At 51.8% G+C, this 243,793-nt stretch overlaps 2 protein-coding genes across 3 annotated transcripts; both read right to left on the bottom strand.

The window, feature by feature from the left end:
- Positions 1–17,465: 17,465 nt before the first annotated feature.
- Positions 17,466–127,695, bottom strand: IGDCC3 (immunoglobulin superfamily DCC subclass member 3). Its single transcript, XM_075431984.1, has 14 exons — positions 127,609–127,695; positions 116,550–116,855; positions 64,216–64,360; positions 60,885–61,015; positions 55,020–55,157; positions 48,002–48,160; positions 39,329–39,494; positions 25,648–25,895; positions 25,121–25,285; positions 20,102–20,290; positions 19,756–19,860; positions 18,508–18,646; positions 17,809–18,016; positions 17,466–17,699 (listed from the first exon to the last, which is right to left on the bottom strand). The coding sequence occupies exons 1-14, from the start codon at positions 127,676–127,678 to the stop codon at positions 17,535–17,537; spliced, it is 2,334 nt and encodes a 777-aa protein (XP_075288099.1). The 5' UTR covers positions 127,679–127,695; the 3' UTR covers positions 17,466–17,534.
- Positions 127,696–132,477: 4,782 nt separating this feature from the next.
- IGDCC4 (immunoglobulin superfamily DCC subclass member 4) lies at positions 132,478–232,809 on the bottom strand. Of its 2 annotated transcripts, none has more exons than XM_075431571.1 (20): positions 232,655–232,809; positions 198,518–198,847; positions 189,269–189,410; positions 183,356–183,489; positions 165,900–166,034; positions 163,050–163,205; positions 162,128–162,538; positions 161,219–161,383; positions 159,982–160,119; positions 158,341–158,511; positions 157,530–157,763; positions 152,416–152,523; positions 151,571–151,754; positions 150,765–150,892; positions 149,471–149,641; positions 148,811–148,948; positions 148,203–148,308; positions 146,942–147,176; positions 139,742–139,906; positions 132,478–137,563 (listed from the first exon to the last, which is right to left on the bottom strand). In XM_075431571.1, the coding sequence occupies exons 1-20, from the start codon at positions 232,758–232,760 to the stop codon at positions 137,021–137,023; spliced, it is 3,900 nt and encodes a 1,299-aa protein (XP_075287686.1). In that variant the 5' UTR covers positions 232,761–232,809; the 3' UTR covers positions 132,478–137,020. The 2 variants fall into 2 exon arrangements, with proteins under 2 accessions (XP_075287686.1, XP_075287685.1); XM_075431570.1 differs by having other exon boundaries at positions 158,341–158,514.
- Between the last annotated feature and the right edge of the window lie 10,984 nt (positions 232,810–243,793).

Here is a 243,793-nt window from a genome sequence, read left to right on the forward strand (position 1 = left end):
GCTGTATATTACTCACCCAAGATATATTGCACACATTAGCTTTGTTTGATCGGGTTATTCGGAGATTCGGTGCTCCGAGTGGTGTTTTAGGGTGGCCAAATCCAGGCTTTGTACTCTATTAAAATAAATATATTGCTCGTGTTTAATAAAGTTGCTGAGTTTAAATGTAACCAAAAGTCTGCGAGCAGTCTTTTCTGGAAGTCTGAGGTCTTAATGAATCCATGCTTGCGATGAGCTTTTGAAGGTGGAAGGTGTGATATTAATATTGTTTATGTAGCAAAATAATTTATGAATATTCATTTAATGATGTTACTGCCTTCCGGTGTGTTTCTCCTCTTGGGAGCTCTAATGGTTTTCCTTTCCTGGCAGAGCTGCCTTGTGCAAGGGCTGGAGGCTTTGCTGCAAACAAATTCTGCTGTAGAAATATGTCCAGGCTGGCGGAGCGAGGTTGGTCTGAAATTCAGCTATGAAAACCACACTGTTTTTGCAGCAGGATTAGGAAAATATGCTCTTCTCTATTAAAAAGCCACAAGCAATGCAGACAGCATTATTGACACCGGGCAAGTGAAAAATGCGTTGGGGTTTTTTTCGGTGCTTGAAGCTTTTGACTCTTAATGAAGAATTGTGTGTCCTCTCAAGGGCAGAAAAGGGGAGAAGGAGCCGCTGAGGCGGGCAGTCATTATATGCTAAAATTACCTTGCATTAGGTGATTTCTAAAAAATAATACGTTTTATCTGTATCCTATGCAGCATCTTTATCTGCATTTACCTTTGATATTCTTTGACCCACCCCTTGATGCATGGACAAGCCCTTCATCGCGTCCCCACGGCTCCTTCCTAACCTCTGGCGTAATTATCTCCCGATAAAGACGTGCTGCTGGCATGGCACTGTCCCCCTGTCCCTTCAGTGATGGAGAGCTGAGTCTGGGCCCGTGAGATGCCTGGATCCCAGTGATTCCCTACCCGAGACCTCCCAGTTCCCGGTCTCCAGTGAGGAGCATCTGCTGCAGCTAAGGATGCTGCTGCGTGTGCAAACGTAAAACCAAACCAACCTTCCTGGCTCCCCATTCCCCGGTCTGCCCCGGGGCGATGCTCGGTGCATCATCCGCAGCCGCCGGCCCCATCTGCGGGCAGTAAATCCCTCGGCAGCGTTCGGGACTGACCGCGGCTTCGCTCCCTCTTTGCCTCCGACAAAGCTTTATTGTTTCGGCGTGACCTGCTTTTAGGAGCCCCCTGAGTTCCAGCCATATATCTGTCCTTGCCGAATTCTGGAGGGCGGTCTGGACCCTGGCGGGGTCAGCGAAAGGGTACGTCACGGCCGGACGGCAATTATCCCCTGGGCCGGGAAAAGCCAGGGCCAAGGCTGCGCCGTGACCTGGAGTCATTTAAAAAACCTTTGAAGGGTCCCAGGCTAGCGAAGCGCTGGGTTGCTCTGCATCAGCGTGTCCTCCGCATCCTCCCCCGGGCGTCCTCTGTGAAAAAAATTTCCCTGCTTCTGCTTAATGGCTGCTTTATCTGGACATCACACAGCAAAGACGTCATGCTGTGCCCTGCCCTGGACACCCCTGGGCTGGGGGGGAGCGTCCCTCGGCTCTTCGATGGGCACTTTCGGATGAAATCCTGCGGGACTGAGGTGCCGTGCTTCAGATCTGTGGGTTCATCACTCTCCCATTCCCTAGCTCCAGGCACCTTCTGCTTGGCAGAGACACTAAATGGGGTTAAACCCCAAAGAAATGGGAAACTCTGAGCGAACAAACCACTGGGCTTGTGATAAACGGGAGATGAGAAGCAGAGCCTGGATGGTGACAGGTGACATAAACCAAGGTGATTTGTGTCCAGGACAGCTCGAGGGGGGACAGCCGGGGAGGTGTCAGTGTCCCCTGGCCGATGGGCCGGAGGGGAGGCAGCCGCGCCGGGGGAGGGGAGCCTCTGAGTGTCCCCTCCTGACGCTCAACAGCGCTTTATTATTTAATCTCCTCCAAGGAGAAGCAGCCCAATTCCCTCTCCCAGCCACGAGCAAACTCCCTCCTCAGGATCCAGCAGCAGCGCCCGGCCAGCCCCTTCCCGCGGCTCCGGCGGGAGTGGAGGCTGCTGGCTCCCATCCGTTCGCTAAAATACGAAAAACCTGGGCAGGAGGTGCTCGTTTTGGGGGGAAGAGCGCTGTCGCCCCGGGGAGATGCCAGTGTGTCCTGCGTGCATTAATGAAACACTTTCTTTCCGGTTAGGACTTGAAGGATGCTCATTGAAAATCAGGCTGCCATGGAAACCAAAGGTGTTTAGTCTTTTGGGAACGCTGTTGGACGGAGGCAGGGAGAGGTGCGGGAGGGGGAGGAACAGCCTCTGCAGATCAGGCCTTCTGGCAAAACCCTCGGTTCGCCGTCGGCTGGTCCCTGTCTGTTGCTTGCGGCTGTTCATTATGAGAGAGCAGGGTTCGTCTCTTTGCTGGATGCTTTTCCTCGCCCTCAGCGCGTCCCTGCGCGGAGGTGGCATGCGGACCCCCGCCGCAGCACCGGTGCGGGGGCCGGGGAGGATCAGTGGCTGCAGAGCCCCAAGCATCCTTCTCGCTCTGGGCACCAGGTCCCTGACGGGAGGCAGGAGGTTGGGGACCTTCGGCTGCTCAGACCCCCCCTGGCTCCCTGCACCCCCTGCCCCTCTCAGAATCCCAGAATCCCAGCATGGCAGGGGTTGGAAGGGACCTCTGTGGGTCATCCAGCCCAACCCTTCTGCCGAAGCAGGGTCACCCAGAGCAGGCTGCACAGCACCGCGGCCAGGCAGGTCTGGAATATCTCCAAAGAAGGAGACTCCACAGCCTCCCTGGGCAGCCTGGGCCAGGGCTCCGTCACCCTCAGAGGGAAGAAGTTCTTCCCCGTGTTCAGCTGGAACTTCCTCTGCTTCAGTTTGTGCCCGTTGCCCCTTGTCCTGTTGCTGGGCACCACTGAAAAGAGTCTGGCCCCATCCTCCTGACACCCACCCTGCAGATATTTGTAAACAGGGCGAAGATCGAGGAGGTGCAAGCACGGGCTAAAAGTGGAATTATTGCACCTCTCCTCTCTGCTCCGTCACGTGCCATTTGTTTTAATTAACGCAGCACATCTGTGCTGTGACGGCAGTGTTAACGAAGGTTGGGAGGGTGTTGCAAAACAAAACCAGTGTCATCTTCCTACACCTCCAGCGCTGTCCCCAAACTGAACTCCCTCTCCTTCCCCTGCTCCCCTTCTCCAGCCTCTCTCGGGCTCTCACTGGGAGCCCCTGGCCGTGGGCAGGAGCTGGGAGCTGAGCCCGCTCCTGTCAGCCCCACGCAGCCCCTCACCGTGAGAAGTACCTACCAACGCGTGTTTTAATTAGGATAATTAAAGGAGCTGTGCTAGGAAGAAGGGCTGGAGCAGGTCCCTGTTGCACACACGACGCAGCAATTCGTGGTGGCTCATACAACAGCCTGCAACCCTTGGCTGCGAGTATGGATGCTGCCGGAGGTCATCGTTAAGTTTAATTAATTGCCAAGACAGCCAGGGCTTTCCTTTGGGCACCTTTTTGTTAGGGGCTGCTGTGGTGGTCCAGTGCAGCGTGGGCCAAGGCGGGGAGCCGTGCAATGGCTCAGCCTGGGTTTGAAGGCAAAATACAAAGAAATCGATAAAAAGAGCAAAGCAGCCACCCTCCCTCCCATCAAACATTCCTGAAATCGGCACTTTCCCGCAGAAAACCTCGGCTTTTATCCGGGCGCGACGGAAAATCCTCAGCGACGGGGGACGGGGCTGTGCGAGGGCTTTCAGCATCGCCCGCTCAGCGATCAATGAGCCCGTGGTTTGGATTTCTCTCCCGCAGCAGTTAATGCGCTGCCAGCGTTTTACCACCGTAGCCGGCCCCGTAATCACAGTGACTGCACGAATCAATTAGCAGCCGCTTAACGCCATCAGCAGCCCGGGCCCTGCGGCCCGCAGCAGCCCCGTGCGTGGGGAAACAGCGTCGGGAGGGACCCGTCCGCCTGGTACCTGCAGCGGGCAGCCCCCTCATGGGCTTTAAATTTAAATTTTAATCTGGTTTTCCTCATTGTGCATCAGTAAAAATCTAGTGATGTTCTTAGCAGGGATGCTGGGGTTACAGGATCACAGGATCTCAGCATGGCAGGGGTTGGAAGGGACCTCTGTGGGTCACCCAGCCCAACCCCCTGCCCAAGCAGGGTCACCCAGAGCAGGCTGCACAGCACCGCGTCCAGGCGGGGCTGGAATATCTCCAGAGAAGGAGACTCCACAGCCCCTCTGGGCAGCCTGGGCCAGGGCTATGTCACCCTCAGAGGGAAGAAGTTCTTCCTCATGTTCAGCTGGAACTTCCTCTGCTCTAGTTGGTGCCCATTGCCCCTTGTCCTGTCGCTGGGCACCACTGGAAAGAGTCTGACCCCATCCTCCTGACCCCCACCCTGCAGATATTTAGAGGCATTTCTAAGGTCCCCTCTCAGCCTTCTCTTCTCCAGGCTGAACAAGCCCAGCTCCCTCAGCCTCTCCTCATAGGAGAGATGCTCCAGTCCCCTCTTCATCCTCGTAGCCCTCCGCTGGACTCTCTCCAGTAGCTCCTCATCTTTCTGGAACTGGGGAGCCCAGAACTGGACACAGCACTGCAGATGGGGCCTCACTAGGGCAGAGTAGAGGGGAAGGAGAACCTCCCTCGCCCTGCTGCCCACACTCCTCTTGATACACCCAGTCGAAGGCATTGGTGTGGATTCTCTGATGTCTGATAAAATCTGTCTCTGCCCCACTAAGATGCACGGCAGTGGACGGGACGGATTTGCGCTGGGATCACACAAACCTGCTTTTCCTTTCTTTCAATTTGCGCTTTGCCTGTCCGCAAATATGTAATTTCTCTAGGGTTTCGGCATCGCCTCTTGGGGTTAGCCAAAAGGTGACAATGCTGCTTCGTGATGGGCTGTCGCGTCAGAAATTTGTCCTTGCTCGAGGTCCCTAAGAGTCTGGGACTGCCTTGAAACATCCATTATCAGAGGGAAAAGCAAAAGCCGTTGCGGGGGTCTCACCCAGGGCGGCTGAGGGAACCGGGGTGGGAAGCGGAGGAGGGGTGTGAATGCATTTTCACACCTGAAGCCAGAAGGGAAGACAAATATTTTCTCCATGCCTCAGTTTCTCTGGTGGAAATGTAAATGTCGCCTCGACCTGCCCATGTAACACACAGTGCTCCGAGTCCCGTGGATTCGGAGCTCGGTGGTTCAGGTTAAACGGTTGATCAACGGCAGGACAGCCAGCCAGCTCCGGCGGGGTGGCTCGGGTTAAAGGATGGAGACAGAGCTCCAGGCTCTTCGTGATGTCGCCTTGATGTGTTGGTGAGCACAACTCCTCAAAGAAGCATCTCCATCCACTTTTTCTCTCATACTGAAAGAGGACAGCGAATAATACTCAAAATATTCCCCCAAGAGGTCATTTCTCCCAAGGTCTCCCCAAAACGTGCTGGTTAAAAATGTCCTGGGAGAAGCTCGAGGCTGTTAACCAAATCTGGTGACATTCAGCATCTCACATGCAGGGACTCCTTTCCTCTTTTCCTTCCCCTGATGAAAGCATTGACTGGGTTCCAAGGCGGCACCTGCGTGGCCCCGTCTCCAGGGTGTCCCCTCTGCATTTTAAAACGTAAATAGCTGGGAAGATGCTCTTTTCCTTTTTCTCATCATTTTATAATGATAACAAATGAAAAGAGCGATTAAACTGCTGTGAAAACCGCAACATTTTTGATGGGGCTGAGGGACCCCGTATGCTGGAGACCCTGCTGGGGCTGGGATGGTCCATGGGGCTGTCGGGGGGGTCTGTGGGGCAACGTGGGGGTCCCTGGGAGAAGCTGGGAGGGCTGGTTTCCCAAACCCCAAATCATAAGTCACGCATGTAAAACTCACTCGGGGCATTCTCTAAACCAGCATGTGGCAACAGTAGATATTTCTAATCGAAAGGGTGCTTTTCTCTTTGGGAGGTGGGTGGCGCGGGGTGCGGCTTCTCTCTGGACCGACGTACGCGGGGTTTTATAGGCACGCGTGCCCCTGGGTCCGCTCGTGGCTCGTCGATAATGCAGAAACACAGGGGCTGTCGTGTGCTTTTCCGTGGCTTCCTCTTGAACAGAAAAGAACGTGAGGGTCAAAAAATAGAAATATCTGGAGGACGGTATTGTTCGTGCTGGATAAAATCCTGTGAACAAAGCAATTGGCATCATTTCACTTGCAAATGGAGCAGCGAAGCAAAATACCGTTTATGAAACTGTAATTTATTCTGGGAAAAATCAAGCGCTTACAATGTCGGCTCGTCACAGGTTAAGTTCCAGAGAAGGGAAGCAATAGATTAATGATGAACGTGACAACATTTCAGGGCAAATGATCACAGCGAAAGCCTTTGCGAAGCTCGGCCGCTCCCTGCGCAATCTGGAATTGCTCTTTTTTCTCCCAAGAACGTGAAACCAGGGATTGCTTCGGGGCTTGGCGACGCCGGCTGCAGCCCAGCGAGCCGCAGCAAGGTCCGGGGAGGTGCCTGCACCCCTCTGCCCCCATCTGCTGTGTCCCGTGCTGGGGGCCCTCGCTGCCGTTAGAAGCCAAGAAGCAAAGTCTGGCTCGTTATTTGTTTCCCCTGCCTGCAATTAACTCCCATCCCTTAATGATCCTCTTGCTTGCAGCTGTGCGTGTTGTATTCTTATATTTTGGTTCTGCACAACTAAAACCAGGCAGCGTGGAGAAGCGAAGTCACCCCTGCCATGGGGACGTCGCCGGTGCCACCGCTGGGTCATCAAACCCCATCAGCTGCCGCTCCGGAGGGACCGCAGGAGATGCTCTGTGACCTGGCTGCTTGAAGAAGGTCTCCCAGGGTCTCCTTTCTGTCCTGGCTTTTACTCTACTTCCCTCTTAGCCCTTTTTCTTCTGGCCAGGAGCCCACTCCCCACTACACAGGCACCCCCTGAGAGCAGCCAGATGCAGTGGAGTCATTGCAACGGGGATGAAAATGAATGTAGTGCGCACAAGATGAGGACGGAGCTCATCAAAAGGAGTCAACAGGTGATTGCATGTGATTTAACCACATGAAGTTCAACAAGGCCAAGTGCAAGGTCCTGCACATGGGTTGGGGCAATCCCACACACAAGTACAGGCTGGGCAGAGAGTGGCTTGAGAGCAGCCCTGAGGAGAAGGACTTGGGGGTACTGGTGGATGAGAAGCTCAACATGAGCCGGCAATGTGTGCTTGCAGCACAGAAAGCCAACCGTGCCCTGGGCTGCATCAAGAGCAGCGTGGCCAGCAGGGTGAGGGAGGGGATTCTGCCCCTCTGCTCCGCTCTCGGCAGACCCCAGGTGGAGTCCTGCGTCCAGCTCTGGAGCCCCCAACATAAGAAGGACAGGGATGTGTTGGAGCGGGTGCAGAGGAGGCCACGAAGATGATCCGAGGGCTGGAGCACCTCTCCTACAAGGACAGGCTGAGGGAGTTGGGGCTGTTCAGCCTGGAGAAGAGAAGGCTCCGGGGTGACCTTAGAGCAGCTGCCAGTACCTGAAGGGGCCGACAGGAAGGATGGAGAGGGGCTTTTCACAAGGGGGTGTAGGGATAGGACAAGGGGGAACGGCTCTAAGCTAAAAGAGGGCAGATTTAGACGAGATATTGGGAAGAAGTTCTTCCCCATGAGGGTGGTGAGGCCTTGCCCCAGGCTGCCCAGAGAAGCTGTGGCTGCCCCCTCCCTGGCAGGGTTCAAGGCCAGGTTGGATGGAGCTCTGAGCACCCTGGGCTCGTGGAAGATGTCCCTGCCCATGGCAGGGGGTTGGAACCAGATGGTCTTTAAGGCCCCTTCCAACCCAAACCATCCTATGATTCTATGATTCTGTTGGGGGGGTCTGGCCTCGTCTCCTGGCATGGGGGAGTTTCTGGGCAACTTTGAGCCGTGAATCCCGGCTCGGAGTCACGCTCCAGACACACGTCTTATGTCTTTATTAAGGGAACTCTCAGAAAATAGTCGTAAATCCGGTGATGTCTGCACCAGCACCTTTTAGGGTCTCACCCCAAGCGCTGGATCCCGCCTCTGCCTTGGAAACAGGGTCTTGGCAGGGAGGGAGGAAATTCCTCATCTTCCAAACAGAGTTTCAGATAAATTAATTAAATGGCCTGACACGTATGGTTACCGGTGGTGACCGCGGCGTGACCGGTACCCGACACCCCGCAGAGGGATGGGGCTCTCTCAAGGGCGGTCTCGGGAGCATTCGGGGCTGGTGGGGCGATGCGGGGCTGGGGGAGCACCCGTGGTTCCTGGGGGGGACAGGGGTAGGCTTTAGGGGGCCGGTTGGTGAGGGCACCGGGGCCAAATCCCAGCACCCCCATTCCTTTCCTCCGGCGCTTCAGACACCCCGGGTAAGCCCCTGGACGAGGGGTTTGTGCGATGAAGATTTAACTCTGCCTTTTGCGCGCTGGGTCTGCGGATAACATCAGATGCGGCGGGGCGGCGGGAGCAGAGGAGCACCTTTTGCACCCCGTTAAATCGCAACCCCCACACGAGCTGTTTGGGGCAAGAGAGGGTGTTTCCATCATTCGGGCCGAGGCACCGCTCGTCCCCCCGCGGTGCTTGTCGAAGGCGATGGTAAAACAGAGTTCGCGACCCGAGGAGCTGTTGCCGGCTGTAATAGTGTGTCACATATTAAGGGAGCATGTTTGAAACCACGTTATATTATTAAAATTCATAGGAGTGATTTATAGGGGTTTTTAAAAACAGCAGCTTGCCAATATAAATTGGCTTAGGAAAGTCAACCGTAATCCACCCAGGTCCAAATAATGACATTTCCTCCAATACGTCCAAAAAGCTGAAAAGCAGAAAATAATATCCAGGCTCCAGAGAGAAGGCGAGCACCCAAGGGAAAGCGGACTCTGAAATATTCATGCAGCCGTAGATTGGATGGTGGAAACGGCCGTTCCCAGCGGCTGTGTTTAGGGACTGATGAATTCAGTTACTGTACCTTTATATTTATCGCTCAATAAACAAGACAAGTTCCTGTACGGCGCCGAGCAAGACTAATTTAGCTATTTTAGCGCTAAGGAAACGGCTTTCTGGGCAAGGCGAAGGTTTGATAGGGAGTGAGCTTCGTACTAAATTAAGAGGCTTTTAATTTAGCCGAGGCGGCGAGTGTTGGTGGGCTCTGATGAAGCTGGGACTAACGGGGCTGGAGACCCAGATTTGAGGATGAAACCCCCCTGGGCCAGGTGCGCAGCGGGTCGGGATGCCCAGCCCCGTTTTTTGGGGGGCCCCCGCACCCAGAGCAGGCGCAGCCTTTCGGGGCCGCCTGCACCCGCTGATGCAGATGTTCCAGCTCTTGATTTTTACCGATCATTTTTCGAGGCAGAGACCGTCGCTATAAAGTTTTTACGGCAGCCGTGCTGGAGTTCAGCGCGGCTTCGTAAAAGTGTCAGCAAATGAAACGGTGATGCCCGAGCGCTATTAGCGCCGAAATGACCTTTCAGATAGTTAGGGCTTTATGGAATATTATAAATCCTCCCTGCGCTGGCAGGGGTGTAACTAGGACATTAGCGGTAACGTCTTCCCCAGCAGCACCCGAGGCAGGAACCCAGTGTTTGGAGCCGAAAATAACTGAAGCAAGGCTTTTTTGAGTATTTCTGGAGCTGAAGAGCTGATACGAGGTTGTTTCCGGCAGAAATTTGAATGCGCATGGTCAAAAGGAGATTTATTACAGATGAGTTTTGAATGCTCAGGTAGGGCTCTATTTTTGTTTGTTTGAGACTGCTAATCTTTCCAACAGCCAAAAATCAAACGGATTTAAATGTATTGCTTGGGGTGTTTTTTATTTCCTTCGTTTCTAAGACTTCAGATTAATATCGTCAAGCCTTTTTTTTATTGCCGCGAAGGCGGGGAAACTCCTTTTTTAATGAAAGCCATGAGTTTTATACAATACCTTGGCTCCGCAGCTGTGATTTGAAGCACCATATTCCACTGAACTCACACAAAAATCCCCTGAGCGAGCTAGCTCCGCTCTTTTTTTCACCCCTTGCGTTGCCACTGGGAAATAAAACCAGTTTTTACGCTTGTGTTTATTACGAAGTCTACATTTAGACGAGCTGTGCAGCGCTTTAGCAGTTTCGAGAGCTTCGGGGAGTTGCTTGAAGCGACTCCTCGCTCACCTGCTGACTGAACGCCCCGTTGGAAAGTGCTGCTGGGCTGGGTCGCGCGGCTTGACGCCCCGCAGCCTTCGCCTTGGCTGGCCTTTGGCGCCGAGAGCGGCGGCAGGAGCAGAGGACGGGGCTCTCCCTCCAGCTCCTCGATAACCCGTGTTCTCCCAAAGGAACCCGTCCTGGGGCTGCTGGGGCTGGGCTCGGCTTTGCCACCGATGCCAGGGAGATGCCAGCTCCTCCGGAGGAGTCCCACATGCCCATCCTCACTCGCCAGGCCGTTAATTACTTTCTGCAGCCGCTAATTGCCTCTGCATCCCCCACCCGGCACCAAACCTCTCCGTGTGCTTAGGTGAGCTTTGAGAGTGGGGACTGAAACTACTTCTGCTGCCGTTAAGATGCTCAAAGCATCGACTGCGTCAGCTTCCAGCATCCCCTGGGACGCGCGTTTTGCTCGAGCGTTGGGTGTTCGGGTTTTATGGAGGGGTAAGGGCTGGCTCTCATCAGAAGCCCATCACCACGAGCACACCCAGCGCTCGCCTCGTGGCTTGGCAATGCTGATGGTGCAGGCAGAGAGACCTGGCAAACTCGCTGCACGTCTGCAGCTCGCGTGGCTTCCGAAGGGGCTGCTGGCAGGAGCCACCCTTGTCCTGGCAGGGACTGTCTGGCCACAGATGGTGCAAACAAAGCGAGAAAAAAACCTAAAAGGACCCAGAGAAGGCCAAAAACCGCTGCAATATTTCAGTTTTGGTGGAGAATTGATGCTCGTGGTCAGCTGGGCAGCCAAGTCCCGCAGCCCGGGCTGCGTGGAAGGGCACCGTCTCCAGCTCCCTTCCCTGCCTCTGCGGAGGTAGAGACTGAAATGGGGGCTGAAACAGCCCAGAACTGCAGGCTGTTGTAACCAGGTTGGATTTCTGGCTGGTATGAGTCGGGCGGGCTCCTGCGGTCCCTGCAGGGCTGTGTCTGTGTCCCCATCACGGTCAGCTGGGCCAAAGCCAGTCACTGGTACCTGCTGGCCCCGCACCAGCCGTCTCTTCAGGTGGAACAAAGCAAACGGACCCAGCGCTGGGTCAGCACCAGCACCCTCCCTCCTCCCGCAGCCCCACGGATGCCGCCGTGTCGCTGCGCTTTGGGCTTCGCCCCTGGCTCATCGGTACCCTGTGGAGGTGCCGATGCTGGGTGTCACCGCTCTGCCCCAGATGCCGAGGTTTGTGCCCGTGGCTCGGCGCTGCCCGCTCCCAGGGATGCTCCCCCGCCTCTCGCTCCACTTCAGCCATTGCAGACCAGTTTGAAGCTGGAAGAGGCCAGAGCATGGCTTTAATGCAGGGCTTCTGCCAACAGCCAAGGTAAAGCGACGCCCTGTTAGCGCCCAAGGGAGTGGGAAAAGCAGACAGCAACAACAACTGAGCAAGAGCCAGGATTAATTGGAAATTAATTTGCACCTCCAAGCACGAGGTGTCGTACCATGACCCGGAGCTCCTCGTCTCAGCCGCCTCCCCAGCTGCCAAAGAGCTCCTGCCCACCTCCGCCGTGGCCTGAGGTTTATCAGCAAAACAGCAGAAAGGGGGAACGCCTCAGCCCTTAAAAACTGCATTTTGGAAGTCGCTCTGCGAGAGGATCCGGCCCCGCCAGCCCTCTGCACCAAGCGGGGGTGCCGCCAGCCGCCCTGCGCGCTCCCCACGCCGCAGCCGTGTGCTGGCGCGGGACGAAGAAAGCACCACACAGGCTGAGCCGCTCCAGCTCCTTTATTCTAGCTTTATTTCGCTTGTACAAGTAGCCACAGGCTAAAATCTAAACAGAGCAAACTACAAAAAAACTGGGTTTTATTTTATTATTCTTTTTTTTTTTTTATACAGAGCTAACAATCATAGGATCAGTGGGATTTCAGACATCAAGACAAGCTCAAAGTAAGAAAGGTAGAAAATAAACAGTAGAAAAGTGCTTTGCAATTTGGGTTTTTAATATTACTCTTAGCGGCTGATTCCCGAAGAGGACTGGGACAAAGGTTTAGCATCACCTTTATTATTATTTTATTCCAAACATAAAGGTATTGCAAGTTTAAACGATGGAAATATGATCAAAGTAAAATCCCTCTTTGCTTCGTAAGCAAGACCCTGCTCCAAAGCCCCGTGAAATCAGGCTTTTCCCCGACTCGCTGGGCTTTGCCCCGGCCCCGGCCCTTCTCCTTACCCGATGTCACAGCTCAGACTCCTGCTCGCGGAGCAGACCCGGAGCTGTCCCACCGATTTCCAGCGTTACGGCGGGTTTCGGTGCCGCGGCCCCGCACCAGCAGCGCTTTCGGCATGGAACCATCTTCCCGCCCGCCGCTCCAGCCCAAGCACCCTCCCCTCCCCTTCCCTTTTTTCATTTGGCGGCGAGGGAAAGAAATGAGCAGGCATCAGGTTGCTAGATGGGATCTTTAACCTGCCTTCGCCGGCACGGCACGGGGAGGGATAGAGTTCCAAATACTGTTTGCACAGATGAAGTAAGTCAGTAGCTCCCGCCGCGCCGCTGCCGTTTATTTTCACAAGCTTTTAATTTCCTTTTTTTTTTTTTAAACCTATCTTCCCAGACTGAAGTGCTGTCAGTCAGCTCAGAGAGGGCTCAGACACCGCACCGATTCCCCCCAAAACGCCACGGGATGGTTGTCCAGCAGAACCCCCCCCACGGGCAGCAACAACCTTCCCTTGGCCATCCAGAAGCCACAATGCTTCGTAGCTTCTCTCCTCTTTTATTGCCAACTTCAAATGGACAGTCCCTTGGTATAATTCTGGGTGGAAGCTTTAAAATTCCCAAACTGGTCCAGCACTTAAATATTTCAGCGTTTTTACAAAAGAAGGAAGAAGCAAGATACGGTAGACAAATAAATACCTGAATCCAACAGTGTGAAAATACCCTGTCACAGCATAAAACTATTCCCTGTTCAACTAAAGACAATGTGGATACTGTCCCTGAGGTAGCAGCCATCTCTGGTAAATGTGAGAGCTCCGAGAGTAGGTTGTGCCCATTATGAGTTACCAACATAAAAACAATAATAATACTTAAAAAAAAAAAAAAAAATCAGCTTTTGGATACTTTATTCCTTGCTGTAATTTCATCTCACCACAGCCAGAAAAGCAAGAGGGGTTTTTTTGGAGCTGCCCAGAAAAGGCAGCGAGTTGAATTAGTGGAGTAAAAGAAGTAAGAAAACTGGCAAGCTGTTGCTTAAATGTTTGAGGTGTATAAAAGAGTTATCAGGGCGAAGGGAACGCCTGCCGTTAGCTGATCGCTGGCAGGCGGGCGAGGATGGGTGCAAGGCTCTGAGAATGACCCCTGGTACAGTCCGGCTGGTTCGGCCCTTCGCTCCCGGTACGCAAAATGATGCCTGGAGCCCTTCGCTACGGCACGGCCCTACGCCTGCACAGCCCGTCTCGTGTCTGGCCCCGGGTGGTGGTGGGTTTGGTGGCCGGTGGGTTGCACCATGGGATGCAGTGGAGCTGTGCCCCAGGGCTAAGGAGGGCTCATCCCTCCTAGGACGCTGCCACGGTGGCTGCCAGCAGTGTGGGGACACACTCCCAGAGCAGCAGTGCTCCTGCTCAACCAACAGCCGGGCCCACGCCTGACGGTCATTCCTTGAGGAAGCCTCTGATTCCGTGAAAACGGGTACGTGTTCACGAAAGACCCAGGAGGAGCATTTCGGACACCTATAAAACCACATCCGAACCACCAGCAGCACGCGGCAACCTGCAGTCCTACTTGTCTACCTGTCTACCCAAGTACAACATGTCTACCCAAGTACAACATGTCTACCCAAGTACAACATGTCTACCCAAGTACAACGTCTACCCAAGTACAACGTGTCTACCCAAGTACAACGTCTACCCAAGTACAATGTGTCTACCCAAGTGTCTACTCAAGTACACCACGTCTACCCAAGCACAACTGCGTCGCAAGCACAGAATACAAATCCAGTGGCTCCCTTCAAACACAGGGCAAGAGTTTGGGTGAACCAAGGACAGACTTGAAGATGTACCCCACACTGAAACCAAATGCAAGCTCTTTTTTTTTTTCATTTTTTCCTTCTTATTTTACAGATTACAGGCCAGACACACGCCAGGTGATGTTTTCCCAAGTTTTCGGTTGGCACAGCTTTGCCTGCAGCCCGGCTCAGGCATTGATGAACGGCGAGAAGGGCTGTAACGTGTCACTTCTCCAGCTAATGGGCAGCCAGATGTACTCCGCAGCACAAAGCCAGAACGTGCCATTTCGAGGTTGTGTTTTTTTTTTGCCAAGCTTTGTGGACTTCGGAGGCTTGGAGAATTCAGGGAAGGCCACATCCTGCTGGATCTCCAGACTTCAGCCTTGTCCCTTCGGGGGCTAACCTGCCGCAAGCATCTACGTTTTAGGTCCCAACGGCACAGATTGACAAGAGCAGAAAAGAAACCCCAAAAAAGAGGAAAAGCTAAACATCTAAAAAATAGTCTTTACAGATTCACATCCATCGTCAACCATCTCAAACCAACACATAATCTGCATTGGTTTAAGCCATTACATTTCTGCATAATTATATATAAAAAAAGAAAAAGATCTATTCTTGACATACTTTTGTATTTCAACTAGTCAAATGGCACAGCATTTCCCTTTAATAAAAGGAAGTAGTGACAAATACTTGTTACTATTACAATATCACAATAATATGATATTAAATTAATAGCATGTTCACAGCTCCAGGAAGTCTGAGCTGAAAGCTAGTCTAAATTCTGTGTTCACTTTGGCAACAGTACTTATTCAATGTGAACGTCGGCGTTACACACACACAAAAAAAAAACCCAATAAAAAGAAAAGCTGGGCTGGAGCGGGATGGCAGGAGGAGACTGGGATTTCTTTGATATGAGGTTATAACTCGAGCCATTTGGCATCTCCTCCTCCCTGCTGCTCTTTCCAAGCCCCGGCATCCTCCGGCTCCCACGCTGGGCTGGGCTGTGGTACCGGTCCCGCACGGTGCCACCAGCGCGGTTCCGCAGGGCCCTTCCCAGGCTGTCTCCAGGTCCAGCATCACGTGGGAGGGAGCATCCCCCCACGGGAGCTGTGAGCAGGATTCGGTCTGATGGCCCTTTTAGCCTCTTCAGTGGGGTGGGGAGAAGCTATCTGGGGCTTTAATACATAAGTTTAACCTTTCACATTTTTTCTATCCTGCAAGATGTCTACAGGAGGAAGAATTTTATTGGGAGAGGGCTATGAACACCAAGCCTCAAGAGCTTCTTGCTCTCAAGGTCAATGCTGTTACATCTATGATGTGATCTGGAAGGACAGAGTCCTGCTCACAGCTCACCCAGCCCAGCACCAGGACACAGCACGGGGGAAGAGATGTTGGCCTTATCGTCCTGTATTTCATATTATTTACACAATTATCAGTAGCATCCCATTGCCAAACGGAAAGGTGACGGGGGATGTTTCTGACACAAGGGACTCTCCCACTGGTACCATTTAAAAAAATACAATTTTTACTTTTAAACTTAAAACTCATTTCCTTTCCTGATTCCTTTCGCTTTTCTTTGCAAATACAGTGACATTTGCTTTGCCACCACCTATGCAAAGAGTTCAAACCTTCACATTCACCCAGTTGTAACCAACCCACACGTCAGGGAAAGGGCTGCTGCCCTCCAGCACCGGCTGGCCAACGTCCCTGTCCCCTGTGTGTGCCCCCATCTCGCCCCACGGACAACGCACCAACTCACGAAGCTGCACCATGCCAGGACAACCCAAAAACCATGGTGGCACGTTTGTGGTTGGTCCCTGGAGGGGAGGGGTTTTCACGCACAAACCCTCTCTTTGGTGTCAGGAGCTCCTCTGCCCGCCCTGGGCATGGGGAAGGGGCGGCTGCCAGCAGCCCTCAGCAGCCTCCAGCGTGGAGACCCACTCTGCATCGCTGCCCAGGAGCCCTCCTTGCCTCGGCCCTCCGAGGGACACGAGCCCTTTTCGACTCAGCTCATCCTTTGGATGATATCCTGCTAGCTGGAACTACGCCGGAGGAGCTGGGAGAAGCTCAGTAGCATCTCAAGGGGTTTGGGAAGCATTGTATCAGGGTTTCCTGGTAGGTGTCTTGATGGCTGGGTGGGCTTTGAAGGAATAAGACGGTGACGACCAGGTTCCCACCTCCCAGGGGTGCCTGATGCTGCTCATGTCGGCACACGCCATAAATCGTCATGTGGGGAATCAGCCATATCCTGAACACACCCAGGATGGACCACCACGGCAGCCACCACCATGCCGAATGTGGCCCTGCAAGAGCAACGGTGCCAGCGAGCCACGGGGCATCGAGCCGCATGCTGTGATGGCCCCAACAGTCTTTAAAGTAAAAAAAAAAACATGATACAAATCTCCGCCACACAAAAAAATCACACCACAGCCCCGCTACGTGCCTAAAAGTAAAGCTCATAACACTGGTGAAGCACCTTGCTTCACGCGGAGCTGGGTGGGAGAAGCAGGAATTGGGGGGGGAGAAGAGGACACACACACACGCGCGCGCGTTTCGATCACGCTTGAGGTAGAACATTGCTTTCAAGGTTTGGAAGTGCTTTACATGGGAACAGCGACAACGAAACCACCAAGGCGGCAGGTACAGAGCACGACTGCTGAGGTAGGACCAAGCTTGTACTGACCAAGTGCTACGCTACTTGTTTTTTGAACACGAAGGAAGACGCAGGTATTTCTGCTTCCCAGAAGACATTCATTCCGGTTGAGGTAGGTTCTGAGTTCACTCGGGTTGTCTGTCCGAGTCTTTCAGTAGCCCTCAGGCAGGCATCCTTTGACACACACACTCTTTTTTTTTTTTTTCTTTTTTTTCATATTATTTCGAGTCAATATCAGCAAAAAAAGTATCCTGAGAAATAGCATAAGTGTACAAAATCATCAAATCCAGGGAGAGACGACCTTCCCGGGCCTTGATTTTTGGAGTCAAGTTAGAAGGATTTCTCCGAATCCAGTCTTCTGGAAATAAAAAATAGATCCAAAAAGTAGTCCTAAAGCTGCTGATCAGGAAAAAGTCTGGGATGCCAAGAGAAGGAGGCTCCACCGTATCCCCAGTCTGTCAGAGACGGGAGAGTTTGCCAGACTCTGCCGAGGAGTCTTTTAGTTAGCAGCTGCGGGGGAAATCCATCGTGACCAGCCTCGACAAAGCCGTCGTCGGCAGAAATGCGCCGAGAAGCCCGAGAGAGGTCAGAAAGATAAACTTCACAGAGTTTCCAAAAGGCTGTATACATATATATATATTTATATATATATATATATAAAAATAAAGCAAAACAAAAAAATAACAATCAGACCGTAGAAATCTTCAATTGACCTGAGATTGACGACTCGTTGTAAAGACATCACCAGCCGCGGGTTTGGTTTCTGGTAACTCCTACAAGAGGCTTCGAGTCCTGGCAGTTTTATCCTTCATTGGCGGGACCGTGGTCGGGAGCTGGAGCAGGCGGGCTGCCGCCGTGGGGGCTTTTCGGGAGGGGGTCTGGCTGCTCCTCGATGATGCTGAACTCGTCCAGAGGGAGGGTGGACACCTGGGTGTCGTCGTGGGTGGCCGGCGGGCCGCGAGCCGACTGGAGAGAGAGAAGGGGACAACGCAATGACGGTGGCAGGTCACCGATGCTCTTAGACACGCAGCCGCATCTGCATTTCCCAGGCATGCTCCCGTCCCGCTGGACTCACCGTTATTCCCTTGTCCTGCTGCTCCTGGGACGGGGATGCTGGGAATAACCTCTCCAGCTCGTTCATATCCAGTTGCTTTCCGTTCAAGTCCCGGTCGTCCCTGTCCCTGCGAGCGGCCCCGTTCAGGACGTGGCCCGTGGTGCTCCGCTGGCTCCGGGGGATCTGCGGGGTCGACAGCTGCTCCTGCACGTTTTTGCACATCAGCAGCCTGAAAAACGACGAGACGGAGCCTGAGGGTGAGCAAAGCCGGTGCCGAGCCGCCTTCCCTCCCCTGAGCCCGAGCCTGCCTTATCCCTGGGCTACGTTCCTTCGTTCCTTCGTTCCTTAAACCCCTCCTATAAAGTCACGTCTCTTCCCTCGCCGTGAAAGGGCTTTTGGTTTACAGGGAGGGTCAGGGCTTGCCACAGGGACGCTCCTGGGAAATGCCAGGTCCCTCGACGGGGACCGCAGCTGATGGGGTGTATCTGGAGAAGCCCCTTGGGTCTGGGTGCCTGGGAGGGAGGCAGGAGCCGTGCTGCCAAGAGCACCCGGTGCTCCCGGGAGCCGGGCTGTGCAATCGCACACCACGGGATGAGAATCCTGAGAAGCGCATGGCAAAGAGCCCGTCATCGTGCCAGGGGTGCGAGACCCCACATGGGGATACCCACACGGCACTGGGGACCACCACCCCTCGTCAGCAGCAACGCCAGCAACCCCTACCTTCCTCTGTACCCAAACATGAGGAAGAGGATGCAGAAGATGATGCACGTGACGCCGATGTGGATCCCAATGATGATGCCGGTCGTGGAGGTTTTGTTGTTCTGCTCGTCCTTCATGCAGTCGCAAGGAGGATTCAGCACTGCCAGAAGAAGGGGGACAGGGGGTCAGTGGTGCTGTCTGACTGTTGGTCTTCCAGCTTCTGGGGAGCCCAGAGCAAAAGCTGGCGCCTGGGTGGTGCTGGGAGCCGTGTACGGGGCAGAGGAGAGGAGGTGGGGGGTCACTGCCTGCCAAAGCAGCTCCCCTGCTCCTGGCACCCCAGGAAGGCAGTCCCAGCAAGCGCAGGACTGGGAGGTCCCTAGAGAGCCAGCCCAATTACCCGGGCTGCTGTTATTAGCCACAACTAATGAATGAAAAAGACTCCGAAGTTCATTTTTGCAAAACCCCATGCCCGAGGTGGGAGGTGAGAGTTGGCCACCTTGCCAGAGCAGGCGGACGCCTGACGGAAAGCACCGAGCAGGCAGATGCCAGCGAGCTCGGTATTTACTCCAGCACAGACAGAGGAGTAATAACTGTCTCTTGAAGATGTTCCCACTGGAAGGCTTAAAAAGCTTCCAAGAGCAGCAGGATGTTTTTTACACATAGATGAATATGAAAGGTGTGATCAGTTGGAGATTCCCTCTAGAGATTTCCCCTTTTCTGCCACCTATTGCAGTGCTCATGCTCCGCAGCCCCTCTTGCCAGAGCCACGCGCCCTCCCTTGCTGCCACCAGTGAAGGTCAAAATATGCAGGGAAGCTCCAGGAGAGCGGAGATGCTCGGGGCACCACATCTCGCTCGAGGATGGCAGCTCTTAGCTTACGCATGGGGGTTTGGTTCACGCTCACGGCCTCACCTCCAGCTCAATCTCAGGGGACAAAACTGGCCATTACAGGAACGTTTGATTTGTCCTCTCCCCCCCCTTAGTGAAATAGTCACCAGGTTCATCTGTGCTGCAAAGAGGTGTCGGCTCGTTAATACTAACGAGGGCCAATGGGGATGGTGCAAGCCAGGTGGCAGGGAAGCCACCCCTACCAGCACCAGGTGGTCCCAGCCCCGCAGAGTTTCGTTTCGTCATTATTTGTGGTGTTGAAAACAAACGAGAGGCTGAAAATGAGTAAGGGGTGTAGAGCCCTGGGTGTCTGTCAGGCCTCCCCACCTCCCTGCAGAGTGGGTTTCACGAACCACTGCCGAGACTGACATCCCGTCTCACCTGTCCTCTCCACACTTTCCCTCAAGGACACGAAGCGAACGGTTGAATTTCCATCCCCGTGCTGGTTATAGGCGAGGAGCTTGACTTCGTAAACCACCGCCGCATCTGTTTCGATGGAGACACAAGAAGGGCGTTTCAGCCTTAGCCGTTAGCGTTATCTCCCCGCGTGATGCTCACTTAGGAAATGCCAAACACACACAAGATACCACGAACAAGTACCAGCTACTGGGAAAGCACCCCGAAAACCTGGAGGAGAGCTGCAGCATCTCCCATTTAATGGCTGCTCACCTCGACAGGCTCTCCCAGGGTCAGGAGGGGACGCGGCTCAAGCTGTCACCGTACTCACCCAGGTGGGTAATGTTGTACGCTGTCACGTTGCTGGGCAGCAGCACCGGACCTGTGTACTGGGAGAGGTGGACCTTGCGGTAAAACAGCTTGAAGCCTTCGTGCTGGCCCAGTTTGATGGAGGGCTCCCACGTAGCCTGGACGGCGGTGCTGTTAATGACTTTAATAAAGAGGGATGGCATGGCTGGGACTGAAACAGAGAGAAGAAAGACAGTGGGTTGCATGCGCTTTTTTAGTCTGCGTGATGAGAAACCCCCCAGCAGCCTTTCCCTGCGGTCACTGCACCCAAACACATGCTGGATGAGATGATTGAGAAAAATCAGATCAGACCAGCTCCTGGCTTAACAGCTTTGAACTTCTTCAGGGAGCTGTAGGAGTTTCCAAGGGTTGCCTATGCTCGGTTCAGCAAGCAAAGAGGCGACTTTTACACCCTGGTTGCAACCCGATGCTCAGTCCCCTCGGGTCAGGGCAGGAATGCAGAGACTTCGGCAGCGCATTCCCAAATTCCACTTTTGTGCCCTCGCCCTGAGGGTAGCGAGGACCTTTCAGAGTGATTAATCCCCCAGGGAGGAAGCAACCAGAAGGGATGGAGCTGGAGACATCCGTCTTAAAAGCGTGCTGGGTACCTGCACTGGCTTGCAGGGTGCGCGGGAGCTTGTTCTCCCTGTTGGCTTTAGGAGGGAGGTTTGTGACTCTGTGCTGGGGACTTAGGAGAGAACCAGGGCATCTTCGTTAACAGCCCGAGACCCCTGCGCAGCGGTGGCTGTCAGTAGGCAGGCACTTACCTGGCCTTAGGGGCACACGGGGGTTTAGCTGGGGAGATGTCCCTGCTGCTGCCCGGTGTCACCGAGGCCCAAGTCAAAGTCCACCAAGACGCCTTTGGCTCCAGGCAATGCCCCCGAGCCCTGCCCGTGTTCTCGGGGTGTGCTGCAGAGGAGGGTCGTGGCCGTTCCCTCCCCAGTTCCCCAAAAAGCTGCCCAGCTCCATCCTGCCCCATCAGCCCGGGCCGAGCGGCAACGATTTGCCCACCAAAGCCAATTTTCTTGTGAGGTAAATATCTGGATTTTCCAAAGCTGGTTCTGCACAAACCCTGCTCCGGAGCCCTGCGCAGCACTGGGGCACACAGGACCGCATTTCCCTCAAGCCTCCTCCTTCCCCTCTCCCTCCCTTTCTCATACCAAGGCAGAGATGTGTCTCAGCAGGACACATCACTGATGATTTTATTTTTTTTTCCACCTCATTTGCACAAAACACCCCCAGGCCAAATGCTCCCATCAGTTCCCCAGCCTCTGGCACCATTCGGAAGGTGCAAAGCACCCTGCGCTGCAGGCACTGGGAGGGAGAAGGGTTTTCGGGCACTGCTGCACTAAGCGGCGAGCTCGGCTAAACCCTGCAGCAAAAATTTCCAGCAGAACAACAGCCCTGCTTCTCCAGCAGCCTCCAGGCTTTGAGGCAGAGCTGTTTTTCCAATCCCACATAATTACAAGCTCAGAAATTCCTAAATATAAGGATTGTTGGGCTTGCATTGGACCGATGCTGCTTTTTTGCCGCCTTTTTCCCCAAAGGGTCTCTGAAGGCTGAGCAGTGCAGACCCGGCCGTGACGGTGTCCTTTGGCAGAGAGCTCAGCACAGCCCTTTCATGAGCGATGGCGAGAAGCAGATGAAATGTGGCCGTGTCAACCTAAGAGTGACGAGAGCTAAAAAGGGCCCTTCCTCCATTTAATGGGAAAGGCAAAATCGCACAGCACAACAGTTTGCCTTTTCCCAGGCACGGAGAGCTGAAGCTTTCCCACGAGGAGATGTCGGGGAAGGAAAGACCTCTCTCCTGGTGAGCAGGAGGCTCTGGGCAATCCTGTCTCTTCCCCAAGCGATGCTGTCCTTCAGGTTGCACCAGCTTTGCCCAATGCCCTCCGCACAAGCATGGGGAGAGGAACACGTCCCTGCTGACTTGTGAGCATCTCCATGCGGATTCAGGAGGAAAGATTCAGAGAGCAGCTGTCCTAGGTCAGGTTGCTGTGATCCCATCCTGCCTGAGTGCTGCCAGTGGGGGGAAAAAAGGGGCTGAACTACTTCTTCTTGCTAGGATTTATTCCGATATGCATTTCATGGATGGGAAGGTTGTGCTTAGCATTTTCTGGGTGCAAAACAGAGTAAATTCTGTTTATACCGGAATGTACCACTCTTCCCAAGGCTGCGTATTTTTGCAATCCAATTAAATACTCTTTCTTTCTAATTCTCCCAATTCCCTCTAGGCCAAAGCTAGGAATTGTATGGATCCCCCCTCTCAGAAGCTGGGCCCTTGCTGAAAGCATCATTTTCCAAATCACGGGTGAAAACACCACAAAAAAGGGGAATCGCACTATCCCATGGACAAAGAAACACTGATGTGGGCCAGCCTGATTTGTGAAGAGTTGGCTTTATTTTATGGTTGCAGAGCCTTACATTTAATAAAAACCACAAGAATATCTCTCCTTCAAAGTATGGAATATATAGTATTTATTCAAACTTTGAGTATATATATGTATAATACTGATTATATGTATGCACTCGCAGAATGCATGTGCTGTTTTATAAAGTTATTACACAAGGAAGTGTATACAAATGGAGTATATCTGCGTGTGTGCATAAATATACGTACACACACCAGTCTATAGGTGCTTCACAGAAGTATATATAAGACACAATATGGATCTACTATAAGTGAGGCATCTCCCTCATGCTAAGGGCTGGGATACTTGTTTTCCTCTTCCGTGCTGTTTGGAATTTTCCCCAGGTCATTTCAACTTTCTTCTTGAAGGCGTCTTTAGCCGAAGATGACTAAAGGAACAGTCTTCATCCTAGAGAAATGTCAAAAAGTCCTGGAGAAAACCCTAAAAAGCATTAAAAGACAAGAACAAGGAGTGTGCGCTGCTTAATGAAGTGGAGAGTTTGAGATTTAAAATACCACGGCATTTGTGAAACAGCGTAAAGGAGAACGACAGGGACGAGACGGGAGGACCTTCCTAGCGAGAGAGGTTTATGGAGGACAAGGTTCACTTGAGTAGTTTCTCTACGGCGTCTTCCCTTCTGCTTTCCATCCAGAATTATCCCTGGCACAGAGGAAGCAGCACGGCACTTCGAGAAGGTGTTGGAGGCTTCAGCCAAGCGCGCTCTCAGCACATTCCTAGCCCTGAAAAGCTGACCGCCCCGAGCCGAAAGCGGCCCTGCTCCTCAGTACCTTCAGCATATTCCTACTCCAGACAATACCAGTACAACACAGTCACTCAGACTGGTCTCCAGCTGGCAGCATCTCTGCGGGCTGGACCTGGCCGGACCTGGCTGCCGGATCCACACACGGCAGGACACGGCAGCGGGACGGCACAAGGGATGGCAAACGCTGTCCCTTTCTAGGCCGTTAGCACAGATCCGGGGCTCCCCGAGCCCAGGAGAGGCACAGGTCCCCCGTGCACCTCGGGAAGGCATGGCGTGAAACGGCTTGGCAAATCTGCAGTGAAACCTTGATTTGGTGACAAAAGCCACTGGCTCCTGGCTCTCTGACCCTCTCTCTCCTCTGCGAGCGGATGGCAACAAGCACTCGAGTGAAGCAAAGCAAACGAATCAAGCCAGAACTGGGGCTTTTAAATCTCTTTTTATCTTCCTACAAGGCAAACACAAGCTGGGGTTGAGCGATCTTAACCGAGCCAGCTTGTCCATCCTGAACGTGGAGCTAACTGCTGAAGCTTTGCTACACAGGACCAGCCTTTTTTAAAGGATAGCAGAGCAGGACAGTGACGCCTTGAAACTCCAGAAAGCCAGGAAATTTATGAACCCATTACCAGATACCTAACTATTCCTGTCGTGATTGAAGGCAATAATGACAAAAAGTTCTCTCTAGCTTGACCCAGACTTCTGCAGAAACCACCAAGCTCTGTGAAGCATGGCTGGCTTGTAGCTCCAGTAGCTGAACTCATCGTATCGGGTCAAGGAGTTTCAAGTTTTGCCTTAGGTCCCTCTTTCTGTCTCTAAATTGGAAGGGAAAACAAACTCCAAGGGTGACCGATTCCCTGCGGAGTACCAAGGGAAATAAACTTGCAGGGTAACAACCCAGCAGGGCGAGGATTTATTGGTGGCATTGCTTAAATGCTGTAGTAAACATCTGCAAGGGCTGAAAACGGAATGAGAACTGGATCCCCCACCTAGAAGTCAACGCACTCTTTCATTTGAGCCTAAAGAACATCCTCACACCGAAGCCCCTCTCTGCTGCAAATTCATAATTACCGAGTGTTCATGAGAACGATGCAATGCTCCTAAGAAATTAGTCCCAGCATGCGAGACGAGCCAGGATTCAGCGGTGCTGGAGAGGCACATGAGTCTCTACGAAAACGTTCCTAAAATGCCAGCCGACAGATCACGGTGGGGCTGCGGCTTCTGTCTGGTGTCTGTCTGCAAGGGTCCTGCATCGGAGCACCCACTTTCCTACTAACGAAGCTAACTGGTGGCCACGCCTGGGAGGCCAAGTCAGGCAAAAAGCCTTGGAGATCGCTCTAGTTTCCCACTGAAACAGAAGGCTGCTCCACGGGAGGGACTTGTAGGTCAGCTCAGCTCAGCTCTTGTGTGATTTCTCCAGGGCAGAGCAGAAAAAAGTCAAATTTTTAAAAGTGCAGCACCTATCAAGTAAGAGCCAGGAGTACCAGAGCTGCTGGAGGATGCCGAGACGCTGCTTGAGCAGGATTAGCAAGCAGTCTAGGAGAAGCCCAGAGCAGCTGCAATGCATGAGACCAGCCAGCCTCGCGCTCACCCCCCGCTGCAACACCAGCTGTGAGAGGCAATGCCGCGTTTCAGGCGCTCAGTCGACCCCCGTGTAACGATACAAGTGAATTTTACACAACATCCCAGAGTATGTGGAGGAGCAGGAACAAGGAACATCAACACCACAGGCTGCGTGCCAAAGCGCTCCGGAGTGGGTATCGGGGTGACCAGCGCTGCTGCTACGCACAGCCACTTTCAGCATCTGATGGTCCAAGCACAAAGCGTTCCTTACCTTCTCCCAGCGTGCTCACCACCGTGACTTCGGAGGCTTTGCTGGCACCCCGGGAGGTGTAAGCCTTTATATAAAAGCTATAGCTGGTCGAGGGCTCTAAATCAGTCACTAGCTGCTGGAAGGTGCTCTTGCTAACAGCCTCCTGATACTCCATCTCTACGGGATCTGAAGTGCAAAGAAAGAGAGAACAGAGTGCTGTTAGGCTTTGCGAGGTAAAGCGACTAAACAGATGTTGCAAGCAGTAATTTTGGTCCCTAACGTGGAGATGCATCTGCCCACATCATTTTCAGCTTACATTTCTGTGCGCTTTGCCAGAGACCTACGTGGGCAGCAAGACACAGCTTCACCCTCCCCACCCTTTTGGTATTTACAGCAGCGTCACTGCCTCATCTCCGTGTTTTTCAGGAACATGGAGATGATGGAGAACGGGGGGTCTGCCTACTGCGGAGCAGACCTGGTTTGCCTAGCTGCGCTGCTAAATCACGGGACGGCCGAGGATGCTCTGGGCAGTGGGTAGAGCACCGTACCTGCGGCTTTCCGAATGTGCAGCACGTAGCCGATGATCTCCTTGGTGTTCTGCAGAGGCTCTTTCCAAGACACCTGGATGGTGGTTGCCGAGACCGTCTCAGCCTTCACGCTCTGCGGAGGGCCGGGCAGCCCGTCTGCCCACAGGACCGTCAGGCGAGCGCTGGCTTGCGTGGAGCCGGCGCTGTTCTCGGCGATGCACTGGTAGATGGCTTCGTCCGCCTGGTTGATCCCGTAGATGGAGAGCGTGCTGTGCGGGGACACGAGAGGGACATCACCTCACCGAGCGCTCGGCAGCGGATCTCCCTCCCCTCCAGCCATGCTGTGGCCCCCACGATGGCTCTTACAGCAGGGCATCCCCCATGGCTCTGTTTCCACAGAAAGCTTCCGGGAAGCTGCGGGCTGGTGCTTTTGGGGGAGGAAAAGCCCGGAGGCAGACGCATCATTCCCTGGATCCTGTGACCAGGCAGATTCTCTCTGTCTCGATTTGCAGAGACCGTGGTTCAAGTACAGCCAGACGGGAACTGTAATGATGAGCCAGCAGTGTGCCCTGGCTGCCAGGAAAGCTAATGGGATCCTGGGGTGCATTAGGAGGAGTGTGGGCAGCAGGGCGAGGGAGGTTCTCCTTCCGCTCTACACTGCCCTAGTGAGGCCCCATCTGCTGTGCTGTGTCCAGTTCTGGGCCCCCCAGTTCAAGAAAGATGAGGAGCTACTGGAGAGAGTCCAGTGGAGGGCTACGAGGATGAAGAGGGGACTGGAGCATCTCTCCTACGAGGAGAGGCTGAGGGAGCTGGGCTTGTTCAGCCTGGAGAAGAGAAGGCTGAGAGGGGACCTTAGAAATGCTAATAAATATCTGCAGGGTGGGGGTCAGGAGGACGGGGCCAGACTCTTTGCAGTGGTGCCCAGCAACAGGACAAGGGGCAATGGGCACAAACTGAAGCAGAGGAAGCTCCAGCTGAACCCGAGGAAGAACTTCTTCCCTCTGAGGGTGACGGAGCCCTGGCCCAGGCTGCCCAGGGAGGTTGTGGAGTCTCCTTCTCTGGAGATATTCCGGACCCGCCTGGACACGGTGCTGTGCAGCCTGCTCTGGGTGACCCTGCTTCAGCAGGGGGTTGGGCTGGGTGACCCACAGAGGTCCCTCCCAACCCCGAACGCTCTGTGATTCTGTGGGACGCAGGGAGGCACGGGGAATGGCAGGATCTGAAGCCCTGAATTCAGGAAGACGCCAGCCATGCTACAGAGACGTCTTTGTGGCAAGTGCATCCATACACCAAAACCAGCTTTAACTGGCTTAGCTCCAGTACACACCAGTGAGACGCATCCAGGCACCGCGCACAGTTGCTAAGCCAAGTCTAATCAAGTGCAGCCAGAAAGCCCTCTGGTGATGCTCTAATTGCGTTATAGCACATTAGAGCAGTCTTAGGGTAACACTGGGAACAGCTGACTTATCCGGCAGGGTGATGGCCGCAGCTCCTGCCCCTGCATTTTCCGAAACACGATCACCACGAGCCAAAAGCCAAAGCTTACAAGCAAGTCGCAGGTTTGGTCTCCAAAACCTCTGAGCACGTTTTTTGATGTTGGCGCAGCAAAGCTTGCTCCCCCATGGCAGCAAGCAGGACGGTTCCTCCAGCCTGCTGCCAGGGGCCTCCACGCCAGGCTCAGCAGCTGGGTTCAGCCTCCAAGATAACGACAGGCACTGGCTGCCCTGGTGGAAAACACCCCTAAAGGAGGGGGGAAAACCCAGCCACGTACCAACGCCCCAAATGAGCGCGTTCCTGAGCACGGTGCCCATCGCCGCACTACCTCCAGGAGGGGTGTTCAGTGCCTTGGTGGGCACAGGGACAACCAGAGCCCACGTACATGCGGGCAGCTGAACCGAAGGCCCTTTCTGCACTGCGTGACCCTCCAGCAATGGCTGCGTACAACCGGAGCAAGCTCAGGGCCAGCCCAGGGGTTGCACTGCCCAATATCTTTAAAACAACATCAGCAAATACTGACTCAGAAATAACCGTGCAACACATTGGCTCCATCTTGCCATTCAGCGTGCGAAACAGCTTTTCTTAATAACATTTGTTCACAAACAGGGACCCGAATGAAAGCCCTGCTCTCTCCGGGGCTTGCTCCCTTCCTCAGAAATCAAGCCTGGAGCAACGCCATCCAATTTGTGACTACCCAGCAGACGCAAGGCCACATAAACAAACACCCAGTGGGTCTCCCTTCCAAGATACGGGGCAGGGAAGTCTCACCACACTGTGTCCAGCTCCGAGCTGGGTGTGGAAAGGCAGCCTTTGACATCGGAGAAGTTTTTACCAAAAACCGTCTTGAGGCAGCAGCTCAGGTTATGGTACAATATGGTTAGGATGCCTTTAGTCCTGTGAGGATGTTCTCACAAACAGGGCATCCTGAGGAACCTTTTGGAAATGAAGTTCTGGTAGGGGCCCACATTGGACTACCTAAACCTGGGGACAGCTTTGACACCACTGTAAATTATATTTGTTGCTGCAGATTGTGGGGAGTGACCAGTCACAGAATCACAGAATCACAGAATCACAGAATAGTAGGGGTTGGAAGGGACCTCTGTGGGTCATCTAGTCCAACCCCCCTGCCGAAGCAGGGTCACCTACAGCAGGCTGCACAGGATCTTGTCCAGGCGGGTCTTGAATATCTCCAGAGAAGGAGACTCCACAACCTCCCTGGGCAGCCTGTTCCAGTGCTCCGTCACCCTCAGAGGGAAGAAGTTCTTCCTCATGTTCAGACGGAACTTCCTGTGCCTCAGTTTGTGCCCATTGCCCCTTGTCCTGTCACTGGGCACCACTGAAAAGAGCTTGGCCCCATCCTCCTGACACCCACCCTTCAGATATTTGTAGGCATTTATAAGGTCCCCTCGCAGCCTTCTCTTCTTCAGGCTGAACAAGCCCAGTTCCCTCAACCTCTCCTCGTAGTGGAGATGCTCCAGTCCCCTCACCATCCTCGTAGCCCTCCGCTGGACTCTCTCCAGTAGCTCTTCATCCTTCTTGAACTGGGGAGCCCAGAACTGGACACAGTACTCCAGATGAGGCCTCACCAGGGCAGTGTAGAGGGGAAGGAGAACCTCCCTCGTCCTGCTGGCCACACTCTTCTTGATGCACCCCAGGATCCCATTGGCTTTCTTGGCAGCCAGGGCACACTGCTGGCTCATGGTTAACCTGTCGTCCACCAGGACACCCAGGTCCCTCTCCGCAGAGCTGCTCTCCAGCAGGTCCACCCCAAGCCTGTACTGGTGCATGAGGTTGTTCCTCCCCAGGTGCAGGACCCTGCACTTGCCCTTGTTGAACCTCATCAGGTTCCTCTCTGCCCAGCTTTCCAGCCTATCCAGGTCACGCTGAATGGCAGCACAGCCTTCCGGTGTATCTACCACACCTCCCAGTTTGGTGTCGTCAGCAAACTTGCTGAGGGTACATTCTAACTCTTCATCCAGGTCGTTGATGAAGAAGTTAAACAAGACTGGGCCCAGTACTGACCCCTGAGGGACACCACTTGTCACCAGCCTCCAACTAGACTCAGCGCCGCTGATGACAACCCTCTGAGTTCTGCCATTCAGCCAGTTCTCTATCCACTTCACCAACCACTCATCCAGCCCACACTTCCTCAGCTTCCCTAGGAGGATATCATGGGAGACTGTGTCGAAAGCCTTGCTGAAGTCAAGGTAGATAACATCCACGGCTCTCCCTTCGTCTACCCAGCCAGTCATGTCATCGTAGAAAGCTATTAGATTGGTCAGGCATGATTTCCCCTTGGTGAATCCATGCTGACTACTCCCGATAACCTTCTTTTCTTCCACTTGCTTCATGATGGCCTCCAGGATAAGCTGCTCCATCACCTTTCCTGGGATGGAGGTGAGGCTGACCGGCCTGTAGTTCCCTGGGTCCTCCTTCTTGCCCTTTTTGAAGATTGGAGTGACATTGGCCTTTCTCCAGTCCTCGGGCACCTCTCCTGTCCTCCAGGACCTCTCAAAGATGATGGAGAGTGGCTCAGCAATGACATCCGCCAGCTCCCTCAGCACTCGTGGGTGCATTCCATCGGGGCCCATGGATTTGTGGACATCCAGATCACTTAAGCGATCCCTCACACAGTCCTCCTCGACCAAGGGAAAGTCGTCCTCTTTGTAGGCTTCTTCTCTTACCTCCGGGGCCTGGGATTCCTGAGGGCCAGTCTTAGCACTGAAGACTGAAGCAAAGAAGGCATTCAGTAGCTCTGCCTTCTCCGCATCCTCCGTCACCAGGACACCCGCCTCATTCAGCAGCGGCCCCACATTGTCCCTAGCCTTCCTTTTGCTGCTGATGTAGTTGAAGAAGCCCTTCTTGTAGTCCTATAGATAAGCTATAGGATATACCCCCCAGCACTGAATAAAACACTGCTCACCACTGCCTCCCCTTCCATTCCAGAGCATCATCCTGCATGCACCACTCTGGATTAATCCCTGTTTGCGTATTTGTATTTCCAGTCCTGCCCAGGTCGTTTGAACTGTGGTTTGCTTCTGGCTTGGCATGAAAGCTTGGGAGACCACGATGCCTCCAAGCTTCAGCATCATCTCGTTGGCTTACGCCACAGCTCGCATGAGGGTTTTGGTTGCCATATTTCTGCAAGAAATGACCTGAACCTAGCCAAATCCACAGCCCCCACTTCCTTCTAGGGAGAAATAAATCATTTTCTTCTCCTGCAGTGAATTCCAGGTGGACTTCGGAATTGACTGCACCCCTGCTCATGCAAGGGGCACTTCACGGCTTCTTGGGAGTCACAGTCAAAGCTGCCTTTTATGTAAATGAAAAATTGTACATAGAAAGTGGAAATGATAAATAACTTGCCACTGCCTGCCTGTACGTCAGAACGAATGCTGCTTCTAATTGCAGAAAAATATTGGTCTTCCTATATTAAAATTTATTATTGCTGTTGATTTAACATTCATATTTCTGCCTTGCAAATTATCGGGGCCATGGTGAATGAGCAAATGTTTAACAGTCATCTATTTATGTCCTGTGCCTTTGTTTCCTTGGAAACATTGTAAATGGAATATCAAATGTGATGGTTTCAGCTGATACGGTGATTTTAGAGAACCAGCCCTAAGCTCCCCTCGTAGCCACGGGCTCGGCGTGTCTGATTAAATGGAAGGAGAAAGGCAGAGCTGGGGGGGGGGGAGCAGGGAGGAAGGACCCCGATGTGTGGCTCAACTGTGTCAACCAGGGCTGATGCCTGCGAGGACAGATGGCAGCAGGCAGGGTCACGCCGCCCCGCGCCGCACTTGCAGCTCGGCGTAAAGCAGATGTGCGGAGGGAGCAGCAGCGCTTCCTTCTGCCCCGTCAATGCAGGGATTATTTCCACGCGGCCGCTGGGCATCTGGGCACCCAGGAGCAGCCCGGCTGGGCTGGCGCGCAAGTCGAGAGCAGCGTTAAGCTTCCCAAGCACAAAGCAGCCCGGGAACAACGAGGACTATTTAGGTTCCACTGCCTCCAAGAGTATTTCTTTGCTTTACATGGAGAGAGGAGAAGATGCGGAGGAGGGAAGAGGGGATCCCGGCTGGAAAGCGGTGCAAGGAGCCTGATGGCAACAGGATGATGCTGGGGCCAAAGACATCTCTCTCCTGGGAGGATTAAGGGCTGAGCAAAGCTCGCCTTGTGCAACCCAGGCGATGCGCTGGATGCCAGTGGTCCTGGTGCAGGACAGCACTTGGCCACTGCGACCCGGAGCTGGGCAGTGCCTCGGACATCCCTGCTGCCTCTCTGCATAGGTCTCATGGCGGCCAGTAACACTGTCACGCACAGTCAAGTCAGAAGAAATAAATAAAATACATTTCTGCAAAGTGGACATGGCAGGTGGCTGGAAACTTGCTTCAGGCTTTGAAAAGTTCATTTTCACTGAGGTTTACCAGGCTGTGTTTGGACGTACCGTGCAGTAGGAGCCTTGGTCGTCCGTTACCTGGAACGATGTGCAGGCAACGGGGTCAGTAAAACAACCGGATTTTTGGCTCTGCCTACAAACCTGGATAAGGAGCACAAACCAACTGTGGAGAAGTTGGCGAGCAGAATGCCCAGCATCCAAACACCAGCTTCATGAGAGTAAGGGTTTTGCCTCTCTGTGTCCTCTAAAGGCGGCTGCCGAGCTCCCTGCAAGCCCCGGCGTGAGCTTTGAAGCACGCCGGTAGCTGCGATGAGGAGGCCAGGAGCTGGCAGCGAGTTACATGAACCCCAGCATCATCCCAGCTGGTACCTCTGCTGTGCATCCGTTTTCATCTTCACTCTTGACAAATTCATCCTGCCTTCGCCCACCGCTTCACCCCCCGGGATGCGGAGGGTGCGGCGCAGCAGGGTCAGGGCTCGGTCCAGCAGCTTTCCCAGGTTTGGTTGCTTTTTGTCTTTTTCTTTTTTTTTTTAAGGAAGCTCAAACAAAAGGAAAATATGTAGTTGCTGTGCGAGGAGGGGCAGAGCGTCTCTGGGCGTCAACCATCTGAAATATGCAGTGTCCTTTTATTTCTTCCCGTCAACAGGAAAAAAAATCTGCCACTTTGGGACATCTGCTGTTGGAAAACTTCCCCGCAAGTGCCAGACCGGCAGCGCCGCGAGCACGTCAGACGAGGCGAGATGCCAGAAGGCTTTCTGCTGGTCACCAAAGCCGCTCGGCGAGCCGAGGGCTCCGTCACATCTCCGCACAATGCCCTGACAGGCAGTGATGGAAGTGGGGAGAGGAGCCGCTGCAGATTCACACCCGGCTGAGCTGAAACGAGAGGCCTCCGCTGCTCGAAAGCCACGGTGTTCCCAAGCTGTCTTCCCAGCTCACAGGCAATCAGGATGACTGATCTGGCTCGGGTCAGGGGTCCGGGCCGGTGACCGGAGATCGGCTTTCCAAAGGCTCCTCTGAAAAAGTCTGAGAACTGAAGGAAGCCTCTTCATCGATTCAGCAGCACAAAGAAGAAGAGGGGCCCATCTGGAAGGATATCAGCATGCGCGCGCACACGGGCCCACAAAAGAGGGAGTGTGATGAAATTAATGCCCAGAGCGGGCTGGGGCTAGCGGGGAGAGCATTTTCAGCGCCGGCAGCCACAGAAAGCCACCAGCGCCGCATTCAGACAGCCCGTCCCCGTGCCCTGCTCTGCCTCCATTTGTTACGGGTCGCGTTGTGCCGCGCTGCACCGAAGGAACCGCTCCTGGGCTGCCGAAAGGAGCCTTCTTCCCTCCAGGGCTGGTGGTTGGCAGCTTTGCAGAAACGCCCGGTATTTTGAAGGTTGCCTCGCACAGGCTGAGAATAGGGTGCAAAGCTTGAAGAGTGACGCTCAGCAGCTCAGAGGGACACTGCATTTATCACAGAATCATAGAATCATAGAAAGTTTTGGGTTGGAAGGGACCCCTAGAGGTCATCTAGTCCAACCCCCCCGCAGCGAGCAGGGACACCGCTAACTAGATCAGGGTGCTCAGAGCCCTGTCCAACCTGGTCTTGAATGTTTCCAGGGATGGGGCCTCCACTACCTCTCTGGACAACCCGTTCCAGTGTTTCACCACCCTCATTGTAAAGAATTTCTTCCTTATATCCAGCCTATACCTACCCTGTTTTAGTTTAAAACCATTACCCCTCGTCCTGTCACTGCTGTCTCTACTAAAAAGATTGTCCCCATCTTTCCAATTCGCCCCCAGCCCTCTCCAAGCATGTCCTCCAGAAATTAAACCGGTGCCAGATGAAAGGGCCGGCATATTTTCAGCCTTACAAAGCTGGTTAGAGATGGTGCTCCTTCTCACACCCCTGGGAGAGGACAGAGTCCGGCAGGATGGGAATTTGGCTGCACGGTGTGTTTTCTGCGAATGGGACGTTGCGAACGGCGTCACATTTGGTACAGGAAGCACAGCAGTGGCACCATGTCATGCAGACCCTTCTTTGCTGGCTTCATGACAGTGTCTTGACATGACGCACGCTGAGCCCTTCTGGGAACTCGCCACTGCTCAGGCACCACGCTGGGGACAAGCAGTGGCTGGCTCAGCTCCACGATCCAACTGGACACCAAGTCTCTAGCCTTGGTGGCTCTGGGTCCCTTGGTTCAGCATCAGAGGTGGTCTGAGCCTTCCCGGGTGGGAAAGGTGGAGCTGTGTCCTCCCATCCCTGCAGAGCTGGGAAGGGCACCCTGGCACAGCCTGGAGACAACAGCCAGAGCTCTTCATTACAAGACTTGCTGGTTATCTGGCGAACACGCTGGCTGCCACTCCATCCGTTTTCATGAGCCAGAGAGTGCAATCACAGACTTAACTGAATCCTGCCCCAGGGAGGGAGCAGAAAAGTCTTTGCATCTGCAGGACTGCAGGGAAACACAGAACCTCTCAGGAAAAGCTACTGGAAGGGCGGGCAGATGGAACAGGTTGCCCAGAGAAGCTGCGGCTGCCCCCTCCCTGGAAGTGTTCAAGGCCAGGTTGGATGAAGCTCTGAGCAACCTGGGCTGGTGGAAGATGTCCCTGCTCATGGCAGGGGGGTTGGAACCAGATGATCTTTAAGGTCCCTTCCAACCCAAACCATTCTATGATTCTATGCCTATGTTGGTAGGACTGCTAATGGCAACAGCTGGGAGAGCGATTGGCTGCTAAATGAAAGTCCCCCAAACCTTCTTCCCAGCAAGGGGCACGGGTGTTGGAGAGGAAAAGGACCCAGCCTAATCCAGGGGAGGCTGAGTCTCACGACGGGCTCAGTCCTGCCTTGACGGCTCCTGTATAAGGACCAGCCCCTGCAGATGTGTTTTGCTGTATGCAACAGTTTGAAGAAACACTTAAAACCCTGAATCGGTCGGGCACTTCAAGAGTAGTTCAGTGGAGCAGCACACAGAGAAGAATGACACAAGCAACGTGGTAGCAAAATAGCTGCAGCCACATGAGAAGGAGAGACTGGTGCCTGTCACTGTCGGCTGCTCCGGGGCTGCTGCAGATCTCTCCCACGGGATCCCTGCTCAGTGCAGGGAAGGCAGGATCACGCTGATGCCCCAGTGCTTAGCGGGACTTTGGATGCTTGTGCGGAGACCCTCCTTGCGAAGGCCATTTCCACGTGTCTTCCAAACAAAGTCAAACCCAGAAACTGTTCTTAAATCAGGAGCAGCTTGTTCACATCCCAGCCCTCCACGTACTTTGTCATGCTTCTGGGAACTGAAATATGATTTGCTATACGGTACCCTTCCCATAACCACCAACAGTCTTCAAACTCATTGCATAAATAACCTGCAGGCTTGCCTGTCCTCCCTTAAGGTGTCCAAATCCCTACAAATTCAAGGCTTTGTGGGGTGCGTGTGTGCCACGAAGGGACGTACAAACCCATCTGCATCTCTCCGCACCCAGCTAACGTGGGTTTTATAGAAAAAAGCCACCTTGTGAATGACAGGCTCTGGTTTCCCTGGGTTTGGTACCGAAAGGGCTGTCTGGTGCCAAGTGCTTGGATGTTTGTGCTTGATGGTTGCTCCCCGTATCTGCGCTAGGATTAAGCAGCACGACAAGTGCAGGCAAAGAAAAGTTGTCCCGAAATTTGTTTGCGAAGGAATATATCCTCTGATGAACCTTGGGCATTCGCGGCCCTTGAAGCGAGTCATTCCCAGAGCACTAAAACAAGTGCAAACCAGTGAGGAAGAATTTAAAAAGGAGACAGTTCATAAGCAAAGGTCACCGAGGAGAGCAAACGCCACCTGAGCCCAGGTTCTAACGAAGCCTTTTTCCGGTGGAACAAATGAAGTCCCTTAATTACCATTTTGTAAATAAAATCTTCTTGGAAAATCAATATTTAGAGCCTGCCTTCTCTGAAGATGGTGGCCTTTGTTCCTTGCTATTACGGCAATATAAACCCCATAGTGTGATATACTTCTGGCTGAAAATTACCCCCCTGAACCTGATTGGGTCAAAGGAAGAAAAGCAATAAACCTTTCAGAGCAGCAATCCGGGTACTATTTCATGCTTCCTTGTAAATTCTGAAATAATAACCTAGAAAGAATGATTTTACACAAGCCCACGATTAACTCAGCCGGTAACTGCCCCTTCCTCCTGCAGTGATACGCCTGCTTTTGGGCCGGGCTGGCCACGCCGGGTGGGAATTTTGCTGGAAATGCCCATCACACCTCTCAGGCATTTGAATCGTGATCGATCCTTATCACCCCAGGAACAATACAGGCAAAATGGCATCCCTGATCAACAGAGAGGGACGGACCCTGCAGCTGCTGGACACGGGGACGGCCCCACCAAAGTCAAAAAGGCTCTATCAGCTTCTCCATCCAAGAGCATGGTCCACCGCAGCATTACTCCACCAGCTATCGGCCCCATCCCCAACTGGGGAATCGCACGGCAAGGCAGCCCCATCGTCAGCTCCGTCAGCGATTTTTATTCACAGCTTTTAATGGAAAACCCCACAATTCCCTGTGCCTGAGCCTTCATGCATTTTTCATTAACAATTATCCGCTATCCCCGAACTGCTTTTGATTTTTGCTAATCATCGATTGGGTATTTTGTTCCCACACAGCTGGCATTTTCAAAACATAACAACCACCTCTGGAGAGGGCGCAGCAGAAGGCTGATCTTTAATGCTAATGTGCCCAGAAACCGTCAGCACACCAAGTGATGAGAATTCACATCTGAGGGACCACGAGGAAAGAGGTATTTATCGGACGCAGGCTGTGAGGCTTGTTTTATTGTGCTGAAAGGCTGGAAGTTGCTTGGCAAATGACCGTCTGATGTTGCACCGGCAGCCACATCCCATCTGCAGTGAATCCAGCCCTGAAGCTGCTGTCCCATCTCAACTGATGATGGGCTTCCGAAGTCCCTGACCTCGAGGGTTTGCTCTCCTTGGGTTTGCAGTTACTGCATATGAGACAGCTTGGGGTGACGCAGATGCCAAAGGGCCCTTCACAACCTTGCAAAGCAGCGGTTTGATGGACCGATCTTCCCCACCGGCTGTGGGTTTGTGCCCACAGGAGCGATGCCTCAAGCTTGCAGGAGCAGAGCGGCGTCTGAACGCGCCGTGTTCTGCAGGTCCGGACCTCACTTCTAGCTGTGTCCGCTTACAAGAAGGAGGTTGCTCATAATGATGCATTTTGCAATCAATTAGCACATGATATGATTTGGGATGATTTACTCTTTTTTTCTAAAAATCCCTTTGGGGGCATTCAGACCTTTATTGCCACATTAAGCAGAGTTTTAATCCAAATGAATTTTCTAGGAAACCATGTAATCTAATTAAAAAGCTCATAGTGCAGTTTAGTGGCTTCATTACCAGTAGATTCGAGATCCATCTTTACAAGGACAAATATTTTCCAAGTGCAATAATCTGATATATCCAAGGCACAATCACAAACTGATTCTGCCTGGAACTAAGCGGGTTACAGCACGTAGTCATGCCCATGAGAATGAAACAAAGGACAACTTGAAAAAGCTCAGAAAATACTCCAGCCTTGATCTGTTTCTTCCAATTCATGGAGCACCCAGCTTTGCTGTGCCAGCAAGGGGATTCTTCAGACTGACAGCTTTGGAAACCACCAGGCATGGCCACTTGCCTGAAGCTGGAGGCCGGAGTAGACCAAGACTAGCGCGAAAGAAGCCAAAAGTTCAACATCGTCGAGTACGACGGCCTTAGGGCTCAGCTTTACAATCACGTTACTATAGCTTGAGAAGATGCCACGTGTCAGCTGAGCCCCAGTAACGGGCTGAGCTCCCCCAGCCCGTGCCAGATGCAATGTCATCTGATCATCTAGCTCGCAGTGGAAAAGACTGACGCTAAATTGCATTAAATGATTGCCATAAGAAAATAATTACTGCCATGTTCACCGAGTCGCAGTTCACATGCACGTGTAGCGCAGCTCCAGGCACCTGGCCAGGAGGCACGACCATGAACACAGACCCTGTTTTGACTTTCCTCAAACAACGAAGAGGAATGATTTCACAGGCAAGACATCTGGGCGAGACACAGAGCTGGATTCACTGTGAGTTTTGTCATGGATTTAATGACCGCTTGTAAAGCCTTCGGTCACTTCTGACTCTGCTTCTCTGCTTCCTGGTCGATAAAAGCGGACGCACTAATTTCCCTTCTCCTGTTTCTGCTCTGTTCGTACCGTAACAGCAGACATGCCTCAGAAACCCACGCAGTGAATTACAAGACCACGAGCCTGGACTGAGTGGCATCGCTCTGTGCACACATAAAGTCCCCTGAAGCTCTAAAAACTTCCAGCTCAGAGAAAACTTCCACTGACTGAGAAGACTTTATTGCAACTCATACCTTATCCTTCCTGCAACTCATATCCTTCCCTCTTTCATACAACAAAGCTTTAAAAAAGCCTCAAACCTCAAAACAATAAGCCGTATTACAGAGAAACTTTAAAAAATAAAAGCATTGTTCTCTCTTGAGGGCCAAGCCATGGTGCCCGCAAAGCACTTCCCAACTGAAGGTCCGGACCCTCCAGCGAGGCTGGGTAGTTGCAGTCCTGAGACACATTTGTTAATGCAGATATAGCAGCTATATGGACACCAGAGAGTACAAATCTCTACCAATAATTCAGGTTTACAGCACAGGTACTATTATTTTTCAGTATACTGTTCCATGCTATTTCCATAGAAACTGTGTTGTCAACTCGTAATTTTCACACTAAGTGCATCCCACCGTATTATTTTCTCAGTACAAACATCCCCATCCCCTCGTACGAAAAACGCAGTTATTTAGTAGTCAGAGAAAACACTGCTCCCCAGTGAGATAAAAGGCTGAAGTTTAGTGAAAGGCAGCTTCCACGCAAATATTATTTCAAATGTATTCGCATTTGCACACCCAGGCAGGTCAACGTTCAGAGATTAAAGTGTCGTTCCTCCACTGTGGAGTGAGCGTGGTCCCTGTCAATTCCAGGGACAACATTTGGTCCTTCCAGATGTACCCCAATGATGATCAGGACTGAAGGCAAACTTTTGCTGGGTTCCTGCATCATCAGTGAAAGCCTAACGCTGATGTCCTGGTACGACAAAGCACGAAGCGCTGAAATGTAAGCCTGCAAAGTGCAGCTCGTAGGACCCGAGCAGTGCTTTAGTTATCAAAGCCCAAATCCACAGACCTGCTCCTGAACATTACCCCCCTCACATCAGCTCTTTGCTAATGCAGAAAAAAAAGCAAGCCAACAACTCTCCCACTTCCCTTTCCACTGAGTCTACGTAGTCCAAAACCACGGCTTTTAATTCAGCCTCCCTCAAAAGCAGGGTGAGGGAGCATCGCATCAGCCCGAGGGATGCGTGACAGCAACCCACCTCGCCCGCCGAAGCCGAGCCAACTCTGAAGCACTCCCTTTTCAAGGTGCTCAAGCAGCAGGGCTGCAGTCTCTCTGGATCACTCACGCCCATCTCAGCCTCAAGCACGTTAGCCGTTGCCCAGCGCAACGGGGCTACGGCGAGAGCAGGGCTTGCACATCTCACCAGGACGTGCTGCACACCCCACTGCTCTCGGCCAGCCTTCACCACCCGGTCCAAAATCCTCGAACCCGCCATCCGCGCAAAAGTTGAAGCCGGTGTCGGCCGACTTGCTCTTCGCCCAAGAATGATCCCTGCAGGGACAGCTACTTCTAGATCATCAGGCAGGTGATGTCAGTGCTCCATGTGTGCAGACTGACACCGGGGAATGGCACAACCCAGCTGGGCGTCTCACACCGCCAGCGGCCAGTGCCCGAGGACTTACCTGTTGTTATTCTTCAGCTTAATGTGGTCGCTGGTCTCCAGGATCTGCCCGTTCCTCAGCCAAGTGATCTGCGGGGGGGGTTCCCCTTGGGCCACGCACGTGAAGATGGCAGTAGTCCCCACGGGCCTGGAAATGGACTGGGGATGCTGCACGAACTCTGCGGGAGCTGCAAGGAGGAAGGAGAAGCAGGATGAGAAAAGTCATGATGATCCCACTTTATCCTGGTGCAAAGAGCAACCTCGTAGGAGGAGTGTGGGCAGCAGGTCGAGGGAGGTTCTCCTTCCCCTCTACACTGCCCTGGTGAGGCCCCATCTGCAGTGCTGTGTCCAGTTCTGGGCTCCCCACTTAAAGAAAGATGAGGAGCTACTGGAGAGAGTCCAGTAGAGGGCTGCGAGGATGGTGAGGGGACTGGAGCATCTCTCCTATGAGGAAAGGCTGAGGGAGCTGGGCTTGTTCAGCCTGAAGAAGAGAAGGCTGATAGGGGACCTAATAAATGCTTATAAATATCTCAAGGGTAGGTGTCAGGAGGACGGGGCCAGAGTCTTTCCAGTGGTGCCCAGCGACAGGACAAGGGGCAACGGGCACAAACTGAAGCAGAGGAAGTTCCGTCTGAACATGAGGAAGAACTTCTTCCCTCTGAGGGTGACGGAGCCCTGGCCCAGGCTGCCCAGGGAGGCTGTGGAGTCTCCTTCTCTGGAGATATTCAAGACCCACCTGGATGCGGTGCTGTGCAGCCTGCTCTGGGTGACCCTGCTTCAGCAGGGGGTTGGGCTGGGTGACCCACAGAGGTCCCTGCCAACCCCTACCATTCTGTGGTTCTGTGATTCTGTAGCTTGGGCTTCGATAAGCCTTGTCTGCCTGGGAACATGGCTTACTTGGCCAGCCCACAGCACAGGCAGCAGATAACTGGTTTGGATGGTGTGTCTGTAGTCAATGCAGTGCTGCAATGAGGTTGCCCATCCTGGCAGTCACGGCTTCACAGAAGGCACCTGGAGACAGCTCAGTGCCGTATGGAGAGCCAATGTGAGTCCCGCGGGGTTCAGGCAAACAGCCACAGGCTCTAAACCCACTCACCTCTCCCCACTTTCCCACCGAAAGCAACCCCAGTGCTGCAAAATAATCCATATCTGAACAAAGGTTATTTAAAAATGCCTCCTGCCTGTTAGGGGAGCTGGCTGGCAGGTCAGCAGTCTCTGGTTGTTTGCACAGACATAAAATGGGAAGAATGCATAACCCTTCGTAAGGCATGGCATCACGCAGGGCCCTCACCCCAGCAGGAACGAGCCCTCTGCTATGGAGGTTTGCAAAAACCAGCACATACTGACAGCATGCAGGGCGGTGAGGAAGGCAGGCCGCAGCTACATGTAGCCATGACAGTATTTGGGGTTGGGAAGATCTGCTGCTTCATCAATGGCAGAGCTAGAGCAACGTCCTGGCTTTGCCCAAAGGACCCGCACAGCGTCAGCAAACTGCTTGCAAATGGAAAGAAATGTATGGATGTGCACACAGCAGTCTGGCAGGTTGTGCTTTCCCCAGCAAATATCGGATTTGCTGCAGACCCTCCCAGTAGCAATAGATTGAGGAGCCTTTAGTACCCCAGATTTGCAGCATGGGAGCCTTGGGGTCCTGCCAAGCCTGGCAGAAGACTCCACCGTGCCTGTAGCTGCTGCTCACCTCGTAACCAAATGTTTTCACCTTTAACAATAACATTTTTAAATGTAAAGTGATTTCCCCTCTTCCAGCAGCTCAAAATAGATATAAAATCATTTATCAGAATAAACCAGTGTATCAGCCTACAGAAAGCAGGGCCTGAAAGACACTGCCAAATAGGGGAGTTTATTCAAGCAGTTACGCTTCAAAGGGCAAAGTGATAAATACACTCCGTGTTGCTGCTGAAACCTAAAATCAGGTGGAACCGGCAGCAGCCGCAATGAAGACAAACAGACGTGAGGCACGGGCCTGTAATGAATTCACTGACCAGTGCCACATAATGGATGGCTGGCATTAAATTTTCCCGACAAAAGCAAGATTATCCAGGGACACACACTCAGTGCCACTCGCTGGCATTTTCCAAGCATGGGGTTGGTGGGCTCTGCCACCAGCAGAGATGCGGGGATGGGAGAAGGGAGCAAACTGGTCCAGCAAAATGTGTTGAGGGGTGGCCAGGCTGCAGGCGGGAGCAGCTATGCAAGAGCAGAGTCTCATGGTTCACGGCCAAAAAACCCCCTCAGGGTTTGCTGCAGCAGCCAGGGGTGATCAAGCTCTTCCCCAGCTGCGTGCACGCAAGGGAAGAGCACGGCTACTGCTGCAGCAAGGCCAAACCGCAGCGAAAGGCGCCTGCGTGGAAGAGCAAAGTCACGCACGCTAGGAGTCCTGCAAGCGGAAAGACAGAGGAATTCATCGAAGAGCCCGTCTACCTCGCAGGAGCCCCCCCCTTTCATTTTTAATAATCAAAGGGAAGCGGAGCGCGGCAGCTCTGAGTGATGTTAGCAGCAGGGGCTGTCCGCCGGCAGGGTTTATTGTCAGGCCACTTCTGTCGGCGGTCGGGTCGACTAACGAACCTGATCTCAGCAACCTAAGCGACACATCTTTCCAGAACCTCCCGCTCAACGTCCCCACGTGCCAATCGATCCCTTATCCTTTTATTTCCCTCCTACATTTTTTCCCCCTCTAGACTTGTAAACTAAACTAAAATTCAGGATGGGTTCAATAAAAGTTGGAAGCACGGGTAAACATGGGGGAAAACCCCCTCATCCCCGCAGTGAATGGTCCCTTTGTGGCGTACAGTGAGAGCATTCGAGACTTGATTTTCAAGCCTTCCTTAACCTCCCGCCCCCTGCTTTGTGCTGGCATGGTTTTGCAGGAGCAATTATTTTTGCAAGTGGCTGCGCACCTCCTTGCTTTCATCTGGGCTCACGAGCTGCGCCCGCGATACTCGCAGGTGCAAACCCACGATGCCAAGGAAGGGCACGGCCACCTTCCAGCTCCTCGCTGCAGCTTCATTAAAGCTCCTGCCGCTTGGCTCTTTGCCTCTGCCTCCCCCCAGCTTCGCCAAATCTCAAGCCCGCCGTTTGTTCCAGCAGAAAAGAAGTTTAAATATGGAAAGTAGCATCCGGCGTAACCCTTCTGGAATCGCCGGCTCTCCTTATCCTCCCTTATTAGCCCGTGTCAAGAGGGAGTAATTGGAGCGGTGTCGCGTGTGGCTCGGGGTAACGAACGCGCAGCTGCGGCCGCTGGCTCGGCGCCAGTGATGCTATTCAGGACCACGGCCCCTTGGGTTCCTCGGGCCCCTGCTCCCCTCCGCCGTCCTCCTCTTTCCTCTCTTGCTAAACACAACCAGATCAAAAACCCAGCCCCTGTTTAACTTGCTTAAACTCTCCAGGGAGCAGGCGGCCGCTCCTTCGAACGGCTCCCACCTCAGCTGTGCCGAGCTGTCCCTGCTCGGTGGCATCCCTCGCTGCAAGACACGGGATGCCCTCCTGCTGTTCCTGCTCCTCCTGGCTTTCTCCGGGCATTGCTCTGTCCCACTCAGGTCTCGCCCCACTCCTTCGGGTGCAGAAGGAGCAGCAGCGTGGAGCTGTAGCGGCAAAAGAGCCCAGGCCACAGCAGAAATCCTTGGAGTCAGAAGGCTCCTTGTCCCCATCACCAGCTTCTGACAGTATCAGAGAAAGGACACGGTCCAGGTGCCACCAGGATGGGGACAGACGTTGCTACAAGGAGATGCCCCTCTGCTGCCCCAGACCAGGATGCAGTGACCCGGTGCTCGTACCAGAGTCCCCAGGCTGGGTGCCCTGAGGCAGCTGCTGGTGCGTGGTCTTGGGGCGAACGGCTCCTTTCGTGGACAGAAGAACATCTGCTCTCCTCCTCCCAGGTCCTCTCCCTGCTCTTTCAAATGACTTCAACAGGAACCAAAGAGTTTGCCACCTCTGGCCCTGGGTTAGTGAGAAATGAGCAGAAGCCAAGCCGTGCCTTCAGCCAAGCCCTCCCTGCTGCCAGCCCTCCAACCGCCTCGTTGTTCATAATTAATAGAGCACCTCATCAGCACTCATCTCGCCCTGCATGGAGGCGCAGTGGCCTGGACACCTCTCCCCCTTCCACACTGTGAGCCAAAAAGCCATCGTAGGCGGCAGGAGGAAGTGTCTCTCAGCCCTCCACGAGGATCTTCACGAAGATATTAATGAAGATCACTGTTAAGAGGAGAAGATTCAAACCTGGCGCGGAGGACTGGGCAGGATCCAACCCTGTCTTGTGAAGTGTGAAGAAACCAGAGCATTGATTATTCAGGACTTAATGGGAGGGAGGGAATCATGCCGTTTTAATGAATATTTAAAGGCGTGACATTGGTATCAAAAAGCAATAACATTTGATACCACCCCCAGAATCGTTAACGAAGTGCTTCAATAGCTTTTTCTGCGCTCACCGAACTGCGATAGCACGAAGATGCACTGCAACAGCGGGTTGTAACGGGAGACCCTGGTGGGCTCCAGCTCTTTAGAGATGTCCCATCGCAGCAGCGACCAGCCACCAGTGTGTCCCCCAAGATGACGGGGAGCTTTGCTGCCCTTGCCGCGAGCTTGCGGCGCGGTGCTTATTGCAGCACCCACCGGCTCGCTGAGGAGGGCTGGGCTAAGGGCTGGGGAGCACTGACAGCCCGGGCACCCATGCCAAACGAATCCTTCTTGCCCCTTGCACCTCAGCACGAAACTGTCGTTAACTCTCAAGTAGCCAGAGTGGCAAGGCGAGGGAGGGAGGCTGGGGTGAGGAGAAGGAAGAATAATATGGAAACAGCAGAACCTCATAAACTAGGCTACCGGAACCTACAATAAGATTATAAAGGAGAAGACAAGTCAAGGGGAAGGCAGTCAAGCTCTAGATGACAGGAGATTTAAGACAAACCGCTGCCCACTTGGCTTCTCCCTGTGATGGATGCCCAGGTGCTCACGTAAGTAACGTAAATAGTAAAGTCACAGAGCTGGTGGGATTGGTAGGGCCAAAGATGGAACCCGTGACCGTGTCCCCTGGGAAACCGGCAGAGACCACTCCAGGAGGCTATCATGGAGGCTGTCCGTCAGCCCTCAGCAGGCATCATGAACTTCTTGTCCCGGCAAGGTGCAGGCTGGAGCTCCGCAGCACGGGGACACGTTCCCACGTCACCTACTGGTGTGCTCCCGGGAGGATGCTCCGGAGGGCTCAGGCACCCCAGCTCACTCCAGCATCCCAACGGACCAGATCCGAGTGCCCGCCTGTCCCTGTGTGGTGGCTTTTCTCGAGCAGCAAAGCGTGGGCGGGAAGGGGACTGCTCCACAGGGCACACCGACCCACGCAGCACGTACTGAAGCTGGGTTTGCAGCATGAATTCAGGGCTAAACTCAAGGACAAACCAAATACCGCAGAGCCGAGCCTGAAACACAGCAACTGCTGTACATCTGCTGCCGAATTCAACCCCGCAGCCAAGGCTCACAGTGCCAGCGAGCCAGAACGATGGCAGCAACACCAGGAAACGCAGCGGTGGCCGGATCCGCTGGACCAAGGAGCGCTGCCCGGTTCCGCTGGCAGAAAGCAAGGCGAACAAGGCAGTCTTTGTCAGCAGAGCCTTCAAAAACATGTCCTTAAGATGGGCACTCATTTATGAGATGGGATCTCATTTTTCTGCGTAGCTTTCAGGAGGAAATGAAGCGTGGAGTGGAGAACACTGGTGACCATCTGGCCATTCACAGCCCATCAGTTTGTTATGACACCAAACACATAATAAAGCACAAAAGATTGCACAGGAGGTAGAGAGAAAGCGCTTTGATATATTTTTTTTTTTCTTCCTTGCCACCGAAGCCTGCTCTTCCCTTGCACCACACGCACGCACACCCTTTGCTTCAGCCAGGGACGCATTCGGCCCTTCGACAACTCCCCCCATGAGACTTTCATTCGCAGCCCGGCACAAAGCAATATTCAAATGGCTGTGCCGGGATCTGAAGAGAAAATGGAAACTTTCTTGTGTGAGAACCTTACAAAAGAGATCAAAGGAGCCTAAATGGCCAGGGGAGGGCAGGGAGGGAGGGAGCGGGGGATTGACGCCTTCTCCCCTGAAGGGAGGAGGAATTCCCAGGAAGATAATAAGACGGCGTTAGATGATCTGAAGGAGAGCCTGCAACGTGAAAGGACTTTACTGCCAAAGCAAGAGCAGAGCCCTGCGCCGGGACTCCTCTGCCCACATGGCTGCCATGATGGGGATGAGGACCAGGGCTGGTGGCAGGAGGGAGGGTGTGGGCTGGGTCCCAGCCTCCCGCCAACTCCTCGCCTTACAACAGGAAACATCGCCCTTTCTGCCCCAGTTTCCCACCTATAAAACCGGCCTCCTTCAAAAGATGAGGGGCCAGTTAATTTGTGCCTCCGGGCACTTCAAGGGCCCCTGCATAAAGGCAGCAAGTACCTGGCCTGGCGTGCTCTGGGGATGCTGTATTGTCCTAGCCCTGTGCTAACTTCCTCTCCAGCCAGGCTTTTGATAGCCCGCTCTTTGCTTTTATTCTCTTTATGGATGTAATTTGCATGGCTGACATCTTGACAAAGATAAAACCCAGTCTCCCATGTCAGTCATTATCGCTGTTTTCTTCCCAGACAAACCTGAACAGCAATTATTCGTACCTCCCAGCTGGAAAATTCAGGCAAAATGAGATTCAGAGGAAGGAAAAGCTGCTTCCAGAGGGAGCGTGAGCAAACCTGGGATGAGCCCAGCTGCCTGGCCAGGGTCTGCCCTGAGCTTCCCCAAGGAATGACAGCCCCCCCAAAAATCATGAAGCATTTTATAGATGGGCAACATGGGTTGGGGTCCTGGACACTGCAGCTCACGTTTAAGGCCTACACCAAGGACTGGCCACGCTTCTCCACACCACTGCCCACTTCTCCGCTAATGCTGAACGCAGGAGCATCCCTCTTCCATGGCGAGGCTGGGCTCCGATGGACCTGTGATTACCATTTTAGGGACAAATTCTTATCTTGGTTCCCTGGGTGAAAATCCATGGTAATTCTACCCCAGAGGAACTCCAGCACCAGACCAGCTGCTCAGGAACTGATGTTCAAATCTCCAAAGACTGAAAACCGCCAATCTGTAGCAATGAGAAGTTGTGCTACCTTTCCCCCTCTCATCCAGCTGCTAACAGGAGCTGTCAGCAGTATCCAATAGCTGTATTTTTACAGCTTCCTACATTTTCCAAGTAATTTCTTTTGGCTCTGCCTGCCTGCCTCCTGGACATCAGCATGGCATTTGGTTTTAGCAGACCTCTGCTACATGCACCATGTGCAGAGCTGTCCTGCAGCAGCTCTAAAGGGTTTGTCTCTGTGCAACGAGATTGTTCTTAATGCCTGGGCTGGTGTTTCTTAATAAGGGGACTCATAGGTGTGTGGACCCCCAGACAGCTGGGAGGCCCCCTCGTTGCATTGCTCACCCAGAAATCCAATAGCAAAACCTCCTCTCTTGTCTGATCAGCACCTGGGACTCAGGAGGCACGAGCAGCCCTGCGTAAGCACCATTTCTACGTCGTTCCTCGCTGCTCCCAAGGCAAGGGGGAAAAGGGGTGTCAGCACCCAGGGACCATGGCTGCTGCACAAGCGGTGCGGTGCCAGATCCCCGCCAGCGACTCCCAGGACCTGTCAGGTGAGCATCAGGGCTGGAGCAGGGCACTTTCCCCATCACCAGCATGAAAGGTTCAATTAGCTCGCTCCGGCAGGAGGTGCATAATTTTAGATTCAGGATATCATCAGTCAATAGTTAATGAGTGAACTGATGAGAGCGCGAGATGCTTTAAGTGGACTAGCTTGAAGAGGAGGTAAGTGCCTGTAATCAGGGGCGGATTGCTGCCATTCAGAGCACGCTGCCAGCTGGGTTTGCTTTCTGAAATACTTGCCCGGCTCCCCTCATATGGAGACTGGTCGCACGCAGCATGTGGAGGGGATTTGTTTGGTTTCTTGAGCGCTGATCTCTGCTCTGGGCTGAATCACCCTTTACAAGTGGCATTTCAGGACAGTTGCTGCGGGGAAGGGGAGAAACCTGCATCTCCTGGGCATCTCCCCAAAGGGTGCTTTACTCGTGTCGCAGCAAAGGGCTCAGACACAGCGTCGACTGCCAAAGAAAACCGTCTCACTGACTTTTTGGAAATGTTTTTAGGCTGAGTGCTGCCATTTCAGTAGGACAGCCATACTCTGTGAGTGATATCCAGGAGTGGACATCACTGCAGGAGCAATATCTATCATGCAGAGGGTCCAGTATGAGAACAGTGCCCATGTCCCTGTATCACTAAGGACCACACAGGAGTGAGAGGAATTTGGCTCATTAATTCAGCCCAGGCTTTCTGCTGAGATGTACCAGTATGATAACAAGTAACAACCGGTGTCTGTCAAGCCAAATCAATGACTGTGATGGGGCGGGAAACTCCTGCAACCCATGCAGCTGAGGTCCCAGTTGAATGATACCTGGTTGCCACTCATCCGCATGGGACATAGAGACATACACCCACTTAGAAAACCACGTGTCCAGACAAGAAGTCCTGTGTCCAATACCACCAGAGAAGCAAACTCAGCATCTGCCCGACCCATCCCATCACACTGCCCGGGCGACACGTCGAGCCTGTGCAGGGGGCACAGCGAAGTGGGCATCGCCGCTCCCCAAGCCGCAGGTTTGCTCACCTTGTACAACGAGCCTGCCCTGCGCCGTCCTTCGCACCCGAGTGCCGGGTTTGTTGGCTGCGCACACGTAGATGCCAGAATGCTGCACGGTGAGGTCCGAGATCATGAGATTTCCTGTTCCCAGCACCTGGATCCCCTCCACACCAATTGGGCGGCCATCTGAAAGAAGGGGAAAAGGGGAAGAGTCACACGTCGGACCTCTGAGTGAGGTTCTCCAGGGCACAGTCCTCGGTAAGGTCCAATCTAAGTAATTACAGAGTAGTGCCCTGCTCTGTAACTGGGATTTGCCAAGTAAAGTTTTAAGGTTCTAGCTGATGCTCTTAGCAGAACTGCCTTTTGGAGAAAACCAGGATCCTCAGGTGTTTGCCCAAAACCACACTTTGTGCTGCTTGGAAAATCAGGGTGCCATCACAGGAAATGTAGAAGCTTTCAGCCACATGTTCAGATCAAGATGAAGCACCCAGAACACTTTTCAACAGAACAGTTAAACCAAGTTAAATCGTATCAGTTTCCTCCATTAGACTGATCAGGGATCCAACCAACAAAACAGCCTGCTCCAAACAGAGGTGGCTCTGGGAAGGAGAAGACCAGCCAACCTACAGCAGTACCTGCTTGATGCACTCTCCCAGCCGCCAGCAACTTAGGACTTGGGGATTTCCTGAGCCAGAAGTTATACCTTTTTGCCCACTACCCCTTGATGAATTTTTGGGGCAAACACTGGATTTTCAGTTCCTTAGCTCTTGAACACACAATAGCTCAGGGTCAAGGAGCCAAATTCTGAGCTGGTGGTTGGCTCTGCTCAGCTGCTCTGGCTTGGAAGGGCAACTGGAAAGATCTGCCTCCATGGTGAGTGCTGGGTCTGAGGCAGGCTGGCAGGAGGGCAGCGATCTTGCCAAGAAATATGCCTGGGCTCCAGCACAAGGTCTTCAAAACTGACGTGCTTAACATGAAATAGCTCAATATCAGGGAATTCACCTTTGTCCAACAAAGCCTGTTTTCACTGGAAAATTCCCAGCCAGCTCTAATTACAATGTGTTTCATTAGTATCAGGCTATTGCTTTTTATTGTTCCATTGGTTTGTGTTTTAAGACACTGTCTGACAAAGGCAGCTCTGAATCAGTCCTAGCACGTGTCAGGGTGTCTGAGCAGAGGGGCAAGGCAGGGGAGGAGTTTTACCGGAGGAGCAGTTAAAGGGTGAACACTTTCATCAGATGGGACATGGGAATCCAGTTCCGCTCTTGCCTTTGTTCGTTGAGGAGGTTAAAGAACCTACAGAAATGGGAGAAGCAAGAACCAGCCTTGGTGATCTCCCCACCTGACCATCCCATGAGCCCTCCATACATGTGTGCTCCACAACAGCAGAAAACCCGTGTCTCGTCCTCCAAAGTTGTGGCTAGTAAAAGCAAAACTTCATCTGAAAAATTCCTCCTGGGAGCAATATTGGTCTGTGCCATAATCTTGCTAAGGAAATGCAAGAAGCCAAGTAAAACCAGAACTGCTCTGTAGGAAGCAATGGGTCATGAGGAAAGATCTGAGATGCTCTAGCTGGTTTCCACTCCTGTGGGCCACCTCCTGAGAGATGCTAGGCAATGGCTGTTCAACCCGCTTTAAAATTTATCACCATCCAATGGGCAGAACAGCTTCCAGGGACGTTTAGCGCTGAAGGACCTCAGCCACAGGCTGGTTACCAATATTCATGGCACACAACCACTTCAGTGGCTGCATCTGGTATAATCCAGCAACGGGAAACCTTCACGGAAAACACAGAGGGGAACACAAGTTGCCACGGGGCCGCCGCAGTCACCCCGAGACACCCCATTATCCCCAAGGAATTCCTTCGTAGCCTCTGCTGTATGCGAACACGGACCCCTGACCGAGACCTGGCTCATGCCTGACCTCAAGCAGGCTTCGTGCTTCAAGACAGACAGGCATGCAGGGCTAGTTAACAGTTATCTTGCAATTATATGCTTTAGATGTAATATCATGCTTCGCATAATAAAGACTGTTGCGAGGATTTGGGCCATTCATAACCAACAGGTTCTGGAATCGATTGGGAAGACGTAAAGGCAAAGCAGCACTCAAGGAGAGGGACAAATTAACGCGCCTGGATCCCTGTGGACAGGCATGGGATGGGACGGAGAGCGTCTCTGGCAGCCTTAGTGAGAGCGGTGCGCGTTCATCAGCTCGCAAGCCTGGGGCATGAAAGCGAGGGATCCCTTTTCAGCTTAACGGCTAGGAAACATCGGCAAAACACGGATCGAAAGCCACAAAGCACTTCCCAAACATATCTCCTCCCATGCTCTTTATACATTGTTTTTCAGGAAATTTTTTAACTCAAAGGTTTCCTTGCTTCATTAGGCAGGCAATGCCAGACCACTTCATTATTTGCATTGCAAAGAAAAATGCTCAGGTCTTTTAGAGAGAGAAAAACAATGTCATTAAATGATTAAATGATCACGTAGCTGGCCAGGCCTCTGCAGCAGTAAATGGCTCAGTCATAAAAAGGACAGTAAAACATGACCTGTCCCACATTTAATGAGCAATAAGAAGGAACCATTCCCTTCAAACATCATTTGAACTGAAGTGTAAAGAGGTCTGAATTAAATTCAAATTGAACTTGATTTCATCTTTTAAATTAGACCTTATGGAAGTTCGTATTTACAATAGGCATAAAAATCAAATCTCTCTCTCGAGGGAGGGACAGGACCACCGAAAGATGCAAATGGCCATACCTGGATGCTTCATCACATCGTTTCCTTATGAAATACCACAGAAGTGTGACTTGAATGTCAATAGTTTTATTGTATTATTTATAATGTGCTACATAATTTAAGCATGCAAAGACCCAGCCTGCAGCAGGTACTTCACACCATCCAAATACCAGCATCGACACTACCGACACTACCGCAGTTGCCTCTCTAGCTCCAACTGTTAATTAGAGGTGTGGTGGTCTGAAGAAACATCACCTGTCAACCAAGCATCCTTCATTTCCCTGAAGAACAAAGCTCTTCAAGCTCAGAAACCTCGGGGGATCTGCCATTTAATTCAGAGAGTATGGCCACCTCTCACAGCCAGCAAAGATCACTGTGCCAGATCATCCCATATGCCTCTTCTTCAGCTCCTCCCTTCAAAAGAGCGCTGAAAAGAGCTTCTAGAGAACTATCTCTGCTTTCCCAGCCTGCTCCATCCTTCTCACTCTACCGTGCCTCACTCAACCTGAGCCATCCTGTGATCGGTTAGCAGCTCATCAGCTAACATCAAGTCCAACTTAGCAATACCGATGACACACATAAACAATACAGAGTATTTACACAAGAAATCGCTTACATCCAGAAAGCTCAGCGCGTTGCAGACCTGCTGTGCAGAGGGACTCCTACCTCACACCTGCTTTGCAAAGGTTGCTGTCTATTTTAACCCTGTTTCACTTACACAGAGACCTGAAGAGTGGCTGGATCAAGGGATCCAAACCCTGAAAGCCACCTCCCCCTGCCATCACTTCCCATCACAAAGTCATCTCTCCACGGAGGAGATCTGAAAGAGTGCCAAAGCTAACACTGCTGCTCAGCTCTCAAAGCTTCCAGAACCTACACAGGCTTGAAACTGCTGCTCATTTCACATGACTTTCTACTTCTTCTTATGAAGCCAAAAGCAGAACGTTTCAGGGCTGAAAACAAGCCCGTCTGGGTGCAAATGTCTGACAGATTCTCACTGTCGATCCTCAGTTGATGAGGGCAGATGGGGTAGGTTCAGCTGGTTGCAAAGAGCAGCCAGGCAACCGACAGATAAAGGAGACCGTTCTCCAAACGGGAGATGCTCCCAAAGTATGTCCTGGCTATGGACAAGTAGTGGCTTCCAGGTTCCCCACTAGGGTGAAGTCTAGATGAAAGCAGCCTGCCATTTGGGAGCCGCAGTATTTATTTTCCCAAGGTGTATGCGATGCTTTCTGGAGTCCCTTCTCCGCCTGCTAACCAAGTGATTGGCACGACGGCACCAATTACAGAGACCCGTTAAAACGTGCCAGGCGATATGAATATGCAACAACACGAACGCCTTTCTTTTATAAGTAGCAAGTAGAAAGAAAGTAACAACTTTCTAATGTTGATCATTTAGGTCTTTTGTGAATTCTTTGTATTGTGCCATAGTAGCCTTCTACTTTTTAGACACATGGGTCTCCTGCTCCGGCGGACACTGGGCACTGTGGATTAGCATATTTAGAGTACATTGCAACAGTTGACTATTCAGTATGTGAAGTGGTGAAATTTACTCTATTATTTCTAAACACTTACAGGAACGGTGCTCCTGTCAACCAGTCAGCCCTCTATTGCGAGCTTCTGTGTCCAATAAGTTACCAATTAATTGGCTCCTACAATTGTTGTATAGTTTACTTCTTGAATGGCTCCCTCTTTAGTAATTTCCTTCCCATTGTGCGACCCTTTCTGACAACTTCTGTATAACGCTATCAGATAATCACTGTCTTTTCTCTCTCGCCTCACTTTTCTGTATCTCTCTAAATAGTTTATTATTCCGCCTTGGTACCTTTTATGGAGGCCAGCTCAGTGGCCTGTCAGTTAAAGGGTAAGGATACATTAAAATCGTCATTCATTCAAAAGGCTTTGCAGTAAGTGCCCAGGATATTCATTTGTGCACACATACAGGTCCAAGCGTGAAGTGCGTAGCTCTGAAAGGGAAAGCCCGATCTTCCCTGAACAAACCCTTAATGATTTTACATTTCTCCCAGAGCTTGCTCTCTAATGAATGTTGACATTTCATGCACGGTGAGACACAGGAATTCTGTTTGTGGTCAGGGGCTACAACATATTCCCAAGGAAATTAAATTCAAAATTGATTATGTGACACTCAAAAACTGGCCCAGAATTTGAATGATTTCCTTCAAGCAAAATATAGCTGCCTTGCCCACTGCAAACAGCCAGGTTTTAGCCAAGCCAAAACATGAAGTGCAAACATTGTTATGGCTTGCTTTGCCCCACACCAGAAAGCTGTAAAAGCAAAATTGTTCTTCTGCTCCTTTCTGAGAGAAGAAACGCCACAACATCTAAACTGTGCACAAGGGGGTTCAGAGAGACACTCCGAAACGGCAGCACGCCCTGGGCAAAGACCCGGCGTAGCGGCAATGCCACCACTCTTCTTTGTTTCCACCACGCAAGAAAGACCATCACACAGAACTGACTTTTACTGTTTAAATCAGGTCAGGCCTATTGCTAAATCAGCTGCATCTCTCTAAGACTTTGTGGCCGTGGATTTTTTTATTTCTGGAAGTGGGTTAAAAGTGGTGTTTTCCTAAGTTGAGTAAATTAACTAGTTATTTAAGCTGAACCAGCTCTACAGGAGGAACTTCAGGAAGACGACGCTCACCCGGGAGGAAGCCACATGTGCAGACGACAGCTGCTCGGAAGACCTCTCCGTCCAGCGTAAACCCCTCTCCCTCCTCCTGACCGCACAGACACAGAGACACGAAAGCGCTTCTGAAATGGCTACCAGAGATGCCAAACCCACCACCGCATCCGAGAGCCTGCACGCCACATCGCTGCCCAGATCGGGGCAGGAAACATTCCTGCTGAAAGAGAGGGGGAAAATAACGGGATCTCTTTCCCGTTAAACAGCTCTAGTTCTGCTGCTGTGCTGCAAAGCAGCGTGGAGAGGGTATTTATTTTTGGTGGAAGGCAATGCTGAGCTCAGACCATCCAGACAAACATCACAGGAAGCTATTACATCTTCATTATTGTACTGCTCTACAGAGACAAGTGTTTTGAAGGAGGTAATAAGCACTTATAATTAAGGCAATTATAAAGTAGTTTATTATAGTTGAGCGCTAACGTAGAGCCGCCTTGTGTCCAAGAGAACCAAAACAGTGATCCAGCCTATCTGGGGAATTTTTAAAACAGCATCAATCTGATGGTTATGGCTCTGGAGGAAAAAAAAACAGTTAGTGGCAGACACCAGCTGATTTTACAAGCCACCAGAGGATGCAAGCAGGAGGGCAAACGCGGGGAAACTGTGCGATTGATGGTGGAGACGTGTCCTCGTCCCCTGGCAGACGGCTCTGGAGTGGGAAGTCACCCTTCCCATGAGCTGGACCCCGACCCTCAGAGAGCCACGGGGGTGAAGCCCCGCATCCAGCACAGCAGCACGAGACAGGATTATCCCTGTTTGTGCTTCACGGCCACCTTGGGGGACTCGGGGAGATTAGCATCCCAAAATGATGTGACCTCGCAGACCACGGGGGCTTGGGAAATACCAACTGAACCCAAGCCCACAGCGTGCACAGGCGGAGTTACAAGCTCCAGCAAATAAAACAAAAGCCATCAGCTCTTTGCTCAGCACAGATTTCTGCAGGGCAATGGAAGCGTCGCTCCGAGCACAATAGTTCCTGAGCTACTATCACAAAGTTAGAGCCTAAAATAACCCTTGCTTTCAGACTGGGAGAAACACGGCATTTTGCTCTTCCTCACTTCTCTGACACCATCAGACACTGCCTCTGGTCTCCGTGCTGATTAAAAAACATGCCATGGACCCTAGCAGCATGCATTTGTTTTTTCAGAGCTTCGACACGCTACTTTAAACACTCTCTTCCCCTCAAATTTTTTTTTTTTAAAACTCCCTGAATAGAGAACAAGTTTCTTTCAAGTCTGTCTTTCGTGAAAGACGTGTTTGTGTATGATTTTGCTTCTCTGGGCCAACAGTGGCGATGTTTTTGATGCAGCTGAAGAAGATGCTGTCACTTGAGGAAAGATAAAATTATCACCTTTCATGGAACGTCTACAGGTTTACCCAACCCACTTCTCTAACAGGTAAAACCAGCATCGTGGCAGAGAGGAAAAACAAAGTGTAGACGTGAGGATAAAAAGCACTTCAAGCCTACAATTAACTTCAATGGGAAAGGAAAGGGTGAATCACCTGCTGCATAAAATAGTCAGTGGCAGCTACCTATTTCCCATGCAATAGCAATGGAGAGGAGGAAGAGGAGGAGGAGGAAATCCCGGTCACCTCTGGGGCTTACCTAGGCGGCTCCAGGAGACGATGGGCCGGGGATTGCCTGTTGCGATGCACTCCAGCACAGCGGTCTGATGCACCGTCAGCGTGAGGTTCTCCGGACCAACGAGAATCATGGGGTCCTTGTAAACGGTGGAGTGGGAGCCTGCAAGGACAGCATCATCGTTAAAAGGCATCCAATTCTCTCTCGTTTAATGGAAACACTGAGGGCTTCATGCATCCTCTAAATACAAATGATGTGGCTGGTGTAGTCCTAAATAAATCTGAGATGTATATGAAACAAAAGGAGCACAATGTTGGCATGAGGGTCGCATTGCCTGAACATGTGTTAAGTGTGTGCTGATATTCCTGGGGAAAACCCCTCAGCCAACTGACCTGGCCACAAGCAGCCCTGTTAACACCTAGATACGGGCAGCACAAAGAAGGAACCGCACCGTGCACCGCAGCGAGCAGATGTGCAGGAAAAACGTGGTATATAATCACAGAATCACAGCATGGCCGGGGTTGGCAGGGCCCTCTGTGGGTCACCCAGCCCAACCCCCTGCCCAAGCAGGGTCACCCAGAGCAGGCTGCACAGCACCGCGTCCAGGCGGGGCTGGAATATCTCCAGAGAAGGAGACTCCACAGCCTCCCTGGGCAGCCTGGGCCAGGGCTCTGTCACCCTCAGAGGGAAGAAGTTCTTCCTCGGGTTCAGCTGGAGCTTCCTCTGCTTCAGTTTGTGCCCGTTGCCCCTTGTCCTGTGGCTGGGCACCACTGAAAAGAGTTTGGCCCCAGGGAGGACCCAAGCTGCAGGACAGCTTGTGCAGACAAAAATGAAAATTAAATGAAGGAGTCACTCTGTCTTCCAGCATCTCAAGCCATAAAGTAATCCACGCAGTCCACAATGCTGAAATCTGCTTCTCTGTGAGCATCCTCTCTTGCTGCTGGTGTCGTTTGCTCCAAAAGCCCCGTCCCGGGACACAGAGAGCGATGAACATGCCGGTCCCTGACTCCTGCTGAGGATCTTTTTGAGACACAACTCAAGGGAACTCCTCTGATGACTGCACCTCACAGGGTGGTCGTTTCCCTGCCTTTTACAGCACCCCTGTGCTGGCCCGCTCCGGTGTAACTGGGTGCAGGGAGAGGATGCATCCCATTGCTCTAATAGAATCGTGATACAATCATTGCTCACGATGCAATCACTAACTGTTTATTTGCACTACAGTAGCACGAAGTGGCAGCAACCAAGAATGAAACCCATCATACAAGATGATGCACAGACCCACAATAAAATAAAGCCCTGGCACAAGGACTCTGGAAACCAGACAGGCACAGGATAAGCAAAAAGAAGCCATATTTCACCAGGCAGGAGGAGACCGCAGGACAAAGGCATCATCCTGTGTCAGCTACACCACAGCTGAACCCACGTCTCCCGAGTCCCTAAAACGTGCCTTATCCCTGGGCCAAGGGTCCCTTCAGCCTTCACTCCTGTTTGTTGGGAGCACGAGAGGAGGAAAAAAACGAGATCTTCTCCACCAGCAAACAGGAACGCTGAAAATCTCGGCATTCGTCTTCTCCCCATTTCTGACAAGAGCTGAGTTCTACTCCAGAAATGCTGAGGTCAAGCAGTGTTTAAGGAATTTCAACAATCTGACAGCTGCTGCTGGCAAAAATGCTGTGTACACCTGCGGAGAGAAATACTTGGGCTGGCCGTCTGCCCCCGAGCAGGAGAGGGGCACAGGGAGGGCTGGGGAGCCGAGCTCTGCACGGGCCAGGCGTTGCCGTAGGGACCATCCCACGCTGACTCCCGCACGTGGACCCTCCGATGTCCAAAGAGCTTGTTAAAAGAGAAGTGCTCCACCAAAACCCATCTGCAAGGGCTTTTCTCCAAGAAAAAATGACTTTTCTCCTGCACTTTTTAACGTTCCCCTTTCACAGAGGCTCAGGGGCTGAAGTCAGGGTGTTCGCAGGGGGATTTTGAGCGGTCCAAGGGAAAGCACAGATCAGAGCGGCTCGTTTGTTAATTGTTCCTACGGGGGCTAAACGAGGAGTGATAAAGCGACTCAGAGGTTGTGTCTAAATGGGCAAAATCCAAGAAAAATCACCGTGTCAGTGTGACTTAAGAGCTGACTTTCTCTCTAAATGCATTTCACTGCAAGCCATAAAATGCAGATTTTTTGATGAGAACCAGAATGCACAATAAATTCATATGACCGGCTGGTTAACCCCAAGAGATCTGAAAAACAATACCTTCCCCCTCAGTACCTCGGAGTGCCTTTAAAACCCATGTAGATTTATTGTTCTAAATCACAATACTAAACGTTCACGCTTAGAATACTACAATGCTATCATGGTATTATACGGCGATTTCAATATTTCAAAACACAGAGAAGTTAAATGATTTGTCCAAGGTCACCTAAGAATATCAGTAAACGGGAGCTGAGACCACAGCAGAATTTATAAAACATTGTATTTTGGCAATAAAAAATTAAAAAAAAAAAAAATCACACTCTTTGATTTATACTCTGAGTCCTAAATGTGCTTTCAGGTTTTCAGGTGCGGGCTCAGCTCCCTGAGCTTGGCCAAACCCTGCCCAGCTCTGGAAGCAGCATTTCCACCGCTGTTCACCTTCCCACAGCTTTGCTGCCGAGCCCAACGCCCACGGCCGTGCCAGCTCCAGGGCTGGAAGGGACGGTGACCCAGCAGGGACGCGGCGCTCAGATGCCAGCGCCGTGCGAAGGGGCTGAACATGCCCAACCATCGGGGAGGAGGTTTCCTTCTCCACCCAGAAAAGCTCTTTGCTGCAGGGTCAGGAAAGAAGGAGGGACAAAACAAGGGACTCGTGGCAGGCGAGCGCTGATGGAGCACAACAGGGTTCAGGGCAACGCGGGGGGGATTTGTTTGCAAAGGGAAAAAGGCTCTAATGATGCACGTGGTCCCCAGGGACTCTGCCAGCAGCAATCGCGGCGAGGATGGGGAGGTCCCCGGCACTGCCAGAGTGACAGGCGCTCTAGCAGGGACGGGCGCGTCGCCGGCGCAGGCTGTTAGATCTTGATCAAAAGCACAGCAGCAGCGAGAGCCGCAGCTCGTGCTGAAAAGGTGTCAGCGCAGAGAGGGAGGCAGCCCCTCGGGAGCACCTCCGCTAAGCAGGCACTTGAAAACAATCAATCAGTAAGGCTGGAAGACTTATCCGTGCCGCTCGCTGCCGGTGAGAGGAAGGAAAGCGCTTCGAGCAGGCTCCTTCATCCTCCCGCAGCCACCCTCCTCCTCCTCTCCAGCCAGGCTGAGGCAGAGCCCCAAAGGGCAATGGCTCCCAGAGCCCATCTCCATCCTCTCCCTCCCAGCCAGGGCTCGGTTTGGAAAGCCCAGCGAGGCAGACCGGGTGCTTCTCTGTAGGCGAAGCATTGGCTGAAGCTGCATCCCTGTCAAGAGGAGACGCGACTCTCCTGCCACGACAAAGAGCAGAGAGCACCATTCCCTTTACCCCTCTACACAAGAGGGAGGTGATGGAAAGATCTGCAAGATTACTGCTTACCCCACCATGCCTACAGACCCGTGCACAGCAGCACTCACGTTAGTTCAGTGTTTACTGGCACGACACCCACACCAGTGAAGCAACGTCCCTGTGCCACCTCCGCGGCACACCACAGCCTCTGCCGGCGTGCCAAAGCCGAGGGTTAACAGGGTAGCACATACCCGCTGTCCTGGCCTAAAGATATTTGTGTGCTCTCAGCAAACACCGGAGAGCATAAACCTTTTTCACTGAGGTTTAACCCCGTGCAACGTGTTTTCCGTGGGCTGAGAGCATGCAAACGTTCTGTTACAGCCCGTGCAGTCGCTGAAGCACGGTCCAAGCCCTTCCACAGACACTTACACACAGTGCCCCAATTCATCATCCGACTGCTTTAAAGAAGAGAAAAACCACAGACGTTTCGCAGACAGAAAACCTGGAAAATACCCATCTGAAATGAGGGATGGTGAGATGAGAACAACGAGCACTTTCTGCCCTGCGAGAAATAACTCCTCAGACCAGTAAACTGACACAAAGAACTTCACCACGTTGACAATTTACTGTTCTCTTTTCCCTCCACGTGGCTACTGCTCGCATAGATCAAGAAAACAGATAAGGAAGAGGCATCCAAAGCTCCCAGGTCTTTCAGAACCAGTTAACCTGCTTTCTTTCGCCGTCAGAGCCGATATACACAGCATCACTCTTTCCTCAGCTTCAGCCCATCTCACCCGTGCTGCGTTCTCACAGTCGGTACAGCCGTGAAGTCTCCTGCTCCAGACCCGCTGGCCAGGCAGCCGTTCCGGAGGGCGAAGGGAGGCGGTGAGACAGGAGCGCACGCTGGCAAGCCTCCAGCCACTGGCTACCAGTAATTCCGTGTATCTGAGGGACAGGAGGATCATGGGGGGGAAGATCCCTTGCTACAAATAAAAAAAGCTCACAGAGAAACACACGCCCAGCCAGCCCTGTGCAGGTTCCCTTTCCCTCTTAACTCCAAAACTGTCATCTGCATTTCCACAGGGAATCTAGGCTGGTCCCCCACCAGAGAGCCATGGATGCATCACCACTGCTGTCACAGGGGACCGGAGTAGGTACCCAGCATCTCAGGGGGGTTCTGACCTGCACAGGGTCCTGTATCCCAGAGGTCACCCTGCCAGCAGGACCTAGCCACAATTTGCAGGTGACTACTTCTTTGGCACTCTTATCTTCTCTGAAGGCAACCCACAAATGCTCCGAAGTCCAGGACGAGCAGGCTGCCCTGATTTCACACAGGGAGGATGAGCATGTCAAAGGCGCAAAGGTGTCATTCACTCCTGGCTGCTGGATCGGGCTGGGTCATGATTTGACTTAATGCTTCCCACTTCCTTCATCCTAGGAGCAGCTACTGAAACAGCAAGGGAGACTTCTGAAGCGAAAAGTGTTTTAAATTAAAAAGACTGACAAAGCAAGCCCAACTAGAAGGTCACAAACTAAGACCAAGCTTAGACATGGGCTGATGAGTTATTGCTCGGAGGGGCTCCAAGAGCTCAGCGTGGGTCCTGCGCAGGCAGCTGATGGAGGATGGGCAATGGGCAGGTCAGCGGAGGGCAGCACAGCTATGGAAACGTGGTCGCAGCGTATTTGCACCCTCAACTTTCCTTCTGTGTGCCCAAGGTCATCACTTCCACATGCCATCTTGGGTGCTCTCACAAACAGACCAAGCCTGCGCACATGCAAAGCGTGGATGGGGGTCGCTTTGGTTTGCCCTCACAGCTTCATCACATCCTACCTCCGGCAGCATGGAACCAAGCAGAAAGTATGTGACTGTGGCCGTTTTTTTGGAGAGGAGGCCATAAGGTGCTGCCATTTCTTCAGCTGGAGCTTTCAGAGGTGAAAACCTGTTTCTGCCGCTGACTTCAATGCGGATGGAGAACCAAGTCAAAATTCAGCCTGGGCTGCTCAGGGCCTCTCCTTCTTGTCTTCCAAAGAAAGGTTAGCCCGCAACGCTAACAGCCTACAGAACATAATTCCCCCATTAGATAAATAATTGATCACCCTGCGTGCTGCAATTACTTCCAGAGTGGGCAGGTCTCATAAGGAAATGATGAATCTTCTACATTTCCAAAAGAATTTATTTAATGTAAAGCTGCTGTAACTCATTTTCTCACCATCCTTCCTCTACTCAGAAACTGGTAGCAATTTAAAGGCAGAGACAGATTTACCTGCTATCAAATGGCCTGATCTGGCAGGAACTAATAACAATCCAGAACAAGGAAGGTGCTACGGCCGGACAGAGGGACGCTCTCAGTGCTGCTACCCGACGCTCTCTTAAACTCTCCTGGTCCAGAACAGCACCGGGGAGGAGACGACAGCAAGACAGTCAGGACAGTGTTTACTGGTACTAACCTGACACGGTGAGTCTGGCCTCCCGGCTGAACTTCACATTAGCAATATTGGTAGCAACGCAGTGAAAAATCCCACTGTCTTCTGCCCTCAGTCCCGTAATCTGCAGGACCCCCTTGGGAAGCAGCGTGTACCTGTGGGAAGGGAACAGTAGAAACAAAAACTTGCAGAGCAGGACATGATGTGAGAGCAGGCTGCACATCTATGGAGGTGAGGCAGCTTGGCTCCCCGCATCACAGAATCACAGAATGGGAGGGGCTGGAAGGGACCTCTGTGGGTCATCTAGTCCAACCCCCAGCCAAAGAAGAAGTTCTTCCTCGGGTTCAGCTGGAACTTCCTCTGCTTCAGTTTGTGCCCGTTGCCCCTTGTCCTGTCACTGGGCACCACTGGAAAGAGCCTGGCCCCGTCCTCCTGACACCCACCCTGCAGATATTTAGAGGCATTTCTAAGGTCCCCTCGCAGCCTTCTCTTCTCCAGGCTGAACAAGCCCAGCTCCCTCAGTCTTTCCTCGTAGGAGAGATGTTCCAGTCCCCTCATCATCCTCGTAGCCCTCTGCTGCACTCTCTCCAGTAGCTCCTCATCTTTCTGGAACTGGGGAGCCCAGCACTGGACAGAGCACTGCAGATGGGGCCTCACCAGGGCTGAGTAGAGGGGGAGGAGAACCTCCCTCGACCTGCTGGCATCCCGGAGCAGAGGCACCAATACCACCCAAGGGACGCAGCCCCCAGCGTGCTGAGCCCACGCTTATTATCACTGCATCAGTTCTTTATTTTTTTTGGATACTTGAGCCTCTGGTCTTCTTTTACAGGGGCACATGCTCCCTTTCTTTATCTTCCGGTGCATCCTTGAGAAAGGATGATTTTTGCTGGCGCTACAAAGTAGCTGCTTCCCATTTAACCTGTGGAAAAGCTTTGGCAGTGCCTTTGCATGTGGCCACAGCTGACATGGGAGATCTCGCTCGTCAGCTGAAGCACAGTGACCGCGGACGAGCATCAGGGGAAGGGCGTGCTCCACGCTCCCAGCTCCAGGACTCATACCCACGGCATCTTAAAGCCTCAAATGCGTGGAAAGGCTTGTTTAAAACAGATATTGAGTGGGCATACATGAATATCAATAAATATTTTTCTACTTTTAAAATATAGGTACATTTAAATCATGCATGCATACACACATAGATGTATACATACATTACAGGTTGCCTGGTAACCGTGTGTTTAAATTGGCTGGTAGTAAGTCATTACACTGTGATGAGTTAGTAATCCATTTCCGTCTGGAAGATGAAGAGTATCTTTTTCCATATCAGCATATGGTTAAGTGCCTATAACCTGCTCCCTGCGCTGGGTTCCAAACGCGCGGCTCGGTGTCGGTGGCAGCGTGACAGCAATCAGTTTTACGTGTCCCGAAGTTGATTGCAATCTCTCTGGGACTTTAAAATGCCCATTGTTTTGGATGAATTATACCACAAGAAGCCTTCGTTTTTGTTAACAATCTGCCCACAGCATTAGAAGATTCAATTCCAAAGCTATTATTCTGCCTTCAAAGCCTCCAAGTGCAAGACTCGGCATACAAATTCATATACACTTTATACGCAGAAATGCACCAAGCATGATTAATGCAGAAATCCAATTCAGTTACAGAAGCAACGCTCATCACCCAGGCCCGTTGGTGTCAGAGATTAATCTACTGAGCTGACAATAAGAACCTTCCCCAGTAACTTTACTGCTACAAAAAGTCAAATCTGTTAAAAATCAGGGCGCTGAAGGCAGGGAAATTGCTCCTAGCCCGTGTCCTCCAGGCCTTGAGCAAGCTCCCTGCCCCCGAGGAGAAGCAGCGGGTATGAGCGCAGCTCGGGGTTCTCGGGTTGGAGAAAAGTCTTGGCTCCTCAGCCTTGGAGCTCCTCAGTCTTGGGGCTCCTGAGTCATGGAGAAAAGAAGTCCTGGTCACACTCCAGTCCCTGCCACATCTCTGACCATCTCCACAGCTGTGACACTGAGCTCAAGTGGAAAGGAGCAATAATGCACGAAAGACTTCAAGGCACCTTCACCTGTCCTGCAGCATCTCATCAGGATGAACACAAGGCATCAAGCCCAGTTCTGCACCTCTTGCTTCTGCCAACAGCACCTCGGACCACTTGCCCTGCTCTGCCACATCCTCAGGTTAGCACTTGTGTGAGTAAGGAGCCTTCAGAGGAGATCAAGTGTAACAAATCAACCCCGTGTTGGGCTAAAAAAAGCTCAGATGAAAAACACAAGGGAAAACAAAACCTGACAGTTGCAGTTTTCCACAGCAGAGCTGGGCCTCTTGGGTCCTTCTACTGTAAGTTCACCACAACACTGAAAAGGTCAGGCATTGTTCCAGCCCTCGTGTTTTCTCCTGCCTCCAAAGCACCCATCCACGTTCTGCTGCAGAACTGACATTTTTAAGAATAGGGGTTTTCAGGAAAACATTTACAGCTTCCTGGTTTCGCCTGTTCCCAACGTACAGATGTCAATTCGCGATCGAGGTGCGCCGCGACCGATTGTCTCCCACCATGGGTTGTGCAGCTCCCGAGCCGCAGCTGGGACCGCCGGAGGCTGCCGGCACGGAGCACGCGCTTCCTGCCACCTGTCCTCTGCCGGGCCCCGCCGTCGCTCGGAGCATCAACCCTGATGAGGGACGTTTCCGACGCGAATGGAGCAGCCTGTCAAACACAGGAAGCGAGGACGTGCCGTCCTAGGTCTAGGCTGGGGAAGGGGGGCAGCTGGGCTGCTCTCTAGGAGGGCTGCATGGGAAACAGCAGCCCAGGGCGCTGCGGGATGCTCTCTGTAGAGCTTCCCTGCCACCACACCCAAGGCAGTCCACCTGGGAAGGAAAGTCTAGCTGCCATGGTGTAATTCCGCGCTTGCAAGAGTTCGGGACCCACATGGAAGATCCGAAGTCATGGATCTGGCTCAGAAAGAGTTGCACAACGTGGGGCCACAGAGGGATGATGGATGCCAAAGCTGCCCTGGCTCTGCTAGGATTGCTGGGTAGGCTCTTCACACTGGAAAGTCAACCTGGAGGAGGGCTGACCATCTCAGGGAAGTTCAGTGGAAGTCCCTGCTCCCTCCAAAATCAACTAATGGGCTTTATCTACCTCTCCTGGCAGATGCAGTATTTTTACACAGTGTTTTGCCAGAAGGAGCCATTACAACCCATAACATTAACTGAAATTGTCTTCCATGGCAGAAATGCTGGCCTATACCCTCAGCCCCGATCAGTTGTGTCCTAGCACAACTGTGAGAGCAAGAGCAAGCCTGGCCACCTTCGTACACCTGGAGAAAGGACAGAAGTACATAGCTTGGACATGTCCTACCTTTCATTGTCTGTGTTGACTGGCATGCGGTTCTTTTGCCAGAGGATGACCGGCTCAGGCAAGCCATGGATCTGGCACTGGAACCTCGCTACACCACCTTCCTCCACCACTGCGTTCTGAGGGTGGATGTGGAAGTCGGACATCGCTGGAAGACACAAAGAGAGACAAAAATATTCACATGTGTAAAGAGATCCACTGCCAACAACTTCACATGGCCTAGAAACACCCTGATTTCCCAGAGCCAGCAAATGGGATTGTAATGCAAGAACAGAAGGGTGGTTTGCAGCCTAACCTCCTGCATGGAGAAACAAGACCAGTGGCAAGTTCTTGCTATGCCTCTGCACATTGAGCTGATTGACTCAACCAGGACAGGAGTTGATGCTCCATGACCCATGTGCTCCACAGCAAGGTCTACTGGGGCAGTGAGATGCACAGACACTGCACTGGCACTTATCAGAGGTCATTTTCCACAGCTTCAGCAGGCTTTGGATCCAAGCTCACATCAGAAAAGAGATGTCTATCCTGCTGTGCTGCTAATGTCTTATCTGCTGTAAATGTCCTTCTGATGTGCACGATTTGAATATTTTGCTTAAATACCTTGACCAAAGGAGCTCCCAGATACCCTAGTAAAACTTACAGCCCTTGATTTCCGTCTCTGCTTGGCACATGCTCCAGCTCGTTGCATGCTCTGCCTTCCCGCACCGCAGAAGCAACAGTCACATCCCCGCACCACGGAGCAACAGGCTTCAGCCGACAGAACGAGCAGCTGCCGAGAGCTCAGCGGCTCAGCAAGCCGAGGCTTTCGGGGTTGGGACCACCCGACAGCGAATGACGAACCTCAGCGTGCCCACGGAGGATGAATACAGACCAGCCCGCTTCAGCACAGCCACAGCTGTAACCGTTGTGTGGAAAGACTCTGGCATGCTGTTAGAGCTACATAAATAATACAGTAATTATTACTATTCATTAATTGGAAGGTGCTGCCTGTTGACTCTACAATAAACATATTCGAAGCTAATAAACATCCCAGTGGTTATTTAGCTCATGATTCATTTATAGTGCCGCATCCACGGGAAGATCTCTCACATTATCATACAAAATAAACTCCAAGAGAACCCCCTGCTCTGCCACCCCAGCCCGATAATACCCCCCCTCCCCAGCGAGAAAGCCTCGTCCCCTTTTACATGCGTCAAGTGTAATGAATGTACCTCTGCTAAGGAACAAGCTGCCTATGTGTCAGGGCAGCTTAATCATTCATCTGCAAACTCCAGTTGGGCTCAGGCAGATGGGAGATGGCCATTAGCAATCATACATTAAATATGTGTTGCATTAACCCACGCTGCTCCCCCAGCCACCGCTCTCGACCCGCTGACTGCAGATTTGTTAAGCTGATGGAGTAACGCGGAGCAGAGCCCCGGCCCCGCACGGTCGTAGGTTTTGCAGCCGTGAGGGTGGGACGGGCAGCCGGCCGCACGCCGGGATGCACCGATGGGAGCAGGACTGGGATGCTCCCTGCAATGCTCCAGCCAGATGAGAAGGCAAAAGATCACATAAAAATGTATTTCACTTTCCCAAGATGAAAGCTAATGCAAATATCCTCTCTGGTAAAGGATGGAGCACAACGGCGGAATGGCAACATACCCAATTCATACCGATTTAGCCTCAAAATGAGACTGCTCGTGGCCCAGAGCACTCAGCCATGTGGGAAGGAGCCCAAAGGCTGCTGGGGGGGTCTCCCACACCAGGTGATTCCCCTCTTCCAAGGTGGCAAGGGCTGCTTCAAAAAATGGGGGGTTCGGGGGTGCCCGCGGCAGGAGAGCTCGAGGGAGCCTGCAGAATGTTTCAGGAATGCCATTTGGAGGTCCAGACCAGGGCGAGCATCCTGCAGCCAAAGCTTCTGAACTCTCACCAGAAAACGAATCAAAAAATTAATAAGAATGATACAAAGCTTGTTAATGAAGGGAAAAAAAGGAGGGGAAAAAAAAAGCAGATTCAGATGCCTGCAGGAAAATTCCTTTCAAACGTGCAGATGCTCAGCGCTGAGGTTTTTCAGTGGCTGACAGGGCTGATAAGAAGAGGGAGGTGTGAATGAGAACAGCCCCGGCACAGACTTTGCTCTGCTGGCTACGGAATTCGTTGCTGTTCCTTTATTTCAATAATATCACCTCTTACAGGTAAAACTGCAGCAATAACCTCTACTCTTAAAGACACTAGGATTAATATTTATCATGAATAAAATATGGGAAGTTATAAATAATTCAGTTATGAGGATGTTAAGTAAAATATTACTCTTCAATGACCCTATAATGTGGCTTTGAAGCACGGTTTTATGTTAAATGCCTAGGAAACACTGTGACCCTTGCCAAGACCAGCTGGTTTGCAGAAGATGCATTAAAAATTCATGCGCTGAGCTACAAAATGCTATTTTTAACACAGGTTTACGAGTTTATTTACAGTTGCAGAGACAAAAGCTTTTGTGGGATCTCCTGTAAAACAGCCACAAAACTTGAACGCGAGTGATTACCTGGGATGCTGTTTTCAGTCTGGAAATAAATCACTGGGTGTAAGGAGGGGAGAGGGATAAGGCGCAAAGAGCTTTACAGAGCATCGCTCCGAGGGGCTAAATCTCTGCTGACCCACGTGAGATTTGGATATACATCCCAACTGACTGCAACAAACTCAGAGGAGTGCTTGCTCCTATCTGCCACTCGTCTTTCAGCAGCGAACGCCAGGATCCCTGCTATCGGCCGGGCGCTGTTGTTTCAGCTGCCACGGAGGAGAGCTGCACACCAGCCCCGGTGGGGTTGGCCAGCAGCCAGGGAGCTGCATCTCATTTCTATGCTAATGGCCATAATAATTTTAAAAATAAATACATGCAATCACGATATTCCCCCGCGAGCTCCTAAGAGGGGAGGCACCCTCTAAGCCATCTGGCCGAGGTCTCTGTCATCCAGCAACGCAGCATCCACGTGCCAATGGTGGAACTGGTGCTGCCCCAGGCCCCTTTACTGTCACCAGATGGGGTGAATGTCACCCTGTTCCCATTGAACTTCCCTCTGCCGTCTCCACGGGTAGCATGGCACCATCCACCCACACAGTGCGCGTAGGGTAGTCCTCAAGCCATAAAATCAACCTAAATCACGCACACACTCATTGCTCCATGCTGATGCTCCAAGCCACGGTGTCTCAGTGCTTCTGCTGTCATCACACCTGGATTTTGGCCGTGGTACACTCAGACCAGCAACGGGCAGGGAAAGACAAAACAAAACGGGTTCACAGCAGATGAGGAATGGTCCTAGCAGCCCTCCCATGCTGCAGGCATGGGTGCACCTTCTCCCAAAGGCATTGGCCAAGGCCAGATTCAGGCTGAGTTGTCTACAGCCGGACTAACACATGAGACAGAGGAGTTACTCTTCATCTCTCCTTCCCCCACCTTCGATCACAGAGGACCTTAACTAGGATGATTATCTGAATCACAGGTGAGGCTCTTCCCTAAAGAGAACCTCGTGCTTAGGATCTCCCACCACCTAGCCCTCACCAGGATACAGTCCCCGAAGGCACGTCCTACGGACACAGCACGGGTGAGCAGCAGCTCTTATCCTCATCCATATTCACCGAGGATTCTGGCGAATGGATTTGCTGGGTCTCCCCTAATCGAAGTGCAAACACTCTCGCCATCCTATCATGCCCTGTGGAAAAGCCAACGGAATAAAAATGAAAATAGGTATCAAGTGAAATTTTCTTTAACTCCACGAAAAACTAAATTGAAACCATTAGTGGCCAATCCTTTTTTGCTCAGTACAGCATTAGTGCTAAGCTGGAGATTGACCTTGATTTGATCTAGAGAAAGAAAACATTAACTTGCTATGTCAAAGCAAATCCCAGGTCTGTTAGAATCATTAAAATGCAAACATTATTATCAATGGCAGGCACAACGCGAGGAAGAAGACTTCAAAGGTTCAGTGCGAAGCCTGGTGTTAGGAGAGCATTTGGATGATAGTCCACAAGCGAAGACCTTATCTCTGCCACCAACCTGTTAAATTCAGACCTCTTCCAATGCAGGCACATGGTTAAAATACCTCCAAGTTGAGACAGTGCAAGGAGCAACTGTTTAATGGGAACAGGCCTCCAGGACCTGGGCTCCCAGATGCCCCTGCCAAGGAGGGCAGGCTTCGTTAGCTCCATTACAATTGATGAAGGTGAAGTCTGGGAGGCAAATGGTCTGTCCAACGCCAGAGACCAAGCCATGGGCAGAGCTGACCCCTTCCAAGAGTGGCTCCGTCCTGATGCTGGCAAGAGCTCCTGATTTTCATACTGCATTTTCCAACTTACTAATAAATTTGAACTTCCCCTCGGGTCAGCAGAAGTCAGGGTTGTTTTTAAAACACAACCACCACCATGCAAATTAAACCCAGACCTAAACCACTCTCACATCAGGCTGACAGCTCCAGCAGAACCAGTCTTTGGTATCTGTGAGATTTACTAAGCACCCATCCACCTCGGCACCGCAACTCCTTCCCCAACGCTTTCCTTGCCCCAAAGCCAGCAAAGGGATGACATCTTCCATTCCCTCCTGACTTAGGAGACCTTCACCATTAAGTCAGCAACCTGCCGGGGAATATTTTCAAGGACATCGAGTGAAGGCTTAGCAGACACAGGTCTTGTAACTGCTCCCCTCCGTACTCTGGAAATGGAGGGTTTCCCTGCAAGAAAGAGCCGGCGCAGAAGACGGGAGGCGTATGGACACCACAAACGCCGTCCTCTCCTCTCTTCCCCCACCTTTCCAACGGGGACGCTTTCCCAAGTCTTTAAGAAAGAGACATTGCATCTTCTCTCTTTCCTTTTTTTTTTTTTCAAGATGCATTTTTATCAAGATAAAAAAAAAGCCGACGTCACAACAGCCCGGTGGCTGCTCCAGCTGCAGAGCAGCCCCTGCGCCCGCGAGCCGGCCCGGCGTGTCTAATGACGCTATTGTGCCCGGCTGCTGCCGAGCCGCCGCGAGCCCCGTTTCCAGCGCAAGTGGCTTTGTGCATAGCGAAGCGTGAACGGCAGCGCCGCCCATTTATCTATTTAACTCTCCAGGAGTAGCTGGAGCGGGGGCCTTCACTCACATCTAAAGGGAAGAAAAATCGCCTTTCTCTCGGCTTTGGAAAAGGAGGGAAATATTAAAGACCAGCCGTGCCTCTCCCTGCACAGAGGAAAATCCCTCTGCCCCTGCCCACTAATCATAGGGGTGAAAATCCTAAATCTCTATTGTCCGTGCTGGGCCTCAGATCTCAAAAGGGAAGGGGCTGCAAGACTCAGGAGGGTTTGAAGCCAGGAGGACATTTTGGAGGAACGTAGCTCTTCTAAGAGGAACCAAAATACACGGTGAGACGAGAGAGGGAGGAAGCCCCATCTCGCTCTGCGCCGCACAGGCGGAGAGTCAGCCCTGAATGTGCTTTATTTCCAAAATTTGCAAACAAATGCTTATTCCACTTTCGCTTCGGCTGTCGTTTTCTCCCCCTGGAGCTGATGTGACTGCTCAGAGCAGGGATGGAGGATGCTCCAGGCTCCCCGTCCTCTCTGCATTTTGCATCCTCGTGTCTCCGTTATTCTCGCACAAAATCAAAGCTGAGTGAAGTAATTTAAACAAGGTTGAGAAGATACCCCATCAGATGGACTTCTCCGGTTGAGGAACAAAGTCTCCACCTGGCCTGGTGTTTTCTCCCCCTGCCCTAAGCCCCCTGGGATGGGGATGAAAGGGAGACAAACGAGCTAATGCCTCGCAGCGGGACGCAGCAGCTGCCCACGGGAGGGAACATGCAACAGATATTTTACAAGAGAAGAGGGGAGAAAAAAAGAAATCTACTGCTTCGTGACTCAAGTCCACCAAGAGGCAAATTGCTCCCTGATCTGGGACTGTGGCTTCTCAACACGTGAAATGACTGCGAGTCAAATCCAGCTCAGGTCACCTCCTCGCTGCAGTGCAACGAGCAGCACCGATGGACTCTACCACGCCGTGATTTACTGTTTGTTTTGGTGCTTTGAGAAGCAAGTGGAAAAAAGCACCGAGCCCTACAGGGGCTGCTTCTGCGTAGGGATGACAAACACCCTGCAAGAGCCATGAACACATCTCCACCGCAGGCAGACCGGGGGTCGGAGGGAACGTGCTCAGAGGTCCCTGGTTGCTCTGCCCGCCCTGCATGAGCGAAGGACCAGGGCTGGGAGGAGGAGGACAAGTTGTCCCTGCAAAGGTCCCTGCAAGGACCTCATGGTGACACTCAGAAAACCTTCAAACACGGGTGCTGCAGCTCCACTCTTCTTCGTGAGGTTCCCTTGAACATGCTCCCCCTCACCAGCACAGCCCAGCCTCTCCTGCATGATCACACACCTCCACACTGGCCTCCCAGTCCTAAGGAATGTTTAGTAGATTTATGGTATTGATTATAGCTCCCTTATTGGAAAAATAATGACACCACCATCAGTTGTTGATGCAGGGGTAGTCTCCCGTGAGTGGGAAAGATTTTTGGCTGTATAAATGCAGTCTCTGTGCCATGCACGGGAATAAACAGGGGCCATGCACCCCAAGGACTGTTTTAAACTGAAATATCTCACAATTTCTATAAAGCTCACAAAGTGTTACCCCTCTGGAGAGGCTGAGCCCACACTGTCCCAGTACAGCATGCCAGGGAGCACCCCCAACATCCGACACCCCGCCACCCTCGCTATCTTGACGTGGGAGGACAGAGAGTGCCAGGGGAACTGCCCATGCCAGAGCAAACCCTGAAAGCAGCCGGCCTTCGCCACGCTCAGCCTCGTGCAGCCGCACTGCCCAAACGCTGCCTGCTCAGACCCACCACCTCCCGCAACGCCGCGGCGGGCAGAACCCAGCCCAGCCTGCAGCCAAGGAGCAGCGAGTCCCAGCGCATCAGCACGAACGCCCTCTCCGCAGCCCAGCGAGCAGCCAGGGCTGTCCGAGCATCCTCAAACCTCTCCTACAAACGTGTCGGTCATTTTACAGAGACAGGCACAGGGGAGACCGAGTAACACCCACAGCCACAACCCAAATCCAGCACCATCCCTTGGGTACCAATGGCACGCTCTGCCCACGAGGCAACGCTGCTCCTTAGAAATCGCTTTGCAAGATGCATCTTGGCAATCCCATGGACCAAATTTCTCACGTCCCTCCATGGTCGGAGCACGCAGCAGCATCCCATCCTGTCACCTGCTACGGAGACAGCCCAAGGCGGTTATTTGTCTTCCAGCACCCTCTTGTTTTGCAGAGGAATCAACTAATAAACAGCCCCTTTAGCGCTCTCAAATTGGTTTCAGGGAGCGAGGAAGTTTCTGGCGAAGAGGGAGGCATCACGGAGAGAGACCTTTATCAGGGAGCACTATTGCAGTAATTTTTCAAGACGAAATTGCTCTCTGGCTCATGACAGCGTTCAGTGTACCCTGAGGCGACCATTTGTGAAGCCAAACCTGTGGTCCTGCTGCCCTGCTGCTGGAGGGAAGGGGGAGTATTAAATGTCATAAACAACTCTTAATTTGCTTGGGCGGACTGCATATGGGGCTAGCGATTCTGCCGTGCAGGAGGAGGTTATCTGTCATCGTTACAACGCTCCGGCATCAAGGGCGATGCTGGCCGGGCAGCGCTGGCCGCCGTGACAGCTGCCCAGTGGTAGAAGACACCGCAAAGGGCTCCTGCGTTTCTGCAGGTGGCTTCTTAAGAAACCCCGGCATCACACGAGGCTCCCCCACCCCAAAGCAGGGCTCCCTTCCAGCGCCGCAAGAAGATGCTCCCAACCTGTTGCATCCACAGCTCATCCTGCTTCAAGCAACGGCTTCTTCAGGCCCTCGCTGTCTCCCAGCTTTCCGCTGAGGCACACGCTTGCCCTCTGCAAAATACCTACGAATTATCCCACTCGAGTGCCCCTGCAGACCCCTGAAATAATGAGAAAATGAAGGGTAAGCTGTCCTGCAAGCCTCCGTGAGAGGCTGGCTCAGCGAGGGCGAAGCAAAGCACGCAGCACGCTGCCAGCAGGCAGGTCTCTCCTGCCAGATTCCCATCCGGAGCTCCTCGTGTTTCTCCTACTCCGACACACACAATCAAGACAAATTACATAGTTACCATTTTGATTTGCTGCACAACAGCAATGTTTTCCATCCCTCTCCCAAATATTGATGGAGATGGTACAAGAGGAAGCTCCCGCACAGCCGCTTTTGGCCTTGGACCACTTCGTTTGCAGCCAACTGCTTCCGATCTCGAGCGCGGATGAGCAACCCTGCTTTCTATCAGCTCGGAGAGGCAACGAGCCACGCGAGGACACGGCGTTCTCTGCCCCGCCGCAGCCCTTGCAGCACCTCTAGGCAGAGGCATCCCCGCTCAGACCGGCCGGTCTGCGGAGCCGGCAGCCACCCCTGGGTTTTTGTGCTCACCAACGAGCGCACGCTTCGTTTCGGCATCTCCGGAGGCGACGGTGGAATCCAGGCAGGTGAAGGAGAGGAAGCTTTTCATCCCCAGTGCCCACGGAAACGCCACCAGCCCCGCTTTCAGACAGGGAGCTGTCCTGATTTACAGGCTAATGAATTTTAAATGAGACGCATTTTTTAATTTTTTGTTGTCAGCCCCCATTTTTCTGCTAGCAATCATTCCAATAATAGCTTTAAATTTTCAGCATCTGTTTTTACCAGCTCTCTTGTAATTAGTTTACTAATGTATTTCACTGCGCCTTTGTTATTTTCAGAGAATTACTTCATTCCCAGCTATCAGAGATAGTGCACTTCAGTCTATAAGGAGTTTGGCCTTTGTTCCCTCGTGGTTATTCACATGGGGGAAGATGGCTCAGTGAATGACAAGCCTTTCTATCACCACACATTCTCCATTTAATGTCTTTATACTGGCTCATTAATTACCACAGAAAACTCCTTTCCGAATGGAACCTGTGATTTATAGAAGACTTGGGCAAAGTGCCATTTTTATCGGGCCGGCAGCGAACAGCACCAGTGCTGGGAATTCACTCTTCATTCTCCCTTCTGCTGCAGCGGGGTCAGCCCCGGCACAGAGGGAGTTTTGCCCTGGCAAGGGAGCTCAGCAAGCGCTCGGTGCTGCCGAGCCGCGGCCGTCACGCTGCTTCAGCATGGCTGGGACGAATAAGTCTGTAGAAAATCAAGCTACAGCCCGTTCCGCCTGTGTACCCTGGTGCCCGCTGTACAGACCGAGATACCCCCTTGGGCAGCGGCTGGAGGAGTGCCTGGAGGAGGTGGGACTGCCTCCAAGATGATGCCCTGCATCCCTTCATCAAATCTGGTGGTCCAAGGTGTTGCAGTGCACGCAGTGAAGCATCTCTCAGCACCTGACAAGAAACCCAAGCACAGCCTGGAGAGAGACTTGGGCTTTCATTAAGGATCTCACAGGTACCACGGTGAAGTCCGTGGTACCTAGAGGCACCTCTGTGCCACGTCCCGCTCCAAAGCACCGGCTGGACGGCAGGTTTGAGTCCCAGCTGTATCCCTCAGGCCCCAAAACATTACGGACTTGCAGCACACGGGGTCTGTCCAAGGCACAGAGCTGTGCAAAGACCCAAGGTGAAGGCTCCCTGTAGACCCAAGGCAGCCAGAGTGCGGGAGAAAGGTGGCTGCCCTGCCTTCCAGAGGGAGGAATCCCAACAACGGTCCCTCTGTCCAACGGAAATTATCTTTAAATCCTTCAGAACAGTATGCCTTTCACCACGTCCATACCCTGTGTCGAGCACGATAAACCGCCCTCTTCTCTATTAAGCAATGAAACAGAGGTGGAAGCGGTGCACACGTTGGCTAAAGAAGTTATTAAAATAGAAAAACAATCCCGAGAAGCTGGATTTCCATCACTTGACGCAGAGGAGCCGACTCACACCGTTGCGAGGGAAGTACTCAGCATCCCCTGTGCACACGGGGAAGAGGGAGGAGAGGCCAAAGGACCCGAGTGCAGACACACAGCAAGAGGGGCACGGAGTCAGCATTAAAAAGGACTGCTCTAAAGCTCCTTTCCGTTTATTTTAACTCTACATTTCACTCAAATGCAGGTGATTTTCCAAAATGCCGAGTGCTCCTCTGCTCCCATCCCTTGGCGATGAGCACGGCCACTGTGCTATGACGTTACCTGATCCAGATTGAAGGTGATAACATCAAAGATGTAAAAAGGACTGAACTGCAGTGACACTGAGAAAATCCAGCTTCCTCCCAGGCCTGCTTTTCCTCCCAGCAGCAGCTAAGCCGTGAGCTGTCATCTCATCCCTGTGGCTGAGTTACATATATAAATTCCTGTCCGCTCCTTGGCAATAGCAACAGCTTCCTATTTTGCTGGCAGCGATCCAGGGGAAATTCAAGCTGAATTACAGCCATTCTTCAGAAAATAGGCCAAATCCACGAAAGCAGGACACATGACCGCAGACGCAGCGCTCGTCCTTTTTCTATTTATTTCGCGGCGAGAAGCCCCGTTGGCTGAAAATAGCTTATCTCTGGAAGGCCCCCTTTCCGCTGGCGGCCGCCGCTCCTGGCTGCCAGCCAAAGCATTACCACCTCAGAGAGAAAGTCCGTAGCTCCGGCGTCCCAGCCCCGCTGTACGGGACGTGCGGTTTGATGTTTTCACCGATTTCTCTCGGGGAGCTCGGAGGAGGTGGGGATTGTATTTCTGTGCCATGAGCTGGTGAGTGTTTACTCCGTTTCCGCCCCTCTGCTGGGATGGTTGTACTTGGGGTTGCACCCCAGCATCGTTTGTCAGCGTACACACACAGCAGCGTGCATGTACATGCACGTATGTGCATACATGTGCACATACGACACAGCGCAGGCGGTAACATGGGCTGGATCTGTGAGCCGGGGTCCCTCCAGACGCCCGTTCCCACGACAAGGTGCGAGCTTACATTTCACGACGGGTCCACGCGAAGCAGCCACTCCATCGAAAGTGCCTCTGCACGCGCAGCGAGTCCTCTCTCCCCTCCGCGTACCCCACAGCACCCTAAATACGACGGGGTGACGCATCGCCACCCTGAAGCATGCAGACAGACAAACGCCAAATGAGGACACCAGAGAACGGTTAAAGACAAGAAGGACGTGGAGGATGGTCGCACAGTGGGAGTGATGACGGAGTTACAAACCACAAATCTCACCATCTTTATCTTCCTCGCTATCACCAGACCACCACCAAACCCGAGAAGCACAGATGCGTGCCAGAAAACACAGCTCTCCAGGGAGGACTGGCTTCTGGTTGATAAGAAGCGGGGAGGCTTATCTGCCAAACTCACGGCGACACCTCACCCCAGGCCCAGCTTATCAAATAAAACTCATTACCTTCGAGGACTCGCTGAAAAGAGGCAGCAAGAGAAGCGTGGTGGGTCAGGGAGGCAACGCTCCCACCACCCGGCTGCGCCGCTCCCGGCTCAGCGCATCCTCCCCGGCACGTGCCGAGGAGCGGCGGCCGGTGGGACAACACCGCCCGCGAAGTCACCACCAGCACCAAAACCACCCCAGAGCATCACGCCAGGGAAGAATGCGGGCAGAAAGAGGAGATGCACTGATTTCCTGCGAGGCCATCACACAGCTCCACAGTTTATTGCAGGGACAGCCACGCCACGTAGGGCGGCTCTCAGTGGGTGTCTTTTCTGCATATAAGATGGCTTATGGCAGCAGATTTCCATATGGTAGAAAGATAACTTCACTGTGCCTACGGGAGAGCGACGCATCAGGGATCTGCCGCCATCCAACCTCCACACTGTCTCACAGCCAAATCCAGTATTTCGCATAAACATCTATTATTGGCAAGGAGAAATAACCAAGTCCTTTCTACGGGGAATTTTTAAAACGAGCAGTCAAGCAAAACAAAATTTCAGCTTCGAACACTTTGCTAAGGCATGCAGATATATACCTCTGCTATTAATATTTTGGGGGATTTTTTTACTCATAGCTTAGACAAACACCGGTAACCTCAGGTGGTGTCTCTCCTCTCCTCTCCTCTCCTCTCCTCTCCTCTCCTCTCCTCTCCTCTCCTCTCCTCTCCTCTCCTCTCCTCTCCTCTCCTCTCCTCTCCTCTCGGTACCGCTCACGGGAACAGGATCCGACGAGCAGCCCTGGGGAATACGAGGCGGGGACGGTGCGGCTCGAGAATCCTTTGCAGCGCGCAGTTCCCGAGGGCTGCTCCCGGACGGGAGAACTCTCAGCTCGCAGGGCTACAGGGAGGGGCTCTATCGATTTGCTGGGAGGAGAAGAGATGGGAAGAGCCTGTGTTATCTCCTACTGTGGAATTTGCAAATATCTTACTCAAATGAGTTCCAGGATGCACAACCACATGAAGAAGCAGAAACGCGGCGGATCGGGGTGGGCAGGCTGCCAGACTCCCCGAGCAGTGCTCCCCTGGCTGGGGGACAGGGATTCTCCTGCAGGCTTGTGGCAACCATCAGCTAAACCCTCTGCAGGCGTGTCAAGTCCCTTCCGCCCTCCATCGCTCTGCACCCATCCTTCAAACAACCCCTGGCAGCAAAATTCAGCGTCAGGGACAAAAGACCAGAGGAGATCTTGATAACAAACCCAGCGCCTGATGCCCAGCCTGGAGAAGGGCTCAGCGCCTGCAGCTCCTGTCAAAGGAAGCAGAGCTAGAAGAAAGGCTGGGCCCTCAAGCAGCCATGCAATCCAAATTTAAGTATCAATATTTGCCTTCAAAGGCTCTCAGTGATGGGAGAGCCGTGCAAACCTGCAAATGCCCAGCTACGACGCAGAGGAGGGATGTGGCCATGTCCCTTCTGTGAAGGCTCCCTGGCTTTGCCAGCTGGGTGCCCCCGCGGGAGAGGGACATCTCACCTGCGACTCCTCCATCCCCATCCTGCTCAGGCACTTGCTGTCCCCCTTCGCTTCCCAGCCACACTCCCCGTCCAGATGCCACAGCTAACAACATTTAGCCACCAAAGCTCCCCTGTCACCACGAAATTTCATTTTCATTCAGGTTTGTTAAGGGTTTGGGATGCACACAAGTGCGGAAACCTGCCTGGGCTGGAGCGACGCTAAATGTCAAGGAAGGGCGGCATTGCAAAAGCGACGTGGGTTTCAGAGAGCAGGCAGAGGTCAAACGCTGCACCTCAATGGAGGGGTTGCAGAGGGGCATTTTTATGGACTTTGAGCTCTGAACTTGAGCTTTGTCCCGGTGTTTGCGGCACACTGGGGAAATCAGAGCCAAAGCCACGTAAGCCTGATCTTCCGGGGGCCTCCGCAGGGAGGTTCAGCCCCTCCTGTACGGAGCCTGGGGAATCGGTCGCCTCTCTCCTGAAATGTGCGTCTTCATCAGAAAAAAACCACTTGCACCCCCAACCAGGCACCTCTCTGGTCTTAACAAAAGAGATGAAACCTCAGTAACAAACGTGTAATTGTAGCACTGACTGTTAGAGACCTGGAAAACTGCTGGGACACCCAAAATATCCAGGACAGTGATTAAACCTATCTTAACAAAGCCTTGTGGCACATAATGGCTCCCCAGGAGACCCGCTACGGTACCCTAATAACTTGTTTATGCGACCAAATTGTCCAAGCAGAGATTTCACGTGGGTTTGCACACACATGGGTCCGGCAGGGAATAAAAGATGGGAAATAGCGAAGTCCCTAAGACACTCGCGTAGGACAAGGCAGGAGCATCCACATGGAAAACACCACCAGCAACTTCACAGTCCTCCCCATCACCAAATGAAATAAATAAATAAAGAGAGGTGCAGGAATTAGCTGTGAAGGTGACAGAGCCGAAGGAAAACGAAAGCAGAAAAGGGGGGAAAGGAAAAAAAAAAATCCATCCCAGCTCGCTTTTGTGTCCTCGCACAATGGGGCACGTCAGCTCCGGAGTCTCCGCAAGCCATCACCCGCCATCTGGCACTGGGCTGGACCACTAACGGGAGGCCCCGGAGCCCCAGCTGACTCCCAAAGCCACGGGGGAAATCAAGCTGACGAGCTCCTCACATTAAGCCACCTAAATTAATGCAGATGCGTGGCCCTGCTTGCGAGAAATTTGGCCGGCGAGCAGTGGCCGAGAGAGCAGCGTGAGCCGGCTGCAGCGTGCCACGAACCCACGCCGGCCCGGAGTCACAGCCCAGCCATCGCACCAGGCAGGGCTGAGCCGCCCTCGCTCATTCGCAGAATCACAGAATCACAGCATGGTCAGGGTTGGGAGGGACCTCTGTGGGTCACCCAGCCCAACCCCCTGCCCAAGCAGGGTCACCCAGAGCAGGCTGCACAGCACCGTGTCCAGGCTGGTCTGGAATATCTCCAGAGAAGGAGACTTCACAGCCTCCCTGGGCAGCCTGGGCCAGGGCTCCATCACCCTCAGAGGGAAGAAGTTCTTCCTCCTGTTCAGCTGGAGCTTCCTCTGCTTCAGTTGGTGCCCATTGCCCCTTGTCCTGTCGCTGGGAACCACTGGAAAGAGTCTGGCCCCGTCCTCCTGACCCCCACCCTTCAGATATTGATAAGCATTTCTAAGGTCCCCTCGCAGCCTTCTCTTCTTCAGGCTGAACAAGCCCAGCTCCCTCAGCCTCTCCTCGTAGGAGAGATGCTCCAGTCCCCTCATCATCCTTGTAGCCCTCCACTGGACTCTCTCCAGCAGCTCCTCATCTTTCCTGAACTGGAGAGCCCAGCACTGGACACAGCACTCCAGATGGGGCCTCACTAGGGCAGTGTAGAGGGGAAGGAGAACCTCCCTCGCTCTGCTGCCCACCCTCCTCTTGATGCACCCCAGGATCCCGTTGGCTTTCTTGGCAGCCAGGGCACACTGCTGGCTCATGGTCAACCTGTCCTCCACCAGGACACCCAGGTCCCTCTCTGCAGAGCTGCTCTCCAGCAGGTCCACCCCAAGCCTGTACTGATGCACGGGGTTGTTCCTCCCCAGGTGCAGGACCCTGTATTTGCCCTTCGCAAGACAAATTATCGGCGAGGGGATGTGGCTGCGAGACGCACAGCGCCGGCCAGACGCAAACGCTGCAGCAGCGGGGACAGCCCGGGTGAGCACCGCCTGCCCGACACGGCGCTCTCAAACCCGGCCTCGTTAACCAGCGTTCCTGCAACGCCCCGACAGAGCAGCTCGGCTGGGAAATTACTGTGCACGGGGCGCACGCAGGGAAGGGGATGAAGACGTCGGTTCGAGCGCTCGGGGCCGGGTTCGAGAGCAGCGCCTCTCCCCAGGAGAAACCCCGCCGATTTTGGCAGGGTTCCCCAGAGGAACATTTACTGCCATAAATCTCTGATTTCCCTCAGCGCTGTGACACCGAATAAGGGAGCCAGAGCCTGGCACTGAATCACAAGGGAAAATCCATTGCTGTCCTGGTGTAGCAAAGGGTTCGCTGAGCAACTTGTCGAAGGGGCCAGACTCTTTTCAGTGGTGTCCAGCGACAGGACAAGGGGCAATGGGCACCAACTGAAGCAGAGGAATTTCCAGCTGAACCTGAGGAAGAACTTCTTCCCTCTGAGGGTGATGGAGCCCTGGCCCAGGCTGCCCAGGGAGGCTGTGGAATCTCCTTCTCTGGAGATATTCCAGACCAGCCTGGACAAGGTCCTCTACAGCCTACTGTGGGTGACCCTGCTTCGGCAGGGGGTTGGACTGGGTGATCCCCAGAGGTCCCTTCCAACCCCGACCCTTCTGTGATTCTGTGCCAAAGCTCAGGTCAGAGAAAACCCAAATCTTTTGCAACTGAGGCACATCTCAGCATCCTGAGGTACAGCTGCTGTCGCACAGCCCAGGGAACCTCTCAGGGTGGCAGCGATGCCTTGCAACAAGCAGGTATTCGGGGATCCGTCACTGTCACCGACAGCTGAGCTCCTGCTTACAGCACCAAGGGTAAACCCAGACCCTTTCTAACGACTTTGGATTCATAACCTATTCCCACAGATGGAAAATTTTATTCCCAAATGCACAGAGACCCACACGGCAGCAGCTTGAGTGATTATGGTCTCTGCTCTGCGGACCTGCTATCGTTTGCAGAGGGGCAGAAACACCCCCATTTTACCTTACGGGGAAGGCGGGTAGCACATGGTCAGCACAGGTTCCACAGCCCCAGGAGCAATGCTGTAGCTCTCACACAGCTCATGCCGCGTCCGAAACACGTTTCAGGTCCATAACATCCCACCAGAAGAGCAGCAGAATTTTTGCTGGGGTGGAAGAATGGGAGAAACCCTTTTCACTCAATTAATTTGCCTCCAAAATTCAAGCTAATTGAAATAATCTGTTGGTAAACACAAAGCGCCACTGGGATAACAGCTGAGCAGAGGCTTCTATTAAACAAGCATCTTCAGATGAAAATATCACTCATCTAAAAAGCATCACCATTCATTCATGCTCAATAAAACACAAAATGGTTACAGATAGAGCGGATGGAAAATGAGAGAGAAATGGAAGTAAAGGTAAGGCTGCCAGGCAGGAAACAGCACAAGAAGGAAAAAAAGCCACCACCATGACGAGGCAGATTTAGCATGCTGCTTTAGGAGAAATTTCAAGCGCAGGTTTTAATATCTGATAAAACTTCACTGCTGGTTGCCACGCTGCCTATCGGAAGCACAGAAGGGGACTCAGCCCTGGCGTACGACATGATAAAACATTTTAAGCCACATAGCTTTACTTGGACTTGCTACTTTTAAGGATGTTTTACGGTTCACTGCTATCCCTCAGTGTCCTACCAACAACCCCAGAGCACGCACCAGCTCTCATCTACCCACCAGGCAGGTAGCTTCCCCCAAGGCTGAGTTTTAGTTAGTGTGGCCAGCAGGTCGAGGGAGGTTCTCCTTCCCCTCTACACTGCCCTAGTGAGGCCTCATCTGGAGTACTCTGTCCAGTTCTGGGCTCCCCAGTTCCAGAAAGATGAGGAGCTACTGGAGAGAGACCAGTGGAGGGCTACGAGGATGAGGAGGGGACTGGAGCATCTCTCCTACGAGGAGAGGCTGAGGGAGCTGGGCTTGTTCAGCCTGGAGAAGAGAAGGCTGCGAGGGGACCTAATACATACTTACAAATATCTGAAGGGTGGGGGTCAGGAGGACGGGGCCAGACTCTTTCCAGTGGTGCCCAGCGACAGGACAAGGGGCAATGGGCACAAACTGAAGCAGAGGAAGCTCCGTCTGAACATGAGGAAGAATCTCTTACCTCTGAGGGTGACGGAGCCCTGGCCCAGGCTGCCCAGGGAGGTTGTGGAGTCTCCTTCTCTGGAGATATTCAAAACCCGCCTGGACAAGGTCCTCTACAGCCTACTGTAGGTGACCCTGCTTTGGCAGGGGGTTGGACTGGGTGACCCACAGAGGTCCCTACCAACCCCTAGCATTCTGTGATTCTGTGATTCTGTTTTTCCAGCCTGCAGATTGCCAGAATCAAGTATCAGCACTCGGCTGCATTGCTGCGAGGAACTGCAAGGGGCTGAGCGCAGGACCGCTGGGCTGGTGGCTCCGGTCTCCTCGCCTCATGTCTGGCTCCTCTGGGGCTCTCCGGTGCCCGGACTGGTGTAACAGGGCCCCTTCAAAGTCCCCCTTCGTGTAAACTCTCCAGCCACCCAGCTGGATGCTGCTGATTCGGCATTAACGAGGGACACGGGGGCTCGGTTTCAAATACACTTCTGCTTTATAGATGATTTCCCAATCTAATAAAGAGGCAAAACATTATCTATCTTTCCCTCTCTTATTTCCCAAGGAACAATAAGGCTGGAAACATCTTTCTGCTTCACTAATAAAACTTTTATAACCCCCTTCCCCGACAGCCCCTGAGCAAGCGCCCTTTTCCCAACAACCAGGCTGGGATAAGGCAGGGGAAGGAGCGGCACGATCTGTATTCTCAGCCTGTCCTGGCTCAGGTGGGAGCGTGAAAAGTCGGAGTCACACTCGGATGCGGGCTGCACAAACACTCCCCTTTGCTGGCTGCCCAGGGGCTGTTCCCGCCAGTCAATGCATGCAGCAGGTTTTACTGGACAAAGCACAGCGAAAGTCCCACTGCCAAGATTTAAAAGCTATCTGGCCACTCCAGGGGGATTAAAAAAAAAAAAGGCGGCTAAAATGGGGTTTGAGTCCTATTTTGATTTTTTTTTTTCCAATGGTCTTGTACCTGCTTGTATTTCCTGGGAGCCATCCTGCTGTTTTCAGTTTGATTTTGCACTAGGGAAGACTCAAAATGCAGGCAAATTTGGCCATGGGGTGGACATGTCTACCTGCACATCCCTCTGTATGACCGCAGGTCTCAGCACAGCCCACAGCTGCTCTGCCACGCTGGCACTGCTGCCAGGACAAACTGCCCTGGCTACCAGACAGACTGCGTGACAGCAGGAACAGAGCTCTTTTGACCCATACCTCTGCATTTCCAGGATTGCCAAACTGGTATAGGTGTGTGGGCAAAACTGTTGAGACTACAGAGCAGGCTGTAGATACCTCCAGGCAGATGACAGCAGCAATTATTTCTTTAAAGCATAGGGTCATCAGCGCAACAAATAAACCCAACCGGTATCAGTAATTTCCACACTCTATTTCCAGCTGGAAGGAGGAAGAACTAGCACAAAACAGGCTATAATAATTTTTCTTGTGGTCTTCCCTGTGATGCTGCCCAACACAGAGTAATAATACTTTCTAAATGCTCCCTCCCCACGTGGGAGACAAGCCCAGCAGGACGAGCGAGAAGAGGCACAAACCCACGGACTCACATCACAGCTCTGAGGCTGCGCTAACTGAGAAAGGACAGGGTTGGCCAAGGCAGATAATCACCACAAAGTCCTAATTAGGAGGATGAAGAGGAAGAACACTGAAGAGGAAAAAAATATCCAAAGCAATATGGCTTAACCACCCTGGAGGAGCCTTCCCCAGTGGTCAGCTACCACCTCCATCCACACACGGACATAGTTTAAGACTGTTTCTAAATCCAGGAAACCTCTCCTGGCCACAAGGACAGGGTCAGAAAGGGGAAGAAAAGGAGAAAAGAGCTATTGAGGAGGATGGCAGAACACTTTTTTTTTAAAAAAAAAAAAAAAAAAAAATCACATAAATCAAGCCAGAGAAAAGACTTCATGCCCCAGAAACCCAAGGCCAGGTTACTCATACATTCAGCCATAAACCCCAGGAAGGAGAAGTCTTTCCTTTCTTCCTGCAAAATGCTTTTTTTATGTCAGGAATGGTTTTAATTAGTGTTCCCAAAGCTTGCAAGCAGCTCTGGGAGCCGCGAAGCCTGCCCCGTTAAGGGTCGCAGAGAAAGCTGAGTGCCCCAGCGGGATTCGTCCTGGCTCCTGGAGACAGCTCATCGTCCCGGCTCCACGCCGGAGAGCGGGCAGGAAAACGGAGCACGGGGTAGGTGTCCACACCATGGGAGATGGCCAGGTTTCCAAAGGCCCTCACTATTTCTTGGCAGCCCCATGCTCCGCAGCAAGGTCCAGGTATGGCTCTGAGCAACACCAGCCCTTCCCTCTCTGCTTCTGCACGGTTTGCAGAGGCCAACACCAAGACCCCTCACAGGCATTTCACCCTGCGCTGCTCCAGGCTAGAGCCTTCCACATCTGCCTGAGTATTGCCGAGAGCTCCAAAAGCAAACACCAGGTCCCACGGGGTGCACCTCGCCTGCTGAGAGGTCCAAGCCATTTTGGGGTGCACGTGTGACACCCATGCATTTTGCACTTGGCCTGGACCACAGGTTTGCTCAGGTCCTGGCTTGGCATGCAGCGAACAGCCGGGGAAAAGCTCCTTTTGGAGGTAACATTACCCTTTCCCTGTAATCTTTAGCCCAACCGACGATAATAAGTGCTCATTAAAGCAAAGTCTTGTTTAGAAGAGCACACACCACCTCCCTCTACATTAAAATAGCAACCTGACCTCAATAAAGTATAAAACAATTAACTTACTAATTAGTCAACAAATAACTGTTTCACCCAAGTAGATACTAAGTTGTTAGGAAATCTATTAGCATTTCCACTGTAATTTCATGCTTTGCTGATGATGAATAAAACAAGGTTGAATAGGACCTATTCACGTCCGGAGCACAAAGCCCGGTAGCTGTAAGATAGCTAGTGGGAAACTTCCTCAACAGAGCCAAACCCCGGGACCAGAACCACCAGCTGGACGGTGTCACCGACACCACAGCAGCACCGAAACCCGGCAGGGACGGCGTGCGTGGCCAGAAGGAGAAGCAAGGGCTGAGAAGCTGATGGGGAGAAAGCAAGGTCTGCCTGCATTTCCCACCCAATGTGTAGGACAAGTTCATGCACGCAAGTGGATCGGGCCAAAAAACTCCCACCATTTTGCTTATGTTTTAAATCCTGCCAGCCACCTCCACCATGGGCAATAGAAATCTTACTAAAAAAAGCTAGTTTTTTGACACATCTCCATGTGCCCTTGTGCTGTGGTCAACAAGCAAGGCCATCGAAAGCCACCAACCCACATGTAGCCCCTCTCCACTCCCTTCCGGAGAAACCAAGCACCCCTCGAGCACAAGCAAAAGATCAGCAGACCGCATGACGACCTCTGACTTACAGCATGCTGCTGCCAGCCCTCCCACTTCATGCCGGTGAGTGTTAACATGAGTGTCTGCGCTGGTCCCAGGGATGAAGATCGGGGTCTCCTGGGTGACATCCATTCACAGGCTCCTCTTCCCCATGTCAGCACGTGCTCCTTGGCTGACTTCTGAAGATGCAACGGGGGAGATCTGAGCATCTTCCAGCCCTGCCTGCCTTCTCACCTGCCCTGGCTGTGAAACCTTGGTGTGTGGGCCTGATGGGATCCCATCATGGGAAGAGACAAGGACACAGCCAGCTCAAAAGGCAAGTCTATGCAGTCTTAGATGAGCACACACGTGTCCAAAGACGTTCAGAGACAGCAATGATGATACCTAAGGCCAGAAAGAACAGGCAAAGCACGCAAGCTGCTGTTTAACAAGGGGTACCAGAACTTCCTTAGGTCTGTGGTCTCTTTTCTACCCATGGATGAAAACCACCTAGAAAAAGAGTGTGAAATTTGGATCCAATACAAGTTAGCAGGCGCCCCGGACTGTCAGCCAGGCAAGGCACGGTCTGTCTGCCGGGGGTACATTCAGCACACGCACTGGTTTCACAGCCCTTTGCTGGCGAGGGGAGCGAGGCTGTAGACCCAAGCTGTCCCATTCACTCCAAAGCACAGAGATTATCAAGCCCCATGGCAGGAAAAGAAATGAGTCGTGACGCTTGGGTCAGTGAAGTGTTCTGCAGCCCTACACAGGTCTCCCCATCCAGGCAAGGGCTGCTGTTGGTTACATTTAACCAGCACTTTATTCACCCAAAAACCAGCACCCTGCTCAGCATCACGTTGTGATTCTCTTCTTGGAGACCTTGCAGCACCAGACACCCAGGCAGAAACAGGTCGACAGATCCAACTGCCTGCAGAGTGCCTGATTCCACCCGCATAACACACACGCGCGAAACACAGCCCCTGCCTTCCTTTCACCCTAACGATCGCCAGCTTCGGAAAAAATTTGCATGGTAGAACAATTAGACATGAAACATTACATGCCTTATCTCAATGATATTACATAATTGGATTTGCGGCGTATGCAGATAATGAAAGCCAGAGCTTCCAGCAGCCAGAAATATAAATCATACGCTGGATTTTCTGCAGTTAAAGTTGGGAATATTTTAAGAGGCCACAGCAAATACGTTGTTTACATTAAAAAATCGAATCATGTTATTAGGCCGTCCATTTATCTAGTAAAATCTTTAAAAAGCTCATAAACTCGTTACTTTATTAGTTCAGACTTATTATATGTATTTGAAGCAATACTCAGAGGTATAGTTAAGCTACCGCAGGCAAGGGTTACAGGTCTTCTGTATTTTCCTTTTGGTAGTACCAGATGTGTTGGAGGCGGTGGCTGTGCCGGGGGCTTGTTGGGAAGCTCAGTGCTCAGAGCAAGCCCAAGCAAACTTCTGCGCGTTGCCGTTCACCGGAGACCTCCGGCACGCTCAGTGCACAGGCAGCTTTGCCTTTTTCCACGGATAACTCCTCACCTGCCTGCCCACCCCTCCAACCCATCCTCCCCCAGGAGGACAGGCCACCTGAGAGCTGCCTGTGCAAAGGCAGCTGGAGTCCTGCTCCAGAGGTAATGACCCCTGGACTTCTCGCACTAATTGACCCCAACGAGGCCCTGCTCTGCATCATCGGAGCACCCACAGAGAGCGTGCAGGACCCTAGCGTGACTCGCGTTATCAGGGAATCGTTTACAGAGCTGCTTTCGCAGCAATTCATCTCCATCACCCTCTTGGATCCAGAAGATTTATGCAAATAGCTTAATGTGTTAATTTACATATTTGATGAATACGCATTGTCGCGCCCATAGAAGTGACAGCAAACATCCTAATTACCAGCACATGAGCCTGATCGGGCTGCAGGATGGAGGGAGCTTGTGCAGCAGAGCCGTGAAAGGCCACGCCGATCGCTGCTCCCGGCGCTGCCGCCCCTCATCTCATCGCCCAGCTCCTCATCTCATCGCCCAGTTCCTCATCTCATCGCCCAGCTCCTCATCTCATCGCCCAGCTCCTCCACCGCCACCCCACGCATGCTGCACATCGGGGCCCTTGGCTTTCTCAGGGGCAGGTCAAGGAGCATCCGATCCCAGAAGCCTCCCAGTATTGCCAACCCATGGGCTTTGATCTGCAGCCCCGCAGCAGCTGGCGTTCCTCCCCGACCCCACTTCACAAAATCACAGAATGGTCAGGGTTGGAGGGGACCTCTGTGGGTCATCTACTTCAACCCCCTGCCGAAGCAGGGTCACCCAGAGCAGGCTGCACAGCACCGTGTCCAGGCGGGTCTGGAATATCTCCAGAGAAGGAGACTCCACAGCCTCCCTGCGCAGCCTGGGCCAGGGCTCCGTCACCCTCAGAGGGAAGAAGTTCTTCCTCATGTTCAGCTGGAGCTTCCTCTGCTTCAGTTTGTGCCTGTTGCCCCTTGTCCTGTCGCTGGGCACCACTGAAAAGAGTCTGGCCCCATCCTCCTGACCCCCACCCTGCCGATATTTATCGGCATTTCTAAGGTCCCCTCTCAGCCTTCTCTTCTCCAGGCTGAACAAGCCCAGCTCCCTCAGCCTCTCCTCATAGGAGAGATGCTCCAGTCCCCTCATCATCCTCGTAGCCCTGCGCTGGACTCTCTCCAGTAGCTCCTCATCTTTCTTGAACTGGGGAGCCCAGCACTGGACACAGCACTGCAGATGGGGCCTCATTAGGGCAGTGTAGAGGGGAAGGAGAACCTCCCTCGACCTACTGGCCACACTCCTCCTAATGCATCCCAGGATCCCATTACATTTCTTGGCAGCCAGGGCACGCTGCTGGCTCATGGTCATCCTTGCGGCGATCTGCAGGAGGATCTCAGCTTGGATCACAATAAACAAACCTGGCCCCGGCGGCTGCGGAGAAAAGCCTCAATCAGGGACCCCAAAGCATCCTCAAGGCCCAGAGCACAAAGCTGGATCTGATTCTGGAAAGCTTAAGGTTATCCAGAGCAGGGCATCGGAACACGAGGGCACGGAGCCCTGTTACCAGCCTCCAATACGAGCACCCCCTGGAAGCCAAAATCCTGATCCAGAGTCTCCAAGCGACACGCAGGACCCCATTAAATGATTTCAGGCAGCACCCCTCCATGGGGTCGCCACTTTTGGCAGCTGCTCCAACCCACAGGCAGAGCTTCGCACCATCACCCCGGCACGGCTAAAGGATCGTGCCCCCGGCACACAACCCGCACGCCAAATTTGGCAGGCTGCGGGGTGAAAGGCACCGGTGACACGGCTTTCCCCACGCTGCCTCCTCCATCCCTCCGCGTTCCCGGGGCTCTTTCCTCCTGGAGCAGCTGCGTACCAGGTGAGCCGGCCCGCGGGGAGGCTGGCCAAGGGGCTCGCAGCCCCCCATGACCCCGCAGCTCCTCTCCCGATGCCTGCCTGCCTTTGAAGCCCAGCTAATGACCAAATGACATCCTGCTCCCTCCACCTCCCTCTGCCCGCTAACGGGGCCCCTCGCCTGACCTTGAGGTGTGACGGCTCCTTAGGTTCAAAGCGGAGAGAGGATGCTTGGAGCTGAGCCCCAGCCGGCTGCGGAGGTGCTGCTTTTAGGGGGGGAGGGGGGGGATGGAAGGGGGGTCGAAGGGGGACACCACGATTCGGTTCTCCCTGCCGACCGCTCCTCGGTGCCTGGCCAAGAGGAAACCGGCCATTTCGCAGCCCCGGGGGTGACAGCTCTAATGGACGCTGCAAACCACCACATCTTTCCTTGCACTGCGGGCCCTGAGAGACTCAGGGCAACACTGTTTTTTTCTGGCTCCTTTTCGCCAGCTGAGATGTCAGCAGATTCAGTCACTGCATTGGGAGATTTTACCTGGAAATCAAGCCCTTTCCAGGTGATCGGCCACCACAATTCCCTGTGCCACTGGAGTCTAAATACTTTATAAGGTCTAATTATTGATGCAAGCAGATAGGGCGCTGATCGCTCCTTGGCAGTGTTTCAAAGAGGGATCAGATGAGACCTAGCTCTCTATTTGATATGTCATTAAATCAGATTCCTCTTACCTGTTCTCTGGGCTCCCCAGTTCGAGAAAGATGAGGAGCTACTGGAGAGAGTCCAGCGGAGGGCTATGAGGATGGTGAGGGGACTGGAGCATCTCTCCTACGAGGAAAGGCTGAGGGAGCTGGGCTTGTTCAGCCTGAAGAAGAGAAGGCTGAGAGAGGACCTAATATATACTTACAAATATCTGTCAGGAGGATGGGGCCAAGCTCTTTTCAGTAGTGGCCAGCGACAGGACAAGGGGCAATGGGCACAAACTGAAGCAGAGGAAGCTCCAGCTGAACACAAGGAAGAACTTCTTCCCTCTGAGGGTAACGGAGCCCTGGAACAGGCTGCCCAGGGAGGTTGTGGTGTCTCCTTCTCTGGAGATATTTAAGACCCGCCTGGACAAGGTCCTCTGCAACCTACTGTAGGTGACACTGCTTCAGCAGGAGGGTTGGACTAGATGACCCATAGAGGTCCCTTCCAACCCCTACCATTCTGTGATTCTGTGATTCTGTTTCTGAGCTCAGACACTGGCGAAGACAGATGAGACTATTTCTCAAAGTGTTTCCTTACTCCTCTTTAAAAAAACAAAAACAACACAGAACTTGAACAAAGCCTTCCCAAGCAGACAGGGAAAAAATCTTTTTAATCTCTCCCTCTGCAGCTTAACATCAGCAATCAGCTACCATAGGCTCAGACTTATTTAACGGGAGGTACAGCATGAACAAGCAACCGTCTACTATTAGAAGCCGGGGATGCAAAACTCCATCACTGGCGGCTGCAACCATCATAAAGGCCATTAAGGGAGCTAGTCTGCCTAAATGCACATAATCAGCAAATTTATAGCCTGTTTCTCCTGTTCCAGTGAGGAACTGGCAGAGGCAACAAAGCTGTGTGATGCTGACAGCTTACAGGCAGGGCAGGCGTGCGAGCTCGGAAACACTGTCTGCCCCAAACCTGCAACAGTTTGGGGTGCCACCGTGCCACGCATCCCACGGCAGCTCCCTCACACACACACAGAGCTGCCCGCTTTGATTTAATTGATTCCCCCAAGGGCTTTGGTATGGGTTTTATAGTGCATAACTAATACTGATAAGCAGGCGTGATAAGATAGCGTTATTACCCAACTAATGGGTCACTTCATCCACAAATACTTTCTCATTTAATTGAAAACAGGAACACGAGCTGCGAGCAGTCAAAACCTCCGGTATCGTCCGCACCAGCATTCCTGGCAGTTATTTTGCTCTCCCCTTCCCACCTTCAGTAGCTGGTGAACCACGGCAGATGTCACAAAACCGTGTTTGGCGGCTGTGGATCCACAGTTGAAGATCTCTGGATTCAATTCAGCCATGCAGCGCGGAAGTGCAGCTCCCAGGAACTTCAAAGGGAACTGCATCCATCACTTTCAGCGGGGCTGAATTGGCTTTTGCTTATACCTACCTCCCTAGGTCTGCCCTGGAAAGGAAATTCCTTGAATAACTTTCATGTGCTTAACCCTTCGGAAATGGGAGGCATTAATAAAGCCCCTCCTCAGCATCCGCTTGCCCGGCAGAGGTTGGAGGCCATGCGTGTCTGACCGGCAGAGATGTTTGCTGGTCATTAGCAGAAAAACAACCTCCGCACTTCCATTCTGCTGGAAAAGAGTCTATTTCCAGCCTCTCCCGAGGACATTCCTGAAGAGCCCAGCTACCATTACGCAAATTGCTTTAACGAGAGCCGGGCCTCCTCTAATAACAGCTACGGGACCAGATAGAAATATCAGATGAACTTCTCAGTTACTGGGCTACTGGAGAAAAACGCAACGACTTCTAATTCTCAGAGAATAAAGCATTTTCTCCATTTGCAGTTGGTCGAGTGCTAGCCCTGCTCCTCAGGGGTATTTTTGCCCATTCTCACTGTTCCTGAGCTCAGCATGGCAGGGTGCTACCCCATTGCAATGCTTCAGCTTGGCTCACACTTGGAAATCAGACCAATGCCTATCGCTGGAACCGAGAATTATTGAAGTTTTAGTGATTACATCTCCCCCTTGTGCCTACAAACTCCGCGAGAGGCTACAAGCCCAAGTTCTGCAACTGTTTAACATCAGAAGTTTTCTTTAACTGGGAGAGACAGACCTTAGACAGACCTTAGAGCAGAACTGAGCCCAGGCACAGGGCAAGGGCTCAACGTGGTCCGAGTACCAGAGCATCGCTTGTGCCGTGGGTGGGCACGTAAGTGGGCTCACGCTGTCAGCGCACACCTCGTCCGACGGAAATCACTGGGTTTCGCAAAGCTTTGAAAATAAAATGCTTCCCAGCCTGTCCGTGAGTGCATTTCCCTTCATTAGCGCAAAGATCAACAATTTAACAGGAGGCAGCCAGGGGATAGCAAGACCAATCCAAACAGTTTTACTTAAATTCCATCTAAATGAACCCAGTTTTCTGGGCTTTTAGCAATGGAGGGATAATGTATGCCTATTAAAGAGCATGTCAAAGCCCCAGTCACACAGTCTGGGCATTCAGTTAAAGCGAAGGTCACCGATCTGTGCCCTGGGGCCAGGGGAGAAAGGCTCAGAGGAAGAGGAGTGGCCATCTGGTCCCCCCGCTTATGCAGAGGTCACTGCTTTCTGTCACCCCCCCTGTGGCCTCTGACTTCTAGGACTCAAAGAGAAAAGGGAAAAAAAAAAAAAAAAAAGAAAGAAAAAAAAGGCCAGGCATGATGAAAGCGGGGCCCTGATGTGCTGAGACAACTTGCTAAAAGAGCTCTAACTAAAACCAGCCGCACGCTCCGCGCAGTTAAAGGGACAGCTCTCCCCTTCCCAGCGCCCGCCGCAACGCCTTCTCCGGCGTGGGAGCGTTTTTCCACGCGTGGAAAATAGCTGGGATGAAACCTTCCGAGCCGTCAGCATGGCAGCAGCCCTAACAGGGAGCCCGGTATCATACACACGAATACAGCGGCAGCACGAGCAGGATGGAACGCGAGGGGAAAAAGAGAAGCACAGCCGGTTTGCAAGGCGCTCCGAGCGCCAGAGACTTGCACATGCCTGAGCATCAGACTGATGCTGCCCATGCCCGGCGTGCTCGTTTCCTGCTCGGCACGGCATCTGCACTGAATCGAATCCGCTAATTGTTCCGTCCGCACCACGATTTGCAAGCTAGATCGCTCAGGAGCCAAGAGAAAAGAAATGAGGTGTTTATCAGAAGGAAGGCTGGTTTCATACCCTTCATCAAAGCGAAACAGTTCTGAGTCTCAGCGCCGTCTCCAAACTGCCTTTCTGGTTGAGATCTGACTTTGAGCTGCTGGGGCTTTTATTCCTCCGGAGATACTCACTCAGCATTCAAAGCAGAAAGGCATTATAGTAACTCTGCCATTTATTTTCAGAATAAACAGGTTTCTTGTTCATTAATTACATGGGTCTTCAGATAACACAGATGATTTCCCATTACCTGGACTCTGTGCAGTTTGTTCCCTGCATGCCAGAACACTGCAGACTTTTTATCAAGCGATTCTGCTCCATTTTAATCCGTGATTTATCCGAGGGCCCAGCATCGGTGCCTGAAGGGTATTGTTTAAGCAACAATACTGATGTACACATTCCCACATCAAGTGTCAAGGGAGAAGAGGGCTGTTCCAGAGGATGCAGGGACTCAAAGGAAATCATTAAAAGCCACTGGGCTGCAGAAACTAAATTGTATTCGAAAAGAAAAACTAACAACAGACAGGAAGCTACTGCCAACCAGGCATGGCTTAGGAAAGCGGCTCTGGGGGGAACAGCTCGGTTTCCCCCTACAAACTCCCATCACGGCCCAGATCTCTTTTTTAGGCAGTGACAGACACAAATTTAAATTCCAGTTCACACACACGGCCCCGGTGAGTGGATCGGTGTCGTTTGGGTTTACTTCTCGTTCTCCCCAAAGCGCAGCGGCGTCACACCACGTCCCTTTGAGGCAGCGGCAATCCTGCCATTGCCCGTGGATGGAGCCGGGATCTCACCAGCCTTCCTCGCTCCCCGCCAGCTTTGAAGCCACTGGAAATTAGTGCAGCCCCATCAAAAGCAACAACTCCAATTAAAAGCCGTTGAGAACCTTCCCCACTTTATATCTCAAATGTGCTCCTGTTAACGCACGCCCTCGAGCAAGCGCAGATCAGTCTCGGGGAGCGCCACAGTTTTGTGACATTAGGGAAAAGAGATGCTTTGTATTTGCTGACTCTTCCTGTATTTGCTCAGGAAAGAAGCAGTATTTATTCCTTGGATGCGATCTGGACTTAGAAGCTACTTTTAAATTAAGGGAAGGGTGCAGGGCTATGCAAAAGGCTAATCATCACAACGCGGGGAGAAAGCAAACCATTTGTTTTGTTGGAATAATTTTAGAAAGAGCTGATAAAGCGAGGCACCATTATCTCATCCCTGCTGCTCAAAAAAGGTCAACAGATGCTACTAACACGCCAAGGATGGAGGCAGCTTTCAAAGGCATTGTGCAACGAGTCCTCAGTGCAGCCGTAAAGCACCTACACAATTTACAGCTGAGAGTAATGCCACCAGGTGTTGACTTGGTGGCCCAGACTCTAGGAAAGTTAACGGTCCTGGAGTACCAAGCCCCCTGGAAAGCCAGGTTGTGCACGTTCCTCCAAGGAGGTTGGATTGGAGCCTGTGAAGGACAGCAGAGAAAAGAGCTGCTGGTTTTATCTTTTCAGTAACAGACGGCATTAATGAAGTCTTGACGCTGTGGAGGTCCCCGGCAAACACAGGGGAGCAGTGCCAGGGAGGGGGACACTGGCACGCCGTGGTCCCAGGGTGCTGGCAGGGACCCACGCAGATGCCCCTCTCCACAGTCACATCTTTGCAGTGAGTTTCCAGCCCCTGAGGTACCTGTTCTCTGAGGGAACGGGGCATTTTAGGGAAGAATTTGAGGCAGGACTACGAGCCCCAGTGTCATCAGTTCTGTTCTTCTGGGAAGCCCAACAGGTCTGCAGATCCTCAGCGGCACAGGGCACAAAGCTGTTCTCACCAAGCTCTGGAGTGCTTCCCCAAATAAAGTAGCTACGAAGGTGCTGTTTTCCTCAGGAATCCAATACAGAGCAGAGGGAGAAAGAGAGGATGCTCTCCTAATTTGACAACGAGCTAGGCACGACCAAACTTCACTAGCAGGCAAAACCACAGCTGCTTTCATTTCACTGCTATTTTACTGGGTTTTGTTCAAAATCAGAAGGCACTTTTCTTCACCAATCATCAGCAGAGCAGCTCCAGAGGTCCCTGTTCCCAGCTTGCTAATGCAATGGTGCCTCCAGCAATTACGAGTCAGCTCACATGAGTGAATTAACACGGCTGGCACTAGCTGATCTGGGCCCAATTCGGGAAACATTCCACCAAAGAATCGCCAACTAAGAGGCTCAGCCTAGTTTTAAGGGGTCTTCAGCCCACACCTTGGTGCTGTCCTGATTAGAGATGCTTTCCAAGAACAATCATCACCGGTCAAAATGTCACCTTGCACCATTATCAACATTTTACCATGGGCTGTGGGTCTCTCCCAGCCGAAGGACTGACACCTCAAACCACTCACACAACTCCCACCTACTTCTTTTCCTTCTTCCCCAAGGCTGAGGCCATTTCTCTGCTTCAGCCATCTCCAACGTGTTGTCGTGAGCCTGCGCTTGGAGCCCATGTGAAGTCCACCAGCTCTCCATGACTGCAGCAGCCGGCCAGGAACCAACCTGGGCTGCAAGGACCCAGGGACATGCATTGTTTTTCGAGCACTGTGGGACTCTTGGTGATACCATGTCCAGAGAGCAAGAGCATCACCAGAAATGCCACTTAGCACTCAATAATCGATAGACATAGCCGTATACAGACTGGTTGCACCGCGCATTCAAACAGCAGCTCCAAGGTAAGCTGGAAATGCAGCAGATCTCATGGGTCTCCTCTCAAAACAATACAAAATACCAATGTCTTTAGGGAAAAAACATTTCCAGTGTCCTTCACAATAAGGAAGGGATAGAGGAATTAGATGCTAATTCATCCGCAAATATAATTAAACTCTGCAACACTAAGACTTCACTGTTAATTTAGTTGCACGTCCATGTTATATGTGCAACAAATCAGAAACAGGCCTATTAATTTACAGCTTTACATATAATATATTCAGAATGTAGCATAAAATGGCAGGAGTACAGGCAGTTCCATCTAAAACTCTGCAGTTGGTAAATTAAATCTATTTGCAACAAAGTAAATTGAAATACATACTGAACTTATTACTGTGTCTAGTTTAATATCTACAAATGGGTTGGATTTCTCCAGGTGAATATTAGCCATACGCAGTGAAAGAAATTTGGCTGCTCCCATCTCTCTGCTCACAATATCTCTCTCGTCCTGGAGGGTCTACTTAGCCCCGACTGGCACTGGGGGTTTGGGGTGGATGGTGGGGATGGAGTTGCCAGCACACAAAAATTTCAAAACTTGACCACCCTCCAAATATTAATGGGAATAAATACTGTATTTTCAAAATGTAGCAGTGGCTTGTAAGGTCCCTGCAAGACGTCAGACACAGAACTGGAAAAATCAAGGTGTCTTGATCCTTCATAGAAGCATTTAGATGTCTTCATACCCAGGGGACCATCAAACATGCACTCAGGAAGGTCAGGGATGTCCCACAGGCTATTCCAGCTGAGGCCTTAGGACACAGTTCAGGGATGAGCAGAAATTTGAGAGGGAAGAAAACATTCACGTAAAATGTTTTTTCCACCTAAGACAGTCTACAGGATCCCTTTGCTCCCAAGCCACCAGACCCAAAGACAGTTGGAGCGAACGTCTAACATCTAAATTGGCCTGAGCTATGTGATGATTTCCTAACTTTATCTAAAGAAAATCTGAACAGGCACACGAGACCGCGCTTGAATTTAATTTTCAGAAAAAAAGCCATCCCCTTTTCCCACCCCCACTGCACTGCTCCTGCCTAACAGGCTTTATTTAACCAGGACTCACCAACAGCTCTCCTCCCACCCCCTTAATACTTTCAATCCATAATGCCTGAAAGGCTCTTTCCCTGGACCTTGAACGTTTTATAGGGTTAATTGAATGCACACGGATCTACTAAGTGTCCATAAGAAGAAGCACCATTCTTTAAGATGTCATCTCTCCCCCCGGCCCCCTCCCCGGCCCCCCGGACAATGCTGCGGGGCTGTGCCCGGCCAGGCTTGGCCCCAGCGAGGTATTGTACCCCAGCCGGGGGGGCTCTGGAAAACAAAGCAAAACAAAAGAATCCCTGACATGCCTAAAAAAGGAGACTTCATGCCAGAGCTAACCTTTGAAGATTTATTCCCCGCTGCCCTTGCGACCCAATTCAACCTCCATTACTCAGGAATTCCCCAGACAAGCCCCGAAAGGCAGAGATGGAATTTCGGACTTTCTAACTCATTTGTTTGTGCAGGACAGGGTGGTCTGGCAACCCTATCCAGACAGGGAACTCGTGTGCTGGGAGAGGCTTTATATAAATATACATCTGTATTTATAGGTACTTTAGGTACTATATGTAATTACCACAACGATTCGCTCTCCCTCCGCTTAAAATTGCAAATCCCCACCTTGCACAATGCCACGGGACTGTAATAGGCTTTTGTGCGGTTGCTTCCCTCAAGCCCTAGAATTCACCGCCTACTTTTGGGGCTGGAAACTAAGAGTAGGGGGGGGAAATAACAAGAGGCTCATCTACATCACAAAACTGAAGCATGTTTCTCTTGAGAATATCTCTAGTGGGGTGAGAACTTGGGAAATGCTCATTTGGGACATCTGCTCCAAAACACCTCTTGCAGCAAAGCCTTGGGAGGGCTGTGGCGCGAGTGGGGTCCACAAAGTGCCAGGCTGGGCAGCCTTTAATGTAGGGCCACGGGAGAGATGCCCAGAGAGACGCATCTGTGCCTGGCAAAAAGTCAGAGAAACCCTAAAGGAAAGATGTAAGAGCCACAAAGTCAGACAGACCCAGCCCCAGGAGCATTATCTCTGCATCACTCTTCTGTCTGCAGATGGCCTTCCCAACAACACCAGGGGGGCTGGGGGAAGGAATCCAATTTAACATTGAAAACTTGGAGGAAATAGCTTGGGAAGGAGTCATAAAAACGTCACATACGCCTAGCCTCATTAGTCCAGCAAGGGATGTGTCCCCCCACGCCACACCGAACACAAACCAAGCTGGAGAGTGTGTTTATCCCAGCTCCCATTCAATCCTCCGAACATCATCTCTCGCAGAGCCCCGCTGAACACGGGCTCTCTCCGGGGACAAACACCACCGTCCCACGGGAGCGAGCTCATTGCAGCCACTGAGGTCCGAGGCAAGAGCTGCGCCCTCTTGGGAGGGTCCACTTTCTCTCCCTGCACAGTAATGGGTGTGAGATCTTTGGCCAGTTTTTTGCTCAGGCCTCGCTAATCAGCCATGGTCACCCTTGGACCCTTCCTGCAGGATGGCAAGGGGGATTTTGCATGCCTCAGGTGCTGGAAACAATGAGTTCTCGCACTCTGGAGGAAGGGGAAAAATTCTCTCCCCGTGGGTAGCGGTAAGTGACAAAACCTGGCTGGCTGGAAAATCACCGCCTGGCTCTCCAGCTGCCCACCGGCCATGCTCTGCTTCAAGCTGCCTGCAGAATTCCTCAGCTTGGGAAGACCTCAGGTTGAGGCATCTCTGCCTCAAGCCAACATCTCCCAAAGTGGCGGGCAACCTCTCCAGGGAACAGTCCTTACTCCAGCCCCACTGCATTGAGCTTGGTGGAGAAAAAGTAACACCGTTCGAGCTGCTGAACACCTCAGAAATCAAGAAGCCAACAGAGGTTTATCTGCAGGAGACCTCAGAGACATTTGTCCTGAGGAGACAAGGTGCTCCACATTCCCGCAGACCGCTGCTTCCCTCTTCCAAAAGCCACGAGCCTGCCTACCTACCCAGGCAGCAAGGCAGGAGCAGAGAGCACGTGCAGGCCATCAAGCATGACGTGAAAATGTTCTGGGCCAAATGGAGCTTAGACACCGGCATAGACAGGCCTCTTTGGAGAGCAGGCAGCTCTTGCCCGCTTGCAGAACGGCAGTACCATCCAAACTCAGCAGCAGGCAAAATCCCTGCCCTTCACTTACAGCACCAGAAAGTTCTCACCAGCTCTCGACACTCACAAACGCAGAGCGTTTAATCGCTGGAGTTGGCTAAGTGCGGTAATTAATGATCTTACCTCCATTTGTGCGTTAAAAAGCACTGAATTAGAATGGGACCTTTGATGTTGGCTTTGAACGCGCACGAATGACTCCAGCAGAGCAGGTCTGAATTCCTCTCCGGGCAGGGCACGCAGCCCCAACAGGAGACTGAAGGCTTTCACACTCCCCGTCAGCTCTGCAACAGAGCTCTGGACTGTTTCAGCATCATCCCACCCCTCCTATTCCTTTGTGTCCCCTCGGAAAAAATGACAGTGATAGCATTCACCTGCTTCACCGGCCCTGCGAGAATTCCCTCACTAATCTTGGCGCGGTCCTTTGTAGATAGAGGGCTGTTCTCAGCCGGAGCTGTGCTGATGATACAGGCCAGCTGGAGGTCTGTCCCATTAAGGGTAGGTGTTGCTCGGGTCTATGTTCAATACCTAGGAAACAGGCTTGAGAAACGGGGTTATGCACACAGCATGGTGCTGCACGTGAACTAGTAAAAAGAGCTTTACTTCTGCCTAGTTGATGCAGCCCTGAGTGACTGGCTGATTACTCCGTCTATATACAGTAAGGCTACACTGTAAATATGTCAGCGTCGTGTCAAACAAACCTCAGAAGTGGTAAGTACAAGGTGAGAGTCTGGAATGTAAAAACAACCACATTTTTTTGCTGGTATCTGCTAAATACGTTGGCTAAATGTCTAAACTGTTATAGGAAAGAGCTTCAAAGCAACCGTCGCCTAGCACAGCACACAAATCAGAGATGTATGCAACACAGCCCCACGCACCCCGCTAGCCGGGAAAAGCTGCCTGCAAAATTCACTATATTGCTATACAAACCATCTACCAAGACACAGCAGACATGCTAGAAAGTCTCCCTGATTTCTCCTAAAACTTGTCTCCCTAGAAAAGACTTCAGAGGATATCAGCAGTAAATCCCAGGTAACCACGCCACCCCAAACTGTAAAGATACCACCCAAACAAACACAGTGTAGGCTGAAACACCCTCGCTAAGCAAAACCCCATTAAACTCCTGACCCTTCTCATTAAGACAAATGAGGTCTGACTGTCACTTTACCTTGCCACCCTTTCACTTAGAACTGAGAAGGAAGCAGCCGCTTAATTAACATCCACTATGGTGTTCGCAGGTCTCGGTGTGAGGAGACCTGCTGCTTCTTTTCAGAAATCCCAGGTGACAAAGTCAAACACCTACAGCTGCAAGGTCTGGACGATCTCTGCATCTGTGGTTAAACTTTCGGATCTTCTAGCTCTTAGCCAAGATAACTCGTCCACTCCAGTTACAGACCCAGGAATGGAGCATTGTACAGCCAAAAACCCCATATGCTATTCAATGTGCATAAACTCTCATTAGCTGGGGGGAGGCTGGGTGGTCAGCGAGCTGAACTGGCTGCATTACAGAGCACTTGCTTTGTTATTGCTGGAGACTTCCCTGCCACGGACTGCAAAACTTCCGAATCGAGGAGCACGGAAAGGTTTCAGGAGGTAAAAAAGAAAAAAAAAACAAAAACAACCCAGACCAAAAAACCACAGATCTGTTTTCAAAATGTTGTAAATAGCCAGGTTTAAGTCACTGAGGACCCGCAGTCACAAGGCGCCTCTGCCACAACCTGCAAGAGCCAAACAATAAATGATGTGTATACAGCCACTGGAAAGCTCCAGTCTCTCTCCAGCCCCACGAGGACAGGCTGGATTTAACACACCGTGAGTCCTTCTCCCGGTAGGAGACACCCAGATTCTCAGCTAGCAGGCAGCCAGAGGGAAGTGGTTTGCGCTTACGCTAACTTGGGCCAAGGACACAACTACTTGCAGCACCCAGGGAAATCATAGAATCATTTAGGTTGGAAAAGACCTTTAAGATCATCGAGTCCGAACATGAACCTAACACTGCCAAGTCCACCACTAAGCCATGTCCCTAAGCACCGCATCTACACGGCTTTTAAGCACCTCCACCGCTTCCCTGGGCAGCCTGTTCCAGTGCTTGGTAACCCTTCCGGTGAACAAATTTAACAAAAGACAAAAATACCTTTTTGAGAAAACCAGGAGGAAAGAGACCCTGGAAGGAAGGCACCAGAGCAGCGCTGTGATCAGACTCCAGAAGGACCAGAGCTCCGCATCCAAGGTGGATCCCCATGCTGTCGTGCAGGGGCCCACCTCACGTCACCGTTCACCGAACCACAGCTGTATTGCTCCTGCGACGGGAATGCGAACCAGAGCTTCCAGCACTCCTCACCCAAATCACAGGGAGGAATTACTACAAGGAGCACTAACAAGGACTAAGAAATCCCCAAGGTGTTCTGATTATCTAAATAAATCCTGCTTCGAAGCGCGATTCGGCCGTTCGTCTCACCTGGCAAGATACTCGGTGACTTTTCTCCGGTGAAAACGCAGTGAGTCTCCAAGTGAGAAAGAGCAACAGATCAGACCCCTTAGGAAAATGATAAAATGGACTATTGGCTGTTCAAGAGTCCTTGATTTGAGGAAGATGGGATTGCGGTTCAATTTTATCAGCTGCTCAATAGGTACATTTAATGAACTACATTGCTGGCGGTCTCTCAGCTCAGAAGGGGATTAGCATGAAACTGGGAAAAAACAAAGCAATTTGATTGAAAAACACACGACTGGAACAAACTGGGATGGAGACCACTTCGACCTCCACGATGTCACGGAAATTGGTGGCTGAATCATAAAAAAAGTCCACAAATATCCCAGATTTAAAAAAAAAGTCCCCAAATTCACCTTTAAGCCATCCTTCATTTATCTCCCATTTAAAACTCCTGGTTGTATAAATTGGATTCAAATGAACTTATTTACATTTGCAGCAGGAACCTGAAGTCAAGCTGTCAAAATGTCACTCTGTCACTCATGTTTTCATTGCGCCCCGTCACAACACGGAGACGTTTTCCAACCCCCCCGCCCCGACAGCCTCCGTGGACACAAGGGGATGAGTGGCAGGAAGGAAGGATGGCTGCTGGGAGGGCGTCTCGTGAGGATGCCGCAGTGGAAAAGCGTTATTTGCCCGTGAATTCTGGCACGCCGGGCTCTTATTGTCATTGGCTTTCAGCCAAGCACTGCCAGGACACAAAAAGTCAATTTATGTCGCGATTTTCATTGACTCTCTACCCCTCATTCCTCACGTTTTTGGGGCAACTTATTACGAAAGCTGGCACTGGCCATATGTGGAGTTTTCACATAAGAGTTCCTCCTAATTAACAGCGTGCCAGGATGGAGAGTAAATTACAGCGAGTCAGGATTGTGTTCACTGTGAAAAACAGTGTGTTATTAATCTGGGACAATCTACTGTATGTCAAGGATTACATGACTCCTCCCATTTTCCTTAAAAAAAATCCCACAGGGTAAAAAAACATCTTTAAAACCAAACATTTTAGAGCTATAAAATCTCGCTCTTCTAAGTGAAGTTTCTGAAGGCAGTAAAAATCTGCAGAATGAAAATAAAGACCAAGATTTACCGCTTGAGGCTAAACATTCATTCGAGGGAAAGCATCAGTAAGTTATTACTTTTCATTTCGTAGCAGGATGCTAATGGTGCAGCAGAGATGAGGACTGTGCTTGCATCAGTCCCTGAGCAAGGACAGGGCAATGATAAAAGGACCCTATCCCTTTTTTTTTTTTGTTTCTCCGCAACAGAGCTCTTTCCAGGCTCTCTCTCCAGGCCTTTTGGGTAGCAGCTCCCAAATATTCCAGGACTGACTTTCTCTTGGGAAGCTGGAGCTGCACACGGGATGGTGAGAGGAGAGCAGCACTTTAGAGAAGACACCCACACAACCCAAGGGCAGAAATTAATCTCCTTTTTGCCTTCTACCTGATAGATACTCTCGCAGGATCAAGCAATATAATAACCACAAACTGGTATCACTCCTAAACAGAAGTCAGTGCTAACAAAGCTGGAAAACGGATCTGGAGCTCTGAGCACCAAGGACAATGTATGCGAGCTGCCGATGGAGGGAAGAAACATCCAGCAGCCAGGCTGTGCACGCACCCGACGGCGTGCAGAAGGTCCGGGTCAGCACACGGAGGCAAGGGCTAAAATGGGCAGTCCCACGGGTGTTGCTTGGCCAGACTCCCAGCCCGGGGATCGGCAGGCCAGTCTCTGGAAACAGGGAGTACGTCTCAGTGTGAGTAAGGAGAGCCGTGGAAATACGGCCCTGCGGGAGGAGAGCTGTGGAAATAAGGCACATCGGTAGAAAAGCGAAGCAAATGATGGTAAAGCTGGCAAGTAATGCCACATTCAGCAAGGCACAAGAGGGCTAACCCCTAGAGACCATCCAGCCACGCGTCTGGAAAAGACTGCAGGGTTTAATCTGTAATGAGTGAGTGCTGGTGTGATGGGAGATCTCAGTTGCCTGCCATACTCGGCTCCAGTGCTGGCCTTCATTCTTCCAGCCAGGTCTGGAAACCTCCCTGGTTTTGCAAACAGGTTCCTGTCCCTGGCAGGGGACACAACTACAGTCAAACAGCACTGAGAAGCACTTAAAAACACTGCCCAGTGGAAAATGAGGAATAAGCTTGGTTCTAGCCAACAGCAAGAGGATTACATTGATATCTCAACTGGAGCATCTCTCCTACGAGGAGAGGCTGAGGGAGCTGGGCTTGTTCAGCCTGGAGAAGAGAAGGCTGCGAGGGGACCTTATCAATGCTTAGAAATATCTGCAGGGTGGGTGTCAGGAGGATGGGGCCAAACTCTTTTCAGTGGTGCCCAGCAACAGGACAAGGGGCAACGGGCACAAACTGAAGCAGAGGAAGTTCCAGCTGAACACGAGGAAGAACTTCTTCCCTCTGAGGGTGACGGAGCCCTGGCCCAGGCTGCCCAGGGAGGCTGTGGAGTCTCCTTCTCTGGAGATATTCCAGACCCGCCTGGACACGGTGCTGTGCAGCCTGCTCTGGGTGACCCTGCTTGGGCAGGGGGTTGGACTAGATGACCCACAGAGGTCTCTTCCAACCCCGAACATTCTGTGATTCTGTGATTCCCAAAGGACGTGCCAGTCCTCCTGGCTCCACTGCTGCCTTTCAGGACCTGGGTTTCGCTCGCTCCCAGGAAAAATGACACCAAAGTCAGTATTGCTAGGATGAGGTGAGGTCTTGCAGCTCTGCCAGCGCAGCTGGCTAGCCTTTCTGGCCCCTATGCCATGAAGAAAAGCTGGAAAACAGGATGTCTACAGTCTCCAAAACCTGGAGACGACCCAAAATCTCTCTTAGGAATGATCTCTAAACCCAGATTCTGATTTTTAAACATAGCTGCTCCCAATCCAGAGATGGAAGCACATCCCATGTCTTACTAACCAGTATTAAAAAAACAAAAAAAATTTATTCTCAATGCCCACACCTTGCCCTTTTCTCTGAACCAGCTGGTTTGGACCCTGTCAGAGTCAGGAGACTGCATTAACCAAAGCTGATGTACTAACCCATCAATTCTGGACTCCTCTGAGATGTTGCCTTCAAGCTCATTATCCAAAGCCTAAATTGCAAAGAATTAGATACCTTCACTTTGCATACCAGCAGGAAAAGGGAGGGGAAAAGAAAATCAAATAAAATTCACAAGCCCACAATCTAATTAGGAGAAAAAACTTCCAGTCCTGAAGCATTTGTCAGTTCTTCATCCTGCAAAACGCATACTAATGCCCTCTCCCCTGCACGCTGCGTGGGACTGCCATCGTGCCGCTTCCATAACATGCCAGAAGTGATCAGCATTAGGCCTTCCGAATGTGTCTCCGAAACAATAGCAATTACAGAGTCGTCCATTCATATCTAAAGGCTTACCAGACTACAACTTCCCTCAGGAGGCTAAAGGCATTTCATCGAAGCAATTATATTTATGTAGCATTAAAATACTTTCTTTAAAGCCACGGCAGTTACTTTTTTGCATTAGCAGCAGAGCACTAACGAGGAGTCCTCTCACCCCACCCGAACTCCTCCAAGCATATTTTTTTGTCTGTTTAAAGATTGCTAAAACACACACGTCGAGGGTTTTGCTGCCTTATTTTTAATGTTATTACACTCCCTTACCCAAGGGATCTGACATGCAGATTGGAGCCTATTTACATGACAAGGGCCCAAAATGGAAGCAGCTCATCAGTTTATTCAGCTTTGCCAGCTCTCATCGTGTCATCAAGGACCTTGTGATGTCTGGCAATGCCGTGACGCCCCAACTTTCAGCATTTCGCAGTTCTGTCAACCTTCGCTCTCGTTATGTTAAAAGTGAGATGTTTTCAAGCTTTTTTTCCGCCACGAATCACAAATGCTAGAAACGTGACTTCAGTGCATCATAACAGCTAAAAGCCAATAGACGGCTTAAAGGAACTAATAATTTGTTATTTTTTAACATCAAAAATTCAGAACAAGTGTTATGATTTTGGGAGGGGAAAGACAGCTCAATGCAGGTTTTGAATGCTGGAAGCTGTCAATGTAGTACATTATTTCCCACTTTTTCCCCCATTTTCCTACAGGAAGCCAAGCAGCTCCCCAGAAATATTCCACCTATGAATTTCACAGCACGCATCGAAAAATCGAAACGTGAAGCCTTGGGGTGACATCTCCAACCTCTGCCATTCAACAGCTGATCATACTTTGAGCCGCATCCCACCGGCACGGCTGGCTTGCGCGGGGATGCCAGGAGGTGCTGGCGGCAAGTTCGGCAGCCAGGATCCCGGCTTGAAGAGCCATTTCCTTCAAAGCAAAGGCAGCACCCAGCTCTGATGCGCAGGGGGGATTTTTTTAGTGCTTGAAGCACTAATAGGAGGAACAGATTCCTTATGTTTGACCAACACTTCCTTGGATCTGGGCTCTCCATCTTCCTTCCCAAGCTCTTTGCGCTGGACAGCAAGAGCTATCACGACTCCGCACACCAGTGCTGCCCAGCTCAGGATCCCAAAGGATCGCCCAGCGCCTCGCCTGTCATTTTCGGGTGGGAAACCAGCAGCCTGAATTTTGCTAGCTGGCAGAGCATCTTGCAGGCATGACACCTACCCCCGTCCCTCCTGCCTCCCTGGGCCCTTCTGGGGACGCCACAAGGCTGGACCGGCTCCTGGCCGCCTTGCCACGTTGCGGCCAACCGTCGTACTGGCCTGAGGATGAACTTGTTGCCATGGCAGGAGTCGAAGCATGCGTTGCGCTGCCGGCATGGCGGCGAGCGGCAGCACGGAGCGCCGGCTGCTCCTCCACAACGGCTTTTTGTTGTTCCTTTCTCACCGAGGCGGCCCCGTCACAACGCGCCCATCCTCTCGCCGTGCTGGAGCGGCCTGGCAAAATCCAGCTGACCGTGAAGCAGAGTAGCATCATGGCCAAGGGCCCAGCATTCCATTTCTGTGCTGCAAACACGGCATCTTTCCTGCCTGCTGCAGGGCACGGCGAGGCAAAGCAGACCCCGTGGCACACGCAAGCCTCCCGCTGCGAAGACAGGACATAAGGGGATGCCAAAGTTTTGAGGCAGGAGCTCCGTCCATTATAGAGCAGATTTTAGGTGAGGGGAAATAGCATCACTCAAAAAGAAGGCTGTCTCCAGCTAATGCATTTCCCCACTGCTGCCGGGATGTTTGTCGTAGGACAGGCTCAGCTTGGCTGCCGGGTAGTGCCTTTTAAAACTCCCTTACAGCTTTGATTAGCCTTGCTAAAACTAAGGGCATCTCTCATTCATACAGTAATTAATGGCAGGCTCAGAAGAGGTCGGTATCCCTCATCGCTGCAGATTTTAACAAGGAGAAATACAAAGGTGGACTTAAAAATAAAAGCAATGCTCCTTCCTGTGCAGCGGTTCCAGTGCCTCGGAGATTACAAGCCAGCCCTGCTCTGCGTGTCAGCAAGCCTTTCCAAAATAATGAGCCTGCTTCCGTCCCAAGGAGCTCCTGTTGCACTGGAAAAATGAGCAGAAAGGTATTATGGGCTCACACTCACCAGATGGATGTCCTGCTTTGTTCTCCGCTTACAGAAAACCCTACACATACAGTTTGGATTATCTTCATTGTAATTCTAATCACCACCTCTCTGTAAGGGAGGGAGGGAGGGAGGGATCCTTGCCTCGGTCAGGAGAGCTAATTAAAAGTTGTGAGTCATCCAGACTTCTCCACACACTAGAAATGCTTTTGGAAGATCAGGTAATCTCTCATTCTTGGGGGAACCTAGCTAGCTAAAGAAAAATTAAGCAGGCTCCCCTTGGGCAGGGAGCTGTACAAGAACAAATCCCAATTTTCCCCGCGGGATGCGGCAGAGTGAATCGCAGAGGTGCTTCAAACGTATGCAAACTATGCTTTAAAATAGAAAGCCTTGTACGTGTTCCCCAGCACAGCAACACAAACACCTCCTGTGTACGTATAACCGTAGACTCACGCTGGCTTTTAAAACGCGTTGTCAAAGCAGCTTTTGCATACGAATATGCAGCGCAGGGACCTCTGTCTTTCCCTAACAGAACTTCTGAACGCTCTGGCTGGTTCCTGGATGGTTGGGTACAACCTCAAAGGTCTCAGAAAAGCCAGACCCAAGAGCCTCATGAAAATCGACAGCCAGCAGCAACGCGAAGTCCATGGAGTGCCCCGAATCCTCAAGCCCTATCAGCCCTGAGCAGCGTGCCTGGAGGGAACCAGCCTCCGCGGACCCGCTGTGGTGGGAACGAGCTGCTGGTGCTGATAACGAGCTCTGCTCAGGACCCTCCCGCACCAGCTCGGCGCAGACAGGCTGCAGGCGATGGGCCCCCAAACCCAGAGGGGCTGGGGGGAGCTGGGGAGCACCAATGCCTCCGTCCCCAACTCCTGGGGACACAAACGCATCAGGAGAGTTGCCCAAGGCCACACGGGACGGCAGCAGCAGAGCCAGGCTTCACAAGGCATCAGCCACCACACTGCTTGGGCCAAAACGGTCAAGCCTGGATCCTTAAGGCTGGCGCTCAGGCTCTGTATTTAGGACATAGATCAGTTCCTGTCTTTTAGAGGTGCTGGGTGCCTGCAGAGCCTGAGCCCTCATGAAGGACTAGAGCACCCATGGCTCTCCCAAGGCATAAGGGAGCTGTTTTCTCTTTGGCTACCATTAAAAAAAATACTTTTTTGTTGCCATCCTTCAAATGGCCATTCCAGCAGGCAAAGACTTTGTCTTCTCTCTCCCTCCCCTTCTTTTTTTTTCTTTTTTTTTTTTGAGAGCAAGAGTTTGAGCTGACCCCCTTGGGGCCCTGCCTCTCCTCTCCCCACCAAGCATGAGGATCGCTAATGAAATACTCAGTCAGGACTTTCCCTCCCACCCCTTTACACACCGCCGTGGGAAATCACAGTGAGCTGGATGTGGATACTGCTCTGAGCAAACAAAGTGCCTCGGCGAGTACCCTCACCTCGGCAGGGGCTGCCACGCTGGGGACCAAAGCGACACGGCCGCACTGCTTGGCCGCTCAGGGCAATGTCACCGCAGAGAGCTCGGGACGGGAGCAAACCCCTGGACCGAGGCCGAACGTCCCACTGCCCGCTGCGGAAGATGCTGAACTGCAGGGGGAAAAACTGGTAATGGACAAACCACACCAAGGAACAGGGGGAAACAGGGGAGTGCTGCTCCTGCCTGATTGTTTTGGAGGTTTGCTCAGTACCGTAAATCTGTTTGGGTTCAAATCTGTTTAGCCTTTACTTCATGGGAAATGGAGAACCCTCTTGGCAAAAGGATGCTCCTTTGATGCTCTTACCTTTCTGCCCAAGGCAAATCAAAGCAAAATCAGACATGATGCATTTCTACTACCAAAACGATGTGCAAACTGATTTTAAGTTGCACAGCTTGGAGACCTGGACATTTGCAACCAGCTCGTCTCAAATACTCCTGATAGCTCTGACTTTTTGTTGTAACTGAAGGCTCGGGCAAACCTGCATCACCTTTCTTCAATGCTCAGTGAAGCCATGAACCCAGATTACACACCTTTGGATTTTCCTTGTCCCTCCTGCTGTGTTCAAGACATCCTCCTTGACGAGAGTTCACTGTCCCCCTTCCCTCTTTGACACCTCCTCCAAACCAGCCCTCCCCTGGAGTCTCAGCAGAGCAGTGCAGTCCCTGGCAGGGCGAGCTGTGGCCCGAGATGAGGATGGGCATCATCCTGCCCACAGAGACAGGCAGGGAACGCAAGGCGCTGCGCTCAGCGGCCACCAGCCAAATTGCAGTGCCATGCCCCAGGACGAGCAGCACAACTGAAGAAACACAAGCTCCTGCTCCTGGCCAAAAACATCTCGCTGGGATCAACTACAACTTGATCCGGCAGGTTTGCCGTCCCTGCCCCTCCTGGGCACGGCAGGCGGAAAAGCACTTGGTTTTTCCTCGATGAATAAGCCCAGAAGGATCGATCAAATGCTGCAGCTGAAGTATGCACACACTGAGCCTTTTCTGCTACTGCAACACTGCCACTCATTTACACACCAGCAGCCTAAAACTATCTCTTTTGTACACCCAAATTGATCCTCACTCTTAATTAGTGCTCTCAGTTGCAGCAAAATTTCATTTGTTTCTTCCAAATGTGGCCTGATCCATTGTCCCTCTCCCGTGACCTGTGAAAATTAGTCATTGAGCTCAGTGACAGTGGTAAGTGCGAAATGCAGCATCAAAGGGACATAATGGGGGCCTCTTAGGACTGACAAAACCCCGCCATTAATCAAGGGGTGCTCAAGAGGTGCCAACTGACTGAGGCATGTGAGTGGCGAGGTCCGGAGCGCAGGCCTTCCCGCCGGAGGCTGGATGCGGAGGGATGTGCGGGCGTGGGGAGCTCCCCACCGCCCAGGGACCACTGCGTGCCCCAGGCAGCAACAGCCACCCCAGCATCGCCGCTCCCTGATCTGCAAGTCCCGAGAATCCATCAACCTGCTTTTCAAAAGCGGTTACGGAGCCATGCTTGTCCAGGCAGCTCCTTGGTTTAGAGAGCGGGGACAGAGCTTGTCTCGTGCTACTCAGTGCATTGCTTTAACTGCGTCCGTGGCCTCTCCTACCACCAGGAGCGACGCACGGGACACCACACCAGAGCGGGAGGGAGATGTCAGCATCTCCCATCTGTGTTTCCAGAGTTAACACCAGAGCCTGCAGGTTCCCAGAGCCAAACGCAGGACATCGTTGGTCCAGCAGCACCCTGCGCTGACCCCCTCGAGTGATCCCAGGACCAGGCTAAGGGAGAAGGCACAAACAGCACGGACACGCCAGAGTGGTGTGGAAGCTGCAGCAAAATCACCCAGGGAATTACCCCGTGGATCGGGGCCCGAGAGCCCTGCGGACAAACCTGGGCAGGTACAAAGCCAGGGCAGCCCTGCTCGGCCGGTGAGACCGCAGCGGGGCAGCTGAAAGGCTCAGGGACCAATTGTAGCTGGTGCGGGCAGAGAGAGTTTTAACATCACAAAACCAAAGCAAAGAGGTAAACCTCCGCAAAATTTAAATCTCCGCAGCAAAGCGGTGCGTTTAAGCCCTCTCCTGCAAATCCATGTCATTAAACAGAATAACTTGGACTCGGCAAATCCAAATGACTCTCACTTTCAAGGTCCTGCATTCAGGAGCCCACAATGAGAACAATGAGGTAGAGAAAAAGCCGAGGATCTTGACGCCGCATTCAGAAGGCCATCTGGTCCGGCCGGCACAGCCAGCGCTGGGAACGGGCAGCGTCGTGGGTTGAGATTTAATCTGAGCCACTTATTGAGTGACCTCAGGCGAATCGTTTGACCTCCTTTTGCCTCAGTCAACCCAACTGTAAAATTGGGTTTAAAGCAAGAACCTCTCTGAAAACCATATGCTGTGCCTAGGAGGAGTGGGAGCAGGCTCCCTTCCCAGCAACAGGGCTGCGATGGTGGGTAGAGCCAAAACCGTAGCGGAAGAGGCAGTGCAAGGAGCCGGGATCCAGCATCCCTCGGTGGCGGGGAGCTCTGGCCGACGGCTCTCCCGGCTCTCATCCCGCCAGCCCTGGGAAAGCAGCTTTGGCCGCCGTGCGGGGACTCATCCGTAAGCAGGGATTTGCGAGGTCTGCCCTTGCTCACAGCATTACTGCACCCAAAGGCCCCCAACATTCAAAGCAGCGTCTCCAGATCCCGATCTCATAGAGAGCAGGGATCAGCACAAAAGACACGGCCCTGGCAAAACCAGGTATCATTCTCTACAGCTTCTGTACCCTTTTATTTATTAACATATTTTTGCTCTTTTTGGTAACTGTGGGTTACAGCCACGACCAGAGCTTCGAGGCAAACGCAGCGGTGCTTTCCCTTCACTCACTGGTTACCCCCTAGATCAAGAGCATTGATTGCTCTGGCCATACGCCTCCGAAAATCGATTCCCCCTCACAGCCTTGCCAATGAGCAGCGGCAGAAAACCAACCTCCTCTCACCGGGGCACCAGCCTTGCCCCGCATTGCACGCCCTTCGCCGCTTGGCAGGCTTGCAGAGAAGCGTTCACGCAATGAAACACCGTCCCCAGCTGACATGGGTCCCCAGTAAACGCAAAATAGCACCCACCCCCTTCCCCCCTAGATGCCCACACGGGTGTGCAAATCCATGGCACTGAGGCAAACCCACCCTGGGTTCAGAGAGGGGAAACTGAGGCACGGTTACTGGCCACACCACGGTGACCGGCTCAGCCAGCTGGGACTCTTGTAGGGCAGCAGGAGAGGGGAAGCCATACAGAACCATCACGCCATCACCAACCTGCTGGAAAAACAACCGTATAACTGCGGCATTACAGACCCTGAAGCTGAGACAAGCCTAAGCAGATAAAGACCTGCTCCAGGTGACAGCCCCAGAGAGACCCCGGGGCGATGACTGCAAGCAGAAGACTACGGGAGCAGAGACCTGGCCTCCCGAATAAAGCAACGGAGGAGGAGTGTGGCCCTGCACTTCGAGGAGGGGCTGGAGCAAAGCAGCAGCAGAGGGACAAGCAGCGTAAAAGCCCGTGAGGCCGGGCACCGTGCTGTCTCCACAGAGCTGCCCGCAGGGGTACCCGCAGAGCATCACCCTGGGCTAAAAACGCAGGCAGCGAACTCGGGAGCAGCCTCGTGCTGCCGGCACGGGCTGCGGAGATGTCAGAACTTCCTCAGCTGTGCTCCAAGAGTTAATTGAGACAAATAACTCAACAGTGCTACCATTAATGAAATTCTTCTGATATATTTCCCCTGAGCTCTCTATAAATGACTAAGTGACATTACTGCCTGCAGTGCAAACCCCCTGTATGAGAGATAACATTGCCGGAGCTAAGGTTGGCGCATCCACGTTACGAGCCTGGCGGAGGACTGCAAGATGATATTTAAATAACTATCACACTGCTAAGAAATGAGCAGCCAAAAGAAATATGGTCTTATAATGTGCTCAAGTCTCAGGATGAATCCTGGCTGTTACATGCAGACGCTGAAATGCAGTGGGTGGTAAGTGACAAACTCTTCTAATCCCACAAATCTACTAAAATTCCCAGTTGAATCTCTTCGATCTCCCCCCAGTGACTCTTATATTCATACATTTGTTTTGCAGCACACACAGGGCCAAATACTGCAACAGTACGGATGCGAGACACAGCATCACGTGAGCCAGCACGTCCTGCAGGCAGCCAAAAGAGCTGATGGAGGGAAATTACCCACTCACCCATCATTTCCACCCCCTGGAAACCTCTCACAGTCTTTTTGCTTTACTTAATTTCTTTTTCTGCCTTTTTTTTTAGTAATTCCTCATGGGTATTTTCCCCTCTGAGACCCACTGCTACAAGCCCAGAACTTGCCGTGGGCTTACCAAGAGGCGTGAGCGTTCAAAGCACAGACAATACAGAAACATCACTGGCATCAGGACTGAGCCCTTCCACTCAGCATCTGAGAAGAAAGGGCATTAAATGCAAGCAGAGCCACAACTGGGGGGAAAAAAACCAAAAATCCTGTTTGTGGATGGAGGAAACCTGGCATGCAACACCAGGGGTTAAACTGCAATAAAATGCAAGCGACCTTCAGGCCAAAAGTTCCTGGGAGTAACAGGACCAGTGTCTCCAGAGCCACAAACCAATGCCAGGGCACTGGCTCTAGAAGCGTACCTCTACCTCCAGCACGTGTTTCGCACCACTAAGATGTGTCACCACGAAAGTCTCCCGCTTCCAACTGGAGAAACAGGTTCACTTCATCTGAGCACAAGCTATAGGTAGGGTTCTGCTGACAATATGGATACTGTACGAACACAAGAAAAACCAACAGCAAACCCATGGGTTTAAGGTCTGCCTTGATGTTCTGAGCCGAGACTCGCATCCAAACGGTGGCATTGCCTAGGAAATACCTTGGTGACAACTTTGGTGCCACCTTATTTAAACCTTAATTTAAAATGCTAACTTCATAATGAGTGGAACAAAACTGTGTAAAAACATTTCCCACTCTAATCCTGGTTTGATCCCCCCAGTATGGCCTTCTTTTGTAATTACATCCCTTTGTGATCTCACTCTAATGCCTTGTATTGTGACCCATAAAATAATCAGCCCCCTTTGTCTCTCCCTAATCCTTTTAGACTTCCTTCTTGTCTCTACACTCTTATAAATGCTGCCATTATTTGGGCTCAGCAGCTCTTCCCACCACCCCAGAGCCTGGAAAGGGGGCTGCAGGTTAAACCCTGAATATATTCTGTGCAGAGGAGCTGAAACGATGGGAAGATCTTTCCTGCTTTAAAAACCCCGCAATTCCCAACCTCCTCCCCTAGCCACACAGCTCGGCGGGGAAACCAACTTGCAAGCATGCATATGCACCAACCTCCCCCTTTTTTATCTTTCGCAGATGACCTTGAGACCCTTGGCCTGGAGGTCGCACCAGCCAGCGTGTTTGTGGGGAGAGGCTTGGCCCCAGGCTGGGCGAGAGGAGCTGCCGCTGCTGCTGTCTGCAGGGATCAATGCAGAGAAGAGACATCATGTCTGCCCTGCCCGGGCCAGCAATCCTGCCCTCCTGACGGCCCATGGACGGCCGGCACAGTGGGATGGAGGAGCGGGATCTGGAGTAGGATGCAGAAGGGAAGAGGGTAAGGGAGCAGAGAAGGGCGCAGGGATGTGTAGTGCTATGCTTGGCTACGAAACACTCCCCCCCGCAGCGAGACACGATGAGGAAATCACCTTGACAAGCCCAGGTATCTCCAGAGCTATTCTCAGGTCCCACAGTCCTTCAAACAACGGGCAGGTCCATTTCGCCAAGCTTCAAGAAACCCCTTTGGCTCTAAGTTGCACGACTGACTTACTTTCCCTCTTTCCTCTTTTTTATCGCACCAGATCAAACAGGGAAAATTGCTACTCTCGGGCCGGATGCGTGCAGAGCCTGATCCGATACCCAGTTTGATGGTGATTTCCAATTAGTGGTAACTGCTTGTTATTGAGTGATATAATCAATGGGGCTTACTCCACTGACCGGGCGGTGATTTATGACGATGTGGAGCCAGCTCCATCAAATTACAGCATTGGCAAAAAGGGTTGGAAATGCCATCAGACAACACGATCGGAGTCAAGTAAGGCCAAGTTAAGCAAAAGGTGGCGATGAGGAGCAAGGCGGCTGCGTTTTGGGGAGCTCGCCTGCCGAAGGCGTGCGCTCTAGCTGTTACCGTCGCTCGGAGGGCACCCTCATCTGCAGACAGCAAAGGCACGCACCAGCTGCTGGCACGCACAAGGGAAACACAGCTCCTCACCGAGACCCGTGAAGACACAGCCAAGCAGTGCCTCCAGAGAACACTGCCTACAAAACTCACCTTAATTGAGACAGCTCAGACTCCTGCGAAATTATGAAACTCTCATTAGGAGAAAGAAAATATCTGTCTTCAATAACCTGATCAGATTATACAAGCATGTTGCATTCCACAGCCTTTTAAGCTAACAGACCAGGGTTTGAGCAGACGCAGAAACAGCAACCGAAAAAATTCCAACCAGCGCGCCGAGGGCCTCCGCTCAACTCAGCCACGCGCAGGCTTCTCGCACGCTTCTTCAGAAGAAGGTTATGCTACAAAAATATTATCAATATGTTTAGCATCCGACCTGCCAATCCACAAACCAGCCAAGGTCCACTTCCGTCTGCTGAGCATCTTTGGTTAACATCGAGGACATACAGAAAACCCCCTGGAATTTAGTTAAATTAATTTAATGAGTCAATTTTTAGGAGGGAGGTTTTAAGAAGTGCCCGCTCCGCGCAGCACCTCGAGCCCATCGAGGCCGCGCGCACAGCGGCTAAGAGCAGCATATTCTTCGAGTTAAATTCTACTCGATGCCAAACGTTGAAGTAAATTTGAAACATAAAAATATGATATCCAGCCCACATTTCCTGAATGTAAATATGTACATTCCTCCAAGCCAAGAAGATTATATTCCAAGCAATAGTACAAAGCCAGGGTCTGTAACAGTGATATGAGACTAACAGCCTGCCTTTGAAGACAGTGAAAAGTGCAACAGAGCTCTCGAGGGGCTCCGGTCTGTCAGATCCCTTTTATTCCTCAGTAGCACGGCCTTGATCAACTTTCAAGATTTTTTGTTTGTGAAAGGTTTTTATTTCTCCTTTGCTTTTTGTGTTCAGATGTCAGGCTCAGAGGGAAAAAGAGATCAGCATCGGGATGAGGTTTTACCCACCGGCAGTATTTACTCTTCTTGCAAAGGTCTGCTTAGCACTTGGGTTTTTTTTCCTTGCAGGCAGCCAGCACCCATTTCTTCGATGCAACGGTCCCGTCACCTCTACAACGGGGATACTCACCCCCCTCCTTTGTTTGACTTGCTTCTCGGGACTTGGGGCAAGGAAAGTCGCTATCACTGGTGCATAACCACCCTGAGACGTGGGGGCTCGAGGGTAGAACCGCGATTCATTCTTAGGAGATTTCATCTACGTTTAAGCCGAGTCCTAAGTGCAAGTGCACGCTCCTGCGGTTCAGGCACAGCGGGGGAGCTCGCCCTCAGCAGCAGGTTACATTTGCCCACGACATCCCGATTTATTCCCATTATCCGCAGGCACCTGTGGCGTCAAGGCCAGCTGCCCCGCGTTTTGTGCTGGCTTCACCCAGACCTTTTCTCAGGGCTGGCATGAAACCAAGCCTGAAGCCAGAACAGAGTCCAGAGCGTTTTCAACACGATCCCTTTTCCATTTTGATTCATGTGAAACTACAGCCACAAAAGGAAACGCTATTCAGGGACACACAGCACATCACATACGTATCGATGCAGGAGCCAGGATAAACAGTGTGTATTGACAATCCACTCTCCCAAAGGTAATTCCTCCAGCTCTCACGTCTCCTGTTTACAGGTCCGAGAAGTTTGACGTGGTGCTTGTGCCTCAGCCAGCTCCCAGCTCATAAACGCCAGAGCCGTTCACCAAAAGGGCTCCGAGGTTTCGCACCGCAAGACTGACGAGTTTGAGATCCAGCTGCTAATCTGGCACGGACCCAAAGCCCTTGGCTCCTGGACAATGTCACTTCTTACACTACTGAAAAGCTACGTTTGCAGATGGCCACTTCATGCACTCGGGGATTGTTACACACAAGGGCTGGAGTGTTCCCTTGGTGGGCTGCCAGCCGGCTCCGGCGCTGCGGGGAGCGGGCGGCGGCGCTCCGAAAGGCCCCCCACTTTGGGCAGTGCAGCCAGGGGAGCCTGGCCCCAAACTTTGCCGCAGACTTTTCCTGTTTTGCACCAAAAAATCGTGGCGCAGTTTGCAAACTCAACCGCAGCGGTAGTGAGTGGCTTGCAGAGGAAGAAGAGTGGTAGCCATCTCCCAAACAAGTTGGAGAACCCGTCAGTAGAACAGCATCTGGTGAGGCCTCGGGGCCATACCGGACACCTGTCCTCACCTCCATACATAAATTACACCGAGCAGCAACTTCTGGTCAAATGCAAAAAGGATTAGGGGCTGCACCCCCAGAGCCTGCAGACAGTCTGCAGGCAAAGCTGGCCACCGACACAACGGGGACAGGAACCACCAGGACACCTCAGCTCCGCCATCAGTCCCGGGACAAACCCAAATTAGCAACCAGAGCCGGCACGGGGAGCCCAGCAGCCCAAGTAGCTGGAGACCCAGCAGGACCAGCTGCTCTGGCCATGGTGATGCAACGGGCTAAGCCTGGCTCTGCACAGGGCTGGAGTCACAGCCTGCCCTGTAATTCCTCTTCCCCACCTTTAAATTTCATTTCCTCGTTGACATTTTCATCTCCCTTCTCCTCCTCCGGCCTCCCCCTCCAGACAATCTGTCTGGTGTTGTTAGCCTTGCCCTCAAAGGCACTGCCACGCCGGGTAGTAAATAAGACCTTGCTGCCTTCACACTGCCAGCCTTAAAAAACAAAATGAAAGAAACCATGACCTTCAGAAGGTCCTTGCCTATGGTTTGGAAAGCGCTGCCTTCCAAGCAGAGCCCAGCCGTGCTGCACAGCAAAGGGGCTTCCAAACCCACCGCAGCAGGTACACAAACACGGACTATTTCGCTGCATGACTTCAACATAACTTACCCCTCCGAGATGGGGAAGGTACTGCTAGAAGCTGGCTTTTAGTTTTCTCCCTGAGAAGGCTGATTAGCTCTTCTCTCACATCTGGACAACTATGCAGACTAGATGCCAGCCAGATCCTCTCACCAGCTCCAGGCTCTTTTTTCTCTTCCCCGTCTTTAATCCTCCCGCCCTGAACACCCAGCACCCACCACGCTGCCCTCCCCCTTCCCGGCAAAGCCAGGGCCCCTTGCGGGACGGCCCCACGAGGTGCTGGTGGGACGATGCCCGTACTTACTCGCTGCCTGAATCTTCGCCTTCCGGCTCACCACCAGCCCGTAGTGGTTTTGCGCCATGCAGTCGTACTCGCCTTCATCCGAGGAGCCATCTCCCCGGACCCTCTGGAAGCGGGACACGTAGAGCGACCCGTTGGCCAACATGAAGGCATTCTCGCTGTCCACGATCATCACGCCATTCTTCCGCCACGTGATGGTGATGGGCTGGATGCCCTCCACCTGGCAGTAGAGGATCAAGGGCTGCTCCTGTACAACTATGTCATCGCTAGGCTCCACAACGAACGACAGCTCGGAGGAATGGCCAAAATCTGAAATGAAGAGAAGGACAGAGTCAGCAGCGTGTCCACAAGAAGCAGCGAGAGCCAACTGCTACGGCAGCTAATGGGATGACGAAAACATTTCGGGTAGAGTGGGCTGCAATAGGGCTACAGGGTACAAGTGTTTTGGAGACACACGCAGCCCTTGGGCACGCTTTGCCTCCCAAGGCTTTGCTATCAAAATCTCAGGGTGTGGTTTCCAAAGGCACAAACACAAGCACAGGCCTTCGAGGCTGCGTTTGGAGACTCCAGCGATGGGGATGGGCAGGCTCACCGCTCCGGTGGCTTGCCAAACCCCAGCTCCGCTTCATACCCCGCTGCGGGCTGCCTCTGCACCTCCCTTCGCAGGGGTGCAGCAATAGGCAATAAAAACTCGCAGAAGCATGAGGCATCAGCCATTCCCACCGCAGGAGCAGAATTTTACACCAATTCAAGAAATCCGCTCCTCTCCCTCGTGTAACAAGCCGATGGGGGTGGCGAGGGGAATCGGCAGCTCCCGATTTGACCATATTGCCACCGGCATCTTCGCCACACTTCTCCCGCCTGGCAGAGCGCGAGGCTGTTTGCCTCTCGCACGTAACGCCGTGCCCTTCTGTCTCTTCGGCCCCTCTCGCGCTGTAACAGGCAAAGGATGGTGCTATTCACGGCTTAATGAAGAGCAAGTTAAGCACCGAAATACAAATGCACAATGTTCTGGCTAAGCGACACAAAAGGTTTCTTGCAAAGCAATTACGCTAAACGGCGTCCACGAGAGAGAAGTTATTGCAGAATTTGTACCAACAATAGGCAAACCCTCGCTTCCCATCATACAGATACATCCTAATTTACTTCTTTTGCCAACAGAACTTTTAAACACTGTCTTTGGCATGTTATGCTTCACTTGGTCCAGCACACCTTTTTAGGGTATAATTTGCCATACAGTCATGATTAGAGGCTACAGAAGACGACAGTAATAGAGCTATTGTTTAAAGATTAGCCCAAAATACATGCTGCCATGAAAGACAAAAAGCGACCAAGAAACAGGAGTCATGTAAATATTTGAAGGGTGTAAATGCAGGGATGGAGGCAAATTCTTTTTGAAGAGCAGCAACGGAGAAGAAATTCCAGCAGAGAAAGAAACCACAATTTCATCCGAATACGGGGAAAGCCTTTCTAACTGTTCCCTTGTGCAACAGCCCCTCGATGGGCGGAGGTTTCCAGCTGCTCAAACCTGCGATTCAGCTTCTCCCCTCTTTCCTGGACTCAGGGAGACCAACTCCGCAGCTGCCCACAGAAGTGGGACGCGCACAGGCAATTTCTCTTGGCGAACCCCAGCCGCGGCACAGTCTTTGTAAAGGCTGTCCCTAACACAGACCCCACCAAGGACAGGATCCCACCACACTAGGCTCAGAAACAGAGTGGAGGGCAGATTGTTAACGTACAGTAAAAATAAAAGGGATGAGAAGAGGCAGTTATGCTAAAGAAGGAAAAAAAGTCTGTCTTTTCTGCTCTGCAAACCCAGTGAGATTTTTTTCTTTCTTTCTGTAAATCCCCATTGCTTTCTACAGCAACTTAAATTGGATTACGGGGGATAAACATTGAGTGCAACCTGAGCCGAGGCAGATGGACGGAGCAGACAAAGCAGGCAGGGCTAGCGCACGGCAGGTCAAAGGTACTGCTGTCAAGGTATGAGTGTGTGCAGGGAATGGACAAACTCTACTTAGTGACAGACACCTACAACACACACTTTATTAACCCATTAAGTCTTAAAATGTCAGGCTAGCTCCAGCCATCTCGGTGATCTATCGCTCACTGTGACTTCTTTTTTATGAGATAGCCCTGGGGTCCTCTCAGCAAGTTAGACTACAGCCAGCGCAAACCCATCAATTACTTTTTTTTGTGAAAATTAAGGAATTAAACGAATGCTCCGCATTTTTCTGCAAAGTGGCCAGAGTCTCAACAGCACCTACCACGCTGGGGCCCCATTCCCAGCATGGGCGCTCCAGGGAGTTAGGTAGGACAAGGACCCTCGCATCCTGACACCAAACCGACGGGGCTCCCAACTGCAGAAAGACTGAACAAGATTTCAGGATTTAGTCTAACAGGCGATCAGAAAAAATCCCTAATGAAATAAATGCCCCATCTTCCCCCAGCTCCTCCGTACTCTTAGATAAAACAGCTTATTATTATATGTATAATAAAAGGAAGAATCAACATAATTACACGCCCTTCCCACAATAGCTGTCATTATAATAACCATCATTAAGGCCTGTGATTGGAGATAATCATGTTTACCTCCATAAACATTCGGTCTGCTTCCTAACTCCAGGCTGCATGAGCAGCAGAAGTGATGACACTCATAGATAGGACTTGTGCCCTGAGGTGGGGGCAGACACGGGCTGGTCCCGCGGTCTCCTTGGGCTGTGGGCGAGAGCAGGACCGTGCCTTGAGGTGTGACACCGTGCAACGGACAGCGTGCAACTGGTTTGTAACTTGCAGGCACCTCGCAGTGTCCAGAAGGACCCAAATTCCTCCTCAATGGATGCTTTTCTCACGGGATGCTTTTCTGACCTTGAAGAAATCCCACTGCCACTTTCCTAGGGCTTCAGGGCTAGGTGACCAACTAACCAGACGCACTGGGATAAGCAAGCCCACCCCATCTGGGGATCTGGGAGAAGCCGAGCGCAGTCTTTCACCCGGACATGGGCTTTCCACGCAAATTCAGCCAAAAACCTCTCTTCTCCCACCCAAGATATTCAGGTGCTGAAAGATGCAGAGGGGCATCTGCTGCTCTTCAAAAGCCACTGCGCCTTTCCCTGGCACCATGGGCACATTAGGCATCCTAAACCTGTCTCTCTGCATCGTTGAATAGATAGATCTGAAGCTGCCTTAAAAAACTGAGCTTTGGTCCTCAAGGGTCTCAGTATTCCACTTTGCAAAAACCACAGGCTCTGGCTTTCATGGGGTAAACCTCAGAGTCTCACAAACAGGTAAACTGTTGGTGGCACAGCTGGCAAGACCCAAGCTGACCAGCTGACTTAAGTGTGTCTGTACCACCATGGCACCACTGGTGCAGGGAAAGTTGAGCCCAGCATGTCCCTGCCATGCAGGAAGCTCTGAGGAAGCAGCCATGGGCTCTTCTCTGTCCAAAGGGCACCTTGAAGCCAGCTCCGTTCCCTATGGCTCTCAGCCTCGTGGTCTAATTCGGGGGCACAGAGTGGGCTTGGCGAGAAGGACTCCTTCCTCAACGCTGTACTTCTACAAGGCCTCATGTTTCCTGGGATTTTCTCAAAAAAGAATGGAGCCTGCGATGCTGCACTGCCCAGTGTTGCACACCATCAGGAACAGGTATGAGAAACTGGTCTGCAAACAGCCCAACCTAAGATTCCACGTGGCCGATGCACAGTCGCTCCGGAGAGAACTGTGTGCAAGGCATGGTAGAAACTGGGCACTCTACACCTTCAAGACCCCCCCCTTCATCCATTTGGCTGTCAACATGGGATTATTTGCATTAAAAGTGATTTTCCAGGATCAGGCTTCAAACAGGGACGTTGGGATCTGGCCTTCCAAGATTGGCATTGCGGGGCTCCAGGTCTCGAAGGTGGACTCTGAACTCTGAGCCCTGCCTCCCTGGGATGCTCAGGATGAGAAACGAAAGGACAGGGACACTCACAGAGGAATCTCCATGGCGGGACAAGAGGGCTCCTGGTGTTTGCTCTAGAGGTCAGTTCAGCTGGGCCAGAGGGAGAGCACACACAAAGCAAGGAGGTAGCAGGGAAGAGAGGGACCCAGCTCCACTAGCATAATAAATTATTGTAGTGAGCAGTGAGGCACAGAAACCATGCTGCAAAGTTGGAAGTAAACCATGCTCCAAAGGCACATGGAAACAGTGAAAGTGCAATTAATTGAGAAAGACACAGAGGAAATCGCCGAGGCCGTGTGCATTCACTCGGGCAGTCGGAAAGCCCCGTCCCTCTCCAACGGCCGGCTGCGTCGCCAAACCCAACTCACCCACGCAACGTCCCGGGTGCCTCCCGAAAGGGACGGCGAGGCAGCGGGGCTCACAGCCACTGTCTGCTCATGGCAGAAACTATAAAACCCGGCTTAGGGCAGCTTGGGTTTGTAGCTCGAGGCAGGGGTGCGAGGCAGGCAGCGGAACAGAGCGCTTCTCTCAACGCCGGCAGGCTGCACCGGGGAGCGCGCGAGGGAAAGTTGCTTTGCTTTCTGCAGAAGGATGGAGGGAGGAAGCGTTATTAGCTCTGACATCAAGGCCACAAGAAAATTATTGGAATCCTCATTCTATAAGTCCCCTTTTGAGAAACATTTACCATCTCCCTGAGCAATACAGTATGTGACTATATGTGCAAATATTTAACAAAAACTACTTCCCCTACTGATCAAGCAGACAGGCACACTCAGAGAAACCAATTAGCACTTGTGCTTTTGAACCAAGAGATTTATTTAGTGCTGAGAGAAAGAACTTTGAATTAATGGGAAGCTTAAAAGACACTTTGAAGTATATTTTAAAAAAAAATAAGTTTAATTATTTTTTACTTGACACTGTGATTCATGTTCAAAGCTTCAAAAGAACTTGCTCATACCCTAGCATTGTCCTCTTCCGTTTGGGAAACGCGGTTTTGGCTTTCCCTGCTTCTGAAAAATACAGCAACTAATCTCACCGCTCTAATTAGTGGTGACATCCATCGCAAAGGACCTCGGTCACATCACAGCTCATCCTCCTGGACCCTGTCCAGACCCACAGCCAGCAGGGCCATCCCTGCCCCGGGAGCACGCGGGCCCGACAGATGAAGCCTGTATTATTACTCCCGTTCGAGACAGGGGACATCAATCACAGAGAGATGAAGTGACCTGCCAAGGGCCCAGTCTGAGCTGGTGGCAAGGCGAGATATTGCAGGAGCAGCCAGGTCCACCCTGCCCTTCCCGGCGCAGCATCGCTGGGAGCGGCCGCAGCTCCTCTCTCATCACACCAGCAGCACGACTTCCACCCACAAACTGCCCCCCATGAGCAGAAATTCGCCCTCTCCTGATTTACCGTGTTTGCTCCCAGCGTAACACATCATAAACCAGCAGTGACCCACCAGCCAGCCTCACCACCGCCAAGGACAGCCACTCTGGTCCTGCTTCAATCAAGACAGAAGATGTCCCTGGAGCCCCACGAGCCCACGACCAGAGGTTTTTATAGTGGGATGCGGGTTAATATTAGGACCGAAAACCTGGATGCAAGGTCAGGACAGCCATTGATAAAAATGCCTCTTGTTTTTGCAGCGGTGTTTTGGTTTTTTAAGCCCTTCTGCAAAAGGGAGGATACAGAAGGAACAGATACCTGGACCTGCAGAATGTTCTCCAGCAGATTATAACAGGTTTCAGGCTGATGAAATTGGCAGCCTGAAAGCCCAGCTGGTGCCCCCTTAAATCTCCCTCAGGCTGACCCAGACCCTAAGGAGAAAAGCACTACACTGCAGTAAAGTGCAAATTGGCTCTTTAGGGCATCCAGAAAAATTTACATTTAAAGAAGGGGAGAATAGGCTGTAACAGGCCCAACATCTTGTGGGCAGTAAAGTTTATTAGCTCAGAATTTTTTATTCCCTTCCCTTTCGGACGGGAGGTTATATAAAGCGATTTTTCCATGGAGCACATAAACCACATCCACTCGTTAAGCAACTGCAGGAGGTCTCTGTCAAGGATAACGCAACCTCTCGGCCCCCCGATGCGGAGCCCAGAGACGTGCCCAGCATCGCTGCCCTACGCGGGGGCACCCATTTTAGCCGAGGAAGGCAAACCCACCCCAAAGAGCCAGAGAAGCGACCCCAAAGAGCCAGAGAAGTGGCCCCAAATAATTTTCAGATGTTCGAGACCAGACTGGGCAAATCCCAGGAGGTCTCTTGTTAAACACAGCACGGAAGCTGGAAGCGTTCACAGCACAAAGACCCTTTCCAGGACGAGCTCCGAGTCCTCGTGGGCTCCCCCATCCCTAAAGAAGGCAGGGTAAAACCTGTTGGTATAGCTGGAAAGGGCCAAGACCTTTTCCGAGTTCATTGCCGACAGCAGCTCCATCCGCAGCGAGGCATCCAGCGTAGGATGTGTTGTTATTTGCATTCGCCACGTGTTTCGCAGCCCCGACCGGATCGCCGTCTCACCGCAGAGGGCATCAGCAGCAACACAAATACGGAGCAGGAAACAACCGCGCACGAGACGACTGCGAAGGCAGCAGCCAAGGTGGGAAACGCTGTGCCCAGAGCTGGGGTCCCTGCAGGCTCCAGCCCCCAAGGCTGCTCTAACGCAGAACGGGGGGGTCAGCCCCCCACTCTGCAAGAAAGCAGCAGGGAGGCGGCTGTCCCCGCGGCCGGTCCCTTGCACAGACCCGGCAGGGAAGGGACTGGCCACGCAGTGGGTGACGATGCTCGTGGATCAGAGACGCAGCGGCTGGGAGAAGCATCATGGTGCCAAAACCACCAGTCAGCACAGCCCCGTCGCCCAGCCCCTGAAATCCAGCTTAAGTACCGGCAGGCAGGACTGGACAAGGCAAGGTCCTTCTGGAGGAAGAGAAGTTTCTGGGCGCATGAAAACCTTTGAAACTCTTATCCACACCCAGGGGATGCAAAGCAAACGCAGCACTCTCTCCTCCCTGCCATCCCCTCTGCCTTATCACCTCCCACCCCAGAACTCGGGGTGGAGGAAAGCATCACCTTGCTCCTCTCCGGCACTGCCGAGCACCGCACCGGTCCCTGCTCGCTCCAAAACCAGAGCTGTTTTAACGAAACACTACCACTTCTCTCCCTTTTCACGTACTCTCAGGTTTCAGCAGCAAAGATCCTTTTGCAAAAGCATCTTCACAGCAGAACCACCCGACCCAACCCGCGTCCTCCTTCCCCGCCGTTAGCTTCATCGACACAATCACACACGCAAGGACAACGACAACAACAAAAAGGCAGCAAATCCTTGACTCTGCTTCGCAACTCTGGGTGTCGATCACCGAGGCAGGAGCGGGGCTGGGTTGTTAAGCGACGGGGCTGCTCTCGAGGTGAAGGGCGCGATACGACAGTGACATCCGATACAACGGCAAGGCCAGATCAGCGTGCCGCGTGCTTTTCTCCGCACGCGCGCCCGTTTGCCTCTCTCTTCTCTTAAAATGCAATTATTGACGTGTTCGCCTCCTTAACCATCAGTTTTATATGCTTGCCAATGACTCCTGAACATGTGTAAACAATTATTTTTATTTTCTTGCAAAACCAAAACGTTGCATATTCTTTTGGATAAACGGACTCGGGTAGATTTTCATGAGCCCTGCTACATAATTTATTAGTTTCTAAACTCCGTAAAACTAAAAGCTCCAGTAAAGTTCAAATAAGTTTGTGATTTCAAAGTAATTTTGAACGGACTATTCCTGTTCCTGTCCGACGTTCTTCGGTTGATTCAAATGGGAATTCTTAATCCGCAGAGGGGGGGTCCTGCATTGTTTTGTTAGATCAAATAAAAGGACAATATCCGGGGTCAGAAACCCAGGAGCGCAAAGCATGAAATAAAGAGGGGGGGGAAGGGGGCACGGAGAAAAGCATCTCCTGTCCCAGATCTGTTGCAGGCTGCGAAGCGAGGGGCACGGTCTGCTCGAAGGCGTGCCGGATCAGCTCGCTGCGGCAGCGGGGAGAGCCGGGCTCCACGGCACGCTGCTCCCCGACGGAGCCGGCGCTGGGTCCCAACGCTGCGGCGCGGCGAGCCGGCTGGGTCCGGCCATCCCAGCGCCGGAGAAAGATGTCGCCAGGCAGCGGGACGGGGAGGTGCGGGGGGAGCAGCATCCCAAGGGCTTTTGAAGCGAGGGGCTGGCGTTGCGCAGGGTCACTGCTCGGCACTTCACACGCTGCGGCACGGGACTCTCCAGAAACCAGGAAATCGGAGAAAGAAAAGTTCGAGCAGACAGAAAAGAGGGACAGAGGCTTTCTCATTTGCACGCATAAAATGAGAGCAGTTTTGCAGCAGCACTGCTGCGGAGCTGCTCCACGCTGGCCCATGCCAGGCTGATTGCGCCAGGGTACGTGGGCCAAAACTGGGATCGAGTGGGAAGGAGAGGAGCGGGGAACCGGGCTGTAACCTTGGATCTGGGACCCTCTGCCCAGCTCCTCTCCCTGGGACCCTCGCCCAGCTCCTAAGCGAGCACGGGAGCTTGTGCTGTGCAAGGTCCAGAGCCTGACAGGTAACAAGGAGAGGAGCAATTAGACTAGTTCAGGATTCCTAACGCCCTGCGCAGGGGTGATCAGGAGGGGACCAACCTGCCCTATTCCCCTCTCCATCAGCTAGCTTTTAAATACTTCCACCAAGAAGTTTACTCTGGGCACAGCAGTGGCCCCAGTAGACGTCTGCGTGCCACCGGCGTGGGCGGCTGCAGGCTGGCACCCCGGCGCAGGCTTCGCACCCGGCACCGGTCCCGAGCGCGATGCACAACACTCGGCTGCGAGCCAACCGCTCCGTTCCACGGGCTGCGAGCCCCGTCCACCACGGGGGAAAAACACGTCCTGCGAGCCTCCCGCAGAACCCCCCAGAGAGACAAAGCCCAAACGGGGGCTTGGATTTCATACAGCATCTCTGACTGCTACTGGGGAAAAATGATACCAGATACCCTCTGTATATTAAGAAAAAAGAGTATTACACCAATTTAGGAGAAGGCAATCCTTTTTTTGCGGCTAAAAAAAGCCCCAACAAAGCCACACAGAGCAGGAATTAGTGAAAGCTTATAGCTTCAATAATTTAGAAGTTAAGCCTACTTAAATATAAATGACAATGTTTAATTCCAAGGCTGTTACTGAGCAGAGCCAGGGAGCCTCTCGTATCCTATGCCTGCCTTTGAACGCCGGACTCAGCAATAACAGACAAAAGCTGTCCACCACCCAGAACAAAGAGCTCCAGGAAATTAAAAAAAAATAGAAAGAATGAAAGAAAATACGGTCTCCCCACCGAGCCCACTCCAGCACGCTGACCAGCAGCTCCCAGTGCCCGGTTCCCAGTCGCTGGGCCGGCGTTTTGGGGAGTTTGGGAGCGGAGCATCCCGTCCCACACCGCACGGCACCGCTCCCGACGCAGCACCCGTCCCCGCGGCCAGGCTTGCTGCTCCGGCGCTGAGCAGCACCGGCGCGGGACGGTTTATTAAGTTCAGCAGAAACGCGTTACCTCACTGTCAGAGCGTGTAAACCCACCGAAGGGGGAAAAAAACCTCTCAGGGCAGAAAAACTTTTAAAGAGCAGCCAAGCCGTCTTTAGAGGGACCAGCAACACGGACCCCAAAGGCAGGAGCCACTGACCTGCCGAGTCACAGCATAAACACACACACAAGGCAACGTGGACAGCAGCAGGTGATAAACTTCGACACAAACTGAAGTTTTGCCTCCAGAAATTCACTTCTTTTCCTTTCCTAAGAAAGAAGCAGTTTTTCAACCATCCTCATCGCGCTGCTGTGTACCCAGGAATCCCAACAGAGTAACGAGCCCTGCCTCCTTACATCCACTTCACCGATAACTTGTATTTTCCGCGAGTCACGCTGGCTTCTCCTCCTCGCCGTGGCTGCTACGAACCACGTGGCGAGATTTCTTATGGGACTAACCCACAGCCTGGTTCTCCAAACACCGTGGCAGCTCATTTCTTATGAACTCAAAGCACACTTTTCTCCCTCTGACCACGCCGGGCTGCTTGCATGTTAAAAAACCATTCCTACTTCTCCTTATCTTTGAGGCTGCGAAGCGAGGAGGGGACAGGAGGGACGCGGGTATCATCATCTTCCTCTGCTCCCTTCTCAGGTTAGAGAGCTGCCTAAGCAGCGTCGCCAGCAGAAGGAAAATACTGTGATTTATCAGCAGGGCATGTGCACAGGAGGGTCCGGGGGAAAAAAGAAATCCCTGCGATGTTTTTGTGGCTCGGCCCCGGTACGAGAGACTTCAAACCCGCAAGTCCTGCGCAGGCAACCGGCGGTTGCCTGCGCAGGACTTGCGGGTTTGAAGTCGCTCGCCATCACCCCTGCGACTCGCAGCCCAACGTCCCTTCTCGGCCGGCCAACCCGCCCGCCCTGCTCGGGGGCTGCCGAACGCCCGGCTCCGCTCCCCGAGCCCCGCTGCCACGGCGGCCGCGGGGGCCAGGGCGGTGGCGGCCCCGTTCCCGCACCGCGGGGCTTCCGACCGCAACCACGGCGAGGGGGGAGGGACACACACACACACGCTTCGGTCCCTCTGCGGGTCAAGGCGTTGCGTGGAGAAGCCGAACGGCCGAACGCCCCGGCCCCGGCGGGACGAGCCGCCCCCCCACACCTCGCCGCAGCGGGATGCCGACACGGCCGGTGCCACCGGCAGCCGCGCCCGGTCCCCGCCACCGCTGCCACGGGGAGTGACCGGGCTTGGGACCGGCACCCGCCGCAGGGACGCGGGGGACGAGCGCGGCGCCGGCCGCCGCGGGGGCCATGAGGGGACGCGGGAGGGACCCTGCGGGCGATAAGGGGGCGCGGGAGGGACCCCGGGGTTGCTGAGGGGACGCGGGAGGGACCCCGCGGGTGATGAGGGGGCGCGGGAGGGACCCCGCGGGTGATGAGGGGGCGCGGGAGGGACCCCGGGGTTGCTGAGGGGACGCGGGAGGGACCCCGCGGGCGATGAGGGGGCGCGGGGCGCGGGAGGGACCGCGGACCGGACGGGACCGACCCGACCGAGAGCGGCGGGGCGCGGCGGCGGTGCCGGCTGCCTGCCCCGCACCCTTAGCCCGGCGCCAGCTCTTACCTCCGCGGCAGCCGAGCAGCAGCAGCAGCCCCAGCAGGCAGGCGGGCAGCGCGGAGCCCGGCGGAGCCATGGCATCCCGGGCGGGCGGGCTCGCCTCCCTGCGCCCCACGGGGAGGGAGCAGCCCGGGAAGGAGGGAGGCGAGGCGGGAACCACCCCTCGGTTGGAGGAGGGGGGGGAGAAGGAGGGGGGAAAAAAAAGGCAAAAAGCGGATTTCAACGCTGCTCCCCTCCGCGCGAGCACGCCGCCGCGCCGGGCGGGGGGGGGGGCGGCGCTGAGGGAGCGGGGCCGCCGGCGGGCGGGGGCGGGCGGGCAGCGCCTTGCGCCATCTTGCGCATCCGCCAGGGCGCCGGGAGCGGCGCGGCGGGGCCGCGGGGGGCGGCGGGGCCGGGTCTCCTCAGCGACCGCCGCGCCCGGGGTCCGCGGGGACCGTGCCCGGACCTTCGCCGGAGCCCTGGCACCAGAGCCCCGTCACGGGTCTCCCCTCGCCAGAGCCCCCTCACGGGTATGCCCTCACTCGAGCTCTCTCAGCAGGGCCACTTCATGGGTCTCGCCTCAGCGGAGCCCCCTCACAGGTCTCCCCTCGCTGGAGCTCCCTTAGCAGGGCCACTTTACGGGTCTCCCCTCATGGATGTCCCCTCACCAGAGCCCTCTCGGGGGCCACTTCACGGGTCTCCCCTCACCAGAGCCCCCTCACTGGAGCTCCTTCAGCAGGGCCACTTTATGGGTCTCGCCTCACGGGTCTCCCCTCACCGGAGCCCCCTCATGGGACTCTCCTCACCGGAGGCCCCTCACAGGTTTCCCCTCATGGATCTCCCCCTGCCAGAGCCCCCTCACAGGTCTCCTCTTGCTGGAGCTCCCTCAGCAGGGCAACTTTACGGGTCTCCCCTCATGGGTGTCCCCTCACCAGAGCCCTCTCACGGGGGACACCTCATGGGTCTCCCCTCACCAGAGCCCCCTCATGGGTATCCCCTCACTGGAGCCCCCTCAGCAGGGCCACTTCATAGGTCTCGCCTCACAGGGCTCCCCTCAGGGGTCTCCCCTCAGCAGAGCCCCCTCACAGGGCTCCCCTCAGGGGTCTCCCCTCACCGGAGCCCCCTCACAGCACTCCCTCCAGCCCAGCCCAGCAGGGCGCTGAGGGCCCCCTGGCACAGCAAAGCCCTTGAGGGAGTCCAGCCCGGGCTGCCCTGTCCCGGCTGGCCCTGCTTTCTGCAGGGATGGCAGCTGACGTGAGGCCATCCTGAGCTTGTGGTAAGCATACGGGAAGAAGGTTCTGTGCCCGGGGCTGGGGAGCTGTGTTTCACCTGCCCTCAGGGATGGGACCCAAAGACCTGGTGTTAAAAGAAGGAAAAATGCTGATGAGTCGGTGCGGCTTCCAACTGGTTCCACCACTCGTTTCGCTGTTGTGCTGTGTTCTGAGGAACAAACCCACTCACAGAGGTGGCTTGCAGTGCCTGGTGTCCCCGGGGAGCAGGGCAGTGGGATCCCAGAGCGATGGCCACAAGGGGATTCCACGGCCAGGAAGCCCCAGAGGACGGGAACGGGGAAGGACTTGGCTTGTCCCAGTGCTCTTTATTTTAAATGCCGTTGTAAGGGGACTTACGTGGGTCAGTCGCACAGATGTTGGACCAAGCAGCTCACCCTTGCAGAGGCCCTGATAGCTGATCCTGCCCAGTCCCGCAAACACAACTCCCCATCATCACCATCATCAGTAAAACTCAAACTCCTGAGACAGCTCGAAGTCTTTTGTGGGGTTTGTTTGGGTAAAAAAAAAAAACTAAAAAAGAAAGTGGATCCTAACTCACTTATTTTTTCAGGATAAAAACAGAGATTGATGGACTAGGTTACTAAACCCCTTAACTGTGCCCAGAAACCTGGTGAAAAACCCTTTGTGGAGACGAGCAATGGGTGGCTCCCCTGGATGGCGCACCCTGAGCATGCTGGCGTCGGCTAGCGAGGAAAGAAGACTTCTCTACATCTGCTCCTCATTAAAGCTTCCCTCGCTCAGCGGAGGACTGAGCTGTACGAGGTTGCTTTCAGCCGGGGAAGAATTTGCTCTGGCTCCGTCGGCCTCCTGGTATCATCTGAATTTCTGCGCTGTCCCCGACCTTTTGGCACCAGCCCTGCTCCTGTTCCCCAGCCGTCTCCCCGCCTTTCCGTAACGCTCGCAGCCCTCGGGGCAGCTCCTGGGACACCACTGGCACTGAGCACGGCTTGTGGGAATTAATAACTCCAAGGGAAACGAAGCACCGTGTGTTTCACAAGGCATGTTTTCCCCAGAAACCGCAGATTTTGGGTGCTTTTGCTCCCGCATGCAGTGGCAGGACCCAGGAGCCGGGGAGGGGTAGCTATGTGTTTAGAGCATCACCACATTCAGCCCCGGCATCTTGCAAATGACACCGGTGACATCGCCGGCGTCGCATCCAAAAATGGGAAGTGCGGGTGGTCCTGACAAACAACGAGACTCACGTGAAAAGCCGTGAGATTTTTAAAGGAAAATGCAGGTTTGGGGCTCTTCTTGGAGCTACCTGAGAGCAGGAATCCAGACCACCCGTGTTTTTCTGTGCTCCTCTGTAACCATGAGGGCTTCAAAAACTTTGATTTCTGCTGGGGGCAGGAACTTGCTTATCACGCTGCGAGCAGAAATTGGAGACTTTTGAACAGCAGCGGGGTTACAGGAGCAGCAGTGCCCAGCTCCAGAGCCCTTCCCTGCCCAGCGGTCGCAGGGTCCATCCCTCTGTCCTCCCTCCCGCAGAGGGGCAGGGGTCTGTCCATCCCTCTGTCCTCCCTCCCCACGACGTAATCCTCCCCGAGAGCTGGCCTCAGAGGGAGTCGTTCAGCCCTCAACTCCTTGCACAGCGAATTTCCATCAGCTCCGATAGTGCTCCTGATTTACACCAATTAACTGCAAACTGAGGTCCCCAAGACACCATTAGTACCTTCAGCGGATGAAGCAGGAGATTAACTCGTCTGAAGTCACTCCATTTATTATTCTGTGTGTAACTGTGGTTTCCCGGTCTGCTAACAGCCTGGGAGCTCTTCACTCCTGTACATACACGCGGGGTTTCAGCATCTGTTTCGAGGTCAGTGAGCGGAGCCAAAATCGTGGCGCCCACCTCGAGGCGCTGAGCTGAGCGCCGTCCCTCCAGCAGCGGGGCAGCGCCGGGACGTGCTCCTGGGAGCTGCTTTCCCTCTGCTTTTGGTTGTTTAAGGACATGGTTGCAGTGGCAGCGGCCGGCATTTGTCACCACCCCACACAGCTGCCCAGCTGAGGAGGAGCCCCGTGTTCTCCGCTAACTGAAAACAATCGTGCCGCCGATCCAGCAGTTTTGCCATCAGTGGCAACGAGCCTGGGGACCCAGCGCCAATGACGAAACCCACACGATCGTACCTGCCTGGCAAACCACCGGGGTCTGACTGTGCTGCTGTAACGCTGCTCCAGCACGGTGCTGGAGGGGAGGAGGTTGGAGGAGTCCCCACGGGGTGCAGTTTCCACCCCGGCTGTCTGCTGAGCATCCGTGGAGCATCCTCACGCCGTGTCGTTTCCCGGAGGGTTGAGCACCGGGCACTTGTAACTCACTGAATTAGCCGAGACCGCACGAGACCCAAGCCCGCTGTCGTAACATTGCCGGCTGCATCACGGCGTAACGCACTGGGGTGATAAAAGGCTGGGAAGAGAAAGAAAAGCAAACAAACGCCTCGCTCTTATCTTCACTTCTCCATGGTCCCGGCTCCCCTGTAATGGCTGTGTCCGTCCGTCTCTGCTCACCCATGCTCGGCAGCCTCCTACCCACGTCTCGTGCTGCGAACAGAGAGCTGGACGTGGGCTTTGCAGTCACCCGTCACCCCGAGGCCCTTCCTCGCACGTTTGTGGGGTTACCCGCCCTCAGGAGAAAGACCCCTCGGAGCTGCGCTGTCAGACACCGTTCTCTTTAACCACTATCAGAGAACACTATGCTAAGTGCAGATTTATTACCTCTGTAATGCAGATAAAATGCGATTTTATGGCTCCGTAGTCCTAGCAGCATAAAGTAATAATGGGAACTATCTACTCAAGGAGGGAATGCGTCCTAGGAAGAAAGTGAGATGCATGGGAGGTTAATGGAGTGTCCTCGGGCACTGCCAGATACCCTCTCGTCCATCTCGCTGGACGCAAGCCACTGAGCGTTCAGCCCAGTGCACCAACCGAGAGAAGTCTCACTGTTCACTCGATGCTTCTGCATATTCTTCACATTAAAAAATTCCCCAGAAAGATAAAGCATGAAACTGATTTTTTTTTTTTCTTATAGGAATCAGTTCAAAACTGAGAAAAGAGCAAGCATTAAGCCTAATGAACCCAAACTCTGCCCACATCTGAAATCCCAGAAGAATCCCTAAGGAACCAAGTGCCCACCATCATCCCACATTCCCAGTGTCCATGGCCGTGGGCTCAGGCACCGAAGTGGCACGAGCGTGGATCCCAGCTCCCGCTGGTGCAGTACACCCTCGCTCCACCGCGCCGCCCGCTCTGCCAGCTGCAGGGCCTTGCTCAGGTCCATCCACGGTGTGGCACTCGGAGAAGCACGAGGCTGGATTGGAGCTGTTGGGGAACGCAGCCGCCAGCGCCCCGCACCACGAGGCTCAGCTCCCGCCTGGCTGACGCAGCCCGCACGGACATCTCGCAGCTCCGCTGCCTGCAGACCCGCGCAGGCAGAGCTCTGCGGCCATCCTTGCCGCTTTTCGAGGGGCAGGGTACAGCCCAGCACCTCACAGCACATCTCCCAGGGTCCGGCCGCTCCAAGCACGGCTGTGGCATCAGCCTTCCACGACAAGAACTTTCTCCCAGAGTAAGAGCTGTAACAGACTGACTCGTGAGACAAATTCCACTCTTTTTTAAAAATATTTTATTAATAACCCATTAGTTAAGGAATATAAGGACAATGTCTTCTTACACTTTAACACTAAAGAGTATTTGTGGAGTAAGAACAGTCTCTGAAGAAAGAAAGTTATAATTAAGTAAGTACAGCATGGAAACAAACACAGACACAATCTTCAAACAAGATCAAGTTCTGGTTACACATCCTTATGCACTGTGTAGAAAATTAAATGAAATTTAATTTTAAAACATAAGAAAGGGAATACAATAACAGAACTAGATGGTAGATTTCTCCTGGACTAAACACCTTTTCTCTAACAAAAGTATTGATCAGAAGAGACGCGATGATCCCTTCAAAACACCTATTTCTAATGAGATCAACAACACCTATAGCGCTCTATTAAAAAGGTTGCTTTCTTACACAGCGTATTTCATGGGCTGACCTCAGGACTGTTAGCTAGTAATGTAAAGAATTCTCAAAACCTAGATTATAAGTTATCTCACTTGAACTATTTAAACCAGAACTTTGCTGTCTGTTAAGTAAGAAATCAAATCAACAAAAAGTTGAAAGAGATTTTTTTTATCCATGTGTTTCACGCCACAAAGAATTCAAAGAAATAAAAGGATGAGAACTGTGACTCCTGCAGCAAGATGGGGAATATACAGTTGTGTAGCCAAACGGTAACATTAATACTACAAAATTATGCCAGTGAGATAAACCTGACATTTTAACAATGTAAAACAATATACACCAGCAAAAAGTTGAACGACAATGATCTTTAGTGTTACTGAAAGGAAAAAAAAGGGAGAAAGGAGCCTGATTGATGAAGTACGATGGGTAATTAAAAGTATCAACAGTTTGTGCGTCTGCGAGAAATCTGCAAGAAAGCTACTTATTTCATGATAAAAAAATATATGCACTGGTTGTTTCAGCTTTACACATCAAATGTGTATTATCTGCCGTCTTCCACTCACTGCTGGCTGAGACACGAGAGGTCCCACGTGTGTTCAGGACAGGCGGGACCTGGGGCACAGCCGAGTTCCGCGAGGACACCCAGCACTGTGTGGACACGCGCTCGTACGAAGAGCGGCTTCGCTGCTGCTGGTCAGCCCGGATCGCCTGCCTCGGAGGGAACCGCCGTGATTTCTGTCACTGAGGTCTGGCATACCGTTGTACCACCTGGCCCACGGCCACCGCAGCACTTGGGACATCCAAATGCTGCTGGTTTCACGCTCTGGCACAATTCAGTGGGGTGTAACGAGACCAGAAGCAGCCTCAGTGTGAGGAGACAGAGTGTTTCCGTGATGCATAAGCAGAATTGTTTGCACGCTGCTGCATCTGCCCCACAGCTCTCGGAGCACGTAACTTGGTGGTTTTGTCATCGGCCCAAGGTGATCCAGGGGAATGGTGCCACACCGTGCCTGCCTGCGTTGGCTTCAGCAGCAGGCAGGGGTAGCTTTTGGGTAGCTTTTAGGCAGCTCAGCAACGCTCACGCCATGGCTGTATGACGGCGAAAGTCAGTACAGACAAAGCAGAGGGTGCGTGTACAAAGGAATGCCCCAGAAAATGTGACATCAACCCCTGGACTCAGCCTCCATCCCCACAGTCCCCTGGATGGAAAGCTCCGGGCTGGTACGTGACCTGCCCCAGGTACAGTACCACGGTGCGGAGCTGGGAGAACTCCGGTGTCCTGGCCATACCTGCTGCTGGCCAAGCTCCTCCCGGCGCTGCCCTCCGGCAGCCGAGACACTCGGCAGAAGCGGTCCTTTGGCATACCGTCATGCTTGCAGACGGGTGACTTGGTTTTGGAGGTGAAAGGAAGTCACCGGGGGTTCCTCTGGAGTGGGCTTTGTGGAGAAGTGCCCTTCTCCCCTTCCGCACACCAGCGGTGGCAATGTGGCATGTACAGGGTCCGTCCTGTCTCTTGGGAAGAGCAAGGACTCTTTCCCCAAACTAACTGCGAGCTGAGGTCCAGCTGCAGAGACCTCGCCCCCCGCCACTGCTCCCGGGCTGGAGGGTTTGCACCTCTGCAATCGCATCCGCTCCCAGGTAACTGTGAATTGCCCTTATTGCCCGCAATAACACTTCACTGCCTTATCTGTAACCCTGCCAAGTCATTAGTTTCAAGGACTCGTGGCATTGAGCTCTGGAGGTTAATCACGCACTTCCTCTGCCCAGCGATGATTCTGTGCCTTGCTAGCTCCTCGCTCTGGTAGCGCACACGCACTAACTCCTGCCTAGCCTGCTCGCTGGCACCGATCTCCAGCCTGCGTGCCACAGCCCCTCAGAGTAACAGCACTGCAGAGCATGGAATGGCGTTTCTGAGCCTCCTCAAGATACCAAGCAACAGAGCAAGTGCATCGAGAGGAAATACAGCCATTTACCACAACAGTGGGCCACGCTGGGAGGAGATGCTGTAACACGGGGAGAGGTGGAAGCTCCATGTCCTCCCCAGCAGGGTCCGTGGAGGTTGGAGGTGCTCCTCTGCTGAAGGGTCAGAGCTAACGGTGTTTAATGGAGGATTACAAAGACACAGGCTGGTCCGGCTCAGCTCTGAACGCAGGGCACGCGGTGACAGGGCTCTTCACAACAGAGGTGGGAATAGGATGCTGGAGCGGCAAGGTTCTCCTTGCTTCAAGCAGTGGTATCTCACTCCAGATTTCACCACAAAAAAAAAAAAAAAAGTCTAAAGCCTTTCACAGGGTCTCTGATCAGCACACAGCTCCCTGTATAGCTTTGGGGGAATTCCGGTAGGAAAAGAGGGAGACTGGTATCTTTTCCCTCATTGTTTAATAAAGAAATGGCTGGATGTCAGCATCCTCCAGGAAGGGAGAACATCTACCAAACACCCAATGAACAGAATCACCGATCCTTGTTATCCCCGAGGCGCTGGTCCAGCCCGTAGCGTTCACAGTCAAACTCCGCAAGCCTGGAACAGGGCAGAGACAGGCTGAAGAACAGGTAGAGAGAGGTTCACCCAACCCCAGGAAGGCCAGGCTGGGAGACATGTCAGCAGCAAGCAAACTGCGTCAGCAAGGAAGTGTCACCGAATGATTTTCAAATGTCATCTGTAGTAAAACCAGACCAACTGGTACAAAAGTTTAATTTTTAGGCTTTGGTGGTGCTCTGGTCTCAAAAAAAAAACCCAAAATAAAGAGCGCTTTGGCCAGGACTCTCAGAAGTGACCGGAAATTTTCACCTGTTCATCCACAGCCTTCCGCGAGCCACTGCTTACAGCAAGCTGAGCGCTGCTCTCTGGAACCAAGAATCATCTGAGGTGTCTCCACTTGGGCACAAAAAGCCCCCAAAGAATAGATGTCCCCAAGATCACAAGTTACTTTTGCAATTGTTGGTTCTTTTCTCTCCTTGCTAGTATAAGCTTCTCAAGGAAAGATGAATCGGCATCCCGCCAGCTGAAGCAGTCTCCCTCGCTCTCTTGCAAAACACAGTCCTAGAGAGAAACACAACCCAACTCTCCAGCTGTAGGGAAGGTGTCCTAGAGCAACACTTAGACACAAAGCAAGAGAGACATCCGATCTGCAGCACTGCGCATGAAAAAGAGTCAACAACCAGTGCAAACATATTCTTTAGAAAAAGGCAGTATAAGAATAAGTTAAAACCTATAATGGACTATAACAAAAGAGTAGTTCTACTGCTTTTTTTCTCCAACAGACATGAGGTAGTTGTGTTGTTAGGGAGGAAAAAATAAAGAAAGAGAGAAGTAGTAAAAATGCTACTCTATACCACACACTACTCCACTTTATAAAATTAAATAATATAATGTTCCAAGGAAATAAAAATACATGTTGTACATTAAAAGGACAGATGTGTACCTAAAATATTAGGTACAAGAACCTACATAAAACAAAGTCCAGGTTGGTGAAATGACCCAGACACTGAAGAAGGTTCTATATAGTACACGTTGTCAGAGGCACTCGTAGAGTGTGTAATAAAAGGCCACTACAACAGCCTGCCAGTAACAGTTACTGCGGTAGTGCACAAAGAGAGCCTTATAATCCCTTCAACCGCGGGAGGGCAGAAAAGGCTGGTGGTTACAGCTCACGGCATTTGTTTGTGTTGGCTTCCACCCCTCGTGGGACTCCGCTGACGACATTCATCCCAAGGCTGCGAGGCAGCAGGCAGTGCCAAGGCGCTACCTCGTGCAGGGACAGCTGAGAAGAATCGCTCGGTGTGCCCTGCCTCTTCCGAGCGTTCACAGCCGCCTTGCCAGCCGCCTTGAGGACTGCAGCGAAGTGACAGCCCCAGTCTCACGCAGAAGGCTCTGTTCTAGCTGTGGTTTCACATCAGACTTTGGCAGATGGCTCAATCCCACGAAAACCGAGTTACTCATCAGCCTCAGTGGGAAGGAGACGGGCCCTCACCAATCCACCTGCTGATTTCTTGAAGGCAGTATGTACAGCTGACAGGTCCAAACCCTGTTCTGGCGAGATGCTGCGCCTCCTCAGCTCCTGCTGGGCTCGGCAAGTCGAGGGCAAGCAGTACCTCACAGGGACAGGCCCTCACTAGTGCTTCTAGCTCTCTCATGATCAAAACCAGATTAGTTCACTCTTCCAGGATTGTGGACACCTGCCACGTTCTCAGATGCTGAGGATGAACTGGTTAAATGAGAGTTACTACAGAGAGGGGCCTCCTCCGGGGCCGGGGAACGCAACTGGCACTTGACTGGCTGCACATCCCCCCTGCCCTCCTGGATGGAGTCCGAATCTCCGCTCTCCACTGAATCCAGACTCTCCCCGTGCCTGTGGAAGCCATTGGTGAGCCCACGGACGCAAACAGCCTCTGGGGTGTCAGTCTTTCTGTCGGTAGGTAACAGCTCATCCCGGGACCAAGTCTCGGAATTGGCCGTGCCGTCCCCCAGCACTTGGCTAGTGTTCTGCTGGGCGCTGGGAGAGCTGGGAAGAGCCGGCTCTCCGGAGGGGAGCTCGTCAGGCTCCTGGTCCTCGGTTTCTGTCTCTTCGCTCTCCAGGGTGTGCAGCTGGGAGTCGTAGTCTCTGTCAGAAGCTGAAAAATCAGAATGGACGATGACCTCTGCTTCTACTTGGTGGAGGCTGGCTGGCGGGTGGCTTTTCTTTGCTTCGTTCTGTTATCAAACGGGAAAAATTAAAAAAATAAAAGAAGGTAAAGTAAATGAGATTCAGATAATTGAGGCTGTGACCCAACCAAGCACTGAAATGTGTTTCTTTTTAATCCCACAGAGTGCAATGGGATGTACGTGTGCTGCTATTAAGCATTATGCATTATCTTGATATGCTTCTCAGAGCTGAAGTCCTAAGCAGCATCTCAAATCACCTCAGGATCATTATTCCTATTTTACATTTGGCAAAGCAAGTCCCAAGGGAGTGAAGTGATTTGCCCACAGTTTCTTGGCAGGCTGGAGCAACCATTCCTCCAAGCCTCTGTCAAAGACCACAGTTCTCAAAACTCAAGAGTCTGTTTCCATATTAAGGACCAGATTTCCAGAGGGCAAGTGGGCAGTGCTCTAGGAAACTGGCTTCTGAGACACCTCATGATACAGACCCACAGCTAGATACCAGCACTGCCTTCACTGTCCTGGTGTCACCTTGGCTACACATCACAAAATGTTTGCTCCTTAGAGCCCTGGTCACAGCCTGCAAAAGCTGGGGTAAATTCAAGCACTTTAATTCAGAAAGAAGACAATCCGTTCTCCTCCGCTGTTCAAGCGGAGTTCAGGCTACAGGTCCCCACAAATCTGGCAGGTCATTCTGCTAGATCACCACTCAGTAACTTAACAGGCAAATTATTTTGGAAGCTCACAAAGAGCTCTCCAGGCAATCGGCGCTCAGATTCTGGGCTGAGTGTGATTTAGTAGCAAGACGACAACTCAGAGCAGCGATATCCCACACGTAATTTGCGCTTTCTGTTGAAGCCAACTTGGTGCATCATTTACATATTTTAGCACTTTTCTTCTTTTGTTGACAAACTCTGATGGGTAAGCTGTGCTGTAAATGGTGCCCTGTAATTAGGTTGTAAAACATTGCCGTAACTCTACCCACAACGTTAATGACATCCTGTGTATAACTGATTTTCACACGACTACCTGGGAAGGAAGCATAGGTAGCTTACTTAGAAGTACCTGCTGGGGGTGGAGGGGTGAACTTTTTAAAACAACAACCAAAATCATCTTCTGGTGGACAGTCAACCTGAGCAGGCGTCGGCCTGCTTTGCTGAGACCGTGGCACAGACGTCACGATCCTTGTACAAACTCTCCCAAACACGGGAGTACCCATCTATTCCAATGAAGCAACATCAGAAACAGCATTTCCTCCCAACCTGTGCACCCACACATGGAAGACGAGTGCCGTGGAAATTGCTCTACCCTATCTGGAGAAGGAGTTTAAATCAACTCTTGATCTTTGACTCCTTTTACAGGCAAAAATGCAATCCCTCCTTCAGGCGAGCACGCTGTAGATCTTAGTGACTGTGCTGAGCACACAGCTCCCGACTCACTTGGCAGGCTGCTTGCCGCATGGCCACAGCAAGGACGCAAAGCAGACTGCTGGTGCCTGGCCCGGGGTCCCCGGCAATCACAGAATCACGGAATCGGTCGGGAGGGCCCTCTGTGGGTCACCCAGTCCCACCCCCTGCCCAAGCAGGGTCACCCAGAGCAGGCTGCACAGCACCGCGTCCAGGCGGGGCTGGAATATCTCCAGAGAAGGAGACTCCACAGCCTCCCTGGGCAGCCTGGGCCAGGGCTCCGTCACCCTCAGAGGGAAGAAGTTCTTCCTCATGTTCAGCTGGAACTTCCTCTGCTTCAGTTTGTGCCCATTGCCCCTTGTCCTGTCGCTGGGCACCACTGAACAGAGTCTGGCCCCGTCGTCCTGACCCCCACCCTGCAGATATTTATAAGCATTTATTAGGTCTCCTAAAGGGAAGCGAGACTGCCGCAGCCCTGCCGACAGCCGAGCTGCCTCACCCCGCTCGGCCATCACCAGAAGAACGGGCCCACAGCACAGGCCCTCAGGGGCCGGCTGGAGTCAAGACAGAAGAGCAGGGGAGAGCTGAGGCTTTGAGTGATGCTTGGAAAAAACAAACAGCTTTTACTCAAATCCCATCAGCCTCGCTTGCACACCCCCCTATATCCAGGAAAAAAAATAAAGCCTATGCTCAGCCAAGTAAAGCTAGCTCAGAGAAGAAAACATTTTCTCCTATGCCGGAAAAAGGAGAAAGGGAGGTGAGGAGCATAAATGGGAAAACCACATCAGAATACACAAGTCAAGAAATGACTGAAGACACCCACCATCACGGCATCGTAAACCAGAGCTTGTAACAAAAGCTTCTGTCCTGCGCTGGGAGGGAGCTTCAGCGACCCGTTCGCAGCAGAGAGAGGCTCTTTTGTGATAGCGTCCCCGTACCTGGCTACGCTGTTTGTCCAGGGCTGGTGAGCCGATTTATTCCATGAAGGCTGCAGAAGAAAAGCGGGAGGAGAAAAGACCCAATTATCACAGATACAGATTCTTATCCTCATAAACCTGAAATGAGAAGCAGCTTGAAAAAGGAAAGTGCAAGTTGGGAAAACACCATGGTGTTAGAAGACGCAAGTTAAATGCAGAGAACACTTCTGATGGCGTCAAAATAAAAACGCTCGCTGCAATGGACCCACACAGTCTCTGTGTTACAACAGGTTTTATTGCTCTGTTACGTGGTCTGATGCAGAGCAAGCGGATAAAAGTTGCCAGGTGGTTCACAACCGGCCTCGTAAGGGGCTTGCCACTGATCGGCAAATTTTGAGGCCAACGGGTATATCATGGCACGAGACACCACTTCAGCGTCCACTGAAATCAACTCCCTGCAAAGCTGCGACCAACTCAGAGCAGTACGAGACTACGCAAAAATAATGCAAAGCTGGAAAGGAACAGGGAGAGTGGGAATCCGGAGCCGAACGATTACGGTATGTGCTTCGGCACAAGCACCGCTCTGCAGCGTGGAGAAGGACCCTCGCCTGCACGTACCGGCACGTGTGCTCCAGTAAGAGCTGAAGGCAACGCTAGACTGCTCGCTCCATGGTGCGGACAGATATCCTGCTCCAAGCTAGGGCTTGGGTAAACACCGCGCCATTCCCCATCAACACAGAGGCACAACATTGGGGGCCTTAGTTTTTTAAATTTTTTTTTTCTTTTGCAACAGACCACCAAGCAATTCTTAGCTCAGCTTTAAATCCCCTGGGCAACCAGTGTTACCTTGTTTGTAGATCTAATTAAATTATATGGGCTGAACGCAATTTGTTCTGGGTTCTCTCAGCTTCCCCTTGCAATAAACTGTTGAATGCACACCTCTGTGTATGGGAAATGTGTGCCTTTAAGAGCTGAAGTTATTTAACAGCTCAGACTATTAGTTCACAGGCAGAAAAGTATTTTCTTTCCAGGTTTTGATTTTATTAGGCTGCATTTACTTGAGCTCAGCCTTGCTGCTGACTCACATACATATACACATATACACACACACGTGCTCAGATGTAAAGAAGACATGAGCCAGTTATCTCTGGGCTCGTTCCACAGATGCTGCACGCTGCCTGGATAGCAATGAGAGGACGACGCAAAGCTGCCGCAAAGAGAAAATCCTGAGCCAACACGACTACGAGCGTGCACGTGTGCGTGAGCATGAAGAATACCGGTGGCGTGAGCACGATGGCTGTGCAGGGTGAAGATACACGGCACGTCTCCTCAAACCCACCAACCACCTACTGCTCGCTGCCAGGCAGGAGAAACCAAGGTTTCTGCTCTGCATATGTGGCTGCTACTTACGCAGGCCGGATCTGTTCCGACAACAGCCAACGTAGCACAAGTCCAGCCGAGATGGCGAGGAGATTTCTGACATCAGCCTGACCTTGCGTGAGTCATTTGACCTCCCCGTGCCTCGGTCCATCTGGCTGGAAATTAGGTAGAAATACACGAGCAGATGTTGTATGCGAGCCAGGCATTCCTAAGTCAGCTATTTAGCAAGCAGCAAAGGCCACCTCGTGCTGTCGGTGCTGGCAGAAGGCACGTTAAAGGGCTCACGGATGCCCTGCAGGGCTGCCTGAGCCTTTCCCGAGCGCTCCCTGTCCACCCTGACCCAAGCACCAAAGGGGCTCAACACCTTGCAAGACGCAGAGCCGTGTTACACCCCAGCACGAAGCCCAAGCCGTAGGAGCTCAGCTGCCACCCCAGGATCAAACCTTAAGAAAACATGTAGTAAGGGGCCTCGTTTGTATGGCAGCACCCTGCAGAACACCGACGTCCAAAACTGGCGCTGTGGGTATCAAGGATTCGCTAATTTAGCGGTGGATCGCTGCCGTTCCTCAACAACATAAACTGAGCCAAGAGCATTCCCTAATTGCTCCCTTTCTAAGTGGACAATCATTAAATCACACTTCAACAGCAAGAAATCAACCAAGCGATCACACAGAGCTGACAACAAGGAGTATCACTACACGCGAGTACTCAAGTCACGTGTTCAGGCTGCTTCTGCTGCCATCTGAGAGGCTTTCTGCAGCTACATGGCTGACTGATGGCTTCTGTGCCTTTTCCAAGGAACATACGTTACTGAGCAAATACTGCCTGGAAATTTCAGCGTTGAACCTACACAAATACGCACACACGCACCCAAACGTGTCTCCCGTTAGAGATGCTTACATGCGTATTTGCCATCAGAAAGATCTGAGCATCGTACGCATCCAGACACACACGCAGAGCAAACTTGAAAACCTTCTTGCAGGCATCTTGTGAATACCAAAAAAACGTGGCAATGAACAGGCAGCTCTCCTGCAATCCCCGATGGACCATCTGTTAGCGGAAACGTCAATCTGCCGTGTTTACATAGGTTTTGATGACTCTGGGAACAGCCTGTTCAGCTCTGGCTGAAATTGGCTGCAACGAAGAACAAACTTGTTTTGTACCAGTTTGCAACTTTCAACAAACAGAAAAAACCATCAGCCACACAACATGGCCTATATCCCACATGTTGTTCAAGCACATTATGTTTGAGAGGGGGGAAAAAAACCCTCCTGGGGTTTACTCTCTAAGGTTGGGCAGCGGCAATTAACTCTAGGTCTGTTTTCATCACCGATCTGAAGAAGGTCTCGTGTGCCTCAAAGCTTCTCTGCTTTTTCAAGCAGGATTTTTTGGTGTAATAAACAATACTATTTCTTTCTACTCAAGGGGGGCTGGTGAATGGCTGAAGGAAGACATGGAAATGTCCTCCTGGTTTTTACAACAGAATAACAAAGGCAAGGAGTGTCCGTCTAATACAGATTTAAAGAGGGAAAATTCCCTTTGTCAGTTCACTGCAAACACAAGAATGAGAACTAATAAAAACATCTTCCAATAAAAGGTGTTTCCATTACAGCTAAATCCTTATCAAAGTAAACAAGCCTTTTAATTTTAGCCTTTTTATAAAAACTCCAACTGGTAAAAATGTGCCTAGATCATGTTACCTTTTCAGAGACAAGTAATGATTTCATGCAAATATATGAGCTGAGAATGAACATGCAGGAAATGTTGATGTTGAAACCTTCCCCATTTTATGAAGATGGTTACTTAAACTAGCTTGAAATCCTGTGCAAAACCAGACTGGGGACATTTCAGATGTGCCCAGCTTTTTGGGGTGTCACAGCAGAGAGAAAAGCTTCTTCGCCGAACGGCACCACAGCGGCCGGGGGGAGTGGGAAAGCTCCGTCCCATGCAAACACACAGGCACCCCTGCCCGCAGCCGCACGGCTAAACGAGATGCAACAGAACGCAGCCCTCTCCCCCACCGGACAGAGGACAATCTCTGCTAGCTGTCAACGGGAGAACAGCCCTCGTCGAAGAATTTTCTGAAAACGTCAGGACTTTTTTTCCACGCAGAAAAATTTCAACACAAACAGCCTGGGTAGATCCAAGTTCCCTGATGCGTTACAGCTTTTGCTCTCCGAGTTTCAGGGATGCTTCACGGGAAACGCAGTCCCCACAGGGAGGAGGCCCACACGGAAGGCGCGGGGCAGCAAGCGAGGAAGGTTCCAGCTCGCAAGAAGCACAACAGCAAGCACTTGCAAGCCAAAACGCCTGGGTTTGGCTTCACTCAGTGAAAAGCTGCAGCCTTCCATGGAAAGCAGATGCTTTTTAACATTCTCCCCCACCCCCTAAATTGCTTGGCCCAAAAGCAGCAGTGACAGAGATGTCTGGAGCAGAGCCATTTCGTCATCCTCAGTCCATCTGCCGGGGGAAAGAGAGCTGCGCCACCGCAGCCTGCGCATTGTGGTCTCACCTACGACGCAGGCTACTGAGGCCACCGCTCTGGGGGGTCACCTGAAAGGGGAAGAGAGCAAGGGAGGAAAATCACCTGTCGGGGTATTTACAAATGCTCGGGTGCGACCACTGGGGAATGCACAGCAAGGCAGGAAAAGGGCCGGCGACGCGGCCGAGCGTACTCCTGCCTCATGGAGCTGTCAGCTGTGCAGGCAGGCCCCGTGCCGACAGCTCGGCCGTAGCGGCACCTCGCTGTCCTGCAAGCAGGGCAGGGTGGCCAGGCAGCTCCCGTGGGCTCTCCAGCAGCACAAAGGCTGTCCCACCTTCCGCTTGCACCCACCTGCACCCCCAGCATTACCTGCAATGGTTAAGGAGGAATCACGGCCCTACATTCAAAGGAACTGGTGATCTTGACTTGAAAACGACCAAGGGGACTTCTCAAAACCCTTGCCTGCAATTCTTTGCAGGAGTCAGTCCAAATCTCAGCGTTGTTAAAGTCTTCCTGCCCCTGGTCTCACTGTTCTCCAGCCCCCACACCTGTAAAGTGACATCCACTCACTTCTGACTGCTTAGGGCACAGGACAGTCCCTTCTTTGTGTCTGTACAGCTCCTAACAACACAGAGCCTCTAATTTCCACTGGAACCTCAGGCTGCCACAAGACTAAAAATCCATGAAATTCTAAGTAACAAGGCAGCATGCGAAGAGCCTGCAAGCACGGGAGCAGCACTGCCACTGCTAATGGCAAGCACCACCCAACCAGCGCAAACCCCGTCTCAGGAGCAGAACTTGAGGACGGAGAGGCAAGCAGGCAACTGGAGCAGGTCAGACAGGCCTGGAGCTGCCGCTTCCTTGGCATCACAGCCACACAAACCTGACCAAGAGCGGCAACAGCATCGCACCAAGTCCCAGCCAACATCCTGAGCTCTGGGGTGACCTAATACGCCGTTAAATAAGAGGCATCCTCGAGTCATTTCTTCCTCCCTTTCTTCACTGACCAGCACTGCAAGTGACAGCATCTGACCTAGAGCACCCTGGTGAGCTTCCCCTTGCCAGGCTGGACCAGGAATTTCCTTCCACAAGGATTTTCTCATTCCTGTAGCTCCACCACATTCCTTGTCACGGGTTTTCACAGCCCCAACTACACACAGCATGAGAGCAGAAAAGAGAAGGCAACAAAGGCAGCTGGTCACTCTATGGGACAAACGGCAACACCTGGTTCCAGGCAGGGTCCCGGGGGTTTTCGGCAGCCTAGCTTAAACGGCTGCTGGCAGAAGCTATTTGCAGCACACAAGACAAGCCATGGAACCCACAGCCCACTCCTGGGCCTCGGCTAGCAGCATTTCATCTACAAGTAGGGAGATGCACCCACTCAATACTGCACTTGATTCTGGTTTACAGCTGCTGTGAGGCACATCTGCACCGGTCCGGCCATGCTCATGAGACCTGCCCAACTGCTTGACCCCCCAGCCGGGTAAAAATCACATCACCATCGAGACATGCGGCCTCTTGGCAACTGTAGCGTAAAGATGTTTGAGTCTTTGTACCCGTGATGATACCCGTCAGAGCACAGAGAGATGCGACGGTGCTGAGGGCTGGCTCAGGCGGCACTTCCAGCGGGGAGTGGGCAGTGGAGGGAGTGGGGCCCCCTGCGTGGGAGCACATCTCCCTCCAGTGCCCACTCCCAGCAACAACAGCCTGTTGCTCCCGGCCGCCACTCCAGCTCTCCTTCCCCTGCCAGGTCGTCCTCGGGTGACAGCGCTGCTCTCCGGGTGGCTGCTCCTCAGTGATCCCTGCTTCCCTGTCCACATCCATCAAAAAAGCCCAAGCTCTTTGTTCTGCTGCCAAAAGACCTCAGCGAATTAAACACCCGGTGGCCTTTCCCCACCCCATTAGGGAGGCAGGGACGCCGCAGCCAGAGTCGCCCCTCTCCCTGACGCTGATCTCTGAACAGAACTCGGAGACTGCCAGCCTCTGCGGCAGACCCAAGCTCTCGGGCTAAGGCCTGAGCGGCCAGGCCTTGGCACTGCCCTTTCCAGACCCACACACATGAAAATCTGTGCGCCAGCCTCTGCAGACAGGATTGCTGCTTTGGAAGTGAATCTGGACAGGCTGCCCCCAGAACGGCCTCCCAAGGGAGGGAACTTCCCCCACCCCGACCTGTTCTCAGGGTAAGACACCACCACTGAAAACATTTGTTCCTTATTTAACAGAAAGAGCTGTAGGAAATTCCTCACACTCTTCGGCTTGGGTCCAGACAGGCAGCTACATTCCACCAAAATCCACACATGCGCTTGGCTGCAAACTGCCTCTCCTTCAGCTGAGCGCCGATCTGCCACGGCACCTGGGGATGGCCAAAAGCATGGCTTTGGCTCACTGGACCACTAAACCCAGCAGGAGACGCTGCGTCTCCAGCAGACCACAGCCGCGCTGCCACCAGTACGCGGACGGGTCTCGCCGTCAGCCAGGTATCCCGAACTCACCTTCCTCCAGTGACAGGCGAGCGCATCGTCAACGCAAACGTGAAATCCCACGCGCTCACAATACATTTGTTTTACAGAACCTCCTAATTACTTTACATGGTCTCCCTGGGCTACAAAGAGAGACATAAACAGATTAACTAAATTAGGCCAATTAAAGGTTCCCTAATGGAATGAAATGTTTCAGGCGAGCTTGAGAGAGGAAATGGGCAGGAAGGAATGAAAGACGATGCAGCATCAGGCAAACCAAGCAGGACAGGAAAAGAACGCTTCAAAATATAAGGTTCACAAATAAACCACAATTTCACCTCCTGCGTATCTTGCAGGGTATTCCAGTGAACACACTGTTTATGGACAAAGCTCCTTTTACTCTACGCAACAGAGCATCCTGGAAGGCAGAGCGTCCACCCTGGCCATCACGCTTTCTCCCACCACCGACACGCCACAGAGGTGGGGACAGCGCAGCTTCCTGCAGCAGTGCGTTTGGCAGCGGCATCTTGGGGGGTGACGGGTCACTGTCCCAGGAGGTGAAAAGGGCTGGTAGGTGGCACGGGGATCCCAAATACAGACGAGACAGCCAAGACGGAGCCAGTCAGTGTTACAGAGAGGGAACACATGGCTGCCCAGCACCAGCCTGCAGTCGAGCACTCTGCAGAGCCGGGACAGGAGCAGACCCTGGCTTCCCAGCAGCGACACGCCAAACAAAGGCTCTTGCCTAGGGTAGGAGCCCAGTCACCACGTGCACGGCTCCTTACCTTCCTCTTTCCCCGGACGATGTCCTCTGGGAGGCTCGTGTGGATGAGGCTGTGCACTTCTGTCAGCTCCGTGATGTCTCCCAGGGGCACGGGTGCATCCTCCGGGAGTGGGGACATGAGGGACTCCAGCTCATGCGAGTCCAAGGTGGCACTGGGAGCTGCCACCCCTTGCCTGCTCTGGTGGTAGTAAGTGTGGTTGCCGGCTGCCTGGGAATCCAGGCCTGGCAGGGCCTCCCTGTGGGAAAACAAGCAAGAGCTGACATCTCTGATGAGCCTCTCTTTCCTTTGTCCCAAACAGCCACGGACGGCCAGACAAAGCCACCCCCTCCGAGCCACTTCAGCCTGTCCTTGTGGGAGCGACCAGGCCTAAGCCCCTGTCCTGATGCTCCTGAGGAAGGAGGTTCCCTATCCACATCCTACAGGATCAGCTTTCGCTGCAGCAGCCTCTCCCCAGCTGCATCTCTTCACCACCTCCACTCATCCTAAAGCTCACAGAGCATGGTGCTGGATGCAAAGCCTTCCCCTCACCAGTGGGTCACGAGGGCGTCAGACAACACGAGTCCCAGCACTAGAGCAAGCGCTCTCCAACCCCTGCCTGCGCGGAGCTGCGTCACTTCTGTCATCTCTGCTTTGAAGATCGGAGATGCAACAGGACAGCAAAGTTTGGTGGCCACGTTAGGATGAAACTTCAGAAGCTGCATGTTCCTAGTCCCAAGATCTGCCACCAGCTCAAAGCTCTTCTCAACAGCTACTAAGATGGTTTCCGATCATGGTCTTTCCAAACGCTTGTGGCTGGATTCCGACCCCTGGGAGAGCAGGGGGCTTTGGGCTGAGTCCAATCATCCTTAAACCAGCCTGTCCTTACTGGGAAGCCCTTCAGCATTGTCCCAACTGGAAGTTAACAAACCCTTTCCAGACACCCTTAGAGCCGTCCAACCTCAGCAGCAAAAGACCGCCTGCACTAACAGACACATGTTATAATCTGGCAAACAGTGGTTTTTCCCTTTTCTTGGTTTTTTTTTTTTTTCCTGCCTCTGTAAAGAGCCAACATAGTCTAACAATGCAAATTAAAGAGAAACTACTGAGAAACTCAATCAGTGAAAAGACTACACTATGTTCCTTAGCCAGCTAGCATCCCCAAGACTCCATCTTTGTATTAACTGATGTCAGACGCCGCATCCCAAACAGCCCAGCTGAGCACGGGGAAGCAGCTCGGCGTAGTCTGCCTCCTCCCCCCCCGCAGCGGCGAGGTGACACCCACCTCTGCTTGCTGTTGCGGAAGCTGGCACACATGCAGAAGAGGATGCAGAGCAGCCCCAGGCAGACGCCCACAATGATTCCCGTGACGGAGTGGATATCCAGAACATCTAGGAGGGGAAGGACACATACACCGTTTCAGCTGCTAGCGGGAAGAAGGTACAAAGCGCCTTGCGTTCAGAGAAGCACCAGCTTCACTAGAACCAATAGGTGATGCCTCTATAACACACAAAGGAAGAAGGTTACTCGGCAGTGACAATTCAGAGCAGCTTAAAGCAAACTGGCATCTACACACATTCATTAATTTCGTGCTACACAGGCCTAACGGAGGCAGCAAGGTGCAGGCTGCCCGTGCCCTTCCATAGGAGCTGGGATGGTGAAGAGAGACAAAGTTCGGCTGCGGGATGGGTTCTGGAGCTGCCCGCGGCCTGTGGAGCTGCACATCTGAGGACTCCGCCATGATCCTCCGCACTGGCCTGCACGCAGTCACCTCTCGCGTCCTGCGCAGCGGCAGAGGCAATTGCTCGGCAAACAGAAATGCCACTGCTGACAAATCGCCGTCTTCAGCAGCGCAACTCGCTCCCTGCACCGGGACAAAGGGGCAATGCGTACCAGACAGCTTCTCCCGGAGGGTGTGCACATCCTTAACGTTGGAATAGGGGCCAGATCCCACGACAGTCTTCGCTCCCATCTTGAAGAAGTATCTGGTATCACTTTCCAGGCCATGCACTTCAGTGCTGAAGATATTTCCTGATCAAAAGCAAATCAAAAGAGGTTTAAAACGTGCAGTTTCAAGAGTATTCAGAGGCTGCAGCAAAGCAGTAGTGGAATTCTGCTGGACCCTCAGAAGTGAGGGATTTTGCGTCATGAGCTCTAAGAGGTAATTCAGGGTAAACCCTGTCAGTATTAACGAACTTGCTGCTTAAAGAGCTGATGATAGAGACTGCAGGTAGTGTTGCTGGCATACTGGAATTACTGGCTGCCAGCCTGTATCTGCAGGATGTTTGCTGGATGATAATGACTATTTCAGCTGTAGACATGTATGATTTCACGTCTCAGCAGTCGTGTCCTTGGACTCTCCTGTATGACCAGGAGCAAGGCCCAGCACTCCAAGAAAGCTGGCAGCACGAGCTCTTAAATGTTTATTTGTAAGTGCTCAAAGTGAGGCAAAAATCAGGGCAGCAGAACTGACCAAGCAGGGCTCCGTAGGCAGGCAAGCAGGCAGGAGGAGGAGGACCTGGTAGGGTGCTACAGTTCCTCAAGGAGGCTCACCTTCTCGCGTCAGCAAGGTCCACATGTCATCTGGCTGCGTGTTGTTGGCGTTATACAGGATGAGGTACTCCACAATGATGCCGTTGGGCTCGACGGGGGGGCACCAGTGCACCTGCACAGCGTAGGGGTTGAGCGGGTGCAGCCGCAGGTCAGACGGAGGAGTCGAGGGACCTGGCAGAGACAAGACCCAACATGAACAGCAGACAAGAGGAGGACTGCAGTCAACCTGTTGACAATGGCTCTGAACCCTCCTCAGTGGTGCCGCAGCCCTGTTTGCGAGCATGAAATGATGGGCACCCTGGGTGGCCGGACACCTCACCCAAACGAGCTGTGGAGAGCGCATAGAGGAGGCTGCTGAGCCCAGGACAGGGCAGGACTTGTGCATGGGCTTGTTCAGCCTGAAGAAGAGAAGGCTGAGAGGGGACCTTAGAAATGTTTATAAATATCTCAAGGGTGGGTGTCAGGAGGACGGGGCCAAACTCTTTTCAGTGGTGCCCAGCGACAGGACAAGGGGCAACGGGCACAAACTGAAGCAGAGGAAGTTCCAGCTGAACATGAGGAAGAACTTCTTCCCTCTGAGGGTGATGGAGCCCTGGCCCAGGCTGCCCAGGGAGGCTGTGGAGTCTCCTTCTCTGGAGATATTCAAGACCCGCCTGGACGCGGTGCTGTGCAGCTTGCTGTAGGTGACCCTGCTTGGGAAGGGGGTTGGGCTGGGTGACCCACAGAGGCCCCTTCCAACCCTGAACAGTCTGTGACCCTGTGATCATGGTCAACCAGCCAAGGGAAACGCGACGGTGCTGATGAAGCCATGCAGCTCAGTTTGAGACTGTGCAACGTTGGTTATATTTGAAAGAATACTGAGAGCACGCCCCTTCTCCTTGTTGCTTTCTTCTCGATCCTCCCCAAAGCCTTGCTTGATCTGCAACTAGTCCCAGCTAGGGGCAGGACACACAACACCTCCAAAGCCCATCGCTGCTGCTCTGTGAAGCGGAATATCAGAGCTCTCCCTGACGAGCAGGATTTCTCTGAACCCAGAGGCAATCCCACAGTAACAACAATTGCTGCCCTGATTCTCTTCGCATGCTCGTCCCTGTTTCCAAAGCAGCACTCCTTCAACAGGTTTGGGGATGCCAACAGGATGCTTAGCAGCTCTCAGCCTTCTACACACTCAGGGACACCAGAGCTTGGAGGTGATCTGAGATTACCGCATCTCTCAGGGGCACATTAGGAGGGATTTGACAGAGATTTGGGGAAAGTCAGGAGAAATCAAGATTCGATTCCCACAAGAACTCACGGTCGGGAAGGGTGAACCGCTCCACCACGCTGCCGAAGGGCCCATCGATGCCAACGCCATTGGACTGCACAGCAAACTCATACCTGGTGTAGGGCTTCAACCCACTAATGAGAATGTCCTCATCCGAGCTGCCAAAAGAGGACACGTTCACAAGGCCATAAACACTAGGTGGTTCTCCCACCCACTGCCACCTTGATACCTTACCAGGAGCACCGCAAGAGATTATCCTAACTCCTACATTATTTGATTTTTCATCTAAAGCTTCGTCTCCTGCAGTCACGTGAATGCAAGAGAGCTCAGCTCCCAGTTACAGCGCAGAGTAAGTTCCCAGCCTCCAGGGCCATTTTTTATGTACTTGCAGAAAAAAACTTGAAAACACAGCCTGGTTATGGGCTGACAACCTACCTGGGAATCCAGATTTAACATATATCCCCAATTTATTATAACTGCTTAAACTCTAGCAATTTTTAAACCAAATTTACAAGGACTATCTCACAAATCATGAATGCTTTGAGACTGGGCATAACTGCGCCTGGCTTTGTTATTAACAGGGAAGCAAGCATGTAAGGTCCAACCAGAGCAGAAAAGATGCAGACACCAGCCAGTAAATGACCCCCCGCTATTCAAGTTATAGAGAAGTCCCAGTGCCACATTTCAGCCGTTCTGAATGCATCTGTGACCAGGGCAGATGTTTCCAGCATGTGAAACACCCAGGATTTTGCTCAGTACTGGAATTTCCATGCAGGTTCCTCCTGCCCTGTGTTTATTCCTGACACAGCAGATGAACCCTTAGCACCCCTCTTTACCTTGTGTAGTACGTAACAAGAGAGGCATTTTTCAGGCCCCAGGGGCTGAAGCGCACAGTGTAGTTGACAATTTTGACTGTTGTGAAGTCAGGTTTCTTCCACCTGAGCCATATGGAAGTTGAGCTGTTGGACTCTGCATAGACTTGGACTGGAGGCAGCGGAGGACCTTTCTGCACAGGAGGATCTACGGCGGAAGACAGAAAGAGAAAAGAGATGTGGAGACGTACGTGACATTCAGGCACGAGACAGCCATCACGGACACAGAAAACATGGAATAAAGTAGACCTAGGTTATGAAGCCTGTACGGTGGTGGTGTGCTGCGGTGGAGCACAGGAGGCCAGCTTCAAAGCGACCCACCTCACAGACCCACACCAGGGTAAGGAGGAGCCCAGGCTGTTCACCATCCCACCACAGGCTGGCAGAGCCAAGAACAGAGCCTGGGTCTTCAGAGCTTTTGTTTTCTTTGTAACACTGCAAAAAGCCTGGCATGCTGCTAATTCACTTTCTTGAATCTTTACAACATAAGAGATGAAACCGAGGTTGACTGGTATTTCCAAGACCACCCCTGAGCCACTAACGGGGCCAGAGAGAACGCGGTGAAGGCCATCCACACCCAGTGTAGGAACAATCCCAACGAGAACGAGGACATTTTGCTCCTTCCTCTCCTTCCCAAGACAATTCCTCCAAGGCAATTTGCAATTACTGTCAAAGGGAGTTTCCTTATGTTGGGACCTTGCCCCTTTTTGCATTGTCCCTCTTCATCTCCTGTGACTTTACGTCTACCCCTCCTCTGAAGCCACGTGCCAAGCAGAAGAGACAGACAACAAACGAAGGACATTCCTCACCTACTGCTGCTGCAGGTGCCTTTTCTGTTTTGCCCTTCCAAACCGCCGCATAACCATCTTCGTGCTTATTGAATGCCACCAGCTTCACCTCATAGAGTTTCCCAGGAGCTGGAAAAAAATCAATCAGGGTTTGTCTGGGGTTATTTTTGTTACCAACCCTCCCCCAGTTAGACACGTTTCCTTTGATCTGACCAGCTTTTCTCAGCATTCATGAAAGTAGCCTGAACAGAGTTGTATTTGCTAAAAGACATCGAGGAGCCCCCCTTCCACTTACAGGTTCTTCACATTCAAGTGCTGCCTCGCAACTGGTGCACAGATCACAGCTACTCTCTAGTCCTCTCCCCTCACTTTTTACAGAAATTACTACGAGCAAATGGACTTGCCCCAGCCACCAAGGGTTAACCACTGCCACAGAATCATGGAATGGTCTGGGTTGGAAGGGACCTTTCAAGGCCATCTAGGTCCAACTCCCTACAATGAGCAAGGACATCTTCAACCAGACCAGGTTGCTCAGAGCCCAGTCCAACCCGACCTTGAGTGTTTCCAGGGACAGGGCATCAGCCACCTCAGGTCACGGCCTGTTCATCATCTCAGGATCTCCCGATCTTTCTTCCCTGCAGACTACTGAAGAAACCTATGCATGACGACTCCTCTCTCTCCCACAGATATGGATGCACTGAATTGTTTGTTCTTGCGGAGCGAGGACATCCTCTCCTCTCCAAAATGCACCTCCCATTTTTAAAGTCCCTTCTCATTTATTCACTGCTGTGAGGATCTTCCTTCCAGCAAGTCCCCACACGCCAGTTAAGTCACTGCCAGCTTTTGTTGTACAGTGACTATTTTACCTCCACAGCAGAGTTTGTTGATTTGCAATTAGAAAAGCTCACACCAAGCCCACACCACAAACCCGAAGATCCTCGTTACATGCCCTTCCATCAGACAGCCACATGCTCTGAGGGGAACCTCACGCTTGGGACCCAAACTGAGCTGCAGGACAGGCTGCTCCGTGCTGTGTTTGTCTCCAAACAGTGCTGCCGTGGTCCAAAATCCACCTCCCTCTTTCCTCCAGCCTTTCATCAGCTGAAATACTCCTGTGCTGTGTTACGTTACATCTGATTTTTTTTTTAATGGAGCTGTTTAATGGAGAAAACAACTTGGGAGATACAAAGTTCTCAAGTCAGACACTCGCCAGCTTCTCCCTTCAGCAGCCAGCCCATTCAGAAGCTCAGCGAGAGCAGTCCAGACTGCCTTCAGTTGCCTTGGTTGCAGCACATTGATGAAGTTTGTTAATTTGGGACATGCCTGTTCATTCCCTGCCCTGATAGATCACTGCTCTCTTTGCCAGACAATGTAAGCAGAATAAAACCTTTCTTACTGATGCCAATTTTATTATTACTGCACCGATTATGCTCCTAGAGGCTAATGGTACCAATTACCAAAGGCTTTCTCTGCTCCACAACACATGTTCGCGCTCGGAATATAAAAACATTCAGCCACATTTTTCTCCCCGGAAGAATCCCAAAAGCAAACAGTTTTGTCTGCTTCCACGGCAGCCTGATCTGCATTTCCACGCTCTGCAGCCGCAGGAAAATGCTTCAAACCCACAGAAGGGGGGGAAGGGGCCAAAGGGTGCTCGACTTCCTATGAGCTGGGACCACGGGCTTGGGGAAACAAAGAACCCCACAGCCTGTCTCTTGCCAGCACACACACTCCTCCTCCTGCCTGGGCTTCACTTGGACACAAGCTCGTCATGGATGATGCAACCCAAAATGATGAGAAAGAGCTCACAGATGTGGGGCAGCTCCTGTTGGAGAATAAAGTGAAGGAGAGGGCAAGTCCTCCATCTCCAGCCCTGGGCAGGATCGATATGGCAGCCACTTAGACATGATGCCAGAGGAGCTCTACTACAAGATCAAGCAATCCATATTCTGAAAATAGGGGTATTTTGGATTTCTCAGTCAGAGGCTTGGCTTCAATTCTTATACACAGGCCCAGATGTTCAAGCTCTCAGAACACGCAGACATAAAGCTCTATCAAGCTGTCAAGAAGCTAGTAGGCAGCACGAAAACAGATGTATGTCACTGCATTCCATCAAACATTAAATGTAAGCAGAATAATCTAGTCCAGATCATTTCAAATCGCTAATCTGGATGACTGCATAATATATCCAATATGCTAAGTACGTTGTTTTATTCAGTTTTTCAAGGTGTTTGTGTTGGCCAGAAGCCATAGGCCATACTTTCCTCTAAGTGGGAAAATACCCTGCTCTCCAGGGAGTGACTCCAAGAGGAATGCACTTTTCCTTCATGGGAATGTGGAAGACAGGATTAGATCCTCACCATTTATTTTTCCTGTAGAGCCCTGGTAGTTGCACACCGGTTCAGAGACTTAACTGCAACAATGCAGATGGAAGTCAATGAGAATTTCTCAGGGAAAAGCCCTCCTGGTGATTTAGGACAGCTTCCTTTTGATTTTGTGGGCTCAGGAAATTGCTGTATTTCCTACATGCCTTTGAACAGTTGCCCTCACAGGATTCCAGCACGTAACTCTCAGACAAGATACAAGGCGGGCCATTAGCAGTATCGCTCTAAGGAGACACGGTTTGCTCCACAGGTTAGCACGAGCATGGGAGAAAAGTCTTCTTTTATTTCAGACAGCTAAAATGGAGATAGCTGGGACTTTACCGAAGGCAAAATCAAGAAGCCAGACGCAGGGGGTAAGGCAAAGGATGAGGAAGCCTGCAGGACAGAAGAGCTGGTGGACACAGAACCTCACGCTGGACCAGCACAAGGCCTTGCTGCAGCGTCAAACGCAGCCTGATGTTACAGGAGACGCGGGCAGGGCTCTTTGCCGGTGTAACAGTTGTGTTGTCGCTGTGAGTAACGAGGATCTGTGCTCAGAAAGCTCTGTCCACAGCTGCCTCCTGCACACCCATCCACCCACCTCCGTCTGAGGCACGCCTCGGAAGGAGCCGTCTCCCCAGAAAGCGCTTCCCCCTCTTGCCCTGCTGTGATCCTGGGAGAAAAACAAGGAAAAACCAGGAAATCAAAATCGAGCTGTGCAGGAAGAAGCAGCGGGACAGGAGTTTTGTCTCTCAGGCTGCACCCCAAACGAAGACAAGCCAAGGGGCAGAGCGCTGGCTCCAGTGAGACTGCAGAGACGTGGAGCCAAGGGGCGTTCAGTGAGCACGCTGCAGCACTACGCAGCCTCCAGCGCGCAACTCGGACCTTGTTCGCACCGGTGTGGTGTGCAGCCACGTCCGAGCTACAGCCCTGTGTTCCCAGTGCCTAACCCGGGATTTCCTGACACCATTTCAAACACCGGAACAAGCTCCCTAGAGAGGTGGTCGATGCCCTGTGCCTGTCAGTGTTTAAGAGGCATTTGGACAACGCCCGTAAGAATTTGCTTTAATTTTTGGGCACCCCTGGAGAGGTCAGGCAGTTGTACTAGATGATGGTTGCAGGTCCCTTCCAACTGAAATATTCTATTCTATGTAAACAAAGAACTTGCTTTTCTATTCTCATCTCTTCAAGCTCTTGACCCTATTTGTAGCTTCAGCCGTGACACCTCTCCAACAGGCCACCTCCCGTGGGCCAGCACCGTTCACCACACGCAGCCCGCTTACCCTGACACCAAGAGACACTCCCAAGAGACAGCGCTGGGTATTTCGTTTGTTTGCTTTTAGAGGGATCTTCGGAGAGGTTTCCACCGCTCTGCTTCCCAGGCAGATACCCACAAGCTGGGAAATCCCCCCAGCTGATTCCTCAGCAGCAAAGATCATGTTAGGGCTGCCAACCCTTCCCGAGACCGCTACCCGCCCTGCCTACAAGACCCCTAACGCAGATGTAAGTACCTTCACAGGGTAGCTCCCCGCCACAAAACGAAACCCTTCTAAAACCCAACCACTCCTCCTCCTTGTTTCACGTCCAGACCCCCTGCCTTTCTCCGCACAGCCAGACTCCTGACCTCTTCCTCTACTGTACGCATGCAAGAGTACGTCACTCAGCAGCGCAAGGGGGAGAAAAGAGAACATCCACGGCTGGAAGAAACCCGAGACTCTCTTCCTGACCCAATGATCGCCGATACACCACCCCCAAATCATAAGGAAACCATTAGGGCTTGACGGATGCCCAAATTTAAGGAAGTAATTACAGAAGAACAAGCAGCCTTCTCAGCATCATCGTGCCAGAGCATTTGGAACCAATTCAGCCCACTCCCGAGTCCCTCCGCGAACTGACTTCCCAGGGGTTAGTGCAGCGCGTGACAATGTTCCCATGTGGTTTCCTCAGTGCAATAATTACAGACCGAAATTCTGCAGAGAAACTCATAACTGTTAACACCCTCTCAGTGGCAGGATGGCTGCAACATAGCTGGAAACCTACTCAGCGATGACACAAACTGTCTTTCCAGGTGCTGCAGCCTGGCCTTTACACCATGCATAATACGTATGCTGGATGTGTAAGGTGAACCAGCACGAGAAACACTCGCCCCACAGTCTCAGCTCACTGGGCAGTAGCAGGGATGAAGCATGAAGCGGTGGAGGGAAGAACTCTAAGAAGCAGAATCGTGTTTCAAGGACGCATCTGCGGTGCAGACTTGTTCTCCAGCCACAGACACTCACTGTTCTGCCCCTTTTCCCTTAGTGGGAGGTGGAGGAGAATACTGGCCCAAAATTAGCATCCTCTGAATTAACCCATCTCTGCATTTCAATACAGAGATTTCAACCAGCATGCAGTTATGGAGCTTCTTAGAAATACACAGGGAAGGAGACATCATTGTCCTGACAGGAGATTTTAATCTATGCACTCTTTACAGTGACACAGTAAAAACCACTAATTGATTTAGGTCCACTTACTAGCACGTAGTAAGTGTATTACTAGCCCTTGGTTAAAAATACAATCCCTGTTACCTGTTTTAAACTCAGCTTAGGATAAGCTCCAAGAGCCCTATTCCAGAAAGTATTTTGGGTGCTCTGAAAAAAGTTCAGCTCACATGGTCCTGGTCCTACGTAACCGCAGCCACGCAGATCACTGAGCCTCTCAGAAGCATCCCACAGGGCAAGAGACAGACCCTGCGTTTCCACGCCAACTGCCAAGAAGACGTAACCCGCTAACCTAGTCGAGTCAGCTCGTACTGCTTCACTTTCTTCTTTAGTTTTATGGGTCCTACGTCCCAGCTCTCATCTTCAGCACCATCCACAGGGCTCTCATCGCTGGACTCCTCTGGGCCCACTTCTCGGTAGTAGAGCTTGTAGCCTGATATCTGGGCATGGTTGGCTGGGGGCTGCCACGTTATCAGAAGAGACTCCATCTTCGCTCGGACTTTTAATTCTGTCGGGGCAAATGGAACTAGAAGAACAACAAGACAAGAGAACAATGTTCAGCCACTTGTTTCCATGTCCCAGCTGTACCGAATCCTCCCTGTCCTTGGCAGTGAGGGAGGGGTGTGAGGAGAGGCTGTCCTGTGAGCAGGATGTCTCCGCTCTCTGACAAGAGTGGTACAGTTATGCTCTACCGTTGACTTTACCAGCCAGGTGATACAGGAAAAAATATAACGTTGCAAAGTCGCTGGGGGAATTTCTCAAGGTATTCAGAGATAAAGCCATCTTTAACCACTGCTGGAGTCTGGCTTGGGCTCAGTTCTGTTCGGCAGAACTGTCTATCCACTCCCAAATGTCGTAACATTGGAGCTTGGGGGTTTTGTCTGTTTCTTTCTTTCTAAGAGTTTTCACAGCTGCACAGGAGGGAGGAAAGACCCCACCACCCAGGCAAGCAGCAAGACCTACAGGGGCTACTCAACAGAAAGATAAAAGGTGTACTTTGGTCTAACCAAAAGCAATGGTTACAATTCCCTAATGAAAGTATCTCTGATTCCCCAGTGTCCTGCACACCCTGCCCCAATCCCAGGCACTACCCAGCCTCCTACCATGCGTCTGGTTGTCCCTGTCGGGAGTCCGATGCTGGGTCCACTCAGAAGGGGCCCCATAGCCCATGCTGGTGCTGGCGGCGATGCGAACTTTGTATACTTTGTTGGGATGGAGCGAGTAGAGAGTGATCTGAGTCTCATTTCCACCCACTTCCATGGAGGTGACCTGATCTGCTGGAACCAAGGCAACACCATTGAAAATGTAGTTTTCCCAGTCAAAGGGAAATAGAGCCGAGCAGCCACAAAGCCCACCTACGCAGTGTCATCTGCACGCCCTGGGCTGCCTTGGCGTTGCCCAACGCAATCTCACACCACCAGGAAAAACTAAAGACTGGACAGAGCTGATGTCCTGACTGACAATCCCCTCCAGCACACTCCAAACTGCCACCTCCTTCAGCCCCACCGAGCCTGCCTGGAGGAGGGCTGTCAGAAACTCTTCTGCCGCTGCTGACGCGACGGCAGAACACGAACACAGCCGACAGCAGCTGTTCCAGTGCTTCTCCTCACTGTATTTAAGGCCTCACCCTAATGTGAACCAGAACTGCCCAGCAGCCCTGCTTTCTGCAAAATTCACACCTTCACCCATGCCAGGTCTTACCACTCTCTCTTTAGCCCACTGAAGTTCCTAAGGGAGATGACAGGAAATTTAAACTGAGAATGGCCTGGGATTTTCACTGTAACAACTAATTGGTCTTGCCTGTTTGGTGAATGCAGAGGTCTTGCTTTTGAGCTTCACCTGGTGTAAGCTCAGCTGGGAGCGCTGTCCCTGCTATGTAACAGCATTTTCCAACCTATGATTCTATGAATCTATGAATCTATGATTACTGAGTGGGATCCCTGGACTGCAAACGTCGCCAAGGTTTCACAATGCCACAGAACCACATGCAGGTTCAGGGCAAAAAAATAAGAGCTAGGAGTCCCAGTGCAGACTACTAATCCAGATCAAACACATGGGAACACGTGCAGCACTTAACCACACTCCCCATCCTTCTCTTAGTAAGTATCATGACCCCAGGAAGTGAGAAGCTGCAGAGCTTTGACAGTTTTAAGAGCAAATACCCAGAAGGATCTGCAAAGCAAGCACACGTGGCATTGGAACATCTGCATCCAGCATAGGTAAATGTTACTATCCCTTCTGAGGGCTTCTTAGAGAGTCTGACAATAAATAAAACTGGATAAAACTCAGCAATAGAGCAAGACAGCCTGTCTAGGACACTTGCTTTTTTCCCCACAAGGATCACCCTGATTAGACTCCATGTTGAAGGAAGCGAGTGCATCTACCCTTCTTCCCCAGCCAGCACAAAGCTCTTCCCCCAAAACACACCGTGCAGACGGCACCGGAGGGCTGCTCACGCGGACACGCACGGGGCAGCACAGACAACGCCAGCGTCAGGACACTCCCCTGGGGACACAGGCTCCTCCAGAGCAACAGAAAAAGGCACCTCGGAGTAGCGTGAAGTAGCACAGCACTGGCACTGCTGTGATTACCAATAGCACAACCAGGCTGAGAGGGGACTCTTCTCCTGCCCTGGGTAAAAGGGGTCCCCCCGTTTTCAGCCTTGCACCTCCTCCCCTCAACAGGACATGCTGTTAACACTGCTGGAGCAGAAGATACAACCCCCCAAACAGCGTTCCCCTCACCTTCCTTGAGGGTGCAGTAGTCGATCTTGTACTTCGTTATCTTGCCATTACTCAGCTCTGGAGGAGGAGGCAGCCATGTCACACGGATGTCACCAGGAGTCATGCTCGAGAGGGACAGCTGAGGGGCAGCACTAGGAACTGGGCAGAAGCAACAACGGGAAGTCAGCAAAGACCGGGGCGAGACCTCCACACACCTCTGCCAGCTCTCTCAGCTGGCTGGAGGCCACTGCCTGGCCTCGGCCCTGCGCAGCCACTGGTGACACGCTGCCTGTCACAGGGCAACCATCACCCCGCAGCTCTCCAGCAGCTCAGACCACTGTCAGGGTGTCCGGCGAGCGTAGACGGTGGGCTGCTCCGCTCAGACAGGCTGCTTAGAGCCTGCTGCCCACACCACGCTACCCTCTAGGGAAGCAAACCGCGACCCCGTCTCCCCTGAAAAATGGTCAGGTTAGCACGGATCAGCTAACCAGCCCACGCTGTGCTGTGGAGCACGGAGGAGACACTCAAGGAGATGGCTCAGCGATCCAGACTTCAGTCCGGGAATCCCCATTCCCTCGAGAATCACAGCTCAGCGCTGCAGGCAGCTTTCAACTCCGCTTTTCAGGCTGCAGACACACACGGTTCACTATGTCAGGAGTATTAAAAACATAAAAAGCACCCTGTAGCATAGCAGGGGCTTGCACGACGTCTGCCAAAACCACCGGTTCTTGCCTCTGTCCTGCAGTCTGTTGAAAGCCGTACATGTCCTCCCCTGTTGAGCAGCTGTCCTTCTGGCACGCTGCCTTTACTGCCTGCAAAACGCTACGTGATCCATGGTAAAAGCAACACAAACTACTGGCTCGTAAGGGAACCAACCTCAAGGCTGCTCCTAACCCTACAAATTGCAATAGATGTCTCTCAAGTCTGGCCCAGAGTCCAGTCTGGAGCAGTATCAGATTAGCTAGGGGCAAGCCCAGAGGAGCCGACTGCAGTTCCCACAGGATTCTCATGAGCCCCAGTGTCAGTAAGATCATTTTCATGGTCTTTATCACCCAAGGTGATGATCAGACCAGCGTGGGGTGCTGTGGTTTTGGTTGGTTTGTTGTCTTTTTTCAAAAGGGCTTCTGGCAAGAAGCCGTAGGAGCAGCACGTTTGGGTTTCTAGGAGTTGATACTATTCTCCATAGCATATTCAATGCTCACCATGAAACAGGCCAAGAACATTTTACAGGCACCAGTACCCATCTAACTCAACGCACCGTCCTCCAGGGTCTGAACAACGATGGAAGAGGACGTCCGGCTGGCTCCGAGCTGAGAATACGCGACCACGTAGAAGACATAGTTGGTGTTGGGTTCTAGGTCCTTGACTTGCAGCTCAGTGGTATCATTGTTGACAGCAAACTGGTATTCCACATTATCTGTTCCTAGAGCCAAGGAAACACTGATCAGCAGGTCAGTGAACTGCCAAGGCACTCCTCGAAAAAATCACTTCGTTCACAAGGTCCATAGTGTAAATCCACCCTAAAAATCGCTATGTCTTCTCCAATTTCCCCAGCACCTGCACGAAACCCATCTCTTCTGTGAATTGTTTGGGCGGACACATTCAATGCCTCAATGTTAACATCTCCATTTTGACTCAAGCTCCTCAATCCATGCTAAGGCAGCTGAAGTTACCAGCTTAATTTTCAAAAGAGCTCTGGCAACAGTTCAGCAGCAGTACTGGCTTGCTGGCTGTTTGGGAAGACAGACCCCAAGAGACCCGAGTGCCTCACTTCACATTCTGGGTGGGAATGATTTAGTGATTACCCCTGCACACAATGTAGCTGTTTAATATCTCCATTAATAATCACATCCTTTGCATATAAAAATCAATGTGTTGGGGGAAAAGGTAAGGAACAGAAATAAATTTCCAAAGTGCCTGGTCCCAGCGGAATCCAGACAACTCCGGTACATGGACACGCTACTGCTGGTCAACCAATTAGTACGTGGCGGCTAATCCACAGCCACTGTCACCGGCCGATGCCGACTCCAAGAGAAAAGTCCTTTACCTGCAATGCAAAGGGCAAAACTAACTGGAATTGCCTCACACTTGTCACAAGCAGGGACGACCTGTGCCTTGTGTCTTGTACCTGCAACACAGCTGTGTCGCACAGGCCGGTAACACCTACCCACAGCCCGCTGGTAGTGTAACGAGAAGCCAATGATCTGCTCGCTGTTGTACTCTGGCCGCTCCCAGGACACCAGGACTGTGGTGCTGGAGAGGGACACGGCTGACACCTTCTTGGGAGCGCTGGGCAAACCCTCCCGCACGATCACTGAGAGCTTGGCAGTGGCACAAGCCATGCCCAGGCTGTTCTCAGCCACGCACTGGTAGTAGCCAGCATCCTCCAACCCGATCTGGTTAATGACGAGGCTCCCGCTGCTCTGCACCTTCACCCGCCCGTTGGAGAGGATGGCCTCGCCGTTCTTCAGCCAGTGAATGCTTGGGGCTGGCTCGCCCTCCGCCTTGCAGACAAACCGGGCCGTGCTGGCTCGGGTGCGTGAGATGGTTTCAGGAGCCTGGGAGATGCTGGGTGTAGCTGGGAGGAGAGGGGACAAATTAATGCAGGAAGGAGGAGGAGAAGATAGCAAAGCAAATCCCTTCTCCTCCCCGCTCAGCGCTATGTTTTATTCAGTAGCAGCTTTGCTTACAAGATAGGATTTGCCAGGCAGACTCTAGGGGCTTAATTTAGACTCTGTCCAAAAGGAAAAATAAATTCTGTATCAATCATGTGCTGCGTTCCCTGATCCTAGACTGTTCTCTCTGCTGGCTCCCACGATACTGAAAGTTAATTGCTGATACAGATTTCCACGGGGGAACCCTGGAAACAAGAATAAGGCATAAAATGGTTCGGTAAATACAAGAAACTAAACCCGAAATTAAAGAGGTGACTCTCCCACCGAGACCTACCCCAGCCCAGGGCCTCCGGGCTATAACCTTGCTCCCTTCTTACCCAGCAGAAGCCACAAATGCAACTTCTCGGGGAGCTCCTGGATGTTGGTCCAGGTGATCTACAGCTACCTGGAGCATCTATCCCACTCTCTACTCACCAAGGACCCGGAGCTCAGCTGCTGCTGTAACAAACTGCCTGGTCTGGGGTTTGTTGGCACGGCAGACGTAGACCCCCGAGTGATGGGGCTGGCTGGAAGGAATGAGGAGATTTGTCCGGCCCAGCACAATCACATCTGTGGAAACGGGCTTTCCATCTGCAGGAAGAAACGTGCACAAATGTGGGAGGGAGCTCCACGCCACCCTTTAGTAAAGCCTGTAAACAACACATCTACAGAGTCAGGATAACAGCAGGGGAGCAGAGACCCCAACGTCCCAAACCCCAGCCCAGAGGATGATCCCTGCTGGGACACTCCGCAGTGCTCGACCGAGCGTCAGCCAGCCCCGGCCAACACTGGCCCAAGGTTCAGTTTAGCCTGTAAGAACCAAAAAAGTTCTGGTTTGGATCAAAACAGTCTCTGATGCCTAGGGAGTGCCTGCAACAAGAGCCCCTCGGAACAGCACGTTCAAGGGAAAGCTATGCTACCACACATTTTGGAAAAGCTTCTGGATCTGCCTGCTGACCCCCACGCACAAACACGGACGCCTCCTCCCCTCACTCGTTAATGCGAACGTCAGCAAGAGCGCTGAACCACCAACAGCTCAGGGGTTTTCCCTCCTCTAGGTCCCGGACACGAACCCAAATTTACTGAGCTTCCCGATTCATTCTTTGCCCCCATCTTGGCTCCTGACCCGTGAGGTATCAGGAAGATATCTGGTTCTCCTTGGGGCTCTGGTGTTTGGGTCAGAGACACGGGCTGTGGGCTGCCCTCTCCTCACTCTCCTGGCTAGATGCTCAGCACTGCTGAGCAGGGAAGGAGTAAAGGGTGGCTCCATCCCCCTGGCCAGAAGCTGAGCCATCCTTTTACAGCATCAGATAGCCCTAGGCTCCTCAGCACGCCACGGACAAGGCAGGAGGCTGGCGCTGGGCACTGCTTATTCTCAGCATTGCTCTGATGTGAGAAGCACGGGAACCGTGGTGTTGGTACCTCTGAATGAGTGTGGGGGAGGAAAGCCAAGAGCTGGGGACGGAGTATGAGCAAGCAGAGTCTTGCCAAGGAAAGACCTGGACGGGAGGTCAGGAAGCCATGGCCAGCTCTGGCACAAGTCAGCAGACTGGGAGAGCCAGCGAACTTGTGCAGTACCTGTGCAACACCAGAGCTTGTCCCTCTCCACCTGCAGCAGCACGGATGTCCTTCAGACAGTAAAAACTCAGTACTCGCCTGTCTTTGCCTCTCACAGATTCAGCTGAGCCTGTATCTGGAGACAGGAGCAAGCTCTCCACCTCCGCTGTGAGCAGCTGCACCTACTTAGCACCATCAGCAGGGAACGCAGCTGAGATCAGGTCCTCTGCCCCCTCCATCCATTTTGGGGGTCTTCAGGTGGTCTCACAGTTCAGTGGCTGCACGCCCAGAGGAGGAGAAAATCTGTGCACCCCGTTTGCACTGGGTGGTTTGAAAATCCGACTCCAGATGGTAGCAATTAGCTGACGCCACCAAGGCTGGCAACAGCCAAACTGGCAACCTGGAGGTACGATCCTCCGTGCTACCTACACGACTGATCGCCCAGTGACCCGGCCTGCTCCTTAACAAAGCCTTGGAGAGAAACGCGCTTGTGTAACACGGAACGGCTAGCACTGCTCATCCATCTTTTCTAATTGAAGAGTCCACACTGGGAAGCAGTGGGGGACCTAGCAAACACTTTAAAATAAAGCATGCAAGGAACTGTTTCAGCAACCTTTCCCCCCTTCCGCCTCCTCTTCCCCTCATCCAAAAAACTTTCATAGTAATTAAGTCTTATAATGTCTGCTCTACTCTGGGCATCGGTAGCTCTCAGTAAAGCAACGAATATGTGATCTAGCATGGGAAAGCTGAGTATTTGTAATTGTGAAGTGCACAGGATAAAAAAGAAACATTTTTGCCAGAACATTTAATGCTTGCTGATTTGATTTCCAAAGATGTATCCTCTGAGATTTTTTTTGCTCCTTTTTTGTGGGGAAGAGGAAATATTTATACACACTAAAGTCACTGCCTGTGGCCAAGTCTGGGCTGAAGACCAACCACAACAAATAGTTACAGGGGAGAGGAGTCTTAGACCATGACCCAGATTTATGAAAATGACAGAGAGCCTTTTCTGGGGGAGATTCAACTCCTGAGCTGAGAACGTCTTCAGTCAGAGCCTCTGAAACCCATCTGATGGATGTGACACTCAGTGAAGTGACACTAGCACCCTACTCGTGATTTAGGCTATCAGCCCGTGGTGACGTATGCCAGTCCGGCTCATTTGTACATCTTCAACGAGACCTAAGCATCTTCTTGGTCCTCTCATCACCAATCTGACCACAGCAAGACTTTTGAATAAAAACCTCCCAGCAACACTCCCAGCCACTCCAATGATTAACAGATCTTCTCGCATTTTTATAATCCTGCAAGATAATACGAGATATTTCTCCAGTGCCATGGCAGATTCCGCAGAATCCCCACTAACCTCTGAGTCCCCGGAGGAGTGGCTGGACCTGACCTCATCTCACGACCTTCAGTGCTCAAGCTCACACAATGAAGATGACTAATTTAGATGAACAGGCATCCAGGCACTAAAACTTCATCTCTTTCACAGGTCAAACAGCTATAAAGCGAGCTGCGCGCTTTGTAACCTTCTAGATTTAATTAGTAACTCCAGTTTAGCAAGGACACCCCACATTGTGACACCACCTGCGTCATTAGGTGCAGACGTAACAAGCACCCTTCCTGCCACACAGATTTTTTTTTTTTTGCCTGTTAATGGATTTTAAAAATAAAGTGTCCACAGGTTCCTCTTGACAACAAAAGCTTAATTCTGTCCCTCGTGCTCACCCTGTCGTATCCAGGAGACGAAGGGGGTGGGATCGGCAGCCGCCATGCACTCCATCACCACGCTCTCCCCGGCCACCACCGTGGTGTTCTCCGGAGCGGCGACGATGGTGACATCTCCTCCCGCTGGCTGGGAACCTAATGTCAAAAACAGAAAGCAAAGTCTGTCCTTCCAAGTCACAAAGTCCCTAGAAAAACACAAAACGCAGAGCCCAGACACCTTGGCCGTGCTTCCCCAGGCAGCCTGACGTGTGGCAACAGCTCACGCCCAGTCGGAGGAGAAAAGCAGGTCTTGGTTTTACATGACCGCAGTATTTTTGCTACAGAAATGAACCAAGGGGTGCCCTGCAGATTTACTCTAATCACTCTGGCCCTAGTAAAAATCAGTATCAGGATTTTCACATGGAAATTAAGTAGTTTCAAAGCAGCACCTTCCTCAACTGTTGCTAAATGGATGTTTGCTAATTAGATGAAACCAGACACCTCAAACAGAGCAGCAGCAACACAACACACCCTCTGCCACGGCATTGTAACAGCTCAGAAAGAATCCAGCAACTTGGTTAAAGAAATTCTAGCATCCAGGCACTTTCCTATAAACTGCAAGAAAGAGAGGTCAAGCCTCTGTGCCCAGGCCTTCACCTGAAGGCACAAAGACTCAGTCGGCCATGACACCTCTGGAGCAAAGGGTGCTATTTAGCTGATACGTGCACAAGACAAACAGCCAACACGTAAATCAAGGATCGTTTACAGGAAGATCTACAGGCTGCATTGCACAACGTCTTGAGAACAGGACGGGGATTTTGGGCTTGAAATGAACCTTCTGCCTGCATCTGCCCACTGCTGAGCAGAGGTTGAGGGAAGGTTAAGGAAATGCCCTCGCAGCGGCCAAATTTCTGTTGTCAGATGAAAACAACTGAAGCACTCTTGAGCCGACCAGACTGTTCAAATACCTCGACAGTAGCAACCCTGTTCATCCAGGTCTTCCAAACATGTCTAACTCTGAGGGACACTTGTTGTTGTCCTCATGAAGACAGAATCACAGAATGTTCGGGGTTGGAAGGGACCTCTGTGGGTCATCTAGTCCAACCCCCCTGCCGAAGCAGGGTCACCTACAGCAGGCTGCACAGCACCGCGCCCAGGCGGGGCTGGAATATCTCCAGAGAAGGAGACTCCACAGCCTCCCTGGGCAGCCTGTTCCAGGGCTCCGTCACCCTCAGAGGGAAGAAGTTCTTCCTCAGGTTCAGCTGGAACTTCCTCTGCTTCAGTTTGTGCCCATTGCCCCTTGTCCTGTCGCTGGGCAACACTGGAAAGAGTCTGGCCCCATCCTCCTGACCCCCACCCTGCAGATATTTAGAGGCATTTCTAAGGTCCCCTTGCAGCCTTCTCTTCTCCAGGCTGAACAAGCCCAGCTCCCTCAGCCTCTCCCCACAGGAGAGATGCTCCAGAGAAAAACAGAGTCATACAGGACAAGTAATTTTTAGGCCTGCTCCAGGTGCACCCAGGATCTAGCAGAGAAAGCTGCTGGCAACAGGTTTCAAACAAATAAAAGCGGGATCTTTTTGCACAGTACAAACTCACTGTCTCAAGATGCTACAGAGTTCAAAACCCAAGTGACTCAGACAAGCTCACGAAGGACACATTTACCGAAACTCAGACACGAAGGTCTCACTGCAGTCCCCAGCCCAAGACGTCCCCACATCCCTGACCGTCTGATGCCGAGGGAGATATCCAAGGAAAGCACCACGTCCTCCCCACCCAGTGTTTTTTTACATGCTCTCCTCTAGCACCTGCTGGTCACTTTTGGAGCAGGCACCACAACGGCTGGACTTCTGGCCTGACCCACACTGGCCATTCACGTGGCATCCAAGCAACATCCATTCATACTTGACTTTCTTGTGAATGTAAACCAGCAGAGCTTTGGCTTCAGCACACAGGCTGCCTGCATGGCAGGACGCTACACATCGCTGCACCAAACACACCGTGCTTAGCCCATCTCCAGGCTCGTTGCCATTCAGGCTAGCACAGAAGTCTTGCCAAAGAGAGTTGGTTCAACACTGAAATTTTCTTGCAGCCCATACTTGTGTTAAAGGGATTTCCATCTGTAGTGTTACACGAGCACAGTTTGAAAGGAGCCAGCAAAATCCCAGTGGCACCCCAGGAAAGCGGGCGGGCAGGAGCCGGAGCTTGCCCAGCAGATGGAAGCAGAGACCGAGGAGCGCCCACAGGCCCTGCCTGGGGCATCAGCTGGACCCCACCGAACCGCAGCCCCAGCCCTGGGCGAACACCAGCAGCAAGGGCTGCCATGGGCATGAAGGAAAAGCGACGCCAGCCGCGCTCCTTCCCAGAGAACGAGTACGCGACACAGAGGGCCTGGTGGGCACAGGCACACGCAATCTCCTTTCCTGCGTACAGCACGGTGTGGGCTGGCCAGGGCTTGGCTACCTTCGCGTAGACGAGCTGTTCACATCATTCATGCCTACAGACACTTTCAGCCTCACAGCCATCACGTCCAGCTGCAGCAGGACAACTTGGGGACAAGGAGAAACCACATCAGAGGCCTCATTGACAAACAGATCAAAGTCCCAGCCACTCTTAACCGCGGCACCAAGGCTGGGCTTGGGAACTACCAAGACAAAAAATGGGCTTAATGCAAAAACAGGCACAAGATCTTCCATAACAGGCACGTAAGCCGAACGATCAGAGAAACACAAGGCTCTCTGGAACAGCAGCTTTCTTTTCACTCCAGCTCTAGCTCAATAAAGCACCAAAATCCACGAGTAATCATTAGTCCTGCAAAACAACGGCGCAGGGACTCCAGCGAGACCCAGCTGGATGGGTGAGGCTGCTCAGCACATCACTAATGTGAGACCTCTACTCTTTCTCTACCCCACATGGCAGAGAGGGATGAGGCAACGTGGGAGAAAGAACAAGGAGAAGGAGTTTTCCAGCCAGGATTTGGAAGGAAACATATGAGAAAGCACCAGAAGCAAAGGAAAAGGCTTTTACAGCAGCTGTTAGAGATAAAGCCACAGTGCTGGGAAGACACTGGAGAACCCAACACGCTGTGATGAGGTTGGTTGCAAGAGTCAGCTGGGGAAAGAGGTGTAAAGGAGCCAGGTGAGGAGCTGCTCTCTGCCGAAAAGCTGGCAGCATGGCTGCACGTGGTCACACTCTCCACAGATCACTGGCTCAGGCCCGCTCACCCTGCGCAGGGCTCAGCGGCCTCATCTGCCCACCCTGGAGACCCATCGCCCACTGTGGGGCCACAGCAGCTTTTGGTGAAAATGAACAGGGCAGCAGCCTACACCCCAGGTCCTGGGAGCAGGAGTAGTCGGGGACAGACTTCCAGCCTGCCCCGGCAGTGAGCTGCTTTACCGCACACCATCGGCTGCCTGCATACCTGCCGGGCAGAACATGGCTGAAACGTGTCTGTGTGCACAAAGCTGTCCCCTTCTGCAGTACTGGGGGGAAAAAAATAAATCTAGAGTTAGAAAATAACACCAGCCAGATGGCAATATATTCCCTGCCAGATTTCCAAGCAGCTTTCTCTACCAAGCTTAGGGCAGAGCGAGACAGAAAGCTCCTCAAACACGACTTAAACACGCATCTGCTGCACTCAGGTGCATGGTCCCAGGTGCTGATTGGCAAAGGCACCTTACAGGTCACAGAAACTTCATGTGAAGGCACTTGTCCCACATCACTTGGTCCCTCGACAGCTGCCGTGTAGGGCTGCGAGTCACTAGGAGAGGGATTTTACAAGCTGCTCAAATGCCCATCCTGAAGCGGTCCCAGGAGCCACCAGTCCATCTCTGCAACCTCCTGGTGAAGCGCTGCTGTACAGGCACAGCCTACAGCTTCACCGGGGGCCTCACATTTCTCCTGGCTGGGGAAGGACCAGTGAAACACCTCCCCATCCTCACCCCGAAAAGTCCCGCAGCAGCCCTGCACGCTGCCCGTCCCACGCCCTGGCTGCACTGGGAAGCAAAGAGCAAGGAGCTTGCCGGTGGCCAGGCAACCCCAAGGGCTGACAACTACCAACTTACCCAGCTCTGTGCTTACTCTGCAGCAGGTAGAAAGAGAGCTGATACCAGGGCTTCCTGACAGCCAAATCCAAGGGCACAACTCAAGGTCTCTCTGACAACCATGAGAGGTAACAGCCACAGGGATCTGTAGCTCAAACATCCATTTCTGCTTCCATCGCCCTCAGCCAAAACTCTGGTTTCAGCCTTGAAAAACTATTGGGAAAACATATCAGCCCAGACCCCACATCTGTTTGTCACTGATTATTATTCAAATTATACTATAAAACCAAACAGTTCTGCTTGCTTTCCCAGCACGTTCCTGGCGTGTGCATGGCTGAACGCCCCCTACACCTCTTGTGCACACAGACACATTTCTCTCCAGCTTTGTATTTCACTGCGGGTCTGTCAGAGCAAGCCTAGACCTCAAGCTCCTCCTTAAACTGAGCCCCCTTAGAGTATATTTTTCACCTGCTGTCTCAATAGGCTGGCTGGATAGGTTAACTGCTGCAAAACTGCTAAGGTTTTGTTTGTTTTGAAGAGTTCCCAGGAACAGCACCGAGCTAACCAGGAAAACCTCCATGCAGGGGATTCCAACAAACATGAAAGAGTAAAACCAACGTGAGTTTTTTCTCTCCCTTGCCATTAAGATAATTTCAGGTCAAGAGGGAATGCTGTTTGAACCAAAGGAAAGGAGAGCTGCAGTTTCCACGACATCTTTCACTGTCTGAACAAAGCAGGTCACTGAACGCACCTGCGCCACGCTGCCCCTTCTGCGGCACGCAAAGCTTCCACAGTGCTGCTCTTTAAAACCCGGGCTTTGAGATTTCCCAGCTCTGTTTTGTCTTTCCAAGTAGCAAAGCTGCTCTAGGCAAAAGCTTTGCACAGCCCAAGGCACAACCTGTGGATTCTTATCAAAACTCACTGTCACTGGTGGCCTTTGTGGACTTCTTGCCCTCCTGAATCAGATGGATCAATTTTTCCCTCTTCTACTGAAATAACGCTGCAAGGTGCAAACATGGCTCTGAGCTGACTCTGAGCAGTGCACTAAGGCCGAGGGAAATCCTCTGTGCACCGAAAGAGCTGGAGATGAACTAACTCTTTTCCTGCACGGTTCGTCAACCTGTGCACGTGCTTGTGTTTGCACAGGGAGACAGCACGGGTGCCATCACGGAGCAAGAGTCGAGACTTACCGATATTCTGCAGAAATGTTTCAAAATATTCCCCCAGGTTTTATTGTTAAGGAACAACTCACTATAGCAGACTTCTTACTGAGGCATTTTTCCACTTTCCTATCCTGAGACAGGAAAGTCTGGCCAAACCCAGGTGCTCCGCTTTTTTGCATCGTTGCTCCCATGGGTGCCCTCAGCCAGGCGGTGAGCAGGCGCTGAGGAAACACAACCAATCGCTTATGATCCAGTGCAGTATAAAACCAAAAGGCGGTGGGGAGGGGGGCACAGGGAGCCTTGAGCCAGCCAGCGAGCACGGCAGACAGCTCTCGGCACACAGGCTGGCTGTGACCTCTCAAACCCCAGTCTGCACCATTTCAAAGTGAAGGGGAACTGTGAGCAGGGACGTGAAGGGAGGCACCATGGGGAGATGCTTGGGACAAAGCTCAAAATGTTTGCTTGAAGTTACAGCTTGAGTTGTAACATACACGAGTGATTTCAAACTTCAAGAGTTTCCAACTTGGGGCTGCCTCTGCTGCATCCCTAATTCCTCAGCTATCCCCTCCCACCTCCCTGCTCCTGTCTGTGCAGAGAATCCGCAAAGAATTCGGGCAGCGCAACAGGAGGAAAATGTTTTTTCTTCAGCCAATTTGTGACGGTCGTTTGCAGTGACAAGAGGATGAATTCTCAGACGGGAACTAACACCTCTCTCCCGACTCCATAAACACCCTGCCTCGGCGAAAGCGCTGGAAGGTCAAACCCGACTTGCACGGTGACACACTCAGCTCTCAGCTGTCGGCAGTTCAAGATTTGGAGATGGCCAACAATCAAGCAGCTATCTTCTGTTCCGCGAACTTTCTCACCCTCTGCGGAGCAGGAGCATGAAACCTTATTCATCCCACGAGTCTCCTCCGGGAACAGATTCTAGCACCGAGCAGCTGTTCATTAGAGAAAGTCAATGCTGTCACTGCTGTTGTTCTGCAGACAATAAAGGAGCAAATTACCCATTGCAAAGCACACACCTTCAAAAAGGCAGGCGCTGTGTTCGCAGAGCATGTCCTGCTCCCGCTCCCTAGCTCCCTCCTTTTTCCTCAGACAACTCACAGACCTCCTGGACTGTTCAGGGAGAAAGCTGACAGCAACCACAGAGGAGAAGAAACATCTTCCACACCTGCCTTCCTCCTCCCTTTATACTTTCTTGGAAATTTATCTACAATTTATTTCTACTTCTGGGCTAGACCCAGGACAGGAGATAACCAGCATCTAAAATCTTCAGGCAGAACACTTACCTAACTGTATCCTAACGCTTTGGCATATCTGCTTTGGGGGGAACATAAACAACGTCAGCTCCCAAAGCTGAGCATGCTTACAAAAGAAGAAATGCTTGTTGCTAACTGCTCACCCACACAATGCACAGCTTTGCGAACAGGAAAGCAAAGCAGGCAAGAGAGGGCCGGCACCAGCGACTTTCAGAAGTGGCTAGAGATGTTGAGCGCTGCCCTCCCAGCACCCTACGATTCAGGGTTCCCCAAAGCATCACAAGTCAAACGCTGCCTCCTCTTCTCCCCAGACACAGTTCTCACAACCACGCATCCTTTCTCAAAGCTACCATTTGCTTGTTTGGTTTTTCTTCCACCTTTCTACACCAGTCCCTGGGGCAGTTTGAATCCAAGCTCTCTTTTCCTCCATCACTGAAGCCGGGGAGGGAAGAATTCTGGTTACAAGATTATGGGCTCAATTCACCAAACGCTTAGTACTGCTTTGATGGCTCTCAGCACTCCTCCTCCTCTGCAGAGGATCAGGCTTTGGTTCACAAGCCTTGAAGGAGCTTTTAGATGTCTGTCTCGGCATAAACTCCAGCACTGACCACGCTTGGATACTGGGATACTGGGACAGCGAAAGTTGTCCCAGGGCAATCTGGCAGCACCAGTGCCCATAGGCTCCATCACTAGAAATGCCCCTTTCTTTCTCTTTTCAGGTGGCTGCAGCATGCCTGGGTCAGCACACATCGTCCTGGAAGGGAGGCTGAGAAGGAACCTGGCTTTCATTGCACAACTGACCCTCTATTGGCATAATGTTTTTTTTCTGCCCAGTAATATAAATGAGCTCAGTAAATCAGTTTTGTACTGTCTTTTTACCTTGCATCCTCAAAACATTTTGTAAGCAGTTATGCACTTGTCAATACAAAGATTTAATTGAAAAGCTGAATGGTGAAGAATTTATCTCCACCTTTTGGAACAGGGACAGAGTCTCTCTTCCTGCTTACCAAGTCAGCGCTGCAGCAGAGTGGCCAGACGTCATTTGTCATCTTTAAAGCAGCATACAAAGAAACATGCATAAATGATTTAAACACAGAAGTTCAATCACTTTCTTAGCGTAGTAAGAGACCTCCACACACAGCCCTTGTATCTCAAGCTACTATCACAAAATCTCCAAGCAAGAACTCAGCAAACCGATCCCAAAACACATGGTGCGACCTACGCTTCTAACAGCGGGCACAAACCCTGCTCCTTTAATGCCTGCATATACGTACGTGCAAAATGGAGAATTTAATAGATGAAATACATATATATACACATATATATTTTTATATATATATATATAAAAAGAGATTAATGAGTTATGATGAGGAGTGTTCATTTACTACTTGGACACACTCCTCAGACCAGCACCTGCCACAGCGTCTGGGATCTCTCCACCAAACACGTTACACGCCGAGTATGGCAGGAGGAGCTGCTCTAGGAACTGCTTTTTCACTTGGCTTGAGAGAAACAGCCTGTTAAGCATTCTCCCCAGCTCTCTGGCCTGTGCCTGGAAGGCTGGGGAGCACATGGATCCCAGCCCAGACAGGCAGAGGGGCCATCAGGCAGTCCTCTTTCACTCCCCTCAACTTCTTTATACAGCTGACAGACTTCAGCTCAGAAACCAAATCCTTTAATGTACTAGCTGAGCCATAAGTTGACACCCTGAACTACATGTAACCAGAAGCCCAGAAGCAGACTGAGCAGTGGCAGGTTTCCAGGAACTGCCTGGGATTTTTAGGGGGCTCTTCCCCCGCCCCCAAACCCTTGAACCTTCAGAGTAAGGAGTTTTACGTGTCCAGCGTACGTTTAGCTCTGCTGCAAAGCAGTCGGAGCGTGCTTTGCTCACCACTCCACCTCCAGCAAAGCTGTCAACATTGGCTCTCTGTTTGCGTACACGCATTTGGAACTGCTCTGCACCACGCCAAGAGGGACGGGAGCCAGCCAGACTGCACGACGAATTCCCGCTCGCTTCCCCAGCGAGCGCCTGGAAGCGCCTCCGTTTGCACCGCTCCGAGCAGGAGCTAGGCAAAATAAACAGGAGGTGCCGTGCCGGCAGCCGCGGCCACGCAGCCCCGCTGCACAGCGAGCTGCTGCTTCCTAGGAGAGTTCGGGTTCCTCTGGTACTCTGACAGATATCCAGGTTAGCCAAACGGTTGGAGATCTCAGGCCATGCACCTGAATCCTTGGAAGCCTGCAGATACACTGCAGAGAGCTTCTGGGAGGCAGAAGCAGCAGACCAGAGCTGGAACGTGGCAGAAGCAACAGGAAGCCCAAGCTGAAGGCACAGCAGACACTGACAGCTACCAGAAGAACTGTGTTGGAGCAGCATTGATATGGTCACTATTTTAGATATTAATTATTAATAAACAAGCCTTTGACCACTCGGCACTTTTTCACAAATCTTGGTGCTAACTCCTTGAAGGAAAGTGACTCAGTGTACAGCAGGGTTTAAACCTCTGGATCAGATGAGGGGCCAACAAAAAAAGAAATGAGAAAAGGAGCAGAGCTCACTCAGTGCCTCCGAAACAGCCTGGGGAACGGCAGAGCAGGCTCCCTGCCCCAAGCCTAACACCCAGACAGTGTATCTTACGCTGAGTCCCTAACACGTTGCAGGCCCCAGCCATTCGCAGCAGCTGCCAGGAACACAGACGAGAAGGATGAGGGCTACAAGAGGATGCTTTGCAGAGTTATCACCGAAACAGGAACCACCACACCGGGCAGGTCCCATGGCTGACAACGCCGCTGCCGCTGCAACACGCTGCTCTCAGCAGCACAGCGGCAGGGCCAGACCCCTTCCTCGATGCAACCTGTGCTGCTCCAGTCCAGACCTTCGAACTGCCCAGCTGCTGCGGGCACCGATCCTCCACACAGCTTCACCACAGTGCCTGAGCCCCGACCAGCCACAACGATGTCCTGGCTTCTCAGCAAGGCCAGGCTCTGGTCCAGTGGTTCAAGAGAAAGTCAGTCTCGCCCGAGCGCTGTCACTAACTGCGTGCTCTGCTGTGGGCACATCTCTCAGCATCTCCGTGACTCCATCAGCTCAGAGTTTGTAACATAGCTAATTCACAGAAGGAAAGGTGCAAAAGCCAGAAAGCATCAGAAGATCCTTAACAAAAGCCACAGTATCAGAGATATAAATATGGACACCCCCTCAAACCAGTAAACACCAAATGGCCCTGGGGACCTAAGCTTGCCAGCCCATGGGATTCAGTGGGAACATTCCCACACTTCTTTAACCATCATTACCCCATCTCTCTTTGTCATTTCTGAGGCCAGCACTCCACTTTCTAGGGTGATGCAGGAGAAAGCTCTGAGAAAAAAAGCTGTAAGGCAGATAAAGATGACTCTGTTACCCGTTGCAAAGAAATGAGACAGAGACATGGTCAACAGATGACCCTTCTGGCTGACAGGTCACGAGTCCCAAACTCCTCCTCACTCCGTCACCTCACCTTGTCTCAGTGACTGGAGCCATTTCACTCCAGCGACCTCCTGGTGCTCAGAGGTGATGTTTCGCAGGGGCTGACACCTATTTCATCAGGTATTTGCAATTCAGATTTCTTTGCAACATCAGATCTATTTGCAATTCACGACAGCAGAGAGGGAACAGGCTGGAGGGCCTGTGCTGAGCAGAAGCTTTACAACCTGACTTCTTTTTGACCAGGGCTTGTGCTCTGCCCCATTCTGTCTGCCAGCGATGGCCGTCCACGTTACTGTCGTGCATGGCTTTAAACATCACGGGCAGCCACCTTGTCGTGTGGTCTCTCTGATGCCAGGTACGCAGAACGCTTCCTACAAGCTACACTTGGAACACACAACATGCTGGGAGCCTACAGTAACACAGTCTGGCAGCAAACGAAGACTGCCAACTTGGAAGGAAGAAGTAAAAGCAGATGGATGCATCTGCATTAACTTAGGACAATGCAAATCTGTTTTTCTAGGAAAAGTCTGGAAGGCAAGCTGGCTTTCCATGGGGAAAGATCATTAGTGATACCCACAGATTCTGTCAAAGCCCTTCAGCTGGACAGTTGCTGCGCACTGCAGAGAGCCCCGATCTGTTTAAGGCTGTGCCTGAAGGCACAGTGGTTGGGAACACCACCTGCCCCTCCTTCTCCCATCCTTTTCTTCCTGCTTCTCACTCTCATCCACAATCCACGTGGCACTGCTCCTTGGCTGCACTGGAAATAGAGTTGGGCAAGAGCATCCCTCAGGTGCTGAAGGCAAACTCCCAGTGGTGTCCTGAGCAATCCCTGGCATTGGAGATTTCCAAGGGAGGGCTCAGGGCAGCACAGCTCAGCTCCTGACGCAGCCTCCCCCACCATTCTGGGTCGACTCACCCCATTCTTCTTCCTTAGCACCACCGAGCCTGTTGACACTGGTGTGTCTTTGGGACAGGGAAAATCCTTCTCCGTATGTCTGTCCCCTGTCTAAAGTGATGGCAGGGTGAGCTTTGCTGTGCCTCTAGACACCTGCAGCATTTCCACTCCAGCTGTTCGGATGCTGGAAGAGCTGTAGGACACCGCTAGCCCTTGACCTCAGACAGCCACCAAGGCTCTGCTGTAACACAGACGATTAATGATTAACAAGCGCCATCAGGAACCCAATCACACCAACCTTCCTGTCCCGCAGCCCACTGCAAGCTGGTGACCTAACGACGATCTCTATTCTTAGGTCCCTTCCAGCCCCACCGTGGAGGCACTGCCTGTTCAGTACCCTGTGGGAGAGGCCAGGTGGGATCCCCGCAGCGCAGACGTGCTGATGCACCACAGGGTTACACCAGCACCAAAGGACTCTGAGGAAAGCTGAATGAAGACTGCCGCTTAAAGCCCGCTCCAGTTAACGCCTTACCAAACACCAGCTCTTATTTCAGGAAGCCTCAGAAGCGCAGCAGATCTGGATTAAGAAGAGGTGCACGTGGAGAACACTGGAGCACCGCAAACCGTCCCTGAATCCAGCCATCCCTAATCTTCAGAAGTCGGAGGCAGAGCTGCCTGTAACACACAAGCCTGGCCGTCTCTGACAGCGCCAAACATCCCGCACAGCCAGGGTTGTGTGTGAGAGACCAGTTTCCCCTCAGGACCTGGAAAGAGCTCACCTGTTCCTAGCCCTTCATCCCTTGTTCTGCTCTGTTATCCTTGACACCTCTGTTGCCACTCACTTTGGTGCCAACCCCGGGCTTGGCTGTTCTGCTTAATGGGAGGTGAGGGCTCTGAATTTTGTATCAAACCCTCTGTCACCGCAGGCTGCTAGAGCTGTCAGGAGCGTGGCGTATCACAGCCCCACCGAACTTCACAGACAGCTGAGCTGAAACTCCCCCTCCGGCTCCCAGAACAGGCTGCTGACACTTGAGCTACGAGAAGCTTTCCCTCGGCGATGTGAGCAGAGCAATGCGTGCTGGCCCCATACGAACTCCAGCCAAGGAGAGAGCCATGTGTTTGGGTGGGTGCCTGACGCATGTCCGCACCAGCCCTTCACAAGTTTCACCCAAAATCTGTGGTCTCAATCCTGTTTCATGCGTGCCTGAAATCCCTAGCATTGCCAGGCTCAGTAAAAGGGAGCTGGAGTGAAACTTTACAACTCACTTACGGCAGAAGGTCACTCCTAGCTTTAAAGATCTATTTACTAAGCTAGAAACACTGTGTATCTCCTCCTTGATCTTGCCATTCTCTGAATTCACACTTACATTCGTTTGCTTCGCATCCTCTGCCACAGAGGAGGATCAAGAGCATCTTCCACAACCCAGCAGATGCATTGTGCGAACAGCTTCAGATACCTGCCGCCCAGGGCTTCGAAACACACATAAACAGAGTCCTCACGGCTGAGCTTTTGGCATGTCAAGTGGAGAGCGGTTCCCCGCTTAACTGCTAGTCCAGCGAGAGAGCAGCAGGCGAAGAAAAACAGGATGCTAAACGAAGAGAGGGGAAGATGACAGAGGTCTGTGCCCAGCAGAAGAGGCACAAGGAACGGGGACACAGCAGTCGCAGGCTGGGACCGGGATGCCTCCTTCTCCAGAGGTGAAGCATCGCTGGTTAAGCTAACAACTCGCAGTGAAAATACAGCTGCCTCATCCCACCCCATGTTTTCTCTCCGTACGCATTTCTAAGACACTCTTGCCTCCCAGAAGCACAGCCTTAAGCAGTCTCCCGTGCCCACATGCAGAGCTGTGGATAGCTCTCCCCCCACAGCTCAGCCCCGCAGGGCCCTGCTGCCCCTGCCACATGGGTTCCTGTCAGCAGAAGACCACCCTGACCAGGTGGGACCATCACCCAGCTCTTTGCCATCTTCGGCAGCACACACAGCGGGATCAATGCCCAGCTGTGGTCAGGGAGTCAGACCACAGCGGCACCGACCCTACCCTGAGCCATCCCATTCCCACACCGCACGGCACCCGCGCTCAGAGCTGCAAGAGGAGCACAGCACGTGCCGTCAGGGCTCCGGCTGAGAGCCAACGCAGCATCCAGCACGTCATTCGCACATGCAGAGTCTGAAAATCCACTTGTGGTAACAGCACGTCTGTTTCTGCGAGGTGGTGGCCAACTGCGAGCGCTGCTCACTTCATCACCACCCTCCCCTCCATCCCCAGAGCTGATGCTGATCAAGAGCTGCATTCTCCTACAGCCCCCTGGAGCAGGAGTCACCCAGGTCCAGCACCCAGAGCCAGGCTCTCCCTCGGTACCTGCAAACCACTGCAATACAAACACCAAAAGAACAAAAAGCGTGAAGGTGTTTCAGCTGCCTCCAAGCTCTGTCCCTGTTATCATATTTCATACAAATATTTGGCTGAAAAAATAAATTTCCCGGGACACTGCTGCAGCAAGCTGCTACAACTGTCAACGTAAATGATGTTCTGCCAACGGCAATCTCGCAGTGTCATCTCTAATAACACAGTACTAAATCCCAGCTCACGGGGGACGTGCTCATCTGCTGGAAGACTCTTCGGCAGCATGCTCAGCCCAGACCTCAGCCCTGCTGTATCTACGCCTGTTGCCCCAGTCTGTTCTCTGCATTCCTGCATTTATTGCAGCACAGGCAGAGGATCGTGTGCAGCACAGACGTCACCGCACGGGCATCACCGCGCAGACGTCTGGGGGGAAGGCTGTTGCACAGTCTGAGTCTTGACAGCCTGATCCGAGGCAGAGGATTTACCCACATGTCACAGCAATCGTGGCTACCCTGCGTGCACAGATCAGGAACAGGGTGCGGAGGGCACGCGGAAAATAAATCCACAGCCACAATGAGGTACCTACCTGCACCTTCCTCTGCAGGTGCACCCTGATGCCCAGCTCACCTGAGCAGACCAAACGCCCAGCATCACTCTCCAGACTGACCCGTCACTTCTAAGGCAGTAACTCCAACGCTACCACATTATCTCTATTTACAGAAGCGGAAATTAAAGTGTCAAGGAACTGATTTTCCTCTGTAGCCCGAAAACAGAGAGGAAAGGAGAACGCAAGAGTCCTGGCTCCCGGGCCTTGTTGACTCAGATGGTTATTTGTGCTGCACTGGGGATGCAAGCCACAGTGTACCAGCTGTAGGGGAAACACATGTCCTGTCCCCAAGACAACACACGAAGAGCAAGCACGTGCTTGACACAGAGGGGGAAAGCGAAGTGATAGGCAAAGTGCCCTGCAGAGTCCACGCAACGTCAGGTTCCCCAAGCCTTTCTGCTACTCCAAGAGCCACCTTATGAAGCATGGCAACACTTCCTTGTGTCTGTCAAGGACCTGGGAACACAACCAGGACACACAGGGAATGAACTCATTATACATGAGTTCAGAGTAGGGCTCCAGAGCCTGCTTCCAGCAAAAGGAGCTACCAGAAACAAGACACAGCCCCGTCGAGATCTGACCCCAAGCAAAGGCAGCACGCACAGGCAGAGCGCCCGGGAGAAGCACCCTGCAGCCAGCTCGTAACGCCCTTCTTGGCAGAGCACACAGCAGGGCTGCAGTGTCCATCAGCCCAGGCGAGGGGTGAAGGGACGGAGTTGCCACATGTGTTTCAGGCTCCATCCGCCGGGGAGCAGTGGAGATCCAAGGGGAAAATCCAAGTTATCCCTATTTTGACAGCAGGCTCTGTTTCAGGGCTGCGTGACTATCCCGCCCTCCGTCTGCCCTCTTCGTCTGCCCTCTTCCCTTCCAGCTCAAAACGCCGCTTCCCCAGGGAACGTCTGGAAATTTGCACCATGAAGTCTGCACGGCCGAAACATCTGCAGCGCTTACAGCACCAGCGTGCACCGCCGCGCTCTGCCCCGCCTGTGTGAGGCCGGCGTGTGCTGAGCCACCGACACACAACACAGCCTTCCCCACGCGACGGGGAGTCACGCCGTCCAGGGAAACGACACTTTTGGGGTTTTTAGGCCATGCAAATATGACAGAAGGGGGTCATGCTAATTGCTGCTTCTGCTAGGAAAAGGTCTCTAAGAAGGGAGACAGAACAATTCCCGGCCATCATACTGGGAAGAGCGGGAAGGAAAAAGACAACTGGGCAGAAGAGCTACAGGGAAACGGATTCTTTCGCTACGCACAGCCAGTGCTGTCTGGCAGGGGCAGAGGTATGAACACGAGATGTTCCCAGGCCTCAGGGTTGGCAACCCAGTGCAAGTGGCAGCGCTTGCATTATAACCAGCACAGCCCCGAAATCTGTCACGAGCACACAGACTCCGTCATCGTCACACGCCACTGCCCAGTGCTGTCACTGGGACACCAAAGCTGCAGGCACAGCTGGTGAGGAGACACTAGGTCCCACTGCACAAACCTTTTCCAGGAGCCTCAGTGGTGCAGCTGGACTGAAAGACTGCATTCCCATCCTACCTCAGCTCAGACGACTCACTAGCCATCAGCAGGGAAGGAAGAAGGAGTTCAGTTGCTCCTGCCTGCAGACACATAGGAGTTTGGTCCCTGAAATTTCCTAATAAGCAACTCGAGCAACACTAAATAACTGTATTTCAGTCCATTGTTCTTATAGGGCTTTGTATTTGTTTTTTGTTTTTTCCATGGGTTTGGTTTAGTTTGATTTTTACAACCAGCAAAGGATTTCTTCCTGACCAGCTCACCCCAGCTACCATTAGCTGCTTCTGAACAGGGTGGCAGAGACTCCTCAAGCCACCCCAGACATCCAAAAATGTGCCTCTGATGGTGAAGTGCTGAAACAAAAAAGGATCAATATCATGCCAGTCACTCACGGAGGAGTTTGCAGCCTGCACAGGTCACTGCAGTTTCCCATCTGTCTCAGAGATACTTCTCCCCAATTATAAAAAACCTCAGAGATTTAACAGGCATGTTTTTCATCACTATCAGCTCAATCTGGTGAAAAACTCAACCTCGCATATTTGTTTTTGCAGCCAGCGGGTGGTGTGGTGCTGCAGAAGCGAGATTTGGGTGAGAACTCCAGGCAGAAATCTGCTCCGGCCGGCTGGCGCTCCAGAAGGAACGCTTCCCATTTAACCTCTTTCACTGCCTCCATTTGCAAAGCAGATTAAACATTGCAGTTACAAGATACAATTATGCAGGACGAGTTATGATGCCAAGGACAGCATATTCACCTTTGTAGCTTGATCAATATTACTTATCAATAGCGAACCAGACCCAACACGGGAGCTGTCTCTGGAGTGTGGAACTGCCCACAGCAAGCGCTCCCCTCGCCTCTGTGCTTCATTAAGCACACAGAGGATCTGGCAGGGGCTGGCAATTAGATACAGAGCGTTCAACCGCTCACGAATTCTCTGCAGATTCCACACAGATTACCTCCACGACACAATCCATTGATCAGAGGTGTGTTCTCAAGCTCCACAGTTAATTACGTTCCCTGCTGATGGATGAACAGCAAAGCCATCTCTCTGAAAATACATTGGGAGCAGAATGCCAAGCAATGCAATCCTAAACAAAGACAAAAGGGGCTGGGAAGGATTTCGGAGCTTTCAAGGTTAAAGCTGCCTCCAGAATACCCTGGGCTCAGCACAAACAGGAGACAGCCGTGGCAGAGGGGCACTGTCCCGAGAGAAGGGACAGCTCAGCCAGTCTCCCTGCCCTGGTGACCTTGTCCACTTGCAGGACGGGGATCGTAAAGCACCAGGGAGGCAGCCAGGCACGCTGGAAAGGATCCTGGAGTCAAGACCCCCACCGCACTTATGCTCTCAGCTATGTTCTCATGTCCAGACTTGCCCACTGCACTCTTGGTTTACAGAGAAAAATGCGCTCAGAGATTGAGGCCCAGACTGGGAGGTGAAGGACAGCTCACGTCCAAAGCCTTGCTCCAACGGTCTGTGTCACCAGCAGAAATCCCATCTGAGGCCGTTCCCAAATACCACAAAAAGATCTCTGGAGCCTACCCAACAGCTCAGCAAAAAGCCAGCGACATGGACACAGAATGGCAGTCAGGTGTCACTGTGCTTGATCTCCTCTGGACTCTGCTAGGCAACGCAGGGTCGACACAGCCCTGCCAACTACTCCAGCCTCCACCCGTTTCTCTCGCTACCTTGGGCAAGCACCTTCCTCTGTCTGTGACACCCTTTGCTCGTCTTGCCATCCAAGGCTACTGGAGATCAGATCGCAACAACACTGCACTCCCCCAAGGTGCAAGCAGAGTGCCTGACCCCTTCCGAGAGCCCCAGAGCATAAAGGAGTCCAGGGCTGTTAAAATCCACCTGCCGTGACAATCCACTTGCAAATCCCTCGGCGCAGAGAGAAACCACCCCATTATTGTTACTGTTGGCTGCCTAGTCCTGGGGCAGGCAGGGAGCTGCGACTCCTGGTTGGCAACATCTCCCAACCCAGCTTGCTTATGCTGTTCATAAAGTTAAGAGAAATCTTTATTACAATGCCTTCTCTGCAAGTTTGGGCCAAACCTTGCCATGCGTAGAGCCGTACCAGCAGGAGTGATTATCACTGCTACTGCAGCTCCGCTTGCCATCCCACGCAATGGCTATCCGGCAGACGCAGGCCCGGCCCAACGCGCTCCCGCCTGCTCCTTACCTTTCAGGACGCTGAGGACGGCATCATTGCTGTAGCGTTTTCGGGCGGCGTTGGTTGCCACGCAGTGGTAAGCCCCAGCATCACTCTCCTGCACATCCACGATTTGAAGGACACCATTTGGAAGAGTTACAAACCTGAGTGACCAAAAGGAAGAGTGTGAGACAGGCTACGCCTTACCTGAGCTATTCACCAACTCCAAGCCCTTTTACCCCTTCTTCTTCACCTGCAGATGTATCACGTACAGACCCTGGTAATCACAGCAGAGCAGGACCAACAAACCTTTGAGCCACCCAACTGGTGGTTCTTAAAAAGCAGCAGGTACAGACCTATCTGCAGCACTGGAGTTTTCACAGCACAGGATCTGCTTTTGGGAGACCAGACCAACAAGGCTTTGCCGACACAGGCCAACTCGATAGCATAAACGAGCTACACACACACATACACATTGCTGTATGCAAATTTGCAGACATTTCCAAGGGTACAAGTGCCTTTGCACACACTACAGCCAGTTTCACCACTTTTCATAAAGGTTTGGCAGCCAGAGAAAAAATACATTGCAAAGAAGTCTGAACATCATCTTTTCCCTGCTGCATCTCAAGTACATGAAGGGACCAACTGATTCACATCCACAGCTTTGTGGCCCAAAGCAGTCAGGATACAACCACCCGAAGCTGCAGCATTCCTGGGTTGTGTTGGTTGCTCTTCTTCTTCCGAGAGTTTCTGGCTTTCACAAGCTGACAAACTTACAGCCGGGCATTCCGTACCCCCCCATTTGCCCATGGGGTGCTACTGGGCAACACTGCCACGGCGTGAAATGGCTACCCGGCTCACAACGTGAACACAATCCTCGCTGCGTTCTACTGAACAAAGGAGATGATTAGCAATTAGCATAAACGTACGAGCTGGCTGTCAGCGTCTCCATTTTCTGCCTGGATTCCTAGATGGCAGCCTCTTTATTCTTGAATGCAAGGCACAAAGCCTATGTGATCCTTTTTAATTATATATGAGATCCATTTTTAATTGCAAGCCTCTATAAACAGAGCTGCCGAGCTTTGACAGGCAGCTCTGGGTTATCAGTCTTCATTATGAAGAGGACACATTCAAAGGCAATTGCTGAGGGGAGGGATAGCAGCTATTCCACAGGAACAGCACAAAGACAAGCTATAACCATGAATGCCAGTCCTTCCATCCACAAAGATCAGGATAAGTATACTTGATAAGTAAAACTGCGGTTCTGCAGGTGCTGAGACAGCTGGAGTGCCATAAGCAAGGGTCACGGAACCAGGAGGACCCTAAGAGGTCACCCATCCTGCACTCAAGCCACGGTCACCAACAGCACACCTTCTCCTGCAAACATTTATCCTAAATTTCCAGTAACCCAACTACCTTCCCTGCCCTAAGCGGTCTGTTCCTGGGACATAGATCCCTGCTGAGAGTCTAGTGTCTAACCTGGACCTCAACTGCTGCAATCTGAGCTCATCACTTCTTGTCCTCTTCACAGCTGATGAAGGAACAGCAGAGCTAAAAGAGCTCCTCCAGTGACCATACCGTCTCTCCTGGCACAATCCTACAGCCCAATTCATGGACACAGACTTGCTGCAGCTTCCCATGTACACAAGAGCAACTGCCCCGCACCCCTAAAGCCATGCTGCTGCTACTTACAAAGACACTTTTCTCAGGATCAAGCTCCAGAGACTTCAGAGGAGGTGGTACCCAGAAAGCCCTTATCAGGATGCCTCATCAGGCCTCGAGAGACAGAAGACAAATATTTGCATCCTCTCAGCTCCGTGGAGAGAAAGCCTCCCGCTGCGATAATATTTATTTTTGTCGTGCATCTGCTATTTGAGTCTGTAATTAATATCAACATATTTCAAACACTAGGCAAGGCATCTCCCAGCCACAAAAAGACACTCCAGTTACGCATTATAGATTCACTGATGCTGAGAAGGACCTCTAAAAATTGTCTATGGTCTTTCCCTCTCAGAGCAGGGTCAGCTAGACCAGGCTGCTCAGGACCATGGCCGCGGTCACACTCAGCCAACACGCCCAGCTCCTCTCCAGGGTGGAAAACAAGCCACTTCGTTTCCAGAGAGGGCAGGAGCTGGAGGCAATGGGAGTGAACAGCCTTGATCCACAGTAGTTCAAGACAGTCCCTTCGGCGATGCCACCAGTAGAGATCTACTTAATGCGGTACACCCTGCAGGGAACACCTGACAGAGGTGAGCATTGCTTTCCCAGGGAAGCAAGGAGGGAAGAAAGGCAGGATTTCTCTATCCACAGTTTCTCCCAGCTGCTCACAAAGCCTCCAGCTCTTCAGGCTCCTGGCAACCCCAAACTAGAAGACTCCAGGCAGCCTGCAAGGGCATTTTGCTCGATCCTCAGGCTCTCTGCAAGGAAGCAAAGTTGGCCTGATGATTGAAAACACACAGTTCATGCTAGCTTTTCTTCCACACAAAGGGTAGATTCTTTTTGTCTGCTCACCTTCACTACAGATTGAGCAGAACACAAAAACCAAAGGACAGACAAAGGCCCTGGGAGAAACAGAAATGCTGTAACCTCAGCACTCCGGAGTTTTGCCGTTGACAGCTACAGTGCCAGGACCTGAGAGGAGCCTGCCCTGAGCAGGGGTGAAAGGCAAGGCCCCGCTGGCAGCGCGCAGCTGCTTAAAGGGCAGCACGCTCAGACCAGGGCCCAGCAGGCAGCAAGTTGCGAGAGCGGCAGGGCACAAATACGTAGCTGTTCCCCTCTCTGCCCCTCCCTGAGCAGAGTTGTCCCTGAGAGCACGGGCAGAGAAGGGAGCACCACGGGGCCGACAGCTGCTCACCTACCTCTTCAGTGACGATTACATGTGCAGTGCTCAAGAACTCAAATCAAGCACCGCTGCCTTGTGTCCAAACCCTGCAATGCTACAGCTCAGGGCACTACGCTGTGTATGTAGCAGAGAATATTCCAGCATTAACAGTCCAATTCCCTTTCTTGCTTTCTCTTCTTTTTCGTCTGCTGGCACACCCTTCCTGGCAGCCTTTTGAAGGTACACAAAACAGACTAAAGCACCAGTCCTTAGGATGAGTTAGGAACCTGCGGCTTGGCTGCAGACTCGGCACCTGCAAGCTCCTTTGCTCACAGCTCAAGAGCCCTGTACCTGACCGTGAGCCACATTAAGGCTCTCCTGACACACGACAGAAGTAAACTCTCCATACAGATAAAACCCTCACTTTGCCAAAATGTGGGAAAAGGTATTGTGATTACAGACCATGTAATCTGTAGGGTGTGTGCTTATGTGCAGACCTCCAAAGACCTCCAGTTCTTAGCAACTACTCTTCTTGGCCCTAGAGAAAAAAACCAGCAGTTTGGAGGCTGGTGTGAAACCTAGCCAGCACCTAAAACAGAGAAGAGACTGCGTGAAGAGATGCAGCACACACCCCAAAGCAACTGCAATCTAGAGAAATCCTGCAAGCCACATCTCAGCAGCTGCTGCAGATTTCAGACCATGGTTTTTAAAAGTACTTCAGAGCCAGAATTGCAAAATACTTCTATGCCTCACACGTAAATGTTAGATTTTGTCCTGAACTTCAGCAGGGCAGGAAAGGCATTCTCAAAACATCAGTAAGCACTTCTTCACCCTTTGGGCTGTCACAGTGTTTTTAAACTCAGTCTTCAGGACCTTCAAGGTGGCACCAGGCTAGAACCTGCACCCAAGGGCAAAGGCCAAAGAGAGCACTCAAAGGCAAGACCAACAGAGGAAGAAAAGAGAAGGAAGAAAAAAAAAAAGAGAGAAAAGAGAAGGAAGAAAAAGAGAGAGAAAAGAGAAGGAAGAGAAAGAGAGAGAAAAACCCCAATGTCAGTTTGCCATGGTTATTCTACCCCTCTTAAAAGAAATCATAAACACTGATGTAGCAAGTGTTCTCTCAAGGGTTGTACCTACAGCCCCAGCACCTGATTTTATACAGGCACCTAACCTTGTTATTCTGGAATATGAAATCCTCATCCTGACGCCTGCCTACCCAAATGATTGCATTTTCACAGGCTCATCAGAAGGGCGCACAGGAGGGAGTCCGCAGTAATCAGCGGCTGGCCTGAGATCTGGTCCTTAGGCGTGATGGGGTGAGGATAACAGAGAGCTCTGGTTGGCAGCCAACGTTTCCTGGAATTCACTGAATTCCTTCGAAAGCCGGTTATAATAAATCCAACAACAACAACTAGACAGCAACAAAAAAGCAAATCCTTCTGAAAAAGGATATTAGCTAAAACATGATTTAAAAAGCAAGATCTGCAGCCAGAGATTATGGTCTGGCTTTTACAAGGAAAACAATTTTCAGGCTGCCCGTGTTGAAAGCAATCTCCGAGCAAGTAATTTCACAACATCCATCGAGCTGCCTCATTAAAAAGCCATTGCCCTATCTACGGCACACTTCCCTCTGCAACTCCTTTTTTTTTGTTTTTTCTTTCTTTTTTAATTAATTAATTTTCTTCTCATTACAAAGCAACAGCCTCCTATAAACCTTTAGATGCCACACTCCAGACTCAAGGATATAAGCGGTTATTCTTACAAAAACAGTCACTGCTGCAAAATCATTCCTAAACCTTACCCCACCCCTCTTTCCTGCCTCTCCACTTCCCTGGGAGGAATCATCTCCTCTGCAGAACAGAAAATGGGTTTTTAAAAACTAAAGGACATACGGTCACTAATCCCCTGCAGGAGTGATGTCTACAGACCAACTAACAGTCAGCTAATGGTGTATTCTCTTCTCATGCCTGTAACTGACTTTCATTAAGGAAAAGATCGTCTCTTATCTTCTCCTCCCAAAAAAGAAAATCCAAAGTCTTTTACTAGATGACCTCCGCACATTGGAACAAAACAAATGGAAAGACCTCCCAGGTTACAGAGCACACACAGTGCTCCAGAAGAATCATTAACCCCAAGACAAATCTGTGCAGGTAAACAGCGAAGAAAACAAGCGTCTCCAAAACCACAACCAAAATGGAAGAAAAGCCACGCCACGGGGTTTGGCTGGGTACGCCCAGTATCCCCAGCGCTGTACCCCCTCAGAAGCATTCCTCATGTCAGGCCCCAATCCCCAAAGCCTTCTACCTCACTTCACAAAAGTGGACAAGCCAAAAGTAGTCCTCACCACAATCTGCCGTGCCCTGTTCCACATGCACACTGGCCTTCGCAGGCTGCAGGCTCTGCGTTGTAAGAACTTGTGCAATTTCAGGTTTCTCTGCTCACTTTTACGCTGCTGTCTGCCCTTCTGCACACTCTTCTGGGTTTACCTCCAATGCTCTGGATGGGGAGTAAATGGCTGATGTAAACTGTACTGAACTCGTGCATCTTTACATACAGACTTCTCAGGCCACTGTGGAACTGAGGTTTGAGTCTCAATTACTTTGTTTATCAGCCAATTTCTAACCAAATTAATTTCCTTGAAACTATCTTTGATACAGTGAGCACTTGCTCCATCACAGCAAAGGTTCCAGAACAAGAGATCAGTAATAAAGGGTTTGGTTTTGGGTTTTTTTTGGTGGGTTGGATGCTTGGGTGAAAGTTGATTTAAGTGTTTTGTGGACCTGTTTCCATGCGGCCTTTGAACTCCTCCTCTTACATCTTATCAGGTCCAAACCTGGCCTATCCTCTCTCTCTTCATTCTGCTTTTTCATGAAGGATTTCCACATCCTAAATGGTCAGGTCTTCACAGAATCACAGAATCACAGAATAGTAGGGGTTGGAAGGGACCTCTGTGGATCATCTAGTCCAACCCTCCTGCCGAAGCAAGGTCACCTACAGCAGGCTGCACAGGACCTTGTCCAGGCGGGTCTTGAATATCTCCAGAGAAGGAGACTCCACAGCCTCCCTGGGGAGGTCTTGTTTCGCTTTTTTTCAAGCTGGACCCAGGAAAGCAATTAGGGAATCACCTGGGTTCTGCTGGAACAGCTTCATGGTCCTTCTCCCACGTGATGACCGGGGACGGCAGCCCTTCAATCCGACACTCAAACCGGGCCATGCCATTTTCTTCCACTGTCTGTGACTCCGGCTGTTGGAAAAAGCGTGATAATGCTGGGGAAAGAAGAAGGGAAGGAAAGTTAGTAACTCAGTGCTTCCGCTGAGAAATGCAAACCTGTTATGACGCATGAGTTCAGAGAAAGGCTTTTCTCTCCTAAAGATGGCTTGAAATGTGATTCCTCACTTTCCCATGCCCTACAGACCCTCAGCAGTCCTAACAACAGTAACTGAAAGGTTTCAATGTGCAAATTTGCTTCTTGCCTCATGTTGTCCTTTAAGGCAACAGTGTGAGAGAAAGACAGGCAATTAGCTGGTTTCAGCAGCTGCCTTCCTAAATTGCTTCCTTGTCTGTTCACTTGCTCCATTTGGGAAGGACACGCAGAACGAGAAAAACAAGAGGGGAAATGCCACAACCCTGAGAGACGACAGTTTCCCCTTGCCTTGCGGCACTCCCGCAGCCACAGGAAATTAAAACAAGGCAAGAGGAAGAACAAAGCCAGATGTCAAGTCACTTACACTAAACAACTGCCCACAGGCTGGCAATGCTGAGACCAGCGCGAGAGACCGTAAGAGTCATGATCCTCCTTCTCCACAGTGCTCAGCTTTGCCTGCACAAACCTTCATCCTCCTCGAGCAGACGAGATGCAGCCAAGGGGATGCAGACACAGGCACCTTGCTAAGAGGAGGAGGATGGATTTCAAACATGCCAGGCCACTTGTTTGCTGTCCAAGGCTCACCCCCTGTCCTTCTGCTTCTTTCAGGATAAGAGGGGTTGAACTTCGGAGACAAAGCACTAACGTTTGTGATTGCTCTTGGACTGCACCCTTCCCGTCATTCATATGCAGCTGCCTGATCTTCCTCCCCCTCCACGCACGCAGCAAAACCCTGCTGATCATTTCAGCAGAGCAGAAACCCTCCCCCTGGGGCTGTCAGCATCTGTCCTATCGACAGCATAACCCGAAGGCATCTCAGTCACACGGTTTTTGTTTTGAATATGCATGCAGGCTCCTTGATGGGGGAAGAAAGCTTGTATTCTTCTCCACCAGAAGATCTGGCTCCTGCTTTCAGTAAGTCTCTGTTAAACCGCCTTTGCGGTTAAACCCACCCTGACGTACAAATTTGTCCAGCAATGCTGTAACACAAGTGCCAGAAATCCTGAATGTGGCAAAATAAACATAAATTTCAGCCAGAAAACAGGCTTGACTGCTGGGCCAAGCACAGCACTGTGCTTCTAAGGACCCCAAGTGACCTTCTGATCCTCCAACACAATCATGTGCTTGTCCCACCACTGCTTCCCAGGAATCTCCATCATTGCTTGGGACTTCACAGGACTCCAAAACTAAAGTTTTCTTTGCATTGCATGCGCGCACACAAACATACGTGCACACACAGACACACTTCATTGTAGTGTTAGCTTGAGAAAGTACGTACAGTTTTGAAAATTAAACACTTTTGCATGACCCTTGTAACCTCGGCATATTCTCAGCTGTCATTAGTGGGTTTTTTAATTTAAATAGTTATCACATGTTTAAAGCAACTCATTGCTCTCCGCAACAGCTACAGACTGAATTCTCCCACCAGCTGTCCGCCAAGTCTAGTTTTTCAATTCAATACAAGTGGCAATGAAAAATGTTTTCCTGGAAAAATCTGAAAAATACATTAATATGGAAGGCCCCATTTCAGCCAACTGCTTTAGTATTTTCAAAAATACACTGCAGACCACTTTAACATCAAGTAATTTCCACAGATTACAGGATCTTTTAAGCCCATGTTAATAAAACTTGCTGAACCCAAGTGTGTAAAAGAAACTCCATCAAATGCCAGTGCATGTTCAGGATGGCATCATCAAAACAACCTTCTCCTGGCAGCAGATACCCTTAACGCTCTTTCCTGTTACTCTCTTCTCATCCTACAAGTGTAAATGAGAATACTTTGGCAGGCTCTGAAGAGTCACGTACCCGGGAAGGTCACGACGGGAGGCAGGAACCCTTCTAAACAGACCAAATCTGTAGGCATCCCTGTTCCCTCCGCTCCATGTCAGGTCACCCATCTCTCTTCTGTTCGTCATTGAGTGGCATCATCTAAGCTGGTACAATGAGGTCCCAAAGTTTACAGCAGCTTTAGACCAGTCTCCAGAGACTGGAGAGCCTAAGCAGCATGTGGTTGTGGAGTTGCCTAAGCAGAGAGGTTGTGGAGTCTCCTTCTCTGCAGATATTCACAACCCACCTGGACATGCAGCCTGCTGTGGGTGACCCTGCTTTGGCAAGGGGTTGGACTGGACGCTCCACAGAGGTCCCTTCCAACCCCTGCCATGCTGGGATTCTGTGGTGTGCACGGATAGCCTCACCGCTGTCACCAGCAGCGGCTATAAGGCTCCATAAATCCCAGCAGGCAGCTCCCTGCTCCCTTTGCTCTCCCTCACGGCTGCACGTATGCGTATTTCGTACAGTTTGGGAAGAGATGCAGGACGTTCGGCGAGCCAGCCTTACCTCTGCACACTTTGGCATGAAGTGCAAAGGCATACAAAAGGTGACAGAGCCTCCCGGGCTCCCCAGGGTTACCCCAACAATAACCTGCCCCAAAGCAAGGGGCTGCGGCCTATTCCTCGCCATCCCTGCTGAGAACTGGAGCCCGCCCTTCACCTCCACCCAGCCCCATCTGCCTGCCGTGCCGGGCTCCAGAACGTCTCTTCAAAAGCAAAGAGCCAAGAAATGCAGCCGTGACAGATTTCTCATGAGGATGCGGAGGAATGTGACTAAACAGCAACCCTGATTCGGGAGCGCAGCGTCCCCGCTGCTCCGAGCAGCACGCAGGAACAGCCACGCTTCCCAAACGGTCACAGCGCCCGGCAGAGCCGGCAAAGGCTGAGAGCTCACGAAGTGCCGAAGGTTCAGCCCTGGCAGCGCAGACCAATCCTTGTTTTGCCTGTTAGGGCTTTCTCGTGGTAACTCTTGGGGTGGGATTCAGAGGCTGAGCAGCTCAGTCATCTTCCGTTTACAGGATCAGGATAGGGATAGCCGGAATTGCTGAGGACAGGCTGAAAAAAATCGCCTCTGCAAGCTCTGAAAGAAGCAGCCTGCAGTCTCCCAATGGAAGGAGAGGACAAGGAACACGAACAGGGATTTTGTGCACAGAAAGCAACACCAAAACAAGACGCGCAGTGAAAAGGTTTCCTTGCTGCAGGACTAAACAAGAACCCTGGATCTCCAGCGACGGACTCGCTGGCCAGGCTCATCGCTGCTCCACAAACATCCTCTGCAGCAGCTTGGGGCCAAGACCACAGTGTGCTGTGATCCCTTGTGTCCCTCCACTCTCATCCCAAGGGGCACCAGGGTGGATCGGAGGAGGCAGAACATGTCCGGTACCTACAGCGCAACCCAACCTAGGCCCAGAGCTGTGCTGCAAACAGCTGGCGCTGGGGGGAAGGAAGAGAATCAGCCAGAGCAAGGCATGCCTGCTGCGGAAGGAGAGGACTGCAAAGCAGGTCCTGCTACTCTTGACGCGCTGCGCAGACGTGTGTGTGGGTCACAGCGATTGCAAGGCGGGCTCCAACACACTGCCCACCCCAGGGCCAGAGGGATGCTCAGGAGGGGCTGTTCTCCTCCCAGAAACATGTTCTGATGGAAGGGACTACTGCAGAAGTGCTGTGAAGTGAGAGGTTTTCACGCAGGGAGGCATGGAAAGAAGATGCTTGAGGGGAAAAGGGAAACAAAGACGACAGATGTGTATTCGATATTTTCAACTCCTCAGCTAGGGTTCGGCTTGCAAAGCATTCTGAGCCACAAAACACCTCCCAGCCCTGCTGCACTGATTACCCTGAACACCTTAATAGGCCACTCAGTAAAAATTACCTACTGCAGGTGAGAAGGTGAAGAGCATTACAGCAAATTGCCCTCAGCACCATGCCAAAGCACCAGGCTCTGCGCCTTCGGGGATGGGGCACGCAGCTCCCTCCCCGCTGACATGTTAAACCCAGCTGGAGCCAAGCCGTGTGCGCCAGGGCTTTCAGCCCCGAGCCCAGGGGCGACCGCAGTATGGCGAAACTCTGCGCTCTCCCCCTCTCCCAGCAGCCTGATCCGTGCAGGAGGCCGCGAGCTTGGAAAGGCTGCCAGCCAGCAACACTACACCCCAGGCAGAAAATGCAGTCTATGCGAGGAATTCAGCCTTCTGAAACGGGCTTGCTGCTCTCTCCCACAGCGCTTTGCCCCCAGACTCTCCATGTGCTCGTCCCTCTTTGTAGCTTTTGCAATTCTTAGTAGGTATTTCTAAGATGGGGGTGATTTCAGCCCCCACGGAGATGGCATACACCGCCCAGACGACCCGTCTCTGAGCAGCTTACCTCTGAACGGGCCAGGGGGGGCTAAGGGAAACATGTACAGAAAATCAAGGAGCGATTCGCCACGGTCCCACAGTGCAGCGGGGACAGAGCCAGAAGAGCGCTCGGTCTGCAGGGCCATATGGCAGCACAGGACCCGTGCTGCCCAGCTAACCCCTACAGGACTCGCTCCCGCCTCTGCACAGATGCCAGGTCCTCACCTACTCGAAAGTCGCATCTGTGGATGGTCCGGGGCCTGGGCATTCGTCTGTCGGTGGCTTCCCTGCCCAATCTGGCTCTGCCTACAGTCACTGGCCTTCACTCACCTAGGCACCTAATCCACAAAACAAATAGCACAAAATCCACAAAATAAATCCTTAAAATAAGAGTAACTCCCAGTCAGCCTTTCCCCAAACCCCACATCACAGAGAAGAGATGCTCTCCTCGTAGCGAGCGGATCTCAAGAGCCCGTGTGCGTTGATTCCTGCTGTGGCCTGTCCCTCCGGCTGCAGGAACACAGCAAACCTCTGCCAGCAGCCATGCAACGCAGGCCCATTCCCTCCAGGCACAGCAAATGTCTTCATCTGACAGTTACAATTACTGTAATTTTCTAGAACCTCCCTCACACAAAATGTTTAAGCTAAATTAACAGCTTTAACAAATCTTCACAAATGTAGTTATTAAGAGGTAGAAAGCTACACCTTCCCACAACTAAAATAACGCCCCTGGTATTTCCACGCGGGAGCACGCCGGGCTCGGAGAAACCCGCACACCTAACTGCTCAGCCTGCACAGCTCTCACTTCGCAGGCACGCTCACACCGAGAGCCGTCACAGACTCGCTCCTCCTCGTTTGCCACGGCCACCACCACGAGGTGTGGATGGCCGGCCGTGGATGGATCTCCAGCCTGGGGAAGGAAACACGCTGCAGGTCAGGAGCACAGGCTGATGGCAAGGATAACCTCTCCCACCTGCCAAACAGGTTTTCTTCTACTGCTCCGTACTGAGCAGTGCCCAGGGCAATCAGCACAAAGAATAACTCCTTCTACATGTAAACAGCCTTGGACAGACTACTGTATTCAGCGGCAGGGATTAAAAAAAGGCCTTTACAATCCTCGTTTGCACCAGCTGAATGCTAATGGAGCAAGTGCTTCTGCCCAACCCACAAAACAAATCAAAGCCAGAGATGCATTTCATTAATCAATTCCCTCGCTGCTCTCCGTTCAGAAGTGTTACCTCAGGTGCGTGTGTGTGCACCACAGAAGCAGCATTTTCCCTGTGCAGATGGTAATAAAAGGAGACATACGAGTTCGCACAAGGAGAGAGTTCACCTGAAACTCCCTGAATTCTCTGTTCCCTGAGAAACACAGAATGGGAAGGAGAGACACGTCACCTATGTATGCTCCTCTGGAAAAATCCAGGGGAAGGGAAGGGCAATGTAAGTCAGTCTCCCTGTTTTGAGATGTCTCCACAGTTCCCACTTGTGAGACACCAAACAATAAACCCAGGTCCATAACAGAGGCACAAACATTGCCACCAAGCAAGAGGCACAGTGCAAACTTCAACACAACTCACTCCTAACAGGGAACATAGCCTAACTCTGGGTGGCCGGGTTTGGGGCAGGAGCAGCCCAATAAATCCTCCTGAATTAATGGCACCTTTTCTGCTCCAGGTCTCCCACCTCCCCAGACAATATCTGTGTGCAGGATCCCTGACTCCATCTTCAGAGCCCTCAGGTGTCCCTTCACCTAATGAAATATTGGAACCAGTATTTATCTGGCACCACACATCACTGAAAGGCGAGAACAGGAGGGATGGGTGACCAGCAATCTCTGGGTGCTGCACGCTAAACATTTTGCGAGCAGCAAAGGAGGACGTGTCGCAAAGGTCGAAGATTTCCCCCAGACCTGGCAAAAGCTCCACCTGCCATCAGGAGCGCCGGTTTCCACAGCGCAGTGCTCACAGACCCGACATACGCACTTGGCCAAACGGGGACCGCCCTGCCTGGGGTACCAGAGGGTAAACACATCACAGTGTAAAGCTGGCGTTAGGACATCGCTCTGCGTCTTCACCTACCACAGCTCTGAGCAAGTGCAAAAGCACCTGGGCCCTGACGGCGTGCCGTGCAGCTGCGTTCACCAACATTTCCGCGAGTCATTAGACTAGAGAGCAGTATTACTGTATTTGCATTATTTTCTAACCTCATTTGTTTGGAAGGTCAAGGAATCACTTATTGGCACTCACATACTTAAAAAAATTCCAGGAGCCATTCCTGAATACAAAGGAATTTTATTCTTGAACGCTGTGCAAAGATTCAGCGGTTCAGACCTTGGAGTGTTGTTCTCAGAGACCAAAAGAAAAACCAGCCTGAAGAGCCCTTCCATCTCTTCCGTTACAAAGCAATATTCACCTCGCGAGACAGTCGTGACACCAAGCGGAGCTGCGGACTCTTTGTCGTGTAGACCGCTGTCCGTCCCAGCCTCTGAACTGCTCTTCGTAGTCTGGAGTTTCCCCTGGAGCTCAGAGATCTGCACCGTGCTGAGACGGGGTGAACTCTGCCCGTGGGAACATCCGAGCAAACCCAGGGGCACCCACCGCACTCACCAGCTCCCCAGGGAGCTGCAGCTGCTTGGCTCTGCCCTCCTCTCACCGCTCCTTGCTCAGCACCCAGCTCCTCAAGTCCCCCCCATGCTCCTCCCCAAATTCTGCTGATTGTTCACCAGGGAACCCAGAAGAGATCAACGGTGACCTGGAGGCAGCTGTGCTGATCTGCACAGCCAAATCCAGTGCGTGAGACCTAGAGCCTAGTCCCAGAGCTGCCATCCGTTCTGCTCAGGGCTATGACCTCCTCCCTGCAGCTTTCCACTTGAACTTGCTCTCAGTTCCTTACAAATGAACTTTTCCAAGTCCTTACACGACCAGACCACCCCGTCACAGCAGGGCAGGCTGGAAAAGTATTTGACCGACTCCTGATAGGCACTGGGCTTAGCTCTTCAGGCTTGGCACCAAGAACTGGGACTGCAGGAGGAGAACCTTCAGATCAGCACCAAGGTGTCAGAAAAGGTTACCCTGCCCTGCCTGCCCACTTCAGTTCCAACTCCCCCTTTTGCAGCTCTGACGCTGCCAACACCGCTCAGATGCACCACTAGAAACTCAAAGAACAGTCCAGGGACCAGGAGAGGGAGAGGGAGCCATGGGGCCAGGGCCTCTGCATCTTGCCCAGCCGTGGGAGCCTGGCAAGGCTGGTTAGACACAGAACGAGATGCTGGTAGAAGGCTGCCTGTGAGCACAAGTCCAATGCCAAGATCTCCTTCGGTCTCTGTGGGAGGGGAAGATCTCATTATAGCCATTTCAGACCACGCTGATGCACACAGATTTCCTGATCCAGAAGCCCCAAGCACATTGCTCTCTCCCGCTGCATGATGCAGTTGAAAACCAGGGTGCTGGACACAACCTTCCGTGCCGGGACATGCTCACCGGCACCGAAGCACTGTAGAACTGTTTTGGCTTACCTGCTTTCCTCCCACACCTGAAATCAGCAGCACTGTGCTTTAAGCGAGCACGTTTGGGAACTGATACTCAGTGCCTCTGTCCCCAGAGGAACCCTGGTACCTCTCTTGGCTCCGGCAGGCACACAGAGAGCCCCAACGCTCCTGCTCACCGCAGTCACCAGCCTGCGCTCCCGTCAGATGAAGTCGCTTTGCCAAAGACTAAGCTCCTGCTCTTCCGCTACTCACTGTGCTAAAGGCAGAGCTAAGCTTTCACAAACAAAAGCCATCACAAGGGGAGATGTCCGACATCCTGTCCGTCAGGACCTCATGGCGCAGAAGATGAAAGATCCCAAGGCCTCCCTCGGTGCATCAGTTCCCAGCTACGTTCACAGCCTTTATCATTTTCATAAGGCCACATTCAGACACACTAAAGCTGTCAAAGTCACCAGACGTTCCAAATGGGGAGAGCAGTAGGTGCCCCTAGAAGCCTGTTAAGATCTAAGCCAGCTACTGAGAGCAGGGACAACGGGGAGCTTGGACCACCTGAGTACAACCTGGCTTCTTTCCAGTGCTTTTTGCCCCCCATGTGACCACCCACGTCCACCTGACTGCCTCTCAGTGATTAACTCTTTTTATCATTGTGTCCACACTCTCTACTCAGGGCAGATCCTGATCTGCAGGCCACCCACCGCCACCTCTGGGGTGTGGACGGGATAAAGAGCTCAGCACCACCAAGCAGGGTGCACACAGTGCAAGCGGCCCCATCCCAAACACAGCCAGCCCCTCCAGCTGTCCCCACGCAAGTGATGCAGGTGCATTCCTGCCCACCCCAGCCAGAGGGGACTCACGCAGAGGAGAGGCGATGGGTGTTTTCTCCCAACCCCTTCCCCATCACCCGGCCCCTTAGCTTCAGCCAGCGCTCACAGATTTAGGGCAGTGCTCCTTAACTACGTGAATGAGGCAACGAGCCCATCATAGCCCTGGCCTGGAGAGCCAGAGCTGTCATGGCCAGACCTCGGCAGCCACGGCCCCAGGCAGAGGGAGGGTGCTGCACTCAGGGCTGTGAAGTTCTCTGCAAAAACAAGCACTGTCTTTTGGAGAGTGAGGAGGCTCCTGTTGTCAATTCATGGCTGATGGCACTTACCTGGAAGAGTTACGCAGGATGCTAACAGTGGGATAACAGAAAGACACCACTGTTTATTTGTGGGCTACCCCAAATCCCACCTACACATCTACGCATCATTAAAAGAATATTACTTCATAGACACTTTATCTCAAACTCTCAGGGATGTAGATGGTCTGTATAAAGACGAGGAGGGGTAAAAAAGAAAATCAACAACAAACCCCCAACACTTACTTGAAAATCTGACTGCAGCCGTCTGACTGGTGACAGCCCCTAGGGAGCTGTGCGACACGCAGGAGTAATCACCCTCCGCACCAGCCCTCTCAGGATATTTACTGTCCTTTGCCACAGCCTGGGATGAGATGAAGAGTGATCCATTCGGAAGCACGTGGATATGTTCCTGCTCCACTAATGGAAACCCATTCTTCTTCCACGTGATATTGATCACCTGCTCAACAGGGGCCAGGTTACAGTCCAAAACCACGACTTGGTTTGGCTCCAGTATCACCTTTGCAGGACCAGCACTACAGCTCAGCTCCAGAGAATCCCCTTCCAACAGCCTCCCTGCAAAGAAAAGACAGCATTGCAGTGGGGGTTGCTCTCCTTGGTTAATCACATCCCAGTTTTACGCAGCGAAGGAAGCGCTGTTCTCCATGAGTGCAGTCGGAGATAACGGGTGAAATTCAGCCCTGGCAGGCGACCAGCACCTCCCGTTACACTCGTGCACCACATTCTCCATTACACATCCTCGGGGCTGCAAGCACAACCTCCACCACCTCTGCCACCCCAAACAGTGCCCAGCAGCCATCCCTTCTATCCACTCTTGCTTTTTCCATGCTGGATTACAGCAGAGAAGAACAACTGGAAGAAGGTAAAGTGACGGCAACAGCAGCAGGCGGCACATAATATACAGCAAGAGCCCCAATCTCTCCTCCACCTGCCACAGCTGCCCACGAGAAGCGAGAAATGGTCAGAAATCCCAGGCAAAGAAGTAAGCACAGCACTCCAGGGACATTAGCGGCCACAAAGTCAGGCCAAGGTCCCAAGATCTAGAGAAAGAGAAGCAAACTCCTTCACAGGAGATGCAAGATGGGTTACAACACCCTCAGAGGGAGCTGCCTGTAACAGCTTGAGCCCAGCTGTGAACCCAGAAAGGCAGCATCCGCCTCTGATGTTCGTGTACTTGGAGACTCATTTCAAAAGAAAGACAACAAAATATGTGACCTGCTGCCTCTGAGTGCTTTATCCCACGTAGCTGAATCCAGAATGCGAATGGGTGGATGCATTTTCCCCGCTAGGCAAGAAAGCATGTCCCAGCTGCAAACGGACAGTTGCACTGCACGGTACCCAGAACATGCCCTTAGGCAACCTGCCTGCTGCAGCCGGCGGCCAGAGCAGCGACCGGCAGTGCGCTGAGCTGAACAGGTCTTGGTCTGGCCAGTTTCCAAACCCACATGCTTATAGGAGAGCTCCACCTCCGAAACAAGGCTCAGCATTTCCTAAAAGAATATTGCCATTAATAAAATGCATTTGCCGTTAGAGTTCTCCAGAGACACTAAGTCAATGTTAGCTGGCAGCGCTGCTTCCACACACCAGCAATTTCAATCTCTGCTGTGCTCAAACCATCACCATCCACTCTTTTTATGGCTCCGCTCCAAATTATTTTGTCACTGCTCCAATCAGAAATGTTTCCTGCCTCTATAACAAGTTTATCAACACTGGATATGAACCACATGGCTCCCTGCCCGTCTCCTATCGCAGAAGGCTACAGATTAATTTTATAGGAATTCAAACACCCTATTAAACCTGCTACTACCTACTGCTGATAAAAGGGCTGCATTTTAAAAGAGTGTGTGTTAAGGATGCAATTAGGGGCAATGACACGCAAAATTACACGTGCAGGGAGATGGAATTATTTCAAGGCATGTGCCGGAAACCGCAGGTGCCCCTGGAAGGAAGGGCCTAACCCTGCCCACGTGCGGGGTCAATTCCGTGCTCACCCAAGCCCGTGGGGACGGGAACTTGTCAGGTTTGCCCTCATCGCCGGTTTGCAGAACAACCACCGAGAAGTCAACGTCGGCCAGCTCTGTGGCTTCAGCGAGGAGCAGACTACACAAGCATCCTCCCGGTGCCCTGCCTGTTGACTGCCCTCCTGTTGATTGCCCTCGTTACAGGACAGAACACACCATGCCCCAAGCACGCCCATCTTCACTAGGATGTGCAGGGGCCGCTCTCCCAGGCCCCAAAGCCAAGCCCCAGCAGGATGCAGAGATGCCCATTTCACACCATACTACACAGCCAGCGTAACAGCCAGACGCCCCAGGACAAAGGGGCAGCTACCGCCGACACAGAGCTGCCTGCGAGTCCCCGGATTCGGGCTTTCCCTGCACGGATGCTTCCACCGGGCCACTAACTCATACTCTGCAGGCAGGAGGCCACAGCAAGGAGCAGCAGGCGCCATCGAGCTCCCAACGTGAATGCACTGCAGCGTGGTTTCTGGATTTGTCAGCCAACACAGCCCCAGCAGGTTCCTCTGCCCGGCCGTCTCAGGCCAGGGAGCAAGCTGAGGCATGCCACTGTGCAGGGACTGCCACCAAACGCCCTCCTGTACGGGCAGTTCTGCCCCTTCATGTCTCCTAGGGAAGATTTGTCCTCTGAGGTCCACAGCAAGCTACAAAACTCACGCACGGGCTCCACAGGAGGCTAGAAGTAGGGGAACATAAAGCTCAAAGCTGCCCCAAATGCTCTGGAAAGACTCTGCCACTGGAAGTCTTCCATTCAAGACAGCCGGTACAAAAAAACTGCATGAAACAGGGAGAAATTAAGCACAGAGCAAGTTACCAGCAAACACGTGCAGAAGCGACACGGCCAAACACAGGAGAGGGTTATAACAGTCCGAGGCTGGGGAAAGCTCAGCTGAGCTAAGGACGGGAGGCACACTCAGAGCTGCAACGCTGCTGTGGGAAGCCCCATCCGCAGAGGAGCAGCAACGCAGATGCTCTCTGAAGGGATCCCCCCGTAGCAGCAGCTCCTGGCAGCAGGTCAGACGGGGCCCAGCCTGTGTGAACACACCACCTCCAATGAGGTAGGGCTGCTAAGGCAAAACCTGAGGCACGGGATGCACAGATTATTTCAAAAGTCGTTGAAACTTTGCTGGCTAAAAGCTTAATCCTTCGCCTTTCCTTAAATTTGTTGGTTTTAGGAGCACATGTAGAGACTGAGGAGACAACGAATTAACTGAGGTCACAAGTCAGGCCCCTCAGCTGATGGCTCCAGCCTTCTCTTTGCGTCTTGCCCCTCGGCCCCTCTTTTACACATCACTGCTAGCAGCAACAGACCAGCACATCTCGGACAGCGCTTGTGCGGCACGACGACCACCGGCACCAACGCTGCCTGTGCCTGCTCTTACCCCCCTTCAGCACCGACCCTCCTGTCACGCAGCAGGGCTGGGTGGGCTTAGCTGGTTCTGCGTGCTGGATGTCCCACGTGCCCTCCGCCACCACACACACGGGCTGTCCTCCCACCTCCAGATTCTCCATGGGCTTCTGCTCCGTGACAGACACTCCTGTTCTGCACTTGGGGAAACCGCCTGTGTATCTGTCCTATTTTCTATTTTCTTCAGACAGCAATTAAAATGACATTTTGCTGAAAATACTCCTCCTCTTCAAAAGGTGAAGCACGAGGGGACAGCTGGCTGGCTCAGGCAGCCAGGAATATAGCAGAGATCTGCAGTGCAGCTTCCCACACCTGCACAGGTCGGTAAGAAGCAATTATCAGCCTCTCAAACTTTAATCCCTTAAAAATCAACTCAACCTGCTTGCAGCAGAGTAAGAACAGACAGCTCCATTCTTTGCATCAGAGCAGAAGAAGTATCTGCTTTTTGAAACCATGTGATGATGTTTCTATATCCCTAAATATCCCCCAGCTCTTTTCCCAAAGTCAAAACCCACCTGCATCCAAACTTCTGGTTGGAACACTAGAGAAAAAAGGGCCGGTTACAAAACTCAGCGCTGGACTGCAGAGCTCACCCACGCCAAGCCCGACAGCCTGCTTCAGGTCCCACTCTGCCATACCAAGCGAGGAGAAACCACCATTGGAGGGAAAAGCATTTGAAACTGGACCTCACTGACAACTGTCCTGCCACAGCCTGGGACCACACTCACCAAGGAACATACTCACACCACGAGCAAAGAATCCTCTGGGAGCAGCCAGAGTGGCCTGTTTCTATCGTTAGGATTTGGTGCACTTGCTGAGCTGGTCACGCCGATATCGTCTCACTGGCTACTGACAGCAGGAGGTTGTTTTCTTTCATGCCTTCACACCAGTCAACACACAATTGCACAACATCTTTACAGAGCAACAGTCACTCCCTTCCTGGAAACCTGCTCCTACCCCATCATCCACCCAGTAACAGCAGAAACCATTTACAAGCAACCAACCTCCAGGGTATCAATATGTTACTACTTGCAAGCATCTACTGCATTGCCAGGCGATGCAGGCTCCACGTGATGGTGAGAGCTTGTGACCGTACTCAAACCACTGCTCCTTTACTCCAGGAGCACCAAAAATATTTCTAGACCAAGAAGCCAAGTAAAAACCCAGATGTAATCACAACCCCCAGGGCTCAAGCGGCCTGGTAGAAAGCCATGTCAAGGTCAAACGCACGTGACAACCCACTGCTGTCTGTCATTCACCGCAGCCTGGGAAGGCTTCCAGTTGGGCAAAGCAAGCCCCCAGCCGACACCAGGCTGCTCTGACCCGTCCCGCACCGTCCAGCCCCCCTTCCTGCCCTTTCGGCCCCAGGCCCCAAAATACTGCTGGTTTTTGGGGACAGGTCATTTGTACGTACAGAGCTTGGAGCAGCAGGGCTCGGGACCCAGACTTGGCATTGCAAAAAGCACACGACTTTTGTCCTAAGATGTTCAAAGAGCTGTATAAATACTCCCTGATTAAGGAAAAAATACCTTCCAGGCTCTGGAAACGTAGGAGGAGGTCTGGTTCAAAACACCGCACTAAATTAGCAAGCCTGACAACGAGATAAAAGCCTCTTCAAGGGAAGAGATCAGAAGAGAGTAAAATTACTCCAAGTGAGATCAAAGACAAATGCAATCAGGAATGTTAAGTGCTTACAGAAGCTGCTGACTATCTCCAACCTCCATTCTTCATCATATAGTGACAGAAATGGATACGACCCTGTTTAAACACACAGCCACGCGCTCGCGCAGCCTCCTGCTCACCTCCACCCTCTTACCTGCCAGAGGTAACAATGTCAGGAATGTGGTGAAGACTACAGAAGCCAGAAGGCCTTTTGTAGTAGTTCTGATGTAGTCTGACGTAGTTTCAAGCATCAAAGCCCGGCGGAACTGGAAGTTTTCAGATCCTGGATCTCTAAATTGACGCCAGGGAACCCTATACAGCGTCGCCCTATGGAGGGCAACATTATATATGCATTCAAAGGAGGCTTTTACATCACAGCACACAAAATCTCCTGTCTACCAACTACCCAGAAATGACCCAACACAACTAAGAACATCTCAAAATACTTCTCCAGGAGAAAAGGGGCCAAAAGCAGAGTTGTCAGTTGCAAGGAGAGAGGAATGGCACAGTCTGTGCCCATCCAGCCCCAGGTAACCAGCAGACTTCATACTAAACCCCACTAAGCCCAGCAAACTGCTGAGCTATTCCAAGACCAGCAGTAGCAGCTTCAAGATTAGAAATGTATGTGCAAATAAATACTTACATATAGATACACACCGCATATACGTGCATGCACACACAGAGGGGGGAATACAGATGTATTGAAATGTATAGCACGCCCCAAAATGACGGGTCTTTGATGCAGCAAGTTAAAAGCATTTAGTTCCCACGAAAATTATATTTTCTGACCCAGGCTCTGCAGGGGTTTTTCACTCTCTCCTGTGTTGCTAACCCTTAGGCTACATCACGCACAAAAGCGGCCCAGGAGAAAAACGTTCTTTTTCTCCCATTTATTTCCTCACTTCCATCAGCCAGCCATCCACCTCCGGCGTCCAGGCCCAGCAAAGCAAATGAAAAAGCCTCCTGCAGAGTGGCATAAAAAACAGGGCGTTTTGGATGAACAAAGCTTGTAAAATCTTCAAGGCACAAAGCTGTCCTCTGCCCTCCAAGGGAGCGCAGCCCCTGCCAGCAGCAGGCTTGATTCCAGATCCAAAGCAGGCATCCGAAAATCCACCTTAAACCAGCCAATGTCCCTCTTCCCAAATCGCACATCTCCACGTACAGCCAAAATCCACCCCTATCATCTCCTCTCCCTGACAGTAAATGAAGGCAGGAATAGCCCAATTTACCACTGAGCAAAGGGGAAAAAGAATCACTTCTCTTGTTTTTGTAATTCCAAAACTATAAATAACCAGGGGAAGTGTGAACTAGCAACAGTGAGGTTTGACAGGTTCCTGACAACGCAATTACTCGGTCAGAGGCAAGACCCTCAGAGCAGTGCTTTCACATCCAAGACGCTCAATACTCCAAGCCCATAGATCTGCTGGGAGCTTGCACTCCACGGCTGAGAACAGCACAAAACCCCACTTCTCTCCTTGCTTATAGGGTTATTTCCCTTCCCTGGGATTTAACCACTGAAATCCAGGAAGAAAGATCTAGACAAGGGAGATGCTTGTTCTGGTGAAATTTTGGCTATCAACAGTAAACACGTCCTTGAGCTCTGTTACACAGCACGAGCAAATAAAAGGTTACTGTTCAACAGGAGACAAATGGCTTTGTTCAGGGGAGGAGCTGTGTTTCAGTAATTACTTTAAAAACAAAACATACAGGCATAAGCCAAAAGGGATGCACTTTTGTGTAAACCACCGGCATATCTATCATTCTTTTTCTGTACAGCACCTAGCACAGCTGGCATGAGCTGATCCACCATCCCCCAAGTAAGCCCCGTGAGCAAGCTTGCTGCCACCTCCCGAACGGCACATCACCAGGCGGACGCACAGCTCTGCTGCGCTGCTTCAGACAGACACGGATGCCCCAGCTCCAAACATAGCACTGCCACAAACTCAGCAGCCAAACCCATTCCAGTTATGCAGAGCAGCTCAGGACCTTCTCTGGCTGGTGTGAGGACAGCCCCAACAGCTCCCCACCACAGCCACAACCTTGTCACCAGCAAGGCTACCACCCTATGGGGCTGTCCCAAAGGCAGACAGGAAGGTAGTATTTGAGGGAGATGTACTATCTTCTCTTCGACAAACTGATTTAGCTGGGGGAAGACAAAGAGATTTAAGCACGTAAAAGGTCCCAAGGCACAATCATTCCTGCAAACCCCAGCCCATTCCTACAAACGCCCAGCCTGGCTTAGACCTTCACTTCAAGGCAGGGGAGGCCCATCTTTATCACAGCTGAGCGAGGTCCCAGGATCAACTTCAAGGACGGGGCCCAATCCACAGCACCTAAACCACTGACAGCTTCCAGCACCTTCACACAAAAACCCTCCAACACTTCCAGCCCAAAACAAATAAAGTTGCGCTGTGCCAGACAAGACCCGTTACTGCACAGGCCTTGGGAGATTAATACTTCACAGAGAGCAGAGTACAAGGGTTTCCAATCTGACACACTTCCAGAGCTGACATCACTTCTAGTTCTTGGCAGCCGGAGATTTTCCTGGGGAGCCGCTGCTGTGCTGCAGGTCCCACAGCCTGGAGCCCGGCCAGCGCATTTCCTCTTCCACACACATCTGGCACTTTGGAACCGGCTTGTGCACTTTGCAGAGCCCCAGCCAAAGAAAACCATCCCAGGAGCAAGGCAAGCGGCTCGAGCGAGGCGAGCGGAGCGCTCGGTCATCGTGTGTGTTCTGCGGGATATCAGGCAGTGAGGGGAAAGGGCTCCTCTCTCCCCTCCATGTCCTGCAGGACGTGGCAGGAATTCTAACCGCAGTTGAGACTCTGCGCTGTCGCCTGTCTTAATTTATGTATTTATTTTGGATGCTGAACTCGTGGAACTCAACTGTACAATTAATCTCATTTAATTGGGATTGAACAGTACTGAAGAAAAGTGGAGTTACTACTTCCAAAGGGTTTTCCTACCTCTCAGCAAGCCAACTACTGTGCCATTGTTCTGCTCAATGTAACCTTCTGCCGATGCTCTTCAGACACTCTTAGAGCTGCAGAAAATCTTTACGTTCTCATTGTCTAATTCAAAGAGCGACTATACTTCAGTGTGTCCCCATTAAAGCAACACAAAGCCCTCTTTCTTCTCGGAAACTTTATGCATTGACAATTAAAAGTCAATAGCTTGGTCTCAGCCTGTTTTTAGGGCAACCTCACTTGGCAAGTGGTGACCCAGAAAGAAATCCGGACGGAGGTCTCTGACGAAGTCTGCATTCTGGGTGCTCAGCAACATCAGCACTGAAAGCAGAACCGGGTGAGCTCTGGGGCTGGAGCACCCAACTCCCACGATCTCTACGGAATGAGGGGCTGAAAGAGGAACTGGGCACCCAAATCCCCTCACGCATCAGGTCTTCAGCTTCCCCATGGCACAGTAAAACAGGAAACATTCTTCCACTCAACCATAACAAGGCCTGTGAGATGGAGGGGTCAAGACCTCCACATTCCCTTCCCAGTTACCAGATGTTACTGGAACTTTCCACCTTGTCACTGCAACATGAACAAGCTAAGAATAAGAAAGTTACACCTTCGGTCTGCATTTAGCCTCCCTGGAACAGAAGGCTCCTAAAACTGTCTCCAGCGCTGCTGGAAAGACCATTTTATTAACAATTGATACCCACGTACAGCAGAACGGTTCCAGCACTGAGAAGCGCTCGCCAGTGGGAAGCAGGTCTTACCCTAATCCTGCATATACGCAAGCTAGATGGTTTATTTAATAATGCAGCATCTCCCACTGCTGCAGGAATATCTATCCAGCTGGCAGCAAGGGACTCTCAGATCATCCCCTGTCACTCAGCAGACCCCAGCCTTTCATGAGCAGCTGGGTGCCAGACAGGCACTGCGTGCAGCAGGAGACTGCGCTCAGAGGCTGTCACACAGTCCCCGCATCAAGGGGTAGGGTACGACGCCATGCCAGGAGCGATCCCCCGCTCCCTGCGCAGACCCAGCTGCGGAGAGGAGTGTCCAGTGTCACAGTCACTCCCCAGCTCAGGCTCGGGAGCGCAGCAGTGTCCTTCGTGTCCCGGTACATGTTGGGACCCCAGATGAGCACTGGCTCGGCAAGCTCAGCTCCATCCACACAGTCCAGTTAAACGCCCGGAAGCTGGCTGCTGCGCCCAGGCTTGGCCATCCCATAGCCTAGGCCAGTCTCAGCAGCTACGGACAGCTCTAGAACTGCATTTTAGACAAATACTTTGTAATATGCTCTCGGGATGACATGCACTGCTCTAAAGCTTTAAGAGGGTTACGGTCCAAACAATCTTCTGAGCAAAGTGTCACGTGGCAGCAAACACACTTGAGCCCTATCAACCGCATCTGTCCAAGCAGGCGAGCTGCGCATCCCTGGGAAAGTCAAAAGGGAGCCCAGTTACTGCAACAAGACCAGTAGAGCGAGTATGCTGCCAACACGAAAATACCCTCTTCCTACAGCTCTGCTTCACTTAATTACAAAGATCTTTGCTTTGTGGCTTTGGGACATCGATCCAACCCATTCACTTCATAGTGGTCCATTATTATATTCTCACATGTATACAAAGCCTTTCCATTTAAAAGTTAAATTAATCATAATTTATCGATCTGTTGCAGATCTCCAAATGCAGCTCTCCCTGCAGAACAATGCTGGGCAAGAGCCTCTTGTCTTCGTCCTGTTCAAACTCCCAGTTAAAAACAAGAGAGCAGAAGGGATGGCATGAAAGAAACATTATCTAAAACACATGCAACGCCACATTGCTGTTTACAGGCCATATCTGAAATGCTTGAGACTATCTAAAGCTGTAATTAAGGTAAATAGGTTAATGACTAGACTCACTTAGATAAAAGCAAAGGCTGCCAAAGCCCTGGGTAAATGAATACCTTTGTGTATAAATATAACAACGTACCAGGCATCAAGGAAAGAAATCAACTGAAAAAGTCTCCATCCAAGTATTTTTAAAGACACTTCTGATGCTCCTAAAGCTGGAAGCCAACTGCAGCCACCCAAGACCATCGGAGCCACCAACCCATGGCTGATGTAACACTGGGGACTCCAACCCAGGAAAGTATCAACTGATTTCTGGGAAGGACTAAATGCTCTCATGCTTCTCTACAACCATCAGGTTTCCCAAGCATCTCATCTGTATCTGCAGATGATGCCTAGCAGACAGCAATAAAAACAAAACCAGCTCTCAAGACTGAGTTCAGTTTCATTGAGGTGTGCGTTATTCTGATGTATCTCCTGCAAACAAATGGTACAGAAAGATGAAACAAACCAATAGCAGTAATAATTTATTCATCATGTTTAATTGTCAATGGCAATCATAATGGTAAAGTGCTTGACTCTTTCACAAAGGTTAAGTCTTTGTTATTTTCTCCTTTCTAACCCCAGAAAGGCTTCTGAAATAGCAGCTGAAGTCTAGAGCAGGCCAAAACCTAGACTTGTTAAACTTGGCCTTTTTCAGGTCTTCTCCCCATGGTGTCTTGCCTTACTGAGAGCAGAACAGGGAAAGCACCAGCACTAGCCTTCCTTGCATTGAAGGATGCTTATTTACAGCGCTGAAGTGACTTAAACACTAAAATTGCTGAAAACCTCTTCACAATCCTCCACGCTGCCCGACCCAGGGAAGGCTGAGCTGCTTTTGTCCCTTTCCCACCAGCTCCACGCCAAGCACGCAGCGCCCCGAACCTCAGGCTCTGCTCTACACCCGTCTCTGGGGAAGCCTCCATCTCCTGGCTGTCATCTTTCCCTTCTCAAAAAGCCGACGAGGAACAGCTGATGCGATCTCTGCAGAAGCTGCTGCAAGCGCGGGATGCACGGGGAACTCAGGGCAGAGCTTTGGGTTTGCATTCATAAATTTACAGTGTAGAGGCCTATTAAAATTACAAGCTTCAACAAGCGCACTGGAACAATAACGCATCAGAGTCCTGTAATTGGGCCCTGAAATACACTTTGCGAAAAATACAGACCAGCTGCAATGTTGGAAATGCTCCTAATGCAATCCAAGGTAATTATTGGTAACAGACCATCAAACAAGTGCATTAATATGCTCTGATCAGAGAGAGAATCAGATGGACAGTCTGGCACAGCAGCTTGTACCTGCAAATTATGTAAATGATTTGAAAGAGCAAAGCCCCAAAGCCCTAGAAACACTAACTCTAATGAAAGTTATTAAATGCTATTTTTGTTATCTGCTGCTGTTAACGTTAGAAGGCCCATTTGCCACAGTGACTGTAATTTTGCCGCTGAGCAGCAGTCCGAGCTGAATAAGCCTGGTATTTGCCATTTTAAAGGACCACATCACGCTAAAATGACTGGCTGTGATTTGCATTGATTTCACAGACAACATTTAAACACATAACGACTTCCTGCATTTCTCACTGATGCTGGCAACCCAGTCATTTTGCTTTTGTTAGATGCAGAAGTTTCTGGTTTTGTTTCATGCATCACGTACACGTTTGATCTGCAAACAACACAGGAGAGCCCAAAACAAGATCTCCTGTTACAATGTTACCTATTTTTGCACTTGAACTATTTAAGTTTAGCATATTTTTAGGATATGCTTTCACCCCTCCACACTTGAGAGAGCTAAAAATATGCAATATGATACACGCTGCAGTATTATGCCTCTTGAGAATAGTCACTTAACTAGAAACTAATATTACCAAATAAAATACACAAAGATCCTTCACCTGTGGGCTACAGTTAAAACTCTCAGTATATTTCGTAGCTCTTTTCCCCTCCCATAGTGGCTTTGTGTATTCCAAATATACAAATATAAACACACTAGATTGAAGATGTTCACCTCCAACAGAAGGGGGGGGGGGGGGGGGGGGGAAGCATCACACCCAGTTTCAAACCTTGTGGAAAGTCAGTGCACAGAGGAATGAAACAGTGTTCCCCACTGCTGCTCTGAAAGTAGCAACAAGACTTCCCAGCAAGTAAATTTCGTCCTCTCCACTTCCTCAACCTTTGCAACTCAAACTTCCACATGCAAAATGCAGCGTAAAGCTCCAGAGCAGGCTGACGGAGCAGATCCTGCCCCTTCCTCACCTCACAGGCCTGGAGAAACCTGAGCTATGCTTCGTAATTTCCAAAGACAGACACCACCAGTAGTTTTATTTTTTCCACGTTGCAAGGCTGTTGAAACGGGGATGGAGAGCCACCCTGGCTGGGTGGGTAAATACTAACCCTGTGATAAGCAGCCTGAGGTCGCAACGTGGGGATGGCTGCTTGATCTATCCGTAACAAGACAGACACGCTTCCAGCTTTGGTGGAGGACCCAAAGACTCGCCCACCTCCAAGGCACTGGCTCAAACCCAACAACAGCCAGCACCATGCCCAGTGGATGTCACAGCCCAGTTCATCGTCCACATTGGTGCCCAGCAGGTCAGCCATGTTGTGCGTCACCAAGGACAGCAAGAAGATTGGGCAGCAAAGGAAAGGGGAAGAGCGTGTTACAGGGAAGGGAGGATGCGAGCCCGTTGACTCTGCCCTCACTCGGCTATACAAGGCTTCCAAGTGTCAGCTGGCCCAGCATCCCCAAATCACCCACCATGACAATATGCAAAGAAGGAAGGCGATGACAACAGCTGCTCTAATTTATCAGTTGTCTCTGTTCACGCTCACCAACCCTACACTGCTCCATTTGCAAGCAGACGGAAACGACGAGTGTGACTCGAGGCAGCGGGAAAAACACTTCGCCATCACGTGTGCTTTCCCCTTCACAGGCTCCGCTTCCAGTTGTCTTGCCTGTCATTAAAAGGAACTTGCAGCACGCCGCTGAATGATGTACTGTAATCAATACAAATAGCCACGAGCGCCCCTGGAAAGGATGTGGAAATACAGCTCAGCAGCGATGTTTATCAGCGCAGGATACCGCAGACCAGAACAGTCCCAACTCTCCCGAGTATTTCCACTATTTACACTCAGATCAGAAAATTAAAATGATATTTTATGCTTAATGGTTCAAACAAGACCTGTGAAGTCCTTCTCTCAGTCCCATTTACAACACAAACGCCAATGACAGAGCAGCAGATGGTCAGAAACACTCCCCTAGAATATTCAGGCAATTCAACTTGAATCTGTGCCCAAATCATTTAACTTTAATGGATTCTTTCATTAACAACCAAAGAAAGGGAATATGGTTGCCAGGACATTAAAATCACTTTTTCAATTATACTGTTATAAAATCGAACAAATTAGCTGTAATTCTTAGCTGAAGCCTAAATGGAAGCACGACTTTATGAAAGAGATGAAAATTGATTTGGATTACTGGGCATCAAGGGCTCTTTAAAAATTAACAAGATTCTTATGACTTCATAGCATGGATGGATTAGCTGGAGGTTTCACTGCCCTGTGTTTGCTACCTGCCAAAGCATGGCAGCTGGCTTCACAGCATTTGTTACAGCGGGTTTTAATTAGACTAAGGGGAGAGGATGCAAGGATTGAAGCTGGAAATCAAGTTCTGGAGATGCTGGGCAGTGTCTGAATTCACATTTTGGACCCGGCCCCGTAGGGTCTTGGCAAAACCCAGGGAAATCAGAACCTCTAAGCTTTAGCAGCATAGGGTCTGCAGGCTGCATTATTTTACCTGGGGAGGCTTGCTTGAAGCTAAAGGCAAAACTGCACTGGATGCTTCACAAACCCAAAATAAAAACCAAGCCCAAGAGGGTTGCTGCAAAGAGCACACAACTTTAACACAGGCTATTAAAAAAAAAGAACAGACCAAACACCACAAAACCCCAAACCAGGTAAGGATAACAATGAGAGTAGCAGAAAGGGCAACTCATAAAGGAAACAAGAGCTGTAACACTGAACACCAGATGCAAGGGGACTACAACACAGAGCAATGGGGTCACACTAGAAGGAAGAAAAAAGTCCTTGATATTTTGCAATACGAAGTTAATGAAAGAGACGTTCACTGAACACAACTGGCATTGCTCCTACAAACCAGGAACCCTAAGATATATTTCAGAGAGCCACACTCCTGCCAGAGAAGACAGTGATCTGGAACCGCTGCCCAGAAAGAAGAGACTGAAAACCAAGATGGAGACTTTTACATCTGCACACCACAAAGCCTTTTTAAAATTTATTCATTTTTTAAAAAAAGGCACCACTGGGAACAATGCTGTTTTGACCCCTGCGAGACGGACGGGATGTTCTAGCGCACACGCTCCACCCCGACCGTCTCCAGGATGATGCACCGCCGAGAGCACCTGCCAGCTGGCAGACCCGGCCTCTGCAAGGTAAATGCAGCAGAACATTTCAAAACCATTTTCATGAAATCTTGCAACACAAAGCACTTTAGATGACTCCCCTTTACGAGTCAGCATTTCATATTTAGTTATTTCTACTCTTCATTGAAACACAGTGGTTGACAATTCGCATCAGTAAAAGCTGGCTTGAAAAGTTAATCTTTTTTTAGACAATTCCAAATACTACTTCTTTGCCATAATCGTGGTGGTTTGTCACCCTGTATCCAGCTTTCAGATATGCCACAGCGTATTATTTTCCAGTAAACCAAGAAGAGCTGTACCCTTTGAGCCAAGCCTTGTATTGTAATTGCTGTGGGTCTCCACGTGATTGTTGGCAGTTTTTATATAAAAGAAAACAGGAGAACACATTTTAATCCAGAACCTTTTGAGCTCCACATGTCTTAGAGTTCTTTTAATGATCAAAAAAATCAGGGCACCCTCTGGTTTTCTGTTATAACTAATGGCAAGATTCGGCCTCGTAGGGTAGCAACTATACAGGCAAACCTAACACGCACAGCCAAGACCTTTATCTGATCTAGGGTAGTGATCTGGAAAGCCTGGAGTTAGAGTGCTTCAGGAAAGGACACCCCCAGATCAGACTATTGCTGACGTGATCCTTCTGCAAGGCAAAGCAGAGCGGGCTTCTCCAAACGGACACTTTAGGCTGAAGGTGACTTAAGCAATGACCCTTTTACTTTTGCATCACTGCAATGGCACAGGAGCACGCACACATCCAACTACCGTGCTTCTGCTGACCAGCAGCAAACGCCAGCGGAGGGAACAGTACTTTCCAGCTAGAAGTATAGCACCTTCCTGACCCAACCAACCAGCACAGCTGCACAGATTCAGCCGTACCTGTGAAATCTGGCCTCCGGGATCACACCAGTCCCAGGCAGCCGCAGGCAGGAACCTGGCACTTCTCACATTGTACACACACCAGCACCTTCCTGGCCATCAACTGTGATTTAAAAGTACCTTCGGGAACTTCTGAATATCCGTTTTTACTATTGTCTGTGAGAAGCAGCTTATTATTACCATAATATTAGTAACAATTATACAACTATTATATATGTTAATATATGTCAACAGAATAAGAATACTAATACATTCTCTACAGGGTATTCCACAGAATTAATGAGATCTAGTAATGAGCCTAACCTCTCTGACATCTTGCTGATAGTTATTTCTAAGCAAGCTACTAAATTCAGTGTGCATCTGCTCAGGCAGTGCACTGGCTCGCAACTAACTCAATACCTGTAGGTCATAAGGACACAAAGGCTGATGAACAGAGGTTTGTGCCTTCCTCGGGGCCGTGATGGGGCCGTGATGGAAGAGCGAGACATGCACTTGCTCCTGCTACCTGTGTTATCAAGTGAGTACCCTCTAGCTCAGGGACCAGCAGCTCCGACCACCCCAGCCTCCAACCACCCCAGCCTCCAGCCTCCAACCACCCCAGCCTCCTGCTGCAGTGCACGCCAAGGAGCTCCCAAGAGTTCTTTGCCACTGCCATATCAACTCAAGCACGTCACAGGGCTGTCCCTGTCTCCAGTCCCATCTTCTCCCAAAGATCTTCAAGCTTGGCAGTGCTGCAAGCTCAAGGCAACTCCAGTGAGGCTGCTGTTCGCAGCACTGTCTCGCCAGCGGTCTTAGCTGGGATGCAGGGCTTCCCACCCTCTGACAGCTTCCTCAGGTGCCAAGGACAGAGAAATAACCTCTCTGCAATGCACTGGGGAAGAAATTGCAGGGCAGTCCTTAAGACAGTGAAATACGCCCCAGGATCCTCGGAGCCAGCCACAGCGAATATGCCATGAGGCAGATGAGGCAACTCCTGTGTTATTTTGCATCCTAACTCCTACACAAGTTGGGACTTGGGAAGAAGAGATCTCGCATCATTTCAACAGCGGACCCTAAAAGCCCTAATTCTAACGTAGTGAAGAGGGCAGCAAAATTCCCACAGACAGAGAGGATTTAGCCCTAGAGAAGTTCAAAACAAAAGCAGCACCTGTGACTCGCCCATGAGACCCACAGCGCACAACAGTGTAAAAACTACATTCACACGGACCTGATGCTGCTTCACGGAAAACAACTCTGGAGCCTTTCTGCTTGCAGATCCCATCTCTGAGCATGTTTCTCGCCCTCTTTTCTTCTTTATCGGATATTTGCACGGAAACAAGTGCTCCATTTCTCAGCTGCTCATCTCCTCCTGCTGTCTGTGCTGCCCCAACAGAAGACAGACCTTGCAAAGAGTCTGTTTGTATGCAAATAATCCCGAATGATGGCTACAGAAGAACAGAGCACATGAGCACCTCCCAGAGCCGGCGTGTCAGCCACCATGCTAAGGACACACCATGTGCACAGAAACCATCTCACCATTCTGCTGATGAAAGCTGCCACGTACAGGGGAAGTGTTCACAGGGACACTTCCAGAGCATCTTCCATGGAAGGCAAGGCTCTTACTCTGAGACCACGTTGAGAAGGTCCAGCTGCGTAGGATGCAACATTAATCACCAGTCAGGAAAAACCCTGCTAGCCTGCGGTACCCTCACACGCAGCACTAACCTGTGGCACAAGGAAGAGGAACCGTCAATATGGGACCCAGACTCCTTCAAATAAACAACACAACAGCTACAGGAGGCTCAAGTTCTGCTCTTGCCCAGCTCTTCCTGTGATTTTTACTCATTTACAAGCGTATTACTGCTGTTCCAGCAGACTGGTTATGTGGAAGGTCCACCCAAAGGGGGGAAGCTGACTGCAACCTGCTCTGGGTATCTAACTCCGAGTGTGAGCCAGACAGCGCTGTCAAAGGGCAAAGCATGCACTCTGCAAACAAAACCTCTTTGTTCCTCTAATTTTGTTCCAGTTAAGTCAGTTCAGCTGTTCCATATAACCAGTCAAAAACATTCAGCATTTCCCAAAGTATTTTAAGACTTCAGAGCTGTAGGTTTTATTCCGACAGTTTTAAAGCGCATAGCTTTTTTTTCTTGACAGATTTTTTTTGCATTAAAAACAAGCCTGTTTAATAAATGAAGCTGTACAACAACCACTGCCGCTCTGCTTTTATCATGGCTTCAATTAAAATATTGCTTCTTGAAGACAACAAACAGCTTCTGAGGAAAAAAAAGTGGGTGTTTCTCTGAGAATGGTTTCAATAGACTCAATTTGTTAAAACTTGTGATTAAAACCAAACTTCAAGTAGGGCAGGCTCAAAACCAGAGGCATTTTAAATTTCTCCAAGTTGCTGATCAGAACTCAAAACTTCCAAGACTTAAATGAACATACTCACCTAAAAAGTAAACTTTCCAACACTCACCAGTGACGAAAATGTAGGAAAAACACTGTTCAGACCAGCGCCTGGCAGCTCAGCACAGACAGGAGCCGATCAGGAGCAGGCTGTTCCAGAACAAAACCTTCCTACATAACCCAGGCAACAGATCTGACCTTTTCATCTACAAAAAACAGTCAGCCCACCGCTGAACTCATTACTGTGGGAGATCTGCCCCTCAAAACTGTTTTGCTCGCAGTCTCGGGGCCAAACCTGTTCTGACACCGATTGCCTCCTGTCCAGAAAGTGCTGGAACAGCTCGGGGACGAGACCTGTGCTGAAACCAAACCTGTCTGAACTCTCCCCTCGTAACATGAGCTTCACACACTGGCGCTTGACATTGTCACGACACCAAACGGGAGCCAGGCAAGCAAGCAAGCAAGGCACTCGTGTCTTCTAAGGCAAACAAAAGAGGGTTATAAAAACTAATTAGCGGTTTGCACACTCACTACTGTACTTCTCTGCAAAGCTGTAATCACAGCAGTCATTCTGAAGTGAGTACACCTCCGAGGGCTTCTTGCAAGCAGCGCTGGGATGGACTGGGCTTGGCCAGCTTCACGGTGCCAGCAGCACAGGCCCTAATCCCACAGTTTTGAGGCCAAAGCTCCACTCGCACAGTTCACAGCGCAGCCCACAGCCAGCTGTGTCAGCACAGCCGAGAAAGCGGGATCAAGCAGCCGTGGGGAGGGAGCTTTTAAGCCTCCAGTGCTGCCAAATGCTTCGTCTCTCAGCCCTGCCTATTTGCATTTCTGCCTCGGGCCCCATCTGTAGCTTCCCATCCATGCAGAAGCCGTGCCCAGGGAGAAGAAAGGCCACTGTCCACTCGTGCGACACGTCTAAGCACATCCCTATTCAAATGAAGTAGGTGGTAAAACTCCTAACGCTAATCTGTTCCGCACAATTCTGAATCTCTTGTCATCTGGGGGCAGGGAAGATCAGACATGGGAACAGCTGGTCCAGCAGCCCCGAACAGCCAGAGCCAGGCACCAGTGCGGCTCCCGAGCTCTGTCCCCCAGCTCCCAGCCCTCCAACGCAGAACCACGTCCGCACCATTGGAAACGCCCACACTGGATGCTTCTTCAGACAAAGTGTTCTTACAAAGTAGGTCTACAAATGCAGTTAAATCACTTAGCAATAACAGATAAGGAATAAAGTATCTTCAAAATATGGTTACATCCTGTTTCAGAAGTCATAATGGGCCGTATTTTTAGCCCAGAAACAACCTGAAAGCCAGCACAGACACACTGCAGCACTGAAATTATGTCACTGCCAAGCTATTTCACTACAAGCCACAGCTCTCTCTGCAATCACAATTTCTTCCCAGAGCCCAACTAAGCTGGCACAGCGTGCATACGTGTAAGGCAGCCAGAAATAAGCCCAATGTATCATGTAAAAGTTGCTAACCAGAAGAAAGAAACCAAGAAACACAGGAGATCGGTCCTGTTCGCCCCAAGTGTCTCGGCAGCGGTCACTCAATGACTTCAGGCTGGAAGAGGACCAGGGCACCGTGCACGCATCTGCTGGAGATCCCACCCAGGCACCCTCAGACCCATGCAAACTGCAAGACTGGAGGAAGCAGGAGCTCAAGCTGAGACCACCCGTACTCTTGTGCCTCTCATTACCTGCAGTGACCTGGCACAGCCAAGGAGGTAACAGCTGGCAGAGCTGCACAAGGAAGCACGGGCCCTCCTCAAACAGCCGCTATTGTCAGCTTCATTCACAGCCAGGTCAGCACAACACCGAGCCACCAGCACCTGGAGGTGACAGACACACGGAGACAGAGGCAAGACGAGGCATCTGGCACCTCAACTTGCTTAAACTCCACGTAAGCAGCTGTGGAAAGCAACGGGCAAACGGGGTACAAACCTGGGTCTCAAAAGGATCCAGAGATATCAGTGCCAGGCACTCCGAGGTCATTGCTGCCCATGTCCAGCGATTTGAAGAATTCAGCAGCCCTCACAGCAGCTCAGTCCCGAAGCCCCTGGGTTGAACACCGGGCTCCGACTGCCTGGGAGTCCTGTAGGGCTCCAGAGCTCAGACAGGGTTACGGCGAGGTACCAACACAGCCCCCACCACCTGTCATTCTGGGGGAGGGGGGATCTGCATCGCTCTCCTATTCCCTCCAAAGGGCAAACAGGTCACAGAGACACCCCAATCAAATGCGGGGGGAGCCAAGACCCTGCCTAGCACCAAGGGGCAGCATGAGACTCTGGTGGCTCTCAGCCTGCAGAGAGAAACCGCACGTTGCTTTTCTGGAAGCTGCTCCTCCCCATGTCATCCTGGAAGAAAGCTGGAGTCAGAGAAAACCCATACAGTCCTTATCTCCTTCATTAGAAGGAAAAGAAGTTGCCCACAAATCTAAAATTGGCTTCTCTTCTGAATCTCAGGAAGGGCATGTTATCTCCCACCAGCCCAAACCACTCCTATTTGTTACAGAATAATAAAGCTATTAGCACTGAGCAATTGCACTATTATACTGTTGTTTTACGTGGCTATAATTTAACAGTTCCTCACTGTTTACTTTAGGAAATCTATTCTTGAAAGGTCTATAAAATTATGAACTCCTGCTCCAGTTTGAAAACATAAGCATCAGCAGGGATTTCTGTTCTCTAATAAATCACATTCCCCTGCTAGTAAACACCAGCTTATAAGAAACATCTTTTGTTTACTGAAAGTAAATGGCATGTGGACATTTTAAACAAAAAGAAGGTGGGAGGCTGCGAGGAACAGACAGATTATGTTTTCCACTTTCCTTTTGCCTTGTGTCTAAACAAACAGTTCCCAACAGCTTTGTTTTCCAAACCAACTTTCTCCCAGCTGCTATATGGAACCACTGAAAGGGAAAGCACTACTCAAGATATACGAGGATTACTTGACTTTGCACACTCGTTTTACTCAGCACATGCAGCAAGCCACAGTCAGCGTTATCAGGAGTAAGCAATAGCCTTGTAGAGACTGGTTGGCTTCACTTCCAAAGCAGCACAGGGAGGGCTCACTCAGATCCCTCAAGCCACGCAAGGGGGAAGCGGCATTTTTTTGCCGAGCTGTTGTGCCAGGGGAGCTTGCCAGAGGACCTGATCCATTGCCTTCCACCCAGTCACAGTTGCACATAAACCTGGAAGATGTCTCTGAACCCATACAACAACAGCTAAGACGTAAGGCCAGAGAAACAGGTCTTACAAACTCCCCAGTGACCAGTCACCTGTAGCATCTGCGAAACAAGCTCCTACCCTCAATGCTTTCCAGCTGTGGTCATGCCTGTTCCCATAAGTTACGGGCAGCAGAGATACTGACCCAAAGGAGAACCAAGAAATTGTGCCAGCATGGAGTACATTCTAAGGTTTCTGAATTTTTCATCATCTTAAAGATCGAAGATCTTAATCGTTAAAGATCTTTCTCACCCCTCCGCCTTCAACTGATGATCAAGGCATCAAATATTACTGCACTCCTCTCCTTGCCTTCTTGCTACAGGCAGTTTAGTGTTACTTAGACCATATCTGCCTCAGAAGCTCCTTGTTTACACAAGAGATGTGGCAACACTTTGCTAATGCTTCAGGATGGGAATAGCTAGAGTTAGTAATATTCTGACCCCTGTTTCATTCAAATAGCAGAAGATTCCTTGTATCCAAGCATAAATACAGAGATATGTCTCTGTCAGTCTTGGAAATGATGTGCAAACACATGGCTCTGTCACAGCCCTCGCACCTACGCCACTGAAACTTGCTACGTTTGACCCACCACCTTTGTAATTGCAAGTCATAGCATGCAAAACTATCTAACAACCAAACAGCCTCTCCATAGAGAGAGGGATAACGGGATGCATCTCTGTGGCAGCAACCAGGCACCCATGTTCATGGAAGACTGCTGCAAAGCACACGGCATTTTCTACCCAAGTCAGAGGGAAAGCCCCCAGGCAAGACACAGCTTGGTCCCCCCTGGCACCTCGCTCTGGCCCACCTCAACACAGAAGAGACATGTCTACATCCAAAGTGAAGGTGGAGCTGCCCACCTCTGCAGCTCCAGGGTCTTGCCACAGGTCCCAGAAAAGAGGCTACAGTCGCGTTCTTCTGGGAGCATCCATCCTGGTTTTGCTCCTTAAGTTAGTTTGTGAAATTGCTTCACGCACCCTAAGCAAACACCTCCTCTTCCCTTCCTGGGCATCTCTGACCATCTCTTGTCACAACCCATCAGCAGCGTGTGACAAAGCTGTGCCCTCTCCAGCTGTTACTTCCAGAGACGGTATCTGGCCACGCTAACAGAGTTTGTGAGCCCTTGGTGTGCTCCATGGAACACTGCCCCAACACAGTTCCTTCTGTCACCACCTTTCTCAAGGTTACAGTCATACTCTGCATCTCTCTCCTGTTAGAAGTGAGATGAATAGTAAAAGAGGGAAAAATCCAGTTTGCCAAACCCCTCCATACGTAAGACTGTTGGTAATTATGTGAAGGTACCTAAAACTTCCTGCCAAGGAAGCCATTAGAGAGTCACATACACAGGACACAGGCCTGAACCCTCCCCAGGGACAGCAGATGACGTTTAGCAAAATGGCAGATTCTAGATAACCTTAATCTGCTTTTACAGTCCTGACAAAGAATGAACTCAACATTGCAAGCAGGACCTTCACAGGCATGACCCAAAAAAGCCATTTGCAGGGCCCTGGACGGAGTCCGGAACACGGCAGCTTCTCACTTGCACCTCACTCACCCCATGCAGGCCTTGCAGGGAATTCCGCAGCACCTGTACAGCCAGGAGTGTGCCAGCAGCCGGAGCCAGCCTGCGCCGTCAGAAGCAAACTCTCCGCACCAGCCCCGTCACGAGGCCTTTTTCTCCCACCTCTCTACAGCTGGCACAATAGCTAAGTCTCCCTGACTGCACACGGATTTCACTGCTACTTGCCGCACAAATAAGATAATTAAGCCAGAAATCTTCAAAGCCCTGCCACTGCCGTTGGTAATGAGATTCTGCAGTTCGCCTGAAAATAAGAAAGGAAGCAGGAGAGCAGGTAAAGCCCATTCTCCACCAACAGCCTGAACTCTAACTGTGAAGCCACTGTCAAACAGCTTAGTCTAGCTTCCATCAAGAGGTCCCTCCTCACAGCTGGGAAGTTCATGTACGAATACAACCCTTAAAAAGAGGAGCATTCGTACAGAGGAACCAGCGGCACAGCATATTTGCCAGTATAACACAAGCTACAAGCAGAGAAACTGTGATGTTTTCATCAGTGACAGGCCTTTTATCTTGCTGTGTGCTGGCTTCCTCCTTGCAAAAAGGGACCAGATCACATCTCTGTTCCTACCTGAAATGCTGCCTGCAAAGAAAAAGGGCAAAGAACCCTTCTGCAGGGGTGACGCTGCTCTGACACGCATCCCAAGACACATGCGCTCCTCAGACTGAGCTGAAAGCTTTCACAACAAATAAAATCCCCTAGCATGTACTTAAAAACTATACACTGTACATTTTTGCTTTTTAAAGCTAAGCAAAGCGACTGCCTGGTTTGCTCTCATTTTCTTGATAGGCTGGGGTTCAAGTCTAGAGTATCTCTTCAGGACAGGGTGTAAACTGCCGTAATACAGGACAGACACAAGATGTCAAGAATGGCTCTGGTTTCAGGCCGACCAAGCACCCAAAGAAACCTGTGCGTACAGCCCCTCTCTCTGCCCCTTGTGCTTTCCAGCTCCCAGCAAAACAGCCAGCCCGGCCTGCAGAGCCCCAGCAGCGAGGCCTGGGTGTGCGACTTGCCGCTCGAAGGAGATCAGGAACCAACTCTCACATGCTGTATCGGTACAAAGTCACCTACCCCCGAGAAGAGAAGTCAGGCTCATCAAACTCCTGCCAGCTCTCCTGCATTTCCCAGGTAATTGCACAAAACATGAATTAATGAGAAATAATGAGCCAGCATACAGGGGAAGAGAAGACAATTCAGAACAGCAACAAAGAACACTAATGGGAAAGTATGTTTAAATAGCTCACTGCAGATGACTGTTGCTTCAAGCCTGCATCCCCCCCAAGAGAGGTTTCACCTCTCTGGGAGGACACAAGGACAGCGGAGTGCACACACCACCCACGCAGCATGGGAACAGAAGAGAAAGGTGAAGGGGGCTTAGAGCAGGAGTTAATTTTGCAGAGAACAGACAGCGTGGGCAGTCCAGACAAAGCACCAGACTCTGTCCAGGCGCAGCTTTGTCACCATCCGGGAAGTCACAAAACCCATCTGTGCCTCACTGCCTGGCTGCAGCGTCTGACACCGGCTCCCTCCACGGGTGTGGACTACCCCTCGCTTTATCTAGCCACTCTCTGCTCCTTTTTGTTATCACTTAACTCACAAAAGTACGTTATCAACACAGCTAGCCAGCCAGCCTTACTTGGACAACAGCAGATAATAGGGTAGGTTTGAGAAGGAGACACTGAAAATAACAAAACAGGAGATGCTAAACTGTTAAGTCAAAGGAGTACCCACAGACAGATAATGCAACGCTCTTAATCAAGAACTCGGCCATCTCAGGACTTTGCATCCTCTTGGCATAATTTCTCACCTAGACCAGTTTTAAAAGACTGTATTTGATTGTGATATGGAAACTCAGTTACCCACTGAGAGTGTAAAGTGAGCTCTTGCAGCTCAGGGATCGCATTAGGAGAAACAGCAAGATAATGCCCAGATCCATAGAAAGCAAGGAGCAGTACCACCTTCTGCAGATGGTTAGAACTGAGGGTCAGAACAGGTGGGAATTTGCCTTCCCATTTCCAAGTTCAAATTTACTTCTATCACAGCAACAGGAGGAAAATATATTTCATAGCCTATGTTCCAAAATCCCTCACTCCTACTTGGTTGTTTAACTTTCCAACATCTACAGTACATTTACCCACTGTCAGTGCAAGTTTCTCTTCAGAGCACATAAATCTTTCCTTTTTCCAAAGCCGTAGCCAGCTGAAACCTGACAGTTTCAGGACAAAGCAGTAAAAGGACTGGGTCTGCTTCCAAACGGTGAAGGACACGCTTTCAACACTACAGTATCCGAGCAGCAGCATGCCTGTGGGGACCCTCACACCACCCTGGGGCCCGCCTCTATCAACAGGGTCCGGGCTCAGATGTGACGCTTCTCCCTGCTGTCTCTGGGCTTCTGCTTCTTTCACCAGAACACATCTGAAAACAACACCCAGACTTGCACTGAGATTTCAGCAAAAACGCCCCAATCATCCTTTTTTTTCCACGGTGAGGAGAGGTTTTGCCTCTGTGCATCAGACTGCGAGATGAGCACAATAGATGGTGGCTGCTCTGGACCGAGGAACACAACCTCATTTGTTAGTAAAAACAGATTTATTTCCATTAATCTAGACTAATCACTGCTGCTCCTCTTTTAATGAGTTCCTGCGTGCCTCAGCACATAACATCAGCACAGGAGAAATCCTCATCTTCATAACCAGTCAATTTTGGGCCATTTTCAATAGCTCCTTCTCTAGTGTAAGAAGGAAATGATGAGAATGATGCGTCTTCCAAGGAACCGCTTTCATTTTAGGGAATGCTGTGTGATCATCCTCACGTTCAGGTCACTAACAGCCTTGCAAAATCTCCTTGGCTTTATCCAACTTTTACTACTGCTGAGCACGGATTAACATTAATTGAGTCCACCTCGTATTAGCCAAGGATTATTTGTTAGTCACCAGCCTATAATCACTTGCATTTTCCAGCAGAGACCTTCACATCGCTGAGATAGCTAGCAGGATAATCCATGTCACATTTTTAATGAAATCTACATAAAAAACACACATCCACACCCTTGTCTTCTCCTTTCCAAAATACACAATTAGTTCAGCTTAGGAAATGCCATAAAAATTAATACTGTGAAATTTCCAGTCTAACAAGTTTCTGGTGAGAAGAAAATATTCCCTACGAGGGCAGCATTTTTTTAAACCCACAAACTTTAAAATATGTAAACAAGTAATCGGGAATTTTCATTTACAGGCCTGTGCATACCAGGTCCACCTCTCCATATTCACGCTGTACCCGCACACATCCAGTGCTGAGGCACCACGGACAGGTAGGCACAACCATGTCTGCACAGCCACGGATGCAGTTCGTAGAGCTCCTGTTCCCCCAGCTCTGCAGGCCTCTGCGTCTGGAGCACACGCCTGCCGCGCTCTGTCCCGCAGCGTCTGGACACCTCCACCCCGAACGTATTTATGGGCAGTCCCTCAGAGAGGAATTTTAATACCTCATTTTACAAATTAAAAACTACCACGCAGACAGAGGGTTGCCTGAAGCCACTCTAAAGCGTGTCATGCAGCAGGGAACGAGACATCTCCACCCTAAAGCCCAAGAGGTCCTACTATTGGTTTCCTACTTCTGCAGACTCACTGCTTCATGGACACAGCTGGGCAGAGGCTGGAGACATTTACACGTGAAAATAAAACTCACATTGTGTAGGCGACATGGAAAAGGCAGAGGCATTTTTATGAGCGGGAGAGGGCAAAGCTCCATACGCTCCACCTGTACTTGAAGTGCTGATGGAGGACATGGCCGAGATGTTCTTTGATGAAAGCTGCTGTAAGACCAAGACAGTATTTTTCTACACGAGTGTAACTACACAGTGTGATTCCAGATTATATGGCAGCCTTTCTCTTTACAAGCTACATGGAAGCTGAGCACACGTGCCCCATCCTGATTCTTCCTCTGGTTTCCTACGTGTGAGCATCCTGCTGCAACACCTGAAATCTGCCTCGGCAACAGCTCGGCTGCTCTCCAAAGAGACTCTCTCGGAGCTGAAGGTCTCTTTGCTTTTCCCTCTGCTTGGCTCCAATCCATCACACCTGGGAAGCCGCATCCAGCGCCGGCTGCCCGAGCCAAAGGGCAGCTCTGTGCCGAGCTGCGGGGGAACAGGTGCCCCCAGGGACTCGCAGGGTCCAGATCGAAAAGTCAGGCACTGGATCGAAGCAGCTACGAAATCTCCTCTGCTGAGCAAACATCTAACTGCTGAGAAAAGCAGGGCTTTTACACTAGTGTTAGCTACAGCAGGCTGAGATTAAGGGATGGAAAGCGGGTGAAAGACTCAAGGACCTGCATGTATTCAGCTTAGTAAAGAGCAGGTTACCAGGACATTTGACCAGTGTACACATACTCACAGGGAGGCTTTTCATACCAATGCCTGTCTTCATCTACACCTGTAAACCACAGGTAGGTAAACTCAGACTGAACGGTGCACACTACTGAGTGAGGTCATCAAACCAGCTGATCGAGGGGCTGTGACAGACAAGCACCCACAAGACATTTTTAAGTCCAAAGTGGGTGCTGCTCTTTCAGAGATGCTCTTGTCTAAGCACAACCATTAATCCTGAAACGAGAAACATCCTCAGCTTCCCGCAGTACACATGAAGGCAGCGCAACCTCGCTAGCCTTAAACCCACAAAACTACCCAAGCGCCTTGACTGGTATAAAAAACAAAGAGCGAGAAGAATTATTTGACAGCTCAGCCTCGTGCCTGGTTGCTGAAGTGTTAGTGAAGCCTTTCACCCCGCACTTAACTCCCTCTGCTGCTAAACAGCAGACGCTGGCAGCAGCCACAAGCGCTAAGTAAATGGGAAGCTATTCTCTGCCAGCAGCTGGGAGAAACTTCCTTCTCTCCCCACTTTGCACGTAAAGAAAATCCCACAATAGTACTTGAGGTAATGCTGCTAGCCAGGTTTTCAACAGACAGGCTCTTGAGGAAAGCCTCCAGATATGAAGCCTGCTCCTAAGGACCCTCTTCAAGAGGATGGCATTCGACTTCGGGAACGTACGGCTCATCTCCTCGAGGAAAGGTTCGCCTTGTTTTCAGTACAGCGAAAAGAGTACAAAGGAAAAGAAAGAAAAGTTGCATTTACTATGACCTAGCAAAAACAGAGCTAAATAATTTTGATCACTATTTTTATTTCTCTGACAAAAGCCGCAATCAGCGCTGATATAAACAACTGGTTAGCAAGCCGGGGGGGGCAGGGGGGGTAAATCAAACCAGAGTTTTGAGACACTTATCTTTCCAGCACAACAATTGCCACCAATGACAGTAATTTACATGGCTAATAGGCAGCATTATGTTTACAAAATCATTCTCGAGAAGGAGGATCCAAACAATTTTTACCAACCCAGCAAAGGAGCTGGTATTGGATCAGATGCTGGGTTTCTTTCTCCCCTTTTATCTTCTGCACGTATCTTGCCAAGATGTCTTGCTACGCAACAACGCACAGTGCCTTCGCAAGCGCGCACAAACCTGTGGAGCATATAACTGCCCTCCGACAACAACCTGAATTCTCCAACAGCAGAGCTGCTCGAGCTTCTGCCGTGAAGGAAAATACCTATCAAGCAGGAAATAATGGAGCCAAGCTGGCAGCCCCAGATCCGCTGCCCCATGCCACACTTCTTGCCCCACCACTGCAGATAAGCTCACATGAGCCCCAGTACCTCGTGCACAAGCCTTATCTCCCATACAGTGACAGCTCCCACCCCAAGACCACAGGCTAAACCCCCTGCACATCAGCCTGAACATCTGCTGATTCTCTGCCCTCCCTGATCCTTCTCTTTTCTGGTCATAAAAAGCTCTGTGTATCCTTCTCACGAGCTTGCTTGAGGCTTCTCCAGAAGTCAAATCGGCGAGCAGGACAGACAGGGCACAGAAATGGGCCTCATCGAGCCCAGTCCGTCTGGGTCCACATGATTCAGAGGACTATGCACGTCATCCTTCTAAATCAGCGCTGATGGCTCCAGAGAGACAACAGCACATCACATCAGCACTACAAGGAGCACACGGGAGCTTCTCACTAGACCACGTCCAAAAAGAGAGACAAAAAAAGGATGGAGAGTTCCAAAGGAACATAAAAGCCTTCTTCTTTTCAATAACAAGTGAACAACAACAAAAAAGCAAACACTTGGCTAGTTTTCTTTTGGTATCAGGCACAATTCCACTTTTGTCTGGAAAACACATGCACCCATTCTGCAAATCGGATCCAACTAGCCAGCCGAGAGGCACAGAGAGGACAGTCTTGCATTAAGTGCTTCTGAAACAGAAGATTTACCAAAGCCCTGCATGCGGATACAGCCAGGTTTTGCCAAAACTTTTGGTATATTCCCACAACACAGCACAGGAAATCCATCCCACTAAGTAATGACCTTTTTGGTCACACCAATTAACGTGATCATCATCGCCAGTCAATTTAGAAACCATCAAGGATGCACATTTCCCAGGACAGACAGCAAAACCTGGAGCAGGACCTTCTCCCATCCCTCCAACCTGCTGCCAGCCTCGCACCGCTTCTGCAGCCCAGGTTTGCTCCACCTCTGCTCCAAGTTCCGCCATCCCAGCACCTTTCTCTGGAGTTCCGTTTTAACTGTTTAATTTCCCAAATTCTTACATTTAACAAGGTGCTAAGCCATCCACCTCCAACGGAATGCGGTTCAAAGACCCAAGCAGGAAATGAGAGCCGGGAAGTCGGTCAGAATAAAGGCAAGGGCCACAGCAAGCTGAGCACAAATGCAACAGCTTCACACACTAGATTTTAATTCTCCCACCAATGTGGGCTGAGCGCAACCTCTGGGGATGCTCACATTTCATTAACACACCTTTAATATTAACGACCTGTCCTCAAGAAATGCACGTGAGAGATCTTGAAGAAAAATTAAATCATTAAAAAACAAGAAAGCATAGAATAAACCAGGTTATTCAACAGCTCAGCTGAATTTAACATGGCAGTAACAGGCAATTGCCTTTAAAATGCAGACACAGATTTTTAAATAATTTCAGAACATCTGATATGAAAAGTTTCAGTGGAGTACAGTAATTGCTTATCATAACCACCACAGAGTAGGTTTATTACCCATGGAGATAACACACTACATGTGCTGGACTTCTCAGATAAAGCAGGCCCATAACAGCAGGATCCCATGGATTAAGAGCAGGAGAGGATCCTGCTCGGAGACACCAAAGGACATCAGCGACACAAACAGAAACACACCCAAGGGAGATGCACCCTCACGAGCAACGTGTCTTGACATTTGCGAACGGGAAAGTGTTAGATATGCTCGAACAAGGCTGATGACAAGCGTTCGGGTTCTCCCAGGGAATTTCTCTTCTCAGCAGCTGCGACTCTAGCAGGTACTACCTTCCTGGAAGTAAACACGGGCCAGCTCTTCTCTCTACAAAGGGTCTGTTACTCTTCAGAATTAAGAAAATTCAGCGGTGTTTCAAGGAGGGCTTTTGCGTACCCGCGCAAGTCAGACAAACCAGCAGGAGCTCTTCGGTCCTTCCCTCCATGGCTGGTGTGGGGTTTCGCGTCTCTAGAAGTGCTCATGAAAACACAGTGTCACTCTGCTTTTTATGAAGGTGGCAGATTTGGTTTTAACAACTGTGGATCCTCTCACCAAGAAGCCATTAAGTCAGAAAAGTGTAAGCAGCACTTGGAGGTCATTTACTCATGGGATTTTAATAAACGCAGGAAAGGTAGAGTGACAGTGTTCTTCCTGTGTTTACAGTGTGCAACAGCATCTTCTGCCCAGCTGGAACAAACCGGGAAACTGAGGCACAGAGGGCAAGTGATCAACACAAAGACAACAGAAAGCGTCAACATCACAGCAGCTCCAAGTCCCATGCTTGGAAAATGCCTTCCCAGTAAGAATGGAAAGCAAAACATCTACCTGTGACGTGAATGCTGGCATAACCATAAAAGAAGAGCATGTTTTAAAGCATAAGAGACTTCAAAAACAAAATAAACAAGTGGACACAAGGATTTGAGATTCTGATTTCCTGCAGCTTCTGTCCTGTGGCTGGATGACCCTGTCCTACCTGAACAAGGTGCAAGCTCAGTTCAAAGCTCTTCCTGCAGGTGAAGCCCTTCAGGTTCCTCCCGTAGGTGGGTTTTCCAGTGCCTCTCCTTCAGGCCACGCAGAAGCTGTCTCTCCCCTCTGCTTGATTGCTTATTTTCAAAAACTCTGAATTCTCCATACCCACAGTGGCCATGACTGACCAGCAGCTCCCCGAATTATTTGGAAAAGGAAAAGGAAATGGACAGACAACCAGATAGCACATCTGCACAAGCCTCTTTCTTAGAAAACCAGGCTAAAAATACTGTAGACGAGCGGATCCAGTTCTTCTCCAGAAAGCAATGAAATTGCACCAGAGTTGATTTTGGCCCAACATGCACTTGGCAAACACTGATAACAAGGATTTACCATATCCCCTCTAGTATTACAGCTGACTATAAAGCAAACATTTGCTTCCTACAGATAACAAAATGACTATGATCGCTTCGGGTTTGTAAAGGTTTGGGTTTTTGCCGCCACCCAAGGCAGGCCTACAATTCTCAGTGTCCATGCAGAAAAGCCCCTACGCGTAACACTGGCCTCGGTTTTCCCTCAGGTACCCACTCACCTCATGCAGAGATACATTTGGGATGGATTCCAGCAACAAATTACGACCAGATTAAATATTAATTCCCATCTTAATTATATAACCATGACTCGGCTTAATGGCCAGACAGCCATTTAAACAGGAGGGGAGCGTGTAAATCGTGCAAGCAGCATCTCTTACGCTGCAAATGCCCAAACTGGTTCACCAGCACCTGGATTTTCCCCTAGGAGAAGAGTCAGCCTTCGGGAGGGCAGCTCCAAGAGAGGTGGAGCTCAAGTCACGCGGCAAGCAGTACGGTACCAGGAGTCACAAATTCGTAACCCAACACGGAACAACGCAGCACCCTGCCCTCGGGATAATTTTACACTATAGCGATGATGATCTATACGTGCTGAATACTTACTGATGGATTTTACCCTCTCAACACTTTTGATGGAGAGAAGTGTGCGGCATCTCTGCTTTTGCCTGAAGATGGGCCCTGAGAACACCAGAGCAGACGAAGCAACTGGCCCAGGACCACAGCAGGCACTCAAGCAAGATGTCCCGTATGCCACAGCAACACCCAGCCCACCCAGCAGCTCCCGAATGCGGACCGCTCCGGTGCCCCCAATGCAGAGAGACCCGTGCCGCACCACAGAAGCTGCTTCTAGCTCCAAATTGGGCTGCGAGTACACACACAGGGAGAATCGTCTCCCTTCTTCCCCAGGGAAAGGCAGGTTGCCAAACATTTTCTTTTTAAATTATTACTTGGGCCCCTCCGAAGCGGCTCGCGTACCATCAGCGATTCAGCCACCACGCCTGGGGCCCCCTGCGGCGGATCAGACTTGCTACAGCTGCCAGGAGAAAGTCTGCTGCGGAAAGGGGGGAGAAATCAGAAAATCGGCAGCTTCTGCTTCACTTTGGACTTCGAGGTAGTGAAAGGAGATGGCACAAGAAAAAGAGAAGCAAAAAGCTAGGGAAAACAAGAACAGAACTGGGCCTGAGAGGTTTCTCCTTCAGCCTCACACACCAGAAGAGAAACGCCTGAACAACGGCAGCACTGACTTCCCCAGGCACAGGCACGAACTGCACGCAGCAGGCTGCGGTTACGCTGCCGAGACGAACGCGACAGGAAGGGTAAAATAAATCAGAATGAAAGTTAGGTGATGTCGAAAAGGGAAATCTGTTCTACAGCAAGCGGACTCAACCACAAACCCAGATGACACAAACCCAGACAGGTTTCAGCTGATCCCTTGGAAGGAAAGCTCAGCCCACTTCCCACCGGCACATCCCCTGTAGAGAGCCCCACGGAAAGCAACCGGCACAACCCCCTTGCCAGAGCCAACCCAAGAGGGGCTGGTTGGTTTTTTTCCTCTTAAACCCCTTCCTGCTACCGCAGGAAAAACAGTCTCAAAGTAAGACCGGCAGAAGGCTTTCAAAACACTGGATCACATCCCCAGCTAGCGTAAACTGGCACGGCTTCCATCAAGTCCACAGAGGGGGGAAGGTTTTCCAGTCTACTTCTTCCCTAAGCGTTTCATACGCAGCGAGGCTTGAACTTTGGATCAAAACACGCAGGCTCCAGGATCAAACGCAGACTTCCCCCAAACCATTTCAACCCTCTGCCAAATTAATTTCAGATTGAAACAAGTCCATGTTTTTCTTTTCAGAATCAAACCCACCTGTTGGAAAGCACATCCGCATGTACCAAGCGGCACGTCCACAGACGGCGCGGATGCACTCGCTACCTCCACACAATACGCGGCCCGTTGTTAGAAAACAAACGGAAACAATTCTCCCTACTTGCCTAATGGCGCACAAAAAAAGCGGAGAAGTCACAACTGCAAATTACCGCAAAGCCTTTTAAGTTTTCTTGTTGAAGGGGGTTTGAAAAACAACATCCACTCCAACCACCTTTTTCTTTTTTTTTTATTTATTTCTTTTCTTTTTGTAAATCATTGCTCTCCATTGCAAGCCTCAGGATCCACTCAGCTGTTTGCTCAAACACGCAGGAGACGCAGCTCCCACCCGCCCCAGCTTACCCACTCCTGTGCTGGTGGGGTCACAGGCTGCCGTCTGTCCAGACAAACCCACACGCGCTGGTGACAACGGGCCACGTACGTGGACCATTACTCACTTCTACACCCCGCCACTGCCACGCTGCACCTATACCAAATGATAACCCACCCCTTACGGGACCTCATAACGTTCTGAAAAAAAGAAAGGAAATAAAAACAACCCCGCAGCCATCCACCACACCATATTCTCCCCCAGAAGGCGATTTTCAAAGCGATAAAAACTAAACATCCTTTGCGCTGTTCTGCCGAACCTGAATGTATCAAGAGGACTAAAAACATACGAAGACACAGGGAGGGCTTCTCCCCCACAAACCCAGTTTAAGAGGCTCTTTTGAGCAAGAGCATCTCCAGGACACGCACACAGAGCTGGCATTTTTCAGTGTGGCTCCGCCAGCCGGTACCTTCCCAACCCCTCCTCGGCAATGCAGACGAAAGCCCACGCACCCCACGGTCCGCGGCCCCGACAGCCCTTGACGCCAACTTCGACGGCGGAAAGCCGTACGTGTGCCCGACACGGAGCCCTTTGCGTAACCGTTGCAAAACACGGGAGCGAGGAGCATGGCTACTCCTGGGTCGCTCCCCTTGACCGCAGGGACATCTGCCCACCCAGCTGCTGCGGGCAGCAGGGCGAGGGTCCCCGCCATGGCCCTGCCAGACACCTGGGCCTGCTCCATGCCGGACCAGCGCTTCGGCCCCGGCCCTTCCTGAGGGAACCCGCCGCTGGCAAGGCGGGGGTCTGGGGGTCACCGCTGCTGCCCCGCTCCCCTCTGCCCGGCCCTCTGAGGGGAGCTCCCGGTGGGGGACCCCCGCTGCCACCCCCAAAAGGTGACCCCACGGCAGGCACCGTCCAGACGGGGGTTTGGGGCCACCAGCGTGGCCGTCGCCCAACTCTGGGGGATAAAAAGCGGTCGGGGGAGAGGAGGGGATGAGGGGGGTGAAAAATGGCCATGGGGGAATCAGCTAATGAGGGGGGAGAGGGCGACTGGGGAGCGGGGAATGGCCGCTGAGGGGGGAGAGGGCGACTGAGGGGGGGGAATGGCCGCTGAGGGGGGAGAGGGCGACTGGGGGGGGAGAGGACGACTGAGGGGGGGAATGGCCGCTGAGGGGGGAGAGAATGGCTGCTGAGGGAAACGAGGGTCCTGGCCAGGGAGCGCATCCCCTCAGGGCAGGTGTCGCCGCGGCCCCACGCGTGACCGCGACCGCCCGTGGGCTCGGGGGTACCGACACCCCCCCCCGCCCCGTTCCTCACCCACCTTGCACGGCCAGCACGGCGAGGGCGGAGAAGCAGAGACAAAGCAGGTCCTCCAGCGCCATGTAAGCCCCGCCGGGCGCCGGGAGCAGGGGCCGCCGCGGCCGCATCTAAGAGGGGAGCAGCGCGCCCTCCCGCCGCCCCACCGCCATCTTGTGCGAGCGCCCCGGCCCCGCGCTGCCCGCCGGCCCCGCCGGGCCCCGCTGCCGGGGGCGGGGGCGGCCCTGCCCCGCCGCTGCTCCGCCTTTGGCAGCGGGTTCGCCGCCGGGCCCGGGGGGGGGGGGACCAACAGGTTGCTGCCAGCCCGCGGCGGGGGGAGCGGCCCCGCCTGCTGAGGGGGGGGGGGGAGCGGGGACGGGCGGCCGCGGCAGGTGCGGGGCTGGAGCGGGCGGGTATCAGCGTTTTAGGTGCTTTTTTATTCATTTTTCTCCCCCTTCTCTTTTAGTTTTTGGGTTGTTTTTTTTTTTTTTCCTTGTGAGCGTGGAGGACACCGCGCTGCCCGCACCCATCGTCTCCCCCCTCACGGAACCCCCCCCCGTGTCCCCTCAGGGCTGCGGGACCCCCCCCCGCCGCTCCCCGCTGACAGGACCCGCAGCCGATGGCCGCCCTCCCGCCGGCCCCGCTGAGGGCAGAGCTGCTGCCCCCCTTCCCCAGCGCAGCTCCCTCAGGTGTGTCTCCCTCGCTGGGCTTTCCAGGCGTCGAAGCCTCACGTACGCTTCCCAGGTGCCTCGGGAAATAAAGCGAATAAAGCGCAGCTGTGGAGAGGGACGGGGCCAGCCAAGCCAAGGCGTGGAAGCGCGGCGGGGAGTGGAGGAAAGATGGAGACGGAGGTCGCTGGCTCCCCGCCTTGGCTGGGCCCCGGGCACAGCTTCACGCTGGGCCGCAGGTGCGGGTTTTGTCCCCAGGACAGGTGACACCAAGCTCTGCTTTCGGCAGCAGAAGGCAGCGGCACCCGGAGCGGGCAGGAGGGGTCCACGTTGGCCTCTGGAAGGAGAAGAGGCGGCCCGGGGCAGCGAGGTGTTTTGTCGCAACCGTATGGAACACGGAGAGGGCCAGCTACGCAGAATATGGAAAAAAAGAAACTTTTTGAATCCAGACCTTCCTATCTATTAGCTTGTTTAGTGAAATATAAAAACTTGAATGAAACCAGGAAGGTTTTCACAGAATTACAGAATAGTAGGGGTTGGAAGGGACCTCTGTGGGTCACCCAGCCCAACCCCCTGCCGAAGCAGGGTCACCCAGAGCAGGCTGCACAGCACTACCCGCACAGGCGGGTCTGGAATATCTCCAGAGAATGAGACTCCACAGCCTCCCTGGGCAGCCTGTTCCAGGGCTCCATCACCCTCAGAGGGAAGAAGTTCTTCCTCGGGTTCTGCTGGAACTTCCTCTTCTTCAGTTTGTGCCCATTGCCCCTTGTCCTGTCACTGGACACCCCTGGAAAGAGTCTGACCCCATTCTCCTGACACCCACTCTTGAGATATTTATAAGCGTTTCTAAGGTCCCCTCTCAGCCTTCTCTTCTCCAGGCTGAACAAGCCCAGCTCCCTCAGCCTCTCCTCGTAGGAGAGATGCTCCAGTCCCTTCATCATCATCCTCGTAGCCCATTTTCCATGTGAGTGGGTAGCTACGTTAGTCCTTGGCACCGTTAGTGCAGGGCAGCCCCAGGATCCAGCAGCCCCCGGCGCCGGGCAGGCATGCGGGGTAAATAATTACCTGTAGGACAGGGTAATAAAGCCACAGCAAATCCACCAGCCCCTATTCCTGCACCATCCATACACCTCCCTCCCTGCAGAAGGAAAAGGAGATAGTAACAGCCATGCTCCCTTCTGCACTACTCCAGCTTGGAGCTAAAGGTAAACAAACTCTCCTCTCCCACCTGCTCCTTTCTGCGTGAGGTGGTTTCAAAGGAGCTGTCAAATTGCTTTAACAAGGCTGTAGAGGAACGTCTCCCCATTGCATCTGCCAGTGGTTTCTTACATTTCTCCCTCCCTTTAAGCAAGAAAACCTTTACCTAAACATCAGGCAAGTCTGGCATAATATAAATAACAAAAACTGCTAGTGATCTGAAAAATACTGCCCACTCTGGCTAACAGCATCTGCCTGTGTTGACCCAGCTGCCTTGACCCAGCTCCCTGCCAAAAAGGCAGGGTTAGAGGCGGGCACCAGCTCCAACAGACCGTATTTTAGGTCTAATTCTTGTCTTTGCTCCCTACCCGACGTCACAGAGTTACTCTGTGTCAGTCGGAACAGGAAAGAAACCAGCAATTTGACAAACCCAAGCTTGCAATGGGTCTGTACCTTCAATGTCTGTCCCTGGGGAAAAGGAAAAAACAAGACTTAGCAAGCAGCCCCTGAACTGCGAAAGCGCCAGCAACGTGACCCAGAGCAGCAGCTCCTTTCACATTAGCAACAAACGCTCTCACCCGCGTCAGCACTGGCAAGCGGAGCTCGGACGGCCAACAGTTCTGCAGGCGACTCCTTCACAGCCGCAGCCGACGCCGGCTGACGCGTGCGACGGCCGGAGCCGGTCCTGGGGTTGCAGGGCAACGTTCCAGGCGTCACACCTCCCGGGGAGCCATCGGCTGCGTCAGCCACGAAGTGACTTCTTGCGGTGCTGACAGAGGAAGGAGAGCCTGGAGAAAGAGGCGCTTTGTAGATTCGGGAAGGATCGGGGAACTCCCTGGCTGTAAGTCGATAAAGGACAAAGTGACAGCAGACCTGTGCCAACAGCAGGGACATTCCTTCCCCAGATAATGGCATTTCTGCCCCAATACTTAGAGCAAGCAAAAGCCCCCATTTATGCACAGCAGACTGCCCAGTGTTCCCGTCCCTCTCGGCGAGGAGTTTCATTCTACCTTTCAATAGCTGCAAACCTCAGATACTTCGAGCTGAAAAGTGTGAATGGCAAAGAGCAGTAGCAACAAGTGGCATGGTGTTGTCGTTCAGCCTTTTGTTCCCCCTTCGAGAGACGTTATTTCTGTGCTCCAAATAAAAATCTTCGGTGAGTCGGGTATATGGACAGTATATCGTACACATCTCTTGGTTTGTGTAAGATCCCAGCCAATAAGACCTCATTAGGGAAATCCAGCAGAAGCTGCCATAAATGTATCTAGCTCAGCAGGAGCTTTTCCAGTGCAGCCAGCCTGTAGCCAAGGGGGGATCCAGGCTTCTGAAATGTTGGTGTAGGTGCAAGAGGCCTCGAAGCACAGCAGCACGTGTCACAGAGGTGTCTGAACCAGAATTTCTCCAGGCTCTGAATGCAAACCCATGCTAAGCAGCCCGTGTCCACTTCCAGCCGGCAGCTGTAGGATTCAGACTACCAGGATCCAGCTGTCCAAGATACTAAACAAATGCAGGCAAAGAAGAACACTTCCTCCCAAAAAAGACCCCCTAAAATAAAAGAAACCCAACAAGCAGGGAAAAGCCCTCTCAGAGAGAAAGCAGTGAGGAACAAGAAGATTCACAGCACACTGCATGTTTTTATTAAATAGGCAGCACGACATTGTCCCAGTCCTAGGTTCCGGCTGAATCCCACGGCTGAAAATGCTGTCTGGCTGCCTCCCATGGTTCGGGGTTCAGAGCACTGGGAAGCTGTGGCCCAGGGTCAGAGCAGTCGAGGCAAACGGAAGTTAATTCAAAGTGAACAAGGTCCTGTGCAGCCTGCTGTAGATGACTCTGCTTTGGCAGGGGGGTTGGACTAGATGATCCCCAGAGGTTCTTTCCAGCCCCTACCATTCTGTGATACTGTGTGAAGGGAGACAGTAATTTAAAGCAGAACAGCTATTTCCAAAGCCATGATGAGGATGTTCTTATTCCAGGTGAATAGTTAGTCTTAGTTTAATCCCCTTCACACTGAAGAGGACTGTTTAAATTTGGAATAGGCACTTTCTTTGCAAACTGAGCGTATCCCCCCACACACTGCTGAGGAACAGCGGCTCAGACACAAATCCCCATGCTGCTGAACCCCAAAGCTCTGAAGCTGAAGCACATTGAAGCCTTTGTAGATGCACTTGTTCAAAAGCGCGTTCCTTGTGAGGGAAAGCATCCCCGGGGGTTAGTGCCATCCGGTTCGGCAGGTATGAAGCGCTGCCCTCAGCTACTTGGTCCCATCTCGCAGGGGGTCAGTGCCTGAGACGTGTTTGGGACCACGCTTAGGTTCTTTGTCTCCCAAGCAGGATGAAACCTCCCAGTCTCAAACACAGCCTTACTCTGGCTTCTGACCATCTCTGACTCCAGACGGGTCTGCAAGACTGAGGTTGACATTTTCAGATGGATTTAAGCTGCTGGAGATACCAGAGGAGTTGACTGCTCTTTCCTTTGTGCCAGCATTAGTGCTTGAATGAGCCTGGAGCTGGAGAGAGGAAAGGATGGTGCTGAAAACTTAATTGGCAACAAGAACAACAAAATCAGTCCCCTGACCCAGATCTCCGTGCAATCACCCAAGAGTTAGTGCCAGCACAAGGAAGGCAATGCGAATATACAGACGGAGGCACGAGGAAGCTTTCAATGGCAGCACAAAGCTGGATCAGCTCAAAATCATCGCAAAACTGCAACCTCGGTCTTCCCAGAAAAGGAGTCTCTCAGGGACCTTTACCACCAGGACTCACTTCGTTGCCAGACTTCTGGTCTGGCAGCAACTTCGGCGCTAGAGGGAACGTTGACTTCCAAGCGAGAGAAGTGACGGTAGCCTCCTGTTCCGTATGTGCGAGCAATGCCAAACAGGAGCAGCTGGTTGCACATAATAACACGCATTGTGTAAGTGAGCAACACAATAAGCAATTTGCTTGACAACCCAGGGACATCAGGACAATTCTGTATCACAGAGAAGAAAGAAAACAGGAAAAAAACATGAGATGACCAAACCCTAAGGGAGCCTCGGTATACTACACATGCATTTCATTACGCTTGCTCTTATAAATATTTATTACGCAGCCTGTCTCATCATTCTTCCAGGAACGGGTCTTGTGTTATTGTTATGCCCAGAGAGCGCTTTCCCTCTTCCCCTGGTCCTGCTGCAGGCAGTCGGCAGTTGCCAAAGATAGATAGGGAGCAAGAGGGTGACATTAGCTGTGGAAAATGCTACTTAAAATGGGGCTCAGGGGCAGATATTGGCAGGCGCATTGTTAGGAGAAAAACGAATGGAAGAGGAGAAGACAGCAAGTAATGAGATTCGGAAGCCTGTATTTAAAATACGTTCACGGCAAAAGGGATTTCTGCCAGCAAGGGCCCTGGCCCTCCAGCCAGAGCCGTGAGTGAGCAGAGACTCTCCCACCCTGCAGAGACCTGCACGGATCCAGATGGGGGAACTGTGATTTAGAGGAGTGCCAGGCTATGACACAGCAGTGAGGCTAAGGCTTATTCTGAGTATCAACATCATCTCTCTGTCTACCCATGTTTAAGAAAGGTAAAAAACCTCTAGCATTTACAAAGCTTTGCGCTTAAAGCTTGGAGTGGGTTTTTTTGTCTCTTCCATTTTTGTTGCTGCCTGGATGTCCCCTGTGCCCTGTTCCTTGCTCTTACTGGGACTTGTCACCCAAGAGGGGCTTTACAAAATCAAATGCTAACTTGCCTTACGCAGAGACACATCGGCTGATTCGTTATTTGAGACCATTGGGTCGGGTTACTGGCGTTCTGGTGCAGAAAAACCTGCTGAGACAATTCAGGCTGGGTAGATTTTAGATTAAATGAATCTGTTTCATTTAAGTTAGTCTCCCGTGCTGTCATGTGAGTCTTTTTTGTGTGTACTTGTTAACCAGCTTGTTCGCTGTCAGTTATAATCAAATAAAAACCCACTAGAAACATCCCAATGCGTTATAAAGCAGTTGCATAAGAACATCACTGTCTTGTAAACATGCATGACTACAAAAAATAATATTTACTCATAAACAACATCTGTGGACTTCTCCCTACAGCAGTTACCAAGTACCAATAAAAGTTTTGATCGCTAAATAGTTTAAATTTTATACACTACGACGGTACCTACTAAATAAGGTCGGGTTTAGGCATAAGGAACACATGTAACATCAAGGAACACTGCACAGTCGGGGCTGCCTCCAGAAACACCCGTCGGGCTCCTTTGTAGCGGGAAACATGTGCGTGTGCCAAAACTGAGGGTCTGTTCCGCAGTTTTACTAGACCTACAGAGCCGGCTGTAAAATGCCAAGCGCGCAGCGGAGCAGCTGAAGGGGAAAGCTGCCTGGTGCACACCATCATGCCACCCTCTTGTGGCTAACCCCAGAAAAAGGAGCGGCGTGAATGCCACCGGGTTGTTTTCCGAGTGCCTTGATGCACGCTGAGGAGCACACTGCCCGCGCAGGAGGCAAGGGCCACCTTTTAGCTCGGTGCCGGTTGAAGCCAGCTCAGCAGCAAAAGGCCAGGTTTGAATGAAACCATTCCTGCACTTTGGAAACTTTGGGATCTGGAGCTGACGGGATTTCATTCCAGCCCAACACGCTGAAGGTCTGCAGATGTTCATGGTGGACAGATGTTTGACTTCTGCGTCTCTGGCTATCCTCTACTCAGACACCGGGACCATCGACTTGCCTCTTGAGATAGTTTCAGCCATAAAATTCTGGCCTTTGCTAATATTTCACACAGCAAGAGAGAACCTGATGCTTTCATGCATTTCTGTTCTTGCACCGAGAACTCCCACTGCCCTTTACCTCCCAGAGACCCCCACAGATGAACACCGGGAGGGTGCTGGGCAGCTCCCGCAGCCCCCGTCCACACGAAGAGTTTTGATGCTTTTCCTCAGAAATGGGCAGTTTGCACCCGAAGCAGGTGCTGGCTTTCACAGTGTCCTCAGTGCCCTCGTTGTATAATGCCGGCTGTTCTCACCCGTCAGACAGTTCTGCAAACCTAAATAGATGATGTATTTATTTATGGATTACTGACCACAAGAAAGAGAAGCTTTGCACTATTGTCAACCTTACAGCATTCGGTCTGCTATAAATAATGCATCATTGTTCGGTGTTGGTTTATGGTTTAAGTTCCAATGAGCACCGCGGACCAGCAGACTCAGCAAAGATGAAGGCAGCACGGGGTATTAGTAAGAGAAATAGTACCATCTGACAAAGAGTTTTAGAAAAACAAAGCAAAAATTTAACGTTCTCGGAGTTATTTTAATGTCAACTTCAGCAGCCAAAGACCTCCTTTTACGTCTCATTGAGAACCACACAAATCTATGATTATCCTCTGATTTCCACTCTGCTTTCTCCCAATTGTGAGCTAATTCGGTTGCAGATAAACACTAATTAACACAAGAGGTCACCGCCGTGGCCAGCAGGCACCGTTGCAACGTGGCATTCAAACACACCAAGAGATCAAAAGAGCCTCCGCTGCTGCCTTTGAACTACCCAATTAAAATTTTCACAAATAAAGCTATTGTTTTACCGCTGCTTCATCCAGGGGGGAGAGAGGGCAGAGAGCGAAGAGATCATTGCCTCTAATTGGGCTGCTTTCCCTCGCTTCTTACAGGTTTCCTCCGTGTGGGTTTTTTCTCCGGATCGGTAGAAAAAAGGATGTCCAGACCATTTGCGATGCAGCTATTGCTGTGCAAGGCTACAGCAGGTGGAAAGCAAAGCCGTGGGGAATCTGCTTTCCCTCTCGTGAGCAAAAAGGGCATCGATGCCTTTCTTGGAAAGTTTGATTGATAGCCCTTAAGAAGGACTCGTAAAAAGTGTCTCTCTCTGGCTATTTAAGCAATTCCCTTTTGAAGATGAAGGAGAATATTAGATTAACCCAACTGCTATAATAGCATTATCTCCTGCTTTTAAAGAAAACATATTTCACGGCGTCTGTAATGGAAACAACCCGCGGCTGCACAAGCCCTGGGCTGGTGCTCTGCTGCTGGATGTGCTCTGGTCTCCTTGGAAGGGGTTTTCACCCGGCTCCTGGGGAACCGGTGCAGATACCAGACTTGTGCCACTGTCCCGTGCGGACCACTTGTGGGCAACAGAGAAAGCAGGGCTAGGGCGGACTGTGGGGTCTGAATTCCACTCTTATCCATTGGGGAGCTTGCTTCAACTCAGGATTAAGGCAAATTAGCGGGTGCGTAGGGAGAAAGCTGCACGGCAGCTGTCTGGGCCGTACAGAGACAGAACATCAATCTTGAGAGCTGTCAGCCCAGAGCATTCTGGAAAAAACTAGATGGAAACACCAGCCGAGTATCCGGTGTTACTCGTCTAGTAAAGGTTTAGTAACCTTCAACTCCGGGAAGCAGACGGGTGCACCCTGCAAGGACACACTGCAGTGTGTGTCCCACAGGCGGGTGCCTGCAGCCCTGTACACAGGCGAGCCACAATTAAATCCCCCCTATCACCGTCCAGCGCTCAGCAACATCACCGGAGGAGAAACACTCGTGCTGGGAAGGGAAACGCGGAGCGGGTACGTCTCCGACGGGGCACGTCAGCTTACCAACGCTCGTCCTGGTCCGCCCATTGCCAGCGCCCCAGGGAACAAGGCGGCTCGTGTCTGGCAGGGACCTCGCCCCTTGGGCAAGAAAGATTATTCTGATTATTACCTGATTATTCACTGCTGGAAAGAAACGTGATTATTCTGATTATTACCTGATTATTCACTGCTGAAAAGAAACGTTGTCTCCTCCCAACAATACCAAAGGGAGGAAAAAAATCAAGGTAGTGACCGCAAAGGAGATCAGGCCGTGGCTTGTGCTCACTGATGGCTTCAACTCACCTTCTGGGGAATTCATTTATTGGTGCCAAAGGATGGAAGAGGATCGGGACTCCTCAAAACCAGAGTGGTTGCTGCGAGTTTGTGAAGTTCGGCTCCTCTCCCGGCCCTGAAGCTGTGATGAGCTTTGCCTGGCTGCCAGGTCTCGGAGCAGAGCCGGAGGGCAGCCGTACCGTGCCTGCCTTTGGCACTGAGCCCCAGCAAGTGGCCGGTCATCACGGCATTTGAAAGACGCCTGGCTCTGCAGGTCCAGCTTCCCACCTTGCACGTTACGCTGTTCTTTGGATTGCATCTTCTGCAGCTCCACTCTTGTACCTCGATTCACCAGCGGAGCCGGTCTGAGCCTCTGGTGAAGAAGCTGCATTACCTTAAAATATTCCTTTTCCCTGTAATGTGCTTCTGGAAGCTGCAAACAGTGCATTGCTTGTCCCAGGATTTAATCAGATTAATTAAGATGCACTTGTATTAATTTAAATTACAAGTATCTGAGGGCTCAGCCAAATCAAGTGATTTATGGGCCATATCAATCTAATTAATACCACCAACTCTTAAAATAAAAACCTAATAAATGAATTTATTATACAGATGTAAGATCGACTTATTAGCTTTGGGTCTCTAGTGACATGGCCGATTTGATGGAAGTTTTATATCCTTGCTGGGAAAAGGTCTTTTTTTCTTTTTCCCCCACTTGCTGTATTCTAAAAAGTATCTTCTACAGGGCAGGGGGAGGGAGAAACAACACAAATTCAGTTATCAAAACACCAGCCAAGCCAAGAGGTCCCCAAAGTCTTGCTGTACACAAGTTGTGTGGGTTTTAGAACTGCAAGTGCCCACCGGAGAAGAGTTTCTCTGGCTTCTTGCAGGCAGAACCCGCCCCGGTCTGCGTGCCCGCCGTTGAGCAGGCTGTACCGGCAGTCAGCCAGGGGATGGGAACGGAAAAGGGAGAAGAAGGGAATGAAAAGCTTCTCAGAAGCAAACCTGCGGCAGGGCGTACCGCGCGCGGGAAGGAGCGGGGCTGGTGCGGGAAGCGCCGCTGTGCTGCTCAGCAAGGTGACTTTGTCGGGCTGGGCGACGGGTGCCGTCTGCGGCAGCTGGAAAGCCAAAGTGCCCTAAAATGGCGCTCACACGGGGACAATTTCAAGATGCAAAAGCTTCCCTTTGTCACCGCGGTGTGGGATTTCAAAATTTATTGAGGGGGGGAGGGAAAGAAAGCATTTGTCTCAGAGAAGCCAAAAGCCACAATGCAGCTGATTACACTCGGGTGAAACGAAACGCAGAGGTAAACGAGGAGGGAGAGCCACGCTCGCCGTTACCCGTCCCCAGCCCGCCGGCTGCTCTCCCCGTCGGTGCCCTTGGCAGCTCGGCTCCGTGTTGATGGGCTTCTCAGCGAGATGCTTGTGCTTCAGTCCCGGAGTTCACGCTCGATTTCTCCAGCTGTAAGATTGCTTCCCTTGCTTTGCAAATCTCCCCTTGGAGCAAACGGCCCCGAGAGCGCCGCGCGTTGGAAAAAGGAGCGGGCTCCATCTCTTTACCCTTTGCTTACAAAATAAGTTCTTCAAACACGTTTGTCCTATTGTGTTCAGGATAACAACCCTCTCCAGCAAAGAAAAGGGAAGGAACTGGAAGGGCTTTCTAGGGGAGAAAATGGGGCAATTTATGGAATAATTACATAAAGACAACGCCATCCTCTGTGTCTGTTGCTGTGATTTATTATAGTTACACAGCAAATTGGCTGATTGGAGCATAAAAGATGGCTGCAGGCAAACCTGAACCCCTTTGTGTTCCTGTTCGCCACTCCACACGTGCAAAAGCCAACGAACTCGGCGACACTTGTGACATGCTCGGAGAAATGACCCATCTTTGCTATTTTAAAGGAGGTGCCAGCACAAAGGTGTTGCGAGGAGCAGTCCGTCAGCCCCGGCCACACTGACTGTTCCTGCTGCAGAGCCGCGGGCTGGCTGCTTACTTGGGAAACCTCTGCAAACCCCACCGCCGCCTCTGCGGACAGACACCGGGGTCTGGGGGTACGCTATTCCACTCCTGCCAGCATTCGGTGGGTCATTTCCAGGATCTTTGGCAGTAACTCCCGCCTCCCCTCTCTGGCTGTTACACTTTCTGTGTGCCCCTGCTATTCCACACCTTGTTTCCGTTCGCTGCCCCCAATTACCACTTTGCGTTTGTCGACATCCAGCTGCGTTTTCCGTTCACCAGCTCATTCAGCTAAAACATCCCGATCCCTTTTGTATCAGGTCAGGTGGCTTCAACTGCTTTCCACACACCACTCTCGAGTCCTTTATGCTTATGCTCAAAAAGAAAAGCATTTTGCAGCCAAAGGCACCGTTAGCTGAAGGAGGGGGGACTCTGGTTAGAAGGGGACCAGAGAGGAGGAAAACTAAACTTCCAGCTCCGTGGGGGACAGGATTTGAGCATTTTCATTCCTCTTCAAAGCTGGA

The sequence above is a fragment of the Opisthocomus hoazin genome, chromosome 10 (assembly GCF_030867145.1).
Source record: "Opisthocomus hoazin isolate bOpiHoa1 chromosome 10, bOpiHoa1.hap1, whole genome shotgun sequence".
NCBI lineage: Eukaryota > Metazoa > Chordata > Aves > Opisthocomiformes > Opisthocomidae > Opisthocomus > Opisthocomus hoazin.

Excerpts from the sequence above, each read along its gene's own strand:
- IGDCC4 (XM_075431570.1), bottom strand. The coding sequence starts at position 232,760 with ATGCGGCCGCGGCGGCCCCTGCTCCCGGCGCCCGGCGGGGCTTACATG. Across the intron at positions 150,893-151,570 it reads CTTGTTACGTACTACACAAG|CTCGGATGAGGACATTCTCA; the intron begins GTAAAGAGGGGT and ends CTCTTTTGGCAG. Across the intron at positions 148,949-149,470 it reads GACCTTGCTGACGCGAGAAG|GAAATATCTTCAGCACTGAA; the intron begins GTGAGCCTCCTT and ends GCTTTTGATCAG.
- IGDCC3 (XM_075431984.1), bottom strand. The coding sequence starts at position 127,678 with ATGGCTCCGCCGGGCTCCGCGCTGCCCGCCTGCCTGCTGGGGCTGCTG. Across the intron at positions 48,161-55,019 it reads CGTCTCCTGGAGCCGCCTAG|ATGGCCGCCCAATTGGTGTG; the intron begins GTAAGCCCCAGA and ends CCCTTCTTTCAG. Across the intron at positions 25,896-39,328 it reads AAGCTGAAGAATAACAACAG|CACGCTCTCCATCTACGGGA; the intron begins GTAAGTCCTCGG and ends GTCCCCGCACAG.